This window comes from Dermacentor albipictus, chromosome 5, assembly GCF_038994185.2.
Source record: "Dermacentor albipictus isolate Rhodes 1998 colony chromosome 5, USDA_Dalb.pri_finalv2, whole genome shotgun sequence".
In the NCBI taxonomy this organism is placed as follows: Eukaryota; Metazoa; Arthropoda; class Arachnida; order Ixodida; family Ixodidae; genus Dermacentor; species Dermacentor albipictus.
This window is the reverse complement of record NC_091825.1, coordinates 34,728,849-34,960,828: the sequence shown is the minus strand read 5'-3', so window position 1 is coordinate 34,960,828 and position 231,980 is coordinate 34,728,849. Positions and strand designations below refer to the sequence as shown.

The 231,980-nt window shown below is 44.3% G+C and overlaps 2 protein-coding genes across 7 annotated transcripts; one reads left to right on the top strand and one right to left on the bottom strand.

Moving 5' to 3' along the window:
• Window positions 1–7,125: 7,125 nt before the first annotated feature.
• LOC135908089 (glycerate kinase) lies at window positions 7,126–69,756 on the bottom strand. 6 transcript variants are annotated; one of them, XM_070538347.1, is made up of 10 exons: window positions 69,750–69,756; window positions 69,207–69,262; window positions 64,510–64,635; window positions 61,953–62,179; window positions 50,853–51,004; window positions 48,525–48,724; window positions 40,703–40,903; window positions 36,752–36,943; window positions 10,941–11,169; window positions 7,126–7,600 (listed from the first exon to the last, which is right to left on the bottom strand). In XM_070538347.1, the coding sequence occupies exons 3-10, from the start codon at window positions 64,618–64,620 to the stop codon at window positions 7,365–7,367; spliced, it is 1,548 nt and encodes a 515-aa protein (XP_070394448.1). In that variant the 5' UTR covers window positions 64,621–64,635; window positions 69,207–69,262; window positions 69,750–69,756; the 3' UTR covers window positions 7,126–7,364. The 6 variants fall into 6 exon arrangements, with proteins under 6 accessions (XP_070394448.1, XP_065295912.1, XP_065295909.1 ...); XM_065439840.2 differs by lacking the exon at window positions 69,750–69,756 and adding an exon at window positions 69,406–69,737; XM_065439837.2 differs by lacking the exon at window positions 69,750–69,756 and having other exon boundaries at window positions 36,752–36,907; window positions 69,207–69,739.
• A 51,005-nt stretch (window positions 69,757–120,761) lies between these two features.
• LOC135908090 (trafficking kinesin-binding protein 2-like) lies at window positions 120,762–208,047 on the top strand. The gene is made up of 14 exons (XM_065439841.1): window positions 120,762–120,803; window positions 129,065–129,166; window positions 129,905–130,009; window positions 131,398–131,689; window positions 137,660–137,738; window positions 139,299–139,377; window positions 140,329–140,459; window positions 152,815–153,140; window positions 158,504–158,578; window positions 171,925–172,061; window positions 172,700–172,837; window positions 177,160–177,232; window positions 190,212–190,353; window positions 204,277–208,047. The coding sequence occupies exons 4-14, from the start codon at window positions 131,424–131,426 to the stop codon at window positions 204,493–204,495; spliced, it is 1,665 nt and encodes a 554-aa protein (XP_065295913.1). The 5' UTR covers window positions 120,762–120,803; window positions 129,065–129,166; window positions 129,905–130,009; window positions 131,398–131,423; the 3' UTR covers window positions 204,496–208,047.
• The last annotated feature ends 23,933 nt before the right edge of the window (window positions 208,048–231,980 follow it).

Below are 231,980 nucleotides of genomic sequence, written 5' to 3'. Positions count from 1 at the left end.
TTCAAATTTTAATGCGACAGCATTATGTGGATCGCTCAAGGATGCTGGATGTGCGCTATCATTGAACATTGCTGGGAGAGGTATGTGGCAGAAAGGAAGAGGGTCAGGGCAAACGGGGACTGGCATTAAGAGGAAGCTCTAGCTTGGGCCCAACTCTGACACTGCCTACTCAATTACATGTAAAACGCAGAATCGCTTTTCTGAGATAATCTCTGGTCCGATTTTAATGAAATTTGTTGCTTGAGAGAGAAAGGTAAATTTTAATGACTGTTGGAAGTGGAGTTTCTGTTTAGGGCCTGAATTTTGCTAAAAAATTTTCAAAAGTCAAAAGTTCGAAAAAAATATAGGCACGATGTTTACAAACTAGTAGCTCTGCATCAAGAGCAGATATTGCAGTTCTGTAAACGGCGTCCGTCAGAGCTTCAAAAGTGGACAAGTTCAATGTGTGAATTTATATCTTGTGAGAATTTGTTCCATTGTGTACAAAGGTTCTGCAAAAGCTGTATTTCCATACTATAAATTCATGTGTAACATATCAGTTTTGTCCGCTTTATATGTACTATTAGATGGAATTCGCATAACTGTGATATCATTTCTCATTGCTGAATTAGAGTTGTGAACTTCATAGTTTCGCTTTCTGAAAATGTGCGATTTTTGCTCATTTTCAATAAAAAATTGACGACCTAAATAAAAAATTCGGAACTAACGGTTACTAGACTTTAAGTTTTTTTTTTTAAGCGCAACAAACCTCGTCAAATTTGGTGCTGTGGTTGCCGAGAAAAACGAATTCTCTTTTTACATGTATTTAAATAGGATCACCTGAGCTAAACCCTCTTAAGGCGAGACCCCAGAACAGCACAAAGAGCTTCATTCAATGTGAAATGTATGATGGGACATCGTTGAATGATAGAATCCCCAAATTCTGTCATATTGCATCTGCAGGGAGTCTACCAACCGGGAATTATCAGGGATTTTGAATAGTCTGGAAATACTCAGAGAATTTATGCTTCTATCAGGGAAAATTGGCTGCAATTTTAAATAATGGAACGAAGTCGCGGTAATGCCGACTCGAGTAATAGAGAGGGATCGTCATGAATCGTCTTTGACGCCCGATCATTCGCACGGTTTTGCGTCACCACTACGTCTGAAATTTCGGAGGCAAGAACCCTCCGCCGCCCGATTTGCCGTACTTTTTTGCCGTGACCGCCAGTCCGAAACGGCATTAATCAAAGCCACCACCGCCGCCGTTTTGATTACCTCGCCACCTCGAAACAGCGCTTTCTTACGCAGATACGCTGGCAGCCGTAGCCATCACCGCGGCAAACGCTAGGCCTAGCTGCTTCCCGTTCGGCGCTGTGTTTTTTGTTTTCATCGAAAGAATCTGCCGCTGTCAGCAATGCCACCGATTCACTTTTTGTGGTCCTCGCGATTGGCTTTGAAGCTCGAAAGTACGGTGCGTTACGTAATGCCGGTTTCTGAAAGTCATCCTAGCCTCAATGCAACGATGTTGCGGTGAAGCATAACAACGATGTGCGGCAAAAGTATTGCGGTGAAGCATAACAAACGCGGGAGGGGGCAATTGTCACGGGACGCAGTATGTATTCCTTAATTATACACGCGTGCACCCGCCATCTCCTGTCACAGTACGAGCACCGATATGTCTAATAAGTGTACCGGAAGGCCTCTTCGGATGTGCTTGTGGCGATTTGAGCCCTTAAGGGCAGTAAAAGACATGCATTCATTTTTTCGAACTGCCCGATATGTTTTACATTTTTGCGGCCCACAGGGAGTCCAAAAATCAAGCTTTGACTGTACGTCTGACGAAGGGGATAATTCAAATGGTTTAAATGATTCAAATGGATGATTCAAACTCGCGGCGGAACGAGGACGAGAACAGAAAGGAGACGTCGCATTGAGGAATGATAGGGAAAGGAACTGTGCCGCCTCTTCTTTGAAGGAGCTTGAGCTCAAAAAGCGAAGTATTGCCTGACACCAAGATGCAGGTGACCCTAATCCAAACCAAAATAAACTCTTTAAAGCAGGGAAATGCTACACTGAGATGTCGTGCGCGGGCTGAATGTCAGGACAGTTGAGGTTGACTCACCAGCTATTGAGAGAGAATCTCACTTGTGGCAAAGTTCAGGCATCATATTGTCAGTTAATCATTTCCGAAAATATTTGTTTCTGTTTGCATCTCCTTTTTATTCGTATTTGAAAATGTTCGACTCGATTTTTAATGAGTTTTACCTTTTTTTTCGAAGATATTTTATTCAATGTGCATTTTACTAACCCCTCCCTTCTGATTTCTTTTTGAATAATATAAACGCTACTCCTTACTGTTCAAACTGGATTAAGTCGTCTTTTCTTTAATTTTTAGCATGCTTACTAGAAAGTGACAGCATTGGGCGACAGTGTGTCAGGCAGTCGTGACATAAAACAAAGTTCTGTGTCAATCAGGGAATTTCGCAATGGCACTCAGGGGAAACCTTGAAAACTAAGGGAGTTTGGAAATGTCAACTTGGCAGACACCCTGATCTCTGAGGTGATAAAGAGTGCATCAATATTTTTTGACAAGGCATAGATCTGAACAATAAAAGTTTTCTTGACCCTGTAGTGCCCAAGGCTCTTTTTAAGCTCTGAAAAAAGATATGCTTGGCAGTAGTGCCTTGACGTCTTCCAAAGCAAAGTCTTGTTTCTGCAAAACTCGTATAGAGAGGTAATGTAGTAGAAAAGGTACTGTGACAGCCAGCATGCTATGCTATTGTCCTTTACTTGGAAAGGTAAAAGAACGTGACTGGAACAGTAGCAGTGATTATGTGCGATTGGTGGTGAAGGCAACATAACAGTGGTGTCATGAATCTTGATGCTAGTGAGCTGTTCTATCCTTTTAGGACTTGGAAGCAGCAGAATATTGCAGATTACTGTGGAACAAAGAGTTCTCCATGGATAATATTTGATAATGTGTCAACAGTTATATTCTCCACGCGGTTGGTGACATGTCTGGAATCATGCCAGAAAAGAACATGTTTACGCTTACTCTATTTGTGGATTTTAGCAAGGCGTTTGACTGCCTCGATCATTCTACACTACTTGGCAAATTGCACTCTTATGACATATGTGGTAATTCTTTAAATTTATTACTATCATATCTCAGTAAAAGGCTATAGTGCACACGTATAAATGGCGATACCTCAACCCTCTTACACAATAAATTTGGGATACCGCAAGGGCGTGTGCTGGGACCACTCTTGTTTAACATCTATATTAATGATATCGTACATTTAGAAGAAGGGCAAAATTTACTATATATGCAGACGGCAGCACCATTTTAATGGAAGGATCTGATATAAACCAGTTATCATCACAATGTGACGATCTACTGAAGAAGCTATCTATATGGTCTAAGGAAAATCAACTTAGATTGATGCAACAAAGACAAAGGTTATGATATTTCATGCGAAAAACAAAAAGGCAATATAAACCATAACATTATTTTTGAGGATCGAGAAATAGGGATTGTTGACAGTTACAAATTTCTTGGTGTTCATTTTTCATCTACTTTAACTTGAGATACACATGTAAGCTATCTATGTAAAAAACTATCCTCAGTGACAGGAGTACTATGCCGTTGTCACGGCATGCTGCCAGCCTCCACCAAACTACAGATATATTACGCCCTTTTCAAATTCACTCCTAAACTACTGTGCATTGGTCTGGTGCACGACAACTAAAGCTAACATAAACAGACTTTTGATATTGCAGTAAAAAATTATTCATCACATCGGAAACCTGGAACCTTTGTGTACGACTAGAGATGCACATAAATTGTTTAATATTGTCAGAGTAGATCACCTTTACTCATACTGTTTATTATATGTGATGCAATTTTCTGACACATTAGTAAAGAACTTCACTGAACGTCTAGCATGCTTAGAACAGTGTCAGCCTAAGATAAACACAAGGAAATCTGACAAATGGATTAGTCCACATTTCTGTACATACTGTTACAAACACCAATCGCTAGCCTGCAACTTACCGTTTATTCTCAACAAATATGTAGATATTGCAGGTTACAATAGGAAGCAACTCAGGCAATATTTTGTTCAGTTATGATATCTTATTTCAGTGATAACTTTTAGTTTCCATTGTCTTTTTTTGTTTTTGTTTTTTCTTCTGCATATATGCATTTTGTGTCATTACTATGGTGCACTATGACATAATTATTTATAATGCAGTCATGACTTTTATGTTTTTTGCTTCACATATATGTATATGTCTACTACAGTGTTTGATCGTGTGCCAAGGTGATGTTGGCATATAAGGTCTTTTGCGCCCCCTCAAGCTACTTTTGTGGCTTTTAGCCCAAAATGACCATCCAGTTTCTGTTTCTTATACTGGAAAATAAAGATTGATTTGATTTGATTTGATTTGAAGTCAAGCGAGGAGGGAAACCCTCACTTTATTGTGGAAAATTGCAACACAGCAAATGCTTTCTGCATGCCTGTGCTAATGCTATCTGTGCCAACTCACTAATGTCACTGACCGTTGTGATCATCAGCTAAAGATTCACTGCGGATCTCGCCAACTAGCTAGCCAATAAATGACCCAAAAGCCTGACAAACTGGGCTCGTCGGACACGTTATGAACATATACCAACAGCACGAAGAACACCAAAGCGTAGGCACAGCATTGTGTTTTTGTGTGTGTCTTTTCGCTGCTAGTTCGGCTTTAAGGAAGGATGTGCCCTTTGCCATCTGGAATACCCATTGTAGTGGCGCAGCAGTTTTGTCACTCTACTAAGCTCAATGCATGGGTACAAGTCCCGGCCACATCCTGATTAAAGCTGAATGCGAAAATTTGCAGTTTCCTCTGAAGGGCAAAGCAATGACAATGATAGCAAGGTACTACAAAAGTTCATGAAGTAAGGCACAATTTAGGGGGCAGTACGAATTGCGGTAAACATCCACTCGCTGAACACATGTGGTGTCGTGTGGCCGAAGAACAGAGTCCGTCTGCGAGTACTGATGCTGGTGTGACTAGCGCCGGCAGTGGGAGCATGCACGTTTGTCCCATCGCCTCCTTCGCCATGCCACAGCCCCGGCACTGAGCACACAAAGACACGGATGCACTGTCGCACCCAGGACAGCAGGACAGTGTCTGCAACAGCTCGTGCACCCAAACTGTCCATATAATTACTATTTTAATAAAAAATGCTCATGTACTGTGCTTTGCTGGTCAAAACTAGTCCATAGCCACTCACTAACAAAGTCCCTACCAAAGTTCAAAGCTGGGCTAGTTAGTTATTGCCATTATGATACATGACTGCACCATTAGGGAAGACTATTACAAACTGCATGGGACAGGCACTGGACATCAGCCAGTTTCACTTCACCGATGCTTGCAAACAATATGCTTACATGCGAGTGTGCCTTTCATGCATGTAAGCATCAATTGGTGAAATAAAGCTAGCTGATGTCCGATGCCTGTCCTGTGCAGCGTTGTAGCCATGTATCCATACCGCACAGGATATGACTGCCAAGGCTTGCGTGCCCCCCCTCCAAAGAAAAGTGGGTGCACCTTTATCTGGCCATAAGTGACTGCCATGCAAAACAAACGCTTCAACAATCCTGATAGTTCAAAAATCGCATAAGACATTATACCGCCCCAATCCTTTGGCACGTGTTCACGGGACATGTGTGCTCCCGTCATCTTCCTGGCCCTTCAGAGCTGGGCCTCGTCTTATGTACTACTAAATGCAAGACGGTAGTGAGCTAGTATTACGTTCTAAAAAAGCCGCACCCTGCATGCACCGCAGTGGCCATGGCACCCTGCTCGTGAGCATAAGGTTGCTTGTCTGGCATTTGCTAGCTGTAATTTGATTGCCTCAAATGCAAGAATGCTTGTTTTGCTTAGATTTGGATAAAATAACAACTAGTGGTCAAAATTAATCCCGGGCTCTCCCAGTGTCGTGTCTCTTGTAGCCTACTAGTAGCTTTGCGTTGTAAAACTGTAATTATTAGTTTTATTAAGGGCATTACCATGCAGTATGCCAGAAAGTGCAAAGCCTTAGCTCACAGTCAACTCCGACGCTGCCTATTCAAACACACGTGAAACACAGAAGTGCTGTTCTCCTTAAGCTGCTAGACCGATTTGAATGAAATTTGTCACATTTGAGAAAGAAGGTCAAATTATAACATGATAGGAAATTTAACTTAAGGCCTGACATTTTCAATAAATATTCCCAGAAATTGATTAAAAATTCAAGCACTAAGTTTACAAACCGGTAGCTCTGTATCAAAAACAAATATCACAGTTCTGTAAACTCCAACTGTTAGTGCATCTACAGTGCACTAACATATTTAACATTGAACATACAGCTTACATGAAATTGTTGCAATGCTTATGAGGGTCCTGCAAGAGTCCTATTTACAAATTAGTGGTATATTTCAGAGTGGTGCATTAAGTATCAAGTTTGCCTGGTTTACAAGTATTATTAGGTTCAGATGGAATAACTGTGATATCATTTTACACTTTTGAGTTAAAGTTATAAACAAAACAGTTGTGTTTTCTGAAACTTAGCAATTTTCCATAATTTTTCTAAGAAACTGATGGCATAAGTAAAGAATATGCTTCTTGCAGTCACTAGGGTTCAACTTCCATTTTTCTAAATGCAACAAATCTCGTCACAATTGGTGCAGTGGTTGTCGAGACAAACGATTTCTCCATTCTCTTCTTTAGGTTGCAACTCCCGAGCTAAAGCTTCCTCTTAACATTAAATTATTTGGACAACAATGTAAAGAATCGTATTAGAATTTGTAGCTATTGTGCCTAAACGATGCATATCACAGGATAAATGTGAATTATTTGAAGAAAAAGGTCTCTCCTCGTAGCAGTTGTTCCAAGTAGTATTTCACAGTAGTGAAGAGGAATGGAGACCCCATCTGGCCTGCAGTCATAGATGTGCTTGGTTGTAGAAATATTCTTGTGCTTTCATGTTCTCCCACTCTACACAAACGGTGTTAGCTCTTTTGATTTCTTAAGCAGACCACATGACCTACCTGAATTGACTTGGATGCCTCCTAGTAGTACTCATCTGCATTCTAAGCATATAGAAGAGTCGTAATGTGTAATGTGATAAAAAATACAGCATCTAATTCACCGAAGAAATAAAGAAATTACAAACAGCTCAGAAAGAGCTGTGCCTAATGAACGGCACATGGAGGTTTCATGGCTGCTAGCATCATCTCGCAAAACATGCGCAACTACACCATGTCTGCACGCATCTTCTGCTCTGCCAATAGCCGCAGCGCTTCCAAGTGTTGCCAGGCCCGCGGTGAGTCTCGGTAAATGTCACACAGGGAGCGCTAGCTGGTGGCAGGTTTTCGCCGCAGAAGCAGCATGTGCAGGTCCATGACGTTGGTGCCGGTGAGCCCCGTGATGAGGTGGTCGGCACCGTTGTTCAAGGTGCGGAAGAAGTGGTGCGAGTCGTTGCGCGCCAGGTCTCCTGCGGCATCGATCCCCTGAGCAGAAGCCTCAGACACAGTCATGATGTGCGCCATGGCGCCTGCCGCATCTGTTGGCCCGTCTTGGCCATCTGTACCTGCATTGTTGAGATGCGCCATCAGCCTGTAGATTGTCGACACTTTGCTTTTCTTTAGTTGGCTCGTATAATTTGAAACTCTCCATACATAAGGCTTGTAGACGACAGAAATGGCCTCTTACTTTGACTAATCACTGCACTTATTGGTGCGCTTACTAGCACTGAGTAAAATCAAGCTATTTCCAATGCAAAGAGTGCCTTTTTAATTGTTATGCCACAGAGCTTTTGCATACAAAGCCTCGTAAATTTTGGAGAATACTTAGTGAACACGCTAGTAAATCGTTTCAATTAACCCTTGCACGTTGCATTAATGTACTTCCGAATAAGCCTTGCACAGTCAAACATGTTCTCCTCATTGTTTCAAAAAACAATGTTCCATAGCACAATCCCACCTGTTCTTAGTCAAAATCATGAACCAATTGATCCAATTTTGATCGATTAGGTTGGTGTCAGCAAACTGATTTGTAATCTTATATCTTCCTCTCCTGGTCCCGACCTAATAAATTCAAAGACTTTAAGTGCACAGAAGTTTACTCGTCTATAATATAAAACTTTTCTTGCAGTCCTTACAGTGCTCAGACCTGCCCAGTGACTGGAAAGTAGAGCAGGTCGTTCCAATCCATAAATTGGGTAATGTACAATCTAAAACCACCATCAAATCTCACTAGCATTCCATGCAAGATCTTTGAACACATCACCTTTTCACATGTCACGGGGTTCTCAGAAACCAACTCATTCTTTAATTCCTGTCAATATGGCTTTAGGAGAACGTTTTCCTGTGAAACACAACAGCTATATTTTACCAATGATTTGTTTGCTAATGCCTATTTTGGTTTTGACACTGCATTCATATTTCTCAATTTTACCAAGGCCTTTGACAGCGTATCTCACAAGTTGCTCTCTCTCAATCTAGATGAACTAAACCTTGACCAAAATGTTCTCTCTTGGATTATAAAACTTTTCGCTAGGCCATTAATAAGATGCACTTGCTGACAATATTCCTTCCGCTTCTTCACTTGTAACGTCTAGAGTGCCACAAGGGTCTGTCCTTGGACCTTTGCTTTTTCTTATTTTTATTGACAACTTGCCAGAAAGTGTATGTTTCTTTGTTCAACTTTTCGCAGATGACTGTGTGCTATACCACAGAATTACTAGCCCTGATGACTCTGTTAAACTGCAAATTGACCACGATAGAATTTCTTCGTGTAATAACTGGAGCGTGAAACCTAATACTAACAAATATAAGTCTATGCAGGCATCTCGTCGTCCAAATGTCACAACTAACTCGCTTCCTTACTTCCTCAATAGAACCAAACTAGACTCTGTAATTTCATAGAAATACCTTGGTCTTCGCATCACGAACAACCTTTCATGGAATGTACCTATTAATAGCATAATTAACAATTCCAATTGTGCACTTCAGTTCCTACGATGTAACTTCAATTCTGTTCCAAGTCAACTTAGGCTAACCCTTTACAAAACGCTTGTTGAGTCTAGACTTAAGTATGCTTCAACTGTATGGGATCCTAATCAAACTACTTTAATTTACCAGATTGAAAGTGTCCTAAATCATACTTTTCATTTTAGTTTGTTCAAATATTCTTGTTATGCTGGTATTATGTCCATGGAACGCACTCTTAACCGACCTAAACTATCATTCCATCGCAAGTGTGCACAATTATGCCTATTTCATGAAATTCATCACTTCAAACCTATTCTCAAAGAGCAGCTTATAACACTTCCATCGTACTTATCGTCTGGCTCAGATCACAGCCCAAAAGTTAATTTGTAATTAATTAATTATTAATTAATCAATTAGTTAATTAATTTCTACCAAGATCCTTTCATGTCGAGGCTGGATTCGAACCGCCTGCTCTCCTAAATCGCTACTATCCTGGGCACTGCAAGTTTTAAGACCGCGATGTACAACACACTTCTGTAAAGTTTGTTGCAGCACATCCTTTTTTTTGTGGGAACCACTCCTTTCTGTAATGTCTTCGGGCCTAGAAACTATTTCAATTAATTAATTTCAATGATTACTAAATGCAGTTACAAAACAAACAAGTCTATACTGTTTTCTGCTAAATGAGGGCAAGACAATGTTCTGTTATTTACTCATTACCATGCTGTGCTGCCATTGTGCAGATTTGGGTTAGGACTTCCAGCACCAGCTGATAAAGGCAACAGCCTTAGATGGCTCATGTGTACGAAAACCTGTTGTCCAGCGTTATGGCACTAAAATTCAAGCTCCAAGTCGGCTCCAAGCTCCAAGATATGGGCAAACCGGCCATATCTCCAAGTTGGATTCTACTTTACATCATGAAGGTTGGGAGTTGAGCCGGCCAACCTTTCATACCTTTGGTGTTACCTTTGGTGTTAGTTAAGGCAGCATTAATTAAGGCACTCTGACCCACTACCTTTGGTGGGAGAAAACCAGTAATAGGAAGTAACAATGCATTCGAATGAGAATGTCAAAGTAATTTAGTGAATGTCTCATGAGTGCACAGGCTTTCACTTTCATCCTCTTTAGTGTACGATAAAGTGACTGTCAACTTTTTTGTTATTTCATTGCTCTGTACACTATGACTTTAGATTGCTTACTGGTTATGCTATATCCTGGTCACATGGTGCACTTTCAGTCGTGATCAAGCCCAACTGCAATTGGCTCCCTTTCACAGCTTGCACAGAAGAGCCAACTGTGATCGAAAAATTACAACTCAGATCGGGCTTGATCATGGTCTAAAGTGCTCCGTGTGACTGGGGTATTAGTCTCCAACCAAAACTTTTTTTTTTCAAAACTTCTCAGTCAACTAAGCAGCTTTCTCAAGGGCATGGTTGACTGAGTTTAAAGCTTACCATGTTTACAAGAATACAAGGCAAGGATCCTCTGATTAGAATGTGATTTACTGTTGAAGCCTGAATCATTATAAATCTGTTCAACTGTAATAAAAGAGCACTTATGAAGCTTAATTAACTTTCAATTCTGTTTTCTTCAGAATAAAATTTAGCCTTCCATTACAGCCATTTAAGGTGGCAGTGCCACCTGTATTCTATTTTAGCACATTTTCTGGCTCACCGAACCTCTTAAAATGGTATGAGCAGCTTTTCTGTTTATTGCAGAGGGGTAATGTACTAATACAGCGCACATTATTTTTCTCTTTAGTGTTCCCTAAAGTATTGCTCTCACGTGTTCTGTACACATAACAAGACTGAAACCAATAAAGGCTATGTATCCAGTCTGTGCTATGGCACATTAACAAAAACATGTACTATAGCATGTGCCACACACCCTGGAAAACATGTGCCACACACCCGGAGTTCAAAAATGTACTCAAGATACCTGCTGCGAGCATGATGAGCTCAATGCGCTGTGGTTGCAACACGCTGTGTTTGAAGAGCCGGTCAAGCTCGATGGCAGCTGCCAGAGTCAGCTCCTGGCAACGGCCTCCCTTGCCCGGCCCCATCAAATTCACTGTCGTCTCACCGGCAGCCACCACACAGATGGGCCGACCCATGTCGAAGGCCCGCTCCGCCGACTCTTTCAACTGCTCCAGGTCACGGTAGCGGACCTGGATGTGTTTGTTAGCCATTCCTCTCACAAGCACCAGAGTCCAAACCCTAAATGACATCAGATGCTCTGACAAGACCAGGTCAAGAGTAGAGAGTGAGGTATGCAAAGAGACCTGCGAAACTTTGAGCTGCTCCTTAATTCCTTGTGCACTTATTCTTTGTGGTATAAACAAGCACATTTAATATGTGTGCATGCTACCGTATGAGTGTTAAGTCGGCTTTCCAAACCCTGTATATTTATTTCACATACCGTCACTCCCTCATGGGATTATAACAGGAAGGGCAAGTACATATGGCAGTATTTGCGAACAAATAATATAAGTACATTATATAATCATGAGTGTGTTATTGAAAAGGTTTTGGCTTCGCTAAACAAATGAATTAAGCACTTCATCACAAATGCAGTATTTGGGTACAATATTATATAATGAAGAAGAATCTGAGAAAAGAGGAAACCAAACAAGAAAGAAAAAAAAAAGACACCTGAAAACACATGTGATATAAAACACCTAATGATCATGACAAACAGGATGCAGTCATGCGTTAATGCATCGTACAAAAAGAACTCATAGATTAAAGTGTTAGACTATGAAGATCGGTAATAAACCTAAGTATGTAAATCAGAGCTGTAAGGCGAGGAGATGTTTTTCCACTGAATTAGCAAATGTATCTAATGAGGAGCTATTACTAATGGATTCACTAAGTTTATTCTACTCTCTTATCGCTAAAGGACAGAATGAATTCTTAAAGCACTCGGTATGAAAATAATTCTCATTGAGTGTTTGTGTGTGTTATGTTGCATTGGCCGTGTTTCATTTCTGGAGATGTATTTGGAGGTATCAATATTAAGTTTGTTGTGTAGGAGCAGGTACATAAGTTTAGAATGAGCTAGTACAGCTTGGTTTTGTACTGTTAGGATTCCGGCTTTGTTAAGTCGTTCGGTGGGCGAGTCTGTTAATTTATGTTTATTGTATATACAGTGAAAGCTCGTTAATTCGAACTTCAATAATTCGAATTTATGGATAATTCGAACTGTACGATTTGGTCCGGCCAAGCTCCACAGAAGTCTATGTATAAAAAAGTCCGTTAATTCGAACGCGAGAAGGTTCCCTCACGGATAATTCGAACTACGCTCGCCTGGCACACGGCCAGAGAAACGCGCCTACTGCCTACACACAAGGCTGTATTGCCTCCGAAACGGAGAGAACGGCGAGAGAAGGCAAAATCGGATAAAAATCTAACCGACGCGGGGTCAGCCAGAAGGCAGCGGCAGCTGCCGCCTCTCCGTTCGACGTAACCTCCGAGACTTCTTGCCCGTTGCGAATCTCGGAGTCTTTGCAAATCTTGTACAGCTGCTAATGTGCGGAGATGGCACGGCAAGCTCCAAAACACAGCGAATCAAGTACGTCGCAGCTGCGCTTGCAATCAAGAACCAACGAATCAGGGCCTTCGCCACCTTCACATGTTCAGCGTCTTTGTCTCGGCAGTCTTCATCAGTTGTGCACCTCTGTTTTCAGCTTAGGAGGTATCGACCGTCGCGATTCATTGTGATGGTGTTAAGCCTCGGCTAACGTTCGTTTCGGTGGACATCGGTGGTGTGGCACAGTCGGACCCAGAGCTTCGACTTGAAGATGGCGTGTGCCACTTTTTGACACGCCAAATTTCTGACATGCCCTACTGCTTCCAAATCGCAGTGTACTGTTGCCCTCCTTCACTTTCGTTATTTCGAACTTTCGTTAATTCGAACTGAAGCGGCTTCCCCTTGCGGTTCGAATTAACGAGCTTTTACTGTATACCGTAGAGCTTTCCTTTGTATGCCTTCTAGTTTTTTAATTATTTGTTTAGTGTATGGGAACCAGATAACATTTGCGTACTCGAGGACTGACCTAACGAAAGTTTTGTAAGCCAGAAGTTTTGTATCGGGTGGTGCTAGCCGGAGGTGTCTTCCAAGAAAGAAAAGGCATTTCATTGCAGTTGCTGTGACATTATTTATATGGGAGTTCCATCTGAAGTCATGTGTTAATGTTAATCCGAGGTACTTGTGTTTATGAACTCGCATTAGTGGCACGTCGTTAACGGTATACATAAAGGTCAAGTCACTTTTTTTTCTGGTGATTGAAAGAACAGCAGATTTCTTAGTATTGATTGTCATCTGCCAGTGGGCACACCAGTTAGACACGACTTTCAAGTTGTTGTTTAATGTTATGTGGTCATCATGTGAGCTAATATTTCTTGGTATATGGTATATGTATACCATATATATGGTATATATGTGGTATTGGTATATGTGAGCTAATGCAGTCATCGGCAAATAGCCTGATGTTTCCTGTGATTTTTGCGGGTAGGTCATTAATAAAAATTAGAAATAAAAGGGGAGCAAGAACGCTTCCTTGGGGGACTCCAGATGTTACCCGGGCTGTCTGGAAAATCTGTCCGCTCACTTCCACAAAGTGGGTACGGTTAGTAAGATAGTCGCTAATCCAGTCAATTATGGGGCCTGTACCTAATGCAATCTCAAGTTTCTTTATGAGCTTTATGTGTAATACCCGATCAAATGCCTTCGAGAAATCGAGTAGGATGAGGACTGTTTGTCTGTGTTGGTCGATATTAAATGATCTGTCGTGGATTAGTTCCAGTAGTTGAGTGATTGTAGAAAGGCCTCGGCGAAAGCCATGTTGATATGGTGGTATGATACTCTCCTTTTGTAAGAAAACAGTTATTTGTTTTAGTATGATATGTTCCAGAAGTTTGCACACGGTACTCGTAAGTGAAGTAAGCCGAAAGTTGGACGTCTTTGCAGCCTCATTTATGTATGGGGACAACTTTCGCAGATTTCCAATCCTGTGAAGAACAGATGATGATAATGATTTGTTAAATATTATACAAAGGTACTTCGTCATCCATTCTGCGTATCGTTTCAAGAAGGTGTTGGGTATTTTATCCGGGCCTGGCCCTTTTTTCGTGTCCAGGTTTAGGAGAAGGTTCAGTACTCCGGCCTCCATGCCAGTAAGGGGGCTTAGTCTGCTATTAACGGTGATGTCAATTAGAGGTAGTTTCCCATCGTCAGTTGTGAAGATAGAAGAAAAATAGTTATTTAGTGAATAAGCTTTTTGTTTGTTAGTTTTGGGTGACACTTGGCGATCACTTCATGCCTTAGGTTTAAGTAAGTTCCAGAATTTGCTCGGTAAATTTTTTAGGAATCCTTGAAGTGTGTTTGAGTAAAAGTTTGACTTCGCTGTCTTTATTTTAGATTTCATGTCTTGGATAGCTAGAGTAAGATTGCTTCGTGATGAAGAATTAGGTACTATTTTCATTGATTTTTTCAGATGCTTGACTTTACGTATGGCATGAATGATGTCACGCGAGATCCAGGGATTGCGCTTCCTCGTTTCTTAACTTTAGAAGGTACATAATTGGAAACACAATGAAACATAACTTTTTTTAAACTATGCCACAGTGTTTCGATGTTTGTAGTGGGATGTATTGAAACAAAGCATTATATATTTCTTGCACTTGAAGGCACATCGTGTGACCTCGAAAAATTGTTCACCGATGTGACGGCCTTATATGAGAATTTACTAGACCTCATAGTAAGAGTTTAGTGACATCCAGTCATGACAACATCCAGTCATGATGACCAGGAAGTCTAAAGCTTCTATGAAGACACGGAATTGGCGATGGGTAAAGTCAAAACAAAATACACTATACTGATGGGCAACTTCAATGCCAAGGTAGGCAAGAAGCAGGCTGGAGACAAGGCAGTAGGGGAATATGGCATAGGCACTAGGAATAGCAGGGGAGAGTTATTAGTAGAGTTTGCGGAACAGAATAATATGTGGATAATGAATACCTTCTTCCGCAAGCGGGATAGCCGAAAGTGGACGTGGAGGAGCCTGAATGGCGAGACTAAAAATGAAATAGACTTCATACTCTGCGCTAACCCTGGCATCATACAAGATGTGGACGTGCTCAGCAAGGTGCGATGCAGTGACCATAGGATGGTAAGAACTCAAATTAGCCTCAACCTGAGGAGGGAGCGGAAGAAACTGGTAGATAAGAAGCCGATCAATGAGTTAGCGGTAAGAGGGAAAATAAAGAGCAAGCTACTGAACAGGTATTCGGCTTTAACTCAGGAAGAGCACCTTAGTGTTGGAGCAGTGAACAACAATCTTGTGGGCATCATTAAGGAGTGTGCAATAGAAGTCGGTGGTAACTCCGTTAGACAGGATACCAGTAAGCTATCGCAGGAGACGAAAGATCTGATCAAGAAACGCCAATGTATGAAAGCCTCTAACCCTACAGCTAGAATAGAATTGGCAGAACTTTCGAAGTTAATCAACAAGCGTAAGACAGCAGACATAAGGAAGTATAATATGGATAGAATTGAACATGCTCTCAGGAACGAAGGAACCCTAAAAGCAGTGAAGAAGAAACTAGGAACTGGCAAGAATCAGATGTATACGTTAAGAGACAAAGCTGGCAATATCATTACCAATATGGATGAGATAGTTCAAGTGGCTGAGGCATTCTATAGAGATTTATACAGTACGAGTTGCACCCACGACGATAATAGAAGAGATAATAGTCTAGAGGAATTCGAAATCCCACAGGTAACGCCGGAAGAAGTAAAGAAAGCCTTGGGAGCTATGCAAAGGGGGAAGGCAGCTGGGTAGGATCAGGTAACAGCAGATTTGTTGAGGGATGGTGGGCAGATTGTTCTAGAGAAACTGGCCACCCTGTATACACAATTCTTCATGACTTCTAGCGTACCAGAATCTTGGAAAAACGCTAACATAATCCTAATCCATAAGAAAGGGGACGCCAAAGACATGAAAAATTATAGACCGATCAGCTTACTGTCTGTTGCCTACAAAGTATTTACCAAGGTAATTGCAAATGGAATCAGGAACACCTTAGACTTCCGTCAACCAAAGGACCAGGCAGGATTCCGTAAAGGCTACTCAACAATAGACCATATTCACACTGTCAATCAGGTGATAGAAAAATGTGCGGAATATAACCAACCTTTACATATTGCTTTCATTGATTACGAGAAAGCGTTTGATTCAGTCAAAACCTCAGCAGTCATGGAGGCATTGCGGAATCAGGGTGTAGACGAGCCGTATGTAAAAATACTGAAAGATATCTATAGCGGCTCCACAACCACCGTAGTTCTCCATAAAGAAAGCAACAAAATTCCAATAAAGAAAGGCGTCAGACAGGGAGATACGATCTCACCAATGCTATTCACAGCGTGTTTACAGGAGGTATTCCGAGACCTGGATTGGGAAGAATTGGGGATAAGAGTTAATGGAGAATACCTTAGTAACTCGCGATTCGCTGATGATATTGCCTTGCTTAGTAACTCAGGGGACCAATTGCAATGCATGCTCACTGACCTGGAAAGGCAAAGCAGAAGAGTGGGTCTAAAAATTTATCTGCAGGAAACTAAAGTAATGTTTAACAGTCTCGGAAGAGAGCAGCAATTTACAATAGGTAGCGAGGCACTGGAACTGGTAAGGGAATACATCTACTTAAGGCAGTTAGTGACGGCGGATCCAGATCGTGAGACGAAATTAATCAGAAGAATAAGAATGGGCTCGGGTGCGTTTGGCAGGCATTCTCAAATCATCAACAGCAGGTTGCCGTTATCCCTAAAAAGAAAAGTGTATAGCAGCGGTGTCTTACCAGTGCTCACGTACGGGGCAGACACCTGGAGGCTTACGAAAAGGGTTCTACTTAAATTGAGGACGACGCAATGAGCTATGGAAAGAAGAATGATAGGTGTAACGTTAAGGGATAAGAAAAGAGCAGATTGGTTGAGGGAACAAACACGAGTTAATAATATCTTAGTTGAAATCAAGAAAAAGAAATGGGCATGGGCAGGACACGTAATGAGGAGCGATGATAACCGATGGTCATTAAGAGTTACAGAATGGATTCCAAGGGAAGGGAAGCGTAGCAGAGGGTGGCAGAAAGTTAGGTGGGCGGATGAGATTAAGAAGTTTGCAGGGACAACATGGCCACAATTAGTACATGACCGGGGTAGTTGAAGAAGTATGGGAGAGGCCTTTGCCCTGCAGTGGCCGTAACCAGGCTGATGATGATGATGATGATGATGATGATGGTGGTGGTAAGAGACAGTTCAATTTCAGAGCCTGAGTCCTCTCCCACCACCAACAATCTGGCGTCTCTCGATGGTGTATTCTACCTTTGTGTAACTGTCATATACTTCGCTGTCACTAATACTGCTTCGCTTTTCCGGCAAAACTGCAGCCTCTCTCTGCCTTTTCTTTTTTCTTTTTCTGTGAGTCTGACTATAGGTACTCCTGTGCATGACTGCTGTTCATTCTGATTTCCAGTGAATCTGGCTTGGCCTTATTTCAGCGACTGAGCAAATTACACAGGGTGCCCCAACTACCATGCACCAAGACTTAAAGAGAGAGCAGTTGCATCACTTGCTTAAATGATATTGCGCGACATAAAAAACGACACGGACGTGAAAGAAAACGACACACCAAGCGCAAACTTTTAACTAAGTTTATTGTGCCACTGCGTCATTTTATACACGGCATGCACGTAGATCGCGCATGCGCATACACGAAAATGAAGTGCGAAATCATGTAACATGGTTACGTGTCGTGTGATGCCGCGTCCAAGTAACGTAATTCTTTTTCTGTGAGAGCTAGAGACGGGAAGCTGACACACGCATCACCCAATTTTGCGATCATCTGTGCTTCAGATATCTCACGGATGAGCTGCGTGCTGCCACGGGAAACAATCGTACATTGATCCTCAAGAGGTTTGGACCCATGATCGCGACAGTGGATCGCCAAGACACAGGATCAATGTACGATTGTTTCCCGTGGCAGCACGCAGCTCATCCGTGAGATATCTGAAGCACAGATGATCGCAAAATTGGGTGATGCGTGTGTCAGCTTCCCGTCTCTAGCTCTCACAGAAAAAGAATTACGTTACTTGGACGCGGCATCACACGACACATAACCATGTTACATGATTTCGCACTTCATTTCCGTGTAAGCGCATGCGCGATCTACGTGCATGCCATGTATAAAATGACGCAGTGGCACAATAAACTTAGTTGAAAGTTTGCGCTTGGTGTGTCGTCTTCTTTCACGTCCGTGTCGTTTTTTATGTCGCGCAATATCATTTAAGCAATGGATTACCAACTTGCCCGGAATGCTGCTCTCATTCAGTTGCATCACTTGAAGAAAACTTAGTGGATATTGTTTCCAATAGAGTGCAGTCGCTGCCAGTAATTATTTCGTTCCTGAAATTTAATTTGACAATTGCAATTTATGTAATTCTAGAAGTACTGTCATAATTATCAAAGTGTAAACGAGGCATCATCAAATAAAAGCGAATTAACAGACCAGAAAGCCACCCATGTGTTGAGAAAAGGCAATATTGATGTGCTCAATAAAGTAAATAACCACTTCTAAATGAGCCAAATTGGCAATAGGGACACCTGCACACACAAAAAAAATACATCAGATTTCAGTGTGCCCTAATTATATATGAATTTGTAAGCGCCGTTGACCACCAGCTGCTGCCTAGAGGATGTGTTTGAATAGGTGTCCTTCTGCAGCTACGCAGTACTGAGTCGGCTTTATCACATCTTCAATGGCTTTCTCGATGGCCGACGCTCGAATTCTATGGCAGACATCTGTTATCCTTGTCTTGAGCTAATCTGACGTCCATCTGGGTCATGTAAGCACAATCTTTCACATACCCCCAAAGAAATAAATGCAGTGGAGACCTAGCCGGCCAATTTACAGGCCTGTGCCTTCCAATCTATTGCACATGAAAAATAACATCAAGCCAGTTTCGTGCTTGGCTGCTGCTGTGTGCTGGTGCTCCATCTTGCTGATACCACAGAAGTGGAAGACGTGAGAGCGGGACTTCGCTGAGAAACTCATCCACCACTCCTTCGAGGATTTCATCCACATAACGCTGTCCGGTGTGGGGATGCGCGACTCTCACGCGTCCCCTGATATCTTGTTTTCCCGCGTAGCTTCCGTCTCCTGTAATTCGGCTTCGCCGCGTGGCTTGGGGCCCGCGGCGGTTGGTGTGGTTGAAGCGCAGTACGAGAGATGGCGCGAGTGTTGCGCTGCTGACGCCGCCTCACGGCGGGGTCATGGCGGGGTCACGGAAAGGAGAAGGCGCTTCCTCCTTGGCTGCGGGTCGGCGAGCGCCGCGGACGTCCCGCGCGTGCGCCGATCCCTGCTTCTGCGAGACCGTCTCGCGTGGCCTCCTTCGAACGCGCCACCGTTCGCGTGAACGTACGCGCGAACGACCAGGCGTTGGGATCCAGCATGGGGCGAACATATTCTCTCGCTATCCGGTGCGGTGCGTCGGACTTCTAGATTTGTCGCGCGCCCATCGGCATGTTTTGTGGATAGCAACTTGGCTAGCAGGCATTGATCTATGAAAGGCGCAATAAATGACCTTGTGATTGTTTGCACTACTGTGTTGTCCTTCCTTTGTCCCAAGAGAACGGGAGGAGAACCCCACACCGGTCAGTGTGTCATCAAAGAAGGTGGGACTGATTATAGCACCGGCGTAAGTTCCACACCCCACATTGAACGACCACTAGTACTGGTGCCGATTCCGCTTGACCGAGTGTGCAGTGTAGTCATTCCAATAGTGTGCATTACGCAAATTCACCTGGGCGTTTCTCTGAAAATTGGCTTCATCTGTGCACTTGATGTTGCTCAAAAAGTTCAGTGACTCATTGACTTTTGTAGGACCCAATTAAAGAAATCTAGATGATTGTACAGGTCCCTATCTTCCAAGCATTGGTGTTGGTTAAGGTAGTACAGGTGAAAGGCTATCATTTAGAATCCTCCAAACTGATGACTTGGAAATTGGTACCTGGGCGGCCACATCCCACATGCTAGCATCAGGGTTTGAGGCCATAAATGCTAGAACATCCATGCGTAGGCTAGGACTCAAAGATGGAGTCCTACGCCGCTGTTTCTTGAAGCTGCCAGTTTGTCTCGAGTTCTCATCATTTCTGATGAGAGTCGACTCGTTTGGTCTATTGTGACACTTCCCATGACTGATATATATTTGCGGCCTTCCTCTTGTTGCCATTTGCAGCTCCCAAGACAAGCATCATTTCTACCTTCTGCACATTAGAGAAAGACATGGCGACTGGGTCAAAACAAAACACACCTTTAAACATTTGCACTGACATTGTGAATTCGCTTTTGTGGTGATAGGTTTTGTGGCAAAAAAAAAAAAGAACCATCCGTTCACTTTATCTATGCTAAGACAACAGCTATCAAAGTTTGTTTCCAACAAACACCAAAAGCGACATGTTAATTTTACTGAGGCATGGCAGATAAGGCACTAGCTCGATCACTATGTATTTTTCTTTATTTCCTTTATTTCGTTCTGGCTAACTTGGAGGGACCTTGTTCAAGGGCACTGCTTTTGATGCAGGTGGGAGAGCAGTCACCTGGTATTTTTCATATTTCGCGAGGTTCATTTATCCTCAGAAAAAATTAGTACGTTATTAGTATGTCGCTGAAAATACCACAGTTAGATGTCCTTTGGCTGTGCCTACAAATGTCTCACTGACACTTTGATAACTACGATATTACGTCTTCACTTAGAAAATAATTACAATTACCTAAATAAATCTCAGTAATGAAAAAATTACTGGCAGCTACTTCACTGTACTGAAAACAATATGCACCAGGTTTTCTTCGAGTAGTGCAATTGCTCTTTTTTTAAATTTAAGTGCATGATAGTTAACTGGCACATCCTGTATATATTTATTACCTCTGCATGCAAGTGACGACGTTTCCATTTCTAATAAATGTTGTAAACTATGAGAAGAGATTTTTTTATTCATGAGTCGTTAGCATCGCTTAATGGAAAGAGAAGCAGTACTGACACACATATCATTCATGTGCATTTCACACGCTGTTGATAAAGGACTCTGTCGAAAGGGTCAGTGAAGTAAGTATGCAGGTATTTCTCAGGGTCAAAAAAGAATGAAAGCAATTTGAAATGAGATGGACACATAGCAACATATTCATTCACTAAGCATAGGCTATTTATACCTTTAGAAATAATTTTTAACTGGCTATGACCTTCTGTTAAGACATAATAAACTTTGTCCTGTGTACATATTTAAATATATTGTGTATGTGCATGGTATATGCAGTGGAAATTTAAAACAATGTTGATGTGAGAAAATACGGATGAGGCAGCCGCCGCTGGTACTTTTAATGCGGTTGTTTTCCTATTGTCAGGGTTTGCAGAAATAAAGCAAAATATGAATTAAAATTCGTGCATGTCTGTGCCAACAATGGTGCAGTAAGCTATTAATCACAACAAAATTTTAAGTGAAAAGGTCGAGGCAAGCCAAAAGAAACCTCAAATGATGTGGGTGACAAAACTCTGGCAATGACACGTTGGGGGGGGGGGGGCTCAGCCCTCCCCCCTCGTAGTCAGCGCCTATGCTTCCTGTACACGTCACATAAGCTTGCATAGTTGGAAGCCAAGGCAATGATAAGTCTTGTACAAGCAGCCAAGAGCCCATAATTTCACTTCGAAGCCTGCCTGCCCTTTTTTTATCAGCTTTCCAGAGTGCTACCTCTTTCTGCACTTTTGTGAAAAAGTGAGCATGATGGCTACTAAGTGAATATAATTAATAAAAGTCACGGCTAAGCAGCACGTCTGCCAAAAGCAACAGCAGAGGAATTTCAACATTGATGAGGTGGTGGTTCCATCTGGTGATGATGAAATATAGCAGTGGCAATGTAAAATAGTGGTAGTACAATGCAACGATAGTGTAAACCGGCACTAGTGTACTGGCACTATGGCTGCCAAGAGGGCGGCATGACGGGCATTAGAGATCATGCCAATAGGCAAGGTCCACAGCGTGCCTCTCCAGCAATGGCTGCCATAAAGTAATAGAAGCCAGTTTTGAAGGTGACTCTTTTGCCATACTATAATAGACACTAACCACAATGGAAAAGAGAAAAAAGTTTCAGGAGTTGAAAATTAATATTTGCATGAATAAAGGCACAACAATGTGAAAGGAGTGCATAGGAACACCAAAGATGGAGTTACTACTTTCTTTACTTACGTGATATGCAAGCTGAATTTTACATTGGAGTTAAAAAAGACTCTTTATAATGCTGGTGGTTTGCCTGCTCTATTTAGTAGACATCTTGGACAGAATGAATAATTAAAACTGAAACATACTTTCATCAATAGAGAGTTCTCAACTTATCCAAACATTGCAAAAATATTTAGGCTGATGCTGCAGTAGTCATGTAAGATAACAAGAAATGTGGCTGATTCAATGCCCTTGTTAGAATCAACGTTAAGTGATGCTTTATTGAAACATTTCAATGAAATGCTATGCAAAAAGACGCATGATGCATGCAATTTTATTTGATGTCCAAGTATGCACAAGGTTCAGCTGCTGATGTTCTCCCATCGCAGATGTCTTGTGTCATTTGGCTTCGTGGTAATGCATGAGTGACTGTTTGTGTTCTACCCCACATTGTTCAGAATAGCAAATATAGGCCTGACCAGCACGATGGCAAGATGCAAAGACCTCCATCAGGGGACCTACATGACTGCAGATTACACCATCCCTCAGATTGGCCCAGTTTTGATTACACCATTGATTACACCATCAACGGGGTCGGCCCACTTTACTCAGTGAAAAACAGATAGAGCAAAAGCACTAAAACATGGGGAGCAAGGCAAAGAAAGCTTCACTTTGAAAGGAAATATGCACTTGAAGGTGTATACAGTAGAACGTTGTTCATTCATCCTGAAAAAAGAAGTGCAATAAAATAATGCACTAACTGGAAAAACGTACATTCCAAAGTCACAAAAAAATTTAGCAGAGTCAATGACATGTGCAATGCGATTGCCTAGTAAAAGCATGCAGTGCGCTTATCCAATGGCATCATGCCACAAGCACTATGAAACAGACAGGTGAAGATGCTTATCGCAATAGGGCTGGAAGTGACAGCTGTGAATCTCGATGAGTGATCACCTGCAAAAAGAGTTGCTTGTACCAGAAGAGGAAACCGAGTGTGCGCTGATGGCATTTTCCCATGAAATGGCCAGGCGAGTATTGCAGGGAAGCTGATGTGGTTGGTGGCAACTGTTCTCGATCACGCATGCGTCGAGCCTTTTCTTGTTTATATAGGATATAGCAGCCGGCAAACATATCCTATGATCACAGTTTCGCGATTTTCTGAACATTATCAAAAGATTGTGTTTTCCGGGAACACATTATTAGGTAAAAAAAAAGCATAACTGTATTGGGTCATGTCTTCCAATCGTGAATGTTGAAATGGGATCATATTGTTAGGTTGCAGAAGTCACATAGAAAGATGTAATTACAATATTTACATGAGAGAGAACAATGCATAAACAAGATGACTGTCGAGAATGATTCTACCTCTACACATCAAATTGTCTTCTTCTGATGTGCGCCACTCCGGGTTGCGCCATAACATAACCCCGGCCTGTAAAGGCGCTATCTCGGTGCTAACTATAAGGGAGGTGAACTTGCAGCAAAGTAAGGCTTCAGCTGGGACCCAAGCACAACGTTTTTGGGGATTTGCGAGTCCAGTGGAGTGATCTCGTAGTTGAAATCGCCAAGCTGATGCAATATCGTGTAGGGCCCTGTGTAGTGTTGCAGCAGCTTTTCAGACAAGCCAACACACCGACACAGTGTCCATAGAAGCACAGTGGAGCCAGGAGAAAATCGAACGTCCCGGTGTCCGCTGCCGTACTGGATCTTCTGTGGCCTGAGAGTCAGTGAGCCGGGAGCTGGTAATCTGACATGCCATGGAAGCCAGAGCGAAGACGTCTTGAGAATATTCAGTGGGAGTGCCTGTCCAGGAAGGAAGCAGTGTGTCAAAAGGCAAAGAAGAGTGGTGGCCGAACAGAAGGTAAAAGGGTGAAAAGCCAGCGATCTCGTGACGGGACAAATTATAGGCGAAGGACCTGAAGGGTAACATGCTGTCCCAATAACTGTGGTCATCAGAAACATACATAGATAGCAATTCTGTCAATGTGCGATTGAGCCGCTCCATCAATCTGTTTGTCTGCGGGTGCTGGCACTGGAAAGCTTGCGCTCTGCAGAACAGCAGTGAAGTACGTCTTCAACTACTCAGGACAAGAAGGTGCAGCCACAATCAGTGAGGAGCTGCAGAGGTGCGCTGTGATGGAGGATGGCGTGATGTAAAGGGAAATCTGCCGCCTCAGTTGTACAGCTTGTGCGGAAAGCTTGCATGATCACGTACCGGGTCGTGTGATCAGTCACGACAACGACCCACTTATTGCCAGATTTCGATGTAGGAAAAAGGCTGAGAAGATCGAGACCGACGCGAAAGAATGGTTCTGAGGGCACATCGATGGGGCAAAGGCGTCCAGTGGGCAGCACAGCAGGTTTTCTGCGGTGCTGACAGAGCGTACAGGCTGCAACATAGTGGTGCACCAAGCCGTACCGGCTAGGCTGGTAGAAGCGGCGCTGTACGCGGTCATAAGTACGTGAAACACCGAGGTTGCCTGGAGTAGGGGAGTCATGCATATGCTCAAGAACGGATGTCCGGAGATGGCATGGTACAACGAGTAAAAATTCTGGTCCTTCGGGGCATAAGCTGCGACGGTAGAAAACATTGTCGCAGAGCACGACAAAGTGCAGCATGGGCTCCGAATGTCTAGAGTTTAGACGATCGATGAGAACACATAAGCAGTCATCACGCCGTTGTTCAGTGCGGATGTCGTGCAGATCAGAAATGGCCAGGACACAAGCATGCATGTCGTATTCAGGGTGGTCAACAGAATGTCGAGAGAGGCAGTCGCTGTCCCTGTACAAACTGCCTTACTTGTATAAAACAGCAAATGAATATTCTTGGAGCAGTACCGCCCATCTACCCAATTGTCCATGGGGTCTTTAAGCGAGGAGAGGCAGCACAAGGATTGGTGATCGGTAACCATGGAAAATGTGTGGTCATACAAGTAGGGATGGAATTTGAGAACTGCCCAAACTAACGCCAGCCACTCCCATTCTGTAATTGAAAAATTCCTCCCGGCAGGTGACAGGAGGTGACTGACATACGCAATTACACACTCTGCATTACACGGCCATTGAAAAAGTACAGCCACACACGTTTCTTTTTCCACGCTCACTAAGACGCCCCGTAATTTTTATATGATTGACAATACTCTGATCGAACAGGTTGAGGGTTTTAAATATTTGGGAGTATTTTTCATATCTGACTTAGCTTGGGACAAACATGTACATTATGTCATGAGAAAAGCCTTTAAAAAGCTAGGCCTCCTTAAAGGGGCCCTGATCCACCCCTCAGGCTTGGTGAAATAACACAGTCCGCGGGTAGCATATGCTGTTGTCAACATCTCAGCCAAGTTCTGCTGTCGTGGGCGGTCCGTGGAGCTCGCAAGCGGAGCACGAAGTCACCTTTTTTTCAAACGCTCTCGTTTCAAAAACCCCAATGCTCCTCACTCTTTTCTGTATGCTCTATTTCGTCATAAATCACACTCCAATACGTGGCTGCTATTGGTCGCTGCGCTCGGCCAGACCGTGGCTGCCGCAAGGTGCCGCCACAAGTCCAGTGGCTCTCTGAGGACAGCCGCGTTTGACTTATGTTTAGTGTGGCATAGGCACAAAATCGAAAATTTAAACTGCGCGCCTTGGTGACGTCTCCACCGTAGCCTTTGCACTGCAAGATATTGAAGGTGGAAGGGGAGCACAGCTGAGGCCGTGTTTGATTGCCGATAACTCCGCTTCTGCTGAATGCATTCAAGTACTTTTTGCGGCAAAGTGGTTCTGAAATAGCCTATCTTCACTTCAAATGTCTTTCTCCACTTCGATAAAAAGTGGTTCAGGGCCCTTTTAAGCACTGACTATCACACGCAAACTCGGAAATGAAAATGCATGCATACACATCCCTGATAAGGTCTTCTTTAAAATATGCATCAATCATATGGCATTCAAATAACGCTAGTCTTACAAAACGCCTGGAATCAGTTCAGAATAAGGCTGCTAGGTTTATTTTATCTTCTTACTCAACACACACCAGGGTTCCCCTTTTAAAGCACACACTTAATCTTTTAAACGTTGACACTAGATGCAAGTTCTTACATTAGTCTTTTTTCCACTCTTTATATTTTGGTGACTCTGGATTTGCGGCTACACACATTGTTCCTGCGCATCATATTTTCACATGTACTGATCACATACACAAGGTATCACCTATTTTCGCAAAAACAGTAAAATATCAAACTTCCCTCCTTTTGTTATCAATTAAATAATGGAATGTGTTACCGGAAAACGTTGTGACAATAAGGGAAAGTAGTACTCCTTTCCAGAAAGCCCTACTTGCCCATCTTGAATCAAGAACAGTGCAGTAATTTGAATGTAAAGACTATGACTCGATTCATGTAAGACATCCATGTCAGCAGAGTAGATAATTATCGAATTTTGTTATGCTAAGCCGAATGGTGCGTTGCCGTGATGTTTTTCTCCCTTTTGCAACTGTACGATGTGCCAGTTTTCTGTGTGTGCCTTTTTCTTTTCTGTTGTATGTGATGCAAATTTGGATGGTGTAAATTCCCCCCCCCCCCCTATATACTGGCCCTAGGGGCCCTTATGTTAAGTAAATAAATAAAATAAATAAATAGATAAATTCCATGGCCACTGGCATCCATGTGCAGTTCAGTGGTGGCAGATGGATCACAATGAGCCAGCAATGGGGGAGCCATGAGCAAGCGTACTAGGACAGAGCAAGTTCTGGTTTGAGCAAGGCCCCATGTGAAAGGAATGTTCTTCTTAAGTAAATTGGTGAGTGGGCGAGAGATTTTGGCAAAATTCTTGATAGAACGACGGAAATCTTAGCATAGCCCAAAAAAGCTTCTTACATCTGTGGCGGAAGATGGAACAGGAAGTTCTGGACAGCGTGAATCTTGTCAGTGTCAGGTTGAACACCAATGGCACTGACAAGATGGCGAAGAACGGTAATTTGATGATGTACAAAGTGCCACTTGGATAAGTTAAATTGTAGGCTGGCACGTCTGAAAACAGCAAGAATAGCTGATAGATGCAGTAGATGACTCGTGAAAGTTGGTGAAAAGACTATCACATTGTCTAGATGACACAGACTTGTGGACCAGTTATAGCTGCGAAGTAAAAGATCCATCATTCTTTCAAAGGTTGCCAGGGCATTAAAAAGGCCGAATGGCATAACCTTGAATTGTTAGAGGCCATCAGGTGTTACAAAGGCAGTTTTCTCACGGTCCATGTCAGCTACTGACATTTGCTAATAGACTATCGGAGGTCTATTGATGAAAAGTATGTGGCTCTGTGCAAGTAGTCCAAGGGGTCATCAATACGTGGCAAGGGGGTCAACATCCTTGTGTGATTTTGTTGAAGTGTCTGTAATCCACACAAAAGTACCAACTGCCGTCCTTGTTCTTGAAAAGCACAACAGGAGACACCTACGGACTGCAAGATGGCTCAATAACGCCTTTAGCTAACGTCTTATCGACTTCTCGTTATATCACTTATCTTTCAGCATGTGAAACATAATATGGCCGGGGAAGTATCGGATTGGCATCTCCGGTATAAATACGATGGGTGACCAGCGATGTCTGGGCTAAAGCGCAGCCATCAAAGTAAAAAATGTAGCGGTAAGTTTTCAAAAGATGGTGGAGGTCAGCAGCTTGTGCCAGAAGAAGATCAGGTGCAATTATCTTGCTAAGTTCGTCTATGAGAGTCGGTGAGTCGGAGGTTCCTGTACAGCGCGACGGAATTTCAGCATCAAGAGCTGATATCTTGCAATAATTCACAGGCGAGATGTTGCTTAAAGACATGTGTCTGAGAAGAATTTGAGTTGAGCAGTTAAAGTTAAGGAGCAGGAGCGAAGTCTGATTGCTTGTAACAGTGAGCACGGTATGAGCAACAGCCAAATTTCTTTCAAGCAGTATGTCAGCAGTGGGACGTAGTACATCGACGCTGTCAGGAACAGATGGGAGTGACGTATGTAGTGGCTTGAGGCGACAGGCGGATGTCTATGGGAGAGCATAACCATGGTTGTGTGACTGGTGGACTATAGCAGCCATGGGGCAGTTCAAGCTGAATGACACTAGACACGCAATCAAAGAGCGCTGAATGGGACGATAAAAAGCCTGAGGTGAGTATAACGTTGTAAGGACATTATTCCAAAATGGCAAACAAAACTGTCGTTAGGCGCCTCGCGATGCCGATGCAAGTGGTGCACTTTCCAAGCACGATAGGCATCTCTCCGTCGGCAACGCGGAGGTTGCATGATGCAGCGGGTGTAAGAACATTCTTCAGGCATCAGCACAATTGGACAATCATCTCGGACATGAGCACGGCAGTGTCAATGAGTGCTGGGACACTGACTCCATCGACTAAAACGTCTATCAAGTTCTGTTTGGTCGGCAAAGTGATCAGAGGGTTTTGCGGTGAAGTCACCAATGCAGCGTCACCTCTGGGAGCTGCATCGCTTAGTTTTGTGGTGACGGGTGTCGGGGGCTGCATTGGGGACGGTGGGCGATGAGCCTACCGCGATAGGGATGACGGTCGACGAGCAGGTTGCGAATGGGACTGGTGATGTTGCATTGACGATGAGGGACCATTCCAAGGAGCAAAAGCGTCATTGTTTGGCTGTTGTGGTGCCAATGGAGGCTGGTAACGACGCTCGCTCTGTTTGGGGTGATAATAACTGGTCGCAGAGGGGAGAAGACAGTAGGTTGTTGCAATGGCGCGCAGTGTGACCAATACGTTGGCAGGCAAATCAGATTGGCCGATCGTCTGCAGTTCGCCACTCAGCTGGATTTCGGTACCGTGCAGTATACCAAAGACCAGTCAATGGACCTGAAACATGAGACAGCTGTGAAGCAGAAAAAGCACATACAGAATAAACTCCAAGATTAGCCAGTTCCTCGCGGACTATTGCCTTCACAAATGGTGTTGTAGGCAAGTTGTTCAACTCACCGGAGCAAGAAAAAAGGGCTGCAGGTGCCATGGCTTCAAGTTCTCACCGCACTATCCGTGTCGGGTCATCTGATGATGATGGTCACTGCACTCCTAGCCTGTCGTAACAAGAGGATGTTGCAGCTGTGTTCAGCAGATGTGCGAATGGCGTTGCAATGCGATGACTCTTTGCCTGTTCAAAGCGCTGACACCCTTTTATGGTGTTCTGTACTGTTTCACAGTTTTCGCACATGAGCACGTTGAAAGCATCATCAGTGATCCCCTTGAGTGCATGCACAACCTTGTCTGACTCGGTCATATCGCTGTCGGCCTTACAGCACAGAGCCAGCACGTCCTGGATGTAAGAGACATGTAATTCTGTGGACGTCTGGGAACGGGTCGCTAGTTTTTTCTTAGCAGTGCTCTTCCACCTGGCAGGATGGCCGAACAAGTCCCTCCGCTTCAGTTTACACATGTCCCAATCGTTAAGCTCTTCCTCGTGGTTGTCATACCACACCTTCGCTGTGCCTTGTAGGTAGAAGACCAAGTTAGCCAACATAACTATCTGATCCCATTTTTTTTGGGCCCTTATACGCTCATATGTGGTGATTCATTCTTCCACGTCAAGGCGGTTGGTGCCGCAGAACAGTCCTGCATCCTGCGGCTGATCCAGCATGACCATCAGGGTTGTAGGCGTTGACCATGGAAGGTCCTGTTTCATCCGTAATATTGTCCGGTGCGAGGTGATGACCACTGCAGAGCTCCATTGCAGTTTCTCGTGGGTACCCCCCACCTCTCACCAATTTTTTATGTTGCAGAAGTCACATATAAAACTGTGTTTATAATATTTACACGAGGGACAACGATGCATAAACAAGATGGCTGTCGAGAGAGACTCCACCTCTACACATCAAATTGTCTTCTTCTGACTGGCGCCAATCTGGGTTGTACAATAACAGTAGCAATGAGGTTCTACTGTATTTGTTGCAGTGAAGCTCTTAGGAACTGTTTGTTCTTTCATTGCATGATTCTGTAGAGAACAGAAACGGTCACTGACATATTTCAAGAGCTAGTGCAGATGGCTATATAAGCAGGTTCATTATATATTTATAAGCCGATTCATTACATTACAGTCTCTGACCTCGGGACGTCCCCTTGTATATCATTATATAGTTGACTTCCATTAATTTGACTCTGACGGGACCGATGAAATTGATCAAATTATCCAGCAGGTTGAATTAAACAATATGCAGAAGATGTCAAAACAGACCACTGATTCATTTTCCAATGGGCAAAATTTGCTTGGCCCAATGTCGCGCAAGTATATAGTGGCCAACCAGGCCACGTGTGGGCCACGCTTGGCCATTTCGGTTGGGTCATTATTGGGGATTGACATGAGCATTACATTGGCCAATTATTAGGGTGCCAACCTTGGGCCTATCATTGCTGCCAACCTGGCTGACTGCCAACCTAGCAAGGACCAGGGTGATCTGTAGGTCGGCCCACATCTGGGCCTGCATCAAATCGAGCATGGCCCATGACAACTTCAAGGTTGGCCCATGTCTGCACCTACACTGAACTTTAGCATGGCCCATGAAAATTTGCAGGTTGGCTTATGGTTGGCCTACATTGAACCTAACATCCAAGTGACAACAGTGACATCTTATCAATATCTTATGGACATCCTCTGCTAGGATGTGGATATCCTAGGCATGTGTCGAATATCTCCTGCGGATGTCTCACATGACTGTTTGGCCATGTTTTCTATGTCCTGCAAGCATCCCTTGCACATATGTGAGGGACGTCATGGGGACATGCTGCATACATTTTACGGACATGTTAGGGCCTTTTGCACAGTGTTTGCCATAATGTCTGTTACGTTTGCATTTGCAGACAGCAGACACTTTCTGACAAATGCAACATGCCCATGCAGCGAGAACATATACATCCTAATGCGACAGCGTTAAGGAGCCCACATCGCAGGAAATCCGGTGTCGGCGTCCCGCGTAGGCGTCAGCGTGCCATGTCAGTGTTGGACGTCGTTTCGGCGAAAAAATTTCAAACCAAATTCTGAACTACGCATACCCAACCACTTCTCTACCGCCAAAGTTGCTCACATCTTGTTTTTAATTATTTACAAAGTTATTACTTGGAATTTTGAGAACGCAGCCCACAAACAAATGTAATGGAAAAGAAAAAACACCAACAGTGCATGTACTTTATGTTAGCTCTTCTCAGACTGAAATATTAAAAGTGCGAAACAATAACAACAGATCAACCCACGCGAGAGGCCGTGTTTCTACCAGAAAGCTTGCCTTCTTGCATAGCATTCGCGGCCAGCATTTCCCGGTAAGCATTATGGTTACATAAGCTGCAGTTGCCGGGAAGCATGAAAAGTACTAAGGGGTCTTTGAATGCTATCGCGTTCCACTCTTAAAGGGACCATTGTCAGATGGGAAGACGACTTGGCACTCAGAGGTGCCGCGTCCCAGAGCTTTCATGAAGTTATCAATGCAGCATCATTCAATACATTTACCCCGGCGCTCCATCTCTACCCAGGCTGTCTGGGTGGGAATCTTTGGTTAAGCATTGCGTGCCCCAAACTTTTGTGCACATTTTACCCATACACACACATCTGAAGTGCAGCATACTATTCGTCTAGGCCTTCCATCAAGCACAAGTGATTTCTTGAACTGACTGGAGTTTTTCAAGTAAACTGTGTCAGAAAATTTGTAAAGTATGATGTACACATGAGTTGCAGACACGATAGCTTCAGATTGTAATTCAAAAATGCGAGACAACAAAATTATGTTACGAAGAAACTCAAAGACAAATCCTCAATTGGAGGAAATATTCACACATATGCCAAAAAAAGGTCAATACGGGATAACCTTGGGACATTCGTGCTGGGATATCCAAAACAGGTCCATGTGCAATATCCTTGGGACATTCATGATAGGATATACGAAACTGGACATCTGGTGGATGTCCTATTTGTCTCCAAAATGATGCATAGACATTGAGACATAATTTGGATGTCCTACGGATGAAGTGTTTTCACTGCAATGGCCCATGGCAATTTGTAGGTTGGCTTATGTCTGGGCCTACATTGGGCTTAGATGGATTTCTAGCATATGTTATACTTATGAAACTGCATATTCCTGACCGATAACAAGACAAGTCCATTCTTAACAAGTCCATCCTCATTGCTGTACAGAATGCACAGTACAAAATGTGCTGCATTACAGGGAGCATATTCATTTATAAATTTGTTACAAAACTGTTATCTTACAAAAAATCACACAAAGTGCTGGAGCTCAATTGTGCCACATAACCCTGTGCCCACAGACTGGAGCAAATGGACCACTGGAACCATGTTATCAAAATATGAATACTCATATTAAAAAGACTGTGGATGCATCTGCCTTACATTAAAGGTGACGCTTGGTGCCATTAAAGATATCACAGTAGAGAGGCAACTATACAAAATGGAAAATTACATATAGGCAAAAAACATTTAAGAAAAAAAATGTGGATATATTATGTGGCACAATGGTTTAGGGAATGCACCATACTGCACTCATCTAAGCATTGAAAAAACTCCTTATTCATGGAGGGCCTGATACAGTACATTGGCAACGTACTTCGGCATGACGCATAGCAATCGCATACTTCGCATAGCAATCTCTTGCAGTTGGCCCTGGAGAATGGTCGTATAGCAACCTCAGTCACACGTGTCTTGGCCACCCACGTAGTCGGCAAGCAACCTTGGCGAGACTTTTTCACTGCAACCACAGTAGGCAGCCGACATCACCCCAGCTGTTTTCCAACCGTTGGCTGTCAGTTTGGGTTGGCAGTATTCACTCGAGCCTTACACGCTGTCGAATTAAATGCACTCCCAATTTCGATGTATCTAGAGAATCAATCGCGCTCCCAATTTCGATGTATTTGAAGTAGAAAACTAACGTAGGAATTACATTAAATCTTCTAAACAAAGTAGAAACCTAATGCATAAACGTCTTTTTTCTTTCTTTAAAGCGAAAGCTTTACTGGTTGCGAACTTGCGATTTCACCGTGGCGGTGCTCCGAGGAGGCATATGACGTCACAACGCGCGCCTCGCCGCGGATATTTCTCCCTCTCTCTCCCTCCCTACTCACTAGTGCGCATGCGCCACTAGTAGCACCGAGCATTGCACTGACCCACAGGTGCTCCGCCGCTGCACAGCGCCGCGCCTTTCCGCCGTCGCCATTTGGTATGACGTCACATCGCATTCCTCGTTGTTGCGCTCACCTCCGCTCGCTTCGCCAGCTGCGTCGCATGCCTGATAACATGTCGGAGGACTGAAAAGGAGAGCTCGCATGCGCCGCAACCACAGTTGAGGCGGCAGTATAGACGGCGACAATTCTGATAAGCAGGAAGAGGCCTGGAATAGATATCGGAACGAGATGATGAGGAAACGAATCGCCCAGGAAACAGACGAACAGCGCGCCGAACGACTGGCTAAACGCCGCAACATAGGTAGACAACCAGACTAACCTGGACTTGCAATCAAGATTAACCAAGGATGCCTTAGCTTTCGCTAAGTGTATCCTGGCATAGCTGAGCTAAGCCACTGCCAATTTTTTTAATGGCGCCCGGTTTCCTAAAGTTGGCTTCGCCGCACGGTCGCTTAAGTCAGCCTTGCCGTCGTACAGCCATATTATGCGGCAAAGCGTGCGAACGCCGCGAAGGCAGTTTTGGTTTCGTATCCGATAGCACTGCGCAGGCAATTTTCCGCCCGATCCCCTTAAAAAACAAGAGGAGTACATTAAAATAGGGTAAATACCATAATCGCTACCGTTCTTGCTTGGAATCCTTCTTATGATGGGCTGAAAATAGGCGTTTTCAATGAGGGATGATATGTGTTCAACAAATTCGCTGTCCACTAAGCTCCGCCAAGACAGACGCTGCCACTAATGGGGTCGTTAGTGGGGTTATCATAGGAGTCAGGCACGTGGGCGCTGACTGGTGGAGTTCGAATTATCCAGCGAATGCCAATTTTAAGATCAAATTAATGAACGCTTGAGCCCATAGAAATGCATGGGCACCAGGCGGGACCTTTTGTCGGGATCGAATTAATGGAAGTCCGCTGTATTCTATTATACATTTTGTCTTAATGACATTTATTCATTCACCCATTTATGCATTCATTGACTCATATATGGTGTCCTGTGTTGAGCTATTCGAGCAGAAATCCAGCACTCTCAGTCCTTGCCACTTTGTACCACCTTCTTTATATTATGCCTACCTGTCCACATTTCTCACTCAATGAGATGCTTGCATATGTGGTTAAAAGATGAATGAGGGACAAACAACCACTGAATTTTATATAGTTAAAGAAAGTAATCGCTTTAAAATATGTGGCACACACTTCAATATCGGTGAAACCATGCAATGAATGCGGGTCAATGTCTCGTATGTTGCCCACTGTCTGGTTTACAATTGAATCACTAACTCAATCTGCAGGAATTTAAGTGGTAAATGTATCAAAACTCCTAAGGCACCTAAGCACTTTTTGAGATGTGAACGCAAAAGCATTAGTGTCCAATTGAACACCGCTGAGCGGTCCTTCGAGTATTTAGCTGCGAGTAACATACCCTATATAGAGCTACGTGCTGCCCGAGCCAACAAGCAGCAGCAGCTTGCCGTGCCAACGCCACATGCCACCGACGTCCTGCATGACCAGAGACCAAGGAAGGAGCGGCGGCCACCAAGGCCAGCAAAGCACACACAGCTGCTAAGCCCAGTGGAGATGAGAAAGAGAGAGAGAGATACGGACCATGCGCCAGCTTCCGAGAGTGAGACCGCGGCACCCACACGGGCGCATCATGCGACTGCCTCAGCAATGAAACTCGTCGCATTGCAATATCTGCTACGTTGAGACGCGCTAGTGACCTGGCAACACACCGATGCCCTCTCCACTCACACAACTCCGTTTTGCCCCGTCTGCTCTGTCAAGGTGTGCTTGTGACATGGCATTGCAGCCAATGGGAATTTAGGAGCCGTTTCACTGCTACAGACGCCAGCTTTTTTACTCAATGGGCCATTTGGTGCTTTTGCATTAATAATGACGTCTGGTGGCAATAATATATGTCCCTGGAATGACTGGGCTTCTCGAGATGCTCTGAGAGCATTGCAGTGACGTGTTTGCAGTGACGTGACACAGGAAACAAGGGCCGTGCCAAGGAAACGCGAAGTTCAATCTTTTCCCTTTTCACTTTCTTTATTTTTTGTTTGCGCTTGTTAAATGAGGAGAGGGGACTTCTCTTGCCCTGAATATGATTACAATGTCACTTACACGCACTTACACAGGCAGAAGGGCAGCTATCAGCACTTCAAGTGCTCAGCTGGTCCTGAGCACATATGATGCAGCTGGTGGCTCCATCTGGTCATGGTAAACAGCACCAGTCATAATGTAAAATGGTGGTAAGTTAGTGCGCCGGAATTAGGCCACAGTGAGCACTGACCAAGTGCAATGCTGTTCGCTTTGGTTATCCAACAAGAATCGGTATATACATTCAGCATGACATGGTCAATGGTTAGTTTTTCATTTTGCCAAGTGGTTGCTGGTTGTTTTAGTTATTGCAATATGACTTTTTTTAGACAGACACTAGGAGCGCACAGAAACACATACAGAAAGAATGGCATATTACACAAGCTCCCGTACTGTCTTGTATACACTCCATTTTATAGGTGCATCCAATCTAGCCTGCCATCTATTTAGCAATGTTTCACCAATTATACCTGCAAGAACTCGTAGCACCCTCTGTCAGTAGACTGAGGAGATGCACATATCTGCTGGCATTAGACCCGCTATCAATGGTGTGTGCTTGAGCATAGTACGGCCGGCAGAATGCTTTCAGGCATTAAATGAGTTGACATCTGTTACTAGTGGGCTGTCCTTACAAACTCCTCCAATGTGACTTTCTCACATTTGTATATTACAGGGTGAATGACAACATGAGCAAACAGAGTGACCTTTCCGCAAGACAGAGCCAGTGGTTGATGAGAGCAGCATTCCGGGCAAGTTGGTAATCCAATACACAAGTGATATTGCGCACGACACGGACGTAAGAGAAGAAGGCACACCAAGCGTGTCTTCTGGTGTGTCTTCTTCTCTTACGTTAATGTCGTTTTTTGTTGCACAATATCACTTGACCAGTGCTTGAAAAAGCAAAGTCAAGGCACCTACTGTATGCCAAACAACATAAAAAAGTAGGAATGTCAACATTAAAAAACCAGAGTTCGTTGCTGGATGTAAACAATACCAAGCTTCTGGTTTTTCCATTGATGATTGAATTTCCTGAGTGCATGTTAAAGTCCTGGATGATAACCCATGAACCAGCAAATGATGACAGTATTCCTTGTAATCTCTTGTAATCAAATTGGCTTGATGCAGATAAGTAAACCTCTATAGCAATAATGGTACCTCTCTTATATACAGTTACTTGTGTACTAGTGGTGATTATTATTATTGTTGTTGCTGTTCAGTGGGAAGGAAAAATGCGATCACCTGAAGGTGTTGAGCAATCTCAGTGACTGGGTCGTGTGGGACAGGCACCTCAGAACCGCCGTAGCACACGTAGAAGGCCAGCTGTGCTATGGCCTTGCCCACAGTGCATGACTCGCCCACAAGCGAGGTTGTCAGCAGGTACGACTGGTAGCCCCTCTGGCGAGCCAACAGACACACAGCACGAGACATCACCTGCCAGTGATGATAAATGGCAGCCAAGCATTATTGGGTTCAGCGGACTAGCCCAGCATGCATTCAAAAAAGTAAAGAGGACAGCCACGTATGCTGTGCTGAACTTCCAACAAAATCAAAGGCACCTTGGTATGTCTTACCTACCTAAAAAAAATTACGTAAAGGTTTAAACAAAGCATATGTGAAAATGCTAGGACATAAGACATAAAAGAAGCCTACATAAAAATGCATTTCTTACAGAATAAGAATTGTATATTCTCCTCAGCCCCTTAGAAAAGGAACCATGACACAATACATTTTACAGCCGGTTCTCATTATACATTTTACAGCTGGTTCTCATTGCCAGTCTTCCTTTTATAGACATGAAAAATCTACTGTTTGATGGAATGGCATGGTTACATGCATACAAGAGTTCCTGAACAAGTTGCAGATCTCTCAAGTTTGTTTAGGTAAAAGCTTTGTTTGCTAGCCTGAACACATAAATGCGAAAGTACAGCATTACGTGGCAGTTTCCGGCCACTTCTGGGAGTGCGCTCTAGTATGGCCACGGCCGCACACAGCTATCCACGTGGCTGTGCACATGCACCATATCCTAGCCAGCCTAAGGCAGAGCCGAGATGGCTGGTGGCTTCGTGCTCACTGTGTTGTCGCACAACTAGTGTTGGAGGTAACGTAACCTCAAGTTTCAGAGATGCGGTGAAAGTAGAGGCAGCACAAGGCGTTCGCTCCCCGCTTCTGGCGCTCTTCATCATGCCAGCGTTGCGACAGTGCGTGTTAGTGGTCATCTAGTGAAGGCTGTTCCCGTTTGTCTGTGCCCCCGTGATGCCATATACTTGCCAATATATTGGCAAGCGAATACTTACTGAATTTTATGCAGTCGATAAAACTATGAACCTTACTTCACCTTTTCGGCGACACTGCAACTTTTTTCTGTAGTTGATCATGCTTTGAGAAACCAGAGCGAGGCATGAAACTGTGGCACAGTCTAAATGCAGCATGAAAGGAAACTGGGCTGTTTGGTGTATGTGAACTGGGTGTGACATACAGGGGTGCAAGTTGACAAAGTGCAAGAGGAAGCCGAGACACGGACAAGATCGCTATACAGGCACAAAGGGTAACACCACAAGCCACTATATCCACTCTATTGTTATCCACAATATAGTGGATAACACCACTATATTCATTTGGCTATTGATGAATGAAATTTCATCAGCACGCAAGGATCCCGAAGGCTGGCTAAAGCACACATCCCTGCTACTCTGTGTCAAGTATGCCTCTTGTACTGTATTTTGCCTTCTTCTATACTGAACCACTGTTGATGCAATATTTTATGCCAAAATTGTCTAGACATATGTTCTGAACAAACACATATGTCGCCATGACGATGACAAAAATGCAATAAACTCTCATAACTCTCACAATGGCTGATCAGGTCGAAAAATTCTGCTTACAAAATATCCACGCACTTTTGGAAGTAACCGCTGCAGGTGTAAACACTACCGAGGGTGAGCTATGCATTGCAGCATAAAAGACTAGGTAGATGAAAATTGGTTGTCAGTACCTTTAGGTTTGCCAACCCTCACGTTTTGTGGGGATGCGCGACCCTCGCGCCTCCCTTGATGTTTTTCCCGCATAGCGCGTCTCCTGTAGTGCGGCTTCGCCGCATACGCGGCGGTCGGAATGGTACAGGCGCAGTCCGAGAGATGGCGCGAGTGTTGCGCGGCTAACGCCGCGAGGTTACTTGGGCGCCGAAAGGAAGGCGCTTGCTCTCTTGGGTTCGAGGCAGCAAGCGGGACAGACGTGCCGTCCAGCACGTGCAGCGACCCTCTTTCCCGGCGGGTCGGCGCGCGGCGGGGGACGTCTCTCGCGAGCGCGCGGCGACCGATGCATCTGCGAGACCGCCTCGCGTGGCCGCCTTCGAACGCGCTACGATTCGCGTGACCATACACGCGAACGACCAGGCGTTGGGATCCAGCATGGGGCGAACATATTCGCTCGCGAGGACGCGGTGAGTCGGACTTCTATATTTGTCGCGCGCCCATCGGCATGTTTTGTGGATAGCAACTCGGCTAGCAGGTATTGATGTATGAAAGGTGCAATAAATGCCCTTGTGATTGTTTGCACTACTGTGTTGTCGTTCCTTTGTCCCAAGAGTACGGTGTGAGAATCCCACATCAGACCCCACAGTTTCAAGTTGGCCCACCCCGAAATTACAGTTGGCCCACGCCTACTTTAGGCTTACCCATGCATTTTCTATGGAGCCCTATGTATTCCTTTGGGTAAGGGGTCACGCTTTTCGCATCATAGACATAGTTTTGCTAACAAAATTATCTCTGGTAACTTTTTTTTTTTCAACTGCTCCTTGTGGCTTATAAAGCTACCAATCATCTACATTTACACTATTGTAATGAGTAAATGCCTTAAGTTTGTAAATTATGCATTTTTGTGGAGATATAAGGCACTATACTTTTTGCGTGGTGGGGCTGGGGTACTCACCAATGAATGCTTACGCGTTAAAAGTCAAATGAAGCATTAGGAGCCAACACGCAATTTCTTCGCCTGCACATGACCCTTCAGAGAGTGCAAATGACTGCTGTAGAGCCTTTAAAGTATGGATACTTAAGCAACATAGCCTGCCCCGCGACACAAGTTCTCATGTTTTATATACTATGCTCGCCGGGGTGAAAATTTACCGTACTTTTGCTCAAATTTGATATTTCAGTGGGCACAGTTGACATCTTGAAGTATTCTAAAAGTATTCGAGAAATAGTCGCATTTACAAATAGGTCACTATTCAATTTGTTAGTCAAATGTTTTGAATATTCGAACACTCCTACTAATTATCCTTACCTTGCAACGACTGATTCCATCTTACGCATGCAAATTTACCAATTTCATCATGCCACCTAGTTCTCTGACATACTAGACTATGCTTCCCTTCCAATAGCACCCATGTTGTAACTCTGCCATCTAAGAATGCCATACATTATATGGCCTGCACAACTCCAATCCTTCCTCCTAAAGGGACGCTAAAGCAAAACACTAAGCCTGTTTAGACAGATAAATGTTCTTTGAAAACCCTGTTGTCATTCATTTCGAAATAACAGGTTGATTAAAGAAGAGAAAATGAAGGTCAATGTTTCAGTTTTTTAATTTCGTGCCGAATTCCCAATGCTGGGACGCCACTGGGACGTCCCAGATTTCGAAGTATTTTTTCGTATTTAGACCGCATTGGCTCAGCAGAAGTTCTTGAAACACACCATGTTCAGTTCTTGGCTCCTTTAGAACACAAGTTAGTGTATCTGTACCACCAAAGAAATAACTAGGCCCTAGAAAAGGCTGTTAAAACCCATGGTGTCACAGAAAGCTGCTGAGGGAACTTCCAAGAAGGCATTGCCACCCGTCCTTTGTTATTGCACTTTTTTTGGCTTACCAAACATCTTATCATGGTAAGGGTGGTGTTTTTAATTTGTAGAGGGGTAATTTACTGACACACATGAAACCATTTTTTCCCTTTTGTGTCCCTTTAATCTCAACTAGGATATTGCCTACCCCCATTTACTCTGTAGTCGTACCACTGTCTTCCTGTCTCTTAACCTTAAGCCCATCGTTTTTCGTTCCATCACTCATTGCAGTCGTTCACTTTGGCTCAAACTTCTTCATTAGCTTCCATGTTTCTGGCCCATGCATTGGAACGAGTAGAATGCAATGATTGTACACGTTTGTGTGCATCACAACTAGTGGCACGGCCTGGCTCACTTTGTTGTTGCCGATGAGAACGTTCAAGGACTGCGTGGTGGGTGGACCCAGGTGGGACACGACGCGTTCCAGCACTTCCACTATGATTGGCGCCACTTTGTCCCGTATGTGGTACTTGTCCAGCAGCCGCAGCGGCAGACCCGGGTCGTCCTTGTTGGGCACCGTCGGACCACTAGCGATGCTTCCCAGTGGATCATCCACCTGACAATTGCAAATGGCCAGTGACAATTCACACAAGGGACACAAAAAGCACATGCAGTACAATCTGGACTCAAAGGAGATCAGTCAGATGTGATGACTATATGAAAACGAGAACCTTGTGGTTGGTTGGTTTTCAATACAGGAAGCGAAAACGCAATCTAATTTGTCAGGGCCCAGTATTTCCAATCTACAGCTAAATAAACCTAAGGTCAGCATGAAAAGCTAAACAAATTTTTTCCCAGGCACATGCGCATCACCACTTGCAATATTTGTTCCCCATCTTTCTTTTTCTTTTTTTTGTAAATTGTCTTATCGTGTACATTAGCAAGTCTTTATGTTTTACTTAATTATGCCAGGGCTCAACACCTTCAGAGGCACTCAATACGAGTTGCGTCCAGGTGTTTTTTAATGCTTACTTGTTTCTTGAAAACAGTTGTATACCTATGTATTCAGTTTTCATTTGTTCTTTGTTTGAAATGTGTGCATATCTTACTAATTATCACACACCAAAATTTTTGTCCCAACTACACAACAAAACCTTACTTTTATTTTCTTCTCTTTTATGTTCTTTGATGAAAATGTTGGTGAGGTTGCCTGACACGCCAACCCAACACTTTCGGGCCTCTCCACTTGGTCTTTCCATAATGGCCTCAAAATCAATCGTAAAAAACAATGAAAGCAATTCTTTTCAAGACCAGAGGCCGGTAAGTCTGCCTGGATCAGAAAAAAAAAATTTACTCGCCATCCCGACCCTGCGAAACTGGATGTCCAGCAAAGATGTTGGAAACCCCCCTACAACTGCCGACTGGGGGCTATGCAATACTTTATCACCTTAGAGTAATGGTAGTAATGGCAGTTTTGACTGCATGCCGCCGCTGGTCGTATGGCCATTTCTTTTTCCCTTTGGCATCCCTTGTATTCACGCTGCTCCATGGGAGTTCTAACAGTGCGGTGCCTACCCACAGCAGCGCTACAACAACAGTGAAATTAGTTGCTAGGCTGATTCTTTTATGTACAAAAGGCTAGTGACGTCACTCCCCAAGTCGCAAGCTGCCGTTGCCATGGCAGCTTGCGCAACACTAGTCTGTAGCGGGAAACATTCGGATGCTTGTTTTGTTGTTTTTCTTTATTGAAATGAATGCTGTTCTGTATGTTGTATGCGTGATTCCAAAGAATGTAAGTACTTTTCGCTTCACTTTGCTGAGTGCTTGAAGTCTGCTTCACCTCTGCCAGGGGGGACAACTCAGTATTGTACTACCTCTGGGATTGGCCCACATCTTTGCCCACAGACGACATCTATAATGCCGACCAACGAGAGGCTAACAGCTTCGCTGTAATATGTGGTTCGGATGCTTGTCTTGTGCTTGTTCTTTACTGAAACGAATGCTGTTTTGTATGCTGTGTGAGTGATTCCAAAGAATGTATGCTTGCTTCACCTTTATTTTTATTTATTTATTTATTAATCTATACTATTTATTTTTTATTTATATTTGGGGTTTTACGTGCCAAAACCACTTTCTGATTATGAGGCACGCCGTAGTGGAGGACTCCGGAAATTTTGACCACCTGGGGTTCTTTAACATGCATCTAAATCTAAGCACATGGGTGTTTTCGCATTTCGCCCCCATCGAAATGCGGCCGCCGTGGCCGGGATTCGATCCCGCGACCTCGTGCTCAGCAGCCCAACACCATAGCCACTGAGCAACCACGGCAGGTTATTTATCTATACTGTAATCCCCATTGGGGATTTTAGCAGCGTGGGAAACAATACATATGTAAAGAACACCATAGCATAGGCAATGAACACATTACAAATCAGGTCAACAGAGCTTGAACATAGCAGTGGCACAGCAAGATAGAAAATTTTTACTCAGTACTTGAAATAAACGTCGAAAGTGATGATTTTAAAACTTGGTCATTGGTTACATGATTCCATTCAACCAATGCTCGTGGAAAGAAGGAATACTTAAAACCATTATTACGTGTACTAAATGGGGTTATTGTTCGGCTATGTCGTTGCCTAGTAGCATAACCAGATGAAAAAGTAATTATTCCCATGAGATCTGCCTCATAATGACCTTTAATAAGTTGAAAAAGGAATTTTAGTCGTGATGCATGGTTTCTTTGCATTAATGGTGGCAGGCTTGCTTTTGCTAAGAGGTCTGTCACTGAAGTACATCCGAAGCTGTTATAAATGAAATTAGCTTTGCACCATTTCTATCCTGTTAGCACTGCGGGTCAGCCTGGTATTGCGCTACTTCTGGGATCGGCCCACATTCTTGCCCACGGACGACAGCATGAACAATGCCGACCAACGAGAGGCTAACAGCTTCGCTGTAATATGTGGTTTGGATGCTTGTTTTTTATTGAAATGAATGCTGTTTTGTATGCTGTGTGAATAATTCCAAAGAATGTGTGCTTGCTTCACCTCTGCTGCGGGTCGGCCCGGTATAGTGCTACTTCTGGGATTGGCCCACATTCTTGCCCATGGACGACAACATGAACAATGCCGACCAATGAGCGGCTAACAGCTTCGCTGTAAAATTATTACTTGATGGCGCACAAATTAACTAAGTGCTTGGGACTGTATTTTCAGCTGCCCTGAGCTGGACGCATCACGTTGAGTTGAAGGCGAAATTGGTATCATCTGGTGCAGGTGCGATGTCATGTTACTATCATTTTTTCCTGGGTAAAGCAAAGCTACAAATTTATCATATGCTGGTCACGTTACACCTGAACTCTTGTACTCTTGTGTGGAGCACAACTATATATGCAGAGTAACATACAAACTCTTTCTTCCGCAAAAAATGAGCATTTTGATACATAGCAAATGTTCCTTATTTGCATAGCACTGTCCCGCTCTTCACGAGATATAAAATAATAAAAACTACAAATATTTTTGAATTCCAATTGTTCCATTCTCACTTCTCCTCAGAAAAATTTAGGGCATTTTTAAAGTGTCTGTTACTGCTGAAGCGGCAATACAGTGATCTGCATACCCATGGTAAAGATAAGTGGGCAGTACTTTATAGTCGGAATAACTACATGAAGCAGTCACTGATGTACCAAATGCCTTCACTATTAAATAAGTGAAAAGATAAAAATAGTAATTTCACTACCTTTACCTAAGAACAAATACGGCAGCATTTTGTGAACATGCATTAGACATAATTTTATTATATGTGTCTTCAGGAAAAAAAAACACCTTGTCATTTTATTTACAACATGCGTACATATTGGTTCCTCGTTGTTCTCGCAGCAATGTGAAGATTACGAGCACTACTCTGCAATCTGTATTTTATATTTCATATTTCAATTTGTTTTGTATTTCATTTCATGAACAGGCATTTGCGACAATTTTATCTCCTACGAGGCCAGGAAAAGAAAACATCGTTTTATTTAGAATGTGTGTGCATACTGCTTCTTTGCTATTAATGCGGAAGTATTATATGACTCATGAGGCAGACAATCTGGTGTTGTCAGCATTGACGTGACCACATGATCGTCCAAAAAGGCTATGAATCCTTGATCTTTGGTGGGAGTCGAACTCACGACCTTCGGTATTAATTATGGTGAAGTTAATCAAGCCACAGTTAAGCTATAGTTAATTCAGTCATACAAACACACAACCTTTGGTGTTAATTAGGGAAAGGTAATTAAGGCACAGTTGATTAAGATAGAGTCAAAGCACTCGAACTCACAACTTCTGGTGGGAATCGAACCCATGATCTTTAGTGTTAATTAAGACAAAGTTAATTAAACAAGCTACATTATGGGGTCTTATGTGCCAAAACCATGATCTGATTACGAGGCACACCGTAGTGGGGGACTACGGATTAATTTTGACCACCTGGGGTTCTTTAATGTGCAGCTAAATATATTGTAACAATGTTAATTAAGGTACAGTTAATTAAGATACAGTTAATTAAGGCACTCAAAACCCACAACAATTCATGGAAGTTGAATCCACAATCTTTGGTGTTAATTAAGGTGAAGTTAATTAAAGCATGGTTGATTAAGGTTGGGATAATGTACAGGTTTAATTAATATAGAATTCATTACGACCCTTCGTATTAATTAAGGTGGGGTTAATTACGTCACACTTAATTAAGGTAGAGTTAGTTGAGGTACTCGAATCCATGTCCCTTGTTGGGAGTCGAACCAAGAACTAGGTTTGCCAAGAACTAGTTGCTCAACGACTGAAAGAGCTAAGCATCACACGGTGGTCGCAATGCTTTCACATTCATCCACGTAGGCACGTGCCCCTCGAATTTTATAGCGCAGCACTGAGGTGTCCGTTCCTGTGTTCTGAATCGGCGTCCTCCCTCGGCGTAACCGAGTGAATGAGCACATCGAAGGATAAAAGAGTGAATGCGGAGCACAGTGGGAGCATAAAGATGCTGATATCAAAGAGAGGAGGAGGGTGTGGAAAAAAGTGTAAGAAAAGCGCAGTGCTGCGCAAGACGGGCTCTGCGGAGATGACCACTACGAGATGGTGCCAGAGTAGCACACTGTTTACCGATGGCATGAAGAGAGCACGTCCACTGATGCGATATATGGAAACAAAGCACAGCATGAGCAGACGTCTGCCTGTGGCAGCTACCGGGAATTGCGCCCACGCGTCACCCGCGCACTGCTTCGTGCGATCTCCTGATTAGTGAGGCAGCTGCAACACTCTTCACACTGTATGCAATGTGCCACACGAGACAGATAGTCTACACCAGCCAATATGTTGCGAAATGAAAACATGTATAGGGCTGCGCTCAAATTTCAAATTAGGGAGTATCGTTATCATCAGTGAATTTTTTCTTGCAGTATTATGAAGATTGTGCACACTACTGTGCAATTTGTGTTACATGTTTCACAAATTAGATGTAACTAATGCTTATTTTGTGACTATGTATTTGTAAATTGTGCAATTGCTGGCAACATTATGTACATTTTATATAATGAAAAGCTGTTCTCCTGACTTAAAAGGTCTTCATACATGCCCAAAATATTTTGTATAGCTTTTCACCTGGAGGATCTCCCAACTGTTGTCGTAAAATAAAAATATTCTATTCTGTTCATCTTTGTTTTGTTGTTGTCACTGTCCTTACCTTGATACTGCCTGTTCATATGAGTGATCACGAAGACAATGCTTCTTGTAGGGGGCTCGTACTGTCAAGCCTTCTCTTAGTTGGCACCCGCATCATCACCCTGATGTCAAAATTGAGTAAATTGATTCTCATTCAGAATGAGGTTGGACTTTTCTTTTTTGCAGTTGCAGACACCTTTTCTCTTTAAAGAAAATCAAACTTTTTTTTTTGCTACTGCCCACATTTTTGCTGAAACGGCACACTGCCTATTAGTGAAAGGACTGCCTTCCAGTAATCGACCCCTTTAGCGGCTGCTACTTCAACTAATTTTGATGGCCAATACACGCACGCTCCCTCCGCTTCTCACCACTACGAGGTCGCTCACGACAGCCGTCCCTGTTTTTAATTTTTTTTCTCCGCTTGTGTTGTTGAAGTAGCTTCTCACCATCCTGCTCTAGGGTGCGCATATTTGCTCACGTGTAGCAATAACACTGTTTTCATTCACCGATGCAAAGGCAACATGCCGAATGCGACATGCAGGCCACTTGGAACTTAGATTTGAGAGAAGCACCAGCTTTTATTTTCATCTAAATCTAGAAGTCCGACTCAACGCACCGGATAGCGAGCGAATATGTTCGCCCCATGCTGGATCCCAACGACTAGATGGATCCAGCATGGGGCGTTCAAAGGAGGCCACGCGAGACGGTCTCGCAGAAGCAGGGAGCGATGCACGCGCTGGATGTTTGCGGCGCTCGCCGACCCGCAGCCAAAGAGGAAGCGCCTTCTCCTTTCCGTGCCCAAGTAACCCCGCCGTGAGGCGGCGTTAGCAGCGCAACACTCATGCCATCTCTTGTACTGCGCTTCAACCACACCGACCGCCGAGGGCCCCAGGTTACGCGGCGAAGCCGGATTACAGGAGACGGGAGCTATGCGGGAAAACAAGCAACGTATCAGGGGACGCGTGAGAGTCGTGCATCCCCACAACACATACTGCGAGTTAACTGCAGGCCAAGTGTCGTTTTTATCTTAAGATATGCAGCGCATGGCATGGTAAGGGGGCACAGAATTAAAGCAAGTGTATGCAACACATTGTTTTGTCAGGTGCATAAAGCTTCATTTGCCTGCATAAAGAAGACTCACGAGTTGCTTATAATGTGACACTATGAATGCATTGCTTTGGTCTCGTATGATGCATTCCAAGAGGCTGTATGGTGACATTCCTCCTTTTCTATGGCCCCATGTAACCATACAGCTGTTTCCACCTGCACGCGGTAACGCATTTTTCAGCCAATGATAGAAGCCCTGTGATATACATACCGGTAGATAAAAACATCGCCAACACTGCCGAATCAGTCGTAGGGCCGCAAATGCGATTTGAATGTTCACCGCACTGGTGCTGTGCTGTTACGCAGGCTTACCTCACTCAGCTAGAAATGTGTGATGGCTCACTGATAACATGATGTATCTTTTTATGAGTCGATCGTGTGGGCCACACCAGTCCAGTATGTTCAACATTTCATGCCGGTTTGTGCAATCGACAGTACAGAAAATGTCCGGCATGAGACTCGTCCCAAACGCTCAGCCTGTCACTCAAGCATTAGTTTACAAGGTCGTTTTCGTCAACAAAACTGCTTGCAGTCTGTACCACAAACTGCTGAAGTGTATCCATAACGAATATTGTTGCCCAGAACACCTACAAAACTATTGTGGAGTCCCTCAAGGTAAAAAAAAAACTGCCACGAATCATGCAAGGGATCACTCACTCGCTTTGCACACCTGCCCTGTGATAATGGCAGCGTAGCTTGGAATGCAGCTGAGGCGTGGGTATGCAGATGGACATAGCTGAATTGTAAAAACATCCATTCATACAATACACATTGAAGGAATCAGCTTATATAGCCACTCTCCAACCATTGCAAATGTGCCAGTGACCAGCTCTGTTCTCTATGGAACTACGCTATAAAGCAACAAATGCAACTTAAACACCCTTACTGCAAGAAATGTATGCCTTCAGGTGCATCATTCTTTTAATAAAATTAATACCTCCCAAGGAGCTTTGCAGCTTGCCTTGCCATTCATTTTGCCAGCCCTTTGTTGCTTATGTGCACAAAAAACATGTATTGCAAATGCATTTCTAGAAGCTTTGCCGTTTGCATCACCATTACCTTTCCCAGTCCTTTGTTGCTTATTTATAAAACAAGTGTAGGGTTTTAAATTTCCTTTAATTTAAAGCGCTATAAGATGCTCTCCAAATGCATCTACGCCCAAGAATAGTTGAAAGAGTAACCAAGGTGCTGTGCCGAGCAAGAATGCCTCTGGTATACTGTGAGACTTGGCCCTGAACACGAACGTTCGCATTTGCGTTTGGCTCTTGATTTACATCGACAATCATCCTTGATGGTTCCTGCACAATTCTCAACCATGATTTTCCTCAACCATGGGAGATGTCATTAACCTCTTGCTTTCAATGCGTAAGGTGTCCCTAGATCAACATAAGTTTCTCTCGGGTCGACAGTACTGTCTTGTGGTGAGTCAGCACTCACCACATCAGAGAGGATGAGCGAGAGCATTTGAGCCGTGGTCTGTCGCAGCAGGCCACCACCTTGGACGGCTGAGAGGCGCTTGCGCACCGCGTTCACCTCGGTGATGCGGGCGCCGCTGGACTGCAGCAGTTGGGTGACCTTCTTGATGTCCTTCAGGGTCAGTGGCGGCACTGGGTAAGGCAGCAGTGCTGAGCCACCCCCTGCATTCCTCCCCGCCAAGTCAAAGACAGGGATTCATTGCAGATCAGCGGTAACATGACAGATGGGGACGAAGAAGACACCAGACATGCTCACTCACAACTAGCATATTAAGTAAGGCAACATGCGCATGTTGTAAGTGCAGGCCATGCATTGAACCAAATAAACTGCTCGCACTGATTTATAATGGACCCAGTAGTAAGGAACTTAATCCCTCAAATGTGCAAACTTAGCCAAATGCAAACTTTGCGCAAACGTGGGGCCTATTGTGAAACCTCGTGCAAGGACTCAGTCAAACCTTGATACAACAAACTACAACAAATTAGTATAACAAATTATCAGATACAACAAAGTAAATCTGCAATGTTTTTTCACTGATACCAGCACGTAACAAAGTATATGCTTATAACAAATGTAGGATATAATGACTCTCCTTTCACTTATGCAACAAGTTTTGTTATAATGAGGTGTGGCTGTACCAGCATGAACATGGTACCAATACTCAATGGAACCAAAACGAGTGTCAATACGTGGGAGCATTGTAATTTTTTGGAGTCCTTGGAACCAAAGAGAAGCATTTAATTTCTGGGAATGTCCAAGAAAATATCTAGATATCTTACAGCTACATAATTCTTCACAATAAGAGAGAAAGAGATGCTCATTCAGAATGGTCAGAAGAAGAGACATTCTCTTCTTTGCTGGTCACTGCACACGTGAACAAGTATTCAAGCTCTTAGACTGGGAAAGGTTAGGCGCAAGGATCAATGGGAGGCATCTCAGCAACCTGCAGTTTGCAGATGAGATCATCCTGTTCAGCAACGATAGAGAGGGCTTGCAAAAAATGACTGAGGGTTTGAACTGGCAGAGTCAAAAGGTAGGTTTGCGGATTACTATTGAGAAAACTTGAGATGATATTAGCAAATTGGTAGGCATAAAATGAAATCACTGGAAGAGGCTGTAGTGGACATAAAAAATATGTGATGATGATGATAAGTGTAGAAGACAAATGTTGAATACTCTGCCAAGTGAACAAGAGTTCATGATTGATAGTCAACGTGTTTAACCTGTGCTGAAGTCACATTGGAGCCAGATCATGAGAAGGAAACCTTCAAGGAAATAGAAATGTGTCATAGCATAAATGGAAGGCACTATCAAGCCACGATTATTTATATTTATTTTTATTTATTTTATTTAGAAAACACCTTACAGGCCCTGTCGGGCATTGAGTAAGGGGGGCAAGGATTGATATCCTTGGAAAGAAAAGTGTACAATTAGTGCATTCTACCAGTAGTACTAACTTAAGGGGCTGCAGCTTAGAGGGCAAAAAGGTTAACCAAGGAGTTAAGGACTAGCACAACGAGTGATGGAATAAGTGGAACCTTGTTTCTGTAGATAACAATCCATGTCAAGTAGGACCTCCCAATGCATGTGCCCAGGGCCATTTCTTGCGTCTATCTCGTCCTTTTTTTTTCTATATATTCCTGAGCCAGAAATAAATTGCATTGTTTTTGCCTGGTGATGCTGGTCTTGTTTTTGTCTTGTAGTTGCCGGCCGCTGGTTAATGACATTCGGACTTGTGGGGGATGTCCACGGATATCTTAGATTACATGGGATAGAATGTAACACTTATTATAATGAAATCACATCAGACACGAAAATATCTACGTTATGTCCTACATTCATTATAAGCATGTTAACTAACGCTAATGTGAGAACGAAAATTATTAGATTTACATTGTTATATCTGCTAATTTGTTATATTCGTATTCAATATATTGAGGTTAGCCTCAACAGAAACAGAGTTAGAGAGAAAATAGTAGGCATAACATTACTAAACGCGACTGGAAGACAGTGGTATGGATTAGAAAGAGGTAATAGTGAAGAGCAGATGACTGATGGACTATTAGAGTAACTGGATGCATTTCAGGGAGAGGGAAACACAACTGGGTGGCAGAGGGTTACGTGGAGTGATGAGGTTAAAAAACCTGGAAGCACAGAATGGGCTCGATTGACACACTGTGATGTAAAGGGTGTGTCTGGAGTGGGGGTCAGGCGTAATGTGGATGCCACCCGTGCAGTTGCAAAGCCCTCAGCAAGTAGGCGCCCAAGTGCAAGTTAGGAGGCCCTCACCCGAGATGAGCACAATGAGAATGTCGGTGTTCTTGAGCTTTTTCATGAGGGACACAATTGCTGTGGCTGCGGCTGCTGCCCTCTCATCTGCCACATTGTCCTTGGCCCCTTCCAGCACCTTGATTGGGCCTTCAGGATTGGGCAGCATCTCCCTGTTGTGCAACACAGGGTAAACGATGTGAGGCATGTACAGACAGAATCGTATACTGTATACTTGTCTGGAGTGGTTGAGCAGGCACATAAATAAATAATAGATGCCTAAAACATCCAGTGGTAGCCACTGGGTTTAAGAGAGGTTCAGAGACAGTGGCACGAGCTTGCTTGCATGCTGCACAGCTACAGGTCTACGTGTCATCTCTCCACGAGTCTAGAAAAGGCCATCAATGAGCTATCACCAGAGCCTATCACAAGCAAAACAGGCATATTGACAAGCATGTTGACACGATTACACGTACATGTCACATTCCTGTTCATAACATTGTCAGTGAATCAACCTTGTCACTGCAGAGCTGGTTGCCCAATCAGTCTAGACAATTGTGACTGGGCCTCTATTGAATGCTTTAGCTATGAAGTAAGCCATAAATGGGCAGTGCCGGTTCAACATTTTCAAACGAACTTAACTTGGGCTAGAAGTAGAACATACAATGTGTTGTTGTTTTCTGTCTAACATGGGGTGGCCAGGCTTCCATGAAGTGGGAAGGTGGAATATAGGTCAGCAAACCACAGCATGAAACAGCAGAAAGAGGGAGAGGTCGCAGGGGAGGGTAGTGTTGATAGAAATGATGCCCACTCATAGCGACCGGCTAATATGCAATGCAAGAAGTTTGCATTCTAGTTTGACTTTCTCTTGGTATTACATACTGTTAAAGAAGATTCAGAGCTCTGAAAACCCAAGTCTGTGAGTGGTCAACTGCATGACAGAGCTGACATGATGAATGTGGCAGCCTAGACAGCAGATAGCATTGAAAGGAGGACTGCATCATGCAGAACTTGTGCAAGGGTTAAGGCAGTGACAACAACCCAGCTGTTGGGACACAAAGGAAAAGCATGCATGGCATTGACACAGCCATCTGTCATTGACTGAAACACCTACCGTGGTCTCTTTAGTGGGCACTGCAGAGAGTGCCAGTTTTGAGGAGGAACAAAAAATTTTCAGAGATGTTATGGACGTGTGTTAAGTACAACAGCGTTGCCACAATTTTTTGAAGCATGTTGCTAAAGTGAGATCAAAAAGTAGCTGAAGTTCCACTAATTCTGCTGCAAGGTAGCTAAAATTGTCACTAAAACTCTTGAGGAAATTTTAGGTAATGTAGCCATTTTGGAACACGTTAATATATATGCTAGCATAGCGTAAATCATTCAATGAAATGTCTCACGCTTGTCTAGGGTTCATGCGAGTGAAGAATAAACAGTGAATTTACCTGCAGTGTGTAGGGGTTTTTTAATTAGTAAATTACAGTTGACTCCCATTAATTCAACCCTTGCAGCACCTCAAAATTTTGGTTGAACTATCCGAAACATTGAATAAGGAAATGGCAGCAGAATGAACAAATTAAAATCTGTTGCTATGCTAAAAGCAGCCTGCAATATCTTGGCCTTTTCCTCTTGAAGCGCAATCAACCAGCGTTCCCTGAAGAGCACCTGCATGTTTCAACGCTGTCTTGGCATCGGGCTGTCATATTGCTGACATTGTCGACACCGGTGAGTGGCCCACAAACCTCAACACTGCTGTCGGCATTAAAAAAGGGATGAAAAAAGGGATCATCATCGAAAGGAATGAAAGAATTAGTGCCATCTACTGAAGTTCTCATGTTGTAATGACTACGTGCATGAGAGGGCACTGGTGAAGTCAGCAGGGGTTGAATTAATCGAAGCAGCATGCTCCTCAGCTCAAACTAAATGGGTTTTCCTTCCATAGCAAGGTATGGTTTCTTGTCAGGACATTTTAGTGCATTCGAGTTAACTGAAAAATAAAATTAACCAAGGTCAAAATAATGGGAGTCAATGGTATTATGCAGGCATAACAATGGGCTATAACAGCTGAAATGCGGTGTTTAAGCCCAGATTGTGAGGTTACAAAGGCAGCACAATTCAAGGGAACACAAGCAATCTGATTTTCCAATGCAAAGGCCCATGGTCCACACTATCCCTGAAAATTTTGCAATTCTTGAACTCCTCAAAGAATATAAAAATTCTGGAAGATGCACATGGTCACATGTTAAAATGACAAAGACAAGTAATGACCTTTATGCCGGTCAAATACTATATTCCGCCCCTTGGTCTACTTGAAGGCTCTTCACAGAACTGATCTGTCCAAAACCTATGCGATAAGAAAGCAATGTGTTCAGACTCGTGTGAACAAGCCCAGCCACTCCTATGTATACGCCTTTCTACAGTCGGTCCATCTTTTTATTCCCTAGCTGCGTTCTAAATTTCACGTGCAATAAAATTTGTAGATGTCCGCCAATTGAACATATTTAGTGAGAGTGCAGATACTAGAGCATTAGGACCTGCTTAAATGCTTAATAAAAATTAAAAAAAGAAGCTTGCATTCTGTGAGAACACTGTAAATCCTGTGAAGACTTGCTTCATCATTCGACTGCAGCGCCCACTTGGCGCACAGTCAATTCTGGCGACTAACACGTCGATGCTGAATAAAAAAGCGCATCCTGGAAGGCTATTTCATTTATTTACTCTCAAGGCTGTACAGGCATTACAGAGAGGAGTGGCAATAGGAAAAAGAAAAAAATGGCTAATGAGGCAGCACACGGTCACAGATAGCCGACTTGAACACATAATGATCTGTGATAGTGACGATGGAGGCGGGAAGGCGATTCCAGTCTTGACTTGTTTTGGGGATGAAGGCTTCGAGGTATACGTTGCTTTTACACTGAGCCACCCCAACCTTCATTCGATGATCAATACAGAATGACAAATGGCTTGGAGGCGAAAAAAGTGTCATTTTTAGGTAATTATCAGCGTAGTATATTTTATGAAACAGGCATAAGCGGGAAATTCGACGTCTAGTAGAAAGGAGAGGTAGGTCAGGCTTTTGCTTCATGCGAAACACTGGCTAAGCGATAGTAGTTTGAGAGGATAAATGTAGCTGAGCGGTTTCGAACCAATTCTAAGGACTGTGTTAACCAACTAGTGTACGGGTCCCATATCGGTGAAGCATACTCGAGTTTAGAACGCACGAGTGTTTTATATAGTAGTAGTTTCAATGGAACGGGATCGAGGCAGAAATTCCGCTGAAGAAAACCAAGTGAACTGTTACCTTTGTTAATAACATGGTGGATATGTTTCTGTCATGACAGGTTATTAGTGATATGGACGCCTAGATACCTTTAGCTGTCGACGAAACGAAGAGGGCAACTGAGATCATAGCCCTGAGAAATGAACTGGTTAATCTTTAGAGACACCCTCATTGCTTTACATTTTTTACACGGTACAGAATGCAGTCGTCTGCAAAAAGCCTTATGTTAGAAGTAACAGAATCAGGCAGGTCATTAATATAAATGAGAAAAAGAAGAGGCCCAAGGACTGACCTATGAGGAACACTGGATGTTACATTGCATGATTTAGAGTCCTGATCATTAATAGAAACATACTGTGTTCTATTCTGCAAGAAACATTCAATCCACTTAATCAAACTACAATCAAGATGTAGTGTGCTAAGTTTCAGTAGTAGTAGTCGATATGAGACAGTATCGAAAGCTTTTACGAAGTCAAGCAAGATGCAGTCATTAACTGAAGCTCGATCTAAAGCGGAAGACAAATCATTAGTAAAGGTTAATAATTGAGTCTCACAAGAATATTTTTTACGAAAACCATGCTGCTGTGATGCAAAAAATTTATTAGACTCGAGAAAACTAGTGAGGTTGCAGTAGATTAGGTGCTCTAATAACTTGCATGGAATAGAAGTTAAGGAGATCGGCCGGTAGTTTAAGGGGTTATATATATCACTAGATTTGTGGACTGGAATCACCTTCACCATCTTCCAGTCGTCCGGAAGTGTTGAACTCTGCAAAGACTGTGTAAAAATATATGACAGGAAAGCAGAAGAATATGCTACAGTGCTCTTAAGGAATTTCTAATTTATGGTATCAACACCTGCCAACGAGGAAAGTTGAGCTTTCTTAATCAAATTGTATATGCCACCAAAGTCGATCGAAATCGGCTCCATCTCAGGGTACGTAAAGGCACGTGCGGACGGTGAGGTATCTATTAGAGCGTCAGAAAAATATAGCGAAAATGTGTTGTGAAAAACCGTTAAGCAAAGCTCACGGAGGACAGGAAAACCAGCGTCAGTTTTCAGAACAATTTCTTTAGGTTTGCGTACGTTGATAACGTTCCAAAACTTCTTAGGATTAGTTGTGAGCAGATGTGGTATCAGAAAAAAGTAATTCTTGGCTGAGCGGATGGCCATTTTATATTCAGATGTGATAGCTACGTATGCAGCCTTTGCTTTGGTCTCCCCAGACAGCTTGAAGGGTCGAAAAATGAGTTTTTCTTGTTAAGAAGCCATTTTAAACACAAGTTAAGCCAAGGAGCCCGACTGCATGGAGATAATAGGTGAATCAGAATTTATTTTTTCAATTATTGTTTCATCCTTATTTTTGAAAAGGAGCCAGTTTTATGCGATAGACCTTTCTCAGAACTGTGAAGAAAAGAAATTGGCAAGACTTTGTAATTTGTTATTGATCGAGGAAAAATCTGCTTGACTGTAGTCACCAATTTTCTTACAGTATTTTAGACGTTGGGGCGAGCGTAAGGGGATTGCAGAATGAATCACGGAATGATCACTTAAACCAGGTATAATTGATAATGAAGAAATTGAATCAGGAGATGTGGTGAAGACAAGGTCAAGGATGTTGGAAGAAATTGCAGTGACACGGGTAGGCTCTTTAACAAACTGGGTGAGGCCAAAGGTCTAACATATATAAAGAAAGCTTGAACATTGGGATGAGGATAGAGTCACTGATGGGAAGTCACCAGCCCAGTCAATGCCAGGGAAATTGAAATCACCGAGCAAGAATTTTGGCGCTGCTGGATATTCAACAACGATTTGGTTAAGACAGTCTAATAGTTCATTGAGAAATTTGGAGGAGCTATCGGGTGGTTGATAGCAAACGGTAATTATCACGTCTTTCTTGTTTATGTGAATACAACAGTACAAGAACTCAATCTGCGAAGGCACGTGTATATCAAAAGTGTCAATATCAGATGAAACAGCGAACAAGGTCCCAACACCACATTGTTCCATAAGGTCATTTCTATTATAATGTCATTTCTATTTATATTGTAAGCCTTACTGCACGAGAAAAGTTCCCAATTTTCAATTTTATCAGAAAGCCATGTCTCGACTAAAACAACAATACCTACATTACACGGGTCATTCAGTGCAGACAGGGTATCACGCTTATTCATGATTGAGCAGATGTTAGTGAACAGCACAGAGTAATCGCTGTCATGCCTATTTTTTACGGCCGCGCGATGCTAACTCGAAACGTGGGATGGGGTATTCGCAGGGAAATGCATTGTGCTGCTGCCTACATTTCCACTGGCCGTAGCAATACTGTTCCGCTGAAGTTCGTAAACAGTATCGGTTTGAGAGCAATATACGTAGCACGTTTTGTTGATGAACAATTTGTTGTACTTGAGATGACACAATTGACTGGAGGACTTCCCAAATGCAATTGACTTATTCTTAGTCATTCTAGTTGCCCGACAGAACTCTTTGTGAATGCAGATCCTGCAGATCCTTTCAGTTTCTTCTTTTGTGTTAATACGTTTTCCTTTACTTTAAATGATGCCGGTGTCACTACCACTTATCGACATTTGTTATTTATAATGGCACCTAAGCTATGCGCACGCTCAATTCCCTCCACGGGTAATTGCAGCGCAAAAAATTGCACAAGAATTGAACAAGCTTTTTTTTCTGTTTCCGTCCAAGTTTCAGGGGTACTATCAGCAGTACCATAGAAAATCAAGTTACCTCTCCTTGACCTGTCCTCGAAATCGTCCAGACAAGATTGCCCAGATGCATTCTCTCTTTTCGTGGTCTTGGTAATAATGCCTCGGATATGAGCAGGTTCCTGCCGAGTTTCAAGTGTAGCAACATTATCCTCTACGGAGGCTAATGGGGCATTCATGCTTGTAACACGCTCCTCGAGTAATTTTTGGTTGGCTATGTTTGAAACAACATTTCTAACTTCGAAGTTGCTAAAATGTCACAAAAAGTCGTGGGTCACTAAATTGAAACATATCTCACTAAACAGACAAGAAGAATGTAGCTAAATCTAGTGACAAAATCGCTAAAATGGCAACACTGAGTATAAAATAGTGTGGTTAGCTGCGATCTTCAAATCACAGTGAAAGTATGAATGACAAGAGTGGCGAAGCTGACTGTAAGGCCAGATTTTTAGTAACAACCATATAGAGTAAACAGCTAGAATGAAGCCAAGGAAAGCACAGGAGCAAGTAGCAAAGTGGCAGTTTTTTATTCATCTGTAATATTACTGATGATGCGGATGAGGATTATCGATGGGACGGCCATGCCGCCTTGAGGTAATGTAGACGGGCATCAGGCCTATTACCTGTTCCTAAGATAATGTACTATGTGGCAGTTGCGGCTTAATAATGGTTCACATTATTTCTAAAGAATGTAAAGGATATTCAAAAATCACTGGCTTGGCGCTCTTTGGCCATACCTGGCCCTTGCGCCAATAAACACCACACATTCATTCATTGATATTCAAAATTATAACCGCGGAAAGATTGAGGAAGCATTAAGAAATAGGCACAGCATGAAATAAGTGAAAAGAAAACTTGGCGTAGGACAAGGGAAGGTAATAATAATAATAATATATGGGGTTTTACGTGCCAAAACCACTTTCTGATTATGAGGCACGCCGTAGTGGGGGACTCCAGAAATTTTTACCACCTGGGGTTCTTTAACGTGCACTTAAATCTAAGTACATGGGTGTTTTCGCATTTCGCCCCCATCGAAATGCGGCCGCCGTGGCCGGGATTCGATCCCGCGACCTCGTGCTCCGCAGCCCAACACCATAGCCACTGAGCAACCACGGCGGGTGACAAGGGAAGGTGTATGCATTAAAAGATAAGCAGGGTAATGTCATCACCAATTTCGATGATATAGCTAAAGCAGCTGAAAATTCTATACTATCCCGTACAGTACCCAGAGCAGCCACGCTACCTTTATTCGAAGTAGTGAGGAACAGGATACAGAGGCTCTTTTTATAACTAGCAATGGAGTTAGAAGGGCCTTGCAAGACATGACCAGGGGGAAAAGTGGCAGGAGAAGATGGAATAACAGTTGATTTAATCAAAGATGGAGGAGACATCATGTTTGAAAAGCTTGCGACCTTTTATACGCAGTGCCTCAGGACTTCAAGTATACCAGAGAGCTGGAAGGATGCCAACATAAATTATACTAATCCATAAGAAGTGAGAAGTTAAAGAATTGAAAAATAGAGGCCCATTAGCTTACTTTCAGTATTGTATAAAATGTTCATGAAGATAACTTCTAATAGAATAAAGGCGATACTTGACTTCAGTCAATCAAGAAAACAGGCTGGCTTCAGGAAAGGATACTGCACAATGGATCACATCCGTGTCATCAATCAGGTAATCGAGAAATCTACAGAGTATAATCAGCATCTCTATATGGCTTTCATAGATTACGAAAAGACATTTCATTCAGTAGAGATACCAGCAGTCACAGAAACATTCTGTAATAAAGGAGTACAGGAGGCATACGTGAGTATCTTTAGAAATGGCTACAAAGATTCCACAACTACCTTGGTTCTCCACAAGAAAAGTAGAAAGTTACCTCTCAATAAAGGAGTCAGGCAAGGAGGCACATTCTACACAATACTATTCACTGCATACATGGAAGTATTCAAGCTATTAGACTGGGAAGGCTTAGGAGTTTGTATCAACGGCAAATATCTCAGCAACCTTTGGTTTTCAGATGACATTGTGCTGTTCAGCAACACTGAGGATGAATTACGAAACATGATTGAGGACCTTAACTGAGAATGTGTAAGAGTGGGGTTGAAGATTAATATGCAGAAGACAAAGATAATGTTCAATAGCCTGGCAAGGGAACAAGAATTCAGGATTGCCATTCAGCCTCTAGAGTCTGTACTGTACAGGATGTTAATCTAGGTAAATTACTTACACAGGACTCTGATCATGAGAAGGAAATTTACAGAAGAATAAAGATCAGTTGATGTGCACATGGCAGGCATTACCAAATCCTAACTGGGAGCTTACCACTGTCGTTGAAAAGAAAAGTGTACAATCATTGCATTCTGACGGTGCTAACATAGGGGGCAGAAACTTGGAGGTTAACGAAGAATCTCGAGAACAAATTAAGGGCCGCGCAAAGGGCGGTTGAACCAAAACATTAACCGATGATTACGATACTCCTCGATGTGAAATTTGAGCACAGCTTATACTTGTTTTAATTTCGCGACATATTGGCTAGTACGGACAATCTGTCTCGTGCGGCACGTTGCAAATGCAGCAAAGTGCTGCCTCGCTAATCTGGAGATTGCAAGAGCCAGCGCGTGGGCGCAATTCACAGCAGCCACTGCCAACAGGCCTCTCAGACGACGCATGCTATTTTGGCGCCATCTCGTAGCCATCATCGCCGCACTGCGCTTTTCTTCTTACAGTTTTGCCACACCCTCCTCCACCATCCGCCTCATGGTTCCGCTGCAACCTCCTCTCCACTTTCCTCCTTGCGTCTTTCATCCCCCACTGTGCTTCGCGTTGGCTTTCATCTTTTGCTGTGCTCGTTCCCTTGATTACGCCAACACCGGCGCTCACCGCAGGAATGAGCGCTTAAGAGCCGCACTCTAATATGTTAGGCATAACATAAGAGACAGGAAGAGAGCGGTCTGGATCAGAGAGCAAACGGGGATAGCCGATATTCTAGTTGACGTTAAGAGAAAGAAATGGAGCTGCGCAGGCGACGTAATGTGTAGGGCGGATAACCGTAGACTGTTCGACTTACAGAATAGGTGCCAAGAGAAGGCGAGCACAGTTGAGGACGGCAGGAAACTAGGTGGGGTGATGAAATTAGGAAATTTGCAGATGCAAGTTGGAATTAGCTAGCACAAAACAGGGGTAAATTGGAGATCGCAAGGAGAGGCCTTCATCCTGCAGTGGACATAAAAATAGGTTGGTGATGACGATGATGAATGTTTCACATCCACTACTATACCCATGAGTGGCCCTGCCTAACACTTCCTGGACTAGGCTTTAAATGCATGTGCATAAATAACCAAAATAATAATGCGGATCCCACATGCTGTGGCAATCAGGGTAAACAAAGCTTCTGGTGAGCTGGCAAGATGAAATGGTACATCAAGATGAGAGACACATAGCAGACCTCAGCAACAAACGTGTTTTGCAACCAAATTGGGAGTCAGCGAAATGGTCTTGAATGAATGATGGTGCTGTTGCATGGGCCCCTTTATCAGATGTAAAGCTTTTATCTTCATTGTGAGCTAGGACAGTGCGCTCTCTTACTTTTGTAAGTGAATGGTTGCTATGAAATGCAACTCATGTGCGATGTCATGAAGCACTAGCTTGCATATGGGAAGCCAGAAATGGTGTTTTTCTTTCTATGCATGTATTTGTGACAAAATGGATACGTGGCTCTGCTGGAGTGCCCAGGTTCAAAACCGACCATAAGACGCATAATTTTTTGTTTGTTCAGAATCTCTACTTGGCGAGACAGATTACGGCAACAACAGCACACCAAACCCCAGAAAAGCAGGCCAAGAAAGCTTCGCTTTAAACAATACCTAGGGGGACACCCTTTGCTGCAGCTGAATTCGTACAGCATCACACACATGCCATGCGAAGGTTGAGGGTTTGGCTTCTCCCGTGCAGAAGATTGCCTTTTCTTCTGCTTTCATTTTCGTTTATCTTAATTAAGGATATTGGCCTGTACTGTAATGTTTCTTTCATTTTCACTTGTTTTCTTATCATGCTAAGTGGCCGATTAAGGCAATTATCACAACACAGCGGCATGAGAGTCATGTCTGAGCCAATGATCAAGGGCAAGAAGAACAGTAAATGAAATCGGGCGTCACAAAACATGGCCCATGAAGGTCATGTTAAGTTTATTCCTCCTCAACGATTACTTCGACAGCTAATGTTTCCTATGCATTCTTAAGTTCACCGCCTTTCGGTTTCGTATTGTTTGGCCAGAAATATGTGTACATAGATTCACTGAGATGCAAGTAATTTGGTTATGTGTTCAGTGAACTCCAAGAATGAGCAGAAAGGCTGCCAATGAATTTTCTCCACAGCTGTGTGGATCAAAAAAGCAGGCAACTTTGGCTGTGCACTTTTTCAAAAACATGTCTCATCAGTCTTGTCTGCACTTCTCTTCCGTAGATTTATGTTAGGAAGCCAGCAGTGTCTTCTCCATACCTTTATACTACATGTGGATGGATACCAATGTCTCTTTTCATAAATGTATATGTCACTTTTAGGTTTCTGCACAATAAGTCTGGTTAGAAGGTAAACACAATAACAATGATGGTGGTTATCACTGTGCAGCAAAGAACCAAATTGCAGCCTGAAACATATAAGAAGCTTCATACCTTTCATGGTGAACTTTTTGCGTAAAAACAAGCCCATATATCTCATCTTCACTAAGTATGCATCTGGCAATTTCTTTGAGACAATTATTATTTATATACAGCCATAAAAACAGTAAAGCAATGTAGGGTACACTGCAGGTTCACTGAAACAAAGTGCATCATAACATGAGGACAATTGTCGCTCAAAAAGTGTGCCCCTCAAAGAGCGCAGTATGTTTAAGGTGGTCACAGGTGGTGGCACAGGTTTTCGGGCAGGTTGGAGCTTGCCAGCAGAGGCATACAAACTTGCACAAAAGCAAGGATGAACGATGCACACCCATGTCACGGTTAATGTAGCTCGAGTTTGCAAAAGCATTACTACATAGGTGCTTTTACAGCACTCGAAAAATGACCCCTGGCATTGCAAGCAATTTGCACCATAATCGGACATCAGAACTCCATCGGTACGCACGGGCGGTTCATGTTGGCCGCTATCTGCCGAGTGCCCATTGGCACGCTGACGATGCCCTCGACCAGATGCTCGGCAAGCAGTGTCTGCATGACATTCGCCATGCCCCCGACGGCCTTGCCAAAGCCAACCAGGTAGGCATTCCGTGCCAGCGGCACTAGCTGATTGTTGACACGCAATGCATCACCCTCTCGCTGCACCATCTTTGATACCAGTGCATTTGGGAGAACCTGCAGGTCACAGCAAGACGCATGCGCACTCAAACAAGTGGCAAGAGGCAATGAACACCGAGGAACATGATGAGGTCATATAACAATGTAGACAGCTGGGTCAGTTGCTGCAACAAAACAGCAGTAAACACAGCACACAAGGAAAAGAACATAATGGGACAAGCTGAAAATGTCCGTTTCCTTGTGCACGAGGTTTACTGCTGCTTTGTTCCAAAGACGAGTCCATAAAGCCTTGCTTTGAACGGGGCCTTTATGACGTAGTGATTCCATTTGCTTGACTCTGTTTCTTTCTTACCATCCTAATGCTCACAACCAGCCAAACCTGGTGATAATGTAGGCAGATGGCTGCTCGTACATCTGATGAACTGGGATAGGAGCGAAAGCTGGGTGGGTCAATGATTTGTGGAAAAACTCCAGAGTGAGCAAAGACAACATAGGCAAAGTGACACAAAAAGATGCCAACTCGCAACTGCTTTTCTAAATAAACCAAGTCCATTAGTCAGCACTTCTAGACATGTACTGAAGTTAGTGCTGTAGCGCACAATAGCAGTTTACACTATTTAGTTCTTTGCTGGTAACTCGAGTGTGTGCATAATAAAACTAGATTTGCGAGTTGGCACTTGGGTTGTCCGCTCTTCTGTCTCTGTATGTCTTCATGTTGTACTCATTACGAGTGTGTTTGCATCCTTTTCCTATTTCCTTTGCATTTGTGCATGCTGTGGTTTGGTGATAAAGCACCTGACGAGAAAGACAAATTGGAGGCAGGAATGTTTTATACAGTTAAACCTCGATATAGTAAACTTCAAGGCTATAATACAATTTTCAATATAGAGAAGTATTTACCTTTTCATAACTTTTTGTCTATAGAACACCATGTATATTGAACTTTAATATGATTAAGTGCATTTATACACAACTTCAATAACGAAGAAATTTTCCTGCCACTGTGAAGGAATAGCGAGGGAGTAAATGGAAACTTCCACAGACACAGATGGTCAAATTCCTTAATTACATATGGCTGCTTGTGAACACACCTCTCAGATTGCGGGCCGTGCGACAGAGAGCGGCCGCCGCCGAAGCTGAGCAACATTGCAGCTAAACCATCTTGCATTTGTTTTCTGTCTAAAGTCCAAGTGCGACGAAATCCTATTGCACCTCGTGTGCTATATGCTGTGGGTGTGAGGAAAAGCGTGCATAGGCGAGTTGAGAAGGGTGGTAGCTTCATGTGCGCCGTCTTTCTGCCAAAGCTAGGGGAGGTGGTGGGCAGCAACCAAACGATGGTCACATGGTCAAGTGCACGCTAACGAGGCGGGGGGGGGGGGGGAGGGGGGCACAGCAACAGGGCGTGACACACGAGCTTCCATCTCAAGTCTGCCCTCCACTGCGTATCGCAGCCAGCGCAGCTGAGTGCGCATGGGGCTTGCGTGCCCTACCTTGCAGGAAATCTGCGGCGAATGCAAAAGTACGGCAAGCCGAGATGGCTGTGGCTTTATGTCCACTGTCTTCGCATGCACTTAATGCTGGACATTGCTTAATCTTGAGTTTCAAAGATGCATTGAAAGGCAGACAAAAGTGCTTGCGCCCATTTGCCTGCACTTTTCTTGATAGCATTGTCCCACTGAGAATGACACTATCAGCCACAGCAGTGGAGTGGCTGCTAAAGCTTTGCAGGCTTCGCTTCACAATGCCAATGTGAATTCATCGTCAACATAACATGAAAGCATAGCTTTGGTTGTAACCTTCAAATTAAACAAAATAAATTTTTTTCTCATTGAAACTTGTTTTTTTTTTTCAATTGCCCAGTAATTCGGAAAATTTTATGGCCCCTTTCAGTTCAGAAAATTTCTTTGGCAACTACTTATTTGAGTAAAAGATATAATTTTATCATAACAAATTTAGCTATGTTCACGAAATTAACTATATAATGAAGTAAGGTGCCAATTTTACTGACATGGTTATATCGAGGTTCAACTGTATACAAAACTTATACAGAACACAAAGATAAAGTGAACATATATACAGAAGTACAGTTATCATGAATACACAGTAGTAGTTAGGCCACAACATACAGAATAAATGTGAATGCTCAAAAATGTATCAAGAAGTAAAAATTTCCTTAGGTATCTGAGCCAAGTCATGCATGACAGAATACAGAATTTGAATGCAGAACAATTCTTTTTTTAATTTCATGAAGAAGGGTCTTTTAAAACATGGTGCCAGTATTAACTAATCTTTTTGCCTGTGTCTGTTACACTATGTAATGAAGCTTAAATGAATTGGCCTTGTGTTGCTGTTCCCCAGAACAGTGTATGCGCATGTTTAAAAGTTACCTGTTCAATGCCATGCTCCAGGAAGTGCCGAGCATGGCGGCGCAAGACGTTCATACCTACGGCTGGCACTGCACCCAGCGGTTGGCTTCCACCTGGCTCCTTTGAGGACATGGCTGCTGACTTGACCTGCACACCAAGCAACAGCACACAGCTCAAGGCAACAAGGAAGCAAATAAACTGTAAACTGCCATTGATTGATTAAGCAACAAAACTATCAATCAAACAATATAAGATTTAACATCTATAAGGAATATGTGGGATATGAACAAAAATTGTGAAATGTCATGTAATCATCAATCACTCAATCAATTAATCCATCAGACAAGCAATCACGTGATTGGGTTTATCATCCATAAGCAACACATGGGCCACAGTCTCCAGAATAAGTTTGACCACCCGGGGTTTCTTAATGCACACCTATTGTGCGGCCAAGCGAGTATTTCTGCATTTCTACTATACCAGAATGTGGCTGGGAATCAAATTCACGACCTTGTGGGCAGCAGACAATCACGTTGGCACTGTTGCGAACTGCTCCTATGTCCCAGTCGTCACAACTTTCTGTGCTCGCATTTGGACACCAGGCTTACTTTTGGTTATCAAACATTTGTACATGAATGGGCAAGTGTCAAGAATTGCTTGTTGTGAATCTTCACAACCGAAAAAAGGCTAGGCAATTCTGCAGCTCCACAAAGTGCATGCTCATCATCTCTTTCAACATTAACGGCATTGGGAATTCGTCCAGCATAGCCGGTCCGTCCACGGTGAGTTTTACTTCCAAGTTTGAGGCTGTCTGAGGGAGCTCGTGCTTATGGCACATTTAACATCAAAGGCAGCAGCGGCAGCCACTGTGCAGCAGTTGCATGCAAGAAGAGCCTACACATACATTTGCCTTGCACAGTATACACATAACTGTCAACTTTGCAATGACAGCCGCACCATGAATTTTTGTCAGGCAAAGGCACTAAATTTTGTAATGTATAAAAGTTGTGGCTTATAGGTCAGTATGCAGCAGGCTACAGGACAGATGCTTTTGTGATCTTCCACATCTGCCACAGAACTTCTTTCAGTATGTCACACTACTAAGCGGTGTGCTATTAAAGTTCAATCAATTCACCCCACACTAGTTCCTGCCAGTTCAGTGCCGGTTCTTAGTCGTGCAGAACAAGCACAATACCACTGCCACGAGCCCTGCACTAGCTCTCCAACGAGTGGCAGGAAATGCTGTCATCTTGCCATGCACAATGTCTGCATTGGGTGAAACAAATAGCCATGTGCTGCTGCCATCATGTTGAACTGGTGAAACACCCAATAAGTTAGTTCAGAAAGTGCAGACGAATTGAATGAACCTTGAGTGTTTCAACTGCAGCCATTGTCTTTTTCTGCAGGTCAACAACATTTCATGTTGAAGTTTTTTTTGAAAAAAAAAAAAAGTCATAGCGAGCAATTTCAGCTTGCAATGGAGGTTGTACAATGTAGTGCCTATGCAATATGACCACTTAATTACTAATGTTATGGGCACTAACCTGCTCATCAGTTCAAATATCCTGTCTGTCTTAACCGCTTTTAGTGTCAGCTACAACAGCTAGAAGTGGATATAATGTGTGCATTAAAACGAAACACGGACTTGTGAGTATTCTGGTTTTGTAGAAACATATCATCCAAAGTGAAAGGTGTGCTGTGTAGACACACATGCATATCAGTTCCACACTTGTAAGTACATATTGTCTCCGAAAATTTGCTGATGTGACAGAGCACCTGGTTAATAGCACGACACTATGTTTAGTATTAGTGCACTAGTAAATCATTACAAGAAGTTGAGAGAACAAAATACAGTTTAATGTAGGCCGAATCCATTAAAAGAATTGGCAGAAGTGTAATGTCAGACAGGGGAACATTTTGTGTTTTCGGCAGACTTGGCTGCAACATCATTGGCACATGCAACTCTCTTCGACATTGCTCAAAGTGATCATTACGATTCATGTCCCTGTCGCACATGCCACTCTCCTTGCAAAAACAAAACTTCTCAGAGCCACATGTACATGAGTGATATCATAAGAAGCCAACAAACACCGACACCAAGGTCAACATAGGGGACATTACTTGTGCTTAATAAATGAAATAAAGAAATGATAAATTAAAGGAAATGAAACTGAATGAAAAAACAACTTGCCACAGGTAGGGGCCTGTGGCAAGTCGTTTTTTAATCTACTTTCATTTCCATTAGTTTATCGTTTCTTTATTTAATTTATTAAGCACGAGTAATTTCCCCTATGTTGTCCTTGGTGTCAGTGTTTGTTGGCTTCTTATGATATGACTAATAAAAATCAAGCCCCTCGGTTAACCCCTTTCTTCTCGTTTACGTACATGAATGGTGGTTTACACAGGTATGACATGGCGCATTTTTGATCATGATAGAATTTCTCTACAGGAATTGGCTCTCTTCCACAGATAGTAAGTACAGTGGAGCCAAATGCAATCTAGAAAATGCACTGTGTGACATGAACATTACAATTGCAAGTCATTGTCTTCAGCCTATAGTTCAGCAAGATTTTTTTTGTGATGTGACGTGCCCATGTTTGTTTGCATGAGAGGGACAGTAAAGCAAACTGTTGGGCTAGTGTCCTAGTTCTAATTTTGCACTGTTTAATTATGTCCTACCAACTAACCCAAACCTGCACCTTGATTGACCTCCCCAGTATTTTGATGGCAATGCTACAGATGGCGAGCCTGTCACCTAAATGATGACGATGGTAGTTAAGACAATTGCATCGGGCAGACATTTCGAAATGCCCTAGCCAATGTAGACACTGACACGGCATCTAATGTGACCACGGTGGCAGAATAGGAGAGGTGGCCAAACAAGCGCCCCAGCCATGTCGCCACACCTCTCGAGTTTCTACAGCAGTCGCCAGGTGGCAAAAGGGGCTTATGCGCTCAAAGACACACATCTCAAGCTTTCGCTGTGCTGTAAAAGTTCGGTTGTTATCGCAATTTTTCTGGCTTTAAAATGCTGTTTTTGAATTTAATAATTTATAGAGGCTGTCTGTTGGCCTTGCCCCCAAAAATAAGTGTATCAAGCTCTATGGAGCTTAATATTTCTAATCGGCGCGTGTAATCTCGACAAGACTGACACAGAGCGCCGATCGCAAGGGATGCACCTGTATTTTTCTGGAAGCAGGAAAATTTTTACCGCCGAGTGTACAGCGTAAAAAAATATTTGGTTTTCAAGTCATTGTGGGTAGCATTGGGCTTATGGACGTGGTTGATTTATGATCGCCTCATGGTAACTAAATTTTGTTGATGCACGGTCACCAATTGTTTTGTTTTCTGATTTGTTCAGCTCCAACTGTTCTAACTGTACATAGTGCGTAGAAATACCCATGCTGTCATGCGTGTAGCTTGGACAGAGAGCCATAAATATCCCATATCCAAGCGGAAGACCTAAACATGGTCGTGCGCAATGGTGTAATGCAGAGGGCTGAGGGACAAGGGAGGAAGCTAGCTGTCCTCCTCCTTTCAGGCAAGCACGCACTTATGAAATGCTGGAGGCTGTAAACAACGGGAGCATAGGCCGTTCTCTAGACAGAGCAGCACCACTGCGCCTTCGTATTCGCGGCTGACCTTGGCCAGCCACTCTGAGCACAGAGGAACAGAAACGGCGTGAAACACGCAGTACGTGGTAGCTGGGTCGCCCGTTACAGATGCAGTGCAGTGTACTTCACTTGGACTGATGCACACTGCAGACAGATCGCGCACGCTGAAGCTTGTATAAGGAATATTGCGGTGTTGCAGAAAGTGTTGATGAAGTTTTATTTTTTAATCAGCCTGCCGTCCCAGTAATTTAATCTTTCAGTAGTTAACGTGCTTGGAAACTGATGATTTCTTGACCGAACGTTTTTCATTAATAATAATGGTAAATATAGACATATATATATATGTATATATATACTCAACAGTACTTTTGAGGGAGTAAATACTGTTCATTCACAGTCGTACATGCTAATAAAGAACTTTTTATTAATAGTGTTATAAGGAAGAAGAAACAGATGTACTTGATCCTGAACAGATCAAAAAGATATTCGTTTCAGACGTGATTCATTTGACAATTATGCATTAGTCATATTATACCTCTCAGAAGCAATCTGTATCCTGAATAATAAAGAAATAAAACAATCAAATAAACAAGAAATAAACGACGCGACTGAAGTCACGCGAAAAGTCCGTTTTAAGCGACGGTAACTATTCAGTGTGATTGAAGATCTCTCTGGTGTACGACACTATGTTGCGGAGCTCTTTCTCAAAAGTCATAGAGAAGTATATAAAAACACAGTTTGAATGCTTGCGACGCCCGCCGGCTACGTTCTCTCAAGTAGGGCGGAGTGGACGGATCGGTCCAGACTACCCCTGCTGCCACCTTACGCAGAGCGATGGCGACTCGAGAGCCCAATACGCCGTTTGGCCACCTCTCCTATTATACCACCGTGAATGTGACCATAGACATAAAATATTATATTTATGGACGAAATTTATGTAGCGCAAAGCGCGTGGTGAATATTCGCACACGCAACTGCAGTGTTTTTCTTCGTAACTCCTTCCGTTTTATAACGTCCGACAAGAGCCGATGCATGATTAATAACGAGTTATTACTGGACAAGACCCCATCGAAAGCGAAAGCATCACGTCTGACGAGCACAGACCTTGCAACACAGTTCGCCGGCCGATCGACGCAGCCCACCAGTGCGGTTGCACAAGCCTGGAAGCATCGTAGTAAGTACTAACAAACGACTATAGATTAACTTACAAGCGAGATCCAGTTGATAAGTCTATAGCGAGCAGATGCCGACCGACCGACACACTTCTCCGTAGATAACTCGTCGCGATCGAGAAACCGATTACCTTGCGTGTTTGTACTGTGAGCGACTGGACTCGAAGCCTAGCAAAGCAGCAGCGCCTTGTTACAGGCGCAGCGAAAAGCGGTGGATGTAAGCTGGCACGTCGAGAAACGATTCCACGTTCTGCACATCTGATTGCTCACGCGCAGCGCGCGAGTCTCGCTCGAGCAAGCGTGCCCATTTCAGCGCCACTGCATAACAAAATATAAAGTAAAGGAAGAGTTTTACAAACGGCGAGATAAAAGCCTCGCGAGTGAGGTCGCGATCGCAGCCGATAAAACCTTGCAGTACACTGCGGCTATGCACTACGGACTACGGCACACTCGGAAATGTACGTGTTTCGCACACTTTTGCAAGGGGCGCCAATCCCTAGGCCGCGTAGGCCATGCCCCTGATTGCCTGCCCACGTGACGTTATAAATGCCTATTCTTTAGCTTTTTTGCAAGTCGTTTCGAAGAAAACTTATGTTCAAAAAATTTGGACGTCCACTGGAATATTTGAGTGTAGAAACAAAAGCGAACAAGGAATCACCAAAGGCAAAATACGACGGCTAGGGATATTTTGGTTTTACATAGGGAAATTAACAATGCTCAGCGGCGGCTCGCAGTTCTCAGAGTGGCGTATACGTAATCGGCCTGTGCCCACTGTGGCGCTTGGGACGAGTTTGTGAAAGTGTATGTGGTTTGCGGCGTTCAAGGATCGTCGACGCTTCGACAGAGTGCGCGTGTGTGCCTGTAACGGACGCGAGACCCATCGCCACGAGTGAACCGCTTGCCGGGATAAATGTCGTTACTTTCGGACGGTGCCCAGGGACGCCGCTGGTCTGTCTGCGAGTGCGTCTTGTTCGCGTTACCACCGTGTGCCACTCGCGAAAACGGCAAGGTATGTGACGCGCGAAGTTGTTCGTGCACTCATTTTCTCTTTCCTCGTTGAGCTTATGGCCGTGGCAGCGCTCATTTCGCCCGCTAAATGACCACACTTTAGCAGGAAACCCTGTCGAGCGGAGGTGTGCGGAGCGCCTCGTCGGGCGTTGCGGTATCGTTTGTGTTGACCTAGCTCACCCTTTCAAGATCACTATGCCATCGCTCGTACAAATAAACATTCGCTTCACCCGGAGGCGGCTTGAACGAGCTCCGTGGGCTATTTTTTGGCAGCGGGCACGGTTCCAGATGCGTCCGTTATTTAAATGTTCCTTTCGCCGCCGTGCAGTATGTACGGTACACAGTTGGCAACTTCATTATTTATGGCCTTAGCGGTAGCGGAGAAGAAAAATTCGCACGCTCTTTCGCTTCACTGGCCTCGTCTGTCCCCTGTGCGGCCTGCTGCGTCGCGAAGGTCGGTCATCCGGAAACGCGGCTGACCCGTTGTCACACCGTCGTGTATGGATATATATATATATGCTTCGAAATATTTTGGGTAGCACGTCGATTGACTGCACGGGGCTTGCTTGCCATCTGAAGTGCCGCGACCGCTTCGGCAACCCCCGGGCTGCCGTGACGTCCCTGGAGCGTACGTATGTACGTCATCGCGAACAGGTCATTGCGGTCGCTAATATTAATTTATTTTTCTTCAGTTTACACCGTGCTACGTAACTCCTTACGTGCTGAACCGCTCTGTCTTGATTTGCGAGTCGCTGGCAGCAGTGCCGCCTCGTCGCTGCTTCGCCTGTGCATCGAGACCCTTGTTCATCGAGACGCATGGTCTTTGACCATATTTGGGGCATGCAAAACACCTCGCATGACTGGATGACGGAGCCGGCAAGACGATTTTAGTGCCGGAAGAATAAAAAGACAAACAGGGTGCGGAACAGGCTATATTCTCCCAGGCGCTGTGGCTGGGGTGCTTTGTGTTGGCACTATAACATGAATTTATACGCTTGTCGACAAAGCTGTGTTGACATGTAGCAACACCCTTGTGAGAGAACCCTTGTGAGCAGTAGAGAACCTTACAAGGGTGTGCGAGATAACTTATATGCTTGAAGACATTCCTGGCATTACCTCGTGACTGGTGAAGTCCGTAAATCAGAAGGCATTGTTTTTTTGTAACCATTGAGGAGATGACTATGCAATCTTTAGTCTAGGAAAAATGCAGAAAGAAGCAGACGAAGTTATCAGGGTTTTGGAATAATCGACTTGTGTCCCTTACGAAGACATTCACCTTGTCAAAACGTTAGCTTGATCACTTTGTCGCCATCTTCCTGTGAACCATTTTTCTCTTCATGTATTTTGGAAGATATTCTGGGACGTGTGACTGTCTTAATGCTCTATTTAAGAGGTGCAAATTGTTGAGCTTCGTAAGAAATACCTAGTGGTTGACACAGACTGACACACCTTCAAAACAATCGTCTTGCATTATTGTTATTATGTTTCTATGTCATTCATTTTGCTTGTCTTTATGGGAATTTTTTCTTGCCGACAGAGCTCTTCACAGAGCCTTTAAGGCTAGCCGGCGGGATTTGCTCATGTAATATGAACATAAATTCGAACATGAACAGATTGAACTGCACTTTTTTACTGTATTTTGGCAAACACGTATGACATGTGCAAAGTATTTTCTCATGGGTGTAGTTCAAGGGGTGCAGAACATTTCGTGAGAGCATATAAAGAGGCAAACACTGCACAGTCGTGTAATTTTGTAAGATGTGGGAGGAGCTGTGGGTCCCATACTGTTAAAAAAGAAATTGCTCAATTGTACAAAATACAAAACAGGTCATCTACGAGCAGCATCTATGGGATGATGGAAATCTGACCATAAATGATATGTCTAGAAAAAACTGACTCTCTATTACATTGTACAGTTTCCTTTCGAGCGATGTTTTGTGGCAAGCATAACGTGTTGCACATAACAGCAAGTTTAGTAGTTCCAAGCAAATTGTCTACTCGATTGCAAGACACAGAGCATGCACTTTGCCCCCGCAGTGCCCCCTGTCTGAAGCCAGAGAGCGGCCCACCTTTATGGCAGCTACACATACCTTGTGCAAGTACTCACTCCACAGCACGTGGTTCAAAACACAAGCGTGACAGCGGCATTTCTATGTATATCTCATGGCTGAGGGGACGTTCCTCGACAGCTCAGTGTTGGGAAGGAGGGGTAGGGGGTGCGGTTGCCAAGACGTGTGCTGCTGCAGATGAGACTGATTGTGCTTGGCCGGCCAGCGCACTGGCACACACATAAATGAGAGCAACAAGCCGTTGAGAGCGCTTGAGATGGGAAGATAAAAGAAAGAGGCTGGCCTCTAGTTGCTGAATGAGTCGCAGGATACGCTGTTGTGAACTTGTCTCCTGCTAAAATAAAATAAATTTTTTTTTTGAACAAATGCGGTACCCATGAAAGAGGAGGAGTAAAAAAATAAGTGCCACAATTCGCTGATCCCATTTTAGCCGGAAGTTGTCTCGCTGTTAAGATTGAGAGTAGTTTACTCGAGATAACACGGGGCTGTGAGTAGCGTGGCAGAGCATCCTGCAATACTTTTGGCCACTTGGGAGTTTTTGGACAGACAACCCAAAGCTTGGTACCCGAGCTTTCTTGCATTCCACACCCATCAAAATGTGGCTGCTAAGGATAGCAGTTGAAACCACGACCTCATGCTAAACAGTATGCCATACGCACTGAGACATCGCAAGAAATACAACAAGGACAGATAAGGATTTAGTTTCAGGTTGATGACATTAAGGCCTTTTTGAAATTAAGGCCTCTGATTTTTCTAATGTCTCTTTAATAGATCATTCTCACAAGTTACACTATGCCACTGTTGCGGCAAGGGATGCCAGCAGTTGTAGTATCTATTAACTGGCTGAAAAAAAAAAAAAAAACTATGGCAAGAAGCATGATTTTTTTTAAAATCTCGACAAAGTTGTGTAGTCCTCCAGCAGGGAAGTCAAGATGAAAAAAACTCGATGCCCTTCCACTCTGTGAAAAAGGATGACCAACGGAGCTGTGTATGTGGGCCCTTTAATGGCGAACTGCACCTTCGCCGCGGGTTGGCCTGGCCTTGCACTATCTTTGGGATCGGCCCACGCATAGAGAGTGCTTAACGCCTGCATAACCTCTGCCACGGGTTAACCTGGCATTGCACTATCTTCTGGATTTTTTTCTGCATGCGGACACGGTAATGGGTAAAGTTGCCCTTAGCAGCTTCACTGTAATATACTCTATGAAAGGAGCAGTGCTGATTGAGAAGGTGCATCCCCTCATGTCTAACTAATGTTTGCTGCAAAATATCCAAATGGCATTTTCCTTAGCATTTCTTGCAAGTTTGCCTTCAACGCAAGCATAGTAGGAAAGCAGCAAAGACTACAAGCTTAACGGCACTGGCATTACAGGAGTGCATGCATAATGAACGTGGTAAGATTGGTCTATTTGTGCTGCATAGCTTTCGGTAGCAAAAAATTAAGATGTGCCCATATGGAGACAACAGTGTGACAGTTACAAGCACTCTGTTGATGCATGTCTAGAATTTGAGGTAACAAAAGCTATAAAGCTATATCAACCACCCTGATGGCGATGTTTATTATTTCTTTTGTTGGCTTGCGGTGAATTCACTTACTGTATTGAGGTTCATTCTCTTTATGTGGAGCCCAGTTAAATATAATTTTTGCACATACAATAAGGATTGCTTGCTTTCCATTGCATGATAACATAATGATGTTGACTCCATTCAAGGCAAAACTTGCTAGTTGAACAATTTGGCTCAGGATTGCAGGTGTGTAAATAAATCAGTTGAAAGTGTGTGATTCGTTTGTCTTGTCCTTTCTTTCATCCTTGTCTCTTAGGCGCATTTACATGCCTGCAATGCTTTTTTTGTTTTCTTCTGTAATATTCTTAAAGACTAATGCACTTTTTCTTTCATTAATTACAGCTTATTTAATTTCATATTATACACAGTAGTATGCGTTTTACATTTAGTCTGCAGTGGAGTAAATAAATCGCGTGAGCTTAAATTTTTTCTGCAGCATTTTAGCACGTCTTAAACAATCATGTTAATAGTTGCATTTATGCATGTAAAGCAACACTTGTTCCTTCTTCCACAATTTTCAAATGAAAGACTGACCTTATGTGTGTAGTCTGCAGTTTGTGCAATCTTGAAATTGTCTATTTTAATTACCTCGCTGCATCCTTGTTTGCAAGCAGATGGAAATCATGCAAAGGTATACGAAAGTAAGACAACAAACACTACAAAGTCAGCATTTGAGATTTGTTTTTACAAATGCATCTTTTTTTCTATTTTATGCCCACAGCCAATAGGAATTCAGCCTCAGCAGCTTTGTTTCTTTCAGTTTATTCTTTTTAAACTAGAGTCTTTTTGAAACTCATAGAAATCACTCTGCTTTGTAATTTAATGTTCCACTGTTCAAACTCTCAACATCTATCCTTTAGAAGGCAGTGAGGAACCTGCCTTTCTTTCTGTTTGTTGCTGCCTAGCTGCTCCTGGAAAAAATCTGGAAGGTCATAAATGGTTTATAACCCTGACTGATAACACAATGAGAGGTGCATACGTAGAAGTTTGAAGAGTGGGATTACTTCACACGAAGCAGTGAGTCAGCACCTGGTTCGGTCATGCGTAGTTTTTAAACGTGCCTCAGCACGCAGTCACAAGGCACCCAAGAGATTGAGGCACGGGATCGTCGTTGTTGCCGTCCCCATTTTGAAGGCCCCTGCCAGGAAGCTATTGAGTTCATTGTTTGACACGTGCGCATGCGTGTGCATGCTAGCTTCACTGCCTCGAAGTCTTTTCTAGTTTGCATTTTGAGAGTTTTGTCCACCCGAGAACACTGTCACCATGATATCAGTTTGCCACTTTCAGACATGTAGCTGTTGGCACAGACTGACGGGCCAGTCCATCAGAAGAGGGTGTGTTTAAAGACAGCTCTTGTCAGACACAGTTCCCATTGGCATTGTCTTTACATTGAGCACTTGTCAAAAGTACTGGTGCAGTGCACAGTGGAAGCATTTGCGATTTCAACAAATGCTCATCACTGCTTTCAGACACTAGATTGTGTAAACATTGCTGCGTCAAGGAAATGTGAAAATGTTGCTGCAAGTAGTTTAGCACTCACGCAGCTGCTGATTCTTTGCTGCTACATTTTCTGGTATGTAGGCTGCGCACCCTTGCACCACCAAACCATTTGATTGCTCGCTTATTAGGGTGAATGTAAATAGGGGCCCTGTAAGGTGTCTGTTTTTTATTCCAAATCGGCCATTAGCCCTCCCTGATTGGTCACAATGGTTCGTGTCCAGCCCATACGGGCAAGTGCCACACCCATGTGGGCAGAGTACGAGCCATTTTGACTTATCATGAAGGGCTAATGGCCAATTCGGAACAAAAACAGATTTCAATAGTTTTACATTATACCGGCCCAGTGCAGCCTTAAGGAAACAAAATTCCAATGAAGATTACAGCAGAATTGAGACAAGATCGGCACAAATTTAGAAAAATTTGCATGTTTATGTTAGTGGCTGTAAAGTTAGCTTTTCTCTTTTTATGCTCATGTGCCTTGGGAAATGAAGCTCTCTGTCAGTAGCACTTCCACAGTGATCACCCCCTGACAACTACCTGTTGTTTTCAAAAGTCCAGAAAAGTAGCATGTATTCAGCAGTAGGATCTGTTACTGGGAAAGTTGGTATTTCATTACAACAAAAGGCAGCACAGCAAATGAGATTCAAGAAGAAATGTGTGCACATGTATGCGTGGGTGAGAGTGAAGGTAATTGGCAAAATGGCAGCCTAGGCTATACTGTGCCAAGACAAGTGCGGATGAAAGAAGTGACAGTGACAGCAGCTTAAGAATGCTTGAGGTAGGGGCACAAAAGGCTTCTGTGGGCACTTTCCTATTCTTCCTCTGTCTTTGCTTACTGTTCAAATCAATAACACCATGCTGGGCCTTGACAGATAATGTGTAAAAGCTTATTCATTTTTGGCCAACTGAAGACTGTCTTTTATCCACAGCCATTTTTTGTAGTCCCTGCCTCATTCCCTCCTTGCCTTTTCTTTTTGTGCATAAAGTTGATTCCAGCTGGGTTTCATTGACGCAGCCGACATCGGTAATGACATTGCTGTCACAGCAGACAGTGTCAGCCTAGAGAGTACAGCTGCTGGCAGAGTACATTAACGTTGGCTGTTAAGAGGAAAGGCAAATACAGAGACCAACATGACTGCTCAAAGGTCAGCAGTGGAATTGCGATACGAATCTTACTGTTTTTAAATATGATAAGGCAAATAATCGTTGCCAGTTCAGAGAGACAGTTGGGGTGCATAAAAAAAAAAGAAAAAGGCGCACACACAATCAGATTAGTACTCACAGGACTCGGGAGCATATTTGAAGCTGCTGAAATTTAACAAAAGTAAAAATTCCAGGATTCCTTTCAGAGTTCATAGCAGCTTATACTGAATGTATCGCTGTGAATGAACTGAATGTCATGATTAAAACTTATTCCTTTCTGTGGTTATAAAACCAGAAGTTTGGTGCTCTTGCATACACCCATTACTAGGTATGGAATTTTTGAAGACATTCTTATTTTACTTATTGATTGTTATAATTATTGCCAGATATATGTATAAGTGTATACAAGTAGTAGAACGAGTGGATTGTTGCTTTATTATACATCGCATTATGCATTGTCTAATTAGCGATGAGAAAAGTGCAAACTCGGTAAACAGTTGTAATGAGTGACTTCAATGCAAAAGTAGGGAAAAAGCAGGCGGGTGAACAGGCAATTGGCAACTACGGCATCAATTCTATAAACGCTATAGGAGAGGTGCTGATAGAATTCGCAGAAAGGAATAAGCTGAGAATAATGAACACCTTTTTCAGGAAATGTAGCAACAGAAAGTGGACTTGGAAAAGCCCTAATGGTGGAACAAGAAATGAAATTGATTTCATACTTTCTGCCGATCCCAGCATAGTGCAAAACGTAGAAGTGTTAGGTAGCATAAAGTGCAGTGATCATAGGTTAGTGAGGGCTAGGATTCACCTCAATTTGAAAAAAGACAGGGTAAAATTGGTCAAAAAAGAACAGATCAACTTAGAAGCAGTAAGGGTAAAAGCAGACAAATTTACGCTGGTACTTGCAAACAAATATGCAGCCTTAGAACAGATGAAGATGACATAGAGGCCATAAATGAAACTGGAACTAGGCTGGCTTCAGAAGCAGCAATTTAAGTGGGAGGTAAGGCACCAAGGCAATCAGTAGGTAAGGTCTCCCAAGTAACAAAGGACCTAATAAAGAAACAACAGAGAATGAAAGTATCCAACTCAAAAGATCAGATAGAATTTGCGGAACTGTCAAAACTTATCAACAAGGAGAAAATATATATTCGAAATTGTAATGTGAGAAAGACTGAGGAAACAGTAAAAAAATGGATGCAGCATGAAATCAGTGAGAAGGAAACTTGGCATAAGACAAACCAAGATGTATGCACTGAAAGATAAGCAGGGTAATATCCAAAATCTCAAAGGTATAATAAAACCAGCGGAATAATTCCATACTTACCTGTACAGTATCCAGGGGACTCGGGAGTACTCTATTCGAAACTGTAATGAACAGTATACAGAAACTCCTCCTATAACTTCAGTTGAGGTCAGAAGGGCCTTGCAAGGCTTGAAATGGGGAAAAGCAGCAGGAGAGGATGGAATAACGGTAGATTTACTCAATGATGGAGGAGACATAATGCTAGGAAAACTGGTAGCTCTCTATATGAAGTGTCTATCGACTGCAAGGGTCCCAGAAAACTGGAAGAATGCGAACATTATACTAATCCACAAAAAGGGAGACGTTCAAGAACTGAAAAATTGTAGGCCCACTAGCCCACTTCCAGTATTATATAAAATATTTACTAAAATAATCTCCAATGAAATAAGGACAACACTGGACTTATTCCCTTGGTCCTCTACTGCGCTTCCCTTCTCTTGGTACCCATTCTGCAACCCTAATAGGTTCATCGGTTATCTAATCTGTGCATTACATGACCTGCCCAGCACCATTTTGTTCTCTTAATGTCTATTAGAATATCGTCGATACCCATTTGCTCTCTGATCCAAACCAAGGGAATAGGCTGGCTTCAGGAAGGGATACTCTACAATGGATCACATCCATGTCATTAATCAGGTTATCGAGAAATCCGCAGAGTACAATAAGCCTCTCTATATGGCTTTCATAGATTACGAAAAGGCATTTGATTCAGTAGAGATACCAGCAGTCATAGAGGCATTGCACAGTCAAGGAGTACAGACCGCTTACGAAAATACCCTGGAAAATATCCACAGATTGCACAGCCACCTTAATTCTACACAAGAAAAGTAGGAAGATACTTACAAAGAAAGGGGTCAGACAGGGCGACACAATCTCTTCAATGCTATTCACTGCGTGCACGGAAGAAGTATTCAAGCTATTAAACTGGGAAGGTTTAAGAGTAAGGATCGACAGTGAATACCTCGGCAACCTTTGGTTTGCCGATGAGATTGTTCTATTCAGAAACACTGCGGATGAGTTACAACAAATGATTGAGGACCTTAACAGAGAGAGTGTAAGAGTGGGGCTGAAGATTAATATGCAGAAGACAAAGATAATGATGAACAGCTGGGCAAGGGAACAAGAATTAAGGATCGCCAGTCAGCCTCTAGAGTCTGTGAAGGAGTATGTTTACCTAGGTCAACTAATCACAGGGAACCCTGACCATGAGAAGGAAATTCACAGAAGAATAAAAATGGGTTGGATCGCATATGGCAGTCATCGTGAGCTCCTGACTGGAAGCTTAACATTATCATTGAAAAGGAAACTATACAATCGGTGCATTTTACCAGTGCTGACATATGGGGCAGAGACTTGGGGACTGACAAAGAAGCTTGAGGACAAGTTAAGGACCGCACAAAGAGCGATGGAACAGAGAATGCTTGCATAACTTTAAGAGACAGAAAGAGAGCGGTTTGGATCAGAGAGCAAACGGGTATCGACAATATTCTAGTAGACATTAAGAGAAAAAAATGGCGCTGGGCAGGTCATGTAATGCACAGATTCGATAACCGGTGGACCTATTAGGGTTGCAGAATGGGTACCAAGAGAAGGGAAGCGCAGTAGAGGACGGCAGAAGACTAGAGGGTGTAATTAGGATATTCGTGGTTGCTAGTTGGAATCGGTTGGTGCAGGACAGGGGTAATTGGACATCACAAGGAGAGGCCTTCGTCCTGCAGTGGACATAAAATAGGCTGCTTCTGCTGCTGCTGCTGCTGATGATGATGATATGCATTGTTGTTTAAAGGATAGTAAAATTTGGCTATTGGTGTTATTATTCCTAAATATCTCAGCTGTTTGTTGAGAACATAGCGAATGCATCTATTACAATATGCAACATAATCAGTTGCATGTGTGCTTCTTGTCTATTAAATTTTAAACACTGCAAATCTTGTTACTAGCGGTATATTAGTAGCGTGAGATACTGTATAAATAGAAAACACAAGCATTGGCAGGAACATGGAAAGAAATGCTAGAAGAAGTAACAGGCAAAATAAATCAGAAAAAAAATAAGATATCAGTAAAGCTGTATGCAGTGCAGAAGTGAGACATATGTGCAGGTTGCACGTAGCAACCTATTCAACTAACCTAATTTAGCGAAGACTACAGATTCAGGAGAACGGTGAACAGTTCAAGTTGGTAGTGGTTCATAACAACTGAACAATGACCAGGGTTGAAGAACAAATGCAAGAACACATGAAAATCAATTTGCATGTCGCTGCCCCATTTCATAGCCGACATGTTACTGCACAGGACAGGTGCATTGCCCTTGCGAATGAGCAACACAAGAAAAAGAAAGAAAAAATTGGGTTCTATAACTTTCTTTTTTTCTTTTTCTCGTTTCTCCTCTGTGTACAGTGATGAGCATGCCGTGTGTTTAAACAGCGTGAAAAGACGACAAATAACCCTTACACACATGCACTGTGCAGTAGTGCGTTAGGTATAAAAAAGGGCCACAACTCGAATAAAATTGTCAGTTGAAAGCCAGCACCTTGTTTCTGTCGTTCCTGCATCTTCCTCCATCCCTGTTTATTGTGCCGTTGTTAATTAGGAATACACAGTAATTAATGCACCTTGCAAGGTAAAAGAAACCAGTTGAGTTGAGAGGTGATCTGAATATTTTCTATAACTACAATACTACTGAGGCTTTCAGGTCGGTTGTTCTGGGGGAAAAAGAAAGATAACCTAAAACAGCTATTACGGGTGTGAAATACTGCTGTCGACAAGTCACGCTACTGTTGCGTGGCATACCTGGATAAAATAATGAAATCAAAGTCATTATGAACTTTATGGTGTTGTTTCATAATTCTACTTAGGTTAATTTCACGTTTATAGGTTTCTTACTAGGAGAGAAAAGGAAGGTCAAAGTGCCATTTTTTTCAATTTCGTACCTTAACACCACTGTCAATACATCAGAGTTCTGTAACAAATCTCAGAGTAATTTTTTGTATTAAGACCGCTTGGACGCCACGAAAAGTTTTGGAAACTTTCATCAGAGTTCAGTCTCTTGGCTCTTTTAGCGTAGAATGTAGATCATACTCGCTGTGGTAGCTTAGTGGCTATGGCACTGCACTGCCGAGCTCAATGTTGAGTTAGCGATTCCAGTGGCGGCAGCCGCATTTTGATGGGGACGAAATACAAAAATACATTTGTTATATATTGCCGCCTGGCCAATGTTACCTGTGCACCTTTTTACCTCTTGTGTGCACCACAACAGTCTGTTAAGAATATTGCGTGTAGGGCCTTCAACCATGGAAAGCTGCCAGACTGGCATATAGATTTGCATAATAGCCACACCTTTTTAAGATTTTGTACAGAAAGTCAGGTTTTAGGTGTTTCATGACTAAAAGCTCGGACTTTCTAACATTTTATTCTGTTTTTGTCTGCACACAAAAGGCAACCCATTTTCCTCTTCAAGAATAAATATAAAACAGATTATTCAGCGCTATGTTGTCAACTGCAGAATGCACAGCTGTATGACTGAATATGGTGAACACATTAGCTTTGACCATTAGAACACATGGTCTGTAATTGCTTGCTTTCACTAGAAGGTTTCACTTTCTTTCATGTCGTGAGTTTCTCCGAATGTGACACATGCTAAAAGAACAATAAAAAAAATATTCTTTTGTCAATTTTTGGTTACAGTTTAAAGTGCAGCTATTCCACAACTGCTGCTGTTGAGCGCATAGAGTAGGTTCAGATAGCTTTAAATGCTGAAGCTGCATGAGTAGGGAAGCTATTTTAATATATCATAATGCAATGCACGGTGATTCAATGTGGCGTCTGGAATGCACAGAACTTTGTGGCAAAAAAAAAAGAGAGAAAGAAAACCCTGCTGACATCTGGTCAACCTCCGATGCACGCCTGCGCACTTTTCTAGCTAGCAGCAGTAGCTCATGTAAGTGCATAATGTAGCGTATAGGCCTGTCACTCACTCGGTTGAACGCTGGCCTCAGGATTTAGAGATTGTGCAATCAATTTCTGCCAGAGCTTCTAAGCAGTTAACCATGTGGCCTTGTGTTGTACTTTATGCTTTTCTTTTGCCTCTCTTTTGCAGTATTTTTTTTTGTCACAATGCAGCTGTTACACAAATAAGAATGAAACCTTCCCTCTCGTGTTTTTTTATACGCTAGACATTTCTTCCCGAAGGCTGACTTTGGGTCTGCATGAAATGAAACTGCGGTATGGACCGATATAACCTGAAGTGGATAGCAGTGGCAAGTACGATGCACTCTCATATGATTTGGCTATGGCTCGGTGTGACTAAATGGATATGTTCCTTTCTTCGCAAGAAAATTTCTTTTCAAAACATTTTAAAACAAGGCAGTGCTGAGGATATGGATATAGCAAAGACATGCAGAAAAGAGAAGATGCTGCGCTTGATAACCACTGCATTATCTTACGATGGACGGACTTACATATATACATATAAGCGATGCTAAATACATAATAAATACAATTAGAACAAGCATATAACAGTCAACAAAGAGCTATCAGTTAGCCTGCAGAATGCTCATGGGTCAAAGGTTTTCTGATAGAAACACAATTTCTTTGTCAGTTAGCAAAACTGATAATGTGCTAATGAGGGAACTTTGAGTTTTGGTATGCAGTGGACTTCAGTGATAGGGCACCATTGTGTTTTTATCAGTAAACTGTTGATCAAGTGCGTTTAATATACGTTTTATTTTTCATGCATGTGACGACTTTTGCCTGTGTCAAAGAGTATGTCCGAGTATGGTAAGCTTTAAAAAAAAAAGCAAAACAAACAAGAAATGTGAAATTTAATAGTAATTAAAAAACGATGTTAAGTTAAACTTGATTTAGCAAAGTTCACTTTGCTAAATTCAAGTGATCAACAGCAGATGTGTTTTTACCTTGCTGAACCAAATCTCAAACTGGAATCTTGCATTGTAGTAGTAGATCCTTTGTCTTATTTATATGTGATGCTCTGTCCTGGACCTTTACATTATTTATTGTAAGCTGTGCTATAAAATGCTGTACTTTCACTTTCCTCGCTTCAGTATATTTGTATTATTTAACCGCACTTGTTCTTGTGCTTGTAGTATTGTGCTTGTAATATATCAATGTTTTTTAAACACAAGCAGAGACGCATTATGTGTCCTTTTGTTTACATAATTTTTAATTACACTCCCATTGAAATGTATAGCATTAGCGTGCCTCCTTGTTGAATACACACCCCGTGTATTCAATATTATCGTGATGTCATGACACAGAGCAAAATTAGCTAACACTGTGTAAAGATGAGATTAAAAAAGAAATTACATTGCTCATAAACTACGATGATAATGTTGCTAATTAAAAAAAAGAAGGGTACTGCCGGCGCCTCTTCTGCCTTCACCAGCATGTCACTGCATGGCTGCAATCGCTGGAATTATGTAAGCCAATTTGTTGTGGGGCTGTCTAGGTAGCAAAACTAAAACTAGCTTGTAGAAAAAGTAATATGGTAAATTATTTAGGGTGCTCTTATCCTTTGCAAGGGTGCTTTAGGGGACATGGGTTTCCATTTATAGCGAGAAAATAATTTTGAGATGACTTGTCGGTACGGCTTTAACACCAAACACAGTGAAAGGACACTGCCATATAAAAATGGTGTGGAGTTCATGGCATCACCTTGATATTATTGTTGCTACTGCTATTGGGTGTTGCACTAAAAAAATAAAATCTTTGCCTTTACTTTCTTCATGTGTAAGCCACCTCTTTCCACCAAAGTGTGCTTAGAGCTGTGAAAGTGTAATCTCCCAGTTTAGACTAATTTAATGTTCCTTTTTAATTTTCCTTCGTGGTACCTACCTGGATATCATGTTGCTTCATACCAGATATCTTCCGATAGTTATAGTCAGTGCAGAGGAATGACTGAGATACAGAGTGCTTTCCTTCCTTTTGAGGGGAAACCCAGTCAGAGTGTGCGTGCGATGCACCACGTACACAATCTTTCAGCTTATCAGTTCCGGGTTTGCACACTTCTTGTGCAAGGGGGGTGTCAGGGCCATTGTTGGGACCCTGACAGACCTGTAGGTCTTTTCTTTACCCTTTTGTTGTTGTCGCTTTTCTGTAAGCACTTATCTAGAAATAGAAACTGCACATATGTCGCAAGAAAAAGATATTGCATGTTTGTTTATTTGTTTATATGTAAAGATTTTGAAAGCTCCAGATTGGAATACTCTGTGAACTGCATAAGATAAGCTAAAAATAATTTCTCTGGTTTTACATGCCAAAAACCGTGACCTGGTTATGAGGCACGCCGTAGTGGGGGTGTGGCTTTGGATTAATTTTGACCGCCTGGGGCTCTTTAACATGCGCCCAATGTGCAGTACCTGGGCGTTTTTGCATTCCGACCCCATCGGAATGTGGCAGCTGCGGCAGCCAGGATCGCACCTGTGACCTCGAGTTAAGCGGCACTGTGCCACAGCCATTGGGCTACTGCAGCGGGTGCCATAAGATGTGCTGAAGTGAGCCTAAGACGACGCTTTAGCTCCGGGGCCTCCTATCTAAGCACATGGGGAAGGAGACACAGTCTTTCCCAGCAACCACTGCACCTAATTTTATTAAGTTTGTTGCATTTAAAAAATAAAAGGTTAAAATCTAGCGAGCGTTGGTAGCAAATTTTTTATTTAGGCCATGAATTAAAAAAAGAATAGGTAAAAAATTGCAGATGTTCAGAAAACACTACTGTAAAATCCCGAGATGCCCCTCCCCCGAAAGATAACTCACCCCTGTTTCTGGCAAGATTTTCTAGCTTTATAAAATAACATGTGGTAGTTCCTGTAGGTCTACTGAAAGTTAGCTTCCTAATATTGTAACTTTATTTTCTCTCTATTCTAGGTGGGCTGTCTTGTGATTTTATGGTATGAAGTTCACAACTCTCTAACTCGGGAATGAAAAATTATATAACAATTTTGTAAACAGCACCTCATAGTACATCTAGGGCAAAAAAAATTGATATATCATACCTCGCTTTCAAGAAGACCACCAAGTTATGAGTACAACTTTTGCGAAAATCTTGTGAACAATGTAGCAGATTCACATAACATATAAATTAACATATCGAATTTGTCCGCTTTGGATGCTCTAATGGATGCAGCTTATAGAACTGCAATATCTGTTCCAGGTGCAGAGCGATGAACCTTGTGCTTGTAAACCTTGTGCTTCTACTTTTTTAAACTTACCATTTTTTTGAAAATTCTATTTAGAAAATTCAGACCCTAAATCGAAATTTTACTTCTGACAGTCACTATAATTCAATTTTCTCTCTCAAATGCAACAGATTTCATTAAAATCAGCCCAGTGGTTATCTCATAGAAGCGTTTCTATGTTTCACATGTACTTGAATAGGTGCTATCAGAGTTTGGCCCGAGTTAAAGCTTCCTCTTTAGCCGGCAGCTTATGTACAAGATGAGTGGAGAATTTTTGCATAGCAGCCGAGGAAGACAATTTTAGCTCTCATTGTGTGGTGCAATAAATGAGCAGTATGGAAACAGTTAACAGATAAATTGCTTTGGTCAGGATTCTTTCAACATATGTAAGAAATTAGTCTTTTGAGGCCGTTCATTATTTGGTCGTAATCTCCTGTACTCTGATGACTGCTTGGTTTCTCATGCTTGAATTTCAATGCAGTGTTTATGTCCCAGAAAATCTCCATGTGTGTAAGGCCTTTGCGTTGAAAAAAACATATTAATTGTTGTAATACTCAATCAGCAAGCATGGTGGTCGCATTCTGATAGAGGTGAAATGTACAAGCACCTGTATAAATTTAAGTGCACGTTAAAGAAACCCAGGTGGTCCAAATTATTTCGGAGTACCCCACTATGGTGTGCCTCATAATCAGATTTATCATAAGAAGCCAACAAACACTGACACCAAGGACAACATAGGGGAAATTGCTTGTGCTTAATAAATGAAATAAAGAAATGATAAATTAATGGAAATGGAAGTGGATGAAGAAACAACTTGGCGCAGGTGGGGAACGATCCTACAGCCATTGCATTTCACTTGTACACTTACATGTCTTATACTAATAATATTTGGCATACATACTTTTAAAGATATGTACAGTACTAATATCTGCTTGAAATTGCAATATCTCTAAGCAGTAAGTTGTGAAAGTACATGGTTATATTTCAGAGAATTGAGAAAAAAAATTAGTAGAGATGTTTTAATTTTTTTTTGCAAAGTTTCAATAATTGTACATACTATTTGGCTAGATATCGGCACATTGCAATCTACAAAAAGATAAAAAAGCTACAGCACGATGCTTTTTGTGAAAGTTTCTTACATAAGAAAGTGCCCATAAAGATGACTATATTTTGCCATTGGGCATCACATAACTCTAAAACTATAACAGCTACACAAAAAGTAGTGCCATATTTGAAATCTGCATGAAGTTGTTTCGAGGAGCATCTTCTGTTTAAGTAATAATTTTCAAGGTATCGAAATCAGCATAGCATATGTAATACATTAGGTATTACAGGGTTAACCCTGTAGTATTCAAATGAAAGATGAGTAATTTAATGAAGCTTAAGATAAACACTGCGTAATTGTATCAATTGCAGCAGAGTGGGGTGTATTTTATGTGTCAGTTGTGCATTGTCTTTGTGTGATCAAACTTTTCACTTCTCTGGTGCTGTCACATTGTTGCGCCATTAGTGACCACCACTTCTATATTGTTTGCTTTTTTCTTGATGTGAACTTCAAAATGAGGGAAAGCTTTCAAAACAAGCATATTTTCCTCGTTTGTTATGCCTGTTTGTGAAGCACATAATGCGTAACAGAACAACTTAAAACAGAATTTGTGAACGCTTCAGCTATGTGGAGTTGTTCAGTTTAGCATAGCATCTACAAATCCTTCCTAAAGCAGTTCCAGTATGATGATGACTGAACAAGACTGGGTGCAATTATTTAACTCCATGCACTTGTTCTGGTATTGTTTAAATTTCGGAGACTTGTAGAATGTCGGAACATTTGCCATAGTGAGCTCCTGTCTGGCAGGGCACGGCTGATGGACAACCTTTACTACTTCCATGCTCCTCTGGCACATCGTTGCATGTTTATCATTTCTGTGCTTTTTTTACGGGGAGCACTGCAGCCTGTTGAAGCCCCTTTTATCAGGCGCTGCTGCAGGTTGCATGTCTCATAAAGAGCAAAGGCTCGTCACTGGCGGCACTCCAGTGCTTCATGCTTTGCACTATCTTTAATGGGGTGTGTGTAATCTTTCAGTTTGTCCTTGGCAAGGGGGTAGGCGCAGAAACGACACAAACCACTGGAATGAATAAACATATTTGACAGCTGTAATTTAACAAATGCCTCACATCGGCTATTTGGCCGCAAGTGGTGCCGGTTAACGCTTCTTGGGCCTGGTTGTAGGTGTGACTACCTAAATAGTCAAGAAAATAGATGAGTGGACAGCTCTCGCCGTAGCTCAATTAACAGAGCACTGCATTCATCTTGAGGTTGGTTTGGGTGTGGCTCCCACCAGTGGCGTTCCACCTTCGTTCCACCTTTTACTAACAAGTAATATGATTTAACCCTCCTCTGTTAATTCCACCTACACTGATGCCTCCCCCCCCCAGGGATCAAACACACTGGTAACAGTTACAGCACAAATTTGATGTTGGCATGTCTTTTGGCAAATTCTTGTGTTGTTCATCATGCTCATTCCTGCACTGGCATGTGTGTCCTGTGTACAGTATGACCCACTATTTCACATAATGCATAGGCAGAATTACATGCATCAAAATATACAAGCCTCGCCCATATATCGTGGATGTAATTGATGCTGAAACTTTAAGAAGGTGCTCCCTTTAAGAGTGGACCGTACTGTATATTGCACCACAAATTACAGGAATGTTGTAAGCCACGAAGTATTTAGCTTTCAGCTGAATGCTATCGTTCATATGATAGGTAACTTTCTTTCTCCTTCTCTATTTGCAGGAGTGTTCGAGTTCAGTGGGGGGGCTTGGCACTACCCGGTGAGTCCCCAAGGACAAAGAAGAAGAGCGAAGGGTCGTCTTCTCTCGAACTGTGGGGGGGGTGTCTGTAGTTCTCCTCTGGGCCGCCACCAGTTTCAACGCTGCAACTGCTGCTGCTTTGCGCTTAAAGGGTGCAGGGAAACGCTCAGGGGAGCACACTCAGGTGAGAGGGACCAGCTTGGCTGGTGGCTGGGATTGCGTTCTTTTCTCCTCATACCTTTCTCGATAAGCAACTGATGCTGCTTTCCAGATTTCTAATGCGTATAACACTGCCGGTTTAATTACACGCTTGGCTGGTGATGGCAAATGCGGGCGTTCATTTTTTCTATTGTTTCCATGCCTTGCTCCTCTCTAATGACATGCCGTTCAGCAGAACAGCTTTTATTTCCTTTTGGTTCCTCCTCCTTTCGGTTTGTCTTTCTTTTGTATGCATTTTTCTTTCTCATCTTTTTCCAGGCAGGTAGGCATTGTGACCCAATCAGGAGACACTTGTCAGCCTTTCTCTGAAAGTTTAATAATAATAATAATAATAATAATAATAATAATAATTGTAAAGCTGGGTGACACATCAGACTCAAATTCGCATAGCCATACCTGCATTATGGGCCTGTCTTATCTGAAATGGGAACATAAACCAAAACCAATGTAGGCATTATGAAAGCATATTTCATTTGTGATGTGTCGGTATGGTTTCGAGTGCTCGGTGCTTGATAGCAACTACTTCAGTTTCTGTTGAGCATGCAAGTCTTTGGTACATGAATTTTAGCACTGTTACTCGTTGTGGTGGCTTAGTGGCTATGGTGTTGCACTGCTAAGCACGAAGTCGCGGAATCAAATCCTGGCCACAGTGGCTGCATTTCGACGAATGCAAAATGCAAAAATGCATGTGGACCATGCATTGAGTGCACATTAAAGAAACCCAGGTGGTTGAAATTAATCCTGAGCTTCCCACAACAGCATGCCTCATAATACGATCATAGTTTTGAGACATAAAACCCTAGAATGAAATTTTAGTGCTGTTAATACTTGTATTTTTATAGGTCATTTTGTTGCAACAAAATATTTTGACCAACCTCAGTTTACCTCTGCCATAACTGTCAGTTGAAATGCTACCATTTTTTTCTGCATTTAGGTGGATAGAAAATAATGAGAGTGGCTGTGTTACCAGGTCATAAATTGTATTGTGCGTACTCTGTGAATGAGTGTGCTGTACGAATATCTCTTCAATCCACACAGGTTTGCTACATTTGTGGCAGTGTTCACGACATGGCTGAATCGCTAGCTTGAAGATGGAGTCATACACACAAGATATTTTATGTACTTGACCAAATACTTTGGCAGCTTCAGATGGTCAAAGAACCCTTGACTGAATGAAACAAAGTTGCAGAAAATGTCACTTTTAAAAAATCTAGCGTTGCATATCTCTTTCATTTTGTTTTGTCTGTTCAGTGCTTCTGGCACAGCTACTATCAGTGCACGCACTAATGCATATTCTGGTCTTTGTGTGGTTTGTGCTACGTTGGCTACTTTATTTAAATAAGCAGCTGCCGCTTCAGAACAGGCTCAGAAAAAAAAAAATGTGTAATTGACGTGTTTGAACAGTATGCACATTATGGCACAGAAACTTGCAGCCTAGCAGAGGAACCGAAGAAGAAGCAAACAGCATTTGAAGCAAGATTTAACCACTCCAATCAATCAATCTCCTTTATTGATTCATTATTGAGTTCAGCAATTGTACCGCAGTTTTTTTTTTTTCATGTCCACATGACTTGAGAAGAAACTGACCCAAGCAACTAAAAAACAAGGTGTCAAGGTAAGAGGTAAAAAAAAAAAAAGCAGCATGATTTTGAGAACAGGCACAAGTTGGGGATACCATTCTGACTGAAAATTATAAGGAAGGAAGTCAGGAACCTGTGGGATCTATTTTAAAATAATAACAATGAAGTCCCATGGAAAGCAGCAGGGAACTTAAGTGGTAAGATGAGGAAATTGTTGGTTGCAGAGTAGGCGTTGGACAAGGATATTTGGAGATATCTGCTAAATTTTTAATGCAAAAGTATTCTGTGCCCAATTTCATGAAAATCTGGTAGAGCCGTGACCAATATATGGTACCAAAAATGGCCAATGGTGCAGAAAGTAAAAACACATCAAGAAATGCTTGGATTGACATGAAATATTGCTGTGTCATACATAACCTGGCATCGTGGCTTAACTATATGCAAAAGATCGCGCAACACTTTTGATGATGTGCAGGTCACTGTCGTTATCGTATTCTATCACATGCTGACAATTCTTCGATACAAACTGGCACTGCTGCACTCTGTCTATCCATTTCTTGGCCAATCTCCCATATTGGGTAGGAGCCACATATGTGGCAGGAAACAACAACACTCTCTACGCCAAATCATGAATGTATAAATTGAGGCGTACCACCGCTTCATGTCTCAAAGGGAACGCTGTGCAAGTTTACAACATGCACGATGACGTGCGGAAGAATACCTAAGCGAAAACATTTCACTAAAGCGACTACAATGCTTTAGCAGTCCTACACATCATCATCATCATCAGTCTGGGTACGCCTACTGCAGGGCAAAGGCCTCTCCCATACTTCTCCAACTACCCCGGTCATGTACTAATTGTGGCCACGTTGTCCCTGCAAACGTCTAATGTCATCCGCCCACCTAACTTTCTGCCACCCCCTGCTACGCTTCCCTTCCCTTGGAATCCAGTCCATAACCCTTAATGACCATCGCTTATCTTCCCTCCTCATTACATGTCCTGCCTATGTACATTTCTTTTTCTTGATTTCAACTAAGATATCATTAACTTGCGTTTGTTCCCTCACCCAATCTGCTCTTTTCTTATACCTTAACGTTACCCCATCATCCTTCTTTCCATAGCTCATTGCGCCGTCCTCAATTCAAGTAGAACCCTTTTTGTAAGCCTCCAGGTTTCTGCCCCGTACGTGAGTACTGGTAAGACACAGCTGTTATGCACTTTTCTCTTGAGGGATAATGACAGCCTGCTTCTCATGATCTGAGAATGCCTGTCGAACGCACCCCAGCCCATTCCTATTCTGATTATTTCAGTCTCGTGATCCGGATCAGCGGTCACTACCTGCCCTAAGTAGATGTATTCCCTTATCACTTCCAGTGCCTCGCTACTTATCGTAAACTGCTGTTCTCTTCCGAGACTGTTAAGCGTTACTTTAGTTTACTGCAGATTAATTTTTAGACCCACCCTTCTGCTTTGCCTCTCCAGGTCAGTGAGCATGCATTGCAATTGGTCCCCTGAGTTACTAAGGTATTCTCCATGAACTTTTTTCCCCAAATTTTCCCAATCTAGGTCTCTGAATACCTCTTGTAAACATGCTGTGAATAGCATTGGAGAGATTGTATCTCCCTGCCTGATGCCTTTCTTTATTGGGATTTTGTTGTTTTCTTTATGGAGGACTGCAGTGGCTGTGGAGCCGCTATACGTATCTTTCAGTATTTTTACATACGGCTTGTCTACACCCTGATTCCATAATGCCTCCATGACTACTGAGGTTTCTACTGAATCAAATGCTTCCACGTAATCATTAAAAGCTGTATATAAGGGTTGGTTGTATTCCGCACATTTCTCTATCCCCTGATTGATAGTGTGAATATGGTCTATTGTTGAGTAGCCTTTACGGAATCCTGCCTGGTCCTTTGGTTGACGGAAGTCTAAGGTGTTCCTGATTCTATTTGCAATTACCTTGGTAAATACTTTGTAGGCAACAGACAGTAAGCTGATCAGTCTGTAATTTTTCAAGTCTTTGGCAACTCCTTTCTTATGGATTAGGATTATGTTAGCGTTCTTCCAAGGTTCCGGTACGCTCGAGGTCATCAGGCATTGCATATACAGGGTGGCCAGTTTTTCTAGAGCAATCTGCCCACCATCCTTCAACAAATCCGCTGTTACCTGATCCTCCCCAGCTGCCTTCCCCCTTTGCATAGCTCCCAAGGCTTTCTTTGCTTCTTCCGGCGTTACCTGTGGGATTTCGAATTCCTCTAGACTATTCTCTCTTCCATTATCGTCGCGGGTGCCACTGGTACTGTATAAATCTCTGTAGAACTCCTTAGCCACTTGAACTATCTCATCCATATTAGTAATGATATTGCTGGCTTGGTCTCAATGCATACGTCTGATTCTTGCCTATTCCTAGTTTTTTCTTCGCTGCTTTTAGGCTTCCTCAGTTCTTGAGAGCATGTTCAATTCTATCCATATTATGCTTCCTTATGTCAGCTGTCTTACGCTTGTTGATTAACTTGGAAAGTTCTGCCAGTTCTATTCTAGCTGTAGGGTAAGAGGCTTTCATACATTGGCGTTTCTTGATCAGATCTTTCGTCTCTTGCGATAGCTTACTGGTATCTTGTCTAACGGAGTTACCACCCATTTCTATTGCACACTCCTTAATGATGCCCATAAGATTGTCATTCATTGCTTCAACACTGAGATCCTCTTCCTGAGTTAAAGCCTAATACCTGTTCTGTAGCTTGATCCGGAATTCTTCTATTTTCCCTCTTACCACGAACTCATTGATCCACTTTTTATGTACCAGTTTCTTCCATTCTCTCCTCAAGTCTCCTCAGTTCTTACCATCCTATGGTCACCGCAGTGCACCTTGCCGAGCACGTCCTTGTCTAGTATGATGCCAGGGCTAGCACAGAGTATAAAGTCTATTTCTAGTTTCGCCGTTTGGACTCCTCCACGTCTACTTTCGGCTATCCCGCTTGCGGAAGAAGGTATTCATTATCCGCATAATCTTCTGTTCTGCAAACTCTGCTAATAACTCTGTCTTGCTATTCCTAGGGCCTATGCCATATTCCCCCACTGACTTGTTTCCAGCCTGCTTCTTGCCTACTCTGGCATTGAAGTCGCCCATCAGTATAGTGTATTTTGTTTTGTCTTTACCCATCGCCGTTTCCACCTCTTCATAGAAGCTTTCGACTTCCTGGTCATCATGACTGGATGTAGGGGCGTACACCTGTATGACCTTCAATTTGTACCTCTTATTAAATGTCACAACAAGACCTGCCACCTTCTTGTTAATGCTATAGAATTCCTGTATGTTACCAGCTATACCCTTATTAATCAGGAATCCGACTCCTAGTTCTCATCTCTTCGCTAAGCCCTGGTAGCACAGGACGTGCCTGCTTTTTAGCACTGTATATGCTTCTTTTGTCCTCCTAACTTCACTGAGCCCTATTATATCCCATTTTTACGGCCCTCTAATTCCTCCAATAGCACTGCTAGACTCGTCTCACTAGAAAACGTTCTAGTGTTAAACGTTACCAGGTTCAGATTCCAATGGCGGCCTGTCCGAACCCAGGGATTCTTAGCACCCTCTGCTGCGTCACATGTCTGACCACCGCCATAGTCAGTTGCTTTGCAGCTGCTCGGGACTGAGGGCCTGGGTTTGATTGTTGTATTCATATAGGAGGTTGTGGCCAAGTGCTGCAGCAGGGTGGCCAATCCTGCTCTGGTGAGGAAGTGCGTTACCGGTTCTGGTCACCAGGATCAGGCCGCATGCGCTCCAGGCCTGTTTATGCAATTTGATCAACACGCAGATTTTTTTTTTTTCCGGTGGAAAATTGCATGGCACCAAGATTCGAACCACGGTGCTCTTGCACACGAGGCGGATGCTCTACCTCTATGCCACTGCTGCAGTGCTCCCACACATAAGTGATCTTAAAGTGTGTCTGTGGAACTTTTTGTCCTGTAGGCATTTTAATATTGGCTGTCATGATGAAGATGCACTTGTTAAAACGATAGTTCAAGATTAGTTTGTGCAGTGCAGCTGCTGGATAGGAATGCTGCATAATGACCTTGGTGTTGCAGCTTCTGAATGTTGGAATCCTGGGAGTATTTTAGCTTAGCAAGGCATAGGTTTCTGAAGATTATTATAGCATGACTTTAGGAAACAACACACCACATTGCAGGCACTAATGAACAAACCAGATAAACTGATGCATCCAGTTTCTCTCTTAAGTGCTTGTCTTGTTCTAGCAGTAGTAGTAGTGGTAGTAGTAAGTCAATTTTTTTTTTGCTGCTAAATCCCTTGTGGGTACAGTCTCTTGCTTAACGCTGTTAAGCTTTTCAGCAATGTAGCATTGCGCATTCATAGGCTGCTATTACGATGCTTGCTCTGCTTGTGCCCTTTCTTTGTTAAGCAGCAATTTATTTAATTGTAATGGCTGTGAAAAGCGTGTACATGGCAAGTGTGTGACCTGACCAGACGAAGAACTGCAGCTTTTGGAAGTCTGGATCATGCTCGTTTTGCTGCAATTTATGCAATTTAAGCTAGCAAGGTCCTAAGCCTAGTGACCACAACCTGCTGGTTTGCAGCCCTCCCCCCCAGCTTTCCTGCTCCCAAACCAGTTCCCTCGTCTCTTGTGCCCCACCATGTGACCTTGGTGGCAACATGTTCTATCTGTGCTGCCTCCTTCTCAGCATGCTAGAGGGAATCTTTCCTAAACCACGAAGGCTCCCAACTGTAGGAGGAGAACAATCGCCTGCACAAGGACCAGTCACGTGGCGTGGAGCAGCAGGCTCAAGTTGCTGCCTCCCTTTGAGCAGAGATTTGTTGCCTGTGTGACAAGATGTCGCAACATGGAGCTGCTATGCCTGGAAAGACACTGGTTGGCTCTGGAAAGCTTTCTACTTCTACTTCTGCCTCAACTCCAACTAAAGTACATTAGTGCGCAGCTGAAGAATGCGGTGGCGTTGCCCCTTCTGCTTTTGCTTCCTTTACTGGAGAAGCCCTCGACACTGAAAAAAAAAATTGGAGAATGATTAAGATTTGCCTTCAAGAGTGGAATGCGATAGCGTTATCACACCTCGTTCACACTGCCCACTCATTCGCTTGGCATGCTCTTGACGAGACGAGACGAAGGAGAGAAGCGGGCGAGTGGTGCACCACCTGTCGGGGCAGCGCCGTACATTGCGAAGAGGGGGTCTTCTGTGTTTGCCGCAAGATGGCTCTGCGTGTGTGCCAAGCGCAGAAGAAATGTAGTGGAAATATACTTGGCTACTTGTTTAACTGCGACTCCTGTAATTTACATGCTTGTAATTACCGATATACACTGCGTTATAACTTTCTACGACACGTTTCTAAGGCAACACCACATTCACTAGAGGCGCTTTTGTCCTGCTTTGAAACATCGAACTCAAGGCTGAGTGGTAGCATCTCTGTCTCACTTTCCAGAGACCCTGGTTCGATTCCCACCCAGCCCATCTTGCAAGGTGTTTTTGTTTATGAATTGCCTTCCGGAATTTTTCGCTCACGGCCAACGCCGCCGACACCGATGCCGACGACACCAGATTTTCTGCGACACAAGCTCCTTAACGCTTTCGCGTTAAAGGAAAGCAATAGCCTCGTGAATTGGGAGAGCCTCAATGACTATCTTTATCTGTAGCCCAACGGTCACAATGACCTAAGGCAATTTTCATTTCTAAGTTGGGCCTAGAAACAACTTCTGCAGACCTCACAAAGCACTTGAATAGTCCATGAATATCTCTCCCCTTTCCTCCTGGCAATTTAGAATGATATGTGAATCATATTCTCCTTTTCAAATAGCCGTTGATAATGAAGCCCTTAAGCATGTTGAAGACCCACCATTGTGGCCAGTGGGCTGCCTGCTAAGCCGTTTTGTGGGACGCTACATGATGGCATGCTTCATGCTTCTGAGATAACGGCCAAAGTTTAAAGTGGTGTGTACTTGAAATATTTTTTGCTGAAACACTCGTGGTCTTTGCACCACAGTGTGTGAATTTTTCTCCAGTGTCTTGTTTTCCTATTCTGATTCTGGAAACTTGACTCTGCTAGTGAAATTTACGCTTCCGAGTTTTTTTCCACCACACTACTGCATCTTCCACAGTGACTGGGGCTTCAGTGGGTCTAAGCAAAAGGGGGGGTGGTGTACTGAATGCGGTTGACATTTCACAGGGATGGGTTGACGCAAAAAACATTGAAACTATGCAGGAGTTGATTTGGTTAGAAATTAGCCTAGTGGGCTGTGGAAAATTGGCAATTGGATCTTTCTATGTACCACCAAATATTTTTTGCATGTTTAATTAGGTCAACTCTTTAATTGAAAGCATAATATCTTTGTGTAGCAAGCTTAGAGCAATTGTTCTTGAGGATTTTAAAACACCTGGAATGATCGGAACACACTTAAATATTTTAGTTGCAATCATTACATTTAGAACAAGGACAGGTGCACCTTGCTGGTGGACTTTCAGGTCATCTATTCCCTTTAGTAGCATAACTTAATTGCCAATTGCTGTGGTAATGCCTTTGACCTTTGCCTGTCAAATGCTGAAGTCATACATGTCTCTCATTTGGACATTTCCCTTGTGTGTCCCAACAAGTTTCATCGGTCACTAAAGATAACTGTCTCTGTGTTAGCCCTAAGGCAGAGCTCCTGAAGCGGCATAAACTGATCCCCTCACTTTGCTTTTAAATGTGGTGATTGTTTGTTTATATGATTTTTTCACCCACCATTGAATGGTCGCTAGTTGCAGACAAAACCAAGGTTGATGACCAAGTAGATCAGTTTGTGGAGTTTGTTTTGAGCAGTTCGCACGAATACATTTCCCAGTACAGGCCTAAATGTTCTACCCACTGGTTCTCATCTGAACTTATAACTGCTCTAAAGCGTAAGCACTGAAAATCTAGAAGTACTCTGCCTAATGAGTGAAAAGAAATACACATTTTTTCTGGTTCTCTTCAGAAACCTCTATAAACGAGATTACAACTCATATACAATAGAAGCTCATTGATAGGATCCATTCTCGTACTATTTCATGGCACCACCATTCGTGATCGTCAACATTAAAATTTACCTAATGCACTTACAGTTATTTTTTACCTGTTCCTGGACAACGCCATCTTTCGTTCTGTACATTGCCAAACTGTGATCGTATGATACGTTTTCCTGCTACTAGAGCCAATGCGAAAAAGAAAAAGCGGGAGGCACGCACCATCTAGCGCAGTAGGTGCCTGCCACGGCAGCTTCCCTGCAGCACTTGCCCGCCCATGTCTAATGGAAATGCTGGAATGCACTCGCTTTTCTCTCCCGGCACCAGAAGATCTCCTCGTGGGTCGTCATGCATTCCTTCCACAGCCATCACCACCAACCCTGTTGCGATAGGCATCTGGTTCCACAGCACGTGTGGTACAGTGCCGTTGGAAGTGCATACTTTTAATAGGCAATAAATCAGGTGGTCCGTCTTTCCCTGCTACAGGTGGCACGAAGGGACCGTCATGTCTTGCTCTTGCAGCATCGTGTTCTAGCACCCTTCACTAGCTTGATTTTGTTTTGGTTTCCCATCGCAATCTTAAAATAATACGGCTATGCAATAGCATGTCGTGCCGGCGCCTCGTGCTGAAACGATTCTCCCTGAGTGGGCATGTCAAAACTTTTCATCGAAATACCCTGCTCAAGGAAGCTGCTGGCCCAGGTTGGATTTGAGAAGTGCAAATGTCAGGTTGTGGAAGCAGCAAAAACGACAATGTGCGTCTCGGCCACATGGGCCCCACTGGCTAAATTAAATTAAAATTAAATTATGGGGTTTTACATGCCAAAACCACTTTCTGATTATGAGGCACGCCGTAGTGGGGGACTTCGGAAATTTGGACCACCTGGGGTTCTTTAACTTTCTTTAAAATTTTTGGTTATGATCCTTCAGCTATTCAGAATTTTTCTTTCCTTCTGTATGCCGATGACATCAAGATGATTAAAGGGACATTAAAGGCAAATACAAAGTCAAGCTAAAGTGATAGATTAGTGCTTGAGAATCTTGTAGGCGTCAATATTATAGCAAACAGAGCCTTAATAATTGAAAAATTGAGGTAAATGCAGGACATGATTAGAGACTCTCCCAGGACATTCAAGCACTTGCCCGATGACAAAAGCATTCCTCAGTTAAAATCTGTCACTAGTAATCAAGCACTCATTGCAAAAAAACATCCTTGTATAATAAGATGAAATAAAATGCTACTTGTCCAGTTCTATTTCATTTTTAGAAAAAAGAACTCATTGAAATTACCGTTGACAATGCAGGCGGTTGAAAGGTTTTGTTTTTACTCGACTCTGCGCCACCCATGATTTCATGTTTCACTACTTTCCTGATCGCATAGTACTGCGCTGCTTTTGCTGGCTTGCGAAACTTGCACAAATTGCAAGTAGCAGAGAATTCAGCTTCCACGTGATGTTGTGGGATGCTCCGACGGACCATGCCACTTGACCAAAAAGCAACTGCAGTGGCGAATCCACCGCTCTTTCTTGGCTCGGTACTGCAGTCTGTCGGGTGCTGTTTTACTCACCGACGGCAGCAAAGGGTGGTGATGGTGTATGCAACATCGCCACTCCCCCGGTTGGGTAGCTGGAGATTTGAATTTCGAAAAAGGTATTCGGACCCTTCAGATGCAATTTTCTCATAAACTAAGTCTTTTCTTGGCATGAAACAAGCGTTGCGATGTTCCTGGAATGGTATGTAAACAGTACATGCCGACTTAGTATTTGCCTTTAGTGTCCCTTTAAGGAAGTTGATGACCGTCATATCTTTCACTCTGACCTGTTTTGTTCTTCTAAATGCAAAAGTATTCTCAGCTTGGATGTTGCTAATGTCGGTGTTATGACTTTCATTCACAAAACAGCAGGCATTTCTTTTTCTTATTCTGTAGATTCTGTATCACTGTGTAGGGCCTGCGAGATCAATGATCTTGATGTATTTTTTGATACAACTGCACACTTTTTATGCTCATACTAAACGCATTGCAATGCATGGTATGTGTTCTGTGGGCTCTGTTGCCCGACTGTCGAGGGAATTCAAGTCTCCTACACCGTTTCACAAATTGTACACAAGATTCCGTTGTCAAGTCGATAGGTTGATAGTCTGTAAAGGCTTTTCTAGATCCAACAGTGACATTATAGATTGGGACCAGAAAAAGTTTCTAAACATATATCATCACTGCTTTGCTAACACGTAACCTGGGCCTTGTACTAGCATTGTTGGATTATCGTCATTGCCCTTAATTTGCTCCTGACACAATTTCTCTAATCTTCTATTTCTTTTCTGACTCCTTCACAGTATTCGCACCTACCCTGAACTCCTTAGTTGTCTCATGTTTTATATTCCACACGAGATCACACAAGACCTTTCCATGTTCCAGTCTCTCATAGGTCATGACTGTCCAAAGAATACAGAGTCTTTATAACGCTCATTCTGTTAATCTATATATTTTTCGTTACTTGTTGTCATTGTTCTTTTCCTAGATTTGCATTGTTGTCATAGTTTCTTTCTTTCTTTCCTTCTTTCTTTGTTTATATGTTTCCATTGCTAAATATACAATGCCAGGGGCTAAGATAAAATCTACAATGTGGCAGCTTGAGGTACCCTTAGTGTTACATGGTGGCAGTGTGTTGCACAATCAACCATTTGCAGAAACATTACATAAGGTTAAGGTTAAGTACAGTAATTAATCAATTCAAGATAATTTTCAATAGAGGAACAAGGAACTGAATAATGGCAAGTAAAAGCAATGCAGGTAGTACACACCACCACATTACATACACTTGGCAATACGTAAATAAAAGTGAAAATTGTGTACACATGACGCATAATTAAGGGTGAAAGGAAATGCTGCTCGATTAATATTGGAATGATTAGGAGAAAGAATAGGATGAATAAAAATTGTCATTACAAACATTTAACAACACGCATATGTGAATACAAATGAGAAATAAATTACGCTTGATTCATTAATTAGGAGAAAGTTTGGATAAGTGACAACAGTTCTCACCGTGTTAAGTTAATGATGTCAATGCCGGCGTCATGAAATGAATTAAGCAGTCTAGGTAATTTATTTTTTGTCATTTGGAAGCCTTGGTCGGTTCTTGAAGGGGGTATACTAGACCAATATTCTCCATAATGGGTAGTATAGGTAGCTGTATTTTTTCGCAGACAAGCAGTTTCATTAAATACGCTGTTTTCAGAGTTTGAGTGCCATATACGAAGGAGAGAGCGATTCTATAGGGAGTAGATTGTGGGTATGTTGTAGTGTTTATAGAGGTGCTCACTGTGATTTTGATATGGCACGTTTGCTACGATATGTATATTCTTTTTCTGTGGTAAGTGTATTTTCCTGAAGTTAGATTCAGTTTTTGTGCCCCACACAAGGTGTGTATAATTAATGTGTGATGCAATTAATGAGTGGTAAATTAATATTTTTACGGATGTTGGTAGACAATATCTGTTCTTCTTTGGCATTCCTGTGATACGGCTAGGCTTTTGTACTACAGAGTCTACATGTCAATCCCAGTGTAGCGTACTAGAGAAGTATGTCCTAATACTTTAATTTCATTGACTATTTCTATGCTCCCTTTGTTCATTTCTAAAGTGTATGTAGTTTCACACATTGTTCAACTGCCCTTATCCTCCTTTTTCTTTTGTATTCACCTTGCGCCTTGTTGTATGTACACTCTTTTCAAAATTGTTCTTTTTAATAATTGTTTTATTGTGATAGCAAATATATGGACACTCCAGGCATATTTATGCTGTCGCTGTGAGGTTCCGTATAAAGTGCAAGGGCAATAAAATTGTCGCCACGTGCCATATGCTGTACGTGCCATATGCTGTACGTGCGAGTGAAAGCATGCGAGGGTGAACTGGTGATTGCGGCTCAATCTGGCGCACGCAAGCAAGAGGGGAGGAAGGGCGCCGTCTTCTGTCGCGCACAAAGTTCCAAGGGAAGGGGGGGGGGGGGCACTACTCCAGGCCGCCTGCCCGCCTGGGCCGGCTTATCACGAAAGCCATCAGCGACGGGGACAGAGTCCGCCGTGCGCTGTGTTTTCATGGTTTAGTTACTGTTGATGCGAGATGTAGCATGAAACTCAATTTGCTCACTGCTGCTTCTGCGCTTCCTCACTCCAGCATTTTGAAAGAAAGTTTCTGCGGTCATCGAGTGGGGTGTGTTCATGTTTGCTTGTGCGTGCGTGACACCATGCTTTTTAATTTAGTTAGTGTGCCTATGTTTACAAGTTTATACGGCCGATAAAGCTACTATTCTCACTTCATATAGCTGTCCACTAATTTGTTGTCACAATCAATGCTTCACCTTTTGGACGAAACTGCAACTTTTTCCTTTTTCTTTTTTGATGTATGCGTGCGCCAGCACTCAAACCCTATGGTTGTTCCTGGGCACTGTAAATAAATGAATATGTAAATCACAACAACAACAACAACAACAACTATATTATTATTATTATTATTATTATTATTATTATTATTATTATTATATTGTGCCAGCACCAAGACTCTCGAGGTTGTTATAAACATATTTGATTGACTGATTGATTGATTACTGAGTGGGCTCAGATAAAGCAGCCAGGAAATAAAAGAAAGCATAAATGAAGGAATTGCTACCTCTGCAGAAAAGGAAGGTCACAAACAAAAAGGAAAGAACGGCAAGCAAGGACAAGTGGCAGCATCCCCCCCCCCCCCCTTTTTGTGTCACAACTTTGTACAACGCGAGGAAAGTCTGGCTAAAGCCTCCTGGGTGACTGCTAGAAGGTTTTCCTTGGAAAGTACACGCATGCGTTCTCATCCATACACGCAAGTTGCCTGCAGTGCGAATGTCACTTTCCTTTTAACACGTCATTAGAGGAAAGACAGTCTCTGGAAGTGGACTGAAACTTAAGTTTCTGTAAAGCTGCGGGCAGAAAAAATGCTGCAGGCTGTTTTTGAATGTCTTGTCCATTTTTTTTTCCCTAGCTAAAGACCAGCAGCGCTACTTCCGTTCTTGGCTTGTGAATGCATAATGTGTCTGTGCCGTGCTTACCTTTTTTAATCTGCACCGTTTGCTATTAGACGTTACGTGCCGTAGGAGCTCTGGAAAAAAAAAATTAACAGCTTGCAGGCGCCTTGTGTAACATAAAAGCTTCAAGCTGTCTGTGCTGTGTGCGTGTGCACAATAATCATGGTGCATGTCCTATCTTTCAAACGGCCTCTGCAGGGGCCACAATAATTTTTTTTTTCTGGAGCTGACAATTTTTCGCAATTGTGGCCACATGTTCTTTACAAATCCTGCAAGACATGTTTTGAATGCGCTTCTTTTAGTAGGAGTGTCAGAATAATGAGATATTCAAATCAAATCAAATATGAATCACATTACAGAAATACGACCTTAGAATATTGAATTGAGTTTCCAACATTTCCAATTTCTAAACAAAGTAAGATATAAAGCTTCTGTGGAGTCTGTCTGGGAATCAAAGGCTAATTTAGATTATTTGATACATTTAACGAATAGAACAGGATGTCAGATCAGCTGAGAAGCATACAAGTAAAAAACAAGTCATTGTATCTGGTATACCATAACAACGTCATTGATGAAACGAAGTAACAGCACATCACCAGATGCGCATAGTTGAGTGCAATGCTTGTTCGTGAAGTTAAGGGCATTAATACAGCGCTTCACATGGCTTTTAAGAATCGATTATAAATTATAAATTTCTGCATCTTAACCGAGAAAAATTTGTAGGCTCCCTAAGGTGAGGCATGCTTATTTAATGACTGGTGAAAATACGATGCATAAGTGATCTCATGTATGCGTTTGCTCAGGAATTGGTTTGTCTACGTAACAACCCTGGTTCTCCTGCAGCAGAATTATTTGGAAGAGTGTCTATTTGCATTGGTATTTCTCCCAGTAGGATGAAATAACTCTCGTTGTCCGTTACAGTATATTCGAGCAGAATGAATAGAATAGTCAATGCTCAGCTCGAATGTAAATCGAATAGCAAAGACTATTTTGAAATTTCAAATAATCACGTGCCCATATTTTTTAGGATTTCGAAGGTTGGCAATGCAACACAGATGCAGGTTACAGGTAACTTGGTACTGTCTTCAGCTAAGGGCATTTTGAGTGGGTCAGCAAGGCTTGGTCTTCGAACTAAAGCTATTGCAACAGGTGCCTCCGTGTGTCCCTATTTGGGAAGTAGCTGCACTTCAGATTCGATGTTGAGAGCTGAGGAAAGCCCAGTTGATGCAGTGTGTTCCTGGACCAGGGAGCCATTGCTTGCCATGAAGCGCTGCTTGCCACACTACTCGCTGTCACTTTACCTTGCGAACATAAAGAAAATGCAAAAGCACTGTTAATGTCTTGTGCCAGAATAAAAGCAGACAGTGGCATACTTATAGGCACATTAAAGAGAAGAAATAAATAAGTTTGTACCGATTCTTTCAAAACTTTATCTTCATTAATGACATGGTAAGCTCATTATTAGATGAGACACTGACAAAGTTTCATGAATTTCATGCTGAAACCCCAGGGTTGGCACATCAGTGTGACATCATAAATTTCGAAGTGTCATTTTTTTTTATATTTGGCTCACAATGTTGTGGCGTGGTAAAAGTTCTTAAAACTTGTTAAATTCGGTGTTTGGCTTAATACAGCGCAGTCCATTCTCAACGTTAAAAAAACTACACCCGAGCAGGCACCATCAAAATCCATGATATCATGGCAAGCTGTTGTGGAAACTTCAGGGCAGTGTCGCCACCCCCCTTTCAATTTTGCAACCATCCAGGTTTGCCAAGCTTTTTTTCTCTCATGGTAAAAGTTGCTTCTCTTGTTATTGTAGAAGGGTCACATAATCGAGAAAGGTTGCCGAATGGTTTTGAATTGGTTTTGATTGAATATTTATTGTCAGCTCAAGGTAGCTTTATCTGCAGCAGTTGGAATGGTTGAAACACATGGAATACGTTTTATGTGGCACGAGAGAAAGGTCCTTTCACTTGGGGCATTGTGTGATGAATAGCTTGCCATCTGCTTTATTACCATTACAGTACTGGCAGGCATTACCCAGCATGCTGAGAGCTGTGGTGCTAAACGTCCATTAATGTTTTACTTGCTTTTTTTGCTTTGGCTACCTGTTTGGATCTCGTTTATTTTACTAGCACCAGTGCGGATAGTCGCTACTTTTTTGTGCCTGCTGAAAGGCAGCTCTGTGTGTCTCCGTCAAAGAGATGAGGTAATTGCAGCTTTTAGATGCACCTTCTGCTGCTCTGTTAAAAATTTCATTCTACTATTTTGATGTATTGAAGAAGTTTTGTATTGCTGAAGTGCAGCCATGCATTGTGTTATAGAATGGCAGGTCTGTATATAAAGCTAAGGCCAGACTACGATTTAGCTGCTTGCACATTGATTTGTAGTATCAACTTTTTTTAAGTCAGCTAGTTCTTTATCAGAAGTGTTGGGAGGGATAAAAGGATCTCACTGCATGAACAGTAGTTCTACAAAGTCATTCAGGTAAAATGAACAAGTGATGGTGCCAGTAATAATAATTTCGGCAAGACTACATCCATGCTTGTTTGCTCTGTGCCATATTTTATATCTTGTTTTTACTTGCTAACAGCAAGGTTGTGGCCTATTTCCAGCTAGCATATGTTGCTACATCTACTGTGCATGTCTGTCTTTTTTTTTTTCACCGTTGCTGTTCATGAAATTCCATGCTTCTTCATCTTTTCGGCATCGCACCCAAAATATCTCAGGCGCGCCTCTACGGCAACTGCCATGTCGCTCTTGAGGTGTTTCATTTCTCATTCTGTGCCCACTTCTTGCCACTCCCCAAGCGTTATTTGCATTCGTGGCACAGAACACACAGATTGCACCATCCTCTTTTTTTTTTTTAATTTGAGGTTGGCTGCCATAAAGCACAGAAAAAAAAAAACATAAATGGATGCAACTTCACATTATGCAGGAAGTTCATAAATGCTGTGTCATGAGGGTCATCTTGAATCCACCAGCGGAAGTTGACACTTGAGAGGCCAGAGTGTCTGAGCAAGGGTTCCTGGATATGTTGTGTCCCATCTACACGGTAGTCTGGAGTTTTCGCGACATTGTTGGTAGTGCAGAAGTTTCGGAATGGGAGTAGGGACTTCTGTGGCACCAATATTTCCGTCCTTCATGATCATTTTTTTTTAACTATTGGAGAATGGGAATACAAAGTGGAAGAGATACATTCCCAACTGCATGGCAGCCAGCAGGTGGAATGGGAGAAATGAGATAAGAAAGGGCAGTGTAAACGAAGGTGCACATAAAAAAGGTAGAAAGGTGAAATATTTATATACTTAAGCATTTAAATATATAGAAAATGCATGAAGCACACAGTGAGCAGCTTACTGCCACCCTCTTGTGCTACTCCCTTTTTTGTTTACTTGCATATCTGCATGCTGGCCGATGCATTGAACCAGTGCTGGCACTGCAGAATGCCGGAGCATCACTGAAGTTCAGGAATTTTTTTGTCGGTTCTGGTTCATATGAGAGCAGAAATTATGTAGACGTGGGTTTCCTTCTTTGTCATTGACTAGAGCAGCAATGAGCATCTCTTGCACAAATAACCTGTTTTGAAGAGACAGGTTGGAAGCAGAGTTGCAAACTGGGGCACTCCATTCCATTCCCATTCCATTCTAGAGGTTTGAGGTTCTCGTAATTCCACTCCTTTTAACTTCTCGGAACGCTGACAGTTTGACCCTTCCCACTTATGAAGTGGCTGAGCAAATTCATTCCATTCCTTTAGTTTTACTAAATGAAATGCCTTTTTCTATGATTGTTTAGTGCTACTTGAACGGCCATGAGTAAGGCTCGATGTGATGAACCCTTGGGTGTTTTCGGCACTGACACTGGTGGCGCAATTTGCCCGCGACGAAAGGCCGCTCTCGTCGTTGGTAGAACGAATGCATGGCAAGGAAAGCGTAGTGCCGCACAAGACGAGCTGTGCGGCGACGATGGCTACAATATGGTGCCAGGGTAGTGCATCTCGTATGTGTGGAAACACAGTGCTGCATGAGCGGAGGTCTATCTGCGGTGGCTGCTGTGAATCGCACCTACGTGTCACCCATGCACTGCCTCTCATGATCTCCCGATTAGCGAGGCAGATGTGCCACGCTTTGCTTCGTTTCGCACTAGACAGATTGTCTGCGCCAACTACGCTACTAACAGCGTTCTCTTCCTAATATAAACTGTGTAATCATAATACAAAATATTGGCACGTGAATTGGAAACGTGTATAGAGCAACGCTCAAATTTCGCATTAGGGAGTATCGTAATCGTTGGTGAATTTTTTGTCTCCCTCCTTATCTTGCAAGTCACTTACTTTTGCTAGATCGAATCATCCTTTCTTTCTTTATTTCTTTATTCATTTATTCAAGACATTCCTTACAGAAATGCTTTGGGGGACGCGACAAAAGGCACTGAACATGCCTGACTGGGCCTCGCCACCCTTGGCAGCTGCGGTCACACAAGCACATAAATTAATAACAAAAAGTATTGAATACAATAGCCGCAATTTGAAACACGGTAAAACTTAAACATCAATAAGTGTTCTTTTTTTTTTTTACATCAATAACATAAATACAGATACAATCAGATACATTGTACAGGTATGTCGAAACAATCGTCCGGGTAGAGAAAATATATCGGACTTTCACAATGAAAAGTCAAAACACAGAGTAAGCGGAAACCAACTGGGATTAGTCCGGCACGATTTTTAGTCTGTATTAAGGAAAAAATTTCTGAGCATTTTTCTGAAAATGTGCACTGAGGTAGCTGTAACGAGTGCTTCAGCAATTTCCGGATATTCGTTGAGAAGGTCTGCTTTCATAAGACTTAGTTTTTGATCGCCACATTTTGTACGAGAACGTGGCCTGGGTATTAAATTCTTTCATAGGCAGTACGGACCAGGTTTCACTTGATATTTGGTTTGGGTAGGTGTTTTTGGTTCGATGCAATATCTCCAGGGCCAATTTATATTTATACAATTTATGAATAGGCAGTATTTTATTTGATTTAAAAAAGGGTGTAGTGTCTTCAGAAAGTTCTAAGTTTCCGATTGCACGCACCGCTCGCTTTTGCAAGGAAAAAAGACCGTCTAGGTTGGTCTTAGTCGTTGTTGACCATACTAAGAAACAGTAACATAACCGGGAATGAATAAGCGCGTAGTATATCTGCCTTTTCACCGCAGACGGGATATAATATCTTACTTTATTTAAGATTCCATCAGCTCGCCCTAGCTCACTTCGGAGCTTGTCAACGTGAGGCGTCCATGAGAGGTTTTCTTGAAATGTCACCTCCAAAAATCTAACTGATACAGATTGCTTGATGGTAACGTTATGAAATTTTAAATCCCAGTTTACAGTCGGGTGGTTTCGTCGCGGCTGGAAGAGTAAGTATTTCGTTTTGGTGACGTTTAATTGAAGTCTATTAGATCGAAGCCACAAATCCGGGCCTGTTAGCCATTCATTAGCTCGATGAAATACCTCTCTTACATGAGCACCTGAGAAGAATGCATTCTTATCGTCTGCATATAAAATTAACTTCGTATTTTTGTTAATGTTTACAATATTGTTAATGTATAATAAAAATAATGTTGGTCCTAGTAATGATCCCTGTGGTATGCCAAATTTTACAAATTTTAAGTCCGAGTTTACGCCATTTATGCATGTGAATTGAGCTCTCGAAGTTAAGTAGCTTTTTATCAAAGATCAAGCTTTGCGGCGTATTCCATATGATGGCAATTTCTTTAGGAGCACGTCGTGTTGGACACAGTCAAAAGCCTTTCCAAAATCCAGAAATATTCCCAGGGTAACTATTTTCCTTTCAATGTTGTCTACTATGTGCTCCTTTATTTCAAGAAGTGCACTTTCACACGACTTGTTTCTCCTAAACCCGAATGGCTCGCTTACTATTATATTTTTTGCCGTCAGAAAGCCAGAAAGTCTTTTATGTATTATGTTCTCTGCTATCTTTGCAAAGATAGGAAGCACTTATAGGGGTCTGTAATTGTTCTTGTCTTTAACGGGACCACCTTTATGTATTACGGCCACACAGGCTAGCTTCATGGCATTTCGAACACTGCGGTTAAAAGAATGTTGAGAATGTGCATAAAGGGGATGCTCACCATCAGCGCGACAGCTTTCAGTGGTCTAGCTATATATCGTCAACTCCAGCTGCGCAATCGTTTTTTAAAGCCAATATGACATCTGTTATCTCATATTGATCAGTGGGTGACATAAATATAGTATTTTAACAGTGTGTTTTCACAAAATGTTCGCAAGGTATTTTGGCGCGGTCATCTGCCGAAGCACCCACATTAATAATGTATTCAAGTTTGCGACCTCGATGTTGCTCATGGACTCGCTTTCATTCAAAACATGTTTTGGCGAACTTGTCTTTCCTATAATGTCCCGGATTGCTTTCCATACAAGACGAGAATTTCCCACAATTTAAGAAAATGTTTTCATATAGAATATTGTTTTGCTTTTTTGATATCAACACTTAATTTGTTCCTCACTTTCTTAAATATTTGTAGATCACCTTCACATCTCGTGTCTAAGAACTTGTGGGAAAGTCTCTGCCTTTGTTTAATTCTGGTGTATAATTCATGTGATATCCAAGGTTTTCTTGTTTTTATGTGTTTTTTAGGGGCCTTTAGTGGAAAGGAGGCATTGTAGGCAGAAGTAAAACACTTCGGAAAGACATAAGCAACATTTAGATCGTTTTCCTTTATGACACTATCCCATTTCGGTTGTTCCATGAGTTCTTTAAACCTTAACATGTTTTGTTCCGAGTAGTCTCTAACCAGAGTTTCTTTTACTAATGCACTGTTTTGTTTCGATGGTATTAGACAATAAATTGGTAAATGATCGGTAAGATCACAAGTGATTACACCTGACTTCACTTGATCAGGGCAAAAGCTTGTAATACGCAGGTCTAATGTCGTTTCAGTACTTGAGGTGACACAGCTAGGCTCGTTAATTACATTTGTACAACCATATGATTCGAAAAGTTCTCTGGAATGCAAGAAGGTATCATTGTTTTCAGATGCATCTATATTGAAGTCGCCGACAAAAACACATTCACGGTTGATTTCAATACAACGCACAAATACTCCTTCTGCAAACTGCATAACTTTACTTATGCACCCAGATGGCGGTCGGTACACAACAGCAAGAATAAAAACACACTCAAAATTTTCTTTCACAATATTATAATTTGGTGGAATTTGGTACGGCAGATCCGAACGGGCATACAGGGCAACGCCACCACCACGCTTCGATGAATGACAGGCTGACACACAGTCATATCCCGGTAGTAAAAAACAGTCATCCGGTGTGAACCATGTCTGACTAAAGCAAATGGAATCGAATTCATGGTTTAGGTTCGATAAAAGTAAGGTAACCTCATCAAATTTATTTCTAAATATTTCTAATACTAAAGGTTGCTGTCTTCAAATGCACTTCATTATAATGCAGAAATGTTTTCAGGTCTTCAGATGTGTAAAATAATGTGTTGTTTATAGGTACCGTGGCACAGCTAGTCACCTAGAGGTGGGTACTAAAATAGCTGGTATTGAGTAAAAATTGAGAGACAGTCTAGTCTCTTTTTTCAAATTTCCAGGCGTTGTAGTCTCTCTTAAAATCAGCTTTTAGTGCTCCAGGACTGTGCACCCATCCCATTTTAACTCCGTTCCAGAATCTCGGGATTGCCATTCCATTCCCATTCTATCAGTCAGAATGGCCCCATCATTCCGTTCCCTACATTTAGGGCACCTTATTTACTCGAATTTAGGTCAACCTTCCTTTTTCTTTAGAAAATGTAATCGAAATGGGCTATCAATTTATATTCGTGACCTAAGAATTTCGGCCTATATTGGTTAACAAAGCTAGGAAAAGTACTGTGCTAAAGGAGTTCCTCTATCGAGCTTGCCATAAACCAGTTAGTAGATTAGCATAGATTACTTATAATGTAAGCTGCTGGAGTCGCAAATTTCTGCACTATAAACGGTACCGCACTATAATCGAAGCAACATATTTCAAAGGCTATACAGGTGCAAAACCACACGTACAACCAGGATGTACCCTCACCTTCATTCTCGAGGTAGTCCCTCCACTTTCCAAATGCCGTACTGCTGCGATGCATTTGTTGACTACACAAAACGGCAACGTTGACTGCCAACTCCCAATGAAATTGCTCTGGTTAGACCTAGCCAGTAGGGTTGTTGGGCTGCATGGTGTTGTGGGAAGCTCGCCCTTGATGTGTGTTCCTACCCATGGACGAATGCACAGATCTGGTACGAGATCACGTGGACACTCTGCACTGACGGCAGCATTCATGAAGCGGGCTTCGCAGCAGATCAGCCAAAGTTTTTATGTGTGCATACTAGTATAAATGGCAAAACCTCATGTGTGGACAACATTCCTAACTGATAAAATTAAGGAACACTGTTTAAACTGACAATGGCGCAGAGTCATCGTTGAACGTGCGTTATCTGCATTTTGCAATGGCGCTCATTTGTGATAAGTGAATGCGAAATGGGCTTGCAGCCTTGACCAATTCTCTTTTTTTTAGGTGCTTAAGTTGTAAAAAACAAATTTATTTTACCATCAGAATTCCTTTTTCTGGCCTTCCCGATAATGTAGGCGTTTTTGAGACCCTGTCTGTGTCAGAAAATATCAGTTAGTGACTGTATTTATTTCTTCGCACAACCTGAAGAGCCAAGCAGCAACAGTGCACACGTGTTCGATGCAGACCATTGCCAGCACCCGTGCACCAGCTGAGCCAGTGCACTGTCACTGCGTTGTTGTTCTTCGTTTCTTGTTTGTTCGCTTGCTGCTCATCTCCTCCTCCACATTGCCCTCATTGCTCTCACCTCGGCTGGCACACGTCGTTGAAAAGCGCGCTGTCTCCTTCGCCTTGTCTGTAGGATTTCCCGGAAACCGCATTATAACTGGTATTTTATCTCTCACGGCTTCACTTTGAGCTCTGTGGGAAAATAAACAGAAGCCAGAAAAGACCACATTATATTCAGTCCTGCATTATCGGTGGGTATGTTATGACTGATGTGAGCTGTATCTAAGCTGGCTTTAAGAAATGCTGCATATTTAACGCACTGACTGGCACCGAGGTCATCATTTGGGGTGCCAAGGATGCCTATGAAGCCTCCGACAGGATGCCTTCTCAGCAGTTCTGACGAGGATGCAACTTACGTCATTGACTAGCAAGGTTTAATAGCTGAGCTTACAATAAAAAAGTGTGGGTCATGTTGAAAGTTTTTTTTACTTGTTCTAAGAGGATGGGGGTTGACATAAATTCGAATTGTATATTTTTTAAATTTTTTGGCAGGATCAATATATAGGAGCTGACCTACATTCACGATCAATCTGTCTTCAAGTAAATACGATAATTAAAAATGTGGAATGATTCTGGATTCATTCCATTTCTGTAGTTGCCACTCTGCAACTCGGTTGGAAGCACTCAAGTTGACATATTTTTTTTGTGGTTAGCAGGCTTCCCTAGATGAAGTGGCAATTCACATAAAGCCTTGTGTTGTGTTCCTGAAATAAATGTGCACATGTTGACTGATTCACTAAATTCACTAAATTCAGTCTTTGGTACCTTTAAAATAAAATGTAGTCCACCTTTACTGATGATAAAGTTAACCAAGCCTGTGCGTGCTTTAAAATCTATGACATCACAGTTGCCTAGTGTGGGTAAAGAAGGTGTGGCCACCCCTCTTTTATTTTTGCACCATTTCTGGCCTACAAAACTTCTCCTGGTAAGAGTGGCTTTCTTTGGTATTTAAAACTAATTTACTGATCCAGATAAACTTGTTCTTCTGTTTAGTGTCCCTGCAAAGCATTTCTCTGCGAGTACCATGCCTGGCATCTTTGCCTTTGCTCAAACAAGGGCTGCTGCCACGGCCATGGTACCGATCATGCGTCCAACGGAAAGTGAGGTAGTTACAGTACTCATGGCCCTCCATCGTCGTCGTCGTCATCATCATCATCATCATAATTTATTTTCCATTAAGAACCTCCTGTCGGGGTATTACATAAGGAGGGGGGGGGTTACATAAGATAAGAATAGAAACAAAGATATAGTTACTGTAGAGGATCCGATTCCGCCGCCGCCGCCGCCAGGAGTGCATGCACAACGAGCGGATGTTTGCGGCCTCCTCGGCATGGAAGGCACGTACAATAAAGGCTCAGTTTCACCGTCGCTCGGCTGCTCGCCGGTTGCTCTCAAAGTTTGTTCTCTTCTCTCTGCGCGCATCTGTCTATAGCGGACACAGTATGCGCCCCTATAGCTTGGTGACCCGGACGTAGCAATCTCACACAATGGAAGACGAAATAAACACTACAATGTTCAGCAACGACGCCCCGGCTCTTCAGCCCCAGTCAACAGTGCCAGGCGACATACCTGCCCCCAGCATTGCAATGGAAGCCATTTCCAATGCCCAGCTGCGGCTGCTGCCGTTTTGGCCAAAGAATCCCGCTGTGTGGTTCACGCAAGTAGAAGCCCTCTTCGATCTGTGGCGCATCACATCGCAACGTGTGATGTACCTGCATGTCGTCTCAGCACTTTCCCCCGAGGTAGCTGATGAGTTCGACGACGTCATGAGAGCCCCACATCCGGCCGCACCCTACGACCATTTCAAGGCCATAGTGCTCACACTCAAAACCTTGTCCGAGAGAGGCCGCTTGCAGCAACTCCTCAATGCGGAAGAACTCGGCGGTCGCCGACCGTCGCAGCTATTACATCGTATGCGACAGCTACTTGGCGACCGTGCCCAAGGCTCCGAGAGTCCACTATTGCGCGAGCTGTTTCTGCAACGCTTGCCTCAGGCACTTGTCGTGGTTTTGGCAGCTGCATATGATGTGCCTCTTGACAAACTGGCAGAGCTCGCGGACCACGTGAACGACTACTCCGGCGCAAGCTCCGCAGTGTCCTCGACCACTGTCACATCAGACCTCGAGGCCCGGCAATCTCGCCTCGAGGAGAAAATTGACAGGCTGATGGACACCATGGCAGTAATGCAGATGGACTCGCCTCGTCGCTCTCCACTGGCTAGGGGTGGCTCACGTTCGCGTTCCCGTTCTCGCCCAAGACACACTTCTGACGGCTTCTGCTGGTACCACACCAGGGTTGGCGCCAGGACTGCAAAATGTCGACAGCCTTGTCGCTGGCAGGGAAACATGGAAGCGAGTCACTAATGGCGGCGCGTGACTCAACCGCTACGCGAAGCTGCCTATTCTACATCACAGACAGGATCGCAGGCCATTGCTTTCTTGTGGACACTGGTGCAGAGGTAAGCGTCATTCCTGCCTCTCGCCAGGACCGACACTGTTGTCCGAAGACTGCGCCTTTGCAAGCTGTAAATACATCCACAATTGCAACATGTGGCCAACGCTCCCTCACCATTGACCTGGGCCTGCGTCGCATATTTTGGTGGATTTTCATCCTCGCCGGCGTGCGCTTCGCCATACTAGGTGCAGACTTTCTTACCCATTTCGGTTTGAACGTGAATCTCCGCTCCCGTCAACTTGTGGACTGTACGACCAGCCTCTCCGTGCAAGGTATCCTCGCACCGCTGTCCACCTCTATGCAACCAGCTCCTCATTCGCCATCATCAGAATTTGCCTCTATCCTCAGTGAATTTCCTGAACTTACCAAACCTAGCAATTTGGAACTTCCAGTGCGGCACACTGTGACGCACCACATCGTCACCACGGGTCCTCCAGTGTCCTGCATGCCACGACGTCTTGCTGGAGACTGCCTCACCACAGCTCGCAGAGAATTTGATCACATGCTGCAGTTCGGCATAATCCGCCCATCGTCAAGCAGCTGGTCATCTGCCCTGCACATGGTGCCCAAGCGTGACCTCGGAGATTGGCGCCCTTGTGGAGACTATCGTGCATTGAATGCCCGCACCGCCCCCAACCGTTACCCGCTCCTGCACATTCACGACTTTGCTACCACTCTTGCTGGAACAACCATATTTAGCAAGATTGATCTAGTCAAGGCATATCATCAAATTCTTGTGGAACCAGCGGACATACAGAAGACTGCCATGACACCACCTTTTGGCCTGATCGAGTATGTCCGCATGCCTTTCGGGTTACATAATGCAGGCCAAACTTTCCAACACTTCATCAACGAAGTCATACGTGGTCTGCACTTCGTCATCGCCTATCTTGATGATCTGCTGGTGGCAAGTTCTTCACCAGAACAGCACGCTGACTACCTGCGATTGCTGTTTTCGTGACTGCAGGAACATGGCTTAACTATCAACACAGCCAAATGTGTCTTTGGTGTTGACAACGTCGAATTTCTTGGATACCTTGTCACACCTGAAGGAATCAAGCCATTGGACAGGAAGGTTCAAGCTCTGCGGGATTTTCCACGCCCAACGTCGCTTCGCAAGCTCCGCGAATTTCTCGGGCTTCTGAACTTCCACCGTCGGCTCCTGCCTGATGTAGCGCGCATCATTCAACCTCTGACTGACATGCTGAAGGCTCCAAAGGCACCATCTGCGATCTTGCAGTGGACATCCGAAGCAGACGCCACCTTCCAAGAAGCCAAGAATGCCCTGGCACAAGCCACCCTCCTAGTGCATCCCCTAACTGACACGCGCATACGGGTCATCACCGACGCCTCCTCCAGTGCCGTTGGTGCAGTTCTGCTACAATTCCAGCAGAATTTGTGGTGTCCACTCGGTTTCTTTTCGCAGAAGATGAAGCCGGCAGAAACTCGATACAGCACTTTCGACCGCGAACTCCTGGTTGTTTACCTTGGCATTCGCCACTTTCGTCACGTTCTCGAAGTTACCGTGTTCCATGTACTGACGGATCATAAACCACTGACATTCGCTTTCCGTGGAAACCACAGCACACACACGTCCCAGCAAATTCGGCACCTGCATTTTATCTCTGAATTCACGGTCGACCTACGGTACATCGAAGGACCCGTTAATGCGGCTGTCGATGCCCTGTCACGTGTCGACGTGTTTTCCACTGCTGCTGTAGATTTCGACATCATCGCAGAGGCACAACATTCTGACAACGAGCTGCGTGACCTGCCTGCAGGGTCCACATCTCTCTCGTTTGCTGAAGTGCCACTGCCGTTCTCCTCCGGTACGATCGTCTGAGACGTGTCAACAGGCTGTGCCCGTCCATTTGTGCCTTCCTCGCACCATTGTCAAGTTTTTGGCAAGGTACATGACTCGAGCCATCCTGGTGTTCGCGCCACTCAGTGCCTTATCACCTCCCGTTATGTGTGGATCGGCATCAACGCAGATGTTCACCGCTGGGCTCGAGAATGTCAACGCTGCCAACGTGCAAAAACGACCTGCCACACCAAGTCGCCACTTGAACCCTTCTGTCCGCCTGACTCTCGCTTTGACCACGTTCACATCGACATTGTTAGTCCGCTGCCTTCATCGCGCGGTAAACGGTACATCCTCACCTGCGTTGACCGCTACACGCGCTGGCCTGAAGCGTTTCCTGTATGCGATATTACGGCGTCAACCGTGGCATCCGTTTTCGTAGCCGGTTGGATATCTCGTTTCGGCTGCCCCAGCGTGGTAACAGTCGACTGTGGAAGACAATTTGAAAGTGAGCTCTTCAGAGCGTTAACAAGCATCCTCGGTATCTGCGACATCCACACAACTGCATACCATCCGTCAACAAATGGAATGGTGGAAAGGCTTCACCGCCAGTTGAAAGCCGCCCTCATCGTCCGCCACGCTCGAACTTCATGGGTCAAGGACCTGCCGCTAGTTCTGCTAGGTATTCGGTCGGCGATAAAAGAGGACCTCGGGTGTACTGCTGCCGAAATGGTCTATGGGACGACACTACATCTACCCGGCGAATTCTTCGCACCACCTGCAGTCCCCAACCTCTCGCCTCCTGCCTACATTGAGCAGCTTCGTTCACTCTTTGAGTGCTTGCGACCAACATCACCTCGACAGCCCTCCACTTACGACGTTTTCGTAAGCAAAGACCTAGCTGCCTCAACTCATGTTTTCGTGCGCCGCGATGGCATCTGGCCCGCCCTCACTGCACCATACGACGGCCCGTTCGAAGTGCTACAGCGCAGAGAAAAGACTTTTATTGTTTCTGTGAACGGTTGTGAAAACGTGATTTCAATCGACCGTGTGAAACCCGCGTACATGGCGAACTTGTGTGTTCCCCTTGCACTACCCACTCGTTCCCCGCCCGATTCTACCCCATCCGTACCCTGCCCCGTGAGTAAACACGTGTCCTGGGCATCAGCGCGACAACAGCGACCTTTGTATCTATGGGGGGGAGCCCTGTAGAGGATCCGATTTTGCTGCCGCCCGGAGCGTCTGCACAACAAACGGATGTTTATGTTTGCGACACCGGCCTCCTCGGCGTGGAAGGCCAATAAAGGCTCAGTTTCACCGCTGCTCGCCGCTCGGCTGCTCGCCAGTTGCTCTCAAAGTTCGTTCTCTTCTCTCTGCGTGCGTCTGTCTATTGGCCTCGAGCTCCACCATTGGAAAAGCTGGCGCCACCGTCGGCGTGACGTGCTATTAGGGATCACGTGGACATAGCGGCCGCGTCGACTGCTTCGGGAGCGCCGAAGCGAGCTGAAAACGAGAGTTTAAATTCCCTTGTACGTTGCGGTCCTCATTTAGTGGCGAGATTTTCCCGCTTCGAGTGTCTCCTTTACAACGCTTGAAAGCACTGCAATAGGTAGTGGCTGCCTTTGAAGGCGCGCAACATGGCAGGCTACTGCTCGGTGCCGCAATGCCGGACGTATGCAACGGAGCCCGGTGTGAGCCTTATTCATACGTAGCCGCAGGACAAGCTGCGTGAAGCTTGGCTCGCGAAACATAAAACCGGCAAACAGTCATCGGCTACAACTCGGGTATGCAGCAAGCACAGACGCGAGGAAGATTTCTGCTACGGCGCCGGGTCTGCGATCTTCGAAAAACGCGCACTGAGACGCTCGCCCGAGTCTGCTGCCCGACTAATGTCATGACGGTTTGGTCGATGAACTTGTCGATGCTATGGATACTGGCAAGTTCACTGGAGTGGAAAGGGAGCGTAAGAAGCACATTATAAAAAAGTATGACAAGGTCATGTTTTTGTTATGAAGTAATGCACTGGATTACAAGAATGAAGCAGCGGGAAATCGCACGCTGAGAACACCGATAAACATACAGTGCGACGCAACTCGAGAAATAATATTGAAATGTCCAAGAATATAGAAGAAGAAGAAAGATTTAATCGTCGCGACGGCACATCCCCGTAGGCATCGAAGTCTCTACAATAAAATTATTTTTGAGCAGGTCTGATAGTGCCCATGCAACAATGGTTGCTTGTATACTGTCAAATGCTCATATTCTGCGGCCTAAAGCTCATGGCACGGGGCGAAAACGCGCACGCGGCGAAAGCGAAACAGTGCGGATACAAGCATGCATACGCGCAGTCGGTCGCTGCAAATCTGCGATCGCTGCATTGAGGCTTCATTTTATTACGCTCCTTTTAGTTATACAAACACTATAAGGACATATTTCACACAGTTTGCTCTCAGCATTTACCTACCTTTAACACAAGAAGCCGGTTCGGGAGATTCCATCGTGGTGAACTGCGCGCAGTGGCGTTCACTGTACGTATTCGGTAAAGAGATATCGTCTGTAAATGATTCTGTGCTTTCAAGTTTGTCCAAGATTATTATTTAGACAGTAAAAAGCTTCTCTCATTTCGAAAGTACCTAAAGAAATGTATGGGAGAGCTTGCGCATGCTGTTTTCTGTAAGTGCTGACAGTAAAACCTATGAGGAGCGCGCCGCGTGATCCCTCATACTACGCCAGCGAGGCGCTTTCGATAGATGGCGACTCCATAACTCCTCGCTGCCAATAGCGGACACATTTCGCACCCCTATAGTTGCAATTTCCTACAAAACCCAGCCTGTGGATTCGTGTGAGGACAGAAAAGAACACACAAAAAAAAAGCCAGGAGGCATACTGAATACAATGTAAAAGCAAATCAGCAGAACAGTCACAATATGAAGCGGCAATTGTGAATGAACGAAAACACAGTAGAGCCATTATAAGGTTAGTGTTTGAGCATATCAGTAAGCAGCTGTTGGAAGATAATGGAGTTACGTTCATTGACAACTCTATCTGGTAAATTGTTCCACTTTAGGATGGCGCTAGGCAAAAAATAATTTAATAAAGGAAAATGTTGAACCATGCAAGCGCTGGATGCTGCAAGAGTTAAAAAGGTGACGAGATGTACAGGTTGGTGGGATTAGAAGCTTTCCATGTAGTTGAGGAGAGTTATAATATAGTCGGTGGAAAATGCACAGCTTTGCAATTTTCTGATGGAACACAAATGGTTCGAGTCCTAGGGATGATATAATTGCACTGACACTTCCTTCACTGCTGTACCTGGAAGTGATGAATCTAGCAGCACGATTTTGTATTGATTCTAATATGTTAATTACGTAAGCTTGGTGTGACAAATCCTTGAGGCGTATTCAAGTTTATTTCGAATGAAAGTTTCATAAGCTAGTTTTTTTGTGGATGAGGGGCACAGCGCAAGGGTACGTCAGACGTAACCAAGTGATTTAGTGGTCTGTTGATGTGTTGCTGTAGAATGTCTTAGTAGCCATCCAACGATAAATGTTTAAATAATTAGTCTGCAAAGCCTTGGGTTTTAAGAACAATAGTTAAAACATTATTGAATCTTCATCCACTTAGATTATTAAGCCTTTGTCCACCTACATGTTAAACCCATATGACACATATCCATCACCACAGCTACTCCTTTAACAAAACTTGATGAAAATTATTTGCCTATAAGGAGCTAGCCTCCTCCTTGTGTGTATTATGCATGCATACAAAAGATAGAGGTGACAATGAAGAATTGTGACACTGTCCCACAATATTGACTACAATGTTTATTAGTTTCATGTTAAGTACCCTTCTCATGCTGCCTAAGCTGTAATATTCCACTGTATTTCTTTTAATAACCCTGTAGTGTCTTCCTTGAGATCTTCATCTGCGTGCATACCTTACAGAATCTCCATGTTTAGACAGTCCTACATGTGGTTCATAACCAGAAAGGCGACACGAGGGTGAATCAGTCTTTTCCCCTATGTTTTTATTAGCCAAAATAAGGCACATACAGGTAATTAAAAGTATATGTAGTGTTCTACGTACCTTACACAATTTTTCACATAGTCCCCAGACCGGTTCATACCATTTGCCCCATCGCAACACTAAATTTGAGGTGCCCCTGTCGTCAGTCAGTGATGCATGTGGCCTCCCCAAACCCTTATTGTCATGGCCTTTTGTTCACGGCCTTTCACAGCCTTTCGTGAATTCACAACACCACCACCTCACACTTCTCAAAACAAGACATCTTTCCCCATACGTAGGCTGCATTTCCCAGTGGCTTTCGGTGGGCGTCTGTTCCTTGCTCCATAGAAAGCGAATCACGCTTCGTTGCCCATACACCATAGGCCTGTGAAGCACAACCGCCGTCTTCAACAACTGACAGCAGCGCTGTGCCGTGGAGCTACCAGCAGATAAGGTCATGTCGGCCCAAAAAAGGCCAATTTCTGGGAATGGATATGTTGACTTGGCATTTACAGCCTTAATTTAGTTTAAAAAGATAGGTGCGAGGACTTTCTGATTTACCCTCATATAATGACCTGTGCTATTAATGCAGGTAATGTTCTTGGGGAACTTCACACAATTTGCAGTTTGTCTGCATGTAACCTTTTTCACATACCCGTGACCAAAGTTGTCTACTAGCTTAAGCCACTAGGTATGCACCCCACTAGCGGAGGGTACATACCTTGCTGAACATACACGGGCAATTGGGTATGTGCCCGAAACAGACTTCAGCACTGCGCATGTCATAGTGGTATGTGTCTGTTCTTGGCCAATCCTCCAAAGTTGATGTGCCAAGGCAATACAAGGGGTATGTAGCCTTAAATATATTGAAGTAATGGCATCCTTTTTCCAAGAGAAACCTTCACGTCAAGCACAGCCACATGATGCAGACCCACTGCAACAAAGTTACAGGCAGGATACAATGGATACTGCAGAGTTTCAACTGGAGTGCGGTGATTACAAGACATATTGTGTCGGGATATCATTTGGCATTGCAGTGCGCAGTGAGATTGCCACTTCGCATGTCTGCAGTGACAATACGGCATTCTTCTGCATTGCCCTAATGCCAAGTGCGTTAACATCAACTTTCATCGTGAGATGGGTTCTGCCAGAATGTTTATCATTTACTTCCATTTCCCTCTATCTTGTTGATCCTTTGTTTAAATTAAAGCCACATTTAATTTCCCTTTTGTTTTCTTTGGCTACTTGGTCTATTGGCTTTATGTGGTTCCGCAAGAAATTATCAAGCCCTTCGGTTCCTCTTGTTCTTTTTCACAGCTGGTCTTGTATGTCTGTTTTAGCAGTTGAGCTGCCCCCACTGTAACAATGAGGACTTTCTCTTCCTCTCGGCTGTGTTCTGATATTAAATTTGGATACTGGTCCGTGTGGATTTCCCTCTTAGAGTAATGTTTAGAATCTCCTTTTCTTGGTGAAAAGCAAATTCACAATAAGCTCTATTTGTTTTTCCGAGGCTTCGAGCGTGATGTTACTAGTTGTGATGTTATAAAGAACCGTGATGTTACAGGGACATCCCGATGTCTAGCTCATAACTTCTTAGTCCAGTAATAAACCCTATCAATCAATCTTTCTAGTGGTCATTGTTACCCTTGTACCACCAAGTGGTCATCTTCTCTTGCTCTCATGTGTAGTATTTGTGTAAAAGGAAGAGTGAGCAGGAGTGAAGAGCTGTCCTTGTCCTCTGCCAATGTTCTGACCCACGGAGGCACTGCTCTTTGCAGGGTGGAGGAGGCACCCTGCCAATGGGGCCATTGTTGGAGGAGCCACACTGAGGGCCGCCCCCGCCGGTGGTCCCCCACCACCGCCCCAAGCTGGAGCCGGCGGACACGCTGCCGTCGTGCGCCGGCGGCAGCACCCGGAACGCGCACACCCTCACAGGTGGGTGGCAGAGGGAAGGTAGTGACTTTGTGTCATGTGGGGGGATAAGCACCGTTGATTCTGACGGCACTGTCCCGTGGGGCCTGGATGACAATGAGAAAACTTGATGAAACACTAAGTACCATGCTATGTGCGATGGCAGGGAAAATGACATTCATAACCTTGACGAACAAGAGGACAACTGGAGAGCAGTTGTGGGTAGCTGATATTCTGGTTGAGTTTAGGAGAAAGAGGCTCAGTCAAGCAAGTCATTTATTGCGTGGAGCAGATAACCAGTGGTTTATTCGAGTGACAGAATGGGTGCGGGAAGTGCAATTGGGGCAGCAGAGGTTTTGGCGGTGATGAGATTCTTCTGGCATAATATGGTGTCAAGTGCCATGCAACAGTGGTAGTTGTAGGTTACTGGGAGAGGCCTACGACATACAGGCTTGAAGGTGGGCTGGTCATGGTGATAATGATGCTAAGGGCCTGATGGCTGAGTGTATGCACAACCTGTCAGCGGTTCTCCATTGGCAGGGCTGCGTAAGCCCCTGGTGAGAGGTATACAACAGTCACATGACTGAGCGAGTGCACAGCATTTGAGTGTACTGCACTAGAAGCCTGGTCACTTGAGCACCGACAGCATGTTGTAACCCTGATGGTACAAAGTAGGCACTGTGTGCCTACTTTGTGCCTACTGTGTTCTGTTTATAAATGTGCACAATACTCTGCACTCCTTTAGTTAAAGAATTTGCTGCATAAATTCTAACATTTGTACACATAGACAGGATGGCTGCTCATCGTGTGTTACATGTCTGTGTGTAGCATAAATTTTTGCTTTGAATTTTAACACTGCACAGCAATGTTACACAGGTAAAGGAATTTGTGAAGCAACTTGCTTTATCAAAGTATTGGCCTTATCATAAATAAGGCCAATGAGACATGCTAGCAAAATATTTTTTTTTGTAGCGACGCTGTAAGTGCAACTACAAACACCAAAAAAATTTATACATTAGCTTTCATGGTTTCTTGAAAAAACAAGAGCATACATATTTTGAGGAAGTATGGGGAATGTTAGGAGCAATGGGCATTCAAATATTGTAGTGTGCATGTTGTAGCGTTCCTAACTAGAACAGCTGTAGAAAAAGACATAATCTCAGGGAGACAGGTGTCATGCACCATTTAAACCAACTTCTTCGTCCTCACTTCTTTCCCTAGCCAAGTTCATCATCTTTTGTGCATCCAGCACAGACCGCTTCACTCGTCCAGACTACTTTTGATTACACCTCATGTTGCAGGTACAGTGACATCATCCAACATCAACATCATTCCATCATGGCGCCGGAATGATGTTCATGTGGCTTCAAATGCACAAGTTACATAGAGAACAGGGCACTTGGAGTCTTTTCTGATCTCTGAGGCTTGTTCTGTCGGGCCGCCCGATGGGTACGATGCATAGTCAGTATGGTAACTCTATGGGATAACACACTGCCATGATTCCGCGCCGAAAAGTGGAAACACTACGTGTTAACCGATACGTACGCAATAAGCTGGTATGGTTTATGCTGATACAAAACGCATTATGTTCACTGGCCACCAAGTTAGGGATTTGACTTTACTGCTTTTAAAACGAAACTACTGTTTAAGTGGGTACGGTTTAACAAGGTTTTACTATACTAGAATATGTTGCCACTAGAAGCGCACTCCGTTCGACCTGAGGCTTTGGTGTACCAGACGTTCTTCAATATTCCATGCTGGGATGCAGTCTTAGCCAGTTGAAATGGTCCATAAAATTTATAACTTGAAGGTAAAGCTTCTTTCCTTAGTAGGACATAATCTCCAGGTAGTATGTCCGGTATCCCGGTGTTGTCTTTTATCTGTTTGTCGCCATGCGTCACTTGTAGATCTCCTGATCTTTGACAGTTTTCTTGACTTAGGTAAGTTCGAGGTTTCCTAGGAAGCCTAGCCCACGATCTGCAGGCAGTATGGGCGCTGTGCCCGAAGGGGCAAAATAAAGATTTCAGCCCAAACAAGTCCTGCCGGCTGCACCAAATTGTAGTGTTCTTAAATAGAATGGCTTTAGAAAAAGACATAATCTAAATGGGTTACATCTGCTATTTAATCTAACTTCTTCGCCCTTACTTCTTCCCCTAGCCCACTTCATCCTCTTTCATGCATCTAGCATAGAACCCTTCATGTATCAGTGAGTGATTAAATGAAAATTTCTAAACCCTCTTTTTTGGCCCGTTTAGAGGCACTATATGAAACGCTTAAAAATTTTCCCCACTTTCCTGAGACAACCACAAATGGTAGAGATGTAATATTTAAAGAAAATGGGGGCTATCCTTTGGGTGACGTGCACAACATAAAGATAATGTTACTCACTCTATCATTTAAGCATACCACATCCTGAAGACAAAAGGGGCATGCATCAGCTGACCATCTATCATGTTAAAGGAAAACAAAATTTTGTGTGTCGACAGCCGCATGTATGGAGCAGCTGCACCAATTGCACATTGCACCAAGAGCAGTGCTTTGCAGGAGATTGCACCAGGCCTGCGCCAAGTGAAGCATAAGAATGAAAGCTCCCTGCTGCTGATGCTGCCTATGCTACCTCGGTTATTTAATAAAACTGAAACCAAAACCTAAAGCATGCTGCTGTCGTCGTCACATTTCTAGAAGTCAGTGGAGCAGAGACAGCCATGGATATAGCTGATGCCATCGGTTCTTTATTTGCTCTTATCGCGCTTTTGTTGCGATTCTCTCCCGTGGATGTTCCACTGTACTGATGCTGCTCTGTCTTTTCATTTGTGCGGTTTGTGCTGCAGTTGCATTCTCGTACCAGTGTGGCACAGAACTTACTTGAGGTGGCTGTCAAATCAAAAAGAAAGCCTCGAATAATGTCCTGTTGCATATTATTCAATGTAGTTGTTGGTGGTGTAACTTGTAATACTTTTACTAAACTGCTGACATGTAATTTGCTTAGGTGTAGGAACCTTTGCAACCTTGCACGATTGGAAAAGCACATTCCGTGGTTGTAATCTAATGAACGTTCACATGTTCCGTATGAAGGAGAAATTGTGTACCTTAGAAGAATGTATTCCTTGTAGCTTCGGTTGAGTTGCATGTGTTCTAGGGCTTGGTCTTGTGCTCTAGTTCTGCACTTATTTTTGTTTCTGCTGTCTGGCATGTAAACATGGGAAAAGCCATTGGTGATGTGTGGGATATCGTGTGGATACTACCCATTGTCTTAGTGAAAGTAATGGTGGCTACATCTGCCATTGTTGTGCAAAACATGGCATTGCATTTGCTTTGCCTGAACAGCAACAGGTGGAACCATCATTCAGTGGGCAAGAAAACCTGTATTTCCTTTGGGGGGGGGGGGGGGGGGCGTGTTGCTGTAGACAATGCATACTTTGAGTAAATTCTGGAAATAGGCAAGTACCACACCACCAAATCATATTTACAAACAGGATGCACCAGAAATTGCTACCCTTGAGGAAAATTTGAGTGTCAACAAACCAGCAGTTTAGCCAGAAGAGCAGCTTATTCCTGTCTACCTGCTTGATGGTGGTACCTTAAAATTACTTGACACTTTGAAATTACTGTAAGGGATCCCCATGGCATCATAGATTGTGGCAGCTTATGAGAGAGGCTAATTAGGTATCAATAAAGAATCAATAAAAGATTTCAGTGAGTGTAAACTTAAGCTTGGCAACCCTTGTTGACGTTTTCTGCATGAAAAACTCGTTTTCGCATAAAATACCAGTAGGAAATCATGGACCTGGGCATGAGGTCTAAAAGATCACAGTTGGCTTAGACAATCTCTATCAATAGGCCATCCTTTTCTGCCCCAAAACAAATCCATAGAGCTTCAAAACAGTAATTTGTCTATCATTCTTTTGTGCAGTTTAGTATTTCCTTGTCCCCGTGAGGCAGTAGTGGCAAGTGAATACTTGCATGCTTGTTTTGGCTCCACTCAGAGAACAGTTGTAACTCTGCAACTGAGATTATCTTCACTGAGTGCTGTATGTATTAGTACCATGTTCAGTCTATCTAGCGTGTGCTCAATTCTTCTTTTTAGATGCATGCAGCGTCATGCCACCAATGTGAGTACCCTCCTGATGCCTGAGCTGCCAGCATTTTACCTTTTCGATGGCCTTGCGGATGTTGGTTCGCATGCCACAGTAAAATTCAGGACAGACACCCTTTTGTTTGAGCCATTATTATTAGATGCTATTTTTTTTTGCGTCCACTTGTGATCTGACATGGCTTCAGCTAGCAAAAGGCTTGTTGCATGGTGAATGCATGCATAGAATGTGCCACTCGTATGCACCACTTCCTTATTTAAGATGTCAGTGGCTTTGATATTTTGAGCCAAGATAGCCCTCTTTGAGATAATGATATGAACGAATGTCTTGTTTTCAGTACTCATTGTTCTTTTGTTACAGCTCATTTGCCAAAAGTGATTTCTTTCTGCACTTGTTTTTTGCATCCTTATTAGGAGGCATGAATACCTCAGCTCCATAACTTGCAAACTGTCTGTATTTGTCATATCAATTTGTACTGATATACTGCCAAAGACAAATCAAGCGCCTACAGTCGGCAGTTTTGTCATTCATGGCAGCTCACTTTTGGGTTATCTGAATCGCTCCCCTCTGGTGGAAAACATATTGGGTCTTTATATATTAAATTGTAATGGCAGTTCACTATTTCAGAATGGTGGTATTTTTTCTGGCAAGAGCTGTCAGTATATCGTGATTGTAAATCATCACTCAAAACTCAGTATTGTAAATGATCATTTGCTTGAAAAAATGCACATGGTCATTGGGGCAGTCTCAGTGCATATTTTCGTATTTCGCAATAGTACATGTTCCTATCACCCAGAAGGAAATTTATGCGAGGAACAGAACGCACTGGTGTGGGGGCTGCCAAGCAATGCTTTGCTTCTGAGCCGAAGACACGGAAACCAGCTATTCGCTTGACTGGCTGGCATGCAAGCATGCAAGGCAATGGACACCTGAGCATCTGTAATTTTATTTCGAAGTTTTACTGAGCGTGATGTGTTCAGCTGATTAAGTCATAATAAAAAAAGTTGAAATGTTTAAAATAGAAATACAATTTTCATCCTCAGAAAAGACTTTCTTAAAATTTGTGTCTAAACATACATATTCAGTCATATACATATATACATCTACACATATGCCTTGGTCAATTAATCACAGGGAACCCTGATCATGAGAAGGAAATTCATGGAAAAATAGAAATGGGTTGGATCACATGTGGCAGACATTGTCAGTTCCTGGCTGGAAGCTTATGATTATCATTGAAAAGGAAGGTGTATAATCAGCGCATTTTACCGGTGCTGACATATGGGGCAGAGACTTGGAGACTGACAAAGAAGCTTGAAAGCAAGTTGAGAACTGCACAAAGAGTGATGGAACGAAGAATGCGAGGCATAACCTTGAGAGACAGAAAGAGAGTGGTTTGGATCGGAGAGCAAACGGTTATAGCCGATATTCTAATTGACACCAAGACAAAAAAAAATGGCGCTGGGCAGGTCATGTAATGCGCAAGTTAGATAACTGTTGGACTTTTAGGGCTACAGAATGGGTACCAAGAGAAGGGAAGCACAGTAGAGGAAGACAGAAGACTAGGTGGTGCGATGAAATTAAGAAATTCACGGGTGCTAGTCGGAATTGGTTGGCACAGGACAGGGGTAATTGGAGACTGCAGGCCTTTGTCCTGCAGGGGACATAACATAGGCTGATGATGATAATGATGACAAGTGATGAGCACCAAAAGTTGCATGCACACAACAAATAATATAGCGGTGCTAGTAACACTTGCATAAACACTCTTGTGTAAAGAAGTATACCTACAATTCGTCCACAAAGGTGGGAATACGAAAAAGAAAAAACAGATTATTTACAGAAAACAGTACAGTAATTTGGACATGCAGATATTGAAGCGTGGGATGATTTATTTGATACATCGTAAAAAGAGCTGAAGAACACCGTAATGAAAGTTAGAAGAAGACATGCCATTTGCAGGTGTCAAAACTACCGAACATTTTTGTGGTTAAGTCAATGGCGTTTGGTAGGCGATAAGAATTGATTTAGTGCTTCTGAAAATTTATCATCATTTTCTTCTTCAGCTACTGATCTTGGCAACTGGTTTCACAATAGATGCCAAATGCAGAAATGAAAAAAGAAGTAGGTCAGTGTGGGCAAATGGTTGACAAACTTTAAAAGAGTGGTCCATGTGTGGAAACGTTGCAGTTGGCGTCATTATTATTGAGGTACTGTAAGATGTAGAGTTGTGATATATCTTGTGAAAGAATATTAAACGAGACGGCTTCCTTCTTTCTAGTGTTGCAAGGACGAGGCTTTCTTTGATTTCAGATACACTTGAATAGGGAGTGTAATCCGACACGATGAACCTATCAGCTTTGTTTTGTAGTGACTCAATCCTCTTCATGAAGTATGCTTGATGAGGGTTCCAAATAAAGGAACAGTAGTCAAGTTTGGATCGAACTATTGAGTTGTAGGCAAGAAGCTTTGTGTCCTCATCAGCTTGGCGAAGTGTGCGACGGAGGAAGCCAAGAGTCCGATTTGATTTTCCCAATAGCCAGTCAATATGTGTGTTTCAAGTCATATTAGAAGTTAAATGAACACTTCAATATTTAAATGACTCAACTGGTTCAATTACCTCATCATTTATTGTATAAGTATGCGATACAAAGTTGTTACGAGCAGTGAACTACATTAATTTTGTTTTCCTAATATGAATATTCATGTGCCAACCGTGGCACCACTTATTTAATTTCCAGAAGTTATTATCTAATTCTTTGCAATCGCTGTGGTCAGTAGCAGCACGATAAATAACGTAATCGTCGGCAAATAGACCAATTTTTGAGTTTGTACCAATGTGAATATCGTTAATAAATGGTAATAACAATGTTGGCTCCAATACTGAGCCCTGGGGTACACCAGATGTGACTGGCTTGAAGCTGGACATAACGCTGTCAAGCAGCACTGCTTGAGGCCTATCTCATAAATAATCTTGAACCCAATCAATTACTTTATTTTCTATTTGAAGAAGACGGATTTTATATATCAAACGTTCATGGCCCACCCTGTCGAAGGCTTTTTCAAAGTCAAGGAAGACTGCATCAGTTTGTGTTAGTTCATGCAGGTTGGTGTGAATTCAGTAGTTAGCTCGAAAAGCTGTGCTCTCACACGTCCCCGTTGAAAGCCATGTTGGTTTGAAAACAGAATTTTGTTGTCGACCGTATATTCCATAATTTGAGATGACAGAATGTGTTCTAACAGCTTGCAAGTGATATATGTAAAGGATTTTGGATGATAATTTGTCATTTCATTCTTATCACCAGTTTTAAATATTGGCACCATGTGAGCAAGTTTCCACTCATCAGTGATTTGAGTCGTATCTAACAATGGTTGCAAAATAAGTGCAAGTGTAAGTACCAAGTAATGCTTAGTAAGTTTCAATAATTTTGTGCCTCTACCATCGGGACCAGGACTTGAGTATGATGGCAAACATTCGATAGATTTTTCAACTCTGTTGGAGGTTATAATTATACGAAGCATTTGAGAGGCATCACAATCGGGTGCACTATTATTGCTCATCCCGTCGATATCTCATCCGTAATAATGATATGGGGCTATATTGTGTTTATTGGTTAATCTTTCCTTGTAAGCTATGTATAATGCCCAGATTTGTAAAGATGTTCATGTACTTTTTGAAAAGTACCAGGCTGCCCAGAAAGGGACAGTGTTGTGTGTGTATGGTGACCTTGATCCAAGTGTTTGCCAATGTTGCCACCAAACACTCGGCCAGTGTATTTTGTGCCCTGCAGTTTAAATAAATATGTAAAAAATAAATCGGCTTAAAATCATACTCGCAGTGTGGCCAGAGTTCCATGCACAGTGAACTCTGTTGCATGGAAGTGTTTGTGTGAGGCTATGTATTAATGTGCTGGCATTGATCATGAAGGGCATGGGCAGTGTGACCGTGGGGACACTGCGGCTGTGTGTGTGCTTGCTTTCTTTTGCACTATTGCTTTGCATTTATTTGAAGTTCAGCAAATTGAACCGGAGGCTGCATGTATGTGCCACAAACTAGAGGCAGAAAGCCTATTCCAAAGCCTATGTAGAATGCACTGATGTGGTCCTGACTTCTGCCTCAGAGTATGTGAGGTGACATGTCTTCACAGTCATCGTGAGCAGGCTCTTAGTGGTTTCACCATTGCCGTGCAGATCTGAGTTGCAGTAATGGTGCCGAGGTGGAGCTGGTGAGCCTCATCGAAGAACAGCTGCCTCGGTACCGCCTGCGAGCAGACACCCTCACCGAGTTTGGAGGCGAGTACTGTTCTCAACTTATAGAATATAGAGTATGTCGAGCATGTTCTGCTCTCTGTATTTTTGTTTTGAACAATAGCTTGGCTAAATGTCCCTGCTTTGTCATCTGTATAGTTTTATAAAACTGATTGAAAAGTACTGCTTTACCTTGAAAATAGGGGGCCACTGGTAGTTGTTGCACTGACGTATGTATTGTGCTGTATTTTGAAGCTAGGAAACGCCTGACCCCACCTATAGATGTGTACAGAGTGATCAGTATGCTAATTGTTGTTCTAAAGCAATACTGCTGGCTTATGTTTGGTCTGCTTTCTTTGATGGTACACACATTGGCATGTGTGGTTTATAACCACACATGCCAGTTTCTCAAGAGAAAATAAACATTATTATTATTATTATTATTATTATTATTATTATTATTATTATTATTATTATTATTATTATTATTAGCTTTTACACATGCTTGCATGTGGGATACACAGGAACAAAAAGGCAAAGATGAGAGAGGGGAAAGTACCTGCAAGTGTCTGGAAGTCTAAAATGTATTTGCTCTATTGGAAGCCGAATGCACTATATTTGTGCTGCCTTTTTTTGTGTTGATGCGAATGGCAAAGGCAGGACGGAGATGGGCAAGTCGGAGATACTGACTGGAGGAGTTTTATTCTCTCACATCGTCAATGTTTCACTGAGCACAACTACAGGGAATTTAAAGGTTACTGTTTTTACTGTTTCATGGAACAGGTTACGACAAGGAAGATTGGTCCATTATTCCATCGCCGTGTCTTCCCAGCCCGGAGAATCTTGACTTGCCACCTGAACTTATCCAAGAGACGCTGAACTACTTTGGTAAGTGCAGGCAATGACAACAGCTGCTCGAAATGTGAGAAAGTTCCAAGTGACTGGAAGGCTAGTTTTGCAAACTCCAGATTGTGAATCATGGTGTGAGTGACGGTGTGAGCAGCAATGGGAACAGTAGTGCAAGTCTTAATGTGAAGCATGGTCAGCTGTTGTCTCTGCTGCAACGAACATGTCAGACCTGTCCCATCAGGCAAGTACACATGTTGGAAAAAGCAAAATTGATGTTGTAATTTGTTCAATGCAAATTTCAATTTCACTTTTACTTCATTTCCTTATATAAATCCATTGCAGGGGGTACTACGTAAGTGGTGGATAATAAAATAAATATTAGAAACAAGTGCTCATATTAAAGTATGGGTGACAATATCATCAGCAAAGCTAGATGGGCATGTGATGGCTGTGATGGTGTGTGGAAGGCCACTCCAGTCTCTGGAAAGAAAATGAGGCTTGAAAAGTGGTGGTCTGGGCACATGCACAAGTTTAAAGTGGCTGACTAGTGCGATGAGATTTGTGTGAAGGGGGTGTGATGTACAGTAGATGATTAAGGGAACTGTGGAATAATGAGCGCAAGAAAAAGAGGGTGGCAACTCTCGACAAAAAGCAAGCATTGACAAACCAGATTCCGATTTCAATGATGAAATGCTGATATTGTATGAATACGAACAATTGATAAGCCTAGTAGCACCATTTGGTACTTACATGAGTGCATTTATGATATAAGTTGGATGCAAGTTCAAGAAGGGAGTCACATACTCGAGTTTTGATGTTACAAATGAGTTGTAGGCCAGAATAAACTTCAAGCTTCAAAGCTTTTACGTGTTGTGGAGTATGATGTAGGCATCACTTAAGAAATCCCAGTGATTTATTACCTACTGAAGTGGTGTTAGTAGTTGCAAGCGCCAGGAATGAATGCAAGTGCCAGGACAAGTTTATATTTGTTAGGATTTAAGTTCATTAGCCAGCGGTTGCACCATCTTTGAAAGTCATTCTAGATCGATGTGTGGGTCAAATGTGTTGGTAACCGTGTGGTAGATTACACAGTCATATTCAAACATGATTTCAAACACAATACATGCGTTGGTAGATCATTAATGTAAATTAAAGAAAGAAGCATTCCTAGGACGACCCTATTAACCTATTCCCATAGGTTAGTTCTCTCTGGCCGTTTTCTTTGTCAGGCTCCCTACGGTCTATTTTAAGTTTGAGAACAACTTAATGCAGTGGCACAGTGGCAGCACAGAAGACATGGGCCTGACACCGCAGCCCCTTCTATCTCTTGTCCCATCATCTGCATTGTTCATCGTGTTGTGTAGCTTGTTACAACTCTGTCAGGCCATGAAGTAAGTTGGGTAACATGTCCCCACGCACATGTGCAGTGGTGTCTGGAGAGCGGGTGAGCCAAATGACGCGAACATATAGCGACCCGGAGGCCCTGACGCGGCTGTTGGAGGAGAAGGAGCGTGACCTGGAGCTGGCGGCCCACATTGGGCAAGGCCTGCTGCGCGAGAAGCGGGAACTGGCTTGCCGCACGGACGCCCTTGAGGCGGAGCTGATGCAGGCCCAGGAGTCGCTTACGCAGCTGCGGCATGAGCTGGCCCTCAAGGCCTCCCTCCTGCAGGTGTACACGGCGCAGGAAGAGGCTGACGCTGCACTGCCCTCGCCCACCGAGTGAGTAGCTCACCCTCTTCGTTCCCCGTCTTCCCGTCTGAGTTGCTTTGCAGTGTCTGAGGACCAACATGAACTGGTTTGCTTGGATTTTTGGATTATGTCGAAGCTGAAAGCCACTTTGAATTAAATGTTACAGTAGCAAAGTAACACGACTTTTAAGATGCAATGATATAGTAGAGCTTAGGCTTGTGTGAATATTTGATCGAATAATGTGCTATTTGATATGCGCTTCAGTTTGAATTTGAGTATTCGAAATTTTAGAAGTATTCAAAACAAATAAATATAGTGCACATTATTCTGCATATAAGCCACACCCCTAATTACAACACCCCGAGAAAAAAAAATATTTCCGTCCATATAACATGCGGAAATAACTGTATACGTACAATCCCCAAATCATTGTAGAAACAGTCTCAATTCGCAGATGCATGCATTGTCCACATCGTATCTTCGCCCAGCAGCCGTGTTTGTTTCACGCCTATTCGGTGGCACTGACAATCTTACTGTTAAATTTAATATGTTTTGGTGAGACATGCAAAATATGATAACATTTAAAACATGTATGCATGTGTTGTGTGACGACCCGCAATAGTTGTTGGTACCCGAAAAGGCAACTGAGTGCAGCCTGGCATTTTCATGTGACATGGGCAGATGAGTGCTACAAGGAAGCAGCTGTGGCGGGCACTCACTGCTCTCGACCATGCATGCCTCGCACCCTTTTGTTGCTCACGTGGGATGGAGTGGCAGAAAAATGCAGCATCTCATCGACTAAATTTTGGTGCCCAAAGAATGAGTTCTTCAGTATCGTATTAACTGCTAAAAGAACCAATTGTAACTGTATTGGGCCATTTTTTGTGTTCTTGGTCATGAACATTGGTGCTGTCAAACCATAAGGAACAGGTTCATATCAACAAGCTTCTACTGTACTTGATGAAATATACCTGACAAGGCCCTGATCTACCACTTGTTATTGTCAACCTTACCAATTCACCAAACAGCAAGTTTTTTTGTTACAAGTGCTCACCTACTTCACATCAAGCTTCTCATGCTCTATTAGACAATTTTGAGTTTTTTTCCCCCTAATTGCAGTGTAATTATGGAACAGCTTAAGTAGCGAATCACAAAGCCCTCCTATGTTCTAGTGCATTCGACGCTGCCTAAATAAAGACTATGTATGATAAATAAAGGATGCATGCACACATTCTGAAAAGATATTGGTGAGCAAGTTGATTGTCCACTCTTGCCGTAAAAGCAGCATACGTTTAGGCACATCATCATCGTTATTAGCCTTTTTATGTCCACTGCAGCATGAATACCTTTCCTAGTGATCTCCAGTTACCTCTGTGTTGTGCCATCCGATTATATTTTATGCCTGCGAATTACTTAATTTCATCATACACCTAATTTTCTGCCATCCTTCGCTGCACTTTCTTTCCCTTGGTACCCATTCTGTAACTCTAATGGTATACCAGTTACCTGCCTTACGCATTACACGGCCTGCCGAACTTCCTTTCTTTGTCAATTGGATTATCGGCTACGCCTGTTTGTTCTCTAACCCAAACCGCTGTCTTCCTGTCTCTTTTTGTTACACCTATCACAATCTGAAACAGATTTTATTACTACAGTAGACTTCCATTAATTCGATCCTGACTAAAGGTCCTGGCTGCTGCTTAAGGATTTATGTTGTCCTAAACTTTTGTTCTTTCTATCCTAAAATTGGTCTTCGCGAGATAATTCGAACTTGACCAGTCAGTGTGCCCTTGCAGGACTCCTATGGTGACACTAATAGCGACCTCCTTAGTCACAGTATGTCTCAGCAGAGCTTGGGGTACGGTGAATTCATGTACTGCACGTCGTCTCTCATTGGAAGTGCCTGTTTTGTTCCTGCCCTAGGAACATTTTTAACTAATAACAGTAGCTCACAATGTCTGATTACTGTATTTATTTGATTCTTACACACGCCTTTCTTTTCTCCCCCAAAATTGGGCCGAAAACTGAGTGTGCGGTGCAACCGAAGACAAAACCAAAACTTTGTTTATGTGCTTTACTGCACAACACAACTGTATTGCGGCGGAGCGGACTTTAAAAGGTCGTGCGGGGAAGCTGGCTTTAGGAAACCTGCTGTCATCGCATTCTTGCCCACTTTTCTTGCTAAAAAATTTAATGTGCATTAGATTTATACTTTGTTTGAGAGCTTTAGTGTCGGTTCTACATTAGTTTTCTGCTTTGGACACACATCAAGCGGGCGCCTGTTTGATTTGGGTGTGTGTTAGAGTTGCGCAAATACTGCCAAATGAATCAGCAATGTTCTGGCTTTTTATTGGGATGGCAATTATATAGACAGTCCAGGCGCACTTCTGCCGTCACTGTAGCCATCGCCGTAAGGTTCCGCATAAAGTCCGAGGGCAATAAAATCGTCGCCACGTGTAATGTGCTGTATGTGCAAGTGAAAGCGTGCCAGGGTTAGCGGACAATTGCAGCTCAATCTCATGCATGCAATGGCAGAAAGGGGGGATCCACCCTTTTGTGACACCATGCTTGTAAATTTAGTTAGTACCCCTATGTTTACAAGTTTATGCCGCCGATAAGACTACTATCCTTACTGCATATAGGTATCTGTGAACTAATTTGCTATTGCAATTGAAGTTTTCACTTTTCGGGCGAAATTGACTTTCTTTTTCTTCATCTTGTTTAATTTTACTTGCTAAATAATTTGATCAACTTCATTGAGTCCATAAGGGTTAAATTAATGAAAGTCGACTGTATATGTAAGGTTGTTATTTCAAAATTGAATACACAGGGTAGTGAGTCCCGGAGGCAGAGGCTGAATTGGAACCTTCTGTACATGGTATGCATGAAAAAAGGTAGCTTAGTTACAGCAACAACAGTAAGAAAAACAAGTTAGATAGACAGACACTATAACAGAAATGAAAAATACAATTGTACAACAACCTTAATCAGCAACACACAGAAAATTGAACAAATTCAGCAGAAAAGTGGCATGTTCTAACAATACGACATATAATTAATAAATTGTGTATAATAAATAATAGTATTTAACATTGACGATGCAAATGCATACAATATTGTAATGGGAGTCTGGCGCCTTGATCGAGTTCCAAGCAAGACACGACACAACCAAATCTCAGCGGTTCCAAAAAACAACTGTTCCCCTGACCCACTGCTACTCTATCCTTCTTATTGCCCTTCTCTTCTTTCACTTGCAGCATTCTTCATTACCATTTGTGGGGTTCTCTCACCCATGCTCTTGGTACAAAGGAATGACAACACAGTAGTGCAAACAATCACAAGGGCATTCCACCATCCGTATTCACCGCTACCGATAATGACGTTGATGTTAGTTTGGAAAGCATCGTAGTTCGGATGACATCATAAAAACACAGGAGGGCGTATTTCAGCAGCTATTGAATTTAGATGCAAAAAAAGCGTACAGACCAGATGACATACTGACCCAGTTTCTTCAAAGATATGCTAAATGGGTGGTGCATCACTTGACACTTATATTTCAAAAATCATTTCAAATTCATTCTGTACCCCAAGATTGGCGCAATGCAATAGTTATTCCAGTGTTTAAAGGTGGCAATCAAACGATAGTGGATAATTACCAGCCTATATTTCTTACATCCATTTCTTGTAAACTTTTGGAACACATAATAGCTAAGCATATCATTAACCATTTAGAATATAATTCTTTACTTTACCCATACCAGCATGGATTCAGAACAGGCCTTTCCACTATCACACAAGTCGTAGAGACAATTCATGTTTTCGCAATGGTGATTGATGCCAGAGAGCAGATTGTCGTAATCGCCATAGATGTTGCCTAGGCTTTCAACAAGGTGCTACACAAAAAGCTGATTTACAAACTGGAAACAACCGGCCTTAATGCCACTATAATAAAATGGACTAAAGCATACTTAACGAATCGCAACCAGGTGGTCAGAATGGATGGTCATGTCTCTAGTTCACTGGCAGTGCTCTCAGGTGTCCCTTATTTCTTGTGTATATTAATGACATTTCTGCTATGATGAAACCAGATGTACATCTTAAACTGTTCGCGGATGACTGATTATTTTATTCTACAGTACCAAACAAAGCAGACCAATTTAAACTTAATAACTGTCTAAAGGCATCAAGCGGATAGTGCAACAAATGGAGTAGGAAAATAAATTATTCTAAATCGACATATACACATATTACCACAAAAAAAGGGGCCGTCTTTTGTTTCAATATACTATTGGTGACAAGTGTTTGATAAATACTAGTCAGTTTAAATACCTGGGAATAACAATAACAGAAAACTTATCGTGGAGCATACATATGAATAATCTTTGTTCAAAGGCATACGGTAGGTTATTTTTCCTGTGAAAGAAATTGGAGGGTGCTACATGCGATGTAAGACTCGCCGCTTACAAAGCTTTTGTAAGGCCACTTCTTGAGTACGCATCAGAGGTATGGAGGCCTCACCAAAGTTATTTGAAGAAACAACTAGAGAAAATTCAGAGGCACACGGTGCGTTTTATATGCTCCTGATATCGAAGGACTGATTCAGTCACAGAAATGCTCCGTTTTTCTAAACTGGACCTGCTAGAAACGCATAGACAAAGTCGATTGAAATTATTATTAAAAATACACCAAGGCCAAGTAAATATTAGGAAGGAAACATACATACTGGCAGCTGGCAAACAGAGTTCCAGAACTAACCCTAATTGATCTATCCAAACTTATACCGCTCACACTGATACATTCAGGTACTCCTTCTTCCCCAACGTAATTGAAATGTGGTACAAGTTACCAATGTGTGTTTTGGAACATACTGATCTGTCTCATTTCAAACAAACTCTGGATGACTATCTGTGCGAGTGCACCGCTTGATTTCGATGTATTCCATGTTTGGAATTATTCCACATGTTCTTTTCTTTTATGTTTTTTCATAACCCTCTCTGTAAGGACCCTCACAAGAGGGTTGACAGTATCGTTAAATAAATAAATAAATAAGTAAACAAATAAATAAATTTATTGCACCTTTCATAGACTAATGCCTGCAAGCTGAGTTGCTATCCACAAAACATGCCGATGGGCATGCGACAAATTGCAGAAGTTCGACTCACCACGACCAGATAACGAGCGAATATGTTTGCTCCATGCTAGCCACCAATGCCTGGTTGTTCGCGCGTACGGTCACGCGTTCGAACGATCGTGTTCGTCCCTTCCAGGGTAGGCTTCGCGAGACGGTCTCACAGAAGCATAGATCGGCGCGCGCAGCATGTCTGTGCCGCTTGCCGACCCCGAGCCAAAGAGAAAGAGCCTTCTCCTTTTTTGCGCTTAAGTAACCCCGCCATTAGGTGGTGTTAGCAGAGCAACACTTGCGCCATTTCTCGTACTACCTGTAAGCATACCGACTGCCCTCTAAAGCCGCGCGGCGAAGCCGGATTACAGGAGACCGGAGCTATGCGGGAAAACAACATATCAGGGGATGCGTGAGTTGCGCATTCCCACACGTTACAATATATAGTACATATACTAAAGCTATGTAGGACAAAATTGAATGAACGTTTTGAATTCTTTAATAAATGAATGTAGCATCATTAGTTTTTGATATCATTCATATTTTGTTCCTTCGCTTGTTGCACGGTTCTTAACTTCTGCAACCAATCAGTTCTATGCAAATCCGCAAGATGCATTAGAAAGACAACATGTGGAATAAAACAGAAACAGTGCAACACAGGACGACACATGGTTGTCCTCGCCTTTCTATTTCTTGGTGAGTTGACCAGGTTTTTGATGGAGTATCCCATTGCAGCAAGCAGGAAGTGGCAAGGAGGTTGAGTGCCACGGAAATATCACGCAGGCTCACTCGCTGCAAGAGCCCCACCAGCTCTCTAGGAACCCACAGAGCACTTGGAGTGTCACTGGTCACCACAAAGAGATTTTCTGTTTGTCTTGCAGTGATGACGATTTTCCTGTGAGCACATTGACTCGCAAGATTCACGAGCTGGAGGAGGAGAACTGCAAGCTTAAGGCAGAGGTGAGACTTCATCACTTACCTTGTGCTTACACACTCATGCCATCCGGCTTTGCGTTGCTGTTGGGTACCGTTCGTTTGGGAGTTTTTGATTGTGTGCACTTAAGCGGCTTTGGGTACCTAAAGGAACCTTTGCACACCCAAAGTGCCATGCCCTGCTTGCGTTCTTTTGTGCCCTCTTTGCATTATTTTGTATACCTTTTTGCATTCGTTTGTAAACATGGCAGTTTGCACCCCCAAACTTTTGGTGCACAAAATCTAACATCGCTATTGTCTATATGTAAAAAAGAAAGGAAGTATAGTACTCTAGCTTGAATGTTTCCTTTCTTTCACACCTGAATAAATTAGAAGAAATATCAGTGTTTCATTAGAACGGTAACAAATTAGGCAGAGGGACCTTGCTGACGAAGGGCATTTCATATGGTATGCTTGTAACAGTTCTCTTATGTCCATGTTTTCAAGTGCAGTGCTTGAAATGTGGACCTCGTGTGGCACTTTATTTACACACACAGTGCAACATTTGTATTTTGTGTCTTGTTCAGAATCATCTGTTTCACATGATTACGTTAGAACTGATGTCACTGTATTTTTATTAGGAGTATGCAAATATTAAAAAAATATTGAATGTTATTGAATGTTATATTTTTAATATTTGTATCTGATTGAGAAACTGGGTACAGGAAAGTTTTCAAATATTCGGTAGGGTACAAATATTCGAAATGAATTGAATATATTGCTGGCTGTGCGTAAGCAAACCTGGTTCTTAGCATTTGTTTCTATCTAATCTAAAAATATGTGTCTCATTTTCTGCTGAATTTTGTGATATTTTCGTTCTACTTGTGAAATTTCACCTATAGGAAATGTTTAGCCACTGACTATTGAGTTTTGCAGGAAAGCCAGCTTTTTACTTGCATGGGACACGGGTTTGGAGACGGCAATTTGGGGGTGGCTCTTTTGCAGTGCCACCCCCGAATTTGAGCTTATTTTTTTACAGCAAATGTGATGAGTGATGGCTGGCACAGGGTCAATGCCACTGAGTTTACGGGCATTTCATGTTGTGTAATAAGGCACAGGTTGACAAGAATCTGACAGCTAGTAAAAATGACTAATTTTTCCAAGTTAACATGAGCCAACTACACAATATCTTTGTATTACAGCTTACTAGCCTAATTTTTTACCATCGACAATGTAATTGCAGTGTTCCAACATGTTAAAGTAACCAAACTTGCTAATAAATGCATATGCATATCATTGTTCAATGTTAGATTCTATATTCAAAACGAAGTATTCAAAAGTTTTGATATTTGCCCACCCCTAATTTTTATTGATCATTACTTCTATCATTTTTGTCATCTTGAGTGCAGTCATCATCTCAGGGTAGAGCAGCAGCCAGCTCAGACAGGCACCAAATCTGAAGTGCACAGCCTATAGTGTGGCTGGTTGATTTTTTTTTTGAAATTTTTTTTAATGGGGAATCTCTTGTGTGCTTGTATAAACACACAGAAGAAGGTGCACACAAGTGCAGCTTGTATAAAAAGTTCTTGTGTGTTTTTTTTCTCGCAGTCCCAGAGCCAGCTGAGCCACCTTGAAGAAGAGGAGAAGAAGGAGATGCAGCTTATTCGAGACTGCGTGAGGCAGCTGTGTAAGTGGCACCCCCTCCCTGACATAGCTGCAACTGAACAATCCAGCGATGGCTCCCTCCCCCCCTTTTTTTTTTTTCTGGGTCTGATTGTTGGAAGGAGTTTGCAAGGTGTGGACTGATTGACTTATGTCAAATTCAGAGTTGCACACTTCTGTCTTTGTACATCCTAATGTTTTCTGACGGACCTTGAAGTGCAAGAATACACTTACCTAGGCCGGGTAGTTACAGGGGACCTGGATGTCACCACGAAAAATTTCTGAACAAAGGAAAATTGGTTGGAGTGCACGTGGCAGGCACATTCAAGTCGTGACTGGCAGCTTACTGCTATCCTGAAAAAAAGTACAGTCATTGCATTCTACCGGTGCTAACATATGAGGCAGAAACTTGGAGGTTAACAAAGAAGCTTGAGAACAAGTCAAGGACGCTGCAAGGAGCAGTGGAACAAGAAATGTTAGGCATAACGTTAAGAGACAGAAAAAGGGCTGCGTGGATCATTAGAGCCAACGGGGATAGCCGATATTCTAGTTGGCAACAGGCGAAATAAATGGGAAGTCATGTGATGCGTAGGGCAGGTAACCAGTAATCTATCACAATCGCAGACGGGTGCCAAGGTAAACAAAAATGGAATGGAGGCAGAAGATTAGATGCATCTAGATTAGGAAATTTTTAGGCATGTGAAAGAGTTATGCAGTGCATCACAAAGATAACTGAAGAGCCATTGAACAGGACTTCATTTTGCAACGGACACAAAACATACGCAGAGGATAATGGTGATAGTGCCAGACAAACTAGTGCCCAAACAAAGATTCTCATAGACGTGAAGTCTTTCCATTCAGTGCATCAACCTTGAAAGAAAGGCCCTAAAGCCTTTGTTCTGTTTTGGTGCTTTGATTGGCTTGGGTGTTGTACAACAAGCGCGCTGTTCCTGATCAGTGTTCTTTCTTTTCATAGCGGATGTGACGAAAGAGTCAAGTCACCTCCAGGAGGAGCTGTGTCGGCGGACGGAGGTGAACCTGAGGCAGCAGCAGGAGATCCTGACACTCAATGCACAGCTCAACGACATGCAGCGATATGCCCAGTCGGTGAGTGTGAGCCAGTTGTGCTTGTGGCCACTTTTTTCACACTAGGTGAAAGGCCCTCAGGTGAAAAGCATTCGTGAGTGCAGTGAAGATTGCAGTCCTGGGGAGGAAGAAATCTCGCTAGAGCAAAACTTCAGCCTAGTTCATTATTCGTGATCATCGAATAACAGTGCCTAAATGAGAGGCAAACATAGGAGAGATATAGGCAGCACAGACATCCAACTGTTTCTTTGTTTCTTTATTTGTTATAGTGAACACAGCACGAAAAACAGTTTGCAGCATGCACAGGAACACATTTTCTTTGTTGACAAGATATCCGTTTGTTCTTCGGTGGTGTGCACTTATAACAAAACAGCTTCATACACTTTCTTTTTGGCTTGCCACTGTGATGTGAAACCTTGCAGAGAAGTCAGTCATCATCTCTTTTGTAAAGAAAAGGGCTGCCTAATGAACCTGCATTAATTCCTGGTGTATTTCAACCACGGTTGGAAAAGGGGTACAGTCGCCGACGGATTTTTTGAACTCCGAAAATTTGGGCTTGGTGGATATTCCGGACTTAGTACATCTATTGTCAGGGTTCCCACAAAACGAATAAATTTGCCCGGGCAATTTTTCGATCGAGTTTAGGTCCTAAAGTACGATTTTCTGGGCTAAATCGCTTGTTATGAGCCACCGTGGGGGAAGGAAAAATATAGGAGGGAGCATTACGTCATGCAGCCAGCCTAGGCAAGCGAACGCTCTGTGAAGCCACAGTGGTGGCCCAACACATGACCTCTTGCGTCAAGATCACGGAGCAGGAATCGAGATTTGATAAGACGTTTGGTTCTAGGTAGCTATTTCAATAGTTTTTATTCGGTATGCGCTTGTTGAGCTGCCCTACCGTGGCTCCGCCTGCAGAGCGGGAACAATAAAACTGACCGCACACTTTGATGTGTGATCATGTGTTCGGCCACCAGGTTTGGCTTCAATCGCATTGTGGTATGCTCCCTTTTATCTTCTTTCCACCCTCCATGCGAACCACGCAACCCAATCTTGGAGGCCACCATATTGGATATTCTGTTGGCTTGGCCGGGCTTGGCTTCCAGTGGCCCGCTATATAGTCTCCAAGATTGGGGGGTGCACGCGCTATCCCCCGGTCTCGGAGGACATGCCTGCTCTTCCTTGGCTGGCATTTGTGTGCTTGGCACTGCCTCCTGTACCTTTGCGAGAACCAAGTGGCGCGAAGAAACGTGGCTCGTTTCTTCGATGTCCATGGCGATCTTCGTGACGCTGTTGGCGACTGTATCTTGAGGCCATGGAGATGTCACTGTTGCGCAAATTCAAGCACATCTTATCATTATCACCTTGAAGCGCTGTACAAGGCAGGGCATTATTAGAGATCTTTTTAAGCCACTCTAAGCCTAATAATAGCCTTCTGGGCCGTTTCCTTTTTCTTCTTTCTTTTTTTTTCTTTGACAGTAGTCCTATTAGGGTTATTATAATTACACGAAGGTATTTCGCCCTCGTCAGCAGCAGTCCTTGAGATAGCTATTCTGGCGGCTAGCTTCCCACGCTATGCGTGCCGCCCTCGCACCTGTTTAAGCTTTTCCTAGACGTTAGAGTTATACTATGTCCGCACAACCTTGAGCGATCGGAAAGCGCCTTTTCCCCTCTTGGCCGGCGGAGAAGGGAGGCTTCGTTCCGGCCGCGGAGCCCTCCACATCTCAGTAAGGTGCCTGGTGGTGGTCTCGTGCAGACGATGCCCTCTCGGTGAGCGCATATTCCCCTTCATCTTTTAAGAGGTTCAATACTTACAAGCATTTGTCTCGCAAACCATATTTATTTCAAGGGAATTTTCCACGTCTCAATAATTTCCCTCGTCGTATTCGAGTGCTGATTGCCGTGTTATAGTTTGTTAACGAAGCTTTCCCGCGAGTCTAAATATTTTAAGGCAGTTTTCCTAGTCTCTACAGCCGCTCGAGTTCACTCTTCTCCTCGGGCGGCCATTTTTCCAAGAAATTATGCCTTCCCACCACTCGGACAACATCGCGGACAACATCAGTCCCTTTCCACGTAAGTATGAGGCTCGGAGCAGGAGCTATGGCGCTTGAAAGTAACCTGTGGCCTGACGAACCAACCGACTGAGCTATCTTTCCGGGCAACATTCAAGGGTCATGAGTTCAAATCACATGTTATGTTCCTTTTTTTTTCTTTTTTTCTTTTCCCCCCTTTTTTTTCTTTCCTTTTATTGTCTTTTCCTTCATTTTATCACTTTACGGAAACCCTCCTAAAAAAAATTATATATACCCTCAATTATGTATGGCCACACATGTGCAGGTCATAAATACCAGGTTCTCTAGCCGAGTGCCATCCGTGCGGTATAACCGAGCTCAGATTGGTCCACCTTGACTGATCAAATAGGGCACCACTGTAGGTTAAATGAGGCATACAACTCCTGCGGGACTCGCCGTGGTTGCTCAGTGGTTATGGTGTTAGACTGCTGAGCATGAGGTTGCGGGATTGGATCCCGGCCACGGCGGCCGCATTTCGATGGGGGCGAAATGCGAAAACACCCGTGTACTTAGGATTAGGTGCACGTTAAAGAACCCCAGGTGGTCGAAATTTTCGGAGTCCTCCACTACGGCGTGCCTCATAATCAGAAAGTGGTTCTGTCACGTAAAACCCCATAATTTAATTTTTTAATTTAACTCCTGCGGGGACGGTAGAGTATCCGTCTCCCATGCAAGAGGACCGTGATTCAAATCCCGGTGCCGCACAATTCTCCACCGTAAAATAATAAAAAAAAAACGTGTGTTGAGAAAATTGCACAAACAGGCCTGGAGTGCGGCCTGATCCTGGTGACCAGAACCGGTAACGCACTCTCTCACCAGAGCAGGATTGGCCACCCTGGTGCAGTACTTGGCCACAACCTGCTATATGAATACAACACTCAAACCCCGGCCCTCAGTCCCCAGCAGCCGCGAAGCAACTGACCACGGCGGCGGTCAGATTTGTGACGCTGCAGAGGGTGCTAAGAATACCTGGCTCCGGACAGGCCGCCATTGGAATCTGAACCTGGCAACGTTTAATGTTAGAACGTTATCTAGTGAGGCGAGTCTAGCAGTGTTATTGGAGGAATTGGAGGGTAGTAAATGGCATATAATAGGGCTCAGTGAGGTTAGGAGGACAAAAGAAGCATATACAGTGCTAAAAAGCGGGCATGTACTGTGCTACCGGGGCTTAGCAGAGAGCAAAAGGATAGACAGTTGGGCGAGTTGGTATGGTAACATGATTTTGGCTTCTAGCGCGAAGTGAAACACGGACACAGAAAGGAGCAGACAGGACGAGCGCTAACTCTCAACTAAATTTTTATTGAAACGAATTATTTTCGAAACGAATTTATTTATCGAAACGAATTATTTCGTTTCAATAAAAATTTAGTTGAGAGTTAGCGCTCGTCCTGTCTGCTCCTTTCTGTGTCCGTGTTTCACTTCGCGCTAGAAGCCAAAATCATCTTAGCGGAGAGACGAGAACTAGGAGTCGGATTCCTGGTTAATAAGGAAATAGCTGGTAACATACAGGAATTCTATAGCATTAATGAGAGGGTGGCAGGTCTTGTTGTGAAACTTAATAAGAGGTACAAATTGAAGGTGGTACAAGTCTATGCCCCTACATGCAGTCATGATGACCAGGAAGTCAAAAGCTTTTATGAAGACGTGGAATCGGCGATGGGTAAAGTCAAAACAAAATACACTATACTGATGGGTGATTTAATTCCAAGGTAGGCAAGAAGCAGGCTGGAGACAAGTCAGTGGGGGAATATGGCATAGGCCCTAGGAATAGCAGAGGAGAGTTATTAGTAGAGTTTGCAGAACAGAATAGTATGCGGATAATGAATACCTTTTTCCGCAAGCGGGTTAGTCGAAAGTGGACGTGGAGGAGCCCGAATGGTGAGACTAGAAATGAAATCGACTTCATACTCTGCACAAACCCTGGCATCATACAAGATGTAGACGTGCTCGGCAAGGTACCGTAAAAACCGGACTATAGGTCGGACCGGAATATAGGTCGATCCCCCAACTAACGAATTCTCAAAATGAAAAAAAAAAAATTTCAATGGCAAAAGTACCGAAAGACATGACACCCTTACCGTGAAACAAAGGCGACTCAGGGGGTTGCACAATGGTGACAGTACTTATTTAAATGCTGCTCGCATGTGCACCTGGCCAAGTTTTTAGCGGTATCGCGCAACCATCGACCCGCGTGCTTGTCAGCACCTTATTAACGGCGCTGAGCAGCGAAACAAACGAGATACGCGCATGTGTACACATGCCCTTACTTTCGCTATTTCGCCGCTCCGTGCCGTGATGACAAGGTGCTGACAAACACGCGGGTCGATGGTAGTGCGATACTGTTAAAAATTGGCAGGGTGTAAGTACACAGAAGGGCACGAAGTGCGCAAGCGCTACTCCGAATCAGAGCAACGCCTTTGATCAGAGTCGGATGACGAGTGCTTCTCGCTGCCCAGTCCATAGGCGCGTGCGATCTCTACCGCTTTCAAACGGATGCATTCGGCAGTCACAGGCAGCGGTCCTACACGCAGCTCTCGGATGGACTCCGCAACCTTGCCTTCCAGTTCTGCAGTCCGCTGCGATCCGGCACGAAATGACGTTTTATTTACGTTGCTTTTGCCTCCGCCACTACCGAATGCTCTTTTCGGATACTTCAAGTTCGCGCTGTGCCGCCAGGTTGCCGTGGGCTTCCGTGTACTCAATCGCCTTTTTCTTGAAGGCGACGGTGAATTGACGTCGGCTTCCGCTTATTTTGAAACAAAATGAAAATGCAGCCTTTAATTAATATAACTTTGCGACAATAGAAATGCAAAATGCCTGTGTGCTGTGCCACAACGTCGCCACGCCGCCATAGATGCCGCGCTGCTGCTGATGGCGATGGCGGCTGTTTACTTCATCCGCCCATTGTTGCAGGACTTCCGTAGTTTTTCCGCCAATGTCCGGTATATAAGTCGAGGGTCGACTTTTTGCGATGGTTTTTTGAAAAAAAGTTCGACTTATATTCTGGTTTTTACGGTACGCTGCAGTGACCATAGGATGGTAATAACTCAAGTTAGCCTAGACTTGAGGAGGGAACGGAAGAAACTGGTACACAAGAAGCCGATCAATGAGTTAGCGGTAAGAGGGAAAATAGAGCAATTCCAAATCAAGCTACAGAACAGGTATTCGGCTTTAACTCAGGAAGAGGACCTTAGTGTTGAAGCAATGAACGACAATCTTGTGGACATCAATAAGGAGTGTGCAATGGAAGTCGGTGATAACTCCGTTAGGCAGGATACCAGTAAACTATCGCAGGAGACGAAAGATCTGATCAAGAAACGCCAATGTATGAAAGCCTCTAACCCTACAGCTAGAATATAACTGGCAGAACTTTCTAAGTTAATCAACAAGCGTAAGACAGTGGACATCAGGAACTACAGTTGAATCCCGCTATAACGAAATTCACGGTGCACGAAAAAAAATTCGTTCTCGCGGAACTTCGTTATCGCAAAAATTTGACGTGAAACGCAGAAAGAATTGCCCAAGCAGCAGCAAAGGCGTTTAATGCCAAAAATCTGTAAGCTTGGTTTGCTTACGCTTCACGGCGAGCAACGCCGTCACGCGATTTTCGCACTCGGTCAGCAAACCCATTGCAACATCGTCGTCTCGGACAGCAACGAAATTCCTGATGACATCAAAAGCGTCCATCACCTGTACGGCGGTTGCCGCAGCCGGCGCTTCCTGTACGTCGTCGTCTTCTTCATCGGAAGAGTCCTTATCATTCCGGGCAGCTTTTATGATCTGCTCATCACTCACATCTTCGTGAACAACAACACAAGCGTCAGCGCCGATGTATTCGTCGAGCTCGAGATTAGGCGGCACGGTTCCTATTTCTCCCAGCGTTTTCCAGGCGGCCGCGATCCCCGGAGCCGGTGACGCCTCTTCGTCACTCTTCATGGAGGGGCCGCGTCACCTTTTTGTGCTTCGAGGATGTGCCTGAAGCAAGTGCCATTCTCACGCTGTCCTTATTGCCTAGAATCGTTGACAGCGAACTTGCAGGAATTCCGAAGTCTTCAGCAATTGCCGCTTTCTTCCTTCCGCTTTCTGCTTGGGCGATTATTTGAGCTTTTTGCTCAAGGGAAAGAGTTTTGCGTTTTTTCACTTGCGTTGCCATCGTGTCCTGCGGATGAAAACTCGTCGTTGTCGAAGAGAAAGGCAGCGAGTGAACAACGCGACCACGACACAAAGCCAAAATGGCGGAACTGCAATCACGTGATTTCATGCTTAATGTGGCTTTGGATTTGACTTGGACTTCTCGCCAATAAAACTAGTTTCGGTTTCGATTTTGAACGCGAAAATTTCGTTCAAGCGGAAACGCTCTGCAAAAATGGTTCATTGTGCAGAGAAATTTAGGCCATTAATTCTTATAGGATACTCGCGGGGAATAAAAAATTATTCGTTGTCGCGGAAATTTCGTTGTGGCGGTATTCGTTGTGGCGGGATTCAACTGTATAATATGGATATAATTGAACAGGCTCTCAGGAACGTAGGAAGCCTAAAAACAGTGAAGAAGAAACTAGGAATAGGCAAGAATCAGATGTGTGCGTTAAGAGACAAAGCCGGCAATATCGTTACTAATATGTCTGAGATAGTCCAAGTGGCTGAGGAGTTCTATAGAGATTTATACAGTACCAGTGGCACCCACGACGATAGTGGAAGAGAGACTAGCCTAGAGGAATTCGAAATCCCACAGGTAACTCCAGAAGAAGTAAAGAAAGCCTTAGGAGCTATGCAAAGGGGAAAGGCAGCTGGGGAGGATCAGGTAACAGCAGATTTGTTGAAGGATGGTGGTCAGATTGTTCTAGAGAAACTGGCCACCCTGTATACGCAATCCCTCATAACCTCGAGCGTACCGGAATGTTGGAAGAACGCTCACATAATCCTAATCCATAAGAAAGGGGACGCCAAGACTTGAAAAATTATAGACCGATCAGCTTACTGTCCGTTGCCTACAAAGTATTTACTAAGGTAATCGCAAATAGAATCGGGAACACCTTAGACTTCTGTCAACCAAAGGACCCGGCAGAATTCCGTAAAGGCTACTCAACAATAGACCATATTCACACTATCAATCAAGTGATAGAGAAATGTGCAGAATATAACCAACCCTTATATATAGCTTTCGTTGATTACGAGAAAGCGTTTGATTCAGTCGAAACCTCAGCAGTCATGGAGGCATTACAGAATCGGGGTGTAGATGAGCCATATGTAAATATACTGGAAGATATCTATAGCAGCTCCACAGCCACCGTAGTCCTCCACAAAGAAAGCAACAAAATCCCTATAAAGAAAGGCGTCAGACAGGGAGATACGATCTCTCCAATGCTATTCACAGCATGTTTACAGGAGGTATTCAGAGGCCTGGGGTGGGAAGAATTGGGGATAAAAGTTGATGGAGAATACCTTAGCAACTTGCGATTCGCTGATGATATTGCCTTGCTTGTCAGGAGACCAATTGCAATGCATGCTCACTGACCTGTAGAGACAAAGCAGAAGGGTGGGTCTAAAAATTAATCTGCAGAAAACTAAAGTAATGTTTAACAGTCTCGGAAGAGAACAGCAGTTTACAATAGGTAGCGAAGCACTGGAAGGGGTAAGGGAATACATATACTTAGGGCAGGTAGTGACCACGGATCCGGATCATGAGACTGAAATAACCAGAAGAATAAGAATGGGCTGGGGTGCGTTTTGGCAGGCATTCTCAAATCATGAACTGCAGGTTGCCACTATCCCTCAAAAGGAAAGTGTATAACAGCTGTGTGTTACCAGTACTCACATATGGGGCAGAAACCTGGAGGCTTACGAAAAGGGTTCTGCTGAAATTGAGGACAACGCAACGAGCTATGGAAAGAAGAATGATGGGTGTAACGTTAAGGGATAAGAAAAGAGCAGATTGGGTGAGGGAACAAACGCGAATTAATGACATCTTAGTTGAAATCAAGAAAAAGAAATGGGCATGGGCCGGACATGTAATGAGGAGGGAAGATAACCGATGGTCACTCAGGGTTACGGACTGGATTCCAAGGGAAGGGAAGTGTAGCAGGGGGCGACAGAAAGTTAGGTGGGCGGATGACATTAAGACGTTTGCAGGGACAACATGGCTACAATTAGTACATGACCGGGGTAGTTGGAGAAGTATGGGAGAGGCCTTTGCCCTGCAGTGGGCGTAACTAGGCTGGTGATGATGATGATGATGAAGCCTAATAAATGTTATTTTTTTGCCTGACTGAATTTTTCGGACTGTTCGATTTTTCAGACTATTTTTCTGTCCCCGCGAGGTCCGGAAAATCAGTCAGTGACTGTATTTGTGGCTGTGACAAATGTGACTCGGGGCTGCCTTCTGCTGGCTGCTAATATTTCATATCTATATCAAGCAGTGGCAATTCGCTCTTGAAAATCATGTGTTGCATTTATTCTTCCTGCATGTGGGGCTGTTCAATATTTTGAACAATGTAGCACTGTGTCACTTTAGGTCATGTTTTTTCTCAGTGTTTCCGCCTCTCTTGCACTGCCTCTATTGGCTGGGATTGCACGTTGACTGACGGTCGAGCACCACTTTCATTTGAATGCCCAAATACTGCAGAAACATTTGTGAGGCCTTCACCCATGTAAGGGCCACACCCTCCACTTGGCAGTCCAAAATTTGACTAAAATATGTTCAAACTGAGAAGCATTAGCGTTTGGTATGCTGACGCCACTCACATGCATCAATGAATATTTGTGGGCAGCATACTTTCATGTACCGAAACTAAATGACGATAGCTGTGCTTGGACCTCTGATGTCCGGAACGTGGCGTTGCATGCCCACGACTGACTTCTCCATGTCCCTTTGTCGCAGCGCACAAGTCACTGGTGCAATTTTTTGTTTGTGCTGATAGTTTTTGCAGCCACCTCCTTTGACTCATTTGACATCAGCTCAAGGAGTGTTATGGCGAATTATGGTGGATTTCGCACTGGAAAAATACGACCAAATGGCCCAGTCCTTTGTAAGGGCCGCACCTCATCAAAATAAAAGAAAAAAGGTGCGGCCCTTATATGAGTTCATGTGGCAACTATTTGCAACATTTTACTCGCATGACCAGATTATTGGTCCAATCCAGATAAAGCAGTGTCTTAACATCTATAAGACAAAAAAAAATTCATATACGGAAAGCTATCATCATCATGAAAAGTGCTGGCAGTGGGGAGAGAATGCTTCGTGTGCTTCTCGCTCCAATGAGTGACCGAAACTCGAGATTACACAACGTCCAATACTAAACGTACAGTAAGATAGCTAACATGATACCACCCCATCTTGGCACGCCTACTCTTCGCAAGTGCGGCAGATTACCTCGCAAGCAGAGTACATGGTTGTGTGCGCGTTCAGCCGCGCTTGTGCTTAAAGCCATGTGCAGCCACTGCCGAGACGGACGCACACCAGAAATTGCAAAGCGCCAACTAACCCCCCACCCCACACGCGCGCACTTGATTGCATTATTGTGAACGAGCTCCCCTCTCCTTTTCTTCCTTTGCTAGCGCCGGGAGGCGGCACTCCAGAAAAGCAGACTATTTCAGAAATACATTGTTGCAAGAAGTACTTCAATGAGCTCAGCAGAAGGGGAGTTATTGGCACTGAAACGTTGCCTGAGATATCCTTGACGGTGCTCTCGATCCTTCAATGATTTGCACTACAAAGGCTACGGTAAAGCGAGACGGTGCCCGCAAAGCTATTCCTCAAGTTACAGTTTAGTTCATGGTGTCTCATCCCGTCGCTGTGCTACAGTGTACTACATAGCTACGTGCAGCTGTTCTCGCACCAAGCGAAATGAGCAGCACATTCCCTTTCGCACTTCTCTGCTACAATTACGCAGTTTCTGAGGGTTGAACAGACTTCATCTTCACGTTTGCTTGCGTGAGTACGTCAGCAGCGTGCACATCGGCTAAGTGCTGGATGTTGCACTCCGGACTCGCGTTGAAAGGATTCCTAAGCCAGTGACCTTTGACCATAACGGTGACACATTTCGAGGGTGTGCAACTTGTGAAGCAGACGACCTGTTCGTCGAATGTTGGCGCTCGGGCCTTGAGTGCTTGAGTCACGTCGCCCAGAGATACCATTCAGAGCATGCTGTTGTCCTCAGCCAGCTGCAGGAGCTCAGCAACGACTCGCTGAGTTTCCATAGAGTTTTCTATGAAACTCTGTGGCAGCAGACCCAGCTACATGCAACTGTAATGGCTAACTATACGCACGACAGGGCTGGAGTGCGCGCTCGTGCTCGTGTGCTCCAGTCTGGCCATGTTATGTGGTGCAGACCAGTTTTGTCAGCACCAGCTTGATCAACGGATAGTAACCACATCCAAATTGTGCATTTTGCACAAATAGTTCAATACTGTAAAGTCTGCGAAGGCTTGAGGAGCTAGGAGTGGCCAGGAGCGAGTGAGCACTGGCAAGTGTGTGTGGCCTGACCATAAGTTTCGTGTGGTTCGAGACTAGTTCAAGGCTTCTGCCTGTTTATTGCATTGTGTCAATAAATATATGCAGTAACAGTAGGATAAAGCGCACTGATAAAAAAAACCCTTCTTGATTGATGTCGGCTGTGTATGGTAGTCTGCTATATGACGAAATATATCAGTCTGAGAAGAGTGAGGAGGAGATTTCTATTGAAAAGAAAGTGTTGAGAAAAATATGACTTCGCGCTTCGCTTGTGAGCTCTATGGGCCATGCATGACTGCAGTATTTGGCTGCGATGTTCACAGCAGCGTATGCTATCTGCAGGATGTTTTTTCACCAAGTCCGAGGGTTGGTTCATTACCGCCTTCACATTTGCTGCCATGCTTGTTAATTATGAAGTTTCATTAGTTGTCTGATACTTTGCTATTGCCATCAATGCTCGACCTTTTGGGACAGACTGCGATTTCTTTACTCATAGAACCCATACTAGAAAGAATGTGTAACTGCTACGGAAATTTCAGATGCCATACTGAGTCTTGCTTGATTTCTCGGACATGACATGCATGCGCGAGGTCGTAAATCTACAACCAACAACAAACGTGGTGGCAGAGAACAACACGCCACCCGTTGCTTCAATAATGTACCATCTTAAAATGAAACTTTGTTTGAAGTGTCCAATGGGCTTTGATGCTGCATAGGTTCCACTGTATATAGATTGTTCCTCTGATAGTGCTGTACTGTGAATGCAAGAGCTTCGCAGGCTTTGCTTCGTACGGCTAATGTGAAGATATTGTTGGCATGGCACGAAACCACATTTTTGGTTGCCAACTCTCAAATTCTACAAAATGACTTTTTCTTTTGTCATTGAAGTTTGTTTTTTCCGATTGCTCGATAACCTGAAAATACTGTCCCCTTCCTAGTATGAAAAATCGTTTATCGACTGTACATATTTGAATAAAAAGATGAATTTCAATATAAAAAAATTTTGATGTAACAAAGTAATGGGCCGGTTCTACCAACTATGTTATATAAAAGTGTAAACATACTTGTTAAATTTATAACACATCCACAAGCGGATGTCGGGAAGCAATACTTGCTGGATAGTTTCCCGAAGTTCATTTTCAATGGTTGAAATAAGTTGATAAATAAATTAATTAGATTCAAAATAATAATTTTAGCATTTGATGGTTCAAGTAATTCAAGGTTCAAAATCTGGGTATTCAAAAGTCAAATTGAATTGCACTAGATGTCTGCTAATTCAGCTCCCATAAACTCAATTTTTGTCTCGATTTGATCCCAACCGAAGGTAAAAGCTTGCGCCCAGACATTTTCTTCGTGCAATCAAGAATAGAGTGTTTATTATAGTGTGTTCAGCTCGCTAAACTGTTGCGAGACCCTATTCGAAAAAGTATTAGCATAGTGTAAAACAATGAAGTGCCGCAAAGCGTAAAACTTCACCACGCCATCTAGGTGCGAGTAGTCAAAGCTCTTAAGCTTATTGGCTCGCCATCTAGCTAAGATTAGTCAAAGCAGCATTTTTTGATAGTAGACCGTTCTAGAAGAATGTAGCCTTACTTGCATTAAACGCAAGCACTTTTGTGGGACGTTATGTTAAAAGACAGGGCACCATCTGGTGCCTCGTGAGAAACGTATTCAAGCCAAGACAGTCCGTTAGCAACCATTCTGTTTTTGCTATGCAGACACGTCCATCACTGAAAGATCCCTGAAATTGGATGCGCTATGTGTTCATAACTAGCATGTCAGGTGAGTTTAGAGGAAGTGAAAGCTCATGTCAATAGTTACTGGCGATAAACGATGTGTGTATTCTCCATCCCTGCAGCTGCGTGCAGAGGCGGAGGAGCTCCGGGCGCAGCTGGCCTTGAGCCGCGGCCTGCAGGAACAGCAGTCGGAAGACCTCCTGGAGGCCCGCGCGCGGTACCTGGACCTCAAGGAGGCCTTCCTCGAGCTGCAGGCACAGCTGCGGCACCGTTCCCAGGAGGAGGAGCCCCGACAGAGCGGTGCTGCCATCTGGGGCAGGTGCAGCGGCAGCAGTGGCGGCAGCGCCAGTGGCCCCCCGTCGTTGGCCTGCGAGCTGCAAGCCTGCCTGGGGGACCAAGGGGACCAGACACCCATCGGTAGTGGCACTGGAGGACCCGACGCATTTTCGTGAGTTTTCTCTCTCTTTCTGCTCTTTCTGTATGGTGCTTTTCTGGCGGGAATTTCTAGCACGAAGGTTTTTGAAGCCAACACTCGTTACAGTAAGTGAGCCATGTTAATCCAGTGGAAAAGGTCCGTTATATCCAAAGTCTGTTCTGTCCAAAATAAGGATGGCAGTATGTTGTGAAATGGTGAAACTTCACATATACTGCAGTATAACCCGTAAGGAAACGAAAATGGGTAAAAACATGGAAATTGAAATAAGTAACTGCAGTCAAACCTCGATATGTTGAACGTCCATTTAATGAAATTCGTGATGTAACAAACTATTTTACAGTGGAGCTGTTAGAACCTCGCTGGGTTTCTCTTGACGTCTGCAGCTTTGCCAGGCTTGGGGAGAGAGAGAGCTGAGAGAGACTGAAAGCCGAGTATAAAAATAGCATCACGCAGCATAGCAACGCTGCGAGGGTGCGTGGAGCCTAGAAAGGGAGAAGGAGTGGCGCAGCAGGGACACAGGTGATCTGGCGTCATTGCTCTCCAACAAAACCCCATTCGGTCACTTCAGCGGTGGGTGCTTCAGCTCTTTCTCGCAGTGGAAAAAAAAATTATGCATGGCTCTGCTATCACAAACACCAGAGAGCAGCGGAGCTGGGGGAAGCCCTTCGCACTGCTTAACTGGCCTTCCCCCAGCTCCACTGGTCTCAGGTGTTTGCGATAGCAGAGCCACGCATAATTTTTTATTTCCCGATCTTAGTTCCATTGAAAACCGTTTGATTTTTCGCGGTTTATCGAAGTAAAATTGCGACACAATGTCTTTGGCCATATCAAGCATGTACTTGGAGCCTGTATAGCTGCTAAATTTAGCTGAAGAATATAAAATGTTTGCCGAGGACAAAGTTGTTTGCGAACGTCTTTAGGCATAAAAGTTTAAGTGGCAAAAATGCCATTGGGATGCACTATGGGCACAAACCGGGACGCACTATGCAGAAAATAGCGCTGTGCCATTTGTCGTGTAACAGCTTCTGCAGGCTGCAGGGCAGGTGGTAGCTCAGGGCATTCAGAGAAACACAAGAGCTGACGATTCCTTCAGTTCAGTACAAGGGGAGGGGGGGTGGTGGTGAAAAAGGTGAGCGCGCAGTAACGTGATCAAGCACACACTAGAAAGGGTAGGGAGGCAGGGGATGTGCGCTTATCCGCCCTCTTCCCCTAGCGCATGCGTCTCCTCTCCAGTACCGTTGCAGCAGGTGTGCGTGGCTGTCCATAAGTGGGCCATGTGCTGGATCTTGGAGGTAATCTTCAGTAAATGCAAAGACTGAGTCAAGATGGTTGGTGCCTTCATGCGAATTTTGTTAGTGCGTGATTTCGAGGCACCATCTGAAGCGTTTGCTTGCAATGCGACAACGAGTGTTCTTGGTCATCGAGTGATCTTTGCCCGAGTGCACGTGACACCGATAAAACTACGAACCTTACTTCGTGCAGTTGTCTCTTTGCTGTTGCCATCAATGCTACGCCTTTCTGCCAAAACTGTAACCTCTTTTGTTTTAACCAGGTATGCATACATATTTATTTTTATACATCCACTTTCATTCGTGTTCTGCACTCGTTATATAGATTAGTGTTTTCAATTTGCGATATATTCAGGTAAATAATTTGAGACCGAAAGCACCGCACCGACTGGCAGTGGGCCAATGCCATCAGTGTCTTTGTAGAGGGAGGAGCAGTATGGGAATGCTGGCATGATGAGCGGTGTTGGAGCCAGCCGTGGAACACGACGAATGCGCAAGCAGTGGCACAAGCCATTGTTGACGACGATAGCTTTTGCTCACACATATTTGTTGAAGGACACGAAGAATGCACGGAACCCCAGCCATATACAGCTTCACCGTAAAAGAGCGAAATCCACAGAAAATGAGCCTTTCAAGCTTATTTTGGCTTTACTGATGTCGTAAAGACACTCGCAGCATCTGAAATCACGAAAAAGTGGTCTTAGAATTAGTGCGACTCTATTGTGAGCATTTATTTATATATTCTCAAAGCACTGCTATTGAGGCTACACACTTGAGCACAGTCAAGCGAGTTCGTCGAACACACTCGCTCGCGAGTGGACTCCCCAGCAGGTGTCACTGGATCTTTCCGTCTGACAGCCTTGACACTAAAGGCAAACTTCACTTGCTCGAAGTGTCGCCAAGTTTTCCCGTTTGACTGGGGTGCAACTCTGTCCATAGCACCCTTTGCACTCCCCGAATTCCCACCCACTCACCCTCGCATAGCAGGGCCTATTTAAGCCCCGCAAAGTGCAACTGCTGTTGCCAAAATGTTGGCACGAGACTCAGGTGTGTGCCTGTGCTTTTTTTATATCTCCTATGGAACCAGGATTTGAGACTGTGCTAACCCAGTTAGTATATTTGAACCCTGAAGCTGCGCTGTGGGACCCGGAAGTTTCTTTAAAATGTTTAAATTTTTTCTTTTTCTTTTTTTATTTTCTTTAATACGGTGTCGGCAGGCTGGTGTGATGGAGGAATGAACAGAAGCTCACACAGCTTCTCTGGCTCTGGGCCCTCATTGTGTGGAGGGCACAGCTGTGGATGTGCTGCCGCGCTATTTGGAGTGCCCACACTTGAAAAATTGCCATCATCTTGATGGGACAGGCTGCATTAGTTGCTCAGCAACTCTGTTATGTTCTTGTATTGTATTGCCTTTTTTGTTTTAGTTGCAAATGTGCATTTAGCATCCTGTGTGAGTGAGGGCAGAAAATGCTTTTCTTATTTCTCCGTTAAAAAAGAATAATTTAAAGAAATAAATGTCCTAACCCAGGGCTTTATTATGAAAACATGAATGTCATGATGACGAGGCTGGCTTTGTGTTGCAAATACAGGAAGTGCTGTCATTGCATTTGTTTAATTATGTACTTACCTATTTATTTATTTGTCTTCACGGCATTGGGGTGAACAAACACAACCACAAAATTGAGAAACAACATATTCCTTGAGCACATTTTTTTAAAGGCATACAAATATCTGTGGTACTAGATAGGAGTCTGTGAATATTCTGAACTTGCAATTAAGAATCGAGCATTGTCCTATTTGATTTGCTCTTCGAATCATGTAGTGGCTATTCATAAATGCGAATATTTTTTTCTATAGTTCTACAAATATTTCAAAACGTCAGCCATACGTAATATAGCATAAAGGTGGAGCAAGAGTAAAATAAATTATAGATGCTTTTGAATAAATTAGCAGTGTGTTTGGGTTTCTTGCTGCATCTTGCTTAATTTGACCCTCCAAATCGTTGGTCCCATCAGGGTTGAATTAATGGAATTTGACTGTACAGGCATAAAACATGGGACTTGCGGAGTGGACTAGGCTACGTCATTCGTAGTGCCACACTTCAACGGCTATACATGGATTATTTGCACTTTCTGGAGAGTTCTGTCTAAGCGAGCAAACTGCTTATTTGTTCCTGATGCTCCATATGTGCTTTTAAAGAACAGTGCGTTATAACATGCAGTGTAATGACAGAAACTTGCAAATGTTATGAATACTAGGATGTTAACATTGTTTGATTGTAATTGTAAAAATGGTTGTTCATTATATGAAAAGTATTCAATTCAATTTAATTTGCTTCTGGCACTATTTCATTTGTATTTGATTTGGCCTCCAAAATTACCATTTGCCTACTCTTAATTCTATATGATAGAGGAAGTAGGCAAGTGGTTCCAGTCATTACATGTATTAGGAGTGAAGCTGTAGAAGAGTCCAAGGCACACATTGGAATGGGGCTGCAGTGGCCTGGAATCAATGTGGTGGTTAGTCTGGCTTACTACGCCAACTTGTATTACATGCTCCGCAGCATCGGCACTAGATCTTATTGTGACAAATATTGACACCGTAATCTACAGCGCAGGTACTATCATATCTATTAGTGAACACTTTCCTGACTCTGTAAGTTATCATAACTAACCACTGAATAGAAATTCACGACAGGAGCTGCTCATCATTCAACTAATTGCAACTGAGAATATTTAATCATTCAAAATTGACATAATGAATCAAAACTGGCTGTCTTTAAAGAAGAAGAAATATACAAGTGGCACTTATGATGTCTTGATGAATATTTTTATGCGTATTTATGTAAAGCGTTTTCCTTTCAGAATGTTTACACCACCGAGAAATTCCAAAAAACCTTGGGTTACCTGTGAGCATCTCAAAATGATAAAAAGTAAAATATATGTTATATTTCATTGTTGTGCACACACTCTTTGAAATCGAATAAATGCTGAAATCAAGCATTCTAAAAAAGCCTGTTATAGTTGTCTTCTTGAAAATGCTTTTTAACAGCGATTTAACTACATGGAAGCTCATTAATAATATACTTGGGCATGAAAATAAACATGCCCTGCCTCCTTAATACTTCTCCATTACGATTTAACCAGCACATCACTCCCAAATCACTTGGAACAACCACTTTATAAACATATCATAAGAAGCCAACAAACACTTACACCAAGGATAACATAAGGGAAATTACTTGCGCTTAATGAAAGAAATAAAGAAACGAGAAATTAATGGAAATTAAAGTAGATGAAAAAACAACTTGCAGCAGGTGGGAACCGAACCCACAACCTTAGCATTTCGCGTGCGATGCTCTACCAATTGAGCTACAGCGGCGCCGTTTCCCCATCCACTTTCTTGGATATTTATGTGCCGCAGTAAAACCCTGGGAGTGTTAGCCAGCGCCACCACTCACAGACCTTGGAGGCGGACGTGGAACGTCCTTTTTGCCGTAGGCGTCACGAGAACGGGATCTTTTCTATAGGTGAAGGCAACTGGTCAATAAACCCACACATGCTACCTGAAGGCATCAATGTTGCTGGAATCAAGACCCTCGCTATGTAATAAACGAGAAGAAAGGGGGTTAACCAAGGGGCCCGATTTTTATTAGTCATATCATAAGAAGCTAACAAACACTGACACCAAGGACAACATAGGGGAAATTACTTGTGCTTAATGAATGAAATAAAGAAACGAGAAATTAATGGAAATTAAAGTGGATGAAAAAACAACTTGCCGCAGGTGAGAACCGAACCCACAACCTTTGCATTTCGCGCTGGCTAACACTCCCAGGGTTCTACTACGGCACATAAATACCCAAGAAAGTGGATGGGGAAACGGCGCCGCTGTAGCTCAATTGGTAAAACATCGCACGCGAAATGCGAAGGTTGTGGGTTTGGTTCCCACCTGCAGCAAGTTGTTTTTTCATTCTGTGGAGAAGTACACCTGCTAGTTTTGCATATATCGTCTGTTCTGTTGCAGTGGAAACTTCTATCTTGCTCACTGTATTCTTTCTTTCTTTTTGTTGTTCCGCCTTTGCAGTTTCAAGCCTGCCTGCAGCCCCTGGTCTCAATCTGAGGAGTCTGAAGAGTCAGACTGCAATGACAGTCAATACTCGTGAGTAAGGCGAGAGTGTTTGCCCCTTTCAAACAGTTTGCAAGCATAGAGATGCCTACTTCTCTTTCCTTATTTTCCTGGTCTCTTAACAGCAGGTTGGCCTGCTGGATCTTTGCTCACCTATGTTAACCGTCTGTGATACTATCGCTGCTTTTCTCTCCCGAGAAATATAAAGCTCTGGGCTAAGTTGGTTGTACAGTCGGTGTGAAGAGTTTGCAAGGTAGGGTGTTTCCACTAGGAACTGTAATTTTGTACAATTTGTGGACTGTAGCCACCACTAAAACTGTACAGCACTATGTTTTCACATATACCGTATTTACTTGCATAATGATCGCACTCGCGTAATGATCGCACCCCTGAATTTTGTCGTCAAAATTCGTTTTCTTTAAATTTCCCGTGTAATGATCGCACCCCGAACTTGCCGCAGCGATATGTCATGTGCCAAGTCTAGCTAATAATGATCGCGCTTACCATCTGTCGTATGCTACGTGAACAACTCTTCAAGACAAGCCAAGCGGTCTGCACGCACCAAACATTCTTAACTAGATGCCTCATTTCATTACTTTCATCACTTTCCGCACTTCCATGACAAAAAGAGATACAACCAAACTTGCCTTTATTATGGGTAGGCATTTTAATGGTTGTGGTCAACAAAAACAAAAAAGGTGCCTTTCGATTCTTTTCATCTGCACTCGTGAGCACGCAACAAATTGCGCGCGGCAATGATAGTAGCCACGTTTACTCCGATACGTTAAAGGTGTGCCATATTCATACGTTGACGCTTGTAACACAGCTAAGATATTCGCCCACCCTTAGCGGAAACGTGCCGTGTTAGGATAGCAGTGAAGATAGATGCCGCAGTTCCCGCAGCACGCCGGCCATGCGTTTCTGTCACTGCCAGCTAAGCGCGCCCATCTGTTTCTGTCCCCTCAAAGTGGACATGGCTACGTTATTGCCGCGAACTTGCCGATATTAACAATATTATTCATCACTGATACGGAAGAAACTGTTTCGATGCACGTGATCTACTCACGAGAAGAAAAAAAATCACGTTCGGCACGTTCGACTTGCTCCGCCGGCTGCCATTTTTGTTTTGGCGTCCCGCACCCGCATCCCGCACAAACGCATGATGAAAAAATTTTTTTTTTTCGCGGGAAATTTAACCCGCGTAATGATCGCACCCCTGAATTTGCGTCAATTTTTCTGACGAAAGGTGCGATCATTATGCGAGTAAATACGGTACTAGCCAGGCTGGAAGTCCAATTGCCACGGTGTAGAAATGCTTAAGTTTTTTTCAGACCCTGCTGCTTGTGAACTTTTGACGCCGACAGTACAGTGCAGTCCACTTATAATAATATCGAGAAGAACGAAAAATACATACCTTTGTAGCTCTGAAACCTACAATAAAAAATTGATGTTGTAGAAAAAAGGCTGTGAAAAATGATACATTTATTTATACCTCTAAACAGCGTGAGAAGCGTTAGGTGCACTGAAATAGGCAGAAATCTGCAGTTACTTTTGCGGAAGCTTCAGGTTCACAACTGCGGTGTGCATTGCATTCAGCGGCTGCGCAAACACTGGCAACTATAATTTAGCGTACATGAAATCAATGAGCGATTCCATCGAAGAAAGTGTGCTTCGTGTGAACATTAGGGTCGGTGTCAGACGGGCCACTGTCAATCTCGTCGCCTCATCGGAGATGCTTCACAGAATGAGGCAGTGCTGATATGCATTCGTAAACTGCTCTATCGAAGCACCACCTATTTTATCGCCCGTAGCAATGTGCTCCCAGAGTTTGGAAATGTCAGTGGCTGCCAGCGTGTTGTGTTGGTTTCACACATTGGGGTTTCGGCCAGGCGCACAAATTCGCCGTTTCTGTTCATCGGCATGGTCACTGCTTGTTGCTTTCATGATCGTGGCGCTCGCGTTTTTCAGAATTGTTAATATCATCGACTGCACGAGCTGGTACTTTGAGTATCGCAATATTTGCAGCTTTGTCTCAAGTGACACAACTTTGCAATTTGTCGGGGCGCTTACCGTTGCTTCCGCGGGGCATTTCCGCTCACGGAGGATGAGAGGGAGATTGTAGAAAGGAAGCGCAAGCGCAGTTCACTGTTCGCCTTTTTTCAAATTATTATTATTATTTTTTTTTTTGGCGCTCGCCGGCAACGCAGAAGCGAAGCAGCTTGTGCCATCTTGTGGCATGCTGCGCCAACTTGTGATGCTCTCCGTGGCTTTCGCAATTGGCGTGCTGGCGGGATGCACCACGCAGTAATGGCAGCAGATACGAACACGCATAGGCAAACTTTTTGCCCCATCTCGGTTAGGGGGAACTTAGGAAAGCAAACTTCTCAATTATTCTGCATGGAAAATGCCGCCCAAAAGGCAGAATTTCAATCGTTATACCCGATATGTGGTGAATAACATATCGTTATGCATGTCTTTTTTTCTCATAGCCCTAATGCATAAGTTGTTTCTCTGAAAACAACTCATTGTTATAACTGCTATATATTTATATGGGTATCATCATGAGTGCACTACACTGTACACATCTAACTGGAGCATAGCAGAACCGGAACAGTGGGAAGCAATAGCGCTGTGCTATCAGGTCACTGGTATTTTTTTTTTTTGCATCCTGTTTCACTGCCATTCTCATTTAAGACCTTTTCTTTCAGCATGTCAAGTGGTATATTGTTTTTCATGGGTGAGGAAGAAAAAAGACGCTGTCTTATCTGGCAATGGGAGCTGGCTCCAATGGCTGTTGCTGCGGCAGCATTGTTCCTTTTGTGATAACTGTCACTTGACAGTGATCTTGTTGCTACAAAAACAAGCCATTGTTTAAAACTTTTCTATCTGACGCCTTGGTAGCAAAGGTGATGGCTCTGATTGGTTGCCAAAGTGCATGTTTTCTTGCCATGCTTGTCGGGCAACTTTTGCTCGACCTTTAGGCGGAGGGTGAGAGTTTACGACCGTTCAGACCGAATGCACCACAGCTCCTGCAGCTCTGATGTTTTTGAGATGACTGTGTTGCTTTTTGCCGCAAAGATGTGATTTTCAAAGCTCTGAACTGTGTTTGAATAACCAGATAATATCCGTCGTCATCAACGTTGGCTAGGGATTCTAGCACCTCGCAACATCATAATGCACTGGTAGGTTTATCAAACATTTTGTGCAGTAGTTGCAAGAAACTGCTGACAGTGTTTATCTTGTGGTAGGAAAACTGCTTAATTCATGCATGCATATAGGAGAGAGATGAATTTGTCTAGTTGGTATTGATTCATAATTATGCAGTGCATAATTCATGTGAGCATGTTTTCTTGAAAGACAAGGTTGAGCACTTGCACGGTTGCTGCGAGGCATTTCGCTTGGTGTACAGTCCAACCCACTTATAACAATATTCAAGTGCCACGAACCATTGTTATAACCGATAATTGTTATAACCGGGTTGCATGAAAAAAGTGCTAGCGGGGGTGGCAGAACTGTTGTGCAAAAACTAGAATGGCGGGGAGGCCAGTGCCCCTCACCACTTCCTTCCTCCATTCGACTGCTGATTGTGTTGACTCGTTTAACTGTTTAACTGTGCTGCCTGCGCACTCCAATTGTGTGCAACAAGCCGCGGCTGTCGGCATTCATAAATGCGCTGCTATAACTGCAAAGCGGGCTCACGGACGGCAATTGACATGCAAACTCCGCCGAGGCATCACTTTGGTGGCCTCAAAAAAGGACTTTTAATATATGCAAGAAGAATGCTGTGGCAGCCTCTCAGCTTCAGGAATCCAGAAGAAATGGGGGGGGGGGGGGCGGCAAGGTCGCCACAATTATCTTGCCATGTACTTCTCACTGGCTTGCATGAGAAAAACCCCATGTCCGTCAGCTTTTCTTGTGTTACGTGAGGCTTGCTGACATCCTTTTCAAAGGCATCCAGGTGCTCCACGTAGTGTAGCCGAAGGTCCCTCGTGAAAACGAAGCTGTTGAGATAGCCTGCCTTAGTGCCTCATCGCTGCCGCCATTGTCACCGTCACTATTTGATTTAAGAATGTTCGCAATGATCGCCTCATTGGTTAGAAGTACTTTGTTTCCAAATCTATAGCAGTGCACTTTCTTTTCACCAGCAATGGGGTGTATTGCTGATGGTCAGCGGGCGGATCAGCCATCTTCTGTTTCGGTGGCGAGTCAAACGAGACAAAAAAAAACGCATGGCCAGAAACAACTTCGACGCAACCAACAAAGACGAGCATGAGTGGCTTAATGCGTTGGCAGAACTGCGCAACATGAAGTGCCAGCAAGCAATCTGGGAGCAGCGCGAAGCCCTGTCAGCGAAGTTGGCAAGACCCATTCGTGCTTCGGAGGGTGGGGTGGTACAGAAGCTATAAGGCACAGCCCATTTGTGTTCACAGAGGTGGAAGGGTGATGGGAGGGAGGCGCACGAGGCTGGTGGTGAGAAGGCAGGAAAACAGTACGTGTGGCATGCCGTGGGTCACATTTCTTTTTTTCTTTCTTTTTTTTTCAGGAATTTCACTTCCCATTTCCCTTCGGCACGGAGACCTAGTAGCCAGACTTCATCGTTATAATCGATAATGTGGCATCGGGACATCGTAGTAAGCGGGTTATTTCCCCATAGAAAACATACAGAAGTTGACAGTGCAGCAGCTTCTCATTGTTATAACCCATATGTTGTTAAAACCAGCATTGTTATAAGTGGGTTTGACTGTAGTAAAAATGTTGTTACATGGGCATGCTAACTATAGTTGGAACTACAGTGCTTTGCTGTAGTATTGCATAGATAATTGTAAATAAACATTGATCACAGTTATCTTGTATTACAGATATTACAAACGGTGATTGCATACATAAATGTGATTAGCCTTTACTTTGTTAGCTAGACATAACTACGATACATTCTAATTGATGTCCAATTAAACCATGGTTTATGTGTTCCTCTGTAACTAGACCTTGCTTTCTGTTTGAGCAGGAGCATCTCGTATTCCCGACAGATTAGCAGTGCCACTATGATTGTGCCATTAATCCCTTAAGTGTTTTATTTTTTTTGAATATTTCCAAACCAAAAGTGCCTATTTTTTTTATTGCTGATTTTGAATCATATTGCACTAGAAAGCAACTACTCAATGTTGAAAAAATATTTGCACCACATACTAAGTCAAATCAACGTAATACAGTTTATTTCTGAACGTTACATAAGAAACCTGCTGCTTATAAAAGGTACAAACCACATAAAGAAAACAGTTGAGAAACTGCTGTATGTACTCTAGATGGTAATCTGGAAATGTCAAAATCAAAGTCTTGCCTGGAATGGCCAAAAATAGATATCAAGGAGGCTCCACACCAGGATTGTCGACATCAAGCTGCACCCACTAACGAGCACTCGCAATGTTCGCTTTAGAGATGTTCTCGTCATCACCAGAAGAAATGCTCAATTCAGTGTCATCGCTGTCTCCTTCATTTCCGGACACAAGATAAGCATCAATATTCGAATCATCTTCATTGAAAGAGGATGACAAAGATGACAAAGCTTCTTTTTCCCGTTGACAGGCCAGCTATGCATGTGTCGGCGCCATTAGTTGCTATGTTTTTACACAAAAATTGCACTCCTGCTGCAGGAGAAACCAAAATTGTCAGCTAAGTGCTTCCATCTGGTGGGCGACACGCTATCTAAGCTGTAGACAAGCCCTTCTTGTCTTGTCCTAAACATTCAAGAGGAGAAGCTATTCTGGTAGGACAGTTATGAATGCTTTGTGTAGGACAAGTTGTGCTTGTTACAAATACTTATATGGTTAACAGTGCTCTCATTGATATGCTTGTCTGCTAGTGGTTGTATGGACTCAGACAAAGGGCAAACTTTCAGTGTTGTTCATAGGCACTTCATCTCCCATGCATCTGTAGTATTAGTTGCATCTGTTTAAAGAATGAAAAATTGGCTGGAAGGCTCAATTTGCTTGTGGCCAGCCCTTGCAACTTGAAGGGATACTGTATTTACTCAAATCTAATGTGCACTTTTTCCAGATAAAACGGGTCCAAAAATTGCATGCGTGTTAGAATCGAGTACGTACGACCCTAAATCTGTGTTGCCATATCGCCATTGGCATTTCAAAATGGCCACCTCATACGCGCTTTGGGCCTAGCTGCCATAGCTTCCTCCATGTGCTGTATAGTATGTGTGCTTAAATTAGTCCATGGGTTTCCTGCAATATACTACAGGGAACTCTGGTGCTGCAGTCATTGACCCCCCATGGGAATGATGATAAGTACATAGATTCATCTTATCTCTGTGCTTGTGGATTCAGACATTCTTGTGGCTTTGTATATTAGGCTTTATATGCCTTCATTGCCGTAAATTTCAGAGCAATCTATACTCTCCGAAGTGCAGAAGACTTTGCGAACATGCACAATCGCTACTAATTGCAATGATTGCGCTTGTCGAGGTGGCCAATTCGAAACACTCCCAAGCGTCTCAAGGCACTGGTGTGCCCACGATAAATTCATAGGGGCGTTTCACATCGCCTATCGATGCATGTGTCCGTGGCTTAATGGTTTCAATATCAGGCTTCTGTGCTAGAGGTCCTGTTCAAATCCTGCTGTCGGACAATTTTAATAATGTTTATTTAATTATTTATTGCGCCGTACATTGTTGAAAATGACGAGTTTACAAAGTCACAAAGCCGTTTGAAGCCAGAATGACTAAGCTTAGGCAAATCCATGTACTTCTCATAATTCCCATGCTGGTAAAACCGCCGCCATCGTAGCTCCCATAGACACTAGCACCAGAGTTTCCTCTAGTAATTGTGGTAAGAAAATCTCTGGGTTAGTCCACCATCCATGTTCCTGTTTTCTGCGTTTGCTCTATCAGCATGGAAGTGCCATCTGCGAAGACAAGCCGAGTGTTGATCACGATGCCACAATTAAAAGGAAAGTGATCACGTGAGCGGAGACAGGTAGCAATTGGGCCACATCACGGGCGTTCGAAGTTCCCGAAACTCGCGTGCGGGACTGGCGCAATCAGGAGAGGCGTTCTACTCCGGCGGCTGCTGCATAGGCACGGCCGCACGGCTGCTATATTGAAAGCGATATATGATGGAGGCAGTCTATGCATCTAGGCGCACAGCACTGTGTTCTCATCGCTGAGTTCACATTGAAGCGAGAGGCCACACAAAGGTCAATTCGCTCGCTCCTGCTACCGCACTTTCTCATACAGCGTTCTGATAAAAGGTTTCCGGGGTCATTGAGTGAGATGTGTTGATGTTTGCTTGTGCACGTGTGACACCATGCTTGTTAATTTCGTTGGTAAGCAAATGTTTGAAAGCCCATACAGCCGATAAACCTACTATCCTTACGTTTTGCATCGTCATCATCATCAGCAGCAGCAGCAGCAGCAGCAGCAGACTATTTTATGTCTACTGCAGGACGAAGGCCTCTCCCTGCGATCTCCAACTACCCTGTCCTTCGCCAACCAATTCCAACTAGCACCCGCAAATTTCCTAATTTCGTCGAACCACCTAGTCTTCTGCCGTCCTCTACTGCGCTTCCCTTCTCTTGGTACCAGTTCTGAAATCCTAATGATCCAACGGTTATCTAATTTGCGCATTACATGACCTGCCCAGCGCTATGTTTTTCTCTGAATGTCTATTAGAATATTGTCCTTACCCGTTTGCTCTCTGATCCAAACCGCTTTCCTTCTATCTCTTAACGTTATGCCTAGCAATCATCATTCCATCGCATTTTGCGCGGTCCTTAACTTGTTCTCAAGCTTCTTCGTCAGTCTCCAAGTCTCTGCCCCATATGTCAGCACCGGTAAAATGCACTGATTGTATACCTTCCTTTTCAATGATAATGGTAAGCTTCCAGGCAGAAGCTCACGATGTCTGCCGTATACAATCCAACCCATTTTTATCCTCCTGTGAATTTCCTTCTCATGGTCAGGGTTCCCTGTGATTAGTTGACCTAGGTAAACGTACTCCTTCACAGACTATAGAGACTGACTTGCGATCCTGAACTCTTGTTCCCTTGCCCGATTGTTCGTCATTATCTTTGTCTTCTGCATAATAATCTTCAACCCCACTCTTGCACTCTCCCTGTTAAGGTCCTCAATCATTTGTTGTAACTCGTCTGCAGTGTTGCTGAGGTATTTGCCATCGATCCTTACTCCTAAACCTTCCTAGTTTAATAGCTTGAATACTTCCAAGCACGCAATGAATAGCATTGGAGAGATTGTCTCGCTTTTTGTATAGCTGTCTACTAATTTGATATTGCAATCGACGCTTCACCTTTCGGTTGAAACTGCGACTTTTTTTATTTATCGCAACTTTAGTGCGATAAATAAAAATAAAATAAGTAAATCTTTGTTTTACCAAATCAGAGAAACTTTTATTTCTGTATGAAATGAGGTGCGCTATACTTTCCAACTCTTCCGAATTTTCCGTAAAATGTAAAAATTTTGAGCAGTCTTACGATTTTACAAATCTTGCTTGAAATTTTACGGAAAACATTTTATTTGCAGAAAAATACGGAAACGTGAAAATGTAGTAACACTACACCCTGGTACCTTGCGCCGCCACGAGAAGGCAATACGTGTGCATGGTATCATCATCAGCAGCTGCAAGGTTGTAGTGATTTCTGTCTACTAGGGTGGTCACGAATCCATATCCAGAGCTCGATAGCGCCTTTAGTGCCTCTGCAAACTGTTGACATGTTGCTGCCTTTGTTTGCGCGTGCGCGGGTTTGGACTTCAGTCAGCTTCAGTCACTGCAGTGTTGGCCTTGCCTTTTGTTTGATTAGCTGCCGCGTCGGGCGCAGTTGCGACTCCAGCCTGTAGCGGCTTCGCAGTGCTGTGGCAGACTTGAAGCACCGACAGTATTTTCAAGTGTTTTTGAAATTGTACATGGCAGAATTTCTATGCTTTGTGCCGTCGAAGAAAGGGGAGAAGTTCGGATTCTTCACCATGTGTGCCTGTGATGTGAACATCTCGCATGGCAGCAAGTCGGACATCAAGGTTCACATTGCTTTGAAGAAACATCGGGGATATGTGCGAGCTGCGGACAGTCAGCCAAGCCTAGCAAGTTTTGTACGCAGCGACAATGACCTCGGTGTGATTCATGCAGAATGCCTCTTCACAGTGTTTTTAGTTGAACACAACATGCCGCTGAGTGTCAGCGATCATGCCGGACCGCTTTTCTGGAAGAGGTTCCACAAATGCGAAGAAGCGAAACGCTATGCCTGTGGGCAAACAAAGACGACGTCAATAGTTCGGGAAATGGCCACCAACGTGGAGACTCCTTTGCTGGCTGCCCTAAAACATCAAGTATTTTCGATCGCTGTGACTGGCAGTAACAATAGGGATATGCAGCTTTGCCCTATTATTGCGAGTAGAGTTGAAAGCCGCCTACTTTGCCTTGGGGCAATCCAAGGGGAAGCGACGGGTCACAAGATTGTAAATCTGGTTCTGGACGCGATAAAGTCTCGGAATTTGCCTGTTGGAAACCTGTTGGCTATGTGTTTGGACAGTGCCAATGTCATGATCGGCAAGAAAAACTGAGCCTTTATTCACCAGAGGTAGAGCCACAATGTCCGGACTGTGGCGAATCGTACTGCTCGCTAGCGCACATGCTCTGGCAACGCTCCACATTAAGCAGCACCGTGTTCAGTAAAGAAGACTGGGTGGACGCCTTGCGAAGCAATGACCACCAGACCTAGCTCCGGGCAGTCCAGAGGGCTCACGAAAGGGTGGAGGCTCACGGGCTTCCCGTCCCAACGTGGGTGTAGCTCGCGACCCCTGCTGACCACTAAACCAAGAGTTGGTGGGGAGGGGTCCCTCAGGACTCAATAAAGTTATTTCCTCCTCCTCTACTCTATTGACAGAGGCTCAACCAGGTTTGATAGGGGTTAGTTGCTCATGCCATCTCATCAACTTGGCCGCCCAATAAGGAGCTTCATGTCTTCCTGTAATGGATGAGGTTTTAGTTGACATTTTTTTTACCTAGAGAAAAGCTTGAAAGGGAAAGATCGACTTAGAGTCCAAAAAAATGCACGACGCCGATGTCAAAAAGATGTTGAAGCATTCACCGACACATTGGCTGTCGTTGAAATAGTGTTTTAAGAGGCTGCTCAACCAGTGGAAACCACTACTCAGCTTTTTTAAAAATCTGAAACAAAGCAGTGCAACAAGCAGAGCTTGTTTTTGGAGTCATAACAAATTCTGAAGACTTCCTCACAAACCCCCAAGAACCCTGCACTGACCCCAAAGTCTGGTACACATCTTCACAAGACTGCTGCAGGCCTCGGGAAAAAAAGCACTGACGGTGATGAACAAGTGGAAAGGAGCTCATTCTGGACCTCAAGCAAAAAAACTGAAACTTCATACCAAGGATTCTGGGGAAGCCAGCCACGTGACCCGTGAGGAGCGCCTGTTTAATTTTTTGTCATCGGAGCTAAACAGGGCATGCTCTCTTTTTCTCCAAAATGTTATACTGCTTTTTGAGAAGGCAAACTGCCTTCTTCAGGCACAGGCTCCTCAGATTCATGTACTGAGGGACCTCTTGAACCGCCTTTTTGAGGATCTCCTGACTAGATTTGTGCGCCCAGAGGCGCCATTTGGCCTCTTGTTGTATTAAAACGAGAGGCATTATGTTTATGTCTTGGTCTTCCTAAATTTGTCACTTTTGTACAGCAGCTGAAGTTGCTCAAGTACAAGCTCTGGAAATTGCTTCATTCTACAGCATATGTCATTTTATTATGATGTTCCCTGCTACCATACCCCAGCAGAGTGGCAAATCAAAAGAAGAAACAATCGACGCACTTGATGTCGAGTTTGCTAACTTGCAAGCATGTTATGTTCCAGACGACATATTGAATGAGTCAAGGTGTGATGTGCAGTGGTCGCAATTGGGCAGCATTCGAAGTGTTGACGGATCGCTCAGGTTCCACAGAATTTCAGTGGTTATGCTGGGTATTCCTTCCATTCCCCATAGCAATACTGAATATGAGACAATATTCAGCGCTGTGGACAAAACTTGGAGTGGAGTTTCACTCATCTGTGTGTGAGAAAACACTAGAAAGTCTGCTGATGCTCAAGGGGCACCAGAGTGGTACTTGATTTGAGCAAACCTACACAGAGAACTTTCTGAGCAGGCAATGTTGGCAACAGCAAAATCATTGCAAAATTGTGCCCCAGTGGAGATTTTGCTCTTTGCTCTCTGAGACGTGGATTTCACTTGCAGTTGTGAAGACGTGAGTAAGTTTGTCACAAAAGGTAAATACCTTAAAAAGAAGTGCTGCCGCACAACCTCCCTTGCCGCGATAGTTTTACAAATTTCCAGATATTCAGGTTGGCAGGTATGGGTGTGCGGTACTGTAAAGGGCTTTTCTCATCTTTAGGTCACTGCAAACGGGTGCAGGTTACAATTGAGGCCATTTTTCCCCCTTTGTTTGGTCACGGAAAACGGGTGCACGCAGCAATCGAAGGTGCGTTAGAATCAAGTAAATACGGTAGTTCTTGAAGAGATAATTCTGTATTCTGACCTGTAGCGCATGTTAAGATCCAGGATTGTCACGATTACACTCATCATGACAGTGTGTCCCCTTGGGTGCCGATAGCAAGTTGACCTGTCATGAAGTTTCTGCAAATTTCTACAACTGTTCAATACTATAAACGCTTTGCCGCTACAGAAGTAAGGTCAATAAGCTCTTTCCAAAAGCATTTAGGTCGTATTTTTCATAGTTTCCTACAGCATACTAGAGGGAACTCTGGCGTTGCAGTCATTGACCAACCATGGGAATGATGGGAAGTGCATGGATTTGTCTGATCTTTGTGCTTATGGAGTCAGACGTTGTTGTGGCTTTGTTTATTACGCTTTGTATGCCATCATTGTTGTAAATTTTAGAGAAATCTATACCCTTCGAAGTGCAGAAGACGCTGTGAACACGCACAATCGCTACTAATTGCAACGATTGAGCTTGTCGAGGTGGCCAAATTGAAACATGCCAAGTGTCTCAAGGCACTGGTATGCCCGCAATAAATTTACATCGCCTATCGATGCATGCGTTCATGGCTTAATGGTTTCAATATCGGGCTTCTGTTCTAGAGGTCCTGTGTTCGAATCTTGCTGTTGGGCAATATTAATAATGTCTATGTTATTATTTATTACGCAGTACATAGTTGAAAATGGCGAGTTTACGAAGTCACAAAGCCGTTTGAAGCCAAAAGGGCGAAGTTTAGGCAAATCCATGTACCTCCCATAATTCCCATGCTGGGACAACCGCTCCGATTGCAGCTCCCGTAGACGGTAGCGCCAGAGTTCCCTATAGTAATTGCGGTAAGAAACTCTGTGGTATTTTTTCCCTATGTGGCCAAAAGCAGCCTGTCCAAAGTTGTGTACGCAAACACTAAGTTCTAAAAATGGCACCGATGCGAGTTGCATCCATGGCCACAGAGCACGATGCTGACTTTTTGTCGATCACGATGTTCCAGTGATCGTGATTGGTTGCCGGACGATCTAAGCAATGGAGATTTCAACCTTCACAAATCATCAAGCAGTAGTAGCACAGATGACGAGTCAGATCATGTGGCCAGTATCCGAAACAGTATTCGCCTTGACCAAAACAGTCTGCATCCTGCACCTCCCAGGTTGACATTCATTGGATCGCCTGTATGCTGCGCAGCCAACATGCCTTTCTACAACTCCCGTTTTCCTTTTCTTTTCAATATGTGCTAATAGAGATCGCACTATCTTGTACTGTTCAAAGCTAATATACACAATGACATTTGCTATTTTTTTTAACAAGAACAGTAAAAGTGCCATAGGTGTTCCTTTTAATATACTTTTAAAGAAATGCAAGAAAAATGCAGCTATAAAAAAACCTGCAGTTAAATTTTCGAAATTGCTTCTGGCAGTTAAGGGGTAAGCTTGGCAATTTGATATGTCTGCAGATTTGTGTAGGTGACTGTTCATATCCTCGTGGGTTTCAGATTGCTGTTAATGGTAATGAAGGGAATTGAAGGGTCATTGGAGTATTTTTTTCCCCTTATTTTTATCAGCCCATGCACAACTAACAAAAGTGTGTTGATTTGGATTTTCCTAGGTATGTCGACTTTTGCCTATCATGCTACAGCTTCAGTCTGCTTGGGAACATAAAGGAAATCTCCGGCACTTCTGTTCCTTGCTTTACTGTGGCATTAGCATGTGCTCATTTTTGTGAAATTGTGACCTCTCATTTGAACTTCAAGTTTGTCTTGCTTCCTGCTTTTTTTACGATTGGGAACTTCTGTGACTGGGCAGTATTTTGGGTGTCAACCATCCATCAAAGATCCTCTCTCACCTTCCCATCCCTCCCCACAGCTCGCTAAGCAGCCTAGGCCTGAGCCCTCGCAAAGGACGGCGGGGTTCCAGTCGTCGGCTTCCACAGAGTTCCTGGGGTCCTGTGGCTCGACCATTCCGCCTCTCTGACAAGCTCCTCATGGTCAAGCCTCTGGAGGGTGGGTACCTTGCACTGGGCCATATCTTCGTGGGCAGCGTTGCCAGACCATCTGTCTTGCCAGGGAAAGTCTGAATTGGTGGACAATGCTGCAGAACGCCGAGAAACCTGGCAGGATGCTAAGGGCCGGCACAGCAAATGGTGGAGCAAGAAGTGATAGCCATACCAGTAGAAAACATAAAGGCGGTAGCATTAACTAAAGTGTGAGTGGGTAATTTCCTAGTCTATATTCTTGTTGAGCATAGAGCAGATAAATGGTTGTTTATTAGAGTGACAGAATAGATGTCAAGGAAAGTGAAACACTTAAATTTAAGGGTTAGAATGAGATTAAATACAGTAAGGCAATTGGGAAATTAGCTGCCATGGCATAGAGTTGGCTAATGTAGGAGAAAGGTATGATTTAAGATCACTCGAAGAGACTTTTGTCTTGCAGTAAACTTGGAACAGGCTGATGATATTTAGAGGAGTGCTCAATTGTTAAGTTACCTTTGGAGTCACAGTGACTGCATTCAGTCTCGTTACCACTGCACCCCACAGGCCAAGGCAGCACAGGTACCTTGAGAAAGCCACTGATGCCATTTTTTCTATGACCTTGCATGACGCTGCAGCCAGGCAACCAAACTGAGCTTATTGATGCAGGTTCGGAGTTGCTCAAGCAATGGCAGCGTCTGGCAACACCTGGGCTCAGCGACTTCTTCGAAGACCAAGGGTCGGGGGTCAGGCTAAAAGGCGGTCTCCCAGTACAGCCGCCTCTGGAGGCTGCGCAGGAATCCCCAGGTAGGTGTATATAAAACTTCACAAATATGCTTTGTCTGTATGGGCTCCTGTGATATGAAGTTGGAACTGCACTGATGATTTGGCAATAACAGACGCCCTATGCGATTCTTTTGATGTACCACTAGTTATGCTGTAATGAAGCAGACGCACCCCTGTGCATGTGCCGACTGAAGAGGAAGATGAAGCACCATACCGTCATCGTGAGTGAGCCTTGTGCTACGGACAGCCCTTGCAGTGTGCCTTTCTATATGTAGCGTTCACAACGCTCACAGCAGAAGTAGTGGCCAAACGAAGACGCTGCCGAGGTTGATCCCACAAGCGCTGATGTTGCCCTGCTCCCGACTTCAACGGAGGCTGTAGCTGCTTTGGCCCTTCTATGCTGCTGCTGTGGCACAATAGAGGGCGCCGGCCAATTGCTTGTCGATCGTTTAGGCTATATTGGGGACTCCGCGTTTAAGCGCGCGGCTGCCAGTAAGAAGCAGGGTGCACTGCTGCAGTACTTTCAGCCAAATAAATAAATACTTTGTGTGAAGCTTCAAGTGCATATTACCTGCACCACGATTGGGGCATGATCGGGGATCGTTGTTCGGAACAGGCTTTCGGTTACGCTGCGCACATTTGGTCTAGGCCACCCCGACTTCACGCAGCTGACGAGGTCGGCGCTGCTTAGGCTAATTGCGCTCAGTGCACTTGACCGCGCGCTGACTGCTGACGAAGATGGTGTGGCCTAGGCCAATTGCGCACAGCGCAACCGAACGTGCGCTCCAAACAACGATCCCTTATTGTGCCCTTGGTTCATTGATTGATTTGCAGAAGCTTTTGACACGTTTTTGACACGATTTTATATATTGAATTTTGGCTATATCGAACTATTTTGCCATCACCGCACTGTTCGATATATCGAGGTTCGACTTAAATAAATAAATAAATAAATAAATAAATAAATAAATAAATAAATAAATAAAGTTCTGGCAGTGCAGTAGCAATTCTTTTTTTCGCATAGGTTGTCACATGACTTCCTATAGATAAATGTAGTCAATACAAGTACGTTAAACCTCGTTATAACAAAGTCAGTAAAATCGGAAATTTGCTTCATTATATTGATATTTGATTGTTTATGCAAATAAGTACAGTCGCCAATGGATTTTTCTTCACGGAAGGGGCTGCAAAATATTCCGAAGTATTTGGCAATCGCCAAAAGCAATCTCAAAGGAGAAAAAGAATAGAATTTTATTCATTTTGCAAGTACAAGATGAAAGATACACGTTCATGCCGTGTCGATAATATCATCACATAGGGAATGCGAAGTGAAGCCAGCCACACTTTCGCATCCACTCTGACCCCACCAGTGACAGTGTTTCTCGTAGTGGGACAATGCTATTGCTGGCGGCAAGAAGGGAATGCTTCGTCTGCCTCTTGCTTCAATGCGTATCCAGAACTAAAGATTATGCAACCTCCAGCAGTAAACGTGCGGGAAGACAGCATACGATGCCATGCCAGCTCAGCTTGCCCAGTGTTTGCACACACGGCAGCTTATCGCTAAAACAGGGTTCAGCCATGCCGACAACCCTGAGAAGCCAGCTGCGCTAGTGGTCTCTCTCAGTCCCTCTCTCGGATTGGACAGGTGCATTTGCAAGCAGTAAAATCTCTTTCATATGTTCTTGAAAAAAAAAAAAAAGAACACCAGGAAAATGTGTACTAGCCGGGAGAACATATTATTCGAAGTCACTAATAAAATTGACAGACTGAACTGCAGTGACACCTATGTAATGTGAAGCATTGTGCGAATCATTGCAGCAGGAGACTCCGACACGTGCCGAGCTAGTGAGGCCCTAGGGGCCCAAGACGGACGTTGTCAATTTGGTTCGGCGAGCTTATGTTGGCGCTTTCGAACTCAGCCTGGGCAGCAGCTGCTTCATCGGGGTATTTCTGTGGGAAGTTTTGGCATGCCTACTCGGTGCTATATTGTTGTAGCACGAGAGCCGATGTCCGTCAGGCTGGTTTTTATTTATTTATTTGTGTATTTATTCATTTATTTATTTATTTATACACATACCTCACAGGCTCCAACTGGAGTATTGCGTGAGGGGGGTAAGAGAAACAACATGTAGCGAAAACACGAAAACATAGCTAACAACAAATGAAACAAATAAAAAAAATTATAAAGCAACCCAAGACACACATTGCCGTTTTCCTATTGCATAGTGTTTTAAGACTGGGATGGGAAGCCGAAACAAAATTGAGCTGGTGGCCACAATGCCAGAATACAATGCCATGATGCCACCAAAGCAAAACATGGCGCTCACTTTGTGCAGCCTGCAGCAGGGAACGGGGGCATGTTTGGGTTATCGCCTGTTTAGGTTATCGTACAGTATGCTTCCAGCGGCACCGTGCCACATGCGCTGTAAAACAGGTAGGCAAAGATGCTTACCGCAGCAGGTCTAGCGGCGATATCCGTGAATGTAACATGCGATGACCTGGGAGGAGATTTGCTGGTAACAGAATCGGAAACTGTGTGTGTGCTGGCGTTTTTACGACAGACTGGCGGCCAAGTATTGCGTGGAAGCCGCTGTGACAGGTGAAGATCGCGCCCGCCTTGTGCGTTGTCTCTTGTTTACACGGGCTGTAATGGTTCGAAAATGTATCATACAGTGGCATTTTGGCGATGTACTGAACACTGGTGCCAAAAGATAGTGTTTTCCGGCAGCACGTGAATAGATAAAAAAGACGCGTAACTGTATTGGGTCATTGGGTCATTTTTTTTTTGTTCTCGATAGTGAACATTGGCACTGGGAAATCATGTGTAACGAGATCATATCAACAAGATTCTACTGTGGTTCAACCATTTGACCATCTGTGTTCACAGAAGTTTGCATTTATTGTCTCGGTATTCCTTCACCATGGCAGTGAATTTTTATTATACTGAAATTGTGCATGAACACACTCCATTACACTGAGGTTCAAAATAGATGTGTTCTAGGGACAAGAACTTATGAAAATGTTGTTAATTCGTTATACAGAGAATTTCGTTATATTAAGGTTGATTATATTGAGATTGAACTGTATATTAATTTTCCACAAACCCCATTAGTCTCGGGCAGGAACTCTGAAAGTACAGCCGCGGCCACGTCTGTGTAGAGCGCGCGAGCAGACGGCCTTGCTCTGCGGGGCGACACCGTGCGGCAGTTGCGGGATCTGACGCACTGTGCCCATGAGCATGCGCGGCCTAATAGACGTGCAGGTCGGCGCACGCTGCTTTAAACCAGAAATTATGTTGGCAAGCGCACGTGTTTTGCCGGTTGTGCGCATTACCCGAGGGCGCCATCTTACTACGCGCGATGACAAGGAAATTGCGCACGTGAGTGATAGCGTGTGCGATTCTGTTAGGGCACTTGATATGAAAAACTATTGCTTCACCAATCCCAGATAATGTTATTGGCCAATGAAATGACAACATCGCGTGCGTGCTGCCTATATTAGAAATAGAAGTCAAACGTTTTCGCAGAATTTATTCGCAACGGCTCCCCGACTCACAGCAGATGAGCGACGCGCAATTGCTATTATGGGGCACACAATGTCCCAAAGAGCGATAGAGCCGGGCACGCGTTATCAGCTGAAACGCGTAATCTTTTGGCATGGCGATACCGAGAGCACCCTGAGGAAGCGTACACATTCGGTTAAACGACTGCCCGTTTCAACGTTGCCACTCGTGCAATGCAGTTCTGCATGTATATTAGGCCACGCATGCTCCTGGGCACAGTGCGTCAGATCCCGCAACTGCCGCACGGTGTCGCCCCGCAGAGCAAGGCCGTCTGCTCGCGCTCTCTACACAGACGTGGCCGCGGCTGTACAACGCAGACAGACATAGACAGGTTCTATGCACTAGAGGCTGTGGCCCAAATGAGATTCTAAACAAGAATAGTTTTACCTCAAACTTCTCTGATTTCTTTCTTCGTTCTTTTCCAATGTTCTTCTTTCTGTCTTCTTTATTTTCAAAATTATCAGTTTATTGTGCTATTAGGCCATGTTGTCATGCCTGTGTAAGTCAAGGCTTATTAAACTTGGTTTTGAGGGCAGAGGTCTAGTGCATCGTAATACCGCACTGTCATGTCGGTGTCTCTTTCTCTGTGTGACATTTATTTGTGCAGTGGTTCTGTTTATTGAAGGAGCCGCAATTAGTGCAGCATGATAAGTCTGCTTGGTACCATCGCTTTTAGTGCTGGCTGTCCTGCAAAGCTTCGTGACGAGTATGAACTGCTTTCCCATCAAGGCTTGCAGTCTCTCTTTCATTGCTTCTCTTTCGATTTTTCCTCACGGTGCAGATGGTGACGAGTGCAACCTGAAGGACTTGGCGGGAAACGCCGCCCCTGGGATTCCAGATGGTGTGGCACTTAGGTGAGTGCAGATGTAGTACTAATGTAAATAGTTGCAGTGCAAAAAGTCGGCATAGATAAAGATAAGAACACAAGACAAGTTTTAGTTGCATTATCGACCAAGTAATATCATTATCCCTGTAAAGCCTAAACACGTCTCCACAAATATGTTCACCTTTATTTCTTTCCGTGGAAACTACATCTGCACAAAAAACAATAGAATAACATTTGAGTTAGAACTTAATTAGTAATTGGTTTGAATGACTATCCATGGCCAAAAACATATTCCACATATAGCAGCGTATCATAAATATATTTACAGACTTTGCAAAAATCACTCTTAAATCAGAAATTCGAGGTAGTGGGAGGTAAAATGGACACCAACCACAAACATAAATGTAACAGGCCATTTCATCATCTGTGCGGCAGCTGAACAAGTCTCTTTATTATGTATGTTTGTGGTCGGCATCCATATTACCGTATTTACTCGCATAATAGGCGCACTTCTTTTTCAGAAAATCCGGCTAGAAGTTCCAGGTGCGCCTATTACGCAGGGTAAAATTTATGAAATTTTTTCAGCTCGTATTCTCGCGGTTTAAATTTTAACATATGTCAGGAATATGGCTACTCTCATATAATTTACCAATAAATCCAGGATAAAAGGGAAAATAAAGGCTACCTACTTACCTTTTAATGAAGAGGCGAGAGACGTTGACTGAACACACACGTAAGATTTATTAAGACTATTCAGAGTCCGAGTCCGAGTCGGAGGGAACATCCTCATCACCGCCGGGTGGAGACTCGTCATCTTTGTCTGACCTCCACAGCATGTCGTCTTTGCTTGCATCCAGTGCATTGGAGATCCCAGTCTTCTGAAAACTTTTCCTGATGATGTCATCGGAAATCTCTCGCCAAGCTTCCACTATCCATTCGCACAACATTTCCATAGGCGGCCTTTTAATTTTGCCACCGGGGGTTAGTTGACGCTGTCCTCCAGCCATCCAATTTGTGTACAGCCTTCGAACGTTGTCCTTAAAAGGCTTATTAAGGGAAACGTCCAAAGGTTGCAGCACGGAAGTGAGGCCACTCGGAATCATGGCAATATCTGTGCACAGCTCTGACAAGTTTTCTTGTGCACATTTTACAAGGTGCCCGCGAAAACTGTCTAAAACGAGCATGGCCGGATACAATAGGCCGCCCGGCCACCGGCCCCAGATGGTCTTGACCCAGTCCACCATCAATTCCGCGGACATCCAACCTTTCTCTTGGACCCTCACGTAGATGTCTCAAGGGAAATTTCCCTTTTGGAGCGTCTTTCTCTTAAAAATAACTTAAGGCAGTAGTTTGCGCCCATCCGCAGTCACTGCCAACATGACAGTACACCTTTGTTTTTCTGCGCCAGATGTTCGAATAAGCACACTTCGTGCACCTTTTTCTTCTACTGTTGTATTTCTCGGCATGTTGAAACAGAGAGGAGTCTGATCTGCATTACCTATCTGGGACAAAATGAAGTTTTTTTGCTGCCGGAGCCGTATGACAAAACGATGGAACTCGAGTACCTTATCCTCGTATGCTGAGGGCAAACGCTGGCACAACGTTGTGCGCCTCCTCAGGGTAAGTCCGTGGCGTCGCATAAAGCGCGTTGTCCATCCGGAGCTTGCTTTGAAGTCTTTCGCTTCGATGCCCTGTGCTCGCGCAATTCTGCGCGCCTCAGTGTGCACTATGTCGAGAGACACTGCACAGCCGTCCTGTCGAAGGCCCCGTATGTGTTGAACTAGTTGATCTTTCACTTGCGGATACTTTCCCGACTTTGCACCGCGGAAGGCCCGTCGCGACTTCTTTGTGGCCTGAAGTTTTTCTTGCTGACAACAATTAATTTTGATGAATTTGGGAGTCTGCGATGAATGATATGGTTTCATGCCACATCGACGATATCTTTGCGTCGGCGGTACGAATTAAGGTAAGCCAGCCATGCTTTCGCGTGCACTTCGTCTCCGCATCTGATAGCGTTGCGCGCACTGAGATGACACGAGCATCAAAAGCGCCAGCAGTGTGAAGCAAATGCTTCGTCTGCCTCTCGCTCCAACGAGTTGCCGAAACTCGAGATTACACAAGCTCCAACACTAAATTCACGGTAAGACAGCTTATATGGTGCCACGCCGTCTCGGCACGCCTGCTCTTTGCACATGAGGTAGATTATCTCTAAAGCAGGATGCGCGGATGTGTATGCGTTCAGCCACGCTTACAGCCATGCGCAAGCATGGCCGAGACGCATGCCAGAAATCGCGACACAAGCCAGCTTACTGCCCCCGCCCCTCGCATATGCTTAATCGCTTTACCGTGAGCTCGTTCCCCTCCCCCTCCCTGCTCATGCGGAAAGGCAGCACTCGAGAAGCCATCATTTTTCTTGTCTCAATAAAAATTGGTGCTGGGCTAGTTGGTGATGCATTCTTTAAAACTGATGGTAGCGCTAAAAGGGACAAACACATAATAAAAAGACGACACAACAACGAGGGAACGCTAGCATTCCCTCGCGTTCCCTCGTTGTCGTGTCGTTTTATTCGCTGTGTGTTCGTTGTGGCACCTGTAATTGGATAATATGGCTGCCAAGCTAGGTTGTTACTGGTATTTCCAACGCTCACATCTTCATATTCCAGTGTGCTAGTGTAAATAACATTTCCCAACGACCCACGAACAAGGCGAACTGCTTGTTAAGCACTCGGCGCACTGGAGGGAAAACGCACACGGCATGCCGCTGGTCGTAACTCAGATCAGTTTACATACTCCAGATTAAGTACTCCAGATTAAGAGACGATTAATTTTGATCACCTGATGTTCTTTAATGTGCACGCAATGCACGGCACACAGGCGTTTTTGCATTTCGCCCCCATCAACGTGTGACCGCCACCGCCGGGATTCAATCCCGTGACCTCAAGCTCGGCAGCGCAAGGCCATAGCCACTGGGATGCCACAGCGAGTGTCAAATGATGGGTAGTAGTGTATATTAATTTGCTTTATTTCTGCCTCCTTGTTGCAGATGACATTGTAACCTAGCAAATTGATCATTTGCAGCTGAATATGACGTTATAAAAGCAACTATTCTCAATAATCTGCATGTGCCCAGAGTCTTAGTTCCTTCATGCATTTGTAAAAATAATTGCTTGGAAATTTCGAAATACGTGTTGTTGCAAGACTAGAGACGAGAGAGAAAGCCCTTTTTTGAAAAGCAGTGTAGTGCTAGCATATTGTTACATGCTACGCATAACCTACATGCTACTCTGCGGGAAATGGGATGGATGGAAAGAAAGGCACTAAACAGTTCTGGTCATAAAGGCGAGGCAGTCTGCCTTACGAACGCATCAACAATTTGGACTTCCAGCCAAGTGGTGGCTGGGTACAGCGCTTCAAAGAGAGGCATGGCATTGTTTACAAAGCCATCATCAGCGAGGAAGTTTTGCTTGATGTGTAGGCGAAGGAGTAGTGGGTGGAGGAAGCGCTGCACCACATCCTCGACAACTATGTTGATGGTGACGAAACAGGACTGTTCTTCCAGACATTGCCATCTTAGGCGCATGCACTCAAAGGAGATGCGTGTAAGGGTGGCAAAAACAGAAAGCTGTGCCTTACTGTGTTTTTGTGTGCTTACATGGACTGGAGTGACAAGTGCCCCACATTTGTCAGTGCGAAATAAAAATATCCCCACTGCTTCCGCAGTGCTGCCAGGATACTGGCACGCTACTGTCACAACCGCAAGGCACGGATGACGCGAAAACTTTTTTGTAAGCGGCTCTTGGAGTGCGATCAACATATCGAACAATCCAAGAGGAAAGTGGCACTCATCCTAGATACCGTATATAGGCTCATGTGAGGGCTGCACTTTTTTTTTTTCTCAGTTTTGACGAGGCGTGGCCCTTACACGGGATCGAACCATTTAGTTTCCAATGCATGCACACGGCATCACCACACCGAATGTGATTGCTTCTCGACTGGAAATTTTTCCCCCATATTTTGAGCTGCCAAGTTGGGGATGCGGCCTTGCACGATTCTATACGGTAATTGTATTGCTCACCACTTCATGCCTAAGCTCTCAAATGTGGAAGTTATTTTCTTGCTGCCGAACATGATGGCAGGCTTGTAGCCTATGGACGCCATTTTAATTGCTAATTTCAAGGTCATGCATCGTCGCTGGGTCCTGGGAAAGTTAGCCTTGTCGATAGACATGGCCACACAGACAAGCAGGGAGCAACCAGACTTGAAGATCAATCTATTGATTGCCGTGCAGTCTATCTTTGGTGTGTGGTTCGAATTAAGCGCTTCTACAATACGGAACTGCTTTATGAAAGCGTGCTTTGTCCGAGGCAGCAGTGACTTATATGAAGCCTGCAAAGCTTTCTCCGAAAAAGTGATGCCTGAGCTTTGGTCCGTAGTCGACAAAGGTGCTTCAGGACATGAATTTCTACATGTGGACGGTGCATTAGAAACATTGGAACTTCTAACCGATGAAGCAGTCGTCGTGAACGGGCCTGCAGCGGATAGCGACGACGACATTGGCGTCATCGATTGTAGCGCTGACATGGTAGTGCAGGCCGCCTCACCCTTGTCCATGATGAAGGCCTTGCAGATGATTCACTTTCTCCGGGGCTATGTTTTCGTGAGGAACCTTCCGCTGCACTATGTGGCGTACCTGGGTGCCTTGTAGAAGGATGTTGGCAAGCTTTGCAAGCAAGGCTGGCAGACATGGAGTTTTCTCATGCAAGCCAGTGAGAAGTATGTGGCGAGATGCTTGCGGCGATCTCACTCTAGCGTTTTCTTGAGATTTCTCAAGTTGAGAGGCTGCCACAGTAACCATAGAGAAAGAAATTTCAACAAGAGCGGACACTCCCATAGAGCCCAGCGGCCGAATCGATTGTAGCACACAAAACGGATGGTATTAACTTCTTCCGGTTTCAGTTTTGGGCGTGCGCGTTTTGAGCACCAGTTGGTACACGCCGTGCCGGCTCCGCTGTTCGGCGTGGCATTTATTTTTTTTTTTTCGCTTGTGCTGAACCCCGCGTCATCTTGGCGTGGAATCGTTTCATTATTTAGTAAAAATTATTGCGAATGACCTTTACGAGACTCCGCCGAATCCGTCAGGTGCAATTTCGTGAAAAAAACTCAAGACGTCTATGGAAATGATGAAATGTTTATTTTGCTCTATATAAATACTCGTTCCGTTGGGGCACCAGGTAAGCAGCAGTCGTTGCCGTACGAAACTCAACCGGATGCCATCAGCTGAAAGAAAGTAAATTACAAGCATGTATCATTTTGCTATATTAACCTAACAGGAGTATTGCGTGTAGAGGCAAAACGTGCGTAAGTGGTGATTGAGCGGCATTACAGATAAATTAACTTTTACGTACATTTCGCAGCAAAGACTCCTCCCAAACAATGCCATAAAATCTGAACAAAACATACGATTTTCAAGCACCCTTCCCTTCCCGGGCATTATTTCCTGCACTTTAAATGCACAAATACATGGGTGACTGCGCATTTCCAAAACAACTTAGCCTCAGTCGACGCGATGGTACGCCAAGTACACAGAGGTGGCTACAACAGAGGCTCAGCCAGACCATGTTACACACTCGCAAAATGCCTTCTAGTCGCACTCAAGACAGATTCGTGGGTGCAAAGCCTGTTTTCAGTCGCTCAGAATACATAAATGTCATGTTCTTGAGCTCCTCTGTGTTATCTTTTATGCGTCCTGCCGGCGCATGCAACACTTCCGTGTTATCACTCTCGACAATCGCTCGTCGCGTTTTCGACAAGCGTGAGTACCGAAATAAGGAATATGTTGTTGCAGGGCTATAAAATGCGTCACAAACTTGTCCCACTAAAATTCAGTACACGCAAAACTAACTCACCATGGCCGGCTTGCTTTTTTGCTAACAGCTTCACAACCCCAGGCGCGGCGAGCATGCCTCAAGATATCCCAAAAAGTTACCAAGTAAATTACAATACTTTTTCAGGTCAGAGAATGCGTCACGAACTTCTACCAGTGAGATTCAGTACACGCGAAACTGCGGCACTGCGGCACACAGCCGAGCTGCTTTTTGCTAACTGCACCACTACGCCGAGCACAGCCACTGTGCTCGAAAAGTACCCCAAAAAGTAGTGAAATTAGGTACAATAATGTCTGGGGTCAGAGAAAGCGCCAAAACTTGTCCCAGTAAGATTCAGTGCACAGGAAACTGTGTCACACTGCCAAGGTGCTTTTCGTCAGAAAGCCAGGTGCTGCGAGCGTGCCCAAAAACTACCGAAATAAGTTGTAATTATGCTTGGGCTCATAGAAAGCGTTGCAAACATCTCCCAGTACGAGTGATTAACTCAAATTAACTAGGCTTGGACTGCGGAGCTGTTTTTCGATAACTGCGTCACTATATAGGTTCAGTTTTGTGCAGTAAGCCTAAATGTGCTTGATGTGCGTCGCAGACTGTCAAACAAAATTCCTCACCTTGCTGTAGTCCTGTAGTGCAGCGGTGCCGTGTCGAAATGCAGACGGAACACAAGAGAACGCCGGGAGCCCCAAAAACGGGCTACATCCAAAAGAGACGGGTTGCTGAGCACGCGAGCTTCACATGCGCAGCCGGCCTCGCTCACTCCTGCAGCTTGTCTGGCGCATGATGTATACACGGGCATCTGGCGTGCTGCTAGCTTGTTGCTAGGCAACGCAACAAAAATAAGTTGCAAAGTATAAGTTCATTTACACGCAAAACTTTTTCATTTTTAGTGGGAAAGAATAAAAAAAATAAAACGTTTTCTGGAAGTTTATTTTACATTCTCTTCTTCTGATGCTCGCGTCAACTAACGGATGGAGTTGAAACTAGGCGTGACGTGTTTCCTGTTGCAAGTTTTTGAAGAGTGTCCCCTCTTGTTGAATTTCTTTCTCTATGCAGTAACCGTCTCGCATATTTAAAAGGCCCCTTAAATGCCATAGGGAACATATTTCCCACCACATTTCAAAACTTTCATCTTGAAGATACTAAATTGTTCTGCCATGACACTGTGGCAACATCTGGATTAATGCTTGAGAACCAACTGGAAAAAATTCTAGTGACTCGTTTGCAACCTGCTACGTGCTGTTACAGTTCTTATGGGTGCCACCGGCATTTTTCTTTTTGTGCGGTCGTTTGTCATGGGCATTTTCAATGACTGCAATAACTCGTGGATGAATGTATCTGCCACTGTGAGAACGGCAAATAAATGCATTTATTTAATACTTCAAATCTTGGGCTGTTGTGGGTTTACATTTAGAGCCTAATGCTATGAAGAAGTAAAGTTATTGACGTTTGAATGGTAACTACGGAGTGTGAATATGCTTCCCTACGGGCCTTCTATGGTGGTAACCCTTGGAGTGCGATTTTCTCTTTCTCTAGATGGAAATGTGCTTGACCATTGAAGAGGCCCTGGATTTGTACTTTGCTTTACCTGAAGATGTAAACCACTCTTCTGACAGCGAGGAAGATGACGACTTGGACGAACCATTGTCCATAATTACTTGCCCAAATTGTGATGCTGTCGGCTCCTCAGATGTAGATTTGAGCGACGACTCAGGAGGTTGCAACAAATGTGACAAAGATTCTGCACTTGATGGCTGGTCTGCACGGTCACTGCCGCATGCAAAGAACGTACCAAACGTTGGCTCAAAGCCGCAAGCCTCTTCAAAGCTGGCACCCAACTTCACGTCCCTGATGATATTTGAGGCATTGTTTGGGGATGCAGTTCATGTTGTTGTGAAACAAACCAACATGTTTGCTAAGCAGGAGAAATTAAATGGCTGGCAGTACACAACTGTGGAAGAAATGAAGGCTTTCTTGGCCATGATGATCAAAAGGGGGTTCCGTAAACTAGAAAACAGAAGGAACTATTGGTCCACAGATTAGGATTTAGCAATGCCTTCAATAAGTTCATGCCGAGGTGAGGTAGTGGTTTTTTCAGCTCCTCCATGCTCTGCATGCCAATGACAACTCGACAGCTAAGCCTAAAGGTGACTCTGAGAACGACCCGCTACACAAGCTTTGACCTTTGATAACATCAGTTACTGAAAACTTCGAAAGGTGCTACCAGCCGTCTGTCTTCCATTCAATAGACGAGAAGTCATTCAAACAGTATGTGCCACTGAAGCCAGTCAAGCGCGGATTCAAAGTGTGGGTTCGTACAGACACCACTGCAGGTTTTGTGATGCAGTTCAAGGTTTACACTGGAAAGGAGAATAGCGGAGGCGGTATAGGTATCCATGTGGTCAAGAAATTTACTCAACTTGTGAATACTGACTGACAGTGCATACCCTTACAAGTTTTTGCTATTACATGTTCACGATACTTGCCGGCTGATCACTCTCAAACCCTGCTTCATGCATGCTTCAGTCTTGCGTACACGGCAGCCTGTGCACGTCATTTTTGTGCCAGATCAACGTTATTCGTCTACGGGCATGAATGTAAAATTCAGTGCCCTTCCACTCTGTGAAGAACGATGACCAGTGAAGCTGTGAATGAGGGCCCCTTAATGGTGAACTGCACCTCCCCTGTGGGTTGGCCCGGCATTGCAGTATCTTCAGGATCGGCCCACGTATGGCAACTCCTAAACGCCTGCTTTACCTCCGCCGCGGGTCAGCCCGGCATTTCACTATCTTTGGGATCGGCCCGCGTATGAAAAATTGTTGATCTGTCTCCACGGAGACTAGATCCGCCAGAACCTAGCCATAAACAGCTTTGCTGTAATACCAAGGTCAAGCCACCCGTGACAGCCTGCCACCCAACACTCCCACCAGCTAGGCCTAACCACATTGTCTCGTCGGGAGTCAGCGGCTGAAGTTGTGGTTTGATGCAGAGTGAATGAAATGCTTCGCAGTGACCATATGGCACTTGGAAAACGGAGGAACCACGTCGCCAACCAAACCGAGGGCACATACCAATCATGTGCTTCGAGTGACAAACACGCGCGACTGCTTGGTCTACATGTTTGGCATGTGCACAGCCTCTGAAAAATGTTGCTTTCGTTATAATGCGATAACGCTTTCAGTGCAGAAATTCGCGACTCTGGCAACTTATCCATTACAAGGTCTATGCTGTACTAATATATGGGCCTAATGTATGTATTCCTTATGTATACTATGTACATGTAATTTTCAGTATTTTACCAATAAATAAAAATTAATAATAATAATAATAATAATGTGTATATCGCTTTTGTGTTGGGAACAGCAGTCACTGAAGCATCTGCCCAGCACGTATAAAGATAATGTTCAGATCCATCATCTAGGCTTCATCATCTAGAGGCAATGTGACCCTCCCACTGTGGTGTTTTGTAGTTGCTGTGTTGTTTTAGGAGGCTGAACTCCATCAGTCAACAAGTGAAAAAGTAAGATGAAACATTTAATTTGGTGCAGACTTTAAAGGCAAGTTTTACTTTGACTGTCAGAGCACTTGAATTTTGCATTGTTTCGTCAAGTTGAATTAAAGGATATTAGTACAATCAACCTGACTTTATTTAATTTAACTCTAATCCAAACCTAAAGTAGATCAGTATATTGAAGCAGATGTAGTACCAGTACTTTTTATTGTATTTTGCAAGAAATTTGTCTGTCAGTTAACACTGTATACGAGTACTAGTAGACAGACACTTCTATGCATTCGAATGCATAGGAAATATTTCGTCGATGCAACCCACAGTTTCATGCTCTGCAGCAGACATTCCTCAGAGAAAGAGGCTCGGAGTCTCTTGGGGCTGTGAGGGAGGGATGTATGGAAAAGGAGTGCACAGCACATTACACTCGTCATTTGCATATTGGCAAGCCCTGCCATAGCGAAACTGATAAGGCTTATAAAAAATGTCGTAAAATTTTATTAATGTGAAATTTGCAAATAACTATAAAACATGGCACAGCAGCACCAAAAAGAAATTTTAATTCCAAAAGTTTTAAATTTTCATGCTTGCTGGCAAGCAGAAATATTATGTGGCTTTCAAATTCTGTCAGGTGAGCCATCATCACGCCAGCATACGTTTCTATGAAACACTGCATCGTATCAAAGGTGCCATCACACAAGGTGCCATTGGAATGGGCACGTACCCTGTGGCGACATTTTCACCATCCGATATAAGCAAAATCATTGTGAACACTCTTGGTGATTTCATCATTGCTCATTTCTTCGTAAATGAAGCGGCAGTCAGCCTCGATAATTGCAGGAGTTCCGGTACAGCGTTTTCATGTTGACAAAATCCGACTTTCTTAAGTGGAAATGCTTGTGAAATGCCAGAAACATGTGTCACGCTGTTGACATTAGCCTATCACTTAGAATAACGTAGCTTATGAATGAAGTTGTGTAATGGAAGCAGCGCATGGTTGGAAACCATGCAAAGGGTTGTGCTGTTGCCATCTTGTGATGACACGGCCAGCTGTTGCATTGTTGTTGCCACTGCTATTCTTGGGGCATCCATCCAAAAATTTTCTCTTGTACTTGAGGCCCAATTGCATGCACTTCTTATTGCTGCTTGCTTCAGGCACCAACTTGGCCTTCTTGAGACATTATGCTAGGCTTTGAGGGAAAGCACACACAAATTTTTCATGAAGTCAATTTCGTAGGAAGACTCGTGCCCACGAGAAGGCGTGGGAGCGCAGGATCTCGAGGAAGCGAATGAAGCGATGCTCAGCTGTGGAACGAAGGTAAAATGGGGAAGTGGATGGATTTAATGGGACGGAGTTGTTGATTTTGCTAAAGCAAACCAAGACTAAGTTGACACACATCTGTGCATGCACTGCATGCTGATTGGAAAACATATGCCTGCACGCATGCACCACAGTATCGGATGGATGCACAAAACATGCACGCACACAAGTGCACGACACTTATCTTATAAGAATGGGATGTGTCTGGTGGATGTAACTCGATCCAAAAGCTAATTCTGCCACTCTAAAATGTCTTTTCAAAATGATGCTGCAAAGCAGCTTGAGCCATTCAGATTGCAACATTCACTGCAGTGGCTGTTTGAGGTCTCTTTCTTGGCGTAAAAGGAGGCACTGCATTATGATTGTAGCCAATACCAGCTACAGGTGGACAAGAGAGTTCTGTCCTGGCTCAGGATTTGATTGCAAAACAATTGTAAGCCAGCCAAATATCCTGCCACAGCGCTGAGACAGATGCTCCAAAGTGCCATGTAATAACGTGTGGAATTCAACATTTCCATTATCATATTGACACAAGATGATTTCAAATTGCACGCGCCAGCCGCTTCCTGCGTCCGTCCAGCTGTGTACTGCTACCTGCAAAAGATAGCGGCAGTGAAGCAGGCAACACAGGCTTGCAAGGCATGCGCAATCAGAGAAATGTGCCATCAGCGCAGGACACGAGGAAAGAAGAAGAGGTGCGGATCTCTTGCGAAAAGACTGGACGTTCTAGTGAGGCTCTCATTTAGCTGTTTGTTGGGCACAAGTTCGCCCAAGGTAAAGTGATTAAAGCACCGTCACTCAACTGTGCATTATAATATGCATTCCCCAGTATGCTGAATACAAAAAATGTAAAGTGAGATGACGTTGCTGCACTGGCTTTTTCTGTGACACATTGCTTGCACATATGCTGCCAATGTTTCTCCTGGATCATCTGCTTGCTTCTGGTTCCTTCCAGATGGTCAAACTTTTTCTGTACGGAAGGCAAGTAACTGAGGTGAGGCCAAGGCCAGGGAACAAACATGTAGGCTCACTAGGGCTGCAACAACCACTGTGAACACACACACATTCACGCATCACTGGTTCATTCTTCTAAAGCCCTTCCACACGTTTTCTCTGACCAACTTGAGTACTGCCAACCTACCCTCCTCCTTCGCACTCCTCCCTTGCTCACCCTCTCAGCTTCCGGTGTCAAGCGGAACTTGCATAGTCCCAATTTCTGGTTTTAGGCGGAAGCAAAGTCACTGCTGCATATGGGTGCAAGCGTGTAACAAGCAGAAACTCGGGGGAACTGGAAATCCCTGAAGCAGAGCAACCGGAAGCTGAAACCCCCCAGCGGAAATTGTGGAAGCAGAACTGCTATGAGCGACGAATCGGATAACTGCAGGGCATATCTAAGGTTGGCACTACTTAGCAAAAGGGGTGCTGGCACATGCATGGAGGTGGTTTAGACTCTTCTAAGATACAAGACACCAAATAAAGAAGAATGTATGGGGAGAGAATACTTGAGAGGGATAGACAGCGACCTCAAACTGGTCCATGCTTGTGGAAGTCTGGTTTGTTGCACCAGGGCAGAGCCATCAGTGAATTCTAATGTTCCCACTATTGCATAGGTGTAGAAGGCTGACGGGACATTGGTCCTAGGAGTGGACTCTCAGCCCTCAGCCATGGGTTGCATGTCACTAGTGAACTTTTGGCAGGTGGTCCATGCATACAAACAACTGCAGTTGATGATATAGATGAGGTTTGAATGAATTTGATACAAGTTTGGCCTGGGCCTTTTGGTGATGCATCTATAATCTGCAGCAGAACGAACACAGATGATTATGCAAGGAACAACTGCCGTACTGACTTCCAGCACATGTTCCTTTACTCAGCGGGACAGGAGATATGTATAGGGGAACAAAAACATAGTATGCAGCTGTTGCGAGCTGAAAAATTCAAACAAGGACCACAAATGCAAGATAATAAATTGCTGAGGAGGGCCTTGGCACATGCAAAGAAAAACACGGTGCATTGGGTTTGCATTTCTATTGCTTAAATCATCTATTAGGTTTCAGTACTTGTTTTTGTTTTTGTTTTCCTTCATGTCCACTGATTCATATCTTTTGGAGGCTAGCGCAGCTTTTGTACTTTGTGTAATTGTTCTTGTTCCTTGTGGCACTGCAAGTCAAAGATCCTAATTGATTGATTTATTGATTAATTGCCCCCTTGCAGCCATTGACTAGCTTGTCATTGAGACTCTTTCTAGACATTGTCAATAGTGCTGCAGTTTAAGCCTCTCAACCACTGGTCTTTTCAGGTGCTGGGTCCAAGGTCCAGGCTGGGAGCCAGAAGCGCCCTGGCTGAGGCTGCAGGCTTGCCTTGCCAAGCTAAGCGGTGGCAGCGGTGAGAGTTGGACGCCCAGTGTGCTGCTTCGGACCCAGCAGCAGCAGGAGCAGCAGGTACGTGTTGAGGCAGCACACTGTGTTGCTGTAGGGCCATCTGGTTGTCAGTATTGGTAACAGTTTTCGGGACGATGTTGCCAGCTTGTAGCCCAAAGCACTCCCGTTTTCATGAAAAGTTTTTAGGCACCGGTACGGGTGATTTGCCTGGAATTAGTCATTAATGTTTTCCCAGACATCTACAGTCGATCCTGAATACAGTCGCCGACCGTTTATTCGGACCTCACCGGGACTGCGGAAATGTCCGAATAAACAGGTGTCCAAAAAGCAGATTAAGAAAAAAAAAATGAAATCCTTTATTTCCACGCACTTAATCGGGCTCGGCAGTAGGCTTGAAGAAATCGTGAGTGCGCCGTAGCACGCTGTTCCGTTTACGCGCAATCAGATAAGCCTGAATCTCGGAGAGGGTCGTACGGTCACTATAGGTGGCTGAAAGCACAGTCACTGCTTGTGCACGCTCCGCATGCGACGGCAGCGTAGCACATGGTGCGTCATCTTCCGACTCGGAGTTATCGTCCGGCGGAGCAGCAGAAACCTGACGAACGATCTCGCCGTCGTCGAGTTATGCGCATGTCAGTACAGCAGTGTCAGCACCTGTGAAACTGTCGAATGAGACGGTGTCCGGAATCGCAATGCAACCACTGCGCAAGTCTCGGCAGAATATTTTCCGCGTCAGTAGGGAGCACATCGGAAGGCAACAAATCTTAGGTTTCTCGGCACCTGCTTGCCGGCATTCCCCAGCGCAGTCTGCGCGGGCACTGTCGGCGCCATTAGACACTTGACGCGATGTTTCCGTACGCCGCGTTGGATCACCGAAACCTCGATACAGCACTCAAAGCAAACACCACCGCGCCGACACCAGTCGCACAAACGAAAAACGTGCTGCTCGCAGCGTCGTGCACGAAAGAAAGAAATCAGCTGCTGGATTGTCTTGATATGGCTTACTAAGCTGAAACCGGAACTGCTGTACGACCACTCTATAGAACCAGGCAGAAACGATGATGATGAGCGTGGATTTCCAGTAGCGCCACTTCGTGGGGCAGCAAGGAGGCTCCGTTCAACAGAAAAATGGCGTTCAGCAAGTCGAAGTATGCGCCGCGGTCAGAGTCGGTGCATGATGCCCTCGATCGAGTTGGCTCAAGGAGTGTCCGAAAAATCAGACGAGGGGTTGCAAGGCGTCCGAACTTTCGGCAGTTGTTATACATTATGGTCTATGGGGAGAATGGCGGTGCCGCGAAGCTGACCGAATAATCGGGCATGTCCGAATTTTTGGAGTCCGGATAATCGGTCGGCGACTGTATATCAAACTCGGATATATTGAATAATTGCCTATGTCAAACAGATGCAAAATCCCCTTGAAAATTCCAAATACATATAGCGATGTACTATACGAACATCGAACTCCCGTTCACCGCTACATTCAACATATCGAATGCTGTGCCGCACCGTTCCCCTGCAAGTGCGCTTCTGCTAACAGCGGCGCAATCACTTTGGTCACATTGTCGAGGATATTAAGCGACAACAAATTTGAAATGCCATTGTTTTGGCAGGTCGGATCAAACTAGAGATTGAATTTGAATGGCAGTAAATGCTATGGAGGAAAAGTGATCAGGGTCCTTTCAGCTTTGCTCTCTGTACACACGGAACGCCCAGGCAAACTGCGGCCCTTCGTTATCGGCAAGAGCAGATCGCCACTGTGCTTCAAGAATCTAGAAGGCCTCCCGGTCCATTATGCGTTCCACAAGTAAGCTTGAATGACACTCAATCTTTTCACTAAATGGTGCTAAACTGGAGATTCCGACTGGAGATGCTGCGCTACCGGGTTGGTTTTCTTGTAGACAAGGGCCTTTCACAAACAGCATTTAAGGATTCAGCAAGTGGCGAAAGCGAGTCCGATCCCAACCTTCGCTTTAAGGGATCTTTACAGTAGAGTTTGAGTTTAACAAAATCACTGCATGCCACATCCACACTTTGCGGAAAGATCCCGGTTGTAGCAGTGGCGTGCAAGACATCAATGCATGATTCGAAGATCTGTGCTGAACGTGTTTCATTCGTACTTGCACGGTTACATGTGAGCAGGAATTAACTCTCAATTTTCTGCAAGCTGAAGGCCACTTTTGAAACTAAGTGTTTGTAGTGTGGGCAGTCACTGACACGTGAGCTGAAGGGGATGGACCAAGGACGAATTAACGCACTGGGGGCGAGACATTGGAGCGCTGAGTGGCATGCAAGAAAAGATGCGTTGGCTTTTTGGGCTAGTCAAGAAGCGACGGCAGCTGGTTCCAACGGGAAATCAGTTCCGAAAGCCGACACAAAAGTCCAGCTGGCTCGTTGTGCACTTACCACGATTGGCCGTTTCATGTTTTTGGCAATGTACGGGCACTCCGCTGGTCATGACCACCTGCGATTCACAGTGCAAGTGCACTGATCGCGGCACGGCGCATATCCAGACAGGCCAGTTTACTTCCACACTTTGTCAATTTCTACCTTAAGTAAAAACAGGCAGCAAGTACATTGACGTGTGTGATGTGCACTGCGGTCTCATGTCTGGGCGACACGCATGGGCTTTTAGGGTTAGCATTGCGAGCAGTATATAAGCCTATTCCACAGTGCAAGCAACTTGCAATGTTCATGAGCAAAATATAAGTGAACCTTTGTGCGTTCGACACAGCCTTCGGTAAGCTCTTGCTTTTCACGACTTGGAAACCGTCTTATACATGCAGAGACCTTACACATGCTTCAGATAGGCACGTTATATTTCATATTCTCAATATATTGAACTATTTTGCGATACCCTTCGAATATCCGGTGTCAACTGTACATTATGCTATGGCTAGTCAATGATTGTGAAAAAGGAAAACTACCAATTTTCTAAAATGCTATCAGATTTTAAGATTGCGCTTTGCCAAATGAAAGCAGCTTCAGTGCACCCAGCTAGCTCACTAATAAACTATTTAGTACGTCCTTAGCAGTAGTCACAAATCGTGGCGCATATATATATATTTCCCTTGGGATCAAATGGTTTTCCAGGCACTGAACTCAGCTAAAGTTTCCTTGAGGAATTTTACCAGGGCAATCTACTGGCTATTTGTCACTAAAAAAAAAAAATCACAAAAAGTTCCTTAGCTCTAAAAGGGCAGAATTGTCATTAAGGTGACTAAAAACTCATTAAATTCAGCTGCTTTCTGGTTAAGTTATCAACACTGCTAGTTTGGCCGTGAAGTAACAAGACAGGGGTCGTAGGCTGGGTTACACATTTGTGTGACAGTGGTGTTCAGCCGTGCTGGAGCAACAAGTGTTTTGCCTGCCCGTTTATCCAGTTGGCATCTGCTGTAAGCCTGTCGAATCCAAAATACAGCTGCAGGATATCACTGTGCTGCGAGGAAACCTGTCAAACTGTCAGAACTGGTGTATTTGGGTGGACAGTTGGGCTAGTTGGTACATTGAAACCGTGTTAATTCAACGTTTGCTAATTCTGAAAATTATCGGACTCGTCCTTTGGTTCTGGCAGGCATATGAATTAATGAATTGAACCAAACTCTCATTAATTTGGACATATTTGGAGAGCTCGCGGAGCGCCACAAATGTGCAATGCAAAAGAGCAAAAGTGGCGCTAACATCCAACCGAAATGAAGCGACAGAGTCTGCATCGCTGTAGTCATCAGCGAAATTCATACAAGGAACACTTCATCCCTACTTGTGCCTTTGGGGCCTTTGTTCTTGTGTTTACCGTCGTGCATAACACTGGGTTGGCCTTGTGCCGTTGTAGCTGCATAGTCACCATCCACAGTAGCATTGATAGCGACCACAGTTTCATTCACTGTGGTTACCTACAAACAGTATTGTTTTGACGCAGTGCACGCGTCAGCTGCGTGCCTTCACAACTGTATGGTCACACCATCTATGGTCACGTGAATAGCGATCACACTGCGAAGTCGGGAGGCCTTCGCCATTGCCAGCACTAATCATAACAAGCTCACAAGAATTGCTGCTTCCACACTGCTTTCGTGTAAAATATATACAGGATTTGCTGATTCATTCAGTGAATAGCGTGTTGATGTAATAAGCATTTCTTTATTGTTTTCTTCATACCCTCAATAATACAACATTTGTTTAATTTGGGCATCTTTTTTAGTCCTACGAAATCTGAATTAATGAGGTTTTACTGTAATACAGAGGCAACAGAAAACAATCAGCATGAGTTACCAGTAACTGGAGCAGTGAAATTCTGATACACACTGCTGCTTTGCAACAACAGACAAACAACGAGAGGGCTGGGCTCTTTTAGCAAAATATGAAGGTGAACTATAGTTGGTGAGTGGTCATCATAAGAAAACTGCAAGAAATGGGACAAGAAAGCAGAACATCGCCATATCTGTGTTTGCCTTCTTGTCCCATTTATGCAGTGTAGGGGATTGGCAGTTATCTGGAATAGTTTTTGGGCGATCATTAATCTATGTTACGATCTTTCTACCTCACATTTGTATGTTGACGAGCCATCAAAATGAAAGCTAATTCTTAGCTACAACTGTCTACCACATTACCCTCGAGTCTGAGTGTGAATGACCTGGTACTCTTGTTGGCAGCTTGTTGTCAGCAGCAGCGCCACATGTTCCAATTTCGCTGTGCTTAATTGCACATCGTTTCGCTTTATCCATTGAATGCGCTGCCTCAACTCATCGTGTGGCCGACACTACACCGTTCTGCAAAAGATCTTTCTCCTCTCAGAAAGTGCAGGGACCGGTCGACCGATGATTCCTGCTTTGGTGTAAATGCAGTGGTGCATGTACAGATAAGCATCAGAAAGACACTTAGGTGTGGTGGCAGCCACGGCCAAGAATATAAACCTCGACAGGCATGCCATATGACTTATCGCCGCCAACCCTGTCGCGATCGGCATCTTCAACTATCTGCTCAGTAGCACATGGGTCATGCACCTCTTTCTCTGCCATCTCTTCGAGCTGGACCACTTCAAGTGCACGTTGCTTGCAGAAACAAGAGCACCCTGCCGTTGCTGCATTAGCTCAAGATACGCCCTGCACCCACGTACGGCCCAGAGCGGTGCGGGCACAAACAAACATCACTCTGCAAACGCTTACATGAAACATGGGTACAAGTCTACTGGCAAGCACGCATGTGTGTGGTACAGCAAGCATCCTGGCACTGTGACGGCATGCTCTTATAGTATGCGATGCGGCGTGCACAAATCACACGAGATGATCGGCAACGGGAGGCATCAGGCATCGTATTTCAGTGAAGTGGCACCAGTTTTCGCTCAGTGGCAGATGGCTGTACAAACATGCACACACACATCAGGAAAAGCTTGACGAGTCATCCACACAGCCATCACGTATGCCGCTGTGTTCCCTGTCAGTTTTTAAATGGTTCCTGGTATTTTGATTGTGTGTATTGCTGTTGAACTACCGTATTTACTTGCATAATGATCGCACTTTTTTTGTCAGAAAAATTGACGCAAATTGAGGTGTGCGATCATTACGCGGGTTAAATTTCCTGCGAAAAAAACAAATTTTTTTTTCGTCCCGCATTTGCTGCGGGATTGCGGGTGCGGGACACCAAAACAAAAATGGCGGCCGGCGGAGCAAGCCGAACGTGCCGAACGCGATTTTTTTTGCTTCTCGTGAGTACATTATGTGCATTGAAACAGTTTCTTCCGTATCCGTGATGAATAATATTGTTAATATCGGCAAGTTTGCGGCAATAACTTAGCCATGTCCACTTTGAGGGGACAGAAACAGGTGGGCGCGCTTAGCTGCCAGTGACATGGAAATGCATGGCCGACGTGCTGCGTAAACTGCGGCATCTGTCTTCACTACTATCCTAATACGAGACGTTTCCGCTAAGGGTGGGCGAATATCTTAGCTGTGTTACAAGCGTCGGCGTATGAATAGGGTACACTTTAACATATCAGAGTAAACGTGGCTACTATCATTGCCGCGCGTGATTTGTTGCGTGCTCACGAGTGCAGATGAAAAGAATCGAAATGCGCCTGTATTGTTTTTGTTGACATCAACCATTATAAAGCCAACCCATAATAAAGGCAAGTTTGGTTGTACCTCTTTTTGTCATGGAAGTGTGGAAAGTGATGAAAGTAATGAAATGAGGCATCTACTTAAGAATGTTTGGTGCGTGCAGGCCGCTTGGCTTGTCTTGAAGAGTCGTTCGCGTAGCATTCGACAGATGGTAAGCGCGATCATTATTAGCTGCGGCAAGTTCGAGGTGCGATAATTACACGGGAAATTTAAAAAAAATTGAATTTTGACAACAAAATTTAGGGGTGCGATCATTACGCGAGTGCGATCATTATGCGAGTAAATACGGTATTGCACGCTCGTGGGAGAGAGCTGGAATTTTCTCTGCACTTTGGAAAAAGGAAAGACAAAAGTGCACATTGTAGGCATAATTTGTGACGGCGTCACATTTCACGTCATTTACTGCGGCATCGTTGGTAGTGGCAGTGCACGTCAGGAGACGCAAATTTGTTCTTGGCAGTTAGCACATACAGTACTACGTTTAACCCCCTCCCTTAATACTACCGTTTAGTGAACAGTTGTGCCACATTCTTGCCAGGTATGTATTAACGAGGTTTCACTGTACTTGATGACCATTTAGCTCGCAGCAGGCTGCTTTGAATTGTTCTTCAATTTAAAGTGGCCACAGTTGAATAATAAAGCAGCTGGGCTAGTCTTTGTAAGCACTGGTGGTAGTTTTCAGAATTGCCTGCTGTGATTTCTACTGTGGCCTTCTGGTGATTGGAGCAGAAATAAGGGACGAACAATAAATTTTGCGTTACTTATTGAACAATCCTTGTACATTGGACACTTGCAAATTCGTATGTCGCTAAGCCTATGTAGGTGCATGCAGGTTTGCCTCTTTCTGATAAAAGTTTGGTTGTGACTGAACCATCATCATGTTCACACTGTATTGTGCATCTCTTTTGTTGAAAAGTTTTGAACACTTCGAACACCACAGAAAGGCTCGTGTAGCAAACGGAAAATTGCCTAAGGGCTTGGCTGAGTCTGTGACGCTGCATGGCAGCTGGCACAGCACAAAGTAACTGCAAGGGCGCATAATGGTACTGCTGCATGTCACCAATGCAGAGGAAAGACAAGAGATTAAAAGTCAAGGGACAAGTGTACGGCAAAATGATATGCCTGACAGCAGAGAGAAAAATAGTGTTGTGACTGGCATAACAGAAACCTTAAAGGAGTACTGACATAAAAATTTGAAGTCGAGATAACTTGTGAGATCGATTTAGTGGGTCACACACACATCGTGTGTAAAATATCAGCGGCGAATATCGCTTAGAACATATTTAAAATCAATTTTAAAGTACGTGCGCGCAGCCAACCGTAAAACAGAGCACCCCACGACATTGACATCACCCGGGTCTGTAAATAGCCAAGAAAACGCTACGTCATGTGGCTACGTCACGAATTTTCGTTGGCTGCCATGCGGCTTTACAGCGGGAGAAACACGGTCCGATTTGGTGTCCGATCCGGCGTCCGACGCGCCGGAACGGCAGCCGGAATCGAGGTGTTTTGCCGTGCCGAAGCGCCGGATCGGACGTCCGGCGTGCGACAAACCGGGCAGATTTTCATCGTCCGACGCATCCGACAACCGCACCGTCGTCTGGCCGCAGCCAATGACAGCGCGGCTGGCATGTGACCCCTCCACGGAGGCGGCGCTGGCTGGCCGGTTTCTCGCAGTGTTTTTTTTTTCCTTGCCTGCTGCAGTTTGTTTCCGACACGAAATAGTTACCAGTTCAGTAAAATTATCTTTACATGTGCCTGTTATTCAAAGCAACGCCTAATACACTAGGACTAAGCTACTGGCGAGATCAGGAGACGCGACGCGAGGGCATTTCGCGGGCAGACAGCACACACCGACCGTCTGAGCGAGGCTGCTCGCTTTGCTTGCACGTTTGCCCTTCGCAACGACTGCGTCGAGTAAACCAATTGTGTTTAATTACGGGCGACCTAAGTGTACAGCGTTAATTGTTTTGGCAGACATAAGCGCTCTTCGACGAGCTCGGGTTGGATCGTAAGCGCCGTCGGCCGCGGCGTCTGCCTAGTGTAGGGGTTTGAAGGGACGGACTCCGGGATGAAAACCCACAACTTGGGAGGGATTTATTCTACATTATATACAAGGAGGTGAGCGTCAAGTATCAGTCGTACAGACATTACGGGCCAGCAGCAACTCGGACGCTGCGGCCCGCGGCAAGAAGTTCGAGAGAGGTGAATCAGGGAATCAGGGCATGTCCCAGAATGCTCAGGTCTCTCTGGAAGGCTTCTTATAAACCCTTCGAGCACTGTAAGTCACGTCATGTTTCACCAATGGGAGAGTCCGCTCCGATGACGCCACTTTCAGCCAATGGTAGGCGCCCGTGTCGCGGTGTCGCACCTGGCGGCTCTCTGCGGTCTTGCCTCGCAGACTGGCATTCCACTTCTTCTAGGCTGGAGAAGGAGGGGGGGCGCTCATGCTTCATTGCACAAGGGCCCACCTGCACCCGGTGGCTCGGCTCCGCAGCGGTAGCAGATGCCTTCTTCAAAGCCGAAGGGGGACGATTGAGCTCCATTGTACGAGGCCCCCTTCTAATCCCGGCGACGCACGAACTTGTTGGCACGTGAACTTGTTGCCTTAAACTTGTTTGCTCGGCCGCTTCTCTGGAATGCACTTTCCTGCTTCTGCATTCCTCAATTAGCTGTGCTGCCATCCGATGTGGTCTGGGGAACTCGAAGTAATCGCAGGAAACAGCTCCATATCTAACAGCTCGTCCTCGCCCCGGTTGTTCTGAATGGCCGGTGAACTCAATTCGCTGGCCATGAGGAACGCTGAAAGAAGCTGCAGGGTACTGGGGTCGAGCCTCGTTTGACAACCCTCGGGATCCTGGGCCCTGGAGAACATACGTCAAACAAACCAAACAACAGAGCGCTGCACCACGCGTAAGCGCAGGCTCTTCACCCCTGACTCGCCAGGCTATTACTGAGTCAAAATCAACCCTGATCTTTTAGTTCCCCAATTTTGACAAAACAGTTCCAACCACCCTTCCAAACAGCTATCCATTTCTCCTCGATTGCCCACAAGACCAGACCATTATTGTTGTTGCAAAACAAAAGGGTCGTTGACGATGCAAACAACAAATGAAAACAGCCGACCATAACTTAAGTGGCCTAACTACACGAACAGCATGTTTCCAATCTATCGCAGTGGCGTACTTATCGCACGTATTGGTGCCACTGAACAATCTGGTCAACCTCACAAGTACGTAATCACAAGCGCACTAGCCTTGTGGTCACTAAACAAAACGCGTACTTGCGTTGTAGGCAAACTTTTCATTACGCTTACTCACGTTTCTTCCCTGAAAGTCCTACAGGACACGTGACGTAAACGAACAATTAAACTCGCGGGACTTACACACTCCGCAGAACTCTTAAAATGATGCGTCTTCTACTAACTCTTTCCACGCACGTTCACTAAAGAAGTCAGAATACACGGCTGCCCTCACACACACACTAGCAACCCAGTCATAAAGTCTGCTTCCTTCCGTCCACACAGGACACGCGCTAATGGAACTAAGAACGCTTCTCAGTGCAAATCATGCACTCACTGAAAATCTACGCGCTTAACCTTAGAAAATTCAAAAAACGCTTATAAAAAAAAGAAGGTTAACTAAAACACACGCGCGTTACGATAGGCCTCTCAACAATAACCTTGACACACAGGTTACTTACACACACAAAAAAAAGCCTATCTACTTATTAATGAGCATCTCGCGAGACTACATGTTTACTTAAAACGCATCTTTCAAATCTCGAGCTTCTCTAACAAAACACAAACAGAGCTCATACTTTACACATTGAAAGAAACTCTAGTCTCAAATCGCGAAAACTTTCCGATGCTCAAAAATAAAACAAAACACTTCCTTTCTACGGAAGCTCTCCTGGCCTCCCGTTCCCGATTGCTTACGACTGACTCATACTTTCAGCCTGACCCGCGGTGGGCGAAGTTTCAAAGCTACTCTGGCTGCCGAGAGACAACAAAAGGGCTGATTCACTATCAGCTCCCCCAAGACGTTACGGTCTCCTGCCAATTTGCGTCCTGGCGCCCCGCTTTCAACACGAACTCGATTGACCGCGTCGCTACTCCCCACCTGGTCTCGTCCTGCCACCTTGCGTTTCTTCGAACTGCACGCTGAGCTGTGAAAAGAACTACGGAACGACGAGGAGCTTAACTGCCTCGTGCCCTTTGTCCGCGTCCGTGCAGAACATTCTTCGCGGTCCCCCTTTGACCTGTGGCTCGAACGTTTAGGATGCGTCAACATCGTCAGTGACGACTGCACCTTTCTTCTCCTCGCGCCCTGCCCATTTGGGTTTCTCGCCATTTTTGGCGGCGCTACATTATTTACCGACTTTCGGTCTTTACCGCGCTTCTTTTTACGGCGCTTTCTCTTTGCACTCGCTTTCATGTCGCCTCGTGCCTCGTGCTGGCCGGTACACATTTCGTCGGCCCGGATCGGTCTCTTACCCGCACAGTCTGAGTGATTCTCACTTAAATCTACTCTCTCTCTGCCTCGACTGGCGGACAGCTCAACCGACTCTGGCACAATGCAGCAGGCTTTACTCGAGTAAGACAACTCGCACTCTTGCGAACTGCCCTCTACTACATTGTCCAGCTCACGCTGTGAATCGGCACACAGCCCGTCGGTATCGATCGCTGTCTCACGCGCACAGTCCGAATGATTAATAACGGAATCATCCCTATCTAGGCTATCTAGACTGGCGGAGAGCCGCACCGATCCCTGAACAATGCAGCTGTTCTCTCGTGGACTACGGAGCTCGCCATCCCGAGAACTACTCTCAACTGCATCGCTCAGTTCGCACTTCACTTCTGCACGCAGATCTGACCTGACATGGGTGCTCGCGTCTGTCGGGTCAGCAGTACCCTTTTCTCCGCTAGCAACCTCGCTAACATTACCAGCGACGCACACGCTCGGTAACTGTGCCAATTTGTTCGCAGCTGGCCTAGCTGTCTCTACAGTCATCTGTTGGCACAGCACCTCGTCGCTCTCCTTGCGGCCTTTAACGGCCTCTGTTGCCACTAAGGCATCGTTAGCAGCTAGCCTTTTCCCTTCACTTATGAATCTGCAGCTAATCTCACAGGCACTACTCTTTTCGTCGGCTTCTGGCGAAAATGTGCTAGATGCCTCCTCATTCTTTCGCTCTGTATTACCTACAGAATTCTCAGACAGCTGTTGTCTCTGTGCCAATAACTGATCACAATACTCTATCTCTTTGATCAGTGCTGCCTTCTCTCTCTCATACTTTTGCTCACGCTCAAGCTTACGTTGATTCTCACGTTCGTGAAGCTCACACCTAAGAGTAAGTTCTTGAAGCTCCTGCTTCCGTTCATTCTCGCGTTCTTCACGCTGACGCTCACTCCTGAGTTCACGACGCTCTCGCAAACGTACACGACGCGCACGCTCCTGTGGTTCCTGTATCACCTCCCAAGCAAGCTCAATGCTTTTGTCATCATTGCCACTATCATTAATCGCCTTTATGATAGCTGGCGTTTTCATCCGTTCGTCCGCCTCAACTCCCAAATCGTCGCACACCAACAACAAGTCTAACCTCGTCAACCTTCTAAGATCCATGGCAGCTGCCCCGACAGGTGGTTAAAACTGTTTTCCTTAATTAATTTGTGCAAACACACAATGCAACAAACTCCCGATTCCCAGAACTATCAAAATTGAACACACAACCTTTGAGTCTGGCGAATCATAAGGAAAAAAACCACACGCTCACTTACGGTTGCAGCACCCTGCCATCCGGTTCATTTGTCCGCTGTTCCGGGTTCCTCCGGACTCCCTGGGTCGAAGGCTCGCTCCTTCTTCGCTACTCCCAGTTTCTTCGGACCTCTTTCGACGAAGGCTCTCTCTTCTTCGTTCTTCCCGGTTCCTTATGATCTTTCTCGACGAAGGTTGATCCGTAGCGCTGCCACCAGCTGATGCATTCGGAGGCGATCCTACCGCTGCCAACCAGCTGTAGGGGTTGAAGGACGGGACTTCGGGATGACAAACCCAAACTTGGGAGTATTTATTCTACATTCTATACAGGGAGGTGAGCGTCAACTAACAGACGTACTGTCATTACGGGCCGGCAGCAACTCGGACGCTGCGGCCCGCGGCAAGAAGTTCGAGAGAGGTGAATCAGGGAATCAGGGCATGTCCCAGAATGCTCAGGTCTCTCTGGAAGGCTTCTTATAAACCCTTCGAGCACTGTAAGTCACGTCATGTTTCACCAATGGGAGAGTCCGCTCCGATGACGCCACTTTCAGCCAATGGTAGGCGCCCGTGTCGCGGTGTCGCACCTGGCGGCTCTCTGCGGTCTTGCCTCGCAGACTGGCAATCCACTTCTTCTAGGCTGGAGAAGGAGGGGGGGGCGCTCATGCTTCATTGCACAAGGGCCCACCTGCACCCGGTGGCTCGGCTCCGCAGCGGTAGCAGATGCCTTCTTCAAAGCCGAAGGGGGACGATTGAGCTCCATTGTACGAGGCCCCCTTCTAATCCCGGCGACGCACGAACTTGTTGGCACGTGAACTTGTTGCCTTAAACTTGTTTGCTCGGCCGCTTCTCTGGAATGCACTTTCCTGCTTCTGCATTCCTCAATTAGCTGTGCTGCCATCCGATGTGGTCTGGGGAACTCGAAGTAATCGCAGGAAACAGCTCCATATCTAACACTAGCTAGGCCTACCGGCCCTATCGCTGGCTGTTAGCGGAGTCGTCAGTGGACGACGCGCCGTCGTGAAGTGTTCTGTCACTCGCAGGAGCATAACGTTATTCGCAGTGTTCGCGTAAAGCGACGCAGTGTTGTGGAGAGTTGTTTATATTGCGTTTCTCGACGTGGCTCTGAAGTCAAGCTGGAGTACTGCATCTGGGCGGAGCTTACGCGCCGCTCAATCTTTCGGATGCACGCACTGTGTGTCCCGAATCATCGTATGCCGCATGCCGGAGCATGCGGCGCCGCACGTCGGATCGGACGCCGAATCGTACCGTGTGTCTCCTGCTTTGTGCTCGCCGTCGCCGGCCGCAATATCCGAGTCGCTGCTCTCCAGTGGGTCAAATTGAAAGTGATTGGCCACGTCTAATACGGCGGCGACTCCCACATGCAGGAAATCGTCGCCGCTGGACGACGAAAACGAGGACGACAATGATGGCGAGGACATGGCAAACCACGTGCAGGCGTAGCAGACGACTAGCAACACGAAGCTCGCGTGCCGGCGCGCCGCACGCTGGCTGCGTGGCAGAGCATACGTCATGGCTTTTTGCGAACACGTGACCACTTTGTTTACACCCCGGTGGACCGTTTCGTTGCTCTCTAAAACCGAAACTTGGACTGGTCGCTACAAAAAAGACTGCAGATAATTACTTGTCGCGCTCTGAAGTAAATGAGGTTTCGTGCCGTGATTACTGGGTCATTAACAACTTATTAAAGCAGAAAAAAACCACATGGATTTTTTTTGTGTCAGTACTCCTTTAATACGAAGGCATGCAGCCATATCGCTAGACACGTACAAAAAATCGACAGATTGCAGTGCCTGTAGTGCTCGAACTAGTTATTCAACCGGTAAAGACATTGCAGTACTTGTCAGATATAAATGGTTGCATATTAAGGTTAGTAAAAAAGACAGTAGAGCCTGATTTAAGTAATGGGGCAGAGAGTTACACAGCATTTCACCACCATAGTTCAGTTGTCTACATGAAATGCACCACATTTGACAGACGCACACGTCACCAGCTTTCACCCTTAAAGTTAGAGTAGAAATTTTATACGAGTAGTTGTTATGCGAATCTGTTCTATAAGTCTGTTATCTCACTGCTCATTGAACGGGTTCTTGTCCATGCAGGATAAGCCAGTCCCAGAGACGCCGCCATCTTCCCCCGTGATGCAGCGTCGCGGAGCCACAAGGCTTTTACGCTCGTACCGGGCTTCGTCGCGGTACTGTCACTCACCAGCACGACCATCAAAGCTAGCTGTCGTCCACGAGAGTGCTACAGCAGCACAGAAACGTACAACGAAGTTGTTGCAGCAGGACACTTACAGTAGTTCGGCAGTCAGAAGCTAGCTGACTAGAGACAATGTGACTAGTGCCGCTGAACCAAGCGAGCTATTTTTTTTTTTCTTGTGATGATATTTATACATCTGTTGTTATCTAGTTGTTCCAAGGTTGGTTTGAGTCCAGAGGAATATTCATTTAGGGTTTTCATAGAGAGACAGAACCCTGTGGGCACACAATGTACGCATGAAAGGACCACTGCAAGCGGAACTCTGGTTGGTTCGTGTCCAGATTTCACACTGTGTATGTAAACCTGCTCTTCTACGGATACCATGCATGCTCAAGGTAGCACGACTAGACTTGGCTTCCTGTATTTTTCTATGCATGTGACACCACTGTTTTATCTGAGTGCCAAAATATGAACTAAAGGTTTTATCTTAGACCCTCTCTTTGTGCCGAGAAATAACGGAAGCAAACGCATTGCAATAACTGCAGGAATATTACAAGCCACATTCGTGAGCTGATCCATTCTTAGCCATGTCCAGTTACCAAAAAAACAGCACATCAGCTGGAGTGCATGTGCCCGAGAATGGGCAGAAGCCAGGAAAGGACCAACATTGTCCCCATGTATTTGCAGACCTCACCCTTTAGGTGGCACTGTAGTAAGATTGTGGCACCCTGTGGTTGTATTTGTTTGCAACTACAGCATTGCATGAATACGCAGAGTGAGGGGGGCCTAGGATAGCCTGGTTAGAATGGTGAGCTGTCATCATCATCATCATTAATGATGAGGAGCTGTTAATGAGTGTTCAGGCATGCCTTCCTATTATTTTCATTTGCTTTACCTGAAAATTTCAATCAAGCTAATGGCATCTTTTAGTGAGAGATGAGTCTAATTAGTGGGCTTGAGCATCTGTGGCTTCCGTGGGAGACAGGCAAGTTCCATGTTTCACTCAAAAGTTGCGCTGCAGAGAATGTATTGCAGTGGTCCTTCGAGGTCTTTTAAGTTTGTGTAGGCGAAGCTGTTGTTTTCGTTGGTCTCGCAGTGTACCTGTAGGAAGCCTTGTTTTTAGCCTTGTGTTTTTCTTGCACTGCTCATGCATCCGTCTTAAATGTTAAGCTTGTTTAGCACCTTTCATCATTAAAGAAATATGAAAATATGGGTTCTAAATGGTAGGCATATGTTCTCATGTCAGGGGCTGTCATGTGTAGATGCTAACTGTCGAAAGAGAATGCGTGCAAGTCGGTGTGTGCTGGCATTCTGTGGAATGAGGCGAGCCTTAGAGTGTGGTTATGGCAGGACTGCTTTTCTAATGATGTCAGTGTGATGGTTTGATAATACTGTGCATTTCATCAGAGTGATGCACAGTGATTTAATTCAGTGCATTGCTGAGCATGATAGTGCAAGCTTAGACCAGAAATCTGGCACGTGGACGGGTTTTGTTGCAGGTTTGCAGAAGGAAATGCTGGTACAAAGAAAAGTGACGACACAAGTTTGAGATGACACAAGTTGAACAGTGCTCGAAGAAGGTAGACACCACATATACATATAGCATGCAAGCAGAGCAGCAGCTGCATCAAACTAGAGCTAACGAAATGATTGTCCGGGAAAGTAAATTTAGCTTCCTGGATGACAATCTTTTATTGCGCTTTGGTGTATGGTTTTGTTGCTTGCCACTCTGCTCATGCATATTTGTTAATTAATTTATTTGTATTTATTTATTGACACTACAAGCCCAGTGAGTTTTAGCAGGGTGAGAAATACGGTTTTTGGAAATTCATAAAATTGGCAGGATGAAACGAAAACATATAATAAATTCTAGGAAAAGTGAGGAGTGCAGTACAGGCATAAATGTATAGACCAGCACACTTTGAAGCACTTCAGAATTGGGAAATGGAAGTAAGAACGAATACATGATTCTGGACACTGGCAAACGTTACTTGAAGCAAACATTTTAAGATTTCATCATTTATGAGTGTGCTTGTCTTGGAAGTATAAACAAGTTGGAATTAAGCGTCTGACCCTGTCGTCTTTCTTGCTGTCCTTTGTGTATGTGCCACATTTCTGGTTTAGATGTATGGACATTGGTATCTGTATTCTAGCTCCCCGGGCAGTGCTGGTTTTTCAACCCTCATTTTGATGGGTGCTTCTTTCCGTTACGTCATAAGTTTGCTGAACTTGCGAGCACCAAAGTAAGCCTATTCCTGCTTGACTTGTAGGCAGTGGAAAAAAATGTTCGTTGTTAATTGTTGAGTGCTTTCGATGTGCCAAAATGGCCTTGCTAGGGTGGTGGTCAGGCTTCGTGTGAGACACCTAATAGCTAGCTCATTTTCAATTTTTCTTCATTTGCTTCACCAATGCCAACCACAGAGCAGTGTCAGTAAGAATAGAGTGATAGTATTTAATGACCGGTCTTCATGCTACCATGCAGCAGACATAGCGTAGCTGTAGCCTTTCCGCATTTGTACAAGGTTGTGCAGTCTATATTTACAATAGTTGGCGTTTCTTTGGCATCCAGACTCTTAGTTCGACATTTTTTAGCATAGTGCACAAACTAGGGATGTGCCATGCTTAACGTGCAATGTAATTGGCACAATCGCACTTGTACCGCCTTGGAGAATTGTTGTTGAACACTGTTGCCCTACTCATTCGTCGTGTTGTTAGTTTTGGAATGCAAACATGAGCAGTGCTGTACGGTCGTGCCTCCTGTTTTGGTGTTGATGCTATGGCATTCGACGTGGACCGCCACCCGTTTACAGCATTGCAGCCTTGCATATCTCGACACCAAAATGTGGCATTCATCGTTGAAGGACAGTGCAATGCCAGGAACTGTCATGCGTTGGTGCCAACACTACAGCAGTCAGACTTGAGCCACTCGTGCACGAATGAGATGGGATAGCATGTACAAAGCCAAACTCGCTGTTGCTGCCATTGGTGCCAAGCAAACTGCCCCCAATACATGTGGATTCACACGGCGTACCTGCATTTGCCGACTCAGTCTGTATGCCGTGGGGACAGCTTAGCGCCAAAAAACTGCTGGGAGCAAGGATGGTATCCTTGAACAATCACTTTTTTGCATATGATCACTTTCTCAAAATTTCATGTGACTCAGCACCTAAGTGTCAGTGTCTGGAATGTGATAGTGTTGCTGGCATTGTACGAAGACACTGGGCTTGGCACTGCGCGAGGAATGCTGTTGGCTGTAGATGCCAACCTATTTCATGCAAAGTCACGCAATATCTTCAGAAAGTGGTTTTGGTTTCGAAAGTATTCATTCTGAAATGTCGCCCCAGCACAATTTAGGACAGTGTTATTTGGTGTCACAGAGCGACATTCCACCTTATCAGTACGCGAATCAGTCTCTCAGCCGAGTATGTCGTGTGAATCCAGTAAAAGCTACCGTATTGTTCCGTCACTTGGGGACCCTCCTGAGCACACATATCTGAACGAAAGTGTCTGCATGTTAGTGCTTCTGGGTGAATTTACTGTAGTGGTATGCTGCCTCTATGTTGTGTACAGTGTTGAGTGTGTTCATCATTTTCCTGTATGCTGTGCAATTCGGGGTGCTTGTGGTCAATTTAATAGCTTTCTATTTTATTAAAGCAATCTGCGCAGAGCTCTATAGGTGTTTTTCAAATGCACATTGTTCAAGGCCTACGCAAATCACTTTGGGAATCCACAGCAGTGGAAGAAGCTTCGTTTAATGGAAACTCTCCATTGACATGAAAGTATTGTGAAACTGCAATGGAAAGGATCCAGACAGGTTCAAAAAGAAAACCTTTCAGTTGAAAAAAAAAATTTGCCGCAATAGGGGGATCGAACACAGTGCCACTGTGTCTTTCAGGGCCTTACTAGCTGAGCTAACAAGGAGGCCAGCGATTGGTTGGATGAGAACAAGTTAACCATAAATGTTCAGTGACTAGGCAAAAAGGCCTAAAAGGCCCGACAAGGCCCAAAAGGCGAGGGTGCTAGGTTTGATACCCAAACTGGGACAAATTCTTATCCAACCACTGTGCTTTCTTTCTCGGGAACCAGTTAGGGTTTCTGTTGTAGCTATATGCTACTTCTGGCCAAGTGGTCTTTCTCATTTTAGCTATAAAGCCTGCATATTCCACATCTTAGGGTGTATAGCGTGATAGCTGGTGTGTGGAGAAAGTGACCAAGCTATCAAGTATTTCTGGTAGGTATCGATTCTCCGTATGACGCAGAATCTGAATCACTCATTTCGGTGGACCTTGTGCCCTCTTGCAGTGCATGAGGTTACTACTGCTGCCTCGGCCTTCATTACAATCGCCTTTCCTCCCTAAATGTATGAGAAGGGGAACTGAGGGGCCCGATTTTTGTGTTAGTCATAACCGGAATATGAAGTTGACAGATAATGTAGCCGAGCATAAAATGCGGAGGCTGTGGGCTCAGCGCCTGCCGGCGGGAAGTAGTTCTTTTGCCCACTTTCATTTCTCTTTAGCTTATTATTTGTACACCTCAATTCCTTGGCTTCATATAGTTACAATGGTAGTTAAGGAAAAGATTAAAGAGTGTAAGAAAAGCAGCTTAGTTTTTTGTGCCCAACATTGGCTTTCAAACCGCGCAACAGGACTAAAGCGGAGGCAGTACGAGGCAGTGAACATAGTGAAAAAAAAATTGGGTTTTTGTGTTGTAACTGAGCAAGAAAAAAAGCCAGTTATTAGTTTTAGCAAGTGAAAAGAAAGCAGCTAAGAAAATTAGGTTTATTTTTGTAGCAGCATTTTGCTAACACTAACTCGTTACAGGCCAGCAGAAGTACTCAAACAAGTTTTTCTTTGGACAGCATGGAAAAAAACAGTAGGCAAGAAGCACATCAAAGGGAGTCTTGATGCATGCTGTTGTATGAATAGGGACAGTGCTGTTAGCGGCTTTATCGAATTATGTCGAAGAAAAAGTACTAGAGGGTTCATAGTTTCAAAAGCAGTGTAAGGTTTCCACGAATAATAATCAACCAATGAATCACACACTCAATAATAAGTGTCATTTATACAAATGAATAAATATATACAAAATATACTTGGACCAAGTGTGATAGCTTGTGCCAACTTGTGAATGCAATACATGGCTCACAGTTTCACGTGTTCTAGAATGCTTCGTGGTCCATGGGAAGCAGATGTGCCCGATTGCAGAGTTTGTTTGCCACTTGTGCAGGAGGTGTGTCTCTGGCTGTATATAGTGTACTCTGTTGTGTCTGTGAAATGGCTTCATATTTGGTTAAAGCTGGTTTGGCTAGGTTATTTTCACCAAGTGTTGTACAATTGTGAAACATGGCTTGCATCAGTTAACTCCTCGTTTGGCTCTTCTTGACTGTACTAACTTACTGTAGATGAGGAGTTACATTTTGAAGTTGCATTTGCCTTGTGCTGAAAGGCATGTTGTGACGACCTGCTTGCTTTGGCCCACGGTTTTCAGCTAGAATGTAGCACTACTGTGGCCCTTGTGTACATAGCTATCAAGAGTGACGAAAAGTGTTTGCGGTGCTGAGCTCACTTTGAGTCTCGCATGTCGGACGTTAGCGAGATGTAGCTGGCAGTGGTTGCATTTCTGCATTAGCCTATTGCAGGAAGTTTGTCTTTCTGCCCGAGTGTCATGTATGGAAGGCATTTTGTGTGCCGATTACAATGCAAGGTCACTGTTATGTTTGTCCCTGCTCTAGTCGTATGCTGAACCCCGCACAGAACGGCTTGTTTCTCCGCAGAATATCTCTTGTGCCTTTTGTTGTCAAGTTTCATATGATTTTTGTTAGCTGAATGGTTACCTTTGATGCAAGGTATTCTGGGATGATCTGAAGGAGATCGTTCCTTTACTCACTGAACCAGAATACAGGGATGCAAATGATACAGATTAAGTCTGACTAACACAACATACCTTAGTGCCCCAGGGTGTCCAGAGTGTCATGATTATTGAGTGATGTTTCCCTAGGCAAAAAAATGACATAAATGTAAAACGGCATCGACACTACTATTATGAAAACATTTTGCATGTCAATGCAATGTGGCCTTGGGTTGAGAACCTTCTGATGCTTCCTCTCTTTCATCATTTGTTGGCATTATCTGAGTAGCGCCCTCTATGCATGGGCCTCCAAATCAAAGCAAGCAAAAGTGGGCAAGACACAGCCTTCAGGATAGTTGATATGGCTTAAACTTTTCATGAGCATAACCTTGGTTCATTGTGGGTGATTTGAATTGCAGAAGTGTGGCCCCTTTAGTTGTGATTTCTTCGGCAATCAAGCCACCTTTTCGCATAAAACAAAGGTGAGGTTTTTAGAAAGGCTTTCAGCAATCTAGACTGTGTTTGTTGTTAATGTCCTTTTGAAAGACTAAAGTATACTCTGGGCACTTACATTCTCCATTAAATAGTAAAAATGTGCCAGTTTCATGACTATAAATTTATTGGAAAAACAAATTGCAATCGCATCAAAAGAGAGTGGGAGTTGGGTTCTGTTCACATCTGGTCTACTTGCTTTCATGCTGTTCCTGATCATACAAGGACATCCTATGGTGTTTTTAGGGAAACTTGACAGATATTGCATGTGTCATTTCATTTTTCTATTCTATTTCAATATCAGACCTGTGTTCTGCTAAACTGATAACAATCATTCTGTGGCAAGAGCGTCATAGTGTTTGTTACTCTTCATTTCTGTCGTTCTTGTCCAGATTTTATTCTGTGGTTTATCTTGGGAGAAAAATGAGTATTTGCAAGAAGTTTGGAAAACAGTATTCCACCTGTTAAGCTATGTCCGTCCACACAATTCATTTTCTGTCTGCTGTGCTTGTTCAGCGTGCGCATACATTTTAGGCCTGGCTTGTGATGCCGACTTGTGACCGCCATGTTCTTTTCAATCAGTTGTTGGTAAAATAACACAACAAGCAATATTTGTGCCCATAAATGAAACTTTTAATAACTTTTTATTTTGCCACGCTGAGCATTGCTGTAATAAGTAAACTATGCACTAAGTCATTTCATCTTGCAGGTCATTTTTTTGGACAATACCGATTTTATATAAAAGGACTCTAACCGTAAGACACCCATAATCTTTTTGCATATGAGCTCTACGGCGAGGCAGAAATACTTTGCTGCTGTACGAGTTACTCTGAAAAGATGAATTAAAAGAAGCTGTTAATGAAATTAATATTTACTTGAGGGTGCTTGTTTATGTGGAAAACTTGTTGGGCGTCACAATATCTGGCAAACCCATTTTCTTAAGTATGAAAAAAATTGCGCGTAATTAGATATTCGTTATTGGAGGAGCGGTGGAGGACATTCCTATCAACTACATCGTAATATTGCTAAACTACAGACTGGAAAGAATACATCCACATCCAAAATTTAGCAGGGATGAAGCCACCGCCCTATGCATATTACAAACGAATACATATATCCATGAAATTATTTTGCACCAGATGCACCCCACAAAATTCTCATACCTATGCCGATTTTGTGATGTACCAGACACCCTCCAGCACATGGTGCTGGTGTGCCCACATTGTGAGGAAAACAGTGAGGATGAAGCTTCAGAACCGCTATAAGACATCGAAAAAATGTGGGAGGCAATGTTAATGGCACAGAGCCTGGAAGACCAGCAAAGTCTGCTGGACTGTGCCCGGGCCATGGCATTAGCCAATGGCTTTCTGGACTAATAGAGCTGCCTAGGGCAAAGAAAGGACACTTTCTCACTGTTTTCCACAATAAAAGTTTATTCCTTGTCCTCATCGGAATTGAGGGCCAAATCCAGGCAATTTCGAGACTGAGTGCACCCCACTTTATGTCAGATGGCAGTGCCCCATAAAGGAAAATGGTGCAAAGTTTGAATGATAGCATGCCATGGGGCAAATTTGACCCCACACATAGTGGCACATGCTTGCCAGGCAAAGTGTGCCGTATCAGTAGCTGCTGCGATTGGCCGTGACTATCGCTTTCATATTTCCTTGCACTTGTCACAAGATGTTTTGATGTGATATGATAACCGGGCCACCTTTACTGCACTTCTGTGGTGCTCGGTTTTGATATTGCCTGGATCTAACATTGAAATTCGTTAAAAAACACCTCGAATTAGCTGTGATTTGGGAGAGCTCTAAAACAATGTGCCTGTCTTCAAATTTGCCATTAAAATTGCCCTAAGGCACTAATAAAGAAAGTTAATAAACAAGCCTTTCTTAATTATTTTTCTGAAGCTCACATTATTAGCAAAGTATGTCAGCTCACCTAGGAACTTCTCTGCAAAAACATGGTGTTCTTTGTGCTTAGCCTTTTATAAAGAAATCTTTATTCTTTAAAAAAACCTTGTAAATCTGCCATTATTTTTCCCCACAATATCATGCAGTTTGAAATATTTATTTAACCTCTTCTGTGTGTCTTTTTGGAAGTTTCAACAAAGCAGTGTAATTTCTTTTTCATTTGGAACCTGACAACACTACAGGCATCATAAAGGAGCTGAAACGCAACCTGTTTAGGAAATCTTGCACTGAATGGCAACATTTTTTTTTTCAGATATATAATGAGCTGTTTCCTGGAGCATCCAAGTGTTGAACTTCTCCTTTGTGGAAGTACTTACAAATCCAGTTGTGGTCATTGTAGTTTGTGAAGTTTGAACCATGTGTAAAGCCCAAGTGCGCACCATCTGTAATGCACTGTTTCACATTACTACTGTAACTAAACCACAAGGATGTTGCACCCCCATGATATTTTGCAGAACTGAAAAAAAAAAAAAACTGCAATCCTAGAACTGTGTTCTAAGTCATACCACTGTCACACGTGCTGGCAAATGTAACAAGGCAGAAACACATTCTAGTTTATTTTCGCTCATTTGCATTTCACATTAGTGCTGATAGTATGCTATTAGGTGGCACTGTGGCAGCTGTCTTTGCATCTAGTGACCAGCTGTGTGAAAAAAAAATGGTGGGAAGAGAATTTTTTTAGTACGTTGCAACTTATGTGATGTGTGTACGTGCAGCAGCTATCAAACTGTTACCCTTTGTGCAATGTGTGCGTTCATGTTAAGTGAGAAACCATTGCTCCTTATGCCTGCATTGAATACAACAAAGAAAGAAAAAAAAAGTAATAAAAATGCAACTTGTGCACCTCGTTCCTGCAAATATGTTTTTACATCTTCAAGGAAAACGCATTTGTATGGGAGTTGACTGTATGAATTGCTCCCATCACCCATTAGGCTAAGTATGGTAAAGTGATACTTGAGGTTTTAGCTAGTGCTGTGGATTGCATTTTTCATTTATGTGTTTACCATTTGTATGGCCTTTGTGAAAGGTTCACTCTCTGTGCATGCGACCAAGATTGTTATCGGTAGGCTGCAGTGGCTAATATCTTCTGCTGCTCATCATAAACCATTGGGCTGAGCTATCAGCTGCCATTACACTATCCCATTAGATCCACAATGGGAAATGCCTGTGTACTGAGATTTCAGTAATAGGTGATCATATTTAATACAGAGCTGTTGATGATGCAGTCCCTCACAACTCGTGTGAGGTTTTGATATTTAAAAACCTGTTGATTGTATTTTTGTCTCTTGGCCTGTAGTGGGTGGCCCAGTAATTGTGGTGTTCCATGGTAAAGCATATGGTCCTAGGTTCGATTCCCAGCTGTGGCAACCACACTCTGGTTGAGGGAGAATGCAAGAATGCTTGTGTACCGTGTTCACATTAGAGAACCTCAGTATGCCGAAATTAATCAAAAATTTTCAACTATGATGTCTCCTATAGCCCCTGTGCACTTCGAAAAAAGTATACAATATAAATGTATAAATAAATTAAACCATGATCTTTTGCTTAATCAATAAATAAATCATTAATTCTTGAGTCTCTTGCCAAGGAACATGAACAAGTTATTCTGGCACATCAAAGTTTTGGTCGCATGTTCTGTGGCGCGCAAACTTTTGACGAAGACCATGCATTTTGTTTTCTATGCTTCACAGTTAAGTGTGCATGTATAAGCCACTGGTATTGTTAGTGAGGTAGAGTACTGGTTATTTTGTATTTATAGCTGCTTTGCGTGATGGGAGTATTTTAGGACATGGTACGGTTGTCTGCCTTGCACTTCTCTCCCTTTGAATGCAAGGCCGCTGCACTGTCGGTGGTCATGTGACCTGTTGAGCATGCTGTCCTTTGTGCCTATGGAGTGGAGAGAACTGTGAAGGTGCGGCACCACATATGCTGCTTTAGAAGAGCTTGAAAGATGTTATTTATATCTCACAGTGGCATCAGAGGGACAATAAACTATGTGCAAGATTTCTCAGTGTTTGGAGTGTGTTGCCATTGTGTTCTGTTGAGAGCTGGAATTATAGGTTAAGGGGAACGCGGCTTTTGCATCGTGAAAAATGGCCGATGAATTGATGTTTTTTGAAAATTGTGAGATTGTTTTAGATGGGGCCCCAAAGAAATAGTGTCGAAGCCACTGCGCATGTGCGCGATGCATTTTGGTTGCGCGTCGGGCACGATATTTCACTGATTTAGCGGGAGCCTCAAAAACTGCCCCAAGATTAGCTTTGCCTCAAGAAACATGGCGGCAACCGTCGAAGCGACAGCTCTAACCTAGCACCAAACTGGACTTGATTCGTGGTAATGCGTGAAGTTCGGAAGCTAGGGGAAGTGACTGCGGTTGTCGCTTTCTCTCAACTGATGTGTGTCGTGACTGATTCAATAAAGGGCCCCTCACCAGGTCTGGCCATTTTAAGCTGACAAGTGCAGATCATACAATGCGCGCTAACGATCGTGTCTGCAAAGTATTATATCGCTACGCGCCGCGGAAAGATCTGAAATTTCTAACCGAACGCCGTTTTCCCTTCTCCTCACGGCCGCCGCGCACTAAGCCAGACGATGACTTGCTAGTGCGGCTACGTGCACGTGTTTGTAGGGACGTCGTTCGTGGTGACACGTGACTTCGAGAATGATTCAAGGCAACATCTGTTATTTGTGTAGTATGTGGCTTGAAAAGACGAATTAAAGCTTAGAGAAATAAACGCTCAAACCGAATGTCTGCATGTTTCTATTTTACTTCGCACCGCAGCAAGAGAGATGTACTTCCGTTTCGTCTGCTTGCTCCCACGTCGTGCAGTCGCGCGTTTAGACACCGAAACTCATTTTCTACCGTGTTCCAGCGTGGGATCATGCTCTGTGATCCGCTTGTCTGCTTCGGTATTCGTGTAGCATGGCCTTACGTCTAGTCAGGAGCCCTCGTGCACAGCGCGCCAAATAGTGCGCCGCGTGAAACGAGACAATCGCAACAGCTCACGCGCGCCGCCGTCAGCGGAAGTTCGCCGCGCCGCAGAAAAGCGAGGAGAAAAAAAAAAAATGAAAGCAGGGCCCGTGACGCGATCCTCGAGGTCCTCAGGGAAGCTAGACGGGGTAAGTGGAGAGAGTCTCTCGCAGGGCAGTGGAGCTCGCCTCCTGAAATCATGGGTTCGCGGCACTGAAATATTTCTATCTCGCCTATTAATGAACCAATCTGAAAAAAAAATTGTGGCAGAACGCTCCCTAGAGGACACGTAACAACCTCCACCGTATAACCGAACTTTGCTGTGCGGCCTGCTGAGGGGCCCTTTAAACGCCGCTGATTCCGAATTCGAGTGTCGATTTCATCCATATTTCATCATTTAATTTTCATGGCGCGTAGGCCCAACACGGCTTAACTTGGCTGGTGAAGGCACGTAAAGTTGGTTGCTCAAAGCTAAGCGCAACGAATTGCTTGCTGCTAAAAGAATTACCTCAAATAAAGTGCAATTAAACGCGAAAACACGCAATTCACTATTACTCTTATAAAATAGTATATAGTAAAATACAAATTAAAGAAACAGCAGTTGGCTATCAGGACACACGGACCGCGCGGGATTGTGTTACTCCGCCAGCCAATCAAAGAAGCAAACAATCGTTATGCGACATTTTCAACATGGCGTCGTACTTCCGGAGCGTCTACTTTCCTGAGTCTTCATCAGCGAAAGCGATGAGGTGTGTAACAAACACGAATAAAGTGTATGGAGTCTCTCTTCAAAAGTCCGCGGTACAGCTCATTTCACTGCTGAGCCCATTTCACTCGTGAAACTTCACTGCCAACTGAAGTGAAACTTGGCAATAAGCTGCAGCAAAGCAAGCGTTTTATTTCAGATCAATATAGAATTAGGCTTTCACCGTTTCACTATATTAGACGAGTGAAAACGTGTACGCTTATAATTTACTTTACGCTTATATAATTTACTATACGCTTATAATTTTATTTTTGTGGTTACCGTCTTAATTAGGAAACGACTGGCAATTCCTCAAATGAACGTCTCGTTTAATAAGGTGACAGGGAAAGTTAGAAGTACGAACTATTTGCAGCCTCGCGGAGGAACAGTGGCTGGCAGTTACGAGGGCACGGGCGGGGCTTCACTGCAGACTTAAGTTGTATCCGACTTTAATAATTATAATAGCTTTTCTTTTCCGCCGTAGTGGCGCTGCAAGCGCAAGACGGTATCCACAAACGCCAAGCCCTATTCTAAAACTCTTCACTCCTGCGAGCCCCAAGGCGAACACCCGCAGAGCTCTTTAGAACCCCAAACTATTGGAGCCCCTATTCCAAAACTGTCTATTTTCAGTTACTCTCTCTATGTGATTTCGAAACATCTTCACTGAAAACCACGTAGAAGTGTTCTAAAAAATGTGTCAGCGAAGGTGGCGAAAAATTTTCGTCGAAATCGCGGGAATATGCCGGTTTTCAAGCAACGATATTTTCGAAGCAGTGCAAGTGTGCACCGCTACCTGGTCCTGCCGGAAAGTGAATTTCTCCGTCTTCAAATTCGCCGCTTCAGGTATCCTCCACACAAAAAAGCACTCAACAAACAAGTGATTGAAGGTCGTTCCGAAGTCACTGATTGGCGGCACCCGTGTGCCATGTGATTCCAGTGCGCTTCGCCACTGGTCTGCTCGCTTCGTAGGGGTGTCGTCTGCTCTTCACCTGGCGAGCTATCGACTACCGTAATCTCGACGAGTGTCAAAACAGGCGTTACGCAGTGAACGCAGAAGCGCAGTCGATCGCTACGTTTGTGGGCATCGACCCACGGCTAGACTTTCCGGGGCACTGGCGATGCGGACTTCGTGACCGAGCTTCCTGCGATGAATCCTCGGACATGCTGCTAAGCCTTTCGAGCATCGGTGCTTCAGAATTCGCGACTAAGCATCCCGCGCTTCGGTGGCTCCGACTCGGCGTTGAAGCACATTGCCTTCGGACTCCCCGGATTGGTGGCCTAGAACTGCGCGACTAAGCACGTCGAGTCCTCGGACCTGTGGCTAGACATATCACGCGTCGGAGCCTCGGACTGCGCGACTAAAGAGTCGACTTCTGGGACCCGTCGCTTGGCATTTCGTGCATCGGCACCTCGGAGTGCGCCACTAAGCACATCAAGCGTCGACTTCTCGGACCCCTCGCTAGGCATTTCGCACATCGGCGCCTCGGACTGCGCGACACAAGAGTCGACTTCTGGGACCCGTCGCTTGGCATTTCGTGCATCGGCACCTCGGAGTGCGCCACTAAGCACATCAAGCGTCGACTTCTCCGACCCGTCGCTAGGCATTTCGCACATCGGCACCTCGGACTGCTCGCCACAAGAGTCGACTTCTGGGACCCGTCGCTTGGCATTTCGCGCATCGGCACCTCGGAGTGCGCCACTAAGCACATCAAGCGTCGACTTCTCAGACCCGTCGCTAGGCATTTCGCACATCGGCACCTCGGACTGCGCGACACAAGAGTCGACTTCTGGGACCCGTCGCTTGGCATTTCGTGCATCGGCACCTCGGAGTGCGCCACTAAGCACATCAAGCGTCGACTTCTCGGACCCGTCGCTAGGCATTTCGCACATCGGCACCTCGGACTGCTCGACACAACAGTCGACTTCTGGGACCCGTCGCTAGGCATTTCGCACATCGGCACCTCGGACTGCGCGACACAAGAGTCGACTTCTGGGACCCGTCGCTTGTCATTTCGTGCATCGGCACCTCGGAGTGCGCCACTAAGCACATCAAGCGTCGACTTCTCAGACCCGTCGCTAGGCATTTCGCACATCGGCACCTCGGACTGCGCGACACAAGAGTCGACTTCTGGGACCCGTTGCTTGGCATTTCGTGCATCGGCACCTCGGAGTGCGCCACTAAGCACATCAAGCGTCGACTTCTCGGACCCGTCGCGAGGCATTTCGCACATCGGCACCTCGGACTGCGTGACACAAGAGTCGACTTCTGGGACTCGTCGCTTGGCATTTCGTGCATCGGCACCTCGGAGTGCGCCACTAAGCACATCAAGCGTCGACTTCTCGGACCCGTCGTGAGGCATTTCGCACATCGGCACCTCGGACTGCGCGACACAAGAGTCGACTACTGGGACCCGTCGCTTGGCATTTCGTGCATCGGCACCTCGGACTGTGCCACTAAGCACATCAAGCGTCGACTTCTCGGACCCGTCGCTAGGCATTTCGCACATCGGCACCTCGGACTGCGCGACACAAGAGTCGACTTCTGGGACCCGTCGCTTGGCATTTCGTGCATCGGCACCTCGGAGTGCGCCACTAAGCACATCAAGCGTCGACTTCTCGGACCCCTCGCTAGGCATTTCGCACATCGGCGCCTCGGACTGCGCGACACAAGAGTCGACTTCTGGGACCCGTCGCTTGGCATTTCGTGCATCGGCACCTCGGAGTGCGCCACTAAGCACATCAAGCGTCGACTTCTCCGACCCGTCGCTAGGCATTTCGCACATCGGCACCTCGGACTGCTCGCCACAAGAGTCGACTTCTGGGACCCGTCGCTTGGCATTTCGCGCATCGGCACCTCGGAGTGCGCCACTAAGCACATCAAGCGTCGACTTCTCAGACCCGTCGCTAGGCATTTCGCACATCGGCACCTCGGACTGCGCGACACAAGAGTCGACTTCTGGGACCCGTCGCTTGGCATTTCGTGCATCGGCACCTCGGAGTGCGCCACTAAGCACATCAAGCGTCGACTTCTCGGACCCCTCGCTAGGCATTTCGCACATCGGCGCCTCGGACTGCGCGACACAAGAGTCGACTTCTGGGACCCGTCGCTTGGCATTTCGTGCATCGGCACCTCGGAGTGCGCCACTAAGCACATCAAGCGTCGACTTCTCCGACCCGTCGCTAGGCATTTCGCACATCGGCACCTCGGACTGCTCGCCACAAGAGTCGACTTCTGGGACCCGTCGCTTGGCATTTCGCGCATCGGCACCTCGGAGTGCGCCACTAAGCACATCAAGCGTCGACTTCTCAGACCCGTCGCTAGGCATTTCGCACATCGGCACCTCGGACTGCGCGACACAAGAGTCGACTTCTGGGACCCGTCGCTTGGCATTTCGCGCATCGGCACCTCGGAGTGCGCCACTAAGCACATCAAGCGTCGACTTCTCAGACCCGTCGCTAGGCATTTCGCACATCGGCACCTCGGACTGCGCGACACAAGAGTCGACTTCTGGGACCCGTCGCTTGGCATTTCGTGCATCGGCACCTCGGAGTGCGCCACTAAGCACATCAAGCGTCGACTTCTCGGACCCCTCGCTAGGCATTTCGCACATCGGCGCCTCGGACTGCGCGACACAAGAGTCGACTTCTGGGACCCGTCGCTTGGCATTTCGTGCATCGGCACCTCGGAGTGCGCCACTAAGCACATCAAGCGTCGACTTCTCCGACCCGTCGCTAGGCATTTCGCACATCGGCACCTCGGACTGCTCGCCACAAGAGTCGACTTCTGGGACCCGTCGCTTGGCATTTCGCGCATCGGCACCTCGGAGTGCGCCACTAAGCACATCAAGCGTCGACTTCTCAGACCCGTCGCTAGGCATTTCGCACATCGGCACCTCGGACTGCGCGACACAAGAGTCGACTTCTGGGACCCGTCGCTTGGCATTTCGTGCATCGGCACCTCGGACCCGTGGCTAGGCTTTTCGTGCATCGGCACCTCTGACTGCGCGACTAAGTGCATCGAGCGTCGAGTCGTGGGATCGAATCCCGGCCACGGCGGCCGCATTTCGATGGGGCGAAATGCGAAAAACACCCGTATACCTAGGTTTACGTGCACCTTTAAGAACCCTAGGTGGTCCAAGTTTTCGGAGTCCCCCATTACGGCATTCCTAAGAATCAGAAGATGGTTTTGGCGCGTAAAACCCAATTTTTTTGGACTGCTCCGACCCTTTGCTAAGCATTTCGCGCATTGGCACCTCGGACTACGCGACTAAGGACATCGAGCGTCGACTCTTGTCATACTGTCACAATACCTAGTAGCAATATCTCTCATGCCACCCCTCCATAAAGAGAACCCCATCATGAGCTCTGTACACAAGTCCCTTTGAGCTGGCGGACACAGCGGGCTGCAGGATCGAGGCATCACACGAAAATACAAGCCGGAAAAATACTTAGCATGTTGCTGCATTACTACCTATCAGTGCCTCTCTGATCCTAGGCTTCGCTGCCATTGTTTAGGGAAGAAAAGACGACTCGGAAGGTGGTTAGGAGCTTTCATGCAGTGATATGGTGGATTCCACCAAGAGAAAAAAAAAAGAATACTTCACTGATTGCACTTGTGACTACTGTCAATGGGAAAGCCTGCAGGTACGACAATGGAACTATATTCTTGCCCACACGAGTTATGCACCTCAATGGGTTTGAAACCCAGGTAACACGCTCTTTCGAGAGCAGCATGTAAATATTGCCATACCAAAAAAAAGGTGGGACCCGAAGGCACACCAGACCAGAGGCCACATGTGCAAAAAGCCCCGCATCACAACACACCAGACTACAAGTTTGCTGCGTTTTAGAGAACTGTAGCAAAGGTGAAACTTTGAGAGCCGCTCTCTCAAAACTATTTTCTTGCCCTTCTACTCGGCTTTTGGAGCTTTCTTTGTTATCGTTTGGCTTATTTTGACTGCTTTATTTGTCACGTTCCTGTGCAGGTCCTGTGCAGCTCCAGTGCAGGTCTTGACATTCTCGCTTTCCTAGCGCTTGATTTTTTCTAAATTTATTATGTGGCTATTCGTTCACCCCAAAAATGTGTCTGATGCGGAGGTAACGTAAAAAAAATCATGCGGGCCCCATGCATTGTGGGAATCGATGTAAGCGAAGCTATCTGTGCTGTTTGCTTTGATTGAAGATAATTAACGATGATGTTGACAGGAATGTTTCATTTCTTCAACGTTTAGTCCAACACGGGAGTGGTGAGTTGTTAAACGCTACCTTGCGTGTACCACTCCCGTTTGTCTGCGTAGCACATAGAACACACAGGGGGAAGTGTTTGCTTGAGGCGTTGTTATGTGCCAGGGTTGAGCATTTTCATTGCCTCGCATAGCACATCCCATCGTGGCAGTATTAAACTTTAATTGAATTATGTGGTTTTGCGTGCTACAACCACAGTCGTCCTATGAGGCACGCTGTAGTGGCGGACTCCGGAGTAATTTTGACATGAATTTATTTAACGTGTCCCTAAATATAAGTGCGCGAGCGTTTTTTATTTCACCTCCATCGAAATGCGGCTGCCGCGGTCGAGATCAGAACCACGACCTAGAGCAATGCCATAGCTGCAGGGCTATTATTCACTCGTTTCGCGACTGCCTCGGTCCTACCCATTCTCTGCCAACATCTCTGCCCTCCCCTCTACAACTCTATTTAGCTTTCCTCTGGACTTGCACGTTAGTAGAAAGGTGAGCTCTGCAATTTCTGCAATGCTTTTGCTAGCTAGGGATCATGGATAATTACAGTTGTCAAGAGGCTACTGTGGCGAAGCCCAAGGAGCCCTGAGGGCATTGTGCAGATTCGACGACGCCATGCAAAGGTCCAAACGAGTTCGTCGCGTTGCCTTTCTGCCACGCTCCTGTCAAGTATATACACGCTCTTAACCATCCACCGAGATGCTGTGCCAGACAGCCGCAGCAGCGGTGAGAAAGTCGAAGGAAGAGGCAAAGAAAGCTTAGCTAAAAAGAAAAAAAATCGAAACATTTTGTGTTGCGAAAGAAAAAGTTTGGAGGACGCTTATGCTTCGCCTTTTGAGTGGAATGCGATAGCATTCAAAGATCCCTGACTGCTGGTGCTTCTTGGCAGCTGCAGCTTATGTAAGCGTAATGTTTACTGGGAAAGCTGGCGGCGAACGCTACGCACGAAGGCGAGCTTTCTGGTAGAAACGCCGCTTCTTGCGTGGCCCACGGGTGCTCGGAGGCGAGCGTCATTTGAATCGTGTTGCCCGCCGCTCTACGAATGGTAGAAACCCTGGAAATGAGGTTTGTGTTTCAGTTTCCGCGTAACAGGTTTGTTTTCTCGTATACTCAAATTGCAATCCGACGCTATAATGTGTGTAGGTTGTGCGTAAGTTGCACTCTACGATTTTTTCCGACGCGTTTTACTTTGAGAAATTCACTTAGTTCGGTAACGCATCTGCGCTACACGGAGGACCTGCGTGGTTCGGGATGATGTTTCGCTCGCAAGATGGTCGGCGCCAGACGCTGGCGGCTGATTTTCCGCGACACGGGGCCCTTAACGCTGTAGTGTTAAAAAGGGAGAACGTCACGCCCTTCAGCACACACATAGCTATGCAGCCAATACTCAACGAGCCGTCCATTGCATCGTGTAAGCTCCCCTGTCCATCCAGGAAGTGCAAAATAAGAAAAAAATATTGCCGAGTAAGTTGTTCTCAATATATCGCTATAAAACTTTTATGGAAGCATCAGGGAGGCATTCTGGATATAAGTCCCAATTTTCATGCATTCGTTAAGGAATACGAAAGTTGCTTCTCAAAGCCACGTTCCAACTTGATGGCTGGAATATACGTACAATGCACTGCAGAGGCGTAGTGGAAACATATACTAGAAGGCACAGACTTAAACAGAGATGCCGGAAGCGACGGTGTGGTCTGTTGAAGTCCACGTGGAGAATAATGATGTTTTTCATTCAGAAAAGATCTTGCACTTGAAAAGATCCGACCAACATAAAAATAAACCTTGTGCGTGGCTGAGCACCCGTGCCATCACTTGAGCAAATCGTCATGGGACACTCCTGTATAAGTAGATGAAACGACAAAACACAATTCACGAAAAAAAAAACTGAGTGCAATAGAGTAAAAGTGTGAAAAAAGGCAGGCAGAGGGAAATTGTTTCATATTAGTAAGTAAAAACTCGCGTACAAACATTGAGGAACAGGTAAAAACAGTACTAATCATATTAGAAACAAGAAATATGAAAAGCAGGAAGCGTACTCTTGACCAAAAATAATAAGGGAATTAAAATAGAATTGTCACCCGTGCAACGTATCTAAGCGAACGAGTTTCATGGCAGGAAGTGCAAACATTGCAATTCACATATTCACAAAAAGATTTTTGGCTGCTACAGACTTGAAAAGCGCAGAAGTTCTAGATTACGAAATTGTGGGACAGGAAATGCACAAGTTAGTAACCCTCCTCCCCTGGGCAACACACACACACATATATATATATATATATATATATATATATATATATATATATACACACACAGCCCATTCTTACATTTGCGTGATTCTGCACTGAACCGAAAACACTGATTTCGAACATACAGCACATCAAAAGTGACTCAAAGCTGTAGTTGTCAAATTATGGGGTTTTGCGTGCCAAAACCACTTTCTGATTATGAGGCACGCTGTAGTGAAGGACTCCAGAAACTTCGACCACCTGGGTTTCTTTAGCGTGCACCTAAATCTAAGTACACGGCTGTTTTCGCATTTCCCCCCATCGAAATGCGGCCGGAAGTGGCAGCATGCTTGATTTTTTAATTGTTTGTTTCTCTTCTGACCTAGCCGTGACCGAAGCGATAAGAGCGAAGGCGCCGCCCCTTGGTGCAGCGAATGAAGCAAATGAAGCGAATAAATAAAGATATAAGACGCTAAAAAAGAAAACAGCCGAAAACACATTTTATTTCTACACACAATTGCATCGCTTCACTTTATTGTTATGTATTTTGAAAAGATAGAGCCACATATGCAAAAGTTATTGAATTTTCCGTTGACTTTCAGTGTCGTGGCGACGCTTTATTGCCAATACCAAAAGTAGGCGCCGTGTCCACCCTCTTCTTCGGGTGCCATTTGTCTGCCCCTGTCGCTTTCTGTGCACGTGCACGTTTTTTCGCATGCTCTGCAGTTAGAAAGTTGCTTTCTGTGCCTGCGACAAGATAGACACTGCAGTCTCGAACTGGTGCATGCACCAAGGGCACCAGCCAGGCTTTGTATGAACATGTCACAAATAAAGCTCTCAGGAACTTAGAAGACGACTCCTTAGAAGACGAGTCCATAGACTGGCTCAAAGAAGAAATCAACAAGGCCTGGCAGAGGGGTGAAGTTCCCCGGGGCTGCAAAGAAGGCCGAGTAATAGTAATCCACAAGCCAGGCAAAACTCCAAACTTGTCCAATCTCAGACCGATTTCCCTCACGTCTGTCGCAAAAAGGTAGCGGAGCACGTAATTCACATTCGCATAGCCAAGCTCGTCGAACAGAACGGTCTCCTGCCTTTTAACACGGTGGGCTTCAGACCAGCCTTCTCGACACAAGACGCAACGAAACTCATCAAAGGTCAGATCACAGACAACGATACGAGGTACGAGTGGGGCATCCTCGGGCTCGACTTGGAGAACACCTTCGATAACATACCGCACAGACACATTCTAGAATCCATCTCGGATCTCAACCCAGGCCAGGCCTTTCCCGGCTACGTCAGGTCGTTCCTGGAGGGTCGCAAAGCTATGTTAAAGGTCAGAGACCTCAAATCGGTAGGGTAATGGCTTGGGCCCAGAGGGACGCCTCAGGGGGCTGTGATCTCGCCCTTATTGTTCAATCTGGCCATCAGGCAAATGTCGGTATCCCTTTCGAAGATCGAAAGAGTTCACCACACAATATAGGCCGACGACATCACCACTTAGTCTACCGGAGGCAGCGAAGGGGAGGTGGAATCGAGTCTGCAGAAGGCGTTTGACCGAACCGAAACTTTCCTAGAGGGCATGGGGCTAAGGTGCTTGACGAAAAAGTCGGAGCTACTTCTCTACAGACCGGTCAGAAAAGGTCCCAGACCCAGGGGTGGCAGCCGTTGGACGAGGTTAACATCAAGCTCCGCACCAGGAGGGGTGCCAACATTCCTAGGGTAGACACCCTACAGGTACTCGGAATGTTAATTGAGTCTAGCGGAGGCAAGATTACCATGCTCAAAAAAATCATGACCAAGACTGAGTGCATGATCGGCCTGATCAATATAGTCCCCAACAAGAGTGGAGGGCTGAAGGAGGATAATCTTAAGACTCTTCCACGCAATCCTCGTGAGCCAGATCGTCTACGTCGGTAATGCACAAGGGGTACGCGTCCGAAAAGAACAAGTTGGATACGCTAATCCGTAAGAGCATAAAGTGCTAGGAGTTCCGGTAAATGCCAACACGGAAAGCCTTCTCCAGCTGGGTGTACATAACACACTCGGCGAAATCATCGAAGCTCAGGAAACGGCTCAAATATCACGTATTTCTAGCAACCCCTTGGGGAGGGAAATTTTCGCGGTATTGGGAGCCAGCCCCACTGTAGTGGAGGGACGTCACTTAAGGGACAACATCATGGTTGCTCCTTTTCCCAAAAACATACGCCCGCAACAGAATGCGGGTAGACGTAGAGCTCGGGCTGTGGCACTGCCCCAGAAGATCATGGAATCGCCTCACACGGTCAGCTTCGTTGACGCGGCTCCGTATGTGAGCACATCGGGCTTCGTCGCAACGGTACTCAGTCACGAAGGGCAGGTCACTTGAGCGGCCTTCATTAGAGGCTCCACCCCGGCTAGCGTGGAGCAGACAGCGATCGCTTTGGTACTCCTAGACGAAGAGAGAACTCAAATCTTCACTGGCTCAAGGCCGGTGGTCAGGGCATTCGCTTATGGCTCCATCGCCGAAGAAGCACATTGAGTCATCGACGGTAGAGTAATACGTCCACATACTATCACATGGTTCCCGGTACAACTCGACTCCCAGCTGGATTCCCTTCCCAACCTCAACGACATCGCACACGTCCAAGCGTGCGCACTAACCCACCTCGCGGACGCGAATCGAGGTCTTGTTGAACCTAAGCTTGTCGAGTTCCGGGACATTCTTTCCACCTTTAACGAGGTAACTAAGCACTACTACCTTGTCAGGAAAGTCTACTCTCCCCCCTCCCCCACGATGTACTTAACAGACCACAAGCTATCACAGTGCGCATGCTTCACAAAGGATCGTATCCAAACTCGACTTTGTTTCACTCCATCAATTGAGACGCCTTTAGTCCGGACTGTTCAAGCTATGGACTGAGAAGTAATTTAGAACGCATTCTCTGGGAATGCCCCTCGTTACAGAGAGGCCCGCATAGCTGTACCGCAGAAGAGTGGAGCTCTGCGCTGCGGAGCTCCGAGCTTTCACGTCAAGTATGGGCTGTCCAGAGAGCCCACGATGCGGCGGTGAGGCTTGGCCTTCCCGTCTAAACGTGGGACTGGCTCGCGCCTTCATCACGTCCCTGAAAAGGGGCATCTCTCAGAACAATTAAGTTTCCCGTCCGTCCGTCAGCCAGTCAGTCAGTCGGTGGGTCGGTCGGTGGGTGGGTGGGTCGGTCGGTCGGTCGGTCCGGCCTGCCCGCCTGCCCGCCCGCCCGCCCGCCTGCCTGCCCGCCCGCCTGCCCGCCTGCCCGCCTGCCTGCCTGCCTGCCTGCCTGCCCGCCCGCCCGCCCGCCCGCCCGCCCGCCTGCCTGCCTGCCTGCCTGCCTGCCTGCCTGCCTGCCTTGCCTTGCCTTGCCTTGCCTTGCCTTGCCTTGCCTTGCCTGCCTGCCCGCCCGCCTGCCCGCCTGCCTGCCTGCCTGCCTGCCTGCCTGCCTGCGAAAGTTCCGGCCATGTCTGAAGGGCGCTATAACGTAAAACTATTCCAAACGTTTCTATTCCAATCCTGCAATCGGCCCACCGTGATTGGTCAAAAACGTTTTTTGACCGCCCCCACTTTACCTGTCTGTCACCCGACGTCACGAAAACTGCGATAGCTCCCCATCTGATATGACGTGTACATTTTGATTATGCATGATTTGCCCGAACAAAACAAAAATAGTTATTTCTGATTCGACGCCTTTTCGCCAGTAGCCCTCGGCTATTGGTCAAACGTTTTCGGGCTGCACCCACTTTCACCTGCCTGTCACGCGACGTCACAAAACCGCAATAACTCATCGCGTCAAAGTGACGTGTACGCGTTAAAGGTGTTTTAATATGTCGAACAAAACTGAATTTTCTCCTGAATAGCCACAGGCTGCCCCGTTGAGAAAGGAATAAAAGATGGCTGCCGCCGATCGCTCCGGCAGTGGCTACTCGCCCCACTCGGAGAGCATGGGTTTATTTGCGTCTAAGAAAACCTTTTGCGTGGCTGTGTAACGTTTTCGAGAATTTTCGGCACGTTTACGACCTCGTTCTGCCAACTATTTTTTGCTGAAGATCCGTTTTAGCGCATTCTTAAGCTTCCGTTGCATGCTGCCGCGATTGTCGACGAGCCACCGCAAGCTAAGGAAGAGGAAGCGGACCAATCGCAGACACCAGCACTACCCTCTTCATCCGTTTATCGATATTCAGTGCAGTGGCTCGGCCCCATCGAATCGCTCGCCACTTGAGCATGCTCTTCGCCTCTTGTGAGCCAATTAGATAAGACAAGCCGCCAGTGGCGTAACCAGAAATTTTGTTCGGGGGGGGGGGGGCGGGTTATGTTGCAGTTCGGCCTCCTCCTTAAGAGGAAGCTTTAGCTCGGGTGCTCCTATCCAAATAAATGCAGAAAGAGAATTCGTTTTTCTCGGCAGCCACTGCAGCAAAGTTCACGAGGTTTGTCGCATTTAAAAGAAAATATGAAATTATAGTGACTGTCTGTGTCGAATTTTTGATTTAGGTTGTCAATTATTTATAAAAAATTGGCAGGAATAGCAAATTTTCAGGAAGCGATACTATCAAGTTTAAACTTCTAACTCAACAATAAAACATGATATCACAATTCTGTGAATTGCACCTAATAGTGCATATACAGCGGACAAAATTGATATGTTACACATGAATCGAAAAAAATTTAGTATTATGGAAACACGGCTTTTGCAGAACCCTTGTGCACAACTTGACCAATTCACGTAAGATACCAACTGACATACCAAACTTGTTCGCTTTGACTGTTATAGCAGATGCCGTTTACAGAACGGTGATATTTGTTCTTGATGCAGGTCTATTAGTTTGTAAACATCGTGCTTCTATTTCTTTTCGAACTTTCGAATTTTTAAAAACTATTTTGAACAAAATTTAGGCCCTAGATCAATATTCCGCTTCTAACAGACACTAGAATCCAACTTTCTCTCTGAAATGCAAGAAATTTCATTAGAAGCGATCCAGGGGTTATCTCAGAAAAGCGTTTCTGCTTTTTACATGTATCTGAATAGATCGCGTCGAAGTTGGGCCCGAGCTAAAGCTTCCTCTTAAACAATTTGTTGAGGGAGCAAATACATCAATAATAACTGCATTTCCATTGCCAAAGATGCTGCAAACGAATTCTTGAACACTACGCACTGTCAAAACAAGTAAAATAATTAGTTTTTTAATTATAGAATTTACTCTTATGTGCCAAAAATTATGGCCAATGTAACTGATATCAATGCTTCCATGTTTTTGTTTATTCAATAATTAAGGAAAATACCACACGAACTTTAGAACTATTTCAGCTCGAAACCAGCAAAGCATTGCCGCTGATATGAAGAATGTGAAGGCCGTGGAATGAACAAACTGAGGACAAATATGTTAAACTTTGTCAAGAACCCTGTTTACATTCTTGCACACATGTAATGGCTAGTGAAAAATCTTAATGACGCTGTCATTTGCTCCAATGTATTACGTAGGAGCAGCTTTTACCGGTCCTGTATTGTGAGTAATTGCACCGAAATTATATTATGCAAAATAGAAGTGAGGCGTGCAGACAGGACACAAGAGTAGAGAGGTGGACAACACGAACGCCTCGTGTCCTGTCTGCACGCCTTACTTCTATTTTGCATAATGAATCCTTACCAACTAGCTCAGCTTTCTGTCGTTCTAACCGAAATTATAGTCGCAACAGAGAGCTTGTGTAAAAAGCCGGAGTTCTGCAAAATATACGAGGGCGAGTCAAATGAAAGTGATCCAATGCGAATGCATGGCAAACGGAGTACTTTATTTAAAAGTAGTCTCCATGAGCAATCAGACATTTGTCCCATTGACTAACGGGTCACATGATTCCCGTCTCATAAAACTCCTTGCGTTGCTGCTCCAAAAAGTCTGCAACTTGCTCTTTCACGTCATCGTCCGACAGAATCTGGTTGCCTTGAGCTGTTTTTTTTTTCAACTGGCCCAAAATGTGGAAGTCGCAAGGTGACAGATCTGAGCTGTATGGCGGATATTGCAGAGTTTCCCACTTGAACTTCTCCACTTTTATATTAACCACATCAGCGACGTGGGGACGGGCATTGTCGTGGAACACGATGACCCCATTCGTCAATTTTCCACGTCGTTTGTTCTTGATTGAGATACGTCGCCGATCCCGCGTTTCACAATATCGGAAAGAATTGATAGTCTCAATATTTAGCAAATTCTATCAGTAATGGCTGCTGACAATCGAAAAAAACAGTCAACAACACCTTTCCGGCGGAAATGATGGCCTTTGCTTTTTTGGGGGGTGGTGAATTCGAATGCCTCCTCTGTAAACATTGTCGTCGTGTTTCAGGCTCGTAACAGTGGCATCATGATTCGTAGACGGTGGCAATTGCAGACAAGAAGTCGTCACCCTCGCTGTGATACCGGATCAGATGAGTCAAGGCAGCGCCAAACCTCTCCGTCTTCTGGCGGTGGTTCAAAATTATGTGGAGCCATTGTGAGTACACAAGAGCCGATAACCGAGCTGTCCATTAATTAAGGTGTGAACCGAACGGTGTCTGATGTTCACACGCTCGGCCAGTTCATCGATGCTTATCCTCTGTTCTTGTCTCATCAGATCATCAACATTTGCAATTTTGTTGTGCATGATTGCACGGTGGCTTTGGCCCGGTCTTGGACCGTCTTTGGAACTTACACGTCCTTCTTTGAACCGTTTGCTCCAACTCTTCACAGTGGCCAATGAAATGCAATATTTAAGGTATATGGCAGCCATACGGCGACTATTTCGTTTTGGGAAACACCTTCAGCTGTCAAAAATCTCACGGCACCACGCTGCTCAAGTTCTAGAGCGTCCAATACCTCACGCAACCATGGTGGCGTCGTGCCAGGGATTGAAATCAGCGACACTTTTGGTTTGGCGTGGTTTGGCATTTTGGTTTGGCGTGGCGCATTTTTTCTGCGGTGTTGTAAGAAGCTGAAGCTACTTGGCCGATTGATGCAGAGCTGACGTGCAGACGGAAGTTTCGCTTCGGTATATGTTAGCAGTTGCACTTCATTTTTTTCACGAGTAGAAAACTGGCAATTTATATTTGACGAAGGTATGCGAATGCTTGCTGCACAAACTGGTTACTCTAGAGAGCATTCCGGTGACCAGTTTCTTATTACCACCTTTGAATGGTCATGAACACGGCAGAAGTAAAAAAAGATATCAATTACGCAGCAGTCACCATTTGCGTTTAGAATTACAAGAAGTTCGAGTTACCTATATGTGACGACATATGTTCGCTTTACTTTACAACCTGTGCCTAGGAGGGCGATATCTTTAGTCGCTTCTTCGTACTCTCAACTTTGGTTTCGCTTTTAAGTGTTCTTTAATCACGACCACGCGGTATTTTGCCCATTTTACAGATGTGAGATATGGCGAAATTACGCTAAATAGGAAGTCCTGGCGGGGTTGACATGGGAACAGATGTACCACCGGCTACCGCCTCTGCTCGGATCACTTCAGAGGAAGGGACTACGCCGACCCTGCTTTGGTGGGCTGTGCCGATAGTTGGGGTGGAAGAGCGGTCCCTGATCAATGAAGGTAAAGAAAACAAGTTACTAGTGGTTGCCAATCTGTGCTTCTGTAGTTCATTATTTACGTGCAGAAACCACTTGACTGGGGACGGCGCAAGTGTCATGAGCACGGCCAGCGCTGTCTTTTCCTCGTCGTTTAGTATACGGCACCGGTTGCCCTGTGACGTTACTCGGCAGAATTTGCTCCGTGTGCGCCAAGAAACCGCTTGCTCGTCAGTTTCTGGTTATCGCTTGCTCGTCTCCCGTGCGCGATGTTCCTGATTATAGGCTAAACTAAAAAGCCGAGCAGCTTTCGCTGGCAATGAGCGATTTGACATTGTAAAATGTCGCGTCTCGCTTGGCGCTACAGCGTATACGATGCATTCCCATGATCTGTGTGGCGACATTCCTCTTGTTTGACCCCACGTAACCGTACAGCTAGTTCATGCGCTAACGCGTTCTTCAGCCAATGTTAAACCAGTACATACTGGTTTGTGTATCCCGGTATATACGAATCTACCGGCATATACGTACCGGTAAATTAAAACATTGCCAAGACTTAC

Coding starts and splice junctions, on each gene's coding strand:
- LOC135908089 (XM_065439836.2), bottom strand. CDS start 69,272: ATGCTTCCAGGCTTGTGCAACCGCACTGGTGGGCTGCGTCGATCGGCC. Junction 62,180..64,509: donor TGGAGCATGGCATTGAACAG/GTAACTTTTAAA, acceptor TGTGACCTGCAG/GTTCTCCCAAATGCACTGGT. Junction 36,944..40,702: donor TTCTCATCGGCAACAACAAA/GTGAGCCAGGCC, acceptor CATCACTGGCAG/GTGATGTCTCGTGCTGTGTG.
- LOC135908090 (XM_065439841.1), top strand. CDS start 131,424: ATGACGCGAACATATAGCGACCCGGAGGCCCTGACGCGGCTGTTGGAG. Junction 131,690..137,659: donor GCACTGCCCTCGCCCACCGA/GTGAGTAGCTCA, acceptor TTTGTCTTGCAG/TGATGACGATTTTCCTGTGA. Junction 137,739..139,298: donor ACTGCAAGCTTAAGGCAGAG/GTGAGACTTCAT, acceptor TTTTTCTCGCAG/TCCCAGAGCCAGCTGAGCCA.